Source organism: Vidua macroura, chromosome 4 (assembly GCF_024509145.1).
Source record: "Vidua macroura isolate BioBank_ID:100142 chromosome 4, ASM2450914v1, whole genome shotgun sequence".
NCBI classification, from domain to species: Eukaryota; Metazoa; Chordata; class Aves; order Passeriformes; family Viduidae; genus Vidua; species Vidua macroura.
Genome location: NC_071574.1, coordinates 35379679 through 35668036, shown reverse-complemented (window position 1 = coordinate 35668036; position 288358 = coordinate 35379679). Strand labels below are relative to the sequence as shown.

General features: G+C 36.3%; 1 protein-coding gene across 2 annotated transcripts; it reads left to right on the top strand.

Moving 5' to 3' along the window:
• The first annotated feature begins 59053 nt into the window (after positions 1 to 59053).
• Positions 59054 to 222798, top strand: SPOCK3 (SPARC (osteonectin), cwcv and kazal like domains proteoglycan 3). 2 transcript variants are annotated; one of them, XM_053976232.1, is made up of 11 exons: positions 59054 to 59117; positions 59277 to 59456; positions 119275 to 119320; positions 132501 to 132615; positions 158757 to 158883; positions 178173 to 178287; positions 205798 to 205917; positions 212028 to 212249; positions 218731 to 218793; positions 219943 to 220080; positions 221090 to 222798. In XM_053976232.1, exons 2-11 carry the CDS (start codon positions 59277 to 59279, stop codon positions 221260 to 221262), a joined length of 1299 nt encoding a protein of 432 aa, XP_053832207.1. In that variant the 5' UTR covers positions 59054 to 59117; the 3' UTR covers positions 221263 to 222798. The 2 variants fall into 2 exon arrangements, with proteins under 2 accessions (XP_053832207.1, XP_053832208.1); XM_053976233.1 differs by having other exon boundaries at positions 59114 to 59165.
• The last annotated feature ends 65560 nt before the right edge of the window (positions 222799 to 288358 follow it).

Here is a 288358-nt window from a genome sequence, read left to right as displayed (position 1 = left end):
GCTGAATTACCAGGGTTAGAGATAAGCTTCTGCTTTTCAGTTTTAGTCTTTTTGCATATCTAAATCATAGACTCCTCTAATTGAATGTCGTAACCTTGCTAGCCAAGGTTTACTGTTACTGAGGATGGGCTCCTCATGCTTTAAATCTGTGAATCACTTGCAGTGACGGAGCACCACACCACCCTCTAGGAGTATTTCAAGTGGAAGACACCAAAATGTCTGGAGTTCTGGAGCTGAACTCCAGAGGACTGAGACATGACTTCAGTGTCTCTTCAGCTCCTCTTTATCATGTTGGCTACGTGTGTTAGGTGACAAGGGTGGCCAGGGGGGAAGTAGGACAGCATGGGCTGCGCCTTGGTGGGTGACCTGCCTTTCCTCCAAAGTGAGAGGCCTTTGCCTGTTCTGCCAGGAGGGAGCCCCTGTTACCTTGCCTGACCATTGCTCCAGTGAGCCTTACACTGAAGAAGCTGAACTGTCTGGTTGGAGCACATCAACAGCTGAATGGCATGGAGTGTGTTTTGGTTGCCTTTCTCCCCTGGCTCTTACCCCCTGAAAAGTAGCATCTCCATATGTACACTTCATGGATCTCAATAACTGAACAAAACTCGAGACAGCTTAAACAGAGGGTGAAAATGAATCATGTCTTTAATGGCATATGGTGTTGGAAAAAGTCTGACTGTGGAAATTCTTGTATGTAACACAGTGAGTAGGGATCAGAAAAGAACTTCTGGGCTGGGAAGTCTACGTTCTTCTAGTGCAGGATTGTTTTTCATAAAGCATTTCTTAAAAATATGTTCTCGCTTTGTTTGGTCAGGAATCTCAAGCAGTAGGAATCAAAGAGAAAAAGTATTTGAAAGGCAATTTGGCAACTTGATTTTTATGAGTCAGAAAAGCTTGCTTTAGTATTGTTTTTAACTTTCTCCTCTCTTAATAGTATTTGGTGCATCATATGAATTTTTTTTCCTACTGTGTTATACATGCCCTTGATGCACATCCTCCTGTAGATACTCACAGGGTCTTTCCTACTAATCATTTGCTATTGCCAGAGATTCACAGCCAAGGTTCCTATTTGCCATAGTAGGGACTCAATACTCTGTCTTAACCTCATTTGGAAAAGATCATTTTAAAAGGTGAGTGAGCAGGTCAAGTTCCTTTATTCTTCCATCTTTGCTTTAATATCTGATGGTGAAATTTGGTTTCCCATACGCATTGGCATCTAGTGACAGTTTAGACATATTGAAGCATCCTGCCTGCCCTCCAGTCACCACTGCAAAGTAGTGTGGGTCTCCCCTACCCTATTTACTTACTCTGTATAGGTCATTGCCCCCCAAGGATGTATTAGAGAAGAATAGGTAGCTAAATAATAACCAAACTGTCTGCACTAGACATGGACAAGTGAATGTAGACCATGAAGCAACACATTTAAAATTTACTCCTGGAAAAAAACCCATTAAAACCTAAATTTAAAAAAAAATGTGAAATTAACCTGTATCTTGTAGGAAATCTTGTAAGACAACTGGAATGAAGAAAATAGTATTCTTTAGCTCAATATTGAATTAAAAGCATGAGTCACAGTAAAAGTGTTCATGCTAAGTTACATTAATGTATCAATTTTACCCCCTGTGGTAATTCTTTTGTTGTTCTGAAAATACCAAATCATTAATTTGATATAAAATACTGCTGACGGAAAAATAAGAAAGGATGTCCCTGCACTACTGAATAGTAGGATCAACACTTTTTCCATTTTTGCTGTAAATTTGACAGCTATGTCATTGCAAAAGCCAAACTAATAAGGTCAAAGTAAAACATCTGTAAAAAGAAAACTGCTGGTGCAGCAATATTTCACGGTGCTGACACAAACTATGAGGTACCTCTTCAGCTTTCTTAGTACACATATAATTTTCTATTGATACTGACATTTTTTTGTTACCTTTTTTTTTAGTTATACTGCACTTCTCACATTTTAGCTGCATTTAATTTTGATGGTAACCAACAATATGCTTTATATATGTAGGATTTTATAAGAATCTATTATTTTTCTGTTCAAAATCATTGTTTATTTTTAAATTTCCACTGAAGCAACTAATTCCTACTAGTATTTTTTTTTCTAAAACACTTGGCATAGTAAGACCTGTCTATCCACTGAGAAATGCCAGCAATAATCTACAATAATACAAATATTTGTTATTATTTGCTTCAGAAGCTATTAGTGTCTCCCTCAAAACATAAAAGGCTACAAATTCCCTGTACTGAACAAGTTGATTAAATTGATTTCTGGCAATAACAACTTTGTAATAAAAAGGAATTATAACTCTGGAACATGGGAAGTAAAGTAACCATTGAAAGACTCTTGTACAATATATTTATTGTATTAAAGTATCATTGAATTAAAACATCCCCTGCTTTCTTCAAGACTTGAACTTTAGTCTCTTGGTTTTTGTTTGATTTTTTTTTTCTCAAAGATATACAATAGTCTTTTTAATTTCCTTGATGGTATCTTGAGAAGGTTATTGAAGGCCTATTAAAAATGTTGTTCATAATGCTGTTGAACAGCTAAAATAGCCCTGATCTTGTGATAGGCACACACAGTACAAAACACAAAGAAAATACTGCTTCCAGTGTTTGAGGAAATGGGAACTATATCAGCCAAACATATATAAAACACTGACAAAGATTATGCAGTAATTCTATACTGTTCCTTGAAAGACAAATTCAATGACAGTTGAAAAATCTTTGTGATTCACCTGTTTCCACTGCAGCTGTAGTCTCAGGGACACCACTTTTCAGACACTTGTGGGCAACTTCATTAGAAAAGAAACAAGCAGCTGATTAGAGTGTCTGGTGTCCAGAGTGGTGCCTGTTAACAAGGAGAGCCTACATGGGTACAGGAGCAGTTGCAGGCTGCATTTCTGTTTCCATCATGGTGTATTAACTGGTAACACTGGCAGAGCAAAGAACGGAGCTGTGGTTAAAGCACAGCTTCCTAATGTCCAGGTTTTACTTACTGTGCACTTATCTCACTGCAGTGTGTGGGTGACTTTGGGAATGGGTCATGGACTTCTCTTGGAGATGTGTCAAACCATAGGGCTTTGTGCAGCTATTCAATACTTTTCCTCTTTCAAGATCATACAGAAAGTTTAAAGGTTGTACTGAAACCATGGTGAAAGTTAGTTAGTAAAAAGAAAATGCGCATTTTTTGTAATTTCTCAAACATATCCTTTTGCCTGAAAGACAAAGCAATCCAGTGCAATAGAATCACTGGGGAATGGTAATAATACAGTTATTTTAAAGGGAAAAGGATTGTGAAAATTGGCTCAGATGGATAAAAAAGTATGTCAAGACATGAATTTATCTAATTAGTCATATGTTCTCTTTTTATAATTATTTGAATAGCCATCTTTTGTGGATCTGTTGAAGCTTAAACTCTGTTGGAAAAAGTTACATCCTGAAAAATTTTGGATGACTAGTGCACACAATAAATGCCTGGATAATCTGAAAGAGAGATGTGTTCCTCTACAGCACTCCACAGAAACCTGCTTCTGAGCTATTAAAATGTAAATTGCCCACCGGATTTCTAGCTTAATATGTGACATCTTTATTGAGCACACAAAAACATAAGAATTAGACTCCAAGAAATGAGTGCTCTTTTTTTAATTGATATCCTCCAAATAATTACAATATAACTTCCACTCCAATTAATATTTTTCTCTTATATTTTAATTAAGTAAAATCAAACTCAGATTTTTTCACTTTGCAGTCTGTGCACTTCCCCAGGGAAGCATCATCTTTACAGCAACTGAAAACAAGTTATGCTTAAATGTGTTTGTCATTCTACCTTTCAAGGATAAAGCCTTATCTCCAAGCTCATAGTCACTTCAAATTTTCTGATTAACATCATGTCTGGGTCCAGTACTAAAGCAAGTACCAGAGTACTAGATTTCACTAGTGCAAGTGAAAAATTCTACTCATCATCAAAATGGGCTAAGAATATGCTCAGTGCTTTTCCAAACACCAGCACACTCGCTTTCTGAAAAAAAAAAAAAAAAAAAAAAAAAAAATTATCAATCTGATGATGTTTGGACTGAGAAAGGGCAAAAAATGAGAAGAGTTGACTTCAAGGGCCTCATGGTCCTAACATTCTCCATAAAATGCACACGTGGAACTCTGGATATATTTTGCAACCAACTCTTGTTCTGTATGTCTGAATGCCTGAAGTTTGTCAGCTGGAGATAGAAGATCTGTGGATCAGGAGCTGAAAAATGTAGTCTGGTCTTCTTTTCTGTCAAGCACCTGCTTCTGTAAGTCTTTGTTACTTTATATTTATGAAACTCAAATAATCAGAAATACTTCGTTTTAGACTTGTACATCAACCATGATGTAAAATGATCCTAGCAGAATAAGATAAGCTTGTCTTTAAAACACTTCATGTCACTGATTGTTGCAACCTTCAAACTCTGTGTTTTGGAAGGCTTGTTGATCATGCCTTAAGACTCTCAGTGGCATTCCTGATTTGCCACACAGGCCGAGAAGGCAAGGATGTGGTGGCTGCTCTGAACACGTACTCATTGGTGAGAAGAAAGAGCGTTTACTGACATAGGGGTTCAATGACAGGCAGAGACCCTATTGACCTGATTTTAGTAAGTGTGCACCCTTCATCATGTTTGTATTTTGAAAATGGTCATTATATAAAAAATTATTATACATTTAAAGTAAATTTTTAGACTATTTACAAAAAAGTCTGTTAGATGTAACTTCTTTTTCCACGATATTATTTCCCCATGCAATTTTCTGATCCATCTCTGATTATTATTTTCTGTTCAGCTGATAGAAAATTCCCCATGATCCAGAAACATAGCAAATACTTCATATTGATAGTAACACTTTTATTGCTTGTACATGAGGTTTTATAGCTTTTTGGCCAAATTATCCCCTTGCTTACACTGGAGACAAACTTTGGTCTTTAAATTTGTATGAACTAGATATGAAAACCCATAAATGCTTCTTAGTGATTTTTTTTCCTAATAGCAGAGTAATAGTTGTTTTTTTTTTTTTCTGTCATGTTTGTGGGAGATATCATAGCCCTTAGCATGGATTGGAAGAGCATACAGTGATATTCAATAAAGCAATACAGGAGGTGTATCTCCAAATTTGACTTCCAGAGTTCTGAAATGGCTGTGCCTCAGCCACTCCCCTTGCATAATTTAGTGAAACAATATGGCACTGGTATTTTTGACTTTTGAAAAAGCAGTATTTATGGTGACTTATATTTATCACTAAGTATTTTTCAATACATTTTCAGCTTTTCAATATCTTTTCCAGTTCTGAGATCATTCTCTTTACTCTTGAATGTATGTAATTCATATTGGTACTAAGTTCTTTGCTGTGGGCAACATGCTTAGCTGAAAGATGATATTCTTAAAATAGACAGAGATGTAAAATCCACATCAACTCTGTAATAATTTCTTTAAGCTTAGTGATCATGCAAGGAGAGAAATGCTGAAAATTAAGGCATGTAAATAGTAAATGTTTGTATTTTTATTGTAACTGGAAATACTTACATCAGGAGTGAAAATGTGGCCTGCCTGTGATGCCTGGAGTTTCAACCACTAGCTTCAAGCAGTCAGGAATTCACATCAGAAGTCAGGAGCTAATGGATTAAAAGCATCATGTGTTCTTAACAGAGTCACTTCCAAAGATGCTTTTGAAAGTGCTCCTCTACTTCATGATGTCAGTTGTATAAAAGCAATGCACTCAAGCATATTTTTCATTAAAAAATAACTATACTTATTTCCTTAATTTGCCATGTGTTCATTAAAAAAGAATAAACTACTTTCATATTGTACAAGACATTCTTGAATGAAAAAATTAAGGGTTTTAAAGTGAGCCGCAACTGTCTGTGACCGCAGCACAAGGACACAATTGTCACCTGCTAATTCACACTTGCCACAGGTGAAGTTTAGGGACCCTGACTGTAGGTGACAGGACACATGAGCTAAAAGCATACCGTGCATGATGCAGGGTTCAAACCCATTGTAGATCTTGGCCGTGTTACTGCTGCCTGACAAGATCTTGCTTGTCTCATTTAGGCTATAGGAACAGGCAGCATGAATCTTCTTCACCTGTTTCAGCTCCAGAGTGAAGCAAGCTGTCTAAATTCAGGTTAAGGAAGTCTCAGCTTTGGAGCTTGACAACTAGGAGAGAAGCTCAGGGGACACACTCAGCTTGAGAGACACTGTTTCTCATGATAGCGGACCTTTCTGGCAGTCTACTGTGAACATTAGAGAACACTGTCAGGAAATACTTTTTTTGTTCCAACTCTGCTTCCTCAGATTCTTCCATAAGAGAGGCCCAGTCTTCCTAGTCAAATAACTAAAGCAGTAGATCAAAGAAATTTGCCTGTTACACTTTAAAAAACACTTTAAAAAACATAGAGAAATATGTTTCTTCCTAACCTGTTATAGGTGTTATGTAGAATCCTGGTTGTATTTTCATGCAATTATCTCATGCAGGCCTGCCTGGGAACAAAAAGGGAATTCAGAAAAGATGTTTGCTTTTCATTTCCTGATTTTTCACATACTGGAGACTCAGTTTTAAAATTTTGAGACTATAACTTTGTTCAAAATATATTATCATTTCATTATGACAGCTGATGGACTTAGTGCCCTTTGATGACAGTTATTACAAATTGTTTTATACAACACCTGCAAAAAATACCACTGTGTTTCTGAACATTTACTCAGTGGCTTATTTACAGTCCTTTCCCTTGAGTACTACAAACCATAATGACAGATTTTCTCTCAGAAATCATTCATCATTGCCTTGAGCTTGTCAAGATGAGTAAGGCTGTGCCCTGATCTTCTGTAATGGCATTTATATTTTTAAAGCCAAAGATTTCAAAAAGATAAGTCTCTTGCAGGTAGACAAATTTGATCAGGTTCTTTGAAATATTTAAAATCAATCCTTAATTACCTATGTAAACTCTAGAAACACAAATATTATAATATCTAAGAGCTCCTAAAGAAAACAGAGTTTAATGTTGCTTGTTAATTTCTTTTAGAATGGCATAGTAAATAAATCTCAATTATCCATACTGTGAAATGACAATAGATAAATTATGCTCCTTTATCTGCTTTTTAGTCTTTGAATTTTATACCAAATGCATTTTCATATTTATGTTGAATCTAGAGATTTAACATGACAAATAAAAATTCCGAGGAAGAGACAATCATAGATGATAAAGTATACTAAAAATAATGAAATTGTTCATTGAGGATGTTTGGGCATGGAGCCAGTGCGTAGGCAGCCCCTATAACAGTGATGGCCATGCAGGACCCCAACTTATTGCTAAGTGTTCAGCTGGGGGGAGACCAGAATCCACCTTCACCCTACACCTCTCCCATGACAAATGTGTCCATATGCTGAATGTGAATGGAGTGGGCAGCTTTGCCCTGTTCATGTGAGGTCTCAGACCCATAGACTGAAGTTTTGGTTTTCTGAGTCAAACAAAACAGGCAGGGTGTACATGGCTGGCTCAGATTTCCAGTGGGTATCAGCATTGATAAACAGCATGCATCTTGCTTCTTATATAACCTGTATTAAGAGGCAATTTAGGCTGGAAATCAGGAAATCAGGTAACCTTATTTGGTAAAGATATATAGCTAAGAACCTGAAACAGTTACTCTTGGGCTTCAAAAACATAAATAGCTTTATGGGAGCAACAGCAGCTGGCTGTGCCTGGGGTTATTCCAAGCAAGAGGAGCCATTCCTGGGGAAGAGACAACATGTCAGCAGCCACTAGATCACTCTCAGTTCTAGACTAGGCCTTACTTTCTGTCTCTACCAGAAAATAAAATAATCCCAGATTACTGTGAGCATACTAGATAAGGCTCTCTAATTATAATTTTAATTGCATCTGGGTGGCATGTTGCATTCCACTGCGTAAAAGTCTGCCTGTTTCTCTGACAGATGTGAATTCATTCAGCTTGAAAACCCTTCAGAGTCTGAGGTATGTAAGTTCATGGCAGGCATTGCTCTGGCTCCAGATGGCTGCAGCTTTAGGTTTGTAGCATTTTTTAGGAGTTCTTTTTTGAGTTCTTCGGATATGTCTCCACATTTTTGAGAACATATGGTAATACAGAGCAATGACGTCAGTCAGAAGGCAGAACCCCTCAGTCTCCCTGACCCCAAAACTCTTCATTTTCCATTATTTATTTAAACATAAAAGAATGGAACTGAAGAACCTGACAGGATGATTTTGAAAGAGTGCAAATGGAATAAATGGAATTTGAAAATATAACATATGAAACAGGCAGAAGAGAATTGAGAGTGTTACAGAAAAAGTAGTATTTTAGTCTATTTTCTAGTAGTTTGTTCTACAGATGCCATTTTTTCTATGGGAATAAAGTAAACCCCAATGATCAACATCACCATGGTTTTTTATAAGTGGAATTCAAAAATAATTTTATTATTATCTCCATTAATGTGTTTATAAATACAGATGATAGAACTACTTATCATCTGTAGAGTCTGTATCGTAATATCTAAACCCTTTAGCCTTTAACATACTGTAGTACTAACATTCCTGTCAAGTTTGAAAATGTGATTTTGCCATGTAACATGTGAGAAACTGAGGCAGAGAAAGGGGGAGCCCTACAGAAGGACAAAAATGTTGTCAGTTCCAGGTTCAATACTGAAGCTGGTAGAGAATGGATTAAGTATACTCTTACAAGGAGGAGATTAAAAAGTAAAGGAATATTTCAAAGAAATTACTAGGTGTCTTAAAAAATGCATTCTGACTAGTGGGAATGTGTCCCATTTATCCAATGTAAATTCTTCCTATTTTCATCTTTCCCCTTTTAAGCTACAATAGGATAAGCCCCACTAGTGACCCTGCATTTACTGGCTCCAGGGAGTTTTGGTGCTCCACATAAATTTTTTCACCATTTAATGATATAATTTGGCTTACATTTTTACCTTACCCTTTTCCTCTTTACCTACAAGAATTGTATTAGCTCTTTTGTACATATCCACAAAAGCAGACTTTAGGTGGTTTCAGGTGAGGCAGGAGACCCTTAGCTAATCTGAATTATTTTCGCCCTGCTGATTCCTTCTTCCTGCTCAGCCTCATCTATCTGACTGGGGAGTTCTTAAGGTTTTTACTCTTGACTTTTGTCTGGAGATATATGCTTTACTTGAGATCTTCAGGTAAAAAAAAATACATACAATATTAATACTTAGTTCATAGAATCACAGGATCACAAAATGGTAAGTTTGGAAGGGACCACGGGATGTTATCTAGTTCAATCTCTTCCCTACACAGGGAGTCTGGCTCCTCTTCATATTTTTTCCTCATCAGGTGCTTGTGCACGCTGAGATCCCCCATGAGCCTTCTCTTTTCCAGGCTGAATGGTCCCAGCTCTCTCAGCCAGTATGAGAGATGCTCCAGTCTCTTAATCATCTTTGCAGTCCTGTGTTGGACTTACACAAACAAGTCCATGTCAGAAGCCCAGAACTGGGCTCAGCACTTGAGATGTGGACTCATATTTACCAAGAAGAGAGGAAGAATCATCTGACAGGAAGGATCCTTATGCAGCTGGGGACATTTTTTGCTTCAAGGGTGTACTGCTGGCTTCTATTGCTGTGCCCCAGGACACTGAGGCCTTTCTTAGGAAAGCTGCTTTCCAGCTGGTGAGTCCCCAGGATTTATAGGTGCTTGAGGATATTTCTCCCTGTGTGCAGAGCCATGCCTTTCTTTCTGAACTGCATAGTGTTCCCCTCAGCCACCCTCTGGCTTGTCCAGGCCCCTCTGAAAGATGGCACAACTATCTGGTGTACTAGCTACTCCTTCCTGTTTTGTATCCTCTGTGATCTTGCTGAGGCTGCTCTCTGTCTGTCCAGGTCATCAGTGGGGATATTGAACAGCTTTGGGCCCCTTAGTGAGCCCTGAGATGCAGCACTCAGGACTTGCCTTCAGCTGGACCAAGGCCCCAGTAAAACTGTGGTAAGCAGCACTCACAGCTCTGCTCTCATCCACCAGTGTAGCCTCCCCATTGTAGAAGGCTATCAGGTTGGTCAAGTGGGTTTCGCCTTCCTGAATCCAAACTGACTATTCTCCATTCAATTTTCTTGAGCTTCATGTGAAAAATGAAGTTCAAGAAACATTTCTCAGGAGTATTTTTTTTGCTATAAAAAAAAGGCAGATTTTATCTGTGTTATTCTCTTCTGTATATTTCACATATGAATTTGCAAGGTCAGAAACTAGGTTTCTATTAAAGGGTGACTTTCCTTGTGTCAAAACTTGACAGACAATAATAGTTAATTTTTCCAGTGTTCTGTAGTTTGTTGAAGATATTACCAGACAATAGCTACAACAATATGGGCAAGAAGAAGGAACAGAAAAATACAGATACTTTTCAATCAGGACCTCAGTATTTGTTTTAAAATGTCATTATCAAAATTAAACAACACAATTATCTCAAATAGCTGTGCTCTGTAGAGCCATTGCTTCAGACATGTTTTAGTTTGGGGGCAATCTGTCAGGCATGACCACTGTTCTCTCAGCAAGTATGTATGGTTATAGTTTGTAACAACTTGAAAAGCCAAGAGGAAAATTGATGTGGCTGATTGTTGCAGAGATAATGTTAAGCACTTGGCTGGGCTGCCTAAATTAGGAGTTGCTTTAGCCTTTGTGTCTAGAGAGAAAAGAGAAAAATAAGCATCTTCAGAGGGCATTTTTGATCCTAGGCAAACTGTGTTGCTTCCTTTGAAGCCTTTCTCTCAGCAGATGATAAGAGCCATGCACGGTCTCCACATCGAGGTGAAGTCCCCAAAAGCCTAGAAGGAGGAAGGAGAAAATAAAGCCTCTGTTCAAATGAGAGACATGAATGTTAAAAGTGTTTAACATGTGGCTTCAGCCACATCATTGCCACACACCGCTGCCTCCTGGGCCCACAGACAGCCTCATGTGTTCAGTAAGGCTTTGCTGCTGTGTGTCGGGACGCCTGTGTGAAACCTGAGTGACCTTGGAGCGTCTCTGTAACAGAAGACTAACTTTCTACCTATTGAGCTGACCATTGGATATCCATTTGCATCCAAAAAATAATTTGCATTCAGTGTCTTCTACTTTGCCACGCTTCTACTGTCCCTGCATTAGAATTGCCTAATTAGCAGCTCCAAGATTTTAACAGTATATACCAGGTGGAACCAATACAACCTCAAGACTCCGAACATCACACTTCTCCTTGGAATATATAGAATACTTTAATTTCTTTATCAATAACAGGGGAATTTATTTTAACCTCAAATTTGGGCAACAAATTTTTAAAGGTTTAATGTTTTTTCTGAAACAGATATAGATTGTGATGGTGTCCTTTCCTGTTAACATGGAGAACAGATATTTGTTTTTAGGATGTCTGGGTTTTATAATATACACTACCCAACTGGCAAGTGCTCTACAAAAGTAAGTCAATGAAAGATCTATGTCATAGACCTAGATATTAGGTCATTCACTAGTTTTCATGAGATGGCTGAATAAATTAATTTTCTGTCATGGAAATCCACTTAGACCACATTCCTCAGAGAGGGACCTATCTCAGACTCCTATACAGGCACATTTCTCTATAATATGAGACAAATTGTGGCTTAGCCAACACAGTAAAACCTTTATCTTTGTCTATGCCTACTGATTCTATAGCTCAGTTTCATCCCTATGAACTCTAAGATTCTAACCAAGTTGAGAAAGAAAATGTTCTCTGCTCCTTCTGTACACTTTGGTGATGTAGCAAGAGGCCCTCAGAGAGTGACTGCCATAGAGGCAGATGATAGAGGCCTTTGATGACCTAGTCTGGATAGCTACACTCAGCTAGAGGCACTTAATTAGATGTGGGTTGGAAATTATTAGCTAAGTGCTAATTGATTGATAGGGATGACTAATTTAAATTTACAGGCCTTAAACTCCTTCCTGTGTCATATCATGGTTTCAGTAGGAAGAGTGTCCTTGGGCTAGGACAACTGGTGATTTGGGCTGAGGACCCTGGCAGCGACTTTCAGCCCTTCTGGGTTAATTCACATTTCTTGCCTTCGTTGGGTTGTTTGTTTGTTTGCTTATGTGGTTTTGTTTGGGTTTTTTTTTTTATTTTTCTGTGAATTCTTTAACTACTGAAGACAGAATGGTGAGGTAGGTGAATCGAACTACTTGTGACTAGAACTACTATTTTTCCTTGTTTTATTGAATTGTTTCTCTAATTCAAAAGATGTGTGCTGACAAGCCTGTTCACACAGAGGGACTCTCTCTACATCCTATAAATCAATGTCTAAATTTGGGAAAGGGTAACATTTCAGGTGCATTCTTCTTTCTAGCTTCCTTTACTGGCCCCTTCAGGCAGCTTCCTAATAAAATTTTGAAGGATGTAAGAAATCAACCATAAATTTAATTTTGAGTAAAAGAGAAGGGGAAAAAAAATTAAAATTACACAGAGCTCTTGCCCAGGGCTGTAGTGTCCCTTTTGGCAATGTAGCAATGATGAAAGAGCAGTTCTGAGCTGCCTTACTCTCCCACCTCTCAGTTTCTTTGAGCAGCTGTGGGTATTGGCAAAAGGACAGATGTGGCAGGTCATACGTATCCTGTGTATTTCCAGGACACGGTCTCAGTTTTAAATCAATGAAGTAATATGAGGTCCTTATTCCCTTCCTACAGGACTTAGAGAGCCAAATGTATTACTTGATACCACACCAAAGAGAAACACTAGTGCAAAGGATTTGTTGCTGGTTTAATGGTACACAATACTGAGTTCTTGTTTCTAAGGTAAAAAAAAAAACCAAAAGGGCTTGGTCGTGTCCAAATCTTGAGTGCTGCTCTTCAAATCAATAAGCTGTTCAAATCACTGCTGCTTTGCTATTTCTTTTAATTACCTAGGTTTATGTTGGGTATGTTTCTGGAAACAAAATTATGTTAAATCTGTGGATTTTTAAGTCAAATTTTGCAGCTTATACAGTGCCTAAAGTTACTGTTTCTAAGAGAAACCTATTCTCTTCTCACCTTTTTTTTTTTTTTTTTTAATCCATCTTTTCCCAGTTGTTTAGCCATAAATGTGGGTGGTGGGAGAATCTCATTTCAGCCAGCTCGCTTTGCCAATGCACTGCTTTGAATTTTTAATGATGACAGCTAAATAATAAACACTCCCCAAAGGTAACAAAATCACAGTAACATTCTGGTGACTTCTCTGCAGTCTGCTTTGGAAACAAACATCTGTGGAAGATGATTTCCTTTAATGCTGCCTGCTGGAGATGACCTTTCGAGTTATCACAAAAACAATGCTTTAACCACCAGCAGAGGAAGAAAAGGCAGATATTTGCATGGTAAATATTTTAACTACTGCAGGGAAAAATATCCAGAAAATTATTTAGGTAAGTCATCAAATTATATAATAGTTGGAAATTGGGCACTAGGAATTTCTCCAAAGTTTTGCTGTTACCGTTTCTGTTCATGTTTAGAAGGTTATAACAACATAAAGGAATAACTCAAAAAGTACCAAATACATAAGTTTTTGAATAGGCACACACAGTATTTCATCTGCAAACTGGGAGAGAACAACATTACAAAAACTATTAAATATTAAATTTAAAGTTACCAAGACTTTGTGCAAAGTAATGGCTGCAGTACAGACTAAAGGAACCTATGCCAGAGTAGCTCCAGGGTAACAGCTGGAAGTACACTAAGTGATGGTGATATTGGCTGATGCAAACTAGCAAATGCCTTTGAAAAATTTCCTAAGTTAAGTTAAAATGGAAAGCAGAGTTTACAGAAGACTTCTGTAAAACAGAATAGAGTTTGACATTTCCAATATTCAGAACATTGGATCGATACACTTTGAGTATATGAGAGTATCATTTTTTTCAAGGGGAAAAGAGTTTAAAAGGTTTAATTTTATGTCTGTATATATTTTTACTGAAATCCAGTAATATTTGCATGTAGGCACCATTATGCTGACATATCAACAGAAGTCCACATAATATTCATAGAACTCTACAGGGTTGGGAGGGACCTTTAAGACCACCCAGTCCCAACTCCCTCTCCAATGGGCAGAGACACCTCCCACCATACAAGGTTGCTCAAGGCCTTATCCAATCTGGCCTTGAAAAATATATTTACACAAAATACAGGGGCAAAACCCACTAACTTTTCACTTTATTGTGAAATTTAACTCTAATTTTCCACTAAATTATAATTGTTTATTTTTGACTCCACGCAGCAGTCAATAAGGGGTTTTTTTGGGGTTTTTTTTGTGGGATTTTTTTTCTTTTTTTGGTTTGGTTTGTTTTTTTTTTTTTTTCAGTGAAAATGTTTGTACTCCCAGAAATACATTTATTCCAACATTAGTTGGGAAAATTGATTAATTTGGCCTTGAAAACAAGATGAGCCATAAGTAAAGCCTCAGAACTTACTACATGTTGAGCTACTAGCATTTTTGGGAAATCTCTCCATTCATGTCCTTGCTTATGTTGTCAGAAGGGATTAAGTCACAGAACATGGCTCAGTGGGTATCCTTGCCTCTTGATTTTTTTCTTTGTTTTGGGTTGTAGGGTTTTTTGAGTTGTGTGTTTGGGTTTTTCCTCCTCTTTATTTCCCATTCAGATGGGACTGATTCCTAGTGAAGAGATGTAACAATCTCTAAAGTATCTGTGATGTTTTATTGTTTGGTTAGGTTTTTCCCTTTTAGTATAAAGATTTGACTTTCACAAAGTAATCTTTAATACTTAAGGGGCTATATTCTCAACACAACAATATGTGGGGAGAATACCTGTGATTATGAAGAATAAAAATAAATAATAAATCTAAAGGGATGAAAATATATCTTTATTTTTCCCAGACATTGGTTTAGTGACCTGAAAAGAGGTAAATTGATTTTTTTTTTCAGAGAAAAGCAATTATCAAAATTGCTTAACTGTTGACTGTGGGATTTAATAAACCTTAAATTATCTAGACAGAAGATAAATCATTAAAATCAGCCTTTAATTATAGAGGCTGGCCATTTCTGGTAGGCGTTCATGCAAAATATCCTCTCTGTACAAATAGTGTAAATCCATTTCTTTAATATATCAGATATGCTGTAAGATTTTGACAATGGTGTGCTTAGACTCACTGTAGGTAGATTAATGTTAGTGGAGTTTTTGTAAGTATTTTCTTGAGTTTTTTTTTGTATCTCATCATTCAAGTTGAGATTAAATTATCTTGTCTACAGTTTTCCTGGCATATGTTTTTACCAGTTTACAGTTCCTTGAGAACTGTTCTTTCAGCTCAGTTCATGGATACATCTTTTCTGATATGCATGTGGCCCATTTAGATCTTGGTTCTACAGGGAATACATGCTACAGGATCAGCCATCTTCTCACATAAACTTTTCTGAGAGATTATTTCTGGATTTTCATGGACCTGTTCTCAGAAAAGAAATAACTTCTTTTTCCAAAGCTTTGAGAAATGACTACTTGAATGATGTTTGAATTTCAGCTTGAGTTCCCTTGGGAGTGGTCTGGGTAGGTAAATAAGAGAAAAGTTTCCTTTCAAGAGCCTAAAGTGAAATAATTTAAGATCACTGGTATCTGTAGGTACTTGTTAATCCTGGACTAGACACATTCTTTGCTTAGGGGTAGCTTATGCTTGTGAGAAGACTTTGAGGTTAAGATGAAATGTGTTACTTTGAGTTGCCAGAAATGAAGAGTTGCAGCTAATGTCAGAGGAATTTTAGAAAGTAAAAATTTCAAGTGCATCACATTATGTGGCAAATAAGTGAAGCATGTTCTCGGCTTCTACCTTAATTATGAAACTAATAAAATTCAATTATCAGTTATCAGAAGCAAGAATGTGTGAAGTATCTTCTTTAGGGATCAATCTAAATTTTAATGAAGGATTACATTTGGGACTTTGAAAACAATATAAAGCTCTGTCTGTTGGCCTACGGTGAGAAAATCATGAGGGCTGAAATATTGATGATTCAAGGATTTGGGTGTTTAAGCAGTTTGCCTATGCTGAGATTGTTTTATAAGACCTTCATTAAAGTTCTGTTTGAGCAGCTAAAGGAGAGAAATAGCATTGCTAAACCCATTTTCTTGTCGTAGGACTATGATCCACTCAAATTCTAATTAAAACATTTAACCTGTTTAGGTCTGGGACATAGGCCCATATCCAGAAAGCTATTTGAAAACCTAATTCTTATTTGACCACCTAATTGTTACTGATTTTGAGAGACTGGACTTGCCAGAAGAGGAGTTAAATGCCTAAATACCTTGGAATAACTGATCAGTAATGCTTTTCTTCAAAGCTCTAGCTTATGCAGGTACCAATATTCTAATTTTCTGTCAAATTGGGCAATAGCTTTCTAACCTTTTCTGTTCAAACAACACGTACTCAGAAATTACGGTCCAACACGGGGAAACAGGAAGGCTTTTATCTCTTATTTTTGTCTAGATTGCTGCAGAAATATAAAAGCTAGACATTTATGTAAGCAAAGAATGCCTTGCCAGTCCATTTCTTCAATATGCTTTGACTTTGTAGTTGTTAATGCACTCTCTCTCTGAAACGTTGATGCCAACAGCTAAATGAAGCTCTTGTGAATAAGCAGGGAATTTTTCTTAACTGGAAGTGCAATATTCAGCCAGCAGAGCCACCTGGTTACTTCATATCTTTATGTAGCTGTACTTACTTCCGTGTAATTGGGCTTCTACTATTAGCAGAAACCATTCAGACTTTATTAAACATATTTGTAAACCTAATTTTCATTAAATATGTGACATCTGCATTTTTGTCTGCTGGGATCTGCCTTCCTACCTGAAACAATCAAAACAAGACACATTATCCATCTGTCATTTTTCATAATCTAGACTGCCTCAAAAAGGAACAATGCATTTATATATTCTAATGAAAAGAAAGCCTCTGAATGCCAACTAGTAGACACAAATGATTATCTTTCTATTTGCCAGGCTTGGATTGTCAGACATTAAATTTTTTAACAGCCACTTCCACTGAATTATTGATGTTCTCACTATTTAGAAAATGGATCACATCACTAGAGTAATTAGCACCCTGCCACTTCTGGCTATCATGTTTAATGTGTCACAAGAGAAGGCTGTGTTGAACTATTTCTTTTTAAGTGCATGACTAGCATTGTTTCTCATCCATTGCCCTGTTGCATATCATCCAACTGGCATAGACAGATGGTCTTCCATAGGGTTAGGATCCAACATGCATATGTGGCTTCCATTTAGTATAAGTATACATGCTTCTTGATGGGATTTAATGACATAGATTTTTCCTCAGGAATAATTTTTACATGCAAAACAGAATGTATGCCTTCTGAAAGTGCTGAAGTTACAATAAAGGCAGTAATTGAGTGCGGTGTGTGCAAATTCATGCAACAGTGTGTTATCCCTTATATGTAAGATAACACTTCAGGATATCTAAATATTTAGAAATAATGATTAACAGATTTTGATTTTTCAAATGAATAAAACAGAATGCTGCTTTGAGCTTTATATTCAACAAATAACACTTTGTGAAGAAGTATCTACATATTCAGAAGAAAAAAAATCCCAAAGCCTTCAACATAAAGACAGGCTATTGAAATCTCATCAGAGTAAAAGTTCCTTGCCATAATTTTCTATCCTTTTGCAAAATTAAGATGCAACACTTGTGGTTTTGCTTTCTTCTTGATTTATATACATCTATGCACTTTGGAATTTGTTATGTGTTAGTCATCTGTTTCTTCCCAAGAGCCTGCTAGAAATGACTGAAAACAGAACTAAATGTGTATCAGCAAAGTAATTTTTATCAGGCCAGTAATTTATAAACATACTGCCTGTTACTTAGAAATACAAATTTTAGAACATATATGGAACTGCATATTTGCCTGGGTTATTGTGCACTTAACTGAGCACTCAATTATTCTCTGAATCTAATATATATCAATACCTGATCCTTGGGAAAGCAGTAATAATAATGGAGGTTCTCAAGAAAATAAGAAACTGGAAAAAAAAAGTCTCATAGAGCTCATGCTTATCAAAGTTTTCTTAAAAATCAGTGTGTACCTAAACAAGAGACTGCAGAAAGAGAAACTGGCCTCATTCAGGTATTTAAACGGACAAGGGCATTGATCAGCATAATTAGATGCTTAACTGGACATGCTAGTCTATGGACTTGAATGTGTAACTATGATACACAGTATTGAAAGGTGAGTTCTGAAGGTGTTCTTTTTCAAAGGGCTTTGTTTTCTGGTTTCAGGCAATTTATATTAGTGAAGAATGTAGATTATGTAACAAGGACAATAGAGGCAAAAACACCCAAACACAAACAAGAATCTTCCGCTGAATAAATAAAACAAAAGCTGAAAAATTAAAATGAAAACTAAGCAGTTATAAACAGAATAAACATAATGACCTCCTAGCACTTAAGATAATTTATTCTTGGTGATAGACATGCATTTAATTTGTGTCCTGCAATTGGAAAGTGAAATTGTGTCCTTATTTCCAAATTTAAGTGGACTTTTCTTGAAGAAATGATAGAAGCTGAAGAAATGGAAGCTTTCCCTCTTGATGTCTAGCATATTTGGGGTGGAAGAACTGCCAGGCAATTTCTCTGATCACCTGGCAAGAGTCTCTAATTTGAGTGCATTAATGGAGGATAGAATCATAGAATCACTTAGCTTGGAAAAGACCTCTAAGAATATCATGTCCAACCATTAAGCCAGCCCTGCATGCCCACCCAAACCATGGCTCTAAGTACCTTGTCCACATGTCTTTTAAACACAGACAAGGATGGTGACTCTACCACATAACCTGTTCCAATACTTGATTTCAGTGAAAAAAATCTTTCCTAATATCTGATCTAAACCTCCTCTGGAACAGCTTGAGGCCCTTTCCTCTTCTGTCACTTCTTATCTGGGAGAAGAAACCAAGCCCCACCTGGCCACACCTTTCTTTCAGGCAGTTGTAGAGAGCAATGAGGTCTCCCCAGAGCCTCCTTTTTTTCCAGGCTAAACATCCCCAGCTCCCTCAGCTACTCCTCATGGGACTTGTGCTCCAGACCCTTCACCAGCTCCTTTATCACTCCAGCAGCTCAATGTGTTTCCTGTAGTGAGGGGTCCAGAACTGGCCACAGTACTCAAGGTGCAGCATGAAAAAAGTGGGGGGGAAACTCTGCCCTGGTCCTGCTGGCCACACTACTGCTGATACAGCCAGGATGTCATTGGCTTTCTTTGCCACCTGGGCACAGCTGACTCATGTTCAGCCACTGCCAACCAGCACCCCGAGGCCCTTTTCCACTGGGCAGCTGCCCAGTCACTGTCCCAACCTGTAGTGCTGCATAGGGTTGTTGGGACCCAAGGGCATGACCCAGCCTTTTCTTCAGCCATCAAATGGATCACTTTGTCATAAAGGAGATGAGGTTAGTCAAGGATTTACTGCTCTTCGTCTCTCAGCTTGGTGTGTGTATTTTGTTGTTGAGCTGCCTCTGTGCTGAAAGGGAAGCTAATGCTATGCCACAAGCAAAAGCACACAGAAAGGTGCAGAGGTGGTCATCTCTTCACTGCCTGCTGCTGCAGTGGAATAGCAATAGCTTCATTTCTGCAGTGCAGCACTGGGATTCACTTAATACATGAAGGGTCTGCCAGATTTTTCTGTATGCCCAACCTATCATGATTTCCTGTAGAAATACATTGTATATCATTACCTCTACCTCTACCTAGTAATTTGTGATTTGCTCTTATTTTCATTGGGAATAGGGCAAAGGGAGATACTGCTGCCACTAATACAAGCTACAAATAAGCCAGCAAAGAACATGTGTTAGTGACTAAGGCAGCACTGATCACACTGCAAATGAGAGCACAGCACTATTGGCTTTGCAGTAGTCAAGACTGAGCTGCTTGCTGTACGCTGGAGAGCTGATGCAGTGCTCTAGAAAGGAGATGTGAGTCCTTGCCAGACTGCTCAGCTTACTTTAATGCTGATGTAGGAGGCTTTGATGTGAGGCCAGGTTTCAAGACCTGAGAACAAGATAGCAGATGTGTTGGACTGGTGTGCTTGATGAGCCTATGCAAGTTTGTGTGTTTTCAGTAGAGGGTTGCTCCTAAGGAAAAGCACTTCCAAGTAAGCTGCTTCCATATAGATGTCCTAAATTAGGGGAGTGGCATTGCCCCAGGGGGGGTTTGTATTCTGATGCAACTGAGTTTGTGGGTTGTGAAGCACTTGTAGTAGAAAACCAGAATATTTCATTTCTATGCTGAATGGAAAATAGGCAGTAAACTGCACATACACTAGCTGGTATCAGAGAGAGACAGATTGAGATATTTGAATTGGGCAAGTCACTTGGCCTCTTTTTCTTTCTCCCTTTCCTGTTGTCATTGCTCATATACTCTTTCATATTTACTAAGTTTTCCTGAGCAGACCAAATTCTGTTTCTGCAGCATGCTAAAAAACTCACTGTAATGGATTCCTTGTGCTTCCTGAATCTGCAGCTGAACCTCTTGCATGCTGACTCTCAGATTATTGCAGAGAAAATCTTGCCTTCTGTTGTAGACTCAATTTCTGGATTAGGATTGAAAGTTCTTCTTTTGTTCCAGAAATTGTCATGTTGGCTACAAAACTAAAAAATGTTTGATACTTCCCACAAGGTGTGCTTTACTTTTCCCCTTTGTTTCACAAATTCACAATTCAAAGCTGAAGTTCTTCTCCAGTAGCAAACTTCAGTAAGAAAGAAAAAAAGAATTGAAATGTAATGTCTCTAAACTCAATGGCCTGTGCTTATGCAGTTAGCACTAGCAGGCTTATAGCACTGCAGTGGAATCTCTGATCAGTGGAGATCACAGAACAGAAGTCTCTCTCTGAGCTGTCAGTTGCTACGTGCATATCTTGGTTTGTATTCCAAAGGGTGTACTACCAACACTTGCATACCTTTTAAAATTAAGTCTGTAGGAGAAAAGGACTGCTGTTATGGTCTCAGAATACAAATTGGTAAGTTCTATAAGCAAAAAAAGGGTATGTGTGTGTGCTAAAAATTGCTTGAATTATGTTTGGTTTATATTGTTTTTTTGTGTAATTAGCTTGGATGTACTTCAAAGAACAATTGTGGCTTACAAATCCTTTTTTCCTAAGTACAGCCAAATAATAATGAACAAAAGATGTGTAGGAAAAAATAGTTAAAAAATCAATTCTGTTGCTTTCAAAAAGTAATTATGTACACAGAGAAAAAATAAGAGACATTGCAGACTAATAATTGAATTTAATATTTTCTTTTATCTTAGATAGCTGCAATTGTCCAGAAGACTACTTAACTTCTCTTTCTATTAGGATTATAAAACTCATGTAACATTGTGTTTTTACTCACCTAATGTCAATATGAAAGTCTTGTATCTCTCTGCTGTAAAAATCTTGCTTTAGTATTTGACTTAAATAATTACATCACACTGTCTAATGGAAATAACAATAAAGAAAAAAGTACTTTGATGACTCAGGACTTCCTTCTCATTGACTTTTAATAATGTATAGGCGTCTACAAGTCTTACTGAGTCATATAGAAAGGCACTGAACATTAAAACAGAATTTACACAAACTTTAAGCCCATGCTTCTGTTCAAAAAGTCCCATTTAGTAGTCATCTTCCCCTAAAACACAGTACCTCCTATTTATCTGATCTGGCACTTGCATAGCCTCTTGCTTGATGTAGCCGTGCAGTTGCCCCAGTCTGACCATCTGACTCTTACCTAAGATTTGCAGAGTTCTAGAAATTAGGGCAAGTGATGCTTTAGTCCTTTGGAGGACTTTTCTGGCACTTCTGCTCTAGGGCTGCCCTATAACCAGGCCTGAAACAGTGTCTAGGTATGGCAGCATTTTTTGTTATTTTTTTTTTCCTGCTGTCAGCCAGCTTAGCTGCCTTTGGGAGAGCACCTCAGGGTAGAAGCTTCAGATGCCTTCTGTGGTTTCCAATGCTGAAAGAGCAATGGGAGGGTGCTAAAAGAGTGGCTTCCAATCTGCAATCTATGAGTCCTCCAGGTCTTCCTGAACTCATTTTAAAAAAGAGTCCAAAACCAGGAAATGCAGTAAATTTAGCCTGTTATTTGGTGTCAGTTCACAATATTGAACTATTCCTGCAGAAAAATAAAGAAAACAAAACAAAACAAAAAACAACAAAAGAAGCAAAAAGCCACCAAAAACCTGAAAAATCATTTATTTGCACCAATCTCACTGCTCTGTGGACTTGATACTGAACCTAGAGTTTTGGGTAGTCTTAAATGCCTCATCTCTTTAACATTACAGTGAGATTAAATAGAGGCTCTCTAACAGCACATCTAAAATCCTACGTGTAAGGACTCAAACCAATATATTTGGGTTCTGAAAAGCTATTTATTGGCTAAAGCATCATTTTGAACTTTTAAATAGAGGACTAGAAAGACTATCAGCATCCTGCAACGTTCAAAGATGGCTTTCATGCGTACCTGCAGTCATGCTTAGGAGCCTAACTTGCAGCTTTGCCTGTGTTCTCTCAGAGTGCATACACAAACCTACAAAGATTTCATACCCTGAAATAATGTTTAGTAGGTAATACAGACACTTTCCCTGCAAAACAAAATGAAAACAATGCTTTTGTTTTTCTCTCTGGTAAACTTCCTGTGAAATAATGAGGATAAAATGTGTGTTTTCTGTGATAGGCTGCCAGGAAGGTAATGAAAAGATCTGAGTATATAAAGCTGCTCAATTATTTCTGGCTTTTGTGCCCTGTACTTCTGCACCCATATGTTTATTGTTTTACATGGTTTATGTTCAAATGAAAACTATGTATGTGTGTGCTAATATACTCTACCTGGGGAATTCCAGTACAGAAACTAATTATTTCTTCAAACTGACACCATGCACAATTGATGCTGATGGGTGATGAGATTATAATTTTCTTGTGGTTAAACTGATTGTAAAAGTAGTGGTGTCTGTTAGTGGGTAAGAGTAGCTTCACTCTGTAATTGAGTGACAGCCATAAACCCATTGTCATGTGTAGTTGTGTTGTTACCTGTTCACAATAAGAACCTATTGGACTTAAAGTTCGATAGAAATTGATTTTTCTTTTTAATGTGCTGCCAAGAAGATACAAATTCTGGTTGTACTAACATGACTACATTTCCAGGCAATTGTGGTACAACTATCTCAGAGCTTGTCCATGTGGAAGCTAGGTCTGACATAACAGCAGAGGTTTTTTCTTCATGGTTTTGATTACAAGTGGAAGCCCAATAGCAGTGGTGTGAAGGACAGAGTATTTAGGATATGTTATCACCATGAGCAGTCATAGATTTATTTATTTTTGCATTGAGAATGGATGGGGACAACGGAAAAAAAGAGACCCTGGAAGAAGATCATCTGGACATCTATTTTATCCTGATATAAGCTTTATTTTTCTTTCCTGTCAGCCATAGATCACCTACTGTGCTGGCTCTGTGACACATTTTTTTAGGCCTTTGTATGTCTGGAAGGTAACAGTGTTGAATTTTGTTTATTTACATATTTTGGATTCAAGAGGAAATCTCTGCCCCTTGGGAAAATGCAAGGGTAGAGGATGAGGAGAAGAGCATCATAAAAATGTATTAGGAGGCAGACTGGCTTCTCTGCATTAGTTATGGCCTAACTTGGAACCTTTTTAAAGAATTTAACATTATTTCTAGATTTGCAAAGTCGAATACTTCAAAATGGTTACTGCCAGGATCACTTCAACATTGACATTTTGAGCATATGAGTGGCAACGACCTTAATGTGGTCACATACTGCTGCCTTAACCCCTCTAGGTCTCTAGACTTATTCAATGTGCAGAAGGTGTGACGCTGTTGGGCCAGGGACGGGCGAAATGATGTGTACGATTTCAGAAGGCAAATGAGAGTTTATTCAAAAGCACTTCTCTCTTTTATAGAGAACATCGTGAACATTAATTCCATTGGTCTTAAAGTAAAAACATTTCACCTGATTGGTACACTGGACTTAGGTCAGTGTGGTAGAACATATCTATAAAAATATGAAGAGAAAGCAAGATAATAGATTGTTTGCATTCCTCTTAGACATTTTCCCAGGCTTAGCCAGGCAGAAATCTTTCTCTTTTTCTCTCTGACTGAACTGAGAATATCCACAAAGGTGCTTTGCAATTAAAAGGTAGGAGCAATTAGTTAACCTTTTTAATCTTATTGCTTGGTATGTGGCATTCAAGTTTATCTAGTTTGTTATTCTAACCTTCCTAGAGATACAAAATTATTTTACCCATATGCTTTTCTGTAAATCTTCATTAACCCCCCCGAACATAGTTCTCATGATTCTTGTTATGATCAAACAATAATTATATCTAATTACTAAGCAAGCATTACATCAAACAATCATATCATTTATCATATAATGATTACACAGGTGCAATGCAGTTTCACATGATCTAGCAAAGTGAAGGCCTAACATTTTCCTAGGTCCTACCAAGCTCAACTCCCCAAATTCCCATGATTTTAGAAACCTTTTATTATCACTATCCAAATGCATAAACTAATTTTCATGATACTGAGAAAACGTATATTATTCCATTAGCTCCACTTCCCAGATAGAAGACCTGGACATCAAGTAGCATCAATATTGGAACAGATTCTGGCTTTCTTCTTTGGAAGAGCTTGCAAACTTCATGCCTTGAAAGCACAGTTCTGATCAGCTTTACATGCAGTTGTGACTATTCAGTGACTCAAACTCCAGAGTCTCAAGATGCATGTATATAAGTAGAAAATATATTGGTATCCAGCTGTGAAGCTTAATATCAATGACTGTGCAAGCATCAGATCAGCTTGCATCAGTCATAGTGTGGGCAGCAGGATCAGGGCAGTGACTGTCCTCCTGTGCTCAGCACTGGTTTGAAGCCACACCTTGAGTACTGTGTCCAGTTCTGGGCCCCTCACTACAGGAAACACACTGAAGTGCTGGCGCGTGTCCAGAGAAGGGCAATGGAGCTGGTGAAGGGTCTGGATCACAGGTCTTCCAAGGAGCAGCTGAGGCTGTTTAGCCTGGAAAAAAGGAGGTTTGGGGGAGATTTTGTCACTCTCTACAGCTGCCTGAAAGGAGGGATATTGTAGAGAGGTTGGTCTCTTCTCACAGCTAGCAAGTGACAAGACAAGAGAAAAAGGCTTCAAAGGAGGTTTAGATTGGATATTAGGAAACATTTCTTCACTGCAAGTATTGGAACAGGTCAAGTGGCAGAGTCCATCAACCTGGAGGACTCTAGCACTGGAGTAGAGGAGGTATTTAAGAGATACCTAGATATAGCACTTAGGGGCGTGGTTTTGTGGTGGCCTTGGGAGTACTGGGTTAATGGTTGGACTTGATGATCTAAGAGGTATTTTTCAACATAAACAATCCTATGATTCTGTGATTCCATCACGGTTCCATTAGTGTGCTGCTGCACACTTTTATCTCTTTGCTTACATGCAGGTTTCAGCTGATCTGCATTAGCATGGCATTCCCATTTTGTCTGCTTTGTTTAGCCTCAGTGGAGCCTGCACAGCGCTGTGCTGTGGACATAGATCCTGTCAGATGCAGCAGTAGCATCCAGCTTGGCAATGTGCTATTTGTGCCCTTGTTCACAGGAACAGCTTCTGCCTCTGAGAAAGCCCTTGTCTTTATTCACTATACATGTTCTAAATCCCCAAAACAATGTAATATCTAGTAGAGAACAGGTCCACCTGTTTATTTAAAGCCATGTGGAGAAAACTAGTGCAAAATAAGGTCTTGGAAGATTTTACTTTTATGCATTTGTGCAAGGTTCTTGGTTTGAAAAGCTTGACTTTATTCAGTGGAGTTTTTAGGAAAAAGCACTCCCAGGGAATTCTGATACCACTTGCCTGATTTATTCCATATTTTCATGCTCTTCTTACAAAAATATATTTACTCTGTTGCTTACTGTGGCAATGCCATCTTGCTCACGTTGTTTTCTCTCTGTATGCATCTTATGTGATCTTGTCTCTTGCCAAGCAGTTGCCCCCACTTCCTAACAAGCTACAACAAATCAATTTCTCTAAATGGATGCAAAATGGTAGACATTTCCAACACATTTTTAAATACCAATTTCCCTACTTTGACAATAATTTTAGTTACAGTACTATACTTTTAAAATAGCACAAGCAGCAAGATGTGTTTTGGTTTTGTTGTTGGGTTTATTTGTTGTTCTTTGTTTGGTTTTGTTTTCATTCCAGTACATTTATTTGATCCTATAAACTCACCTTTGGCAATTCTGCTGCAGCTCTGTTCATGACTCTGACAACTCATCAAACACTAGGAGGACAGTGCACAGTCCTGGCAAACAGCAGGGATCAGATGAGGACTGAATCACAACTCACTCATTGCTTAACATCAGAGGGGAAGTAAATTCTCTCATTCTTACTCGTGGGGTATCTTGCATCTCCCTTCCCCTTAATTTCTGTCAGCTTCACCTCCCTGTCCGGGAGCAAAAAAGATACTCTATTGCAGAAGTCCTTTGCTTCACATACTAAGTGCCTGGCATTCCCACACAGAGGAGTTCAGGAGCTCAGCAGAACACCTCCTTTGCTTCCTCATGAGGACATGTGGCCTGGCCTGCAAACCAGTGTCCAGCTTCTGTTTGCTTCAGCTCTGCTCTTACCCAAGGTAGTGCTGGGATCTTTTGTTATGCCTCCTTCTTGCCTTATTTTTTGTTAGGTAATATTCAGAGTATGCTCTTATCAGATGCTTCTGAAAAACTAAAGTATGCAATATTTCCACATGCCTGCTGTAATGGTAAGATCTTAAAAAATTTCCTGCAAGTTACTTATGACATTTGTCTCTAAAATTCACATTTGGTCTCTGTCAGAGCATGTTTTTCAAACACTGTGGAATATATCCTTTATACTAAATCTGACGTTAATATGTCTATAACTCTGTTCATCCTCCTTCAGTAGTGCTCAGCTACTTTATAAATATGCTGAACCTGTTTTTGCACTGCAAGTATGACATTATCCTTCTAAGAACACTTTCTTAAAACTGTATCTTCTGTCATTTATGGCAGGGTGAATTTATGTTTTATGCAAATATAATCTTAACATATGGGATGTGAGCTTGTACTGTTAAAATGCCTCAAACCTGCATTTACTTCTCTGTCAAAGTAATAGTATGGAGAAATCAATACTGAAGGTTCAAGGCAAGAAAATCTAGTGACTGAGCTTTCCTCCCTCTGCTTTTTCTTCAAGCCAGACTGTGGTTTGTGCGTATCTGCTCTGCAGTCATGGGACTTCCAGAAGTCAGAAGTTTTGTTGCCATAATCTACAGATCAGTGGATGCACCAAAACCTTCTGGAATACGAGGGAAAGTAAGCTTATGCCACGACAGCACAGGAGACTTCTGGTTTTGCACTCTTCTGTCAAGGAGATTACAAATGCACATCTATTCTGGTATTTCAGGTAGTGCTAGAAGGTTCATTCTCCAGAAAGTTTTTCTTTTTTCTGTCTGTGAATTAAGAGGGTGTCATGATAGTTTTGTTTCAGATGGGGTAAAGCCACCAGAGTCTCTTCTATGGCTATTTTCTGAGTAGCTGTAATGTTCTAATATTTTGCAGGCTTTTGATTAGTGTGACAAAAAAACTTTCTTCATTTCCATCTTCATTTCCTTCCAGTCTCTTAGCAATGTATCGCTAGACAGAGTACTTTGTCTATTTTAATACACGACTAATCTTTTCAGACCCATTTCCATTGCTATCTGTGCACTACAATTGCTAACTGTATTTTGCCATTCAATATGGTGTGCAGCAGTCCATCAATCCTCTTTTTTCATCTAAAGGCAGAAAATATATAGTAATTGCTTAATAAATCTGCCATTCCTTTATCTCGGTCTCCCAATTCCCCATTTGCATTTTTAGTACTTTTATCTTTAGGGCTGGCTGGTCATCTAACCAAGACAGGACGATAGCTAACTTTTATAGTACAGAAAGCAATAGAATTCGATGGTAAATTAATATTTTTTTACATTAATAACAGATACTAAATCTTGATGGAATAGTTAATGTCATGCATAGCTCCAATCCCTGCAGAACTTTTCTTGGGTACCTGGCATAGATAGTATTCTCTTCATTTGCCTCAGGCTTGTAATGCAAAGAAGTTTCCTGCATTGTGGCGCAAATAATTTGACAACAAATTCAGGGCTAAATCTAAAATTTCTAACTAAAAAAAACAAAGGAAAAGCACAAAGGGTTTCAGTTAGTATGTTAACTACACTCGTGTTTTACACCTCATTCTGTGCTGCGCTGAAGCTTAACGCTCCATTCCTTAACTGAAGTTTAATTGTTTCCCTTCTGAACTTTGAGCTGTATGATAGGGAGGATGTGCAAGGAAGCATTTATCACTGGTCTTGCTTATATACGTACTTCTTGTCTTTTCTGAACGGGAGCTTTTGTTGCACAAATCTTCTGATTTGATAGCGAAAATTTTCAGCATTTAGGAAGCATGAACCTCTGCACACTCATAAAGCATATCTCATTAGCAAAACAGCTTTTTATAAGCATCTTTGTCCCATCCCATCCCTCCTATTCTTCAGGCTTAGGTCAGAAAATGAAAGCAAGTTCAAGGTCTCTGTCTTCATCCTGAGGGAACTCCAAAAATCTTCAGATAATCTGAAAGAGTTTAAGAAATTACAGCATAAAATCTGTTTTGGAAAACTGGCATGATGCACCGTCCTACCTAGGATTAAATCTCATTTCTGATGACAGTGAAACTCTTAAAGGCTCTGCTTGAGACTATGGACTAAACATGGAATTTTGACAGATGCAAATCTCGTGTCTCCTCTCTTTAAACTATGTCCTTGCTAGAATAAATACATAGCAGTAGACTGAAATGAAGAAAAATCCCGAAACCAAACACTTTTAAAAGCAAATTGGAGAAGTCACTAAGTCAAGACATTGATTGCCTGTGCTCCCGAGGGACTGTTAATAAATGGAAACACATGGCTGATATTTAATTATTTTGCCTAAATAAATACCCAGGAAATATTAAATGCAACCTTTGGAGGATTTCCATAGAACTGCCAAAATGTATTGATGCTTGCTGCTATTACAACCTACATCAACATTCAGGAGCAATATAAAATCCCTCATTTATTTTGAATTGTGTGCCAAAGCAAGAGGAATAAGCAATTTTGAAATAAGTAAGTACAATAATGTGACACACAGCTCCGGCCTTACGCTTCAAGGAACCAAGGAGATTTTATTTCTGGGGGAGTAGAGGTACATAGGGGAGCATAAAGTGGAAGAATTACTGCTTTAATGTTTACATTTTCAACACAATGATAAAAATAAATAGAGAAAAACTTTTGTAGTTAAGCTGAACAAATATTTCTTCATGGAATCTTCTACTGCAATTTTTTTTCAGACATAGAACAGACCAAAGAGTGAGTATGTGACATGAATAAGCCTTCAACTGGCATGTGGTCCAACACAAGCTGCACAAGTGGGGAGACTATCTCAAATTTTAAAAGAATATATTTTAATGCTGACAAATGAGCACAGTAGGAGACAGAACTGTGTTTTATATGGAACAAAGACAGATTCTAAGACTGTAGACCTTAAAAAGTAGTTACAAGAACACTAAATCCTGACTCACAATAGAATTCCTGCTTAAAGGTGGGATAGCCACATGCAGTTAATTTTCTGACTTTTAAAGAGCTACATGTGCGTACTATAATCAAAGATCTTCCTGCAGGGAGATTGCTCTGTGTGTGTGAATATCTCTCTTTTCTCCCTCCTATAATGGAGAGACAATCTCTGTCCTATTCTTCAGTCTGCTTCTGATTCACCTAGGAATTTTAAATTCCTTTCAGTTTTTCAGAGTATACCATATTTAAAACTATTCTCATTGCATATATTGTTCTTGATTATTCAATTATACTTGATAAAATTGGTCTTTGTTGCCCTATTTTCTTTTCATTTCACTGTGAGTGAATTTCAGTTATCTTCTCTTCTTGTTCTTGCAAGTTTTGATCCTATTCTCTTAAACTATTTTACTTTTTTAAAAGGTACATATATTTAAAAAATAGCGCTTTTTTTGTAGTGCTTTCATTCTTGGATGTTTATATTAAGTGAAAGTGCTTTATTGAAGTATTCTCTAATATTAAATTCATCTGCTTTACTTTTTCCCATTTGGCATATGAGTTTATGGACAGCCTTTTTCCACATTGCCTTGTCAGGACACCAAAAGCATCAATCTCATTCCCTTTGAAAGCGGCAGAAATCCTTCTGATTTATCTAAGGGTGAGATTGAGGCTTCTTGTAAATATCTCTAGAAATGTCTTCCAAGTTCCAGATATGCAGTTCTTCTCCCAAACAATACCCCTGCATTTTTCACAGGTCTCATGAAAACTTTCTACAGACATTCAGCAGTATACATCATTCATCTAACAGGCAAAATGAACAGCGTAATTTCCCTGTATTTCTTACCATCTATCATTCTCTACCTTTACAACTGACCTTCTTCCTGCCCTGTTTTTCTCTATATATTTGATAAAATGTGCATTCTTTTATTTTTTGTTCCATACGTTTGTTCTTCAGTCAACCTTTGATATATTAGTGGGTAGGATGTGTGGAAAAAAGGGGCATGTGTGGGTTTTTTGCCTTTTTTTTTAAGTAATCAGTGTTTTATAAATGTCTTCATGGAGGTAAAAAGGAAGCCAGCCCTTGCTATCTGTGTAACACTTGAATATCAAGGCTTATACCTGTAGTTAAAGCCCAAATGAATTCACTAAATAAAATCTCTGAAGTCTGTTTTAAATGGCTATGCTTCTGCAATGATAATGTCAGTAAAAGCCTGGAACTGCTGTAAATAAAACAAATATAAAGTTGAATAATTTCTTTTTCTGTCCTGTAACAACAAGCTATTTCTGGGAAAAGAAACTTAAAATTGTTTTGTGTCAGCAATGTATATGAAGTTGGCTTCTGTGTTCAGGAGGAGAAAAAGAAGACTGGAAGGCAGAAGGCAAAAGAAGAAAGCAGTATTTTGAATTATTTTTCTACATGACATGTCTGTGAGCCACTTAATTCTGTATCTGTGTGGAGTTTAAAAAAAAGAGACCCTCATAACAGAAGCCAAACAGTGAGCCAACTTGAGATTTGAATCATAAATTAATTCAGGGATTTCTACAGAAATTGCCAGTGTATATGCTTGGAGAATCCATTGTGCAGGATGTATCTTCCTCTAGGTTGCTTTGGCTGATCAGCTACGTGAATGCAAAATGTTTCATGTAGAGGCTCAATGGGAACTGAAGAGTTCTGATCCTAGTGAAGTGCTAAACTTCAACAGATCTCAACAGACCTCAGGTTTCACCTGAAGAGTCTGGAGACATTCCTTGTTCTCCTGGTTGCAGGCTTAGAGCTGAGAGTGGGGGAAATTGATATGAACTGTACTAAGCCACTGCAGATAACAACACACAGTGATCACAGTAAACTTTCAAGGAATTAATTTACTGTGTAGGAAGTGAATGTAGCAGTAAATGCATACTTACTCTCTTTCTACCTTGCACCACACCCCTCTCTCTCTCCCCATACTCTCTTTTGTAGTGACCATAAGGGTCCTATAATTATAAATATACTTAAATTTTGATTGTAGAAAGAACTCTTTCCCAGTGGCCTCGGAAATGTTATTCCATGTTCTCAATCTAATTGCTGGAACAAAAAGTTTATTTCTAAGGTATCAGGAAACATGATATTTGGTATGGAGGTTCTCTGAAGGTCTGGGAACACCATTTCTCCAAGAAGGAAGGATCCACTTGCTAACTAACTGCTCAGTGTCATCCCTATAAAATTTTTGCTTCTTGACAATGAGCAACAGCAGAAGGGATCAGATCAGAAATCAGGCTGCATCCTTAGGTCATGAGTGATTTAAAAGCCTAACATCTATGGTCAAATATACCAGCCAAGGAACAGAATAGGACAACTATGAACCATAAGCTGGTTTTAAACTATCTTATAAAACCAACATCAATAAAATAGTCTACCTTGTAATGATACAGAATATATATATATATATATACATATATATATATATATATATATATAAATGGGAATCTGGAAATCATTTTACTGTTGCTAGTCTATAATACTATCTGTTTCTGGGTTTTATTGTATTTCCTTTACAGCTGTGATTTGTGACCATTTGCATTTTTGCTGACAGGTACTAAGAGTAAGTCAATATTTATAAAGTACTTTTTCCTATGCCTTCCTTTTACTAGAGACTTTCCCAGTTGTAATGAGCTCTTTTTTTCAGAAAGTGAAATACAATTTGGGTGCACATGCCAACAATAATTGTACTTGTCAAAAGAAACAGATAACATTATAACTGCCTGAAATTTAATCACAAGAAATGCGATAATTCATATGGGAAATCATGTTTTATAATTTCTTTCTTTCCATGTAGTTTAGAGACATTAAGGGGGGAAAAATTATTCTGTTTAGGCCAAGCATGCAGAATGTCATAGAAAGGCAATTTGATGCAATGCTTTTCAAATGTGTTGGTGTTTCCTGCCAACAGAAACATACCTGACACTACAACAATAAAAACACCATATGAGAAGTTGGAAAAAAAGAATTCTATTTAATAGTTGTATAAAATACTTTGTTTGATTTAATTTTGAATTTTAAGATTTCTCTTTTAAATTTTTGGCATTGATGCTGAGAGCAAGTATAATGTAGCATATATAATAATATTTCAGCTGTGAAGTGTGAGATCTAGTTCTGTCATTAGTGTAGCTGAGGTAATTTGTTAACATCAGATTTGTTCCATATTGATAGCCATATAAGTGAAGCTTGAATCTGGGCCAGATATTGTGTACTAAAATCCACTATAATTTTAAATTCTGATTTCCAGTAATAACAATCTAATTACTTGTTAAGAGCATCAGCCCATTGCTCTAAAAGTGAAGAACAAAAAACCCCAGATCACAAACTCAACAAAACCAATCAAACAGTAAAACTCAGCTAATCAATCAAAAAGTTATTAACAAAAGATTTTCTCATTTTCATATTTTTAATTATGTTTTCTTACCAACCAAGATGTGTTCTTACTATGTTGCTTGGAGAACCCCATAACCAGAATGAAGGTAGATCTTTAGAGACAGACTTTAGATGTGTGAGCCTGGCTGGAGGGAAGAGCAGAGAGCTCATGTGCTTGGTTACCCTACAGAAAGCCTAGGCAGAGTTCCAGCAAGGGTCAGGCACAGTGGCTTAGCTCTGAGCCTTGATTTGCATGCCAGCTCCTCCCAGTGAACGTCTTTGTCATCTCATCTTCTGGTGGTATTTGGATAACTTTTGGTATCCCTGTTTACTGGAGGCATCTTGGTTAGCGAGAGGGAGTGGCTGATTCACTTGAGATGTATCTAAAAACTTTGGAAAGAATGGGTAAAAGTACATTCATTATTCAAGTATGTATCCAGCCTTTGCAGGAATGCAGTCAGGATGAGGGTTTGTACTCATTTGGACGTACATTTTGTGTGTGTGTGTGTGTGTGTGTGGTTTTGGTTTGGTTTGTTTTTTGTCAATGTTCTGCAAAGCAATACTCCCGGGGCACAATCCAAATTAAATGTAAAAGAGTCAGTAAGTTCTTTATCATAGTGTTCCTTTCAGAAGGACAAAGAAAATGAATATGTTGTTTTGCTCTGGAATGATTTCCTTGATTTTGGTCAATGAGCAATAGGGGTAGTCCGTGTGGCTTGAAACTGAGACTCTGCCTACTTTGCTTTATGCATATTGATTTGTCCTGCAAATGGGGAAACTTAAGCAATTCGACAGTCCCTTGAAGTTTTTATGATTGTGATGTTCCCTGCCTAGAAATGGATTTCTGGAGTGGAGTGTGGAAATGAACAGCAACAGGAGGTTTTAATGAAACCAGGTCATGGCAAAGAAAAGCAGGAAGTTTAAAATGAAGATGATTATAAATGTGGTTCAGAATAATGATAATATATTTTTTATCAAGGCTGATAGAGATCTTTGTCCAGCTAGGAAAATTATCAACATTTTAATGGCAGGAGATTCTTTGTACTCAATACTTGCTAATGTCTAAAGAAAATAAAACAGCTTGTAGGCTAAATCTTGCCATACTGTGCTATAAATTCTTGGTTTGTTCAATACTAAAAAACCACAGAAGATTCAGAATGAGATTTTTTAAAATACTTTCTTTTTTATTGTTAGATATAAAATATGAACATTTGTACATGAAAACAGTTCTACAAATTGATGAATTTCAGAGTTGGTATGACCATAGTAACCCACCATCATTTATATTTCAAGGGAACTTTTCTAAAGGCAAAGTTTTCTACTTCAGAAAGAAGGTCACAAGCAGTATACAGTGACTTAGAGTTGATATGCTAATATATCCCTGAAGAATCCAGCAAATAATTCTGAAGAAACCAGCTATTTATACTGCAATCTCATGAAGCAAGACCTCTGGAGATGTAATCTATGAGTTTTGAGCTCTGTACAAGTACTACTCATCAGAAGAACTCGACAGCTCTGTAATTTTTCTCTCTATGGGTTCCCACGGTATATTAGTAAGGTGATTCATGAAACAAGTCAGCTACAGATTTAGGATTATAAATATGTGAGCTAAGAGAAAATATTTTAATCATTTTCCTCTGTATTTATATGTAGCTGTATTTACTATTGAATTTGAGGAACATGTACCTAGAGAACAGCATCTCCTGTAAAAGGTAGGCCATCTGATTTATCACCAATAAATTTCACATTGTTGCAGAAGTTATATTACAATGTAGTTTTATGTAAAGCCAAAGTGAAACCTCCTTCAGTCATGCAAAAGTGCATAGAAAGTGGGTATAAAGATTGAGCTTTTCCTATTTTATCATGCTTTGGGTTCTTAAGCTTTATTGCAATGACCTCATTTTTCAAAGAGATGTCCACAGTGCTGTGTGATATATTTTTCATCATTATATCCAGCATTTAAGATACCACTAACTTTTGCTTTGTCACATGGTTATTACTTTTTCTTTCAACATTTTTGCTTCTGTTGATGACTCCTGAATTAGTTGCAAGTGATGCCTCTGATGTTATCACACTGTTGGCAGTGTTGATCTTCTGTCGTGTTGGGTGTAGACACCAAGGGTGTAATAACACTTCATGAGAGAAAAGAAGTTGAGTAATGTGTGTGTGTGATTTTAAATGCATCATTTGCATCCTGAACTATGCCCTGCACATTTTAAATAATGACACTTATTTCAAGCCAGCTGCTACAGAATATAAAGAAATTCACAAAATAAAGAATTTTTATTAGAAATTTCTCCTTCCATACCGAGATGAGAAAAAGCTTGCTGTTCCACCTGTTTCCCAGCTGGTTTGGGAGAGCAAATAGGAACTGCTAGAGCTTAGGGAGGTATCAAAATTGATTTTTAAGCTATCTTGACAGTTTGAAAATACATTTAACTGGATCACTAGGAAACTAAATTAATTTGGGACATCAGTAAATCCATTAAAATTTCTCTATCTATTACATAAAGCAACAGGGAGCAAGAGCATCTAATTTAGACCCACATATTCCAAATTCAGCAATAAAAAGTGAAAGACCATCTTTTTTTCCATTTCTAATACCTGTTGGAAGTAGATAAAGGAGAGCTTCATGTGTTTTCCACCCATTTGTATTCCTTCTTCCTATTACCTCTAAGTTGCTTTAGTACTTCAGGATACTGGATTCCATTAAACAGTAGGTCTTTCCACTGTATAACCTCCACAGGGGTTACACAGTGTTTTTCAACCTTTTTCATAGGTGGACTGGAATAAATGAGAAGGGATCTTTCTCTGGAGAATAACAAACTCCTACATGGCAGTATGAACTTCTCCCCAGGGAACTGAAGTAGGTAAAAAAGTGCAGCACTTGACAGGAACAATTGGCATATGGAACCTGGAGAAGTGAGGAAGGAGACTTGAAGCTCGTTAGTTTTGTGTATGAGGGTCAATTGAGTTTATTTAACTTACATGACAAATAAAAATACACTGTGTTTTTCCCCTCCATGAAATAAAGATCCTTCCAAGAAAGTGGGGAAAAAAGCAAAGTGAGTGAGATGTGTATGTGAGGTCAGCCATCAGCTATGTGAGTAAGAGAAGGGAGACAGGGCTCTGATCTGTTTTCCCTTCAGCATTTGGGAGATGGTGGATGTTACTTAAAGAAACTTTATAGCCTGCACATCTCATGGATAACCTTTGGTGTCTTTAAATTACAGATGATTAGAATGAAACTAAAGGTCTAAATATCCTTGTTCAATTTAAAAATTCAGAACTGAATCTAATCCAATTTAGTATTAAGACTTTCACCTGTCCTTGATTGACTGATCAGCTCTGATAAAAGAGAAGAATCTCTTAATTTATGTTATTAATTAATGTAGTAAAGACCAAATAAATTTCCAACTATGTAAAAATTAATCAAAGTAAAAATCATTTTGGTAGAATAAACATTAATTGGGTAAATTATTAAATAACTTTAAAATAAAACTTAAAATAATTGGAGAATTAAATAACAAAATCCCTGAAGAAATTAAGAAAAAATAATTTTTCAGGACTGTGGCTCAGAACATGTCCTTTCAGTGATGGAAAACTCCAAGGAAGGTAAAGCAAATTTTATGGCAACTTCTGGGATAAATTCTTTGCAAATCAGATAAATCCAGATGAAGAAGAGCCATATGCAATTGTAATTAAACAAATGTATCAGTGCCTTCTAAGTGTTTAATGCTGGGATGAGCCACCTACCTCAACAGAGTTACAGAAGTGCACAACATTACAATGCCAACTTGCTATGATGATAAGTTGCCAGTGACATCAGATACTGACTCTGAACAGGATCTTCTGAGTAGAGCTGTGAAAAGTTTTTATATCAGAACTGTGTGAAATGCTGATGATATTTTAAAAGCAAAGCAGAGCTCTTAGGTCTGCACTGACCCAGGACAAACAAGGCTGATGTCCAGGTGACAAATATGGTGGGTTGTTCCATTCTCATGGACCATTTGCTAATGGGATATAATCTAATGACATACTCCTCTCTTCATGTTCATGTTGTTTTCTTTTCCTGCTCTAACAACTTCCTTTTTCAGCAGTTGTTTAGTATTTATGGGGAATTAGATGTATCTCTGAAATGGCACCACTGCAGTAGTTAGTGCTTGTAGCACTGAGTACATACAAATACACCACCCCTATCACCACACTCCAGCCTGATAATTTAGATGGGAATAGATAAGCTCTTATATTTTAAAAGCTACCAATTATTATTGGCTGCACACAAACTACTTATGTTTTTATTTCAGACAAAGGGTTTCATAAGTCAGGAGAATTTTGACATTATTGTGATGGTGATCAGTGCTAAGGACCAGTGCCCCAGGTGACAACACCATTGTAATATCTGTGGGCTAGCAGGTATTTTGTGTAGCTTAATATGCATCCTTCTTGGTTTTTTCCAGTTTATTCTAAATTCATAGAATAAAGGAAAAGGCTTCCTTTCATATTATCAGTGATGCTAGTTAAGTCACAGGCTTCAGGTTTCAAATTAGGTATCTGTCTAAATCATGACATAGCCTAATGGGTAAACCACTTTTTTTCCCCTTTAAGATACCTTTTAATTGAATTTATGGCATTTACTCAGGAATCATTCAGGTATAAATGATAACTTTAAACCTCTTCCTCTTTTCTTGGAGTCCCTTGCCACCTCCAGAAGCATCTAACAACAGTAAAACCTTCTGTATCTTGTCTCCATATCATCTAAGAGTCCCTTATCTCCTCCTAACATGCACAATAGCGAGAAATGATTCACTTAGAAAACTAAATAGGATTGTTGGTATCCTAGGCACACTCTCTTCTCTGCAAAGCCTCAGTTAACACCAGTGAGTCACAGAAACAGCAGAGAAGGAAAGTCAATTTCACCATGGCAAGAGGAGATAGAAGCCCAGCCACCAACGAATCAGATCAGACACCAGACCAGGGAAATATCACTTCACAGGAACAGCTCCTGGTGTTCAGAACAATTTCATTTGTATACAGTTGTCTGCTAAAGAAAGAGAAGAACTTTAGAGAAAGAATTTAGAGACTTTAGATAAAATCTGTATAAATTTAATTTTAGAAATATCAGTGTCTTAAAAACTTTTAAAAATATAAAATGCATTAAATTTTCAGGTTTATTTAATTGGTTAAGCTAGAATTTATGAATAGTTATTTAGAAGCTTAATTTCACAGTCTTGAATATAGATTTTCTTTTCTTTCTTAAAGTAACCTTCCCCTCCCCTTCTCCCCCACCTCAGTGTAGCCTTCCTTTGAAGATTTTTAAGACAAAGATGGCTTAAAAATGGATATTAACTGTGTATGAGTAAATTATGAATGACTGTCATCGGTGCTGTGTGTTAGATGCTGTCAGATCTGGGTTAGAAGAGAGATTTGCTAATTTCAGACACTTAGAGTGGAGAGGTAGGACCAGAATGAGGTGGAATAAGAGATGTCATTTATCTTTCAAATAGATCAGTTTAAAGGGCATGTGGATTCACTGACTCAGTTCCACTTAGATGTGTATGGAACTAGAATCAAGAGTCAAATGTCTTTTACACTCTTGGGAGAGTTTCTTTTTTGTTTCAGAAAAGGAAGTAAAAGAAGTCACAAGTAGAGCAAGACAAAGTAAAAAGAGAAGGATTAAATTAAATATAAAATCTTACTAAATAGTAAACACTTTTTTTTTTTTTATTGTTTCTGTTGTAAGAGAGGAACTAAAGCAAAGAGAAATAAGCTGTTAAAAAGGAGAAACAAAGATAAAGTCAGCATATTGTGGCTTATAAAGAGCTGGTGCAGATAAGTAACTGTCCACATTGGAAAGTGCAACACAGTGTCTGTTTTCAGTTATTGTATTTCCAAACTTTGCGATTAACACCCCTGTACAGAACATCATTCCTCAGCTATTTATTAAACAAAATCTTTAGGATCAAATTGTTAGCTTGAATTATATCATGAATGAAGAAAGATGAGAGTATTTACACTGCAAATCATAGTCATTTCCCTAGCTGCCTCCTAGTTCCTGGAAGGACAGTAAATTGCTTAGGATCTAGGCTGCCTCAGTGTCTTGAGTGGGCCAATTCAGACTGATTTACTGATCTCTCTGCTAGTTCGTTCTCTTTGACTAAATAAGGTTTGCTTGCCTTGGTGAAAAATTCCAAATGCTTTCTCCTTCAGATTTTCAAGGACTGTAACCTACTCACCAGGTATCCCAAGAGCTATCTCAAAATGAATTTTCCTGTTGTGCATCAGATAACAGTATTTGTTGTTTGTCATGCACAGCCTCTTCTCTGAAAAATCCATTTTGAATTGAGCTAATGGCCATTCAGCTGTGAAAAGAAATACAGCATAGAGCAATGGTAGAATTGATTGGACCATGGGATATCATCACAACCTGCATAACAATAAACCAAAATGTTCAACAAGCAGCTTGACTTAAAATTTGACCTACATTCACCACAACTTGGGAGAAAAAATATGGGACAGTATAATCTCACTATGAGACAATACAATGAAACTTTTTAAAATAACTTTCTCAGGTTATTTTAATTCTTTCCTAAGTGATGCTATTTCTCTATTCAGCTGTCCCATTTTTCATTTTAAGAGTTCATATACCCAGAACTATTTTCACTTCTCTCTCTGATTTGTTTTAGCTGCATGGAAGGCTTCTTCCTATGACGTTGTGCTCATTCTGAATGTTTCATTAGGTACTTCAAATACTCAACATGCAATAAAGTTTTTCAAGGAGTGTATTGAAGAAAAAAATATTGATTAAACTTTTGTTGATTCCTTTTGAATTCAGAATAATGCATTTTCTGCTTACTTTGTGATTCTCTTGCAGTGTTGTTTTACAGATTCACTTTTGCAAAGAAATCATATTTTAAGACTGACAAAGTACTCATATTCTTTTAGTAAAACTTTTGAATGCTTGGAACCCTTTCAGTGGGTCTTGTGCTGTTAGGTGGGCTTTTGTCATTCTAATTGGGTTTCTTTCATTTTAATAACTGAAATAAGTTTTAATTCTGAATTATGTCCTGCCTTTTTCCTTCATTGTCTCTTCTGAATTGATACAAGTTCCTAGAATAATTTGTATCTTGGATTTTACAGGCTTTCATAAGTCCCTTTTGTAATGTGCACATGTGAAGTATACGAATACATAGAGTATAATAAGACATGTATCTTATGAAAAAATACAGGTGAAATTAATGCTAAATGTATATTTCATTTTGAAACTGAGTCTAGATGGTATCTTTTGTAAGGATGCAAGGTCATAGCCAGAGATGATTGAAGTCAGTAGAAAACACAGTCATTCAGGGACTAATATTTTTTTCTACAATGTTTTAAAGGAAAAAATATTTTTTAAACATTATACTGCTTTTACCAACCATAGTCTAAAAGACATATTGAAAATTAAATTTTGCTTTTCACAAGTATACTTCTAAATATTGTAGGATTTACAAAGTATATGAAGTGCAGGAGGTTGTTCGCAACTCTAACCTGTTTTATTATTACTGAAAAACTGCAATACTTGAATAGCAGAATACAAATAAAAGTATTGCATGTGATTTAAAGAATCAGCTGAACAAATAATGGACTTTGGAAGATCTTTCTTTAACTGACAGTGAATCAGTCTACAAACAATGTCCACTAAAATCACAATGAAAAATCTTATCTTAAATAGAAGATGTGTACGTAGTGGATACAGAAATGGAATTGATGACTTAGTTTCACTTGGTCCTTCTCTCCAGGAAGGGATATTGTATTGCCAAATATCAGCTCCTCCCTGTGTAAAACATAAAATAAAAGGAGAGAGAAGGAAGTGAAAGACTGTGTTTCATTTGAAAATATGGTATTAAAGAAAAAAAAAATAGAATGTTCTATAAGAAATAGGACCCTTATACCAGGGTTAATGCACATTTAGAGATTAATACAGTCTTTAAAGTATTTTATAAGGGATTTTTACTTTTGAAACCTAGATTCTAAAGAAACTAAATAAATGAGCAAATAAAATATACTGTTATGATAGTTTCACCATCAATTTTCCATCAATATGCCCACAAATTGTAGAAATATTTGATCCATTTTTCCAGTACTAAATAGTGTAATGAACTAGTCTTTTTCAAAGAAATAATCACAGACTGTTGCCATGAAAACCTCCTTTAGTAATAATGATCTTATTTACTCAGAAATTAAATAGCCTTAGTACTAGGACTTAGATTTAAATTACTTCTACTCTTGCCTACAGTTGTCTTTCAAAATACCATTGTATATTAATTCCACAGCACTTTAATGTATCACCCTTCATTCTAATAAAAGAATACTTTATGCTTTCTACCTCCATCTTAATTACATTCATGTGGAAAGTCTTCAAAGTAACTGATACTTCCAGTGAAAATGTGGTTGTTACCACGGAGATGAACTCAAGTTTTCCAGCTGCTATACATCTAAAAGTAACTACTCACATAAACAACCCACTAAACATGGAACAACCAGAAAACCCCAAAGAGTGTAACTGACCTAGTCGTGTATGTGAAGTCTTCTTTAACATACAACAGGCTGGAGAGAGAGCAAAACCATATAATTACATTTTACAGTTTTTACCATGTATTATGTTTACCAAATTGTGAATAAGGAAATGTTTACTTAGTTCTCAACTGTTTAATGATTTTTTTGGTTCTACCTGATGTGATAAACTTCTCTGTGAAACAGAGATACAAATACTAGATTAAAAAATATTAAGTATTATGGTATTATGAAAAATATGGAAAATAATAATTTTTATATTGTGAAATCCCACTGATTTTATTCTGAAAATTGTTGTATATTTTTAAAGTATATTTTGACAGGGAAAAGCATGCAGCATGGATTTTAGTAATGTGTGGAAAACCCATGTTATCTTTTCAATAACATGCATATTTTGTATGTACATTATTGACTTCAGATTGAGTTACAAATTTGAAACACCTAAATTTGTTTTAGACTCTGACTATGGAATAAGTTTACATTATTAATATAGATGTCATAATAAATTTTGAAACATGAAATTGAAGGAAGAAATTTGACTGCATTAGGAAATAGAACTGGTTAACCATGTTTGTGCTAGGTTTAAGCCATTTCCAAATGGTGTAGGGAAAAAATGAACACTGTCATTAAATTTAAATCATAGTCATTGTAGAGGGTAATGCTGTTTAACTCTCTCTTACCAGCTGAGAGTTAATTTCTCCAGTTACAGTCACTAAAAGAATCAAATGTCTTATTTCTGCTGACAGCTGTTAGACTTCCCCCCTTCCATCTCTGTCGCAGTCTCTTAAGAAGACTTGCAGTCCTTGCCGTACAGGTAACTTTGTTGTCTCAAGCAAAGATATGCATGAGACTATCTGTGAAAGGAGAGACCACTCCTGTTTAATTGGATGGTGGAATCAGAATTCATCTTAAAATAAGAGTTTTTCAGAGGAAAGAAAAAGTAATCAGACCAATGGCAAAGGAGACATAGAGAGAAAAACAAGAGATCAAAATTATGAGTAATCCTTAAAAATGAAGCAGTGTAACTTCCTCTAAGATTGCAGGTTATCTTTTTTCCCTTTTTTATAATCTTGATATGGCATATCATAGTTGACAGGAGCGAGAAACTCCTGGAGGCCAAGCCTTTGGGTGCTTAAAATTACCTTACTGAGGGGCTAATGGAAAGAAAGCTAAAAAAATCCTGTGGTGGATGATCCTTTTGGAGATTTACTGCTTTTCAGTTCTGCTAGGTCAAATTTGGCATCTTCAGTTAAACGATAAGTTTTGATTAATGGAAAGTTTTGATGATCTTTTACTTTAGCACAAACATGGTTTAATAGTTCTTCAAAAGTTCTTAATTCACCTACTTTACTTCAAGAAAACTGTCTGACGGAAGGTCTTATTGCTCACAAACGATAATACCCTTCAGAGTTTTGTTAATGTTCATATGCAAGGAGTGTTTGTAAAGCTCAATCAATGAAGACTGCATTAGGTGAGACACTGAAGGGATTAAGGGAACAGAGAGAAGTATGTATAGCACAGCTTATCTGGGAGGCAAAAAGCAGCTTAGTAGTGCTAATGTACTTTTTCCACTCTCTAGAAGTTGTTTGAGACCAATAGCTGTGGACAGAAGTTCAACAAGAGGCCAACATTTTGCTGTGCCTGAGTGGAAAAACCCAGGTCCACTCAACCTGATTGCATTACATGTGCCTTTCTACAAGGTAAGCTGAATCTGCTGTGCACTGTTTTCTCTATTGTGTTCTGGGAGGATGGGGCTTGCTATTTAAGTGCTTAATACTGCACCCAGAATATGAAGAAGCTAAATTTAGCAAAGCCAGTTTGAACTCTTGGGTTTGGCTTGTTTAGTGTTTTTTACTGGCAAGAAAGAAAAACATACACGGTAAAAATGTGTATCTTAAAAATAGTATTGCATTTTTAGAATCATAGTCTATTTTATAAACAATTTAATGTAATTTCTGAAAATGTTATACTCATCTCCAAAGGCAAAATTTAGAAAATTTTATGCAGCAAAAATAAATTTCACACTTGTAGTATGTTTTGCATTTTGTGACTGCTTTGAAGGAACATCTGTTCTGTGAGGACTATTCAAACTTTTTAGATGATCTATTAAAATCTTAGAGACTCTGAAGCATGCTCCTCTTGAGCCAAAGAATGGGGTGAGGGAGAAGGGACATGTTGCCTGTTTTAGCACCATGTTAGTGTCCAGTGGCACTTGGGAAAAGCATGTCCTGATAATAAAGTCACTGAATAGTTGGAAGAGGTATCACTTTAATGTAAGGAAATGGATGGACAAGTAGATGCTTTCTGCCATTAAGATACACTTTTAAAAGTTGCATACTCTTCTGGCAGCCTGGAGGACAAAGTAAAGTGCTAATACAAGAAGAAAGGAAAGAACGAGCTTTAGACTGCCATTTTACATTTAAACAAAATTTGTTATACTAACTGCTTTTGTGATAAAAGTTTTTCCTTAAAACCACCAAAAAACCAACTACATGCACAGTAAAACACAACACAGTATCTATAAACTTGCTATTACCTCAGTCAAAACCTGTGCTCTTCAGCCAGGGAAAGACAAGCAGGGATCTGGAAAGATCCCCAAGGTTCTAAAAAGTCTCCTGCAGTTACAGTCACATCTATACTGGGAAATTCTGCCAGTAAACAGGTAACAATAGCAGGTGCTGATCTAGATGTTATATTTGATTTATTGCCTTGTTAAAAATGTCCTCCTCAAGAGAAATTCTGTCAGGAGATTTCTGTGCCTCCCATCCCATCACCTAGTTTACTGTTGGGTAGAAACAGTTCACCTGAAGAATTCAGGGTGTTCTAATCCAAGGAGTCATAGTTCCTTTTCCTGTTAAAATCTTATCTCATGTCTAGGCCTTTCCTCCCATGGTCCTCTATGACTTCCCTTTGACCTCACTGTTCTCTCAAAAGTAGATCCTGTAGCTCAAAGTGTCCCCATCTCCATTTTAGAAACAAGATTTGTGGTTTCTATAGCATTTCAGCTACTTAACCACTATGTATTAGTTTGGGAATGAGAAACTTTAAGGTGATGAAAACTGTTGCATTCCGGGCGGGGTTTAGTTAGGGATTTTAATAATGTTAGTTAGCCGGTTCTGTGTACCCCCATGTTCCCCCTGTGATGGTTCGCTACGGGTCACTCACCATTGGAGCCTTCCCATGTCAGTCCTGTAACCACCACCCTGTCCATTCCTGAGAGTTCTGTGTCTGTCACCCCATCCCTGTATCCCATTCGTCCCAGAGCCCTGTATCCACCCCTGTTGTGCTCCCATTGGTTGCCGTGGTCCACGTCACTCCCCCATTGCCTGTCCCCATTGGGCGCGGGGGCTTCTGCCCGTGTCTGCCCGCCCCCTATAAAACCCCATGTGCCCTTTGTTTCGTCTCCATCTTGCCCTCATGGGCGCTCGGAGCAGTCGCTGCTCTCCACTGTGGCGACCATGAAGCAATAAACCTTCTCCAGCCAACCGCAAGGCCGGGTGTGTCATTCCTTCACCCCTTCATCTCCTCCCAGCACTGGTTACACAACGCGGCAGCCCACACGGAGGCTCAGCGCTAGAGCCTCCAAACCAGCAGCAGCCCCGGACTCCCGGATGATACGCAGAGCCTAGCTGGGCTCCCCGAGCCGCCCAGGACTGGGGAGAAGAATGCAATGCCGCAGAAGACCTGCGACTGTTTCAGGTTCTGTCAGACACTTGGCAACTCATTCTGCACCCTGTGAACTGGTGCTTCTAAATTTTTGAAAAACAGCTTGGCAGTATTACGAAGTATTAACAATATAATTAACTGTATATGTGCAAATCATTCAAGTATGGAGCTTGCCTCATGAGACTCTTAAGGATGGAAGCACTAAAAGATATAAGGGAAACAGGTAACTCTGTACTGATACATGCCAGTGCCCGCGTGGTTTCAACCAGGGTGATAGTTGTGCAGATGGAGATTCTGAGTCCTACAGAAAGGTGTTCCTAAACAATGCAGGAAACAAGAACTAACACATCCCAAGACATCAGAACTGTGTTTATGGGTACATTCCACATGTCAATCCCTCATGCTGTTTGTGTGTACAAAGTATTTTTGTGAGTACAACTTTAGCACTGGGAGATCTGGCTGATTGTAATACTGTCTTTATGGACCTTGTCTGCTGTTCCACAAATGGGGAATATGACACTGTTATAAAGAAAAAAGATTAAAATGTTAAGTGGAAAGAATAAATATAAAGCTGACATCAAGCTGCTCCTTCAACAGCTAGACAGAAGTTACAGAAGCCTTTCATTAGTGTGCTTGACTGAGGGTGACTTAAAAGAATGCCTTAGAGTGCCAGGCATCCCTCATATATTGTGATGCAGCTCTAGCAGAGTCAAAAATGGCTAATCATTGTAATTGTTTGCTGTACTTGCTCAAGCACACATAGTAAATGATTTGCAAAAGCCCATTTTAAATTAAAGTTCTGATGCAGTATATCATTAGACACAAGCAATAACATTGCCCAGACACATTAACAATAGCAGTCAAAGCTTATGAAAAGTAGTCTTACATAAATTTCATATTTTAAAAAATTTGACTGTGAGCTTTTTGCTTAACCTTATATTATATTTGAACTCAGCCCTGTTTTCTAAGTGACAGAGCTAATGATCTGACTGTTGTCTAGGTTTGGGTGGATGGCTTTGCTGCTTTGAAATATATTTCCTAGGCAGCTCAAGTGTAAACATTTCCACAGATGTGGAGGTTTTGTGGGTGTCTTTGCAGAATTTGTCTTTGCTGCCTGAAAATGACAAACTAGCCTGTTGCACTTCTCATTACATCTCCAGACTGGGCTACCTTCTCCAGGAAGCATTTCTTTTGATCTTGCCTCCTTTGCTATGTCAAAATTATGACCTGTACATAAATTTTCCTTTTGTATTCCTGAAGGTGGATTTATTATTAACAGTGAATTTTCTTTCCTTAAATCTTTCCCACAAAATATTATCTGTAGGAAATAGTGTTAAAAAATGTTCAGTCATTTTCCATGAAATTGCCAACAACATTAATATAACATCTGATTATATGTCCTGTATATTTTCTTCATTAACAAGAGGCAGCCTTCCTCTTGCCATATCATCTGGTTTACTACACACACCTACATAGATCTATTAATTTGTGACAGGCTTACACATTGAAAAATTGTTACATTTCCTTGTGTCCATGGAGCAATTGCAGAAGCTTTTCAGGAACCTTAAGAAGATAAGCTGCTGTCACAGAGCTTTAATTCCAGCTTCTATTCTCTTCTAAAGAAGCAGAGATTTGCAGGGAAGACTATGGGACTTGGGTCTGTCATCATGTTACTGCAGGGTGATAGCCCTGCTTGCCTGCTTGCTGCACTGCTGCAGCAGGAAAATGTCATGCTGAGAGGAAACACAGCTGATTCGAGAGACAGATCTACACAGTGGACTTCTGGACATTAAAATGCTGGTCACCACAAGAATCTGCTGCATGGCTCTTACTGATGCTCTTGCATTAGCTTTTCAAAGAACAGCAGTCCTGAAACCTGTCTGCAGTCACACTGGGGTGCCAAAAAAACATAGGATAATTGTAAAGGCACGGGTTCTGGTATCTGCAAGCAAGGCTTCCAGGATCAAGAATTTTTGTAGGTATAACTAGTTACGGCGTAAGGGAGAAACAGAAACACACCCAGAAATACAAATAATATGCAGTTTCTCTAAAGAAATAATTATGAAGGAAATTAAATATTGTATTTTTTAAACGAGGAATGGAAAGAATTATTGCTAGGACGGCGAGCAAGTAGCAGAGTGGTAATTGCTCCGCTTTCATCCCCATCTGGACTGAGGTTCACTGGAATTAATGCGGTTCCCCGGCGCCACCGGGGGGCGATGCTCTCCCAAGTACTTCGGGAAAGAGGCACAAATTTCACATTCCGGGCTATCCGCTGAGATGTTAGCATGACCATGGGTCTGTTTAAAGAGGTTTCTAGAAGTAAATTTTGAAAGGTAAGAATATTTTGGCAGCTACCTTTTAGTCACGTTCCTAGAATTCTTGAATCTTTGACTAATTTCAATTTAAAAGTTAATTTAGAAATTATTGTGTCTTATGGAACTGGAATGTTTAATGTATTCTCCCTGACTTCAGTTAATGAAGATTATTATTAAATATCTTATTCCTGCTTAAAACTCACAGATACTCTCACAAGACTGTCATGTTCTTAGTCTTCATTGTTAGTTTGTAACCATTAACCTAACATTAGTTAATACTTCCCTATTTATTATCCATATACTTTTGAAGAAATTTATAATTTAGTACTCTTTGACTTAAAGGAACAAAAGCTAAAAGCTTTCCAAATGTTCAGAGTATATATTGTTTACCACTACTATTCTTCAGACCTTTAACCCAAACGTGTATTTCATTCCCTGCAAGTGCATTGGCATTGTATACAGGACAAAACAACTTCATTTCAGCTGAATAAAGCAGTTGGCTATAGTGAGTATATCTGAATAGGATCAGAGAAATGTTGAACTGAAAAGGGAAATACCTGGCATGTAAAAATTAAAAAAAAAAAAAAAAAAAAAAAAAAAAAAAAAAAAAAAGAAAGAGAGTAGTGGCACTATAAAGCACAAATTTGTTATAAATCAAAACCCCAAAAATGTCACCATTTACCTTTCAGTTTCATTTACTGTAACCTCTTAAAAACCTCCCTCCAAAAATCTAATAAGGGATTAGAACAACAGGCATTTTCATCAATATGTATACACACTTTTTCAGATTGGTAAAACACTTTGAACAAGTTATGGAATGGACTATTCTATTTTAAATACCCAGTTTATTATTAAAAGAAAAGCATCCATTGCATGCTTTATAACTCTCTGTCTTTTTATATTATCTATGTACATGGCCTAAGATCAGGAATAATCAGGTTCAAGACAAAATTTCAAGTCTTTAGTGATTAGTACAGGCTTCTGGCATTTGTAATGCCACTTGGTGTATACTGATCAATGCAGCCTATTCATTTAATGTGGCAGATGTAATTTACTTCTATTGTTCTAATTCTGTGCAGCATTATCAGAACAATCTCTGAGAGGAGGTATCAAGATGATTTCCTAGGCACAAGTTTTAGAACACTGTGGAAAAACGTCTGTTCCATGTCTCAAAATATTACCTATCCCCATAGCTTCTGTTTTGGTTTCTGAGAACTATGGTCTGTCTTGGAGCTAATTTTCATACTACTGAGATAGTTACAGGTTGATGTCAAAAATCATAAAGCTCTATATCATTCACTCATTGCTGGTTTCTAATAGTCTCTTGGTACCGGATTCTCTCCGTCTTCCAGGGGTACTTTAGGTGAAAATGTAATTGTTTATTGAGAGCCTCTCTCAAAAAGAAAAGATTGAGTAACCCCAGCATTATGACTCTGATATGTGGTCACCAGTATAAAAAGTTGCAGAGTGATGAAGAATGGTGATTCTTCACCATTCTTCTCCACCTTGATTTAAAGAAAGTCTTCTGTCATGTGGCTAAAATTGTTCCTGCTCTGTAACTCTGAATCTGAGGGAGACCCTGTTACTAGAATTAGGTGATTATTTGATATTGTTTTGATAAACATGAGGCTGGATGCTGTGCAGGATTTTGGAAAAACTAAGACATTGAATTCCTACAATTAGTCTGGATTTGCATCCTTTAATGAATGCAATGCAACCCCTCCTTCAAACGTGTTAACAATTTGGGGTTTGGATTCTCAAAGATGCTGGTATATTTCAGTTCCTATGTTCTTGACTCTCTCTTTTGCTATTGAGTGTATCATTCAGAGTGATACATGAAAATTAAATTTCTATATAGAATCCAGAACTGCACTTGTACAAAAGAGTGAAAAAATCTTGAAAGGTCCAGTCTTCTTTCTCTTACAATTTGAATGATGACTTCTAGTTGGTGTTTGGACAGACTATGCTGGGTATTAGGGGTTTCTCTGAAACACAAGCAGCCTCCTTCAAATGAACTCTGGAGCAAGGAAGGAGTACTCTATGTTATTATCTGTAATATAGGGAAATTATGTCTCTTGTACAATGTAAAAGGAAATTTGGGATCCTTTGTGTTCACCTTGATGATATGAAGGTGAGGAGAACTATAAAAAATAAAAAAGCAAAGCAAACAAAAAAACCCCAAAACAAATAGCAGTGAGAGATCAGAATTATTTGCTGTTGTACTCTCCTGGGTTGGTATAGTTAAGATGGGTGTGATATATGTTAATATAATAAAAGCATAAATCATAATAATTTATTATGGTGACATAGATATAAAAAAAACCAAATCTTTTTTAGAAGATGCAAAGTTGTACTACTTTGTTGTGAATTAACATACCATTATTTTACTCTAATAAATTGGGAAACTATTGGACACATAATGTTTTAAGCTAACAAAATATCCCAACAATTATTCTTTGAAAAGCTATTAATTGAAGGTCAAGTTATGGTCTAGTACGCAGCCTAGACACATGCAAAGTGAGAGGAAGGGAAGAAGGAAGTTTCACCAGCTGTGTCAATACACTTCTGCATTTCTGTTGAGCTCTATAGGAGTCTCTGGAGGAAGGAACTGAGGTCTATTGGTGGTGTACTGCTGAATCTAGGGGGTAGCTCAGTGGGTTACCATCAGACTGACAGTAGCATCTTCACTACTGTCCAGAAAGGCTCCATGGGATAACAAAATACACTGTAGAAAAGCATGCGATCCCTATTCAAGACCAGAAGATTTCAGTAGAAATATTAAACCTGTGACTTAACAAATCTATTTAAACCTAGCTGGATTAAATTCTGGGTAAATTACGGATGTTTAAAGCCCCATACTTGTCAAGGTAAGTGGAGCAGGTTGAGCAATGTCTTCTCCCCACTTTCCTCTGTATGCACAGCCATTTGCCGCACTATGTGTCTATGCTAGGGAGAAAATGTTTGCTGTGGATGCAGAAAAGCTGCCATCTCAGAGGGATTTAGGTTTGAGACTGGAATTATGGTAATTCTCCCCATGGTATCTTGTGCCCTTTGAAACACATTATCCTAATGGAAAATCATCTTTAAGTAAGGGGCATGCAAGTTTCCAATAGATTTATAAATTGCTTTCCAGACTTCTCACAGTGTGTGCAATATTTCATTCCTTTCACATTTTCTTCTATGTCAAATTGAGATGAAACATCAATGTCCTATAACTATTTGTAGAATCCAAACTTTAAAAAGGATATTTTTCTTTAATTTCAGTGTTTTAATTGCCTAGAATTGAAAAATTAATTTTAATTGAATGTCAAATTGCATCTACTGGTATCTCTATATTACTTCTTTATTGTCTAAACACTATGTTCCTATTCTCTCCCATGGCCTATCTAAGAAGCCAGATGGTTAGAAATTGCCAGATCTTTGACCAGGCTCTGTGACAAATCTATATTGTCTACAACTCACTGCAGTTTCCTTTGGGGTTTAGACATACCTGGCCCACAGAGTCGAGGACTCAGAAACTTAGTCTTTGAAATACAGAAACTACAAATTGCAGCCAATTAATTATGACAGAAGCTACTTTTTAGTAGGTCACCCTAAATTTTGAAAAAATGAAATTGTTCAATTTGGTTGGATAAAGTGTTAAATTTTGCTGTGTGAAAATGCCCACAGAATAAGCAGAATTAGCTTCTTAGAAGAAGAAATTATTTTGCACTAACACATTTTAACTGTTTACCTGGATTATTTGTTAATTGGAGAGCCATGGAACCAGAGTTCCTTTTCTGTGTTCCTTGGCTTATTTTCTGGTGGTTATTTTGTGGTTTATTTTGTTTCTTTATTTTTATTTACTTTATATGTTTATTTTGTTTGATGGTGGGGTTTTGTTTATTTGTTTTAGAACTTTTTCCACTGATTTTTAATGTATTAAAGGTGATAAAAAATCAAAATAGTTACAAGAATGATCATATGGAAAAATATAGTTCCTAGATATCCTGATTAAGACAAGCTGCCAAGTGTGAAACACTGCTGCCAATTCAAAATGTCCAGTTCAATACAGAGAGATTAGGCTGGAAACTGAAATAATCTATAAATTAGTGCCAATCTACTCCCAATAGCTTCATCAGTCCTGGTAATCTGAAGGCCAACTCTACTCTAGAGCGGTGGTGTTTGTTGTGGTCTTGTTCCACATCAATTCTCCACTTCTGAAATAAACCATTATATGATTATTAAGATAAAATATAGACAAAGCAGTTAACTGAAGAAAGTTATGGGAACAAGGGAGAGATGAAAAAAGATGAAAAGGAATAGGCAAAAGAGAAACCACACATCTGTATTCTGAAAACCACAGAAAAGGAAATGAATTGATAATAAGTGATTTTGAAATACAGGAACTCACAGAAAGATGAAAAAGATGTTGGTGGTTTTAATAAATGAAATTTCCCTGAAGAATTGTGCCATTGTGAGGTGTATTCCCTGCAGTAAATTTGATATTTTCATATTTTAAAATTGGGTAGAAATGTGCAGAGGCTCTTCTGGGTTATATCCTAAAAATTCTATTTTTTTTTTTTTGCAAGATTTATGATCAATTTAACTTAGTTTTAAATTATACAGAAGGTTTAATGATAACAGCACATTCATAATAAGAAAAGAAATGCCATTTCAGAGACCTAGACTTTATATGGAGGTTATTTGTAAAGAAATTGTAGTTAATTGCATGGCCTCCTCTCACTTCTGACTGAATTGGTAACAAGGTAAGACATACAGCATGTGTGATAGTGCCTACAGGCCCAAAACAAATTAACTTAATGGGCACAAATGTGTACTCCTGTCAAATTATGTATTTGATTAGGAATGGACTTGGCTTCAACTGTACATGTGGTTTTGCAGAAGAAAAATAAGCCAGTTAAACCCATGTAATTCTGAAATGTCTTACACAGGTCTAGAAACAGAGCCAAAGAATAGATATTATTTGTGATTGAACTGTAAACCTGAGATTCCTCTTCTGTTGTAATTCAGATTCCTTTAATGCTTACACTGCTTCAAAACCTATCATGTTAACTCAGCAAAGCTTGACTTTCATAGCAAAATTGTTTTGAATATGTGCAGTCCTCCAGATTAACATCGGGTTGGGTGGGGGTGTTAATCTGCTGGAGGGTTGCAAGCTCTAGAGAGTGATCTGGACTGGCTAGATCAGTGAGCTGAGGCCAATTGTCTGAAGCTGAACAAGGCTAAGTACTGAATCCTGCACTTCAGCCACAACCCCATGCAGCATTGCAGGCTTGGGGAAGAGCAGCTGGAAAGCTGCCAGTTGGAAAAGGACCTGGGGTGCTGGTCTACCAGCAGTGTGCCCAGGTGGCCAAGAAGGCCAGTGACATCCTGGCTTGTATCGAAAATAGTGGCATCAGATTGTATCAGCAAGACCACAATAGCAATTGTCCCCTGTACATGGCACTGGTGATGCCACACCTGGAGTCCTGTGTTCAGTTCTGGGCCACTCATACAGAAAGGACATTGGGATGCTGGAGCAGGTCCAGAGAAGGTCAACAGAGATGATGAAGGGTCTTGAGCACAAATCTTACAAGAAGCAGCTGGGTTTATTGAGCCTGGAGAAGAGGAGGCTTAGGGTAGGCTTTATTGCTCTCTCAGGCTGCCTGAAAGGAGGGTGTAGCTGGGTGTGGGTTGCTTGCTTCTCCAAGGTGACAAGAAGAAACAGCTTCAAGCTGCACCAGAGGAGGTTTAGACTGGATATTAGAGAAAATTTCTTCATGGAAATGGTTGTCAAGCACTGGAACAGGCTGCCCAAGGAAGTGGTTGAGTCACCATCCCTGGAGGTATTTAAGACATGTAGATGTGGCACTTATAGCCATGGTTTGGGATGGGCTTGTCAGTGCTGGTTAATGGCTGGACTTGATGATCTTAAATGTTTTTTCCATCCTAAATGATTCTATGATTCTATAGTAAAGAGATGCTTATGTGGAGATGGCAAGGTGAGTTCAAGCAAACTCTAAGTAATGTGTCTAGCTAGTTCTATATGTAAATTAATCAGCCTACAGTTAGTCAATAAAGTATTACATGCAAACCTGTCATCACTATAAAATACAGGATACTTGTGGGGAAAGGCCTTTGCTCAGTTACTGACAGAAGAAAGGGGCAAGATGGTTCTATTTTGATCAGCTCAGCTTTTGCTTTTGTGAAGACTTTTGGGATGTCTTTGGTTCCCTTTTAAGTTGTAGAGACTTACATCTTTCAGAGACATGACATTAGGCCAAATTTGTAGCTACCCATTTTTGATGTCTAAAAACATGAGCCTTGTTTCTTTTATTTCTCATGTAAAACATTTTAATAAATGGATAGCTTTCTTCATAAATAACGCCTTATTTAGACACATTTTTAGACATTATTAGAATTATTTAGATTTTATTAAATCCTCTGTAACTGTCTCAATGGCAATTAATACATTAGAAGTGTCTCTATTAAGAAGATAATAGGATATTATCTATTATATATATATAATTATCCTATTATATAGGATATTATCTATCCTATATAATAGGATGATAGGATATTTGATGTGCAATAACCAGCATATATCCAATATATATCCAATATATGTTCAGTATATAATAGCAAGATAGGTTGTATTTTATCCAATTGCTTTGGACATCATGCATAAAACATTTTACAGGTAAACATTAGTTTCTTAATAAATAAGTTTCAAAAGAGTCTGAAATAGGAACTAATATAAAGCAGAATGTTTCTGTGTTGGATTAAATTGGTTTAATTATTTGAGTAAACTTTCCACTTTGATTAGTGTTCTGGCAAAACAGAAAAAAAATAAATCCAGTTTTGCACAAAAAACCCCAAAAAAACCCAAACCCCTAAAAAGCCAAAAAAAAAAAAAAAAAAAAACAAAAAAAAAAACCAAAAAAAACCAACCAAAAAACCAAAGAAAAGCAAAGTCTTGTGTTAAAAAAAACCCATGAAAACAGTCTTAAGGTTAGAAATTTATCATTAAATAATTTTCTTGCTTGCTACATTATATATAGGCTAGAGCTATTTTAAGAGAAACATTCAAGAATTTCAAGAACCCTGTCTCTTCAAAATAAGATGTAAGAGCAGACAATGGATTGTGGTCAGGGAGAGTAAATATTGGGAAGGAGATTAATTAGCATGCCAAAAGAACTTTACTAAGATCAGGAGGCTACAATGGGGCTGAAAATCTCCAGCTGTGCAGAACCCTCAGGAAGGAGGAAAAAGTGGTAAATGAAGAATCTAAAAGGGTCCCCTACCTGTTTAATCAACCACAACGATTAGAACAATTAATGTTTTTTCAAACTGTGTTGCAGACACATTTCTTAAAAGATGGCAGTGATCTGCATAGTAAAGAGAAACAGGAGAGTGTGTTTCAGAGAGAAAATTTAAAAGAACCCTAAATTCTTCTGCTATGTAATATGCTTTTTTTTCATGTTATTTTCATTCTTATTCAAAAGAATGAAGAGCTAAAATTTTCATTACATACTTCATCTCCTAGTTTTGTCTGCACTAGAATTACTTGCCCAGCTAAGTTATACAAGTGAATTCTCAATATTATTCTTAAAACTTACTTCAGGCTTGAAAATACATAGTGAAATAAGTGAAATAGTCTGCTGACACAGATCAGTTTGGAGTTTCTACCACTTACAGACTCCACCATGGTGATTCTCGAAGTAGATTTGGATTGACATCTGCCAGCAATGACAAGGAATATCTGGCTTTGCCTGTGGGCAGTGAGCTACCTAGGTGTTCCCTTGGGATTCCCTTCAACATAAGTTTATTCAAATATAATAACACAGCCTTTGCAGTTAAAATAGTTTTAAAAAAATGTACCCCATACTTAATTGCCTTAAGTGAACATATTCTTCATTTGCAGGAGAAAATAGTAAAGCACTTTTGTGACACAGTGTTCAGGGCATAAATTTCCTTCCATTTCCTAATAATTTCTTAGCATGTCCATTATCTTCCATCAGTAACCTATGCATACAAACTTTTTTTCCAATATATATCTTCATGCATACATTACATAATTCCAACACTCTTTCATATAACACACAGATGTGTACACAAAATACATATTCAAATGTATACACCCTCTTTTTTTGTCTTTCCAGCCTTTTCCTTGTACAACAACCATATTACTCACACCAGTATTATAACTTGCCAGTATATTATCAGCTACACTATCTTCATTGCTACCTCCTTGTAGGATGCATCAGCTTCTCAGAGGGGAAGACACCTGAAAAGTTATTATTCTAAGTTAGTAAGTCTTAATATTAAAATATTTGTTACGGAAAATTTGCAAAATAGATCATATTTTGGAATTGAGAAGAAAGAAATTTTTTGTTAATAACAACAATGCTTCTTGGCTGGACAATGATGAAGAGCTATGAGGCAGAGTTTCTAAACTCTCATTTCAAAATTATGTTCCTATTACCATTAGTATTATTCTCTTACCACTGCTGCAGTAACAGATTCCCTGTCACATCTTAAAGATGCTATTGTTCAACATGTCAGTATGTAACAATGCAGTTACATTTTCTGTAAGAAATGTATGTTCATTTAAAATAAAGAATATTTCTCAAGGTGCATAGATTTAATCTTTGAAGTTAAGTGAAATTATTGAGAAAAAAAACTTGTTAGTTTTGTATCTTCAAAATGCCATTTCAATCAAGTATCATTGTGTGCTTGAATAAATGGAATTACCAACTTGTGTAAAGTCCTTGATCAGAATGAGGCTCTTAAACCAATTATGTGGAGATCAGAGTGGTTAAAATTATAAGGAATACATTTAGAATTATTAAAGATTTCAAATAGCTTGGTTCAGGCAAAATTACATATAATTGATCATTAGTATGTGTTGTCAGTAGAAACTGCAGTGATAGGTGTTGAAGATCGCTTTTTAGACAAATTGCAGTGAAACTTTTGTAAAACTCAAACTATAAGAGATTTCCCCTTTCTAAGGATTTTTACTGAATGCAAATCTTAGCCACTTTTATTCCTCTTCTCTAAGTATAGAAAGGTGAACAATAACTTAAAAGTACTAACTAATATTATCTGGATGAAATTGTCAAACATAGGTGAAGCAAACCAGAACAAAAATAGATCACCTTCATTGCTGGGTAAGTGAAAACACAAAATCAGGAATTGGGATGCTTTAAAAAAGTTAAAAAAGTTTAAATAAGTCATTCTTAAAAAAAAAAAACAACTAAAAACAAAACAACAACAACAACAAAAAACCCTACACATTATCTTTATAGAGAAATTTCTTCTTTGCCAAAGGGCAAAGCAATTTGTAGGAAATTAACATTAAGACTGACAAATACAAGCTGGATTGTCAGAGAATGATTTTGTCAAGCACTGACTCTATAACCCACCCTGAGAATAACATGACTGTTTTATTGATTCTTATTTAGCCTCTGTGCAGTCCCTCCATCCCTTTGCTTTGAATTTTATGATTCATTTATTACAGAATATAATATCATTTTGGATAGGTAGCATTTTTAGAGTCAGGCACATAAATCCTAATCTGGCAATCGTCCTCTCTGTCATACTAGTGACAGGATTTTCATTGATTTTTGTGATACAAGTTCAGGAACAAAGTGGCATGTATTATGTACTGTATGATGTAGGTTATTTGATTTAATTGATACTCTACTATCTGTCTGTAGTTACAGTTTATGACCAAAATCAAAACTTGCTAAAATCAGTGGCAATCTCATAATCACTTCTCTTTTTGCATGAAGTGGCATTTTTCTGCCATCAGAGAATCTCCTGATGGACTTGACCCTCGTACCAAGTATGAAAGTAACTCATATTTTCAGCAACTACACTGAGAGTGTTGTGTACTTGACATACTTGGCTACCTCGCGGTGGGTTAGTCTTGGCTAAGAGCCAAATGTTCACCCAGCTGGTCACAGCCCCCCTCGCCAGCAGGACAAGTATAGGAAGAACTGGAGTGAGAGGGCTCATGGGTTAATATAAAATCAGGAATACTGTTTAACGATTACTGTTGCAGACAAAACAAACTTGTTTGGAAGAAGATTTATTGCAAATTAAAATAAAAATGTAATCACTAGTTTGAGTAGTGCTAAAGGCGAACTTTAAAACAACGTTTCTCCCTTCTTTTCCCAGACTCCTCTTCATTCCAGATTCCTCTCTCCCTGACCGGCACAGGAAGAATTGAGGGCACGTACAGTCAGCATGTAACAATTTCTGTTCACTGTTCGTTCCTTCTCACACTTTTCCTCTGCTCTGGCATGGGTTTCCGTCGGCTGCAGTCCTTCAGGAAAATGAGCTCTGGTCTGGGCTTGCCACAGTTTCTCTGGGTATATCCCTTTGCTCTGGCATGAATCTTCCAGGATGGGCAGTGCTCTGCCATGGCGAGCACCTTCTCATCCTTCTCTGGCCCCGGCGTTCCCTGCTGTTTCTCACCGTTTCTGTCCCCACTTCCTCTCTCCGCACAGGGTTTTCTGCCCTTTCTCAGCGATGCTTTCACGGAGGCACCGCCAGCTTTGCCGAACGGCTTAGCTGTGGCCGCAATGCCTCCCCTGTGGAGCTGGTAGGAGCCAGCTGATCCCAAAACGGGAGAGTCCCACACCCACAGAGGCCACCCCGCAGTCTCTGCCCCACTCCCTCTGTCGAAACCTTGCAACGCGCAGCTAATACAAACCTAAATGCAGGGTGTTACTCAAGTCTAGGGAATAAAGCTAACATTGAAAATTAGATTAAAGAGGTCAACAGGATGGCAAATAGAACTTAAATATGGAAGCAGGAATGCTGGATAGATAATTGAACTATTCCTGCACCTTGCTCAAACCTAAATTAAATTTAACTAATTCGGGAAGGCAACCGAATGCCATTAAAGACTTGGGGTTAACCCACTGTTGCTGTTTAAAAGACAAAAGCCAGAAAGAGAGGGAAGCGTGCACGATCCTTACAAAAGGGCTAACACGGGCAGGCGGCATCACAGCGTGCCTCCATCAGCGCTCAGAGGCGACCCGCGAGCTCGTGTCTCTCCTTGTCCCGAAGGCGCGGGAAGTTCTATCTTGACATGACTGAGTTTTGACGGATCGTGTCCGCCTAGGGGTTTTCGCCGATCTAACTCGGGGTGCGAGGTGCCAACGAAGCTGTAGCGAAGTTCCAGCGGCATCCACCCCCACCTGGAGGAGGCGGCGGCACCGCGCGGCTGCCGCGGGGCCGGGCGGGGCCGTGCCGGTGCCCGGGGCTGTGCCGGTGCCCGGGGCTGTGCCGGTGCCCGGGGCTGTGCCGGCGCTCCCGGCCCCGCGCGGGTCCCGCGGGGAGCCCGGCTCCGGGCGGGCGCGGCGGGCGCGCGCCTCTCCCGGTGCGGCGCGCGGCGCGGCGCGGGGCGGGGGCGGGGCGGGGCGAGGGGCGGGCGGCGCGCGCGGCGCGGGAGCGGGGCGGACGGACGGGCGGCCGCAGACGGCGGCGCGTGCGGGGAGGGAGCGGGCGCGGGGCCGCCTTTCCGGCCGCGGCGAGGAGCGCGGGTGCGGGGCTCGCAGCAAGGTGACGGGCTGGGCAGCCTTCCCTTCCCCTTCCCCCCGCCGCTTTCAGGTGGGCGAGGGGGCCCGCCGCGGGCGGCTGTCCCGTCCCCCGCCGGCAGCCCCCGGCCGGGGTTCGGCTCCGCCGTGGGTAACCCCCCTGCCCGTGTTTCCTCTCGCCCAGATGCTCACGGCAGCGGCAGCCTTGGTGTGCGTGTGTGCAGCAGCAGCCTGGTGCAGCCCGGCGGCGGCGGCGGCGGCCGGGGGCAGACCGGACAGCGGCAATTTTCTGGACGATAAACAATGGCTCACGACCATCTCCCAGTACGACAAGGAGGTCGGGCAGTGGAACAAATTCCGAGACGTAAGTTCAGCCTTTCCAGCCTGCCGGCCGGCAGCCGCGCCCAGCCCGCTCCCGCTGGTTCCGTTCCTGCAGGCTGTAGGGCATCCCTTGGGGAGCGGGGACTGGGGTACAGCCTCAACTTTCCCCCTTCTTCTCTAATTTTAATTCTTAATTAATTGCCTGTGGCGCCTCGGCGAGGAGGATGGGGGTCCCGCCGGGCAGTTCCCGGTGCGTTCCGCCGCGGAGCGGCCAGGACCGCCCGGCGTGCCCCGGCCGTGCGGGGCGCCCAGCCCGCACCTTGGGGGCCCAGCGGGCCGGGCCGCGGGAGCCGCTTCCCGCCCCGCGGGGCGCCAGGCGGTGGAGGGGGAGAGCCGCGTTCGTCCTCCCTCCTCCCGTTTCCCGTCCCGCTGCGGGAAGGGGTGCGGTGGGGGCGCGGGGCCGGGACAGGGGCTCGCCCCGCCGCCGCTCCGCCAGTCCCGCCCGGGACAGAGCCCCCTGCCTCCCCGGGCACCTGGCAGCGGCGCCGGCCGGCACCGCCGCGTCTCGCCGTGCCCTGTCATTAGTGCCGGCAGGCAGGGCGGGGGAGAAGGGGCAGCGCTCACGGCCGGGGGTTGCGGTGTCGGCGGTGCTGCGCTTCGGCGCAGCGGTGCGCGGTGTCCGGGGCGCCGTGCCTGGAGCCCGGGAGCAGCAGCCCCAGCCTGACCCGAATCTCATCAGTTACGAAACCTGCCGCTGTAAGGTGGCTCTGTCCTCAGCGTGCTTCGCCTGTGCGCCTAGTTCGGGCTGTGTTCCCTGCAAGTTGAGTGAAACGCAACCTATTTTCGAAAGTCGTTCACATTTCTTTCAGTGGAAAAGATTTTATTTGATCATCCAGTATCCTGCGTCCCTTGGTGTCACTTTTAAAAATCCGAATTCCAACCATGCAAAATAATTTTCTGTTTTTTTTATTGTTTAACCTACTGGATTTCTTTGATTTGATGTAAAGCTTTGATTTGGATTTCAACTTCAGAGGCAACAGGTTTCTTCTTGTTCTACAGCCTGCTGGTGACTGCGGTTTGCTGTAGCAAACCGAAGTAAATGTCTCCAAGAAGTCTCTTATTTTTCTGAGACCTGGCGTGTCTTGTGATGCCTGTATTTTCTAGCTTTATATCTGTGGGATGCAAACTTGGCTATTTTTCTTGAGCAACTGGGAAAGAGCTAGAGTTTAGTTAGAGTTGTGGGAGAACTTGTTTTCACAATAGTTTTTATTAAACAGCATAATTCTGGTGTTTGAGAGCACTTCCAATCAGTAGTTCCAATCAGTAGGTTTTTTTTTTTTTTGCCTTGAATATCTCAAAAAAAAAGAGCTTAGGTTCATGTGAAAAATACCAGTTCAGCATGCTGTGCATTGGGACCTGTGATTTTGGGAAAAAAAAAGAAAAAACAAAAAACAAGTGAAAATCTGGTGCTATACAAATGTTTGAGGATTAAAGGCTGCTGCTAGAAAACCCCAAAATACAGGCATCAGTTATGTTTTGTAATTGGGCAAAGTCATTTATGTAAGGACTAACCTGCAAGGCTGAGGAAGCTAAGTGCTCTCTAATGCCCGTCTCCTGGGTGCCCACTGACGTGTACTGTAATATTGGATATTAGCCAGATAATTTATTCTGTGACAAGTAGGTGTCCCCAAGGGTTTTAAGAGTGACTGCTTTGAGGAATACTGCATACTGATTCTTCTGAAGCAATTTGCAAATATGCTGGCTTATTTCTACACTGTGTAAGTTTTATGAGGCTGACGCTTCAGTGAAGAGTATGCTTTATTTCTTGTGCAGCATGCTTATGTCCTATTGATTGGTACCCAGTCTGGAATATTTATTTAATATTACAAGGCTCTCCCTATAAAGCATGGGCAGTTTTCAGTAATTCATAACATACAACTGTAAACCCACCACCCCCTGCTGCTGAATTGTGTTAATCTACCTGTACAAGAATGCATTAGAAAAATACCTTGTAAGAACATTTATCAATTGTCATACTTAAATATAACATGGTGAAGAAGTTTTACCATCCTGCATTTATGTAATTAGTAAATTTACCTGTGTGACTGTAGTTTGTTGGTTTTGAAATTGTGATTAGCAATGTGATTAGTGATTCAGAAGTGGCCTCCTGTTAAGGAACAGGACAGCAGCATTTGAAACATATGTAGGGGTAGCTGTCTTGCAGAGTTAAAAACAAGGTATGCAAGGCCTGTGTTTGTAATTTAATTCTCTGGTCAGAGTAGGATATTTTTTGCAGGCTTTCAGTACCCTACAGATGTAAGGGTGAGATGGAATTCTGGTGTGAAAAGAAGTATTTAAAGGCTTAACTTAAGACTTAACTGACAGGACTGATTAATGTGAAAGATAATGACCCTGACTTCTGGCTCATTGGCTCAGTTTCTTAAGAGTTTTAGATCACAGTGAGAAAGAACGCAGTCATTCAGCAAGGGAACCCTTACAGAACCTGATAAACCAGGATATGATATTTTATTTATAAAAAGCCAAGCCAACCCTCAAACCTAGCTCTCTTAACATACTCTAAAATGTCAGTTTTGTCACTAAGTGTTATTAATATGAGATTACTAGCTAAGATCTTTTCAGTACTTTGTACAGGCAGAACTGTAACTGACTCTTCATTTCTTTTGAAAGGTCTTGATCATTCTGACAAATCTATTGAAAATAATGCAGTAGGTCTAGGCAAGAACTGTGCCTTAACATGTAACAGTGGGAAACTAGATGTGTGTTAGAGGCTGCCTACCTTCCCACTTTTTCTTGTGCAAAAATTGAGAATGGTCTTGTTTCTAAATAGGAGACTTTCTCTCTTAAAGCTAGGGGAGATGGGATGTGTCAAATATCAACTCCCTTAAGTTGTATGTGCAAGTCAAACCATTTTGGGTTCTATACAAGGATAAGTTTATTTTTTGCCTGGAGTGTGGGGGAGGAAGAGTTTTCAACCCTGTCTTAGTGCTGCTGCAGTCCAGTTGCTGAGTAGCTGCAACTATTCATGTCTGTCATTAAAATAAGTCTCAGGGTTGATGTGTTTATTAAGGTTTTCCAAGCTGCCTTGTTAGGCTGCTTCAGCAGCCAGGGGTGTCAGGATGCTGGGAGGTTCTAGCCCATGGAAATGTATCCTCTGTTTATTTCAGGCTTGTAGATGCTGTTAGGGGTATCTTCTTCATTCATATTTTGTTATATTGATAATGCCTTGTGGTAATGGTTTTACCTATGATGATAGCACTAGACATTTGATAAATATATATACACAAATACTGTAGTTTGTCTGAAATAAAGGTTATTCCTTTTGAAAACTGTGATCAAGAAATGGCAGTACATTTATACTCTCCTACTTTGACATCCTAAATCTTACCTAGCAAACCCTCATTACTCATAATGCTGTAAATACCTGCAGAAAAACAGAGTATCGGAAAATAGCAATTATTTTTCTCTTTCAGATTACTTTCCAAATAGTGGTGGTGTTTTTAATTCTAGAGCAAAACACAGTGGTTTTGTAATTTAAAAAAATGTTGTCTTTTTATATCTTTATGGTCAGTTAGACAAAATTGCATGCAACTGTAGTTGTCTGTTGTATCACTATCTGAAAATCTTTCAGGCTTTCTTTTCAGAAATTTTAGTTTTAATTTCTTTAAAATACAATGAAGCAAGATTCTATAGAATAACTCATTTTAGTAATTGATATTTGCAAAGTGTCTTGTGCATTTGTGTTCATTAAAACCACTGTATTTTATATGGTAAATTTTTACTTGTTGCTGGAAGAGAGATGCTGGGCTCTAACTTGTTAGTGATATATACTTTAAGTGATTGATGTATTTTCAAATTTAAGTTGATAAATAAACTCCACAACTCAACTGTGTCATAGTATTGCTATGAAATAATAGGGTTGGTTGATCATTATAACCAGCTGCGTCATACTACAGTGTTAACTGTCATCCCACCGTGTTAATGACAGTTATCAAGGGTGAAGAAGGTAGAAGAAAATTAAACAGACCTTGAAACCAATCAGCTACGAAGAGGAAGTTTGCACTGGTAGTACTCCTTTTTACTCTCCTTTGTTGTGAGGTGTTCTCACACTGACCATCAAATGTATTGCCTTCTTCATTTGGCAACTTCAGGCAGCTTGTGTTGGCTTCCCAGAGGAGTCTTTTGGAAGTATTTAAAGAGTATGTTTTTTCAACATTAGTGGAAACAAAACCTCTGTGTTTGGAAAGGAGATAAATTGAATATTAGGTCTCCATAGCAATTCAGTAATAGCCAGCATTAATTATTCCCTTGTCTGTTTTGGAGGTTTAAGGTTTCTCAAAAACAAACACTGCCACTCAGTTAAGCTCCATGCCAACTGTGCATTACTGTTGTGAGCAGAACATCTCTGTGTGGATCACAACTACATCTTTGTACAATTGAGTAAACCAAAGGCCCTTTTAAAAGGGATTCATCATAAGTTCTTTGTACTTCATTGTGGCATTACCATGTAAATATTTGGAAGGTTTTCATGCTTCCAGAGTGGAGTACCAGTAACTTTACTGGAGGAGGAGGAGGAAGACTTCTGTTCAACAAGGTTTTTGCAATGGACAAGAAGCCCTCATAATTTATGGAGGATCCTAAATGTACTTTCGGGGAAGTCAGTATTTAGGATTGGATAGTGCAGCACTCATGGTCTTTTCTATAACTCATGTTAACTCATTAGTTGTGAAAAAAGGTTTGGTGGTCTTATTTATTGAGTACTTTTTATGGTTCAGGCTAAAAAACCTTATTATTGGGTACAGCAGCTCTTTTACAACATACATATGTCATGATCATGATGTCAGGAGAAAATGGAATTGAAAACATGAAAGATGAGCTGCTTCTTCTTTATGTTGATTTAAACCTAAGTTAAACCAAGGTCTTGTAATAATGTAAAGCTACTTTTGCAAACAGGGCTTTGACTCTTTTCCACGTGCCTGAAACTGGCACTTCTAAAGTAGTGTCAGTCACTTTTTTCCATGACTTACTTGGTATGATTTGAGTTTTATTAATATGGTGAAGGAAGAAAAGTTTTGAAGCCTAGGAGGTCTGACAGAAGAAGTATTTTGTACCTTCACCTGTAATTACTGCCTTTGAAATGAAGCTAATAAGGACTTGACTGCTCTTTTTTAAACTGTAAAATATGGGAAAGTGTTAGGAATTTGTATTAATTTTAATTAATTAAGGAAATTTAAGAAGCTATTGAATTGTTCATAACTTCTAGATTGAATGTAACAAATTATAATGGGAAAGAGTAATGGAAATCTTAATTTTTCCTTTCTTCTGTGTTATCGACAAAGGCATCTAATTTTTACGTGCTTTTAATTCATTTTTGAGTATGGATTCCTGTTTTCTTTCACAGGATTACTTTTCCTATGGTCTGCTTTTGCTGCCTGTTTCTAGTTCCAAATACTTTTTTTGTCTGAAAGGCAGTCTGCTAATCTCAAACTATTGTTAACATTGAACTCTTAAATGTGTCTTGGAAGGCATTAACTTGGAAGCTCTTTATATAGTTGACGTTTAGAAGTTAAGTAAATGGTAATGTGCTTTTCCTTAGATTGCCCTCATAATCTAAAGTAAAGCTGATAACATTGTTTCATCTTATCTTTATCTCCTTTCTCTGAAGAATAATCTTTATTTTATATGCTGTAGGTTATTTGGTGGCTATGGATACCCAGCCTTCTCTTGTCTTTCCATTAAATCTTATTGGGATTGACTCTAGCCATCTGTGCTTATTATAGTGTAGTACATATAGCTTTGTAATACACAAATAGATGGTAACAGTAACAGAAACTGCATAGGCTATCTTGGCTTTACAGTCAGAAGAGAAAGGTGCCTGAGAGGTTTTGTAAGGGATGGCAAAACGTTCAAAACAGTGGATTGAGCAGAATTGGAATATTTTTAGATTGATGCCATTAATGCTTTCTTCCTATTTCCTCTGTTTCTATTAATTTGTGGTAATTTAAGCATTTGATGTAACTCTCTGCAGAAAAGAGAAATAATAGCTTGGACTGGTGCGTTCACAAGTGTTGGCCAGTTTCTGAGTGTGACTCCTTTGAGTTGAAGCAGTTGTGTGTTGTTTCTGTGTCATGTCCGTGTTGTTGTGACTCCTGCTGTGTCCACCTTGTCCCTGTACGCCCTCCCTTCCCTGCAAGATATGCTGAAAGAAAAAACGAAAATCTTTCAGCACCTGGTACGTTTATTTGGAACCTAGCTTTAGAGCAACTCCCATGTTTTAAAGCATAAAGAAGCTTTTATTCTAACCACAGTGTTTCTCACTTTTTTTATCAGTATTGAAAAAGTACTTTAATAAAATAGTTCTAGTTTTGTTTTGTGTTAATGTTTCCAATGTAGACCTATTTAAATTTTTTGATACTGATTTTGGAATGGTGTTTCTCCTATTGCTTGTTGTTTTTCTATTATCCTATTTGTCTTGACATATTTAAATGTCTTAGTAACTACTGAGTGTTTCTTTTTCTGCATCTCAAAGTCCTGCTATGCCTAATGCTAAAAATCGTGCCTATCTGCTTTAGAAACAAATACTATGGAGGCAATGCTAGTAAATGCTAGCATAGGGGATTGTATTAAAAGTTTTTGTAATTTTCATATTTTTTGAAATTTTATTTCTGAAAGAGAAAAGTTAGTGGCTTGTTATATCAGTGATCAGAGCTTCACTGGGCATTACCTAATTTGAACAATCTTTAGTTATTTGTTAGATTTTTTTTTTGATGGTTTTTCACTTCTACTTTCCCATTTGACACTGATAGATGACAGTAGGAAAAATTATGTAGGAATTAATGATGTACCTAAAAAAAGTGGTGCAGTTTAAGGTAATAACCTTGGACAGGACACAAGGAGAGATAGAATGAAATTATAACCCATGACAAAGCTTTTCACATTACGATGAAGATGCGATATCACTTCTCTGTTACTATCTTTGCAAGTGGCTGCTTTAACAGAACACAATAAGAGAATGGGTTTAAAAGATTGAAACCATTCAAACTTTTTGGTATTTTATCACTTCCAGAAAGTATTATCTTAATATATTGTTATTAAAGACTATCCAGTGCTTGACGTTTTGCTGCAGAAAATTCTTATGAACTAATTTTTTATTTTCTCGTGTGATACATAATCATTGACTCAGAAGAGACTGTCAGTTTGCAGCTTGTTCAGTATCTCTCTAAAAATGTCTGCAAGTCATCAAACAATTTCATGTAGTACACTTACACTGGGGCCTACATGCAACTGAAAACAAACTCCTTTAACATTTTTGAGCTTGCGCCTGACGGTGAAATTCATTCCAGTTGTTAAATCTTTGTAGCATAGCAGTGAGAAATACAGAACTTACTCCTTGTTATATGCTACTGCATGTGAAAAATGATCTGTCTTCTACCAGCTATTCATTAAAGCAGCAGGAAGTTATTAATATGAAGAGTGTGGGGATCTATATTTAATGATGCATATATGTTTTGAGGATTTGGCAGGGCTTGTGTTGGTGACTGGAACATCACTTTAGGAGAAAACCCAAGCAGTGATTCTTACAAGTGAAAACAATAGTTTGGTAGGTAAAGGAGGAGTGACAAGAATCCATTGTAGAAAGTGGCCTTCCAGCCTTTTGCAACAGAGAAAGTTAACCACTTTAGTCAGATTTAGAAAGTCAGTGTCAAGCTCTGAGAACTCTTTATATTCAAGTTTAGGGCCAGAGTAGACCATTGGATTTGGCAACATGCTTGCCTGTGTATAGTGGCTTATTTACTTACATCTTCACAGATTATATTACACCCAAAAATTCTACTTTGGCAAAAGCATTTCAGGTTTCAGCAATGTTTGTGTGCTACTGGCACAGATTAAGGTTTGCTCTCTAAGGCCTGCACTATGAGGGAATTAATTAGCTGCAATATTCCCAGATGATCTAGGCAACAGATTTATGCTGTTTTGCAGAAGAATAAGGAAGAATACCATTGAAATTCATATTGGTCTGATCTGGAACTGTTTCCTTTTTGGCCCAAATATGAAATGACTGGAATAAGTGCTTGATTTTTCTTATGCTAATTTGCTGTTTTAGAGGATTTCTGTTCTACCATCTTCATAGAATTTTCTCATGTGCGTTGTCAATAAAAGCCATTTGCTTTTATGTGAAAAATCACAGTTGATGTTGGAATGCAAGCCAGTTCAAATCTTAAGGAAGATAGAGAAATGGCTTCAGAATTTTCATTAAGATAGTCACCAGGATACATCTGGTGTTCAAGTCTTTAAGCATATTAAGACATAGGTAGGCAACCTTGTTTCCAACATCCAGGAACAAAAAGCATGAATGTGAAGAGCTCCTACTTTACAAAGCCAGCAAAGGGCTGTCAGATTGCTCACTGTATTGCAAATAGTGCACAATATTTCTTATGTGAACTGGATTAAAGCACACTAAGTGCATAACTATTTTTCTAAATCTTACTCAATCTAGCATTTCTTGCCTAAACTGTTAAACTGTTAAATTTTTCCTAAGTGTGCTTATTTTTACAAGTGTATATATTTATACACCTTGGTAGGCAGTTACAAGATCCTGTTTTGCTGAACTCTGGTACTTGGGGTATGAGTGGACAGAATTTCTTTATACTATTAAGACTAAATTACATTAGAAAAAGAGGCAATTGGTTCCACCTGTGATATCCACTGATCTTCATGGGCTCCTCAAAAGAAAATAATCCTCTCAAAGCATGCAGGAGTATATGCCCAAAACTGCCTTGTAGTTACTGCAAGTAATGTCTTAGCCAATTTAAGTGTAACATGATTATGAATCATGAGATTTCTCTCTGAGATCTGTGGATGTAGTCTCATAAAGATGGAGAGGAAGGATTTGTACTGAGGGAATAAGATAGATGAATAGAACCTCAAAACATATCAATGTTCTTTACTAGTACTGAATGTGGATTTATAAACTGGGTTCTACACAGTGGTAGAACTGTGGTTTGGACAAAAGCTACCATACCCTTCTGTCTTGCATGATTTTTACCTATGGTGAATGTTTACAAAAATACTAATATTACAGAGTTAATATTATAGAATATTTGATGTCCAGCAGATGGAAAAGTTGAGCTGCTGTGTGGGGTGTTTTTTTTTTTTTTAATAAGTGAATGAGGCCATGTGTGTGGGAGGGCACACACGTGCTTATGCTGATTGGTACCTCAGATCAATAAAAATGTAAAGTGATTTTATGCTGTCTATCCCTCATTCTGAGGAGCAAAATATCTCAAAGAATATTTTAAGTATTTTATAGGTCCAATCTCACCATGTCTGCAGTTTTATTTTACCATTTGATATCCCATCTATTGCAGATCATTTTTGGATATATACTGAAGGTGACATGGGTTTAACAATGTTTGTGGTGTGCAGAATGAAATAATTCTGAATTCATATCTCAGATTTGTGAGGCAGTTATATGCAATAGTTTCAGCTCACTGACTGGAAGAACTACATCTTTTTTTTTTTTTTTTACATTCCTATAAATATCACATAAGAACAAGGGAAGTATTGCTACAAACATGTAGAGATTATCAAGAAAATGTTTGTTTGAACTCCAGCTTCTCCAAGAAAGGTGGGAGAATGTTAGGAGATACTTTTCCCTAAAATATTGTAAATTGCTGTCAGACATTATTAATAATAAAAAGTTCATCTGGTTAGTAATATCTGTTTACTGCTGCTGCTTCTACAGATATCTATGCTTTTTATTCTAATGCAGATAAAGGTTAGTAATTTGTACATGCTTAATTACCACATACACAGATCCTACTCTTGTTTATTTGTATCAGAAAGATGTTTTTTTTAATTACTGAAAAATTACTAGTTGAAGCTAAAATTTCTATTGCTGTAACATTTTTCACAGTATTTATACAACTGAGTTAATTTATGTCAATGTGCATCATTCATTTATACTACAATAAAACAAATTTAAGCTTGAAAATGAAGTAGATGTATTTTCAGATTTGAGAAATTAATTTTTCAATTGTCTTAACTTAGGTAGCTGTAGCCAAACAGCTTGCTCATTAGACCAAAAAAACCTGCCAAGAGTAATCAAGCATAGGGATGAAACAAAAGACATCGTGATGTTTTATTTTATGTCTCGTGTTGATCAAGAGAAGTGTTTGATTGAAGGAAAATGAAGGAAAAGAAAGAAAATAATCTTCATAATGCTGAATTAATTATAATTTCAAAGGGATGTTTAGTCAGCCAACCTTATAATGTCTGAATTGTTAAAGGAAGTTGTTCAAATAGTGTATTTTTAAAGGTGTTTCACAGGAAGTGAAACATTTCTCCTTGAAGATTTTCTCTTCTCTTTTCTTCATTTTATCAAATCTTCTCTGGGTTTCTCTGGGATGATGTTGTATTAGACTGGATCTGAACCTGGTTTGCAGGGAGTCTTGTCTCATCGAGGTCACTGAGGATATGTTCACTGATGTTTGCGAGAGGTGGAACTTTGCCAGTCTGCTTATTTGAAATCATTATTTGACCGTTAAGTCTACAAGACAGAATTCTGGATATCTTTTGCATCGTTGAAAAATTGAAAGAAAGCAAACTTGAACTGGAGAGCAAATTAAGTCATCCATCCAATAAGTCCTTTTCATTAGAAAGACCCCTCTCGTGGTATAAAGTAGGGTAAATATCAAGATTATTGTGTTTGTTTTTTTTTCTTTTATTTTTCTTTTTGCTTTAATAGGTATAAGAGAATTACAAGTTCATTGCAACTTATGGAGTACAATGTAAAACATTGTTTCTTTATTAAGTTACTATATTTGACTGGGGATTTTATTTTCCTTTTCAATAAATTATTTTCCTGAATAAATTGTTATTTTGCAGCTCCTCCCCCTGCTTCCCTTCTTCAGCCATTTGCAAGGTGTGGGTACAAAAAATCTTTCAGTTTCACTGACCTGTATCAAAGTATTTCATTTTGGCTAATTCATCTTCAAGGATTTATGTTTGTGTATTTAAAGTCTGCATCTGATTCATTTGCTGCATTGCTTCATGTAAGTGTAGGTCCCTCTGTGCTGCCTTTACATGCCCAGCTCCTACAGTGAATTGCAGATTGTGTGATCACTCTGCTTTCCCCTTCTGCTGAATCACATGTTGCACTGTGCAAAACAGTACAGAAAGCCAAGTAAATTGGAGGGTGACAGTTGTGAAGTAGAAATAAAGTCAGACAAGCATTAAAAAAGCTGCACAGTGCATAGCAGGACAATATTTCTGAAGCAAGATTTTCATCCTGTGTCAGAAAGGCCATTTATATAGATAATATTGTTAAAAATGAAAGCTGAGTAACCTACTTTGTCAGAGGTATTAAAGCATCTGTTGCATGGCTTAATTCTGTGGGAAATCACAGGATTGCTGGCAAAACAAAGTACTGAGATGGATTTACACAGTAGCTGTTTCTTTCATCTGGTACTACAGTAGATTGATCATCTGGCGTTGTTAATTCTTAGATGTCCCAAGTAAGGTATGAATCTGTAGGCAGAACAAGTCAAAACCAGGTTCAGGTAAGATATACAATTGTGTAATTGTAACTAAATTTTTTGAAGTCGTATTTAATCTCTGTTCATATTATGGTATATCCTGCTTATTTCGTTCATCTTAAGTGAAGTTCTGTTATACCTGTCTCACATTTATTTTCTTAAGAAGTTACTCAGTCACTAGATGTTTCTAACATTTGTATTTTTTCCTCATCTTTATTCAGAAATCTACTAAACTATTTGTTATTTCCTTCCTTGACTAGGCAACACAATGGGTTGTTGATGTGTAAAATTTTTCACTAAAATCAAAATATATTGTCACTTTCCTTTTATGACATTGACCAGAAAATCAAGGATAAAATGAAAGTCAAAACTGTATTGCTCTTATATCAGCTGTAGGGATTTGCAGCAATTATTTTATCCACGTGGAGATTTCTTTGACACTGGTCACAGTGATAAATGTCCCTTTCTGTTGAACCTTTACACCAGGTTCAAGTCCCTGGTCAATCCCATAAACATCTCAAGTGTTAGTATTGCTTGGAGTCTCCAGGCAAGAACAAGTGATTTTATGCCTTTTCTACACCAGTTCATTTTTATGTATTTGGCATGACAGAACTGGAAAAATAGGTGAAGGAAGAATTTCTTCCTTTTTCAACCTGAATCTAAATGATCGAGATCATTCCTGTTTTAAACAGTTAAATGCATGAGACTATAAACTCTGAAACTGAAGGACAGCACCAGCCATCCTTGGGGGTGGAGTTAGTGAGACTGTAGACTCCCCACCTTCCCTGAACCTAGATTAGTGGAAAGCTGGGCAGTACAGCTGCACTGTATCAGAAATAGAACATCTTATCTAAAAAACTTGAGTATCAATTCAGAATTCCAGATCTTATCACTTAGGTCATGAATTTGGAAGAATTTTTCACTCATTCTATTTTTGTCCTTTCTGACAAGTAGCCTGTATAAGTCAGGAAGTCTTCCTGCTTTCCTCCTGCAACTTCAAGTTTCTTAAAAGAAGGATTTGAGTGAATCATGTGCTCGCTGAAGTTAAATATCTATAACAAGAATCTGTTTTATTTGTGATTGTATTCTATGAAATTTGACTATGACTCTTAGATAATGCCTTCTTGCTTTTCAAAACACAGGTGCTTTCATATTTTTGTCATTTGGTGGGGGTTTTTTTGGTTTTATTATTCATTTAGAAGAAATTATGTACCTAATTTTTATTATAAACTAGGGCAGTTTGGCACAGAAAATGTTACGTAAAAGGTGTAGATCGTTCACTAGGACAAAGGTTTAAGAATTAATCAAGTTAGAGGGGATTAAAAAGAGGTTAAGAGCTTTACTCCAATAGTGTAAAATTAGTTAAGGACTTGATACTGTTTTTTAGCTGTATATTGCTGTTCTGAGTGATTTTTGGCTTGAGTTGTTAGGAACAGGTATTTGTAATGACTGGCTGCCAAGTAGATTTGTAGGAAAGGGAAGAATCCTGAAATCTTCAAACACTATGTATTAGCTTTCTGAGAAAAGTTTGTGTTAAAAAATAACACAAATATTAAATAATTATTCCATATTGTCCTTTGATTTACTGTTTCTCACCTAGTTCTTTGCCATTGCTCGATTTATTTTGTTTTCTCTCTACTTTCTTGCACACAGCAATTAACTCAGCATTCTTGGGAGAAAGCTTAAGAGCAATTTAGAGGGCTTCTAAAGAAAAATTGCTGGTTTATGATCACATGAGTATTGTTTCGTGATTTCTTCTGAGAATGGAACTGCACAATTTGTGAGCAAATATTCAGCCAAAGGCAGTTAAGTACCCAGAGTTCTTACCCTATGGATGTCTAGTTACCCTCTATAGGCAGCCTACTATGTGTGTTTGTTTGGAGAAGTGGACTTTATGTGATTCTTTCACTAGATCAGATTCCAAGTTAATTTCTAGGAGTCTGTATTTTACTACACTAAAAATAGCTTGCTTATTTCCTTAAATCACTTAGTAACCTGATGAAAATAAGACTAAGTGCCAAGTCTTAATTTTCACAACAACCATTAATGTTCAAACAGGTTAAGTGCATCCTGAAATATCAGTGATGAAATGGTCAGGTATAATGATTTGTTAAAATAGCATTGTAAAGGTTATATTGTAAAGATTCAATGTTCAAGTCCAGTATCATTGACCAATGCTGGGATAGGTTGGTATCAGTCTTTGAAGGGATCTGACACTGGATTTCTCAGTTGAACCAAACTGACACTGCAGTCATCGTGGTTAATCACCACTGGGACTGATTTCTGCAGACTGAATCTGAATGTCTCACATCTTGAGTGCTCTCTGTTCTGTCCAGCGAAGAGTTTAGGTCTGTGGCTAATGTAAGCCTGTGAACAAGCTTCCTGTGAAATCACTTGTTGTGATGCCATTAAGTAAGATTATTAATTTGTTTTAAGATTGTTATTATCTGGCCAGTTTCTATTTTTGCTGTTCATCCCAAAAGTGTGGAGTTGTTTTTTAATAGATGAAATGGTTGAATTGTTTGCTTTTGGTAATGTCTTACTGGTGGGTTTGATACGACAGTATTACTTGGACGTTTCAGAAAGTTAAGCTCTGCTACTTTGGAAAGATTAATTGTAGCACCAGTTACTTTGACAGTCCAATTCCCAATTCATACACACAAAAAAAGGAAATACGATAAACTGTCAAACTACTGTAGTGTCTGAAATGATTTGGTTCTTTTTTAAGAAAATGTTAAAACCACTGTTTTTTTTTGACCACTGAAACTTGCAACCTTCTTTTAAATTAAGTTCCTCATTACTAAGGTAGTATAAGTATCCAAAGCATAGAATTTGTGGAGGGATCTGCTGTGCAGGAACAAATAATGTTAGTGCCAGTAAATATCAGATCAGATGTGTAAAAACATGTAGATTAATTTCTTTTGATTGTTATTTGCAGGTATAACTACCCTGAGAAAACACTATCCTTTTCAATATTTTAACATTTATTCAAGAGGAATATACATCAAGAAGCCCAAAATCTTTTAAGTAGTTAATGTAGTTTATCTTATTTGGACATGTTTCAAAATTTTGTATTAAACAGTAAAGCTAAAATTAAGATTGTGTTCGAATTTAAAATGGTACTCAGCTTCTGCAACTGGAGCCATGTATCCCATCTTTTTAGTGTACTCTTCTGTGCCTAAAAATTCTATATTTCCTTTATATCTGGACACAAGCAACTCACCCCTTCCTGTGACGTAGCTCTTTTAAAATTAAATATTTCTGTAACACACAAATCAACAGTTTATTTTGAACACTGGCTTACAGTACATGAATTGTAGAACTTGCCTTGTTTATGAACTTACTTCTGCAGATACATTTTTGTTGTAGGTCTTCCACAATAACTTGCTGAACAATAAACAATAACTAATCAAGGACAGCAGAAATCAAGAGCATGACCTCAATTTTTTTATATCTGAGGGGAGCACTTATGATATGGAATGTAGCTTGAATATCATGAACTATGGGCCAGGTGTCTTTTAGCAGCCAGCTCCTGTAGTTTATGTGCTTGCATTCAGCTAGAGCTGCTGCTCTGAAAACACTATTCTGAAATAGATTTGTATGTTTTTTGAGTATCTTGGGAAAGTTTTGTGTTGATAAGAAATTGTTTCAGGTTCTGTAGGGCTATTGATGAATTCAGCAGAAGATGAAAGTAGCTTTAAAATTGAACAAGTGTAGAAAGCACACAGTTTCTAGATAGAAAATAGGCTTATCCAGTGGGATTTTGGTATCATTTTCCTATAAAATGTCGACTTTTTGATGTAAAATTAATTATTTACAGCAAATATGATGTTTTTTGCTGAAATGCTTGAAACTGTAAACAGTCAATTTGCCTTCATTAAGATTTTTTTTGTAGAAAGTGAAGTTAGAGAAATGTGTTATGGAAAGTTAGTTGCATGCTCATGGACTTATATTAATTGTTACACAGCACTATCTGTGAGGAAAAAAAAATCACCAGAAATACTGTTAAATGTGAAAGGTTCTCATGGGTTATAGTGAATTCAAGGTAAAACTCTGACCTAAGAACAAAAATGGTGTACTCTATCAGACTATTGAAAAAAAAACCCTCTAAAATACCTGCTGAAAACTAAATGTGCGGTGTATTGCTATGTGTGGGTGCTGTTAGGCACTTGCAGTTCTTAGGTGTTTCACAATACTACAGTTTATTTGTGGGCAGTGTGTTTCTTGGTGGTTTCTGTCAGTATCTTGCTGCCCCATATCACTGATTTGGACTAAAAGTGTGATACTGCAGTGTGGTTTGACAGTAGGCATCACATTTCTTGATGGATTTTGGTGATATGTAGAATTGTATGTGATTCTTAGCTTGTATTTTAAAAATACCCAAATGAACCCAAATGACCAAGCAACCCAAAGAAGCAGCAACTTGCTGCACGTAATTAAGTTTTCTTGTTATTAAGTTAGCATTTGGATTTGGTTGCTTGGTGAATAATTCTTTAGCATACCTAGTCTATTTTAAGGGACAAAATAAATATGCTCAGTATTTTTGTTCTGGTTTTAAGGAGCAATTTCATATACTTTACATCTTCATATATTTTACTGTTTGTTTTTATTGGTCTACTACAATTTTTTTCATATCTTTGTGTCTTGTGTTTACTTTTGTGTTGCTTTATTAGATAACTAATGGAACAAAAGAAGCTGAGTGCTTCTCAAGGGGAAACAGGAAAATAAAATGTTGATATATATACAACAAGCACTAGAAGGATATTCTCACTGATGTAAAATATAGCAACAGTGTGGTAATTTCTTCTTAGCTGGATTTTTAAAGCCAATGTTAGGTGTTTTAGATTTATTTAGGTGCAAAACAGCAAGGCAAATATGTGGCTGTTTGCAGGAGGAGCAGGGTTATTTTTTTAGTGTGTGAGTATATATGCACTTGGTGGAGTTTGTGGTATAAAATTTCTTTAACTGTTAACTGTAAGCCGGAGGGATAGATATTCTTCTCTTTTTTGGACTGCAAGAAAAAAAAAAAGATGGGGCTGGATGCTCATTTTTACATCTTCTGTAGTTCTAATTACAGAGCTAAACTTGAGGAAAGGATGGTGTAAGTTCTTTCTATTGTATATATTGCCACATGTGATGTAGCATAAATTAAGTTTGTAGGAAAATTAAAAGCTTTTTTGCTTGTTTGGTTTTGTTGGTTTTTTTCTTTCTCTTGCAGTCAAAAATTATAAGTTTGCATTGTTTTGCTTTAAAAGGACTCTTGCAAAAATATGGACTTGTTAAGTTTGTCATGTGTATAATTAAAACTTTTGTCTCATATAGAAATATTTCATTTAAGTTGTGAATACCAAGAAGAGCTAAATCAGTTTGTGATAAATCAACAGCATATTATCCTTGCTGTATCAATTACAGCAAGTAGAGAGAACCTCTCTCTAACTTCTCTCCAAATGAAAATGGAAGATCTTACTAAAATTCTGTTATTTGCTTAAAAAAAGTATTTGTCATCAGGGCATCTATCACTCCTATGGGTATTAATTTCTACTAAGCACTTTTTCTATCAGTGATGGAAATACATCTTTGAATTTCATGTTGAAAAGTTACAGAAACAGTTTAATATTTTTCTGAAGTAAGAGTAATCTTTTAAATTGAGTCCTGATTATGAAATGGCTAGCAACAACTGATACATGTATATGATGATTAATGTAAAATAAGTAGGTATAGAGAGCAAATGCTTTAGCTGCTCCTTCTGGTATCTCCCTGTGGAGAGACTAAAGGTGCATCTAGGTGGCAAAATGCTTTCAAGAGATGCCTGTAACGAGTGAGGCTATGGAGGTAATAATAATAATAACATAGAAATAGCATAGCTCTAGCAATGCAGGGCATTAAGCAAGCAAGTTTATCCTATTTCTGAGCAATGCCTAAAAAAGCAATATATGCTCGCACTTTCAGTGATTTTGGTATTTGAATTTGGTTTGCAGATGGATCTATGTGGTACTTTGAACAAAATATGTAGTTTTACACATTTTGTGTAAAAGTGCTTGAGTGCCTTTGTATAAAGTAGCTTAATATAAGCCTTATTTTTACCACCTCCAAGTGAAAACTTAATGCAGAACAGTTAGCCAGCTTGCTTGTAGGCAGGATTTAGTCCACTGAGCTTAGTTTTGAACAACAACCACTAAACAATTGTATGTATATTGGCTAGCAGGATATGTATTACTGCTGTTTTCCAAAACCAAAGAAGGTTCAGTGGCAATGTTGTAAAAGTAGGTTGTTGGTGTGCAATTATTTGGAGGCAACTGAAAATCACTACTATTATTAAAAACATTCCAAAAATATTTAGCCTATTCATTGTTAAACCTGAAATTTCAAAAAATATTTCAGTTGTTGGTGTCCTATTTTTTTTTTTTAACTTGGTAACTAAATTTTAATTCAAATGAAAAATAAAGTTTTTTAAAGAACGTATTTGACATATTTCAGATTTTTTTTTCTTTCAGTAATGCTTCAGAGCTCTCCAAAGACTTGTAAGTATCAGAAAAAGAGCCCATGCAGATCAGGGACTCCTTTTACTAATGCTATTCATAAATCAGCTCTACTGCTACAGGAATTTTGATACTTCAGCTGGGACTTAATTCAGGACCCCTCAAAGGTTAGAAGAGTTTTTTGATTTTCAGAGTACATGTTTTCTTTGACTCTTTTTATTCTAGCAACTGAAGTAGGTATGAGGGGAGGAAAGAGTCCTTAATATTTGAGGGAAGTTAAGTTAGACTTTTTCTGGCCATGGTTAACCTCACTTCTAAGGTAAAGAATGAAGAGCAAAGAGAAGGATTAAATTGAGAGAGGAAAATAAGTGCACACACACTGAAAACTTTAAAATAGAAGGGAGAGATGTTTTTTTCCTTGTCTGTTTCTGACAGTGATTGGAGAGAGGATAAAACTTCAAACTGAAAGCATTGTTTGAGATGTTCATATCCTCTGCTGTGTATGCATGTAGTATATAAGTAATTTGCCTGTTGAGCATCAAAATGGGAGCAGCCTCTTCCTATTGATGTGTTTCTTCAAGGTTCTCAAAGATAAAGCAGCGTAAGGGAAATTGACGTGTGTTCAAATACTATTAGAGGTGTAATTTAATTTGCTTAAGGCTATTGCATCTCCCCTTTTCCTGTAAGGAGAGATGAGGAGCTCGACCCCAAAGTACCAAAATGAAAGATCACAGGGAAAAGCACATGACTGAGATTGGATATTGTTATCACTGTCCATGACACTTTATTATTATAAGAGTGTTTAAGACAAGCTTAAGACTCCTCAAGTGTCTACATAATAGTCTTGATGTAATTTCTGTTAAAATAGGAGGTATTGGTTAATATTACAGTAGCCTTTCTATTTTGTTAACTGTGTTTCTGTACATTACACTCTTTTCTGTTTTTCATTGTGAACTATCTGGAAATAGAAGAATTAGTAAGACATTTTTAAGGCTTTTAAGCCTTTCAGCATTGATTAATGTGACAGTTGGAGAGAGAGAAATTTTGCTGAAGTTTTTCTCCTGAAAGGTCATCCCTTTTCCACGTAATTTGAGCTGCAATTAATAGGAAGAGTTGTTTAAAATGGATACTATACTTGTTTGAAAGGGCAAACCTGCTGTGAGTAAAAATTCTGCTTCCCAAGCGCCTAAGTTTTTTTCTCAGGAGGTACTTCTTCACTTTTTCTCCTTGTATGAGCCTTTTAAAACTATACCGAAATTTCTTTCTCCCTCCATCTGAATCACTAAGAATACAGTCCAGGCAGGAGTAAATTGCTAGCATTATCATCAGAGGAATGAAAAGACTTCAAGCTCTAGATGACCATGTTATTTTTTCTGACTGGCTTTTACCATCTCTGCCTCAAATCAGATTGTGTGGTGTGTTCAAGGTCTGTGCTCTGTTCCTGTACATCTCTAACCCTGGTATCTTGGTCTCAAAGTGTGCACATAAGTACAGCTGCAAATAGTAAATACTTGACTTACTTTTGCTATGCCAAGATGTGAAGATTTGACCAACGTTTCTGTCTCTCCTGCTCTTGTATTTCTTTCCTGTTTCCCTCCTCATCTCTTGCATGCTGATATTTTTTTGTTGTTTACATGATCACATGTGACAATGGTCAGTTGGCAGAAATATGTCTTGTCAAGTTTTCCAGTGCTGAATAATTCTTGGTAGAATTGCTCTAGATGATTTCCACTGTAGATAACTGTACATTCATTATCTACATTTCCAATGTAGATAATTATTACCCTACAATAATTTGTTGTCTTTCTTCATAGTTATGAATGTAGTCTTCATGGAGGTGTTTTGCTTTAATCTGAAGTCAATTACCTGAAAGCTTCATGCATTTCTTTGTGCTCGGGTGGAAGAAAGAGTCCTGTGATAAGGCAAGAGAAGATTTTAATTTTTATTTCAGAAAAGTTTTGGTAGAAGAAATAGAAGTGAAGAAAAAAAAGGTATCCTTTTCTATAGCCCATCATGACTTCTATCATTATTTGTATCTTTGCCATTGGGATACAAATCCTGAAAAGCTGAGAAAAAGGAAAGAACCAGTTCAAGAAAAGTTTTGATAACAAGAATGCTGCTTTTCAGGGATGTCAGGATATCGTGCAATTCCACATGGATAGATACATATATCACCCTAATAGTGGAAAAAATTTGAGAAATCGTATTTGTATAATTTATGCATATTTATGTGTTAATTTTTCTGTTAAAATTATTACTAGGCAGGAAATAAAATTAGGAAAAAATTAGAAATAAAATTATGTCTTTTGTTTGAACTAAGAAGACTATTCAGTGCCAGGACACTTAATTTGATTTCTTAAGCAACCAGGGATTTCTTTCCCGTTATTTTTCTTACCTAATTTCTGTCCTTACATTACACCTATTTCTCTTTATCAAGTCACCAGCACCTGGGGCTAGACATCAATTTGTCTTTCCTTAGGAATAGAATGTAAATTAGATATTACTATGTTACAAATGGAGATAATGAATTGTTTTGCCTAGAAAAAATATCAACATTGAAGATTTTTCAATGTTTTTTTCAGAGAAAAAAAACCCAGATGTAAATGAATTGTTTTTGCTAGCTTGCAGAAAGCCAATTCTAATGGAGGTTGAATCAACTGTGATAGTAATGTATTGTTTCTTTTTGTATGGAGTTGCTTAATATTCCAGCCTAAAACTGCTACCTTGATTTAAAATGCCTTGATTTCAAAAGGTGCCAAGAAAAAATGCTTACCCTCTCCCATTCCTTCTGAAATAGCCACATTTGGAAAAGTAGTGTTGTATTTTTGGATAAATTTTGCAAAACAAAGAACACTTCGTCCAGGTACATTGTCCAGGTAAAGCACTGCTGGGTTTGTATGCTGGCTGATAAGCAGGGTTTCCCTGCTTGGCCAAAGAACTACTGAGTAGTGACATGGTTATTCAGGAGGTGAAGCTGACACTTGTCTTGCCTAACTGCAGTAGTGTAGAAGCTTAGCATAAGCATGTTCTCTGCAGACTTACTTTATATGGTAAATGGGGACAGCTATCTGCTTTAAACAGTTTTTTTTGTTGTGATTTTGTGTGTGACATATCATCCTTTCAAAGTGGTCACCTTTTTCTGTGAGGAAGGCTAGTTCCTAGACGCTTTGTACAGATGGAACAGCTGATTTTGAAATGCTAAAATTAGGTACAAATAGTCTCCATATTTAGGTGTTTTATACAGGTTGATGGAAAGGCAATTCTTTGTTATTCTGTAAATTAATCATGTGAAGAATAAAGTATTGAACCCACATATATGTACATTATTTTATTTTTACAGTGCAGCATTATATTGCTAAAAGAAGTTGGAAACCTTTAACCATGACATGTATAGCTATTATGTAGTTACTAAAAAATTAATTATTTTGTTTCAATATTCTTCTACTTCCAGTCATGTTTGAGGTTTTTCCTAAAGAATAAAATAGAGTTATCACCTACAGGAACTTTCCTGGATTTTTATTTTTCTATCCTTTGGTGCTCAATAAAATTGTTGGTGACTCAATATGCTTTATAAGCAGTTAATACCTTTTAATGACCGCAGCTATGTTAGAGAAGATACATTATATCCTTTTAATCAATTGTTTCTCATTTTTTTTTCACAGAAGTGTCCTATCTCCAGATTAGCTTGTTTAAATGTGAAATATTGCAGTGTGTTTTATATATGGTGGAGCACTGATAAAGGGCATGACCTGAAATTCTTGGCAATATTTGGAGTACTTAAGTGTGCTGTGGGTCGGTCCTTGAAGACAGTGCTGGTTAATGCACTCTGGATATGAATGGCTCAGAACACTCTTTCCCTTGCCCCACGTGCACTGTGTTACAGTACTTTCTCTGAAGGGGGCATAGGTGCATATATTGTCAAAAAATCTGTTTTTGCAGTAGTGCTGTAGTCTGCAGAGTGGATGTTGGTTTCTCCAGGGAACTACAGCAAGAACATTCTTATGTGTGCTGTAGATTGTAAAGGAAGTGTAACTTTGTAGCTGTGAATTGCTCTTCTGTCACTCAGTTAACCACATCCATTTATATTCCGTAGTTTCAGGGAGAACCTTCAAAAGCTGTTGATCAGAGTAATGAATTGAAGGATAGGTAGTAAATTCTGAAGAGGAAATGAAAACAGATAAGGCCAGAGTTTAAAAAAACACTTTACTTCATAAGTTATGTGAAAAGAACACAAATACAAGGTAAAAATATACAGATATATCCATGCATAGGAAAGCTAGACGGGAGAAAAATATGAAAACAAGAAAGAAAAGGAGAAAAAAACTGAGAACAATAAATGAAGTAAACAAAACACTTTGTGTGTATTAGCTGCCATATCCAGTAATCTAGGGATGCATTATATAGTATTTATGAAGTTCCTACTGTACATACAAAAAATACTGTAAACCTGTAGGCTTTGCACTACTACAACTGTTTGTTTTTGAGTAAAAAAAAAAGGGAATTCCACAGTGTATTAAACTACCTATGCAGAGATAAAAGCTTGAGATTTTAGCCCAAAATACCCCAAAAACTGAAAAAAGTAGATGTCGTGACTATTTCACCATGTTTTCTGATGTGAAGCAGCTTTCACTGCAGATATTTTTTTCTTGTCCTACATAGCCTTAGCTTGAGAGGCAATGAGAGTTCAAAGTATGAGTCTTCTGTATGTAAAGTGTTAAGTAAGGGACTTTGTTTTAGGAGGGGGATGGGAGTGAAGACAGAGGCATCAGGCTAAAGATGGGTTTTGGTGGCTTATTAACACCTGAAACATCCTGACTAAAAAACATTAGTTCTCTTTCAGGCAGAATAGAAGAGAGGTGTGTGAGCAGTTCTTTTAGCAAACATTCAGTGATTTGAATTTATTTTTCTAGCTAGTCAAAAAGTCTTTTATTGTGGATTATAAGAGTGCTTGTCTTTAGCTTGTGAAATCAAATTATGATTTTGGGCAACAGGGTATACTCAGGAAGATATTCTAGAAAGGAGAATCCAAAGTAGACTGCATTATGTTTAAAATGCAGAATAATTTTAAAAAGTAATTTGAGTGCATTAAATGGAAGCTTTGCTTAATGGAGTAAAGTGAGCAAAGAAATTTTGAACAGCTGGGAGTACGTGCTGTTTTAAAATACACAGCTTTTATACATGCATGTGAATTAAAATTGGTGCTCTGTATTGTTCAGAGAAATTAAGATATTAGTATGATCATCAGTGATTTTATGTTTAAAAGCAAAGGATAATTGGTACTGTACACTGCAGGAAAATCTAAGAGTTTACTTTTTATTCCTTTAGTGTTTCTTTCAGTTGAACTTAGATATGGAAGGGTACCTTTGGTCACAGGCTTGCTAAGCTGGTGAAGAGAGCTTTTGAGCTCAAGTTGCTGGGAAGGAGGAGCTGCAATCCATCCCTCTCTTAACACTTTGCTACCAGAGTTAGAGGAGAAGCCAGAGGCTGGAGAGGGTGTGCAGAGCAACAGGAGAGGGCCTCAAGGGCGGCACAAAAGAATTCCAGTTAGTAAGTTAACTTCATAGGGGACCAGCTTAAATGCCTCTATTCTAGTGCACGTAGCATAGAATTAAACAAAGAGTTAAATGTGTGCACACCTGCAGGGGTGTGATCTTACTGACATGACAGAGATGGTTTTTGTTAGCTTCTGTGACTTGGAGTGTTGGAATGGAAAGATACAGGCTTTAGGAAGACAGGCAGGGAAACTGGGGAAGGGGTGTCACTTTCTGTGTCCATGACCATTTGGAGTGCATGGAGCTCCACTTGGGGGCAGATGAGTTGACTGAGAGTTATGGGTCAGGATTAAAGGGAGGGCATTGTAGTGGGGGCTGCTACAGGACTCCTGACCAGGAAGACCAAGGGGATGAGGCCCTCTATGGACAGATAGGAGTGGCTTTGTTTTAACAAACCCTGGTTCCTGTGCAGGACTTCAACAAACCCAATACCTGTTAGAGGGACAACACAGCAGGGCATAAGCATTCCAGGAGGTTCCTGGAATGTGTTGATGAAAACTTCCTTCTCCAAGTGATAGAGAAGCCAGAGAGGAGAGGTGCTCTGCAGAACCTTGTTTTCAACTACAAGGAGGATCTGATGGGGAATGTGAATCTGAAGGGAAGTGTGGTTGCAGTGACCCTAAAGTGGTGGAGTTCAAAATCCTTAGGGCAACGAGGAAGATGCACAGCAAGCTCACTACCTTAATCTTCAGGAGAGCAGAGCTGGCCCTCTTCAGGGATGTGATTGGCAGAGTACCTTGGGATAAAGCTCTGGAGGAAAGAGCAGCCCAAGACAACTGGTTGATATTCAAGGATCACATCCTCCAAGCTCAGGAGTGATGCATCCCAACAAAGAAAAATTTGGGCAAAATCACCGAGAAGCCTGCGTGGATGAACAGGTTGTTGCTTGGTAAACTCAAACACAAAAAGGAAGCCTGCAGAGGGTGGATGCAGGGATAAGTAGCCTGGGAGGAAAAGAGAAATTGTCTGAAGAGTCAGAGATCAGGTGAGGAAAGCTGAAGTTCTGGTAAGTATAAATCTGGTTAGGGATATCAAGGGCGACAGGAAAATCTATCACTGGCAAAAGAAAGGTTAGGGAAAGTGTGGGTTCTTTCAGGAAGGAAGCAGGGAACCAGGTCACACAGGATATGAAGAAGGCTGACATACTCCACAACTTTCTTGCCTCAGTCTTCACTGGGAAGTGTGGCAGTCACACTGGCCTGAGTTGCAGGATGCAAAGGCAGAGACTGGAAGAATTAAGAGCCACCCACTGTAGAAGATCAGATATAAGACCATCTAAGGAAACTGAGGGTCCATGGGACTTAATGAGATACAACTGTGGGTCTTGTGGGAAGCATCCAAGGAAGTGGCAAAGCGGCTACCCGTCATACTTGGAGAAGCTGTGGTAGTCTGGTGAAGTTCCTTCTGGAAAAGGGGAAACATAACCCTCATTTTTAAAAAGGGAGATAAGGAAGACCTTGGAAACCACAGGTCAGTCAGTCTTACTTAAGTGTCCGGGAGAAATTCCTCCTGGAAACTCTAAGTGATTGGTGACAGGTCTTCTGTGATGGGATTACAATGTTGGTGGATACAGTAAGAGCAGCTGATACCATCTTCTGAGAACTGTGAAGTGCATATGACACTGTCCAACATCGTAATCTCTAAACTGGAAAGATGTGTGTGGTGGGTGGATCACTCAGGGGACCAGGAATTAGCTGGATGGCTGCTCTGAAAGGGTTGTGGTCAACATCTTGATGTCCAAATGGAGAAGACTGGCATTCCTTGGGGGGTGGTGTTGGCACTGGTGCTGTTCAACATCGTTGTTGTTGACATGGACAGTGGGATTGAGGGCACCCTCAGTAAGTTTGCCAGCACCACCAAGCTGTATGGTGTGATCATAATGCTCTAGGGAGAGGATGGCATCCAGAGGGACCTGGACAGGCTTGAGAGATAGGCTTGTGTGAATCTCATGAATGAAGTTCAGCAAGGCTGAGTGCAAGATCCTGCGCCTGTGTTGGGGTAGCCCCAAGCACAAACACAGGCTGGGTGGAGAATGCACTGGGAGCACCCTGGGGAGGACTTGGTGTGTTGGTGGATGCGAAGCTCAACATGACACATCAATGTGTACTTCTTGCCTGGAAAGCCAACCACATCCTGGGCTACATCACAAGAAGCATGGCCAGCAGGTTGAGTAAGGTGATTCTCCTTCTCTATTCTACTCTCTTGATACTCTGCCCAGAATGCTGCATCCAGGTCTGGGGCCCCCTGCATAAGAAGGACATAGATGAGAGAGAACAAGTATGGAGAAGGGTTGTGAAAACAGTTGGGGTCTGAAGTGCCTCTCTTGTGAAGACAGGCTGAGGGATTTGGGGTTGTTTAGTTTGGAAAACAGAAGGCTCTGGAGAGACCTTAAAGAAACCTCCCAGTACCTAAAGGGGGCTGCAAAAGAGCTGGAGAGGGACTTATTACAAGGGCCGTGTAGTGATAGGGTGAATGTCTTCAAAGTGAAAGGGAGGAGGTTTAGATGAGATGTTAAGAATAAATCCTAATAAACCCTTTACTGTGAGGGTGGTGAGCCACAGGAAAATGCTGCCCAGAGCAGCTGTGGATGCCTCATCCCTGGAAGTGTTCAATGCTATGCTGGACGGGGCTTTGAGTAACCTGGTCTACATAAAGGTTCCGCATCCATGGCAAGAGAGTTAGACCCAGATGATCTTTAAGATTTCTTGCATCCCAAAACATTCTGTGATTCTATGATATCTTCTACTTTTTGAGTGTTTCAGCAACCTTTTCAAAAATCTGACTGGGATAGGAAGTGTTAACTTTAGATCCTGATACCTCTGTCTCTATGAGGTTCATTTAAATTTGATACTCTTGCCATTTTGCTTTTTGACACTCTTGAAACTTCACTTGTTTTGAATAAGTGTGAAGGAAGTTACAAGTAGGTTTATTCCCATCTTCCTATATTCTCCAGTGAAACTAGAAAAAAATGTGGTATTTGTATGGAGTCAGAAACTGTATTTTGTTTTAAACCTCCAATGCCATCTCATTTCAGTGATTTAAAATTAATGGATTACAATTTTCCTTACAGAGAACAGTTTATCCACTAATGCCACACTCCGAAGTAGTTTTACAGCACAGTAGCTTTTATTCTGAAGTCTGACTCCTTTTTTATTCAAATTGAATGTACCCTCAGGGTTTAGATTTGTTACTTCTCCTATATTTGGGTAGCCTGAAGATGAGCTCTATAGTTCTTGGCAAGTCCTAAGCACTTTTTTCAGTTTTTGTCATACAGAGCTGTGACCATCTGGTGGTAGAGGTCTTATTTTTTCCTTCTGCAAGCATACTTAGTGAACCTAAATATTCTCTAATCCCATTGAGAGTAAATAACTCTTTTCTGGAGAGCCCTGGCAATACTTTCTATTTGGGTAGAATATTCCTATTTTCTAACAGTGTCCTGGAAAGAAAGCTTACTTAATCAGTATTGTTAAAATGAACTCCAGTTCTTCAATTTTACTTTTGTATATTCTGTCAGTGGCCAGTTTCTTATTCTAGGTTATTTTACATCTAGATTAATCTGACATCTAAACAAAAGGTTGCTTTTGACTCTGTATGTGGATATGTTTTTCTTGTAAAGTGTGTATATGTTTAAAAAGAAAATGGTATTTTTTTCTACTTTATATTTTGAAAAACATCACAAAGTCCTACAGAATGGATGGGAAACAATGCCACATTTCCCCTGAAAGGAAAGAATTAGACCGTTTCAAAAGGTTACTTATTTAAAAAGATATTTTAAGCTACAATTAATGTGACTGGTGAAGAAATCTTGGATCAGGACTACTATCCCTTGGATACTGGTTAGATCGTGATATTACAGAATTGTGTGAAGAAAAGCCAGGCAGATATTCTGGAGCATTCCCCATTTTTCCATTCCCATACATTTTTTACAGTAGCTTGTATTGCTGGCAAGTGTCTAGCTTTTGCATATATGAAAGATACACTTGGAAAGGGAATGCTTTGTGTAACTTGTGTGTGTTCCCAAATCTGTCCTTTTATAACAAAAAGACTGTCCATTTACTCCACCATGTACTTAAGTATCAAAACTACTTAAGATAAAAAAGCAAAAGCCACAAAGGCATAATGCAGCATTTCAAAATGATACAAAGGCACTTCAGAGCAGCCAGTAATATTAGAGGCTTTATCAGCATTGCATCAGTTCTTTCCTTCATAAATCTTTCACTACCCAAATCAAATAGATATTTAACAAAAGTGATGTAAGGGAAAAGATGTTACAAATCTCCAGTACAGTTAAAATGACTGCAACTAAGGAAGGTAATTATTTCATCATTCCATCCACAGTTCCCCCATTCATCTAGAAAACCAATTATTGAGAAAGACTTTGTAATTTTGAGGCCATGCTCATTGAAGGCTGTTTCAGACTAAGTAGTTGGCTCAGGTGCAAGAATATGTCTTACTACCCAAGTCACTGGAATTTTTTTTGGGGTCAATTATTTTTTTTTTTCCGCTAGTTAATTGCACATAGAAGTTTTCCCTTTACTTGGCTGTATTACACAGAATACACAAGCAGATATATACAAATTTTGCTTTAGTTGGGAGGCAGTCACTAGAGAGTAATATATTCTCATCTTACTTTTGGTCTTTCCAAATCCTCAGGCAGCTGCCTCTGTGCATTTATTTAGCATGTGAGGCAGAATTAGCAGCTTTTTGAATGTTTGCGATCAGAATACTTTTGTTGGATGTTACAATAATGGGGCTGCAGCATTCCCTGAAATCTTCATTGGAATAAATTGTTAATGTCAATGCTGTTGGCAAATAAAGCCTGTATTTTCAGCAAACTTTTAAATTCTTGAGTTCTTTTAAATTTTCATATACTTGAAACTCTTTGTGCAAAACAAAGCCCCTTTGAGAATCTACCAGGCTGATTGCTTGCAAAGAAGGATGACATTAATCTTGGATTTGATGAGAAGTGTGTGGTTGAGGCATGTGGTTGTTTCAGACCATTGCAATTTGGGGAGAAGAAAATGGAAAGGAATTTTTTTTTAAGTAGCTTGGTCTCCTGTTGCATACTGGTGAACTTGATGTGTTGCTGCTCAGAATCACAGAGAATTACATAGTCTCAAGTAATGCTTATCTGAATAAGTGTCTGTCTAGAACCAAAAACTGTGAAATTTTTAATGCGGTATTTCTATTCAGCGGTCAGACCTGATCTTCTAGAGAATCTGAAATAGCTTCTTATCTTATTTGACAACATAGTAGCTACAGATTATTTCAGATTTGTTCTGTTCTGCTGTGAGGTTTTTCATCACTCTCTTGTGAGAAATATTCTCAAAGATTCTACTGAATCAAATTCTCTACACTTAGAAGTGCATGGTGGTAACAATTTGCTTTTGAGTGGTAGTTGTCACTTACCTATACAGACAAATTCACAAGTGCTTTTGAGAAACTCCAGTAATTTTTTTTCTGGAGTTCTTTTTTCATCCTCTGATTTATGAATTCTAGTGGCATAAATCAGTTTGTTATTCTGTCCTTCAAAACTCTCTGCCCTCCATTTGCACCTTTTTATCTTCCCAGGAGATTTAAGAAGTTACATTCTGTTAGTTTTTAAAATATCTTAAACCTGGCCAATGAGTGGATCTGTACAAGTGGTTTGGTAGGCACTCACAGGTATGTAGCTGGAAACTGTAGAAGGAATACCAAGTTAACTGCTGCACTTGCGTGCTGAAAATATATGAGGGCTTAGATGAAGAACTGTAAAAGTAATTGTAACATACCTTCTGCCTTCCAATGACACTGATCCCAAAGTGCATCCTTGTCTAAACATAGCCAGCCTTGGAATTGGCCACCAGAGGGCAAACTAAATGTGCATGTTCCCCACTTCTATATATTCTTGAAAATGACCTGCAATTCTTCATGTCAGTGTTATTAGATATTTTTCCCTCTACATTAATGGTAAATATTTTTTAAAGAAAACAATCATTTTCACTGAAGATGTTGTCTTTCTTGTCTTGGCTCATTGTGTAGCAACAATAACCTGAACAACCAACTTTGAAACAGTGTGTTTCATAGAATGGTGTAAAACATTACCAGGCTAGTTTTACATCTTACTGCTGGATGAGTTTTGATGTCATGTGCAAGTAGAAGATCATCTGTGAGTCTTTTGCTTCTTTTCATGATCTGAAACAGCATTAATCAGTATTAGGCTGTTAAAGAGGCTCTTGTTTACAGTAGGAAGTCTTTAGTCATGTAGGCTTGGGAATAACTATTCTAAAGTCCATTTCCCTGATGCTGCAGCCACTGACATTCTTCCTCTATGTTTGAAACAAGATAAAATTTTGTTCTGTAACTCAAAGTAGTTCCAGGAGTTTCCTTTTACACTTGCATAGAACTTTGTTACTTACATTCCCTTTAAAGCAAACCACTTTACTGGACAAAATTGCACAAAAGTTTTGCTCAGGCAGGTACTGAATTGTAGTGTAGGTATGAAAGTGTAGGTATGAAAGATGACGCATCTCAATGTTCATACATTTTTAGGTCAGTAGAAATAGAGACAGGGTGGATTTCTTTGGAGAATTGTGTACAAAATTAAAATATAGGAAGAATCAATAAAACCATCTACTCTAAACCTTTCAACTGCTTAATAAGCAGGGAATTGATTATAGTCACGAAATTTAGTAGCTTAAATGGATATTATGTTCTGTCATTGTGTACTGGTGGATACATCTTAATTTTAATTTGTCTTTCTGTGAAAGAATATCTTTCCTATTTGACATAAAATTACTGCTGTCAGATGAAATAGTATATGTAATGAAATGCATATCTTGTTGAAAGGGAGTGGTACATTGATTTAATTTGGTGGTTGTTTTCATGCTGATTTTAGAATGTGGGTGAGTGCATTTTCTTCCTGGTATTTGTCAATACCAAGCTATGATGTGGTGTGTTCCTGTTTAAATTTGGGCTTCTTGGCCATGGTGAGTTTTATTTTGTAAAAGTTCCAATATGGCCTGGATCAAACCACTGTGAAGCTAGATGAGATATTACAGGATAGAAAGAAATGCTTTGACATTATAGGTTCTATATTGAGTAACCTTGATTTATGGAAATAGTGGGTTTATTAGCCCTCATGTGCAAGTCAGTAATTAACATGGACTGTATCTTTATCATAACATTTTTCTGTTATTCTTTGTAAACATTTATAAATATATTTGTTGAGCTTTTTCTTTGGGATTCACGTGACTTTGTAGGAATTTTAGATTTGACTCATATAGAATTGGTCATTTTATAAGTAGAGAACTTAATAGGTGGGAAATGGTCCTGACAGAGTAAGCTAAGTATTGACAAGTTTTCAGTGGGTTTGCTTTGTAGATGATATGTTGTAATATAATTTAAAGTATATTATATTTACAATAGAATATTTCTGTAATGTCTGTCAGAGGAAGATTTTGAACCTCTACATCTGTATACAGCTACCTACTAACATGAGTTGAGGTAAAGGACCATTTTCATTAGTGGCAGTTTGATCTATTTTCCACAGCATCTTGGCCATATCATTGTATTTCACAAAGGTTTGCTCTTGAAGGATTGAGTGGGTAAGATGAACGTGTCATTGTGTGGGGGTATGTCTCTGAGTCATTAAAAAATCCAAGAAAACACAAAAAATACTCACTTAAAGCAGGAAAGTGGCAAACTTCAAATACTTGCTTGTGCTTCATCTCTTTGGTGGATGAAACAGCTTTAAGACTGATTTGATACATTTAATGCTTATGCTTGTCTTTTTAATTAAAACACAGCATGTAAAGAGTCAAAATCCTCTCTGTTATTTTGGTAAATCTGTATGTATAATAAAGTATATTTTGTTCCTTCCCAAAACACTCCATATTCAAGATATACTTTTTATTCAAATAAGATGTTTGAAGTTTAAAAAAATAATTTTTGGGAGTGTTCTTTCAGAATATCTAAGAAAGGGCTTTGAAGTTCCCATGTAGCAGGCAGCCTTTCATTATAGAAAAGAATTTATGACATTCCAATTGGAACAATAGTTTGCACTGATTTTCATAACATCATAATAATAATGTGGGGGATAATTTTATAATACCTTAATACAAATTTGGTTATTTGAAGAAAAAAAAAATCAAGTCCTATTGTAGTACAAGTTCATATTTAAAACTCAAATGGTGTTTCTGGCATGTGCAACTGAAGGAGGCATACCTGTGGTCTTACATGAGACTCTTTCCTGACTGAATATTAAAACATTTTCAAATTAATTTAGAGATTGTTTTTATGACACTTCTACCAACTCCTGTCCAGTTTGATTTCTTATCTGTACTATTAATGAACATTGCTTTTCCCTCTCTTCTCCCTCAGACTTGACCTACCTGCCCATGCTCTTGAATAAATGCAGGGATATCTACTCCAAATGACTCCTGGAGAGGAAAAGTTTTTTACAAGTGGCTGTAAAAATAGAAACTTGATGTATTTATTAGTGTATTACTTATATTTCTCAACCAGGGTGTAGTGAACAACTCCAAAGGAGTTGATTCATGACTCATCAAATGAATTATTGAAACAAATGAATTCCCCAGAAATGTGTTCACAAAGTAACAGAGGGTTTTCCAGATACATCAGAAAAACTGACATAGATGGCTTTCCTTTCTTTGCCTTTTCTGTTCCAAATAAAAATTCTTGCTGCCTCTGCATGAGATGGGTGACAATTCAAGGATGCAACATAGGAAAGAAAAAATGTCTTTTCAATAATTGTGTTCCTTATGAACTTCAAAACTGGCTCAGATAAATTGTTGACAGCTTGAACCTTAATGACATAGAATGCATGGTTGCTTTGTTTTCTTTTACAACTAATCTTGTTCTTCTGTCATTATGAACATGTGTTGTATATTTAATTATGTGATCCTGAATTTTTGAAGGCAGTTTTGCTTGTTTATTTAACAAACTGTCTTACTTTCAAGGTTCTTTTTATTATTATTGTTTTAGTAATGTGCACTTAGTGAATTATAGACTGCACCTTAATGAAGTAATTATTGAGGAAGAACAGTCTGCATCCACTGTATAATTGTCTTTTGCTGGGTAATGCAATCAAATTTGTAGTTACACTCATTCAGCTTTTTGTGTCTCTTCTCTAGGGTCTTTTAAGTGGATTGTTCTAAAAAGAAACCAGTTGGTCTATTTGATAGTGTAAATTTTTGATAGTGGGGATTTAAATCTTAAGATCTTTAGAAGAAAAAACCCTAATGCCTTCATTGATAGACAGATCTACTGATGCCTGTTGCTTTTTGTGGTGCTGGCTATTAGCAGTCAGCTTTGTAGTTCTTCCACATTTGAATTAAATCTCGAGTTTTTCAGGAATCGGTTATGATCTTGGCTTCTAATAAACCTTATTTGGACTTTATCTTCCTGGAAAATAGTGTCTGAAGTAACTGTATCAATGTCTCTGGAATGTTTTCTACAGATGTACCAGAGTTGCCAGAAGAAATAAGATCAATTTTTCTTTAAATTATAGAAGAATACGGCTGTTTGGAACCAATATGTTCAGTGCATATATTAAACATTAGATATATCTATAAAATTTAGATTGTAATAAGATTGCAGGCAAATTTCTATATTTTAGTTCCCTGCTTTAGTATTTCTCTCATAATCAAATAAGCTTTAAGGAATAGGTAAAGTGTATGGCGTATATATGACACTGATTTGAACATAGCTATCCTGATGGACTTGAACTGCATGTCTTGCTCATATATTTATAGCTTTGTGTGAAATGTGTCTGAAACATGCACTGGTTAGTTGCATTTTATATTTTTTTTTTCTTTCTTAATCAGTTATTTTGGATTCCCTAGCACTGGATTTGTACCTGTGTCTGTCAGTGATCCCTTTTCCTACTTCTGAAAACTTAAGAAAATATTAGTCTTCTTTTCCTCTAACAAACTAGTGGCTGTGGGATTGCTGCTATTTGGAAAACAGTGATAGTCTTAAGAAATCTCAGTTGTCACTTACATTACTTGTTTGGGTTTTGTTGTGCCAGTATAATAATTCTACCATTTCTTATCAAGCTACAATAAATTCTGCAGTTCTTTTTTTTCTTTCCCTCTGGTTAACTGCTGCTTGAGTTTGTTAGATGCAGTGCTTACAAATTAGGAGGTACTGCAGTACTTACAAACTGTGAAGGTGTTTTAGCTTTATCAGCGCTGTTTCCTCATCAGATTATCTGATAAGAAAAAGGATAAAACAGCAATTTACCAGAGAATTTAACTGAACACTTAGCTCTTCATATCGTACCTTCATATAGTTCTTGTGTAGTCTGTCCTCTATCTTTGGCCTTCCCTAAAGTATGTTATGGTGCGTATTTCAGAGTGAACTTGATAGTTACATTGAACTTAGCTGTCATTAGTCACTACCGTGGTACTTTACTTGCAACCTTATTTTTTTTGGAAATTTATCTTAAGCAAAAAACTTAATTGTGGTAGTCATGACTGAATTTTGAGCTTGTGGGCTATATTTAGGCATTTTTTTATAAAGTAGGCTCTTCTGTACATTATCTTGGCATCAGATTTAACTAGAATGAACTGTTTTATTGCTGCTACAAAAAACAGGAGAGAGACATAGAGCAATTCAGGTTATAAAGACAAACGCGTATCTCCAGAAATATGTTCTGACATGGGTTGGTCCATTTTATTCAAAGGCAAATTGCACACTTTCATCGCGAGTGTTTGAGACAGAATTGTTGTATACATGATCTACATTTCTGAGTAGCTAAGTATTACTTGTTTTATTCTCAAATCACTGATCTTCAAAAAATTAACATCAATGAAGATGCAATTTTTGTAAATTTAGGCAACAGTCAATACAGAGGGGAAGGAGAAAAAATAAGCTACAGAAGTGATTGTTAAAGGACTTATTGAATTCATTTTAGAGGAATCTACAATACTGAGGCCACTGAAAAAACCTTAGTAGATATTATGGGCCCCCAGTGATCATATAGTACAATTGTGAGTTGGTGAAATGTGGAAAAATTGTGGATAGAAATCTTAATGGTGACTTGTGTTTCAGAATACACAGGCTTCAAATAGGAGACAAGAAAATTTTAAGATTGTGCAGATCACCTGCAGTTGCAAAATTAATGTTCTACACTTTTATTCTTTAGTTTTTATATCTCTTTAAAGAGGATTTACATAAATGAAACAAAACTATGACACACAGTTTTCAGTAACTTCCATGTAATTTACAGGATGAGCATGTGAAGTATATTTGTGGAATGTGATCAATAATTCTGGATTTATATCGTGTTTAGGTTTAATGTGGACATAACTGAAGCTGATGTTATGGAACTGTCTTCTAGATAATGATCTAAAATATAGATATAATTTGGCAGATGGTGATGGCAAAATGGAATGTGTAGGCACGTGCCAGAGCTTTGCCACTCTTCAGTGAGCATATGGATTTTTCACGTTAATCATTCTGATACGTTTTTATCATCTAGTGAAAAATGGTTGCATTGTGGGTATGTATGTCAATCCAGAGTGCTGCATTTATAGACAAGAGTGAGGTAATCTCAAAATTTAGTCATTGAAGTAAACTGCTACTTGTTTACTTTGATAGCAGAGAGGGGCAATTGTGTCACCTTTAACATTATGAAGTTTCTTTGAGGTCCTCAGAGTTTCTGTGCGTCTCTTGCCAGTGTGTAATCTTTAAAGGAAGCATCAAGTATTCTGTACTTGAACTTTACACTGCTAAAAGTTCAGGAAGAGCCAATTTCTCTCTGACTGTTTGAATGCTGCAAATAGCTACTTTCAATTTCAACTTTATCATGTGCTTGTAGACTGGAGATCATTGGGTTTTCTCTCCATTCTAAGTGTCATTATTCTTTACCTTCAAAAAACCTGTTTGATTGTGGTGTCTTTTCAAACAATTTTTTCCCCTCCCTACTTTTATCTATCTTTATACATGAGACAAATGATTGTAGGAAAAAGGCTTTTTCATACATAAATCACCTTTGTCTTCATCCCAGCTAACTGAACTTGTGTACCATACAGACTATGCAGGTAGTAGCCTATGTGTGATATCACTGTAACATCAAAAGGCTTAAAACAGGAAGAATTCAGTTTCTGATCTGATCCATTTTTAAGATGTTTGCTAGATTTGGGATTATTAATTTAGATGCAGTCTATAATTTATTGTTTAGGTTTGAACTAAATAAATGATCTTCATAGGTATTGTTTGGAAGAAAATGCATGTTGTGCTTACCCATGCAATAATTACCTGTAATTGAAATGGACAGGCTGATGACATGCACTGATAGCAGTACATGGATACTTTGGACTTGCAGCTTCCAAACGTGGACTTGGAGAATGGAGCAGTACATGCTGCTGTATGAGACTGAGCTCCATCCTAGCCAGACTCAAGCCTCCTGCCAGTTCCTGTTTGCATGGCTTCTATCTTTGAGTACATCCATTCTATCTTGCTGGAGTTCTGCCTCCTCCTTGCTTCTCCCATGTTTGCTTTCACTGCTATCAAGCCTGTCTCTTGTGAGAGACAAGACATTGACAAAATTTGTCTTTGTTCTATCTATAAGAGCACTTTTCAAACTTTGATTTGCTACTGTAATCATACATTGTTCATAAATTCTGGAAGTCGGAGGTAGCTGCTTCTCTCAGACTCCCATTTTGCTTCTAATTTAGAAGCATTCCATGATGAATTAGTGCTGAAGTACTCCCCCACATATATGCCTCTCTTCAGGACAATTACGCACTTCAACAGTGTAGACTGAGTTGAGTACTTAGTCTTCTGTCCCACTCAGTTTCCATTACTTTTTTTTTTTTCCCCCTTTTTTTTCTTTTATCTGGTTTCTGTCTTTTTAACCACAACAGCTGCAGTCAAGGCAGATAACCTATTAATTCTATATGTATTTAAACAAATGTGTAAAACTTGTTTTTTTGATGAACTTAATTATAGTTTAATCTTTAAAAATTATTATTGTCGTTGGCCTGATTCAAAATCAGTACTTGATTTGGCAAACAGACAAAACAAAGGATGACTCAGACATTTTAGAATCCTAATGAGACCAACTATCAAAGAAATGCTGTGAGATATGGTATTTCTTTATGGAAACGTGCTGAATACTTGGAATTGTCGACTTGAGAATGGTTGGGCTTAACTCTTTATGGGGTTTTAAAATTATGGTGTTGGGTAAGGTATGCATGAAAACTTCAAGTTGTAATGAGTTTGTTTTTTTTTAAAGATATGTATCAATGTGCAGCATGGGTACTATCAGATGTTCACACTCATTATTGCACATCAGGAGTTTTGGAGGGGACTTTTGCTTTTTGGTGCACTTGGCAGATTCTTGCTTTACATAAACTTTGATGTTACAGGAATTGTAGTGTAAAACTTTTGCTGTATTTAATAACATGTTGCAGAGTTGTGTGCCTGAACAGCTTCGAGAATTGATACTTCCCAATTATTTATGTATTAAGGGTGCTATGTACCCTGGTTCTTTGCCAGGGATCCTGTTAAAATTGCAATATTGAAGGCTTTATCCATTTTCATTGTTAGCTGTGTTTTTTGTGTCACTATTGATTTGGTTTTTAGTTGCTGATTGTCAGTGAACTGAAAACACTGGAGACCTAAGACTTTTGTTTGTAACATTTGTTACAATACAACACTGTTTAAGTTATGTTTAAGCATTCTTTTGCATTTTCTCTCTCTTTTCACTTGGTTGTAACCTTGTGGGATAATTCCATGGAATAAAGAAGAGAACACAAAACAGTGGAAACTTCTAATTAATTTTGAGCAGTGTTTCTTCTGTAAGAAGTCCAGTAGTACACATTCAGAATTCAGGTAATAAGTTACAGGACATTACCACTACTAATAGGAGCCAGCTGACCAAAAGGAAAGTAACATCATATGTTAGCAACTATTAGAAAATAACAGAAAACAAATTAGAAGATGTGGTTAAATTCCTGTATAATTCTGTGGGGCACATTGTCGTTCCCCCTCTTCTTACTCCTCAAGATATAGTCTAGAATTAGAGTAAATATTAAAAAGAGGAAAATAAGTGATAAAGGATATCAAGAAGTAGATTTTCATTAAAAAACTCTCAATATTAGATGACTCTGATAGGGAGAAGGAATGGTAATGAGAGGATGTTGCTTTGATTTCTTTCTCTAAAGACCTCTATCTTTGTTTATTGATCAGTCTGTATCTCTTCAATAACAGACTGCAGCTGTCTGTTCCTGGCCCCAGCTGGAGATAGAAATTGAGGTAGATGGTTCCATGTGGCAGGGTTAGTCGTCTGCATACAGTGGCATACATTCTAAAACCAGAAACATTTTTATTAATGGAAGTATTCAAATGCGCAGGAACTCTAGTGGAATAAATACAAGATGGATTCACTTCAAATCTGAAGCCAAAGACAGTAGAATACTTTTAACAAAGGAAGTGGAAAAGTCTGTGTACCAGAAGTAATGGGAACATTGTTGGGTTCTCAGTCTTGTGGGTGACCATGAATTTTGAGAGCAGAAAAGAGGTACTTCTCTTGAAGTTGAATTTGGTTCAGTGTCACTGAATTTCACTTTCACAGGAAGAACAGTTAGGGTCACAAGGAAATTGAAAAATTTATTTTCCACAGCTTATACCAGTCCTAGCAAACATACAAGCTGGGTGAATCTTTTATTTAGTCTGCTTCCAAAACCTATACTAGTGACCCAAAAGAACTCTGAAAAACGGGGTGATTTCACGTGTTTGAAATGTATTGCTAAAACTGTTATTTTATAATAACAGTCATGGTCTGTGGACACATAATTTGCTTCCAGTGTATTAAAGACAAAAATAATGTATAGTTCATTATGTAATTGTCCTTAGTACTAGATGAAAAGATGGCAATTAAAAAACAAAATTTGCCTCAGCAAAAAAATAGAAACAAAACTAAGGAAAAAAAACGAAACTTGTAATGATTTTTTCTTTACCTTTTGTTGTCTTCACTTCCACTCATTCTGGTTTTCCTACTTTTGTCTGAGTTTAAAAAAAAAAATCTGCAGATCAGTATTGTACAACCAGCACTTCTGTTAATGAACTGGGATTTATCAGCCCTATTCTGAGTAGTTCCAGTCTCCTATATTTATCACTATTCTATAAATAGTACTATTGTGGTAGGTTTTATTAATTGAGATAGGCTGGAGCCATAAGTATGGAATATCACTACTGCAGCACTTTTCTTTGAGGAACTGCTGACAAAACCACCAGCTGGTGACTGGTATAGATAAGGAGGACTTGTTCTGTGATTGTAGATTGCTTTGTCCTTATCATTGAGATCTTAGTATCTTTGAGGAATTTCATAATATGGCACAAGTAGGGCTTGAGATGGGATTTTTTTTTTTTTTTATTTCACTCAGTGAGGTTTTAAACTTTGTTTTTGCAGTACTTACTTTTTTTAGTTTCTGATGATGATTATCTTTTTCTTTTCTGGTAAGGTATGGCAAGGCAGTGGATATTGCATTTTAGAAAGTCAACCAGCACTGCCTTTAAAATTCTCTTGCTCTTACTTATTTTACAAGACATTAAAGAAGGACCAAAACAGAAATAACCCGGAGGAACAGTCTTCTAGGATACACTGTGCACCACAAAAACAGACTGAGCAATGAGCATTGAAGCTCACTGCAGAGGGATAGAAGGACTGGTACTTGGCATAAATTATATGTTGCCTAAAGAATTAATTTCTTCCTGGTATTCTTGTTGGAAATAGATGCAATAAAGAATGAGTAATTGGCTTTGTCAGTCAAAGCATCCACATTTTGTACAAAATATTCAAAGGAAATTTCACCCAAGCCCTAAGATGCTTGAAACTTTCAGATTTACAGTATGCTTTTAGATTTACAGTAAGCTGAACTGACAGAAGAGAAACTGGCTGGCAGAAAGGAGCTGAGCACATGGAGTGTAAAATTGCTTTGTTTTGGAGTAATTTCAGTGATACCATTTTTTAAAGTAATATTTTTCCCCCTTTTGATTTGCCTTCTTCCTTTTGGTTTGAATGAGCTTGGGCCATGTGTGGACATAATTTCTCCTTTATTTCTCAAATGCATTTGGAGGATTTTGTGGAAATAATAGGCTGCGAATCTTGTGTTATTTTGTCATGCTGATTCATATTTGCATGGTGGTGCAGAGCTAATGCTTGAAGTTGTCTCCTTATAATGGAGGTGGTGTGGGTGTGGAGTATTTAAGACTGGTCAGTGACTTATTTAGAATCAGGTATAGGAAAAGATCCTTAAGATCATCAAATCTAACAGTAAAAGTATTGCTATTGAATTATTCTGATACTTCTCTGGTAAAGCAGGAATAAAGCAGGTCTGAGTCAGATCACTGGTGTTTTCAGTATGCATTTTTATGGCATGAGCAAAGATAATGCCCCTACAGCACTTTGTAAATAAGCAGCATCATGTTTATAAAGTCTTATTTTCTTCTAAAATTGCATTTTGCCATCCATGTTGTTTATAAAGTGCCCTAAGTTAGGGAAAAAAAAAACCAAACACAAAAATGAGTACTGAAAATTATGAAGACATAAGTAGCAATAATGTGTTGAAGATAATACCATTGAAGTGCCTAGGGTTAGGAAAAAGCTGATGAATAAAAAAAAAACAAATCACCAAAAGTAAGGAGATTTTAGGTAGTAAAACAGGATATCTTTTTCCATATAGTGAATGATATATTGACATAAAAGAAATATGGCAAATAAGCCTTTCCTGTTGAAACTAAAAAAAAACCAGCATGTATTTAGCAAGGATATGACTGGCTTGTATGGCAGGAACTTGGTATGATATATAAAGGGATTTTACAGTGAGCTCCGTATTAGTAGCACCCTTAGCAATATTACTTTGACTACTTGGAGTACAAGGATTGATACTGCTGTTTTTTTAAAATCTTGTTCAATGTAACTGAGTATTTTCATCCAGAGATTTGCCTAACTCTGCTAGTACTTTTGGCCTTACAACTGCGAAGTTGTTCTTTGCAGTGAATATAGGCAACTGATGACTTTGGAACATCTGTCCAAATTTTGTCTTGTCACGTATTTCTAATAATGTCAACTTCTTTTTTAAATTGATGGTCTCCAGTTTTCCACATACTGTTCCTATAATATGGTAAGTAGACCTGCAGAAGCAAAGATTCTTGAATATAAATTTAAGGGCACAAAAAAGCAGTATTTACTTACTCTAATGTCCTGTGTTACGTAGGCCAAGTAATTTCACTACCATGCTCTGGAAAAACCCCAGATTCCTTAATACTTTCAATCTGATGTACAGATATTGGGCTGATCCTTAGAATATGAAGGTTAAGAAATCAAACATTCAGAAATTATACTTAAAATCTCAGCCTGATGTATTTACTGATCCTGTTGTTGCTACACAGTATGATACAGTCTTGTACCTACATGCTCATGGTTTGCACCTCTTAAGTGGAAGGGATTTTCTATGAGCCATGCTTGACTTCAAGGGCAAAGGACTTACAAGTCATTATACTTGTGTTTCAGTCATGTTTCAAAGTGCAGAAGAGGTAATAAGGGCACAGAATTACAGGAAGAAGAAGGAAGGTAAAGTTAGTTTATACTTCAGGTTATGTGTACCAAAACATAATCTTTTGTTTCTATGTTTTTTTTTTAAATATTCAGGCTTTCTAACTTGAAGAAAGTAATAGTATTGAGTGTAACATAAAAAAAAAGTTACTAAAAGTAAATTTTTTGCACAAAACCAGCTATTAAATATTTAATGAAATAGAAGTGATGGATCAATACTGTAGTATTGTCATGTCTAATGTAACATACACTGAAGAAAATACCTGAAGAGAATGTTACACTTAGAAGCCTGACAACTCTTATTCAAAAACTTCTTCAAGAGAGGTCCCACATAGGTTTTTTATCTGTGAAACTCAGAGAAAGGTTGTGTATCTCCCAGAGAGAGCACACCATAAATCAGTTTAAGTCCTTAAAGTTGATTCTACTTTAAAATACAAGTCGACTACTTAATCTGTAATGTTTTGCTGCAGAATAAATTGCAGAGATTACATGTAAAGTTTCAATGAACTTTCTTCCATGCAAGCTGTCATAGTAAATTAAAGAATTAAAATGCCAAGTGAATGTGTTGAATCCTAACCTGAGCAACCTGCTCTGGTTGACCCTGCTTTGAAGCATGGGTGAAATTAAAAATATTCAGTTGTTCATGCCAACTTGAACTTCTCTTTCTCTCATCCTGTAAAATGCAGATGCTGATACTTCCCTGAATTAACAGATGAAGTTGGTAATCATTGCTTTCGAGTTCACGTCTTCAAGTAGGCTGTTGATAAATTCTAGAATGTCTTGTGTGTTTAAGGGTTTGGTAGTTTTTGAGTGTGTCTTTCTTTGGGTGTTTTTGTTGTTTTGTGTGGTTTCTTGTTTTGTTTTGTTTTGTATTGCTTTTTAAGGCATTCTGATTTGTCCCAGTTATGAGCCTAGGACACAGCTGTTTAGTAGAATTCTATTGCAACTCCATTGTCACTAGTGCAAGTATGTGCTACATACACACACACATATATTAAAAAATAAATAAGCTGACTCTTAAAGTTGTTTTTTATTGTCCTAAATAATTTTTGGTTGTAAAGAGTAAGAAAATAGGCTTTTGGATTCTGTCCAGTATTTCCTTCTTGAACACCTGAATATTGAGTTTCTTCTTTGTCTGTGCATTTCTTGTGACAATTCTGTTTCTGTGTTTAGTAGTTCAATGTGGACAGTTGCTTAAGTGGGCCCCTTAACTTATTTATTCTGCTTCATTTTCATATTCCTCAATTTTTCAGGAACAAATATTTTCTATTTAAATATAATGTTCACAAGCTAAAATGCAGATTATTAAAAAAAAAATAACATGATCTACATGAGGCACATATTCCTGTTAGTAATCTTGCTTATAGGTGTATGTGTGTACCTGTGTACCTCATAACAAAACTGTCTAATTTGTAATATTTTACTGCGGTGTTAAGTAAACAACTTGAAAGAAAAGCTTGTTTGTTTAAGTGTAATGAACATATGTATGGACTTTGGTATTTATATTCTTAAACAGGATTAATGTGATTTTAGTAGACTTCTGGAAAATAACTGGCTTGATATGCTACAAGCAGGTAGATAACAGCAATTTCTTGGATTTGTGTGCATGTACACAGTAAGCCATCAAACTGTTCAGTAAATCAGTAGTTTTCACTGGCCACTTCAGACACAGTCTCTACTTTATAGTAAAAACCAAGACAAAGTGTAGTATTATAAAATTGCTATTTTATTCCAAAAATGTGTTACTTATTTATAATGTAAGTACTGCAGTGCTGTAGACTTATTTATAATGTAAGTACTGCAGTGCTGTAGTGAAGGTTTGATGACTGCAATATTATACAGTGGAATTCTTTGTATTTGCCTTTTGTGTGAGAACTCCGTGAAGAGTGCTTGTCCACATTCAAATGTCTGTAAATATTCCAGGACTAGTCGTAATATTTTTGTGCAAGTAGGAAAGCTACAGTGAGGCTAATGATAGATGAAGTAGGGGGACAGGTATTGAAAAGCACTTTGCCCCAGTACCTGCTTTAAAATCTGGAACTGAACTCCAGCTCTGAGATTACAAATTCCTTAATATCAGCCAAAGCTATTCAAGCAGTAAATCTGCATGCAGATATGCATCCAGATTGAAAGGTAAGTATTGTTTCTTCCTCCTCCTTCACTGTAAAGCAAAACAAGTCCAGTCTCTCATTCTCTGTGTTGAAAGCTTAAAGCTGACTTAGTATAAAGGGACCTGGGGTAAAAAGCCAAAAGAGTTTTGACAATATGGGAGTCACTTAAAGACGACATTATGATTAAGTTGAAACATATTGTTTGCTACTTTTAGAGGAGGTATGGAATTGGGATCTGGAAGGTGACAAGAGAGCTCAAGTTTGCAAATGGTGCTGCATTTGATCCTGATGTAGCTGCAAGCAGTACTTTCAAGCCAGAAATAATATAGAAATAGATGCTTTTCCTTACTGAATAGTTTTCATCATAAAAGGCAATCAAAACCCTGCCATGTATCGAGTATAGATTTGAAATAATGACATGGTTGGCATCGTAGAACAGTTCTCCTTGTGGTTTTGGTCTTTGGATTAAGGATCATCCTACTTAAGTATACTATATTATATAGTAGTATATAGTTCTTAAAATAAAAAAAAGGTTTCTATGTATTTCATAATCTCATGGAATAGTTAAGGTTTAAAGAGATCTTTTAAAGGTCTACAGGCCAAACCTCCTGCCATAAGCAGGGATGTCCATAACTAGACAGGTTGCTCAGAGTCCCATCCAACCTGGCTTTGCATGGTTTGAGACAGGGCATCTGCCACCTCTCTGGACCACCTATTCCAGTGTCTCACTACACTCACCAAAACACATTTCTTCCTTATATCTAGTCTGTATTTGTGCTTTTAACAGTTTAAAACCATTAACCCTTGTCTTATCACTCCAGACATATTTATTGTGCTTTTGTTCTTTTATAGGTCATTTTATTATTATCTAAGCATGTCAGCTATCATACAAAACATCACACATGAAATACTTTATTAGAAAAAAATGTTGGGCTGTAATCTTCCTGAAAATGTTGTGTGTGGCTGAAAATAAGGCTTGTCAATGCAATACACTCTGTCAACTCGGAAATTGGCAGGATATTCATAGACTCAGCTCCAGTATTCAATCTATGCTGTAGAAGAAGAGCTGACTTGGCTCTATTCTAGGGCGTGATAGGCAAAAAATAGATCTGTGGGGGTTGGTGTGGTTGTTTTTGGTTTTTTTTTTTTTTTTTGGTTTGTTGTTTTGGTTTGGGTTTGGGTTTTTTTTTTTTTTTTTAGCTATATGTAGAGGGTAAAAATTTGATTTTTTAGGTTGTGATCCTCATTTATGTGCTACAGATATTATTTTCATCCCAGACTTGGAAATCTGTTGTAATACTGAATATCTAGCACATTAGAATAAGAAAGCATGGACTTACTTGATTTTGCCTATTGTCTCTCAAGAAATGTTTAGAATGTCCTTAAAAAGTGTTTGCATGAGAGGAGGATGAAAAAATGATCTTAAACAGTGAAGACTAAGACAAGTTTTGTTGCTGTTTTCAACTGCCCTTTGTGGTAGTTCAGAGAAGGTAGAGCCAGGCTGTTCTCCTTACTGATAGGCAGGGATGGGATTTAGAGGTAAAGGACATGTTACAGCATGAAGTGAAATAAATTAAGTGAAATAAAAACAATTTCTTGTGAGAGTAGACAGTGGAATGGGTTGCCCAGACCAGAAGCTGGAATCTCTGTTCCTAGAGATACTTGAAGTTTGACTGGGCATGACTACGCAACCTTTTGTAACTGGACATGCTTTAAGCAGTGGTTAAGACCAGAGGGCTTCCATAGTTTGTTTACAACCTAGATTTATTTTATGATTATATGGAAAGTTAAGATTAAATAAGAGACTTTGCTATACTTAAGAAATACTAGGGAGTTATTTAAAACCTTGTACACTAAACAGTTTGTGATAGTATTTTGTGTAATTTTTGAATGTAAATTGCAAGCTTTAAAGTATTAGATCTGCTACTGTTCTGTTGAGGAAGTTTACAAGACGTTCACTTCTTTCCTAAGTCAGAATGCAACTATCCATTATTTTCTAGCTTATTTAATCAGCAGGGTACAGTAAATACTTGAGGGAGAATGATACAAAAAATAAGTAATTTTCTTTTTAGATGTAACACAAATGATACATAATTACAGAAGTTAAATTGCAGAATATGTTTGAGAAAAATTGTGTGTATTTATGTGTACCTTACCACAAAACACATAGATCTGTGCACTGGTTTACAAATCTAGAAATTGTTGCTAAGTGCCACTACCAGAATAGGAAAATTGCTTTCTAGTCTAGTTAAAAAGAATATAGAATGCAGGATAGACAAATTTTTTATATCTTACAGAGGTAGTCTCCTTTTCTGTTGTGGTTGTCTTACTGTCTCCCTTTATCTGTGTGCACAGTGGTTTTGGTGTAGTAATTTCCCTATCTAATAGGAGTAAATAAATCTGTTCCTGTGTTGATCATTATAGCAAAGAGTAGACTAATTCTACCTCCTTTCTTTTATCAGTAGGATTTTGTTAGAATTACTCAGCAGGGCAGCTTAGAGACAAATTTCTCTTCTGAGCCTTTTAAATGTTTTAGCACCGATGCTGCTGAGACAACTCTTTATTTTTTTAAAACATTTTAAATTTCACTTCATAGTTGCAAGATGGGGTGCTGGAGGAAAACACAGTCTCAGGCCAGTGAGGCTGGTGCAGTGCTATCCACTTCTGGATCTAACAACAGTTGGAGCATCTGTCCTAAAATCTGTGAGAGATGCTCTAGTAGAGGATTTAGGACAAAAGGTAATTTGCTCAAAGGCACCATGATTTTCCTACAGTATTTCAAGGTCCAAAGAGAAAACTGGACTCTGAATGCAGAGGCTTGGCATAAAGATTCAGATCCGACCTCAAAGTCCAAAGCAGACAGGTTCTCTCAAATACTTAATGGGTAAGGTTGTTGTTTCAATGCAGGTGGTCATATCTGTTGACCTGGAAAACATTTTGCTTTTTTTTTTATTCTATCACCAAAGCGAACTACACCTGATCCTGGCAAAATATGACTAGTTGAGGATGGGAACTCAATCTGTCTTCAAAGTAGCACTGAGAAGAAATTAACTGAAATGTTAATGTACTCAAGTGCCCTTTCAGGCCATTGTTTTTCTTTTCAGCAGAAGGAAGGTGGTACATCTAGGCCATTAGAAATAATGAAAAATAGTCTTCAGCTATGATTTCAGTTCATATATAAAGTCTGTTATTACTGAACATTTCCATAGACTGAAAAAGGGAGTTGGCATCTAGTCTTAAATGTTAGCTGCACTTCTTGTTATTGTTGAATTCACTGCAAAGATTTGGTATGTTGCTTTATTTTTTGTAACTAGCACATAGACAGCCATGACATTCTGCTGCTGCTTGTTTGTCACCGTAACTAAGACAACTTGGCATGCAGAGTTTGTTAGGTAAACACACAGTAAGGGCACTAAGGATTTGATCCCTGCTCTTGGTATGTAACTTTCTTATTGCAGAACTTACATGGCAGGGAAAGGCAATGATACGTGCAGTATTTTAGAGATTAGTTTTATAACAGATCAGGATTTTCTAAATTTCATTAGCATGGTGTCTGCTGCACTGAGTTGTCACTCTCTATAGCTGTTTTTACTACCAAAGTGCTTCTAGTTTTAGTTGCTGTACTCTTTCAGTCTGCTTGATAGCTGCAAAACCTGTGCTCTTTACACAAGTTGGAATCAAATATTAACATCAACATTTCAAGGAAATGTCAGCCCAAGAGGACATAAAGACAGAAAGTCTGATTCTCCTTCCACTTATATAGTGTGCTTCTTCCAAAGTCAACCTGGAATTAAATTAACAGAGTAGTTATCCATGATGTTTTCTTTGTAATCTCATTTCCCTATTTGGAATGGGAGGTCTCAGCTATTTTTTACCAGATCAGTCTCCTCTGTGCCAAGCTTTACTTGGGCAGAGAATCTACTGGCAGACACATATTATGCCTTGCTGAATTTGATATGCCATATTTATTAAACTGTGTTTAGAAAATAATTTCTTTAGTGACATCTTTGTAATATGGAAAGAAGAGAAGGTGTATAATTAGTGAGAGAAGTATTGCTTAATGTTGGTCTTTGAATAAGGCAGGTTATGCTACTTGGTATTTCCTCATGAAGTAAACTCTGAATACAGATCCTCTAGGTTATACAAAAAGAAGTGGCAAGTCATTCTACCATCTTCAAGCTACTAAAAGATCAGTAATTATTTTTTGTGTTTGAGTTTAGGACAGTATGAAAGATTCAACAACAGGCAGGCTGGATATGCTCAGAAAATAGTTGTAATTACTTGTATGTCAAAGTCTCTTTTTCTGCATACTTTAAGTGTGAGACTTTTTTTTTTTTTTTTTTTTTTTTTTTTTTTTTTTTTTTATTCTTATAATGATTAAAATAATGGTGAAGCCTGGTCCCAAGATGAGAAAAATATTTAGAAAAGCCTTAATGGGTTTATATGGATTTTGGGTCAAGTCTGTGGGGAAATGTTCCTGAAATCTAGGTTTAGAAACTTGATATAGTAAAATGGAAAATGAGGTGAGATGATTTTCACTGGATTTTTTTTGACAGCATAAGGCTATGGAGGTTCTTACAGGAATGTAGACTGGGATTTAGAGGTACTATAAAAAGAACATTTAATTTTTTGTTCTATCATTTTAGCTCAGTTTAGACTTTTAACAAAGATAAATCTCATTAAAGAACTACAGAAAATTTCTGAACAAAAAAGACGATAGCTTTTTGTGAGAAGGAATAGAGAGTTCTGTGTTTTGTCATCCTTAGTATAGAGCAAGAACATCAGTGCTTAACTCAGAAACTAAGAGTAAAAGAAAGATTAGGAAGAGGCTGAAGTTCACAAATTGCCTTCTATTTGGAAAGATCCCAAAATAAATTGCACAGTACGTTGTACAAATGATTAACATTTGGCAACATTGAAAGTAATCATTCTGGGGCAGGATTCAGCAGATTTTTAGTGCTCAGCAATAAAATTCTATTTTAAAGCAAATTGAAGACTCTCACTGTTTTTGAAGCACAGGGAAAACTCAAGAATGCAGAAAGTAATTTCCTAATTGGATACCAAAAAGGCTCATCTTCCTTTTCAGGGGGTGTGTGTGCATGTGCATGTGTGCAGAGTTGTGTCAGTTGCAATTGCAGCTGCTAAAAATTTAGCCCAAGTAAAATAGTCAAGTCTTTAGTGTTAAGTCCCTCAGAGGTAAAAATGCTTCTGACAACATAGTCCTTTCTAATACACAGCTCCTTTGTAAGTCCAGCATGGACTCAGTGTGTCATGTACTGAAGCATCAGCAGGGTTTCTTGCAGCCAGTGGAATTATCCTTTGTCACTTATCCTGGTAAGGTCTGCATCTGCTAGGTTTGAGATTAAAGTCCATAATAACCTGACATAAGACTTGAGGGATTGAGATAACAGAATGTTCTTGTAGGTGGGAAAGGAGGATGATGCTAGGGGTGCAGTAAGATTGTGGAAGTAGCATGATATAATTTCTTTGACTGTTAAATAATAATTTGTCTTGGTCATGGTATTTTATTGTAATAGTGCACAGTTATTTAGAATTGGCAGTTTGCAGTTAAGATCCAAACGTTGTGATAAACACAGCTTTTTAATTTTGATGTGTGTAAACTAGTCCTTTAGTCAAATCAGTGCAAGAGAGTTAGCATTCAAACATTTACCTTGTCTGAAAATATTTCTGCTGATGTTCTTGAGATCTGGAGAAGCCCTATGGACTGTAAGCAAATTGTAACTTTTAAATAAAAGTTAAAAAAAAAAAAAAAACAGTGAAAAATTTTAAGTAAAAACTCAAAAGATAGAGACTAAGAGTAAAGAGTATGTGATTAGTTAATGAAATTTGGAGACTACGATAGAGTCCATTAGGGCACATTGTAAGATGCTGCTGCAGCAGGGATACCAGCCAATAGACTTCTTTCTTTCAAAGGTTTCTAGTCTTAAATTTAGGGTAGTTCTTCCTTCATCACTTCCCAACACAGGTAATGAGACTTTCTTTACTTGTGCTTGGTCTTTGCTGACATCTCTTACCGTAGAGCTTTGTTCTGTCCTGTTTCATGTTGAGGATGTCTGCTATCAGAGGATCTTACACCAGTGCACTGGAAACCAGTTCAGAATGGGCTGCTTCTTGATCCTTGCTTTGCTCTTCAATAAGGGATGCATCGCAGGCCATCTTGCAGCACCACATGCTGAAGTTGACTGGAGGTTTTCATGTAAAGTAGGAACTTCATAATATAGTGCATATGAAAACATATTTCAGAGTAATGCATCACTAAGATCTACAAGAAATGGGTCAATTATTTTGAGATAAATTTAGATTGCATGTGAGAATAATTCCTTCAAGAAATTCAGCACTTGATGATATACTTGTTTATTATTCTGTGTCAATTAATTAAAAGAGTAGTGCCAGTATTGCTAAACTTCCATTTGTGCTTAAAATCCTGTAGATTCTTTTACTGATCTTTTGAATGCTTTTATTTATTCTTCAGGCTTCATCAGTAAAAGTTAGTGCTTTAGGGTCTGAGAAATAATATTGTCTTATGGAGCCCTGCCTATTGAATTTTTCTTTTTTGGAACAGTTGCTGTTGTTCATGATGAGAATGAAGCAAATCTTTGCTCTTAACAAAAATGAATAATGATTTTATTTTCTTTAAAACCAATGGAAGACGACTGTTTTGGAGGAAAATGGTTGTGATTTCCCTGAGGAAGACTATTCTGATGCAGCAGATTTGACAGATAGCATTTAGTGATTAAAAAGTCATAGAAAACACATGGTACCATGGTGTGGTTTTGTACATATTGCCACCTCTGCTCAATAAAGATGTTAAGGATGATGTTAAGGGTAGTATTTCTATATATATTTAGGAGAAAGGGAAACACTTTTTCTTTTCCTCGCTTGCTGAGCTGTGTGTAAATAAGGAGATGATACCTGGTACATTTACATGCCTAAGAGAAGAGCACTGTAGGAGCTGAATTAGAGAAACTTCTTTAGAACTATTCCCAAACATTTGGACTAAAACTAGGGTAGATCAGCTTCTCTGAAAAATGAAGTATCAGGAGGGCAAAGCAAATGTCACATACACAGATTTCTTGCTGTATCCAGGAGTATTAGTAGGGGAAGCTGAACCAGTCTAACCCATTCTGCTGCTGCTGCCCTGCAGTTAGTAAGCCTACAGCTGCAGTTTGAAGGACAGAGGAAGGCCACTGTTTCTCAGCTATTTTATGGTTTCTGTAGATCAAAGTAAGTAGGGTGCTTTGACTCATGTTTCTCTGTAACATATCCTGATTTTCTTATCTGATTTTTAATACATTCTAATGAATTAAGATACAGAACATCCTAGGTAGTTTTTACTTCATGGGGGAGTTTCTTACATGTTTTTCACCACACATGGTTAAGATATAGAAAGAACTTTAATTCACATAACACAGGCTGCATAACAGTGGCTGGGATTAGGAAACAAAATATATGTAATTTCTTTAAAATTAATTTACTTTTATTTGACATTCCTAAACTTCGCTGTCAGTAGGATTCAGCCTTAACTTCTTGTCTTGTTTATCCACCTGGTATCACCATCATGCATTTTACTTGAAACTGTTGCAACTCTCTTGCTTTAACTTAGCATAGCTTTTGTCAAGGGCGGAAATAATTGGAATGTGCAGTGTTGTCAACATTTTTGCTATTTAGTATTTGCAGATACAATAATAAAAATGTCACAAGACAGGTGTTTCATAAGGGATGAGGGAAAAACACTTAATCATGAACGTGCTAGAACTAGTGTTTGAGAAATTGGAACATTAGAAAGCTTCTTGAGACAGCAGCCTCTCTTGATTTATCTGAGAAATATTGTAGTATTGTATTAATCTCCACTAATATAAACAGAGCTTTTTTTGGAAGGAAGTATCTGATTAGAGGAAGTTCAGAATAGGTAAGTAATATAGCAATACTGTAATTTTAGACTTAAATTTGACTTTTAATATAGGTGGAAGGAACACAAATCTTGTAATTTCTTCCTACAAAGACTGGCATGTTTTTGAAAAGAAGTTGTAGTTGTGAAGTACATTCTTAAGGAGATACGTACTTCCCAACTACAGGAATTTAGGCTAGTAAAGCCTAAATTTCTTTGTAAGCACATAGGACATTTGGCTTGCAAATATTTTTCTAAGAAAAGAACCCTGACTTGGTTTTGTTTAAACAGACAGACTAAGATATGCCAGTGAAATCCCTTTAATCTTCAGGGTATCTATTTTTTTTCGGTGAGACATCTGATCTTTTCCAAATGTATCTCATTATTAAGCCAAATTCAAAAGTATGTTGCATGCTGAAATATGTATTTTCCCAAATCACTGTAAAATACCATTACTGTACTAAATCACTTATCACCCTGAAATCTGTATGTGCTTCTTCTGTCTTGTTCTTCAATTTGCTAAGTTTGTAATTTTCTAATGTTGGCAAGAAGTGTGGGAATTTCTTTGTATCCTACCAATCAAAAGGGATAACTGAGTTACTTAGAATATAGTTCTCTTTTTCTCACCATCCTTATTTTCCTTGTGTGTATACTTGTTCTCTTATTGACGTTAAACTGCATGACATCTTATTTAAATTCCTTAATTGTAGATACCAGTTATTTCCTTTATATCTGTGTAGCACTCTTGAACTGAGACCAGTATTTTTAACTTCTTCCCTCTATTAAGTTGCAAACATGTTGTATACATGTGGTTTTCCCTCCATCCCATTTTCTGTTGACACATCTGTTCTTACTTGCTTTGTAATGACAATAACACTATAATTCCTCTTTCGTAATATTTTGAATTCCTTAATTTCTTCAATTTTGGACTATTTTCACACTAGGGTGTTCTTTGTTTCCATGGCAATGAGGGGTAGACTAGAACATTGTCCTGAGCCTTAGCATGAGAGACATTGTTTTCTCCTCTGCTGGGAAAAATACACCAAAATTCTGTCCATGCAATTGGCATGATATGGTATATCTCATGACTGTCTTTGTAATTAATTTTCTCTAGGCTGAAAAACAAACAAGCAAACAAAAGCAATGTCATCAAAAGTTTAGTATCTGTTTTGTAACTGATTCCATGTTTTTATCCCCGACATGTTAAAAAGACATAGATTCTCACCTTCCTGAATGAAAATTGATGAGTAGCACTTTTTTCCCCCTCTTGCTGTGGTCAGATATGGTTGAAAAAATGTTTTCCAAAAACTGTGTAAGAGTCAAGGCTTTTTCAAATCCTTTCTTAAGACATTGAGCAGACCTTTAAAACCTAGGCTGTTACTGTTATGCCCTCCGTGTGTCCTTCACATCTTACAAGACTTCTGTCCTAAATATAAGTTTTTATTGCTGTATTATATATAAAAAAAAAAAAAAAAAAACAGCCTGGTGGAGGGAGAGAGAAGAGTTTGAAAAGACAAATTACATTTGAGCTCCTGTCATTTGTGGAATAGTGCAGCATTTGATACAGAAGGTGCTCACACCCCCCCATTGTCTCCTTGTGCACAAAACTGTTACGTCATTGTACAAGGCTCTCTGGCTGGTCATTGGTGGGTCTCTGCACTGAGTATTTCTTTCTTAGCTTTTATCTTTTAAGATGTTAGCTGATTCTTCCAGTTTCAAGAGATCTCTTTTATACAGTTCACCATTTTTTATAGATACAAACCATAGCCTCACAATCATATTGCCATTCTCTTTCAACATACCAAGGTATTTTTTTTTAACGTACCTCCAACCCCACATATGTGATCTGAGCTCCCTGTATAGTCTGTTGCTGTTTTCTGTCTTGCTTTTGGCTGTCTATGGAACTGTATGCAGAGGATTGGGAGTAATTTTTGCCCTTGTTGCCTTGGGCTGGTACATTAGTGAAGTGGCATCTGAGGAAATGGAACAGTAACAGGTGTATAAAATGCCTGAGCGGGCATATGAAGGTCCTTCTTCACAAGTTGAATCTTGAAAGCATAATAGGAGGAGCATGAACAGAACTTTTTGTATTTGTAGTGAAAAGATGGTTCATTATTTCTTTTATTCATGATGAGAAATATGAGACACACTTTAAAAGAAATTATGTTTTAAATTTTAAAACATAGTGTAAAATTTAGAAGCTGGGATTTAGAAGCTTATAGTGTTTGTGCTTTGATATCAATTCCTTCCTTTTCAAAATGTTTTTTAGTATTTTCTCCATATTTCTGAATACATGCTTTAGTGAGCATTTGGTATTTCTTGACAAGTGATTTCAAATACTGTGCTATTCAAACTTGCTGTTAGTAATGCTGCTAGTACCAAAAAGACAGCATCCACAGAAATCTTACTGAATGGGAGCTATGCAATGGAGAGGGCTGAAAAGTGGTGGCTCCCAGCCCAGCTTCATCAATGGTACTAGAAACAGAAGGCAAAGGAAGGGAGCGGGATAAACATTAGATGTGGGGAGCTGAGTGCCAGAGTCACTGGAAGCAGCTATTGATTCTAATTGTGCTTTGCCAGCCCTGTGAATACTGGCCTCAGGGGTGGCACAGCCCAGGAGCTGGAGCTGGGCAGGAAGCTGACATCAGGCTCCCTGCAGGCTGGCACTGAACAGCAAAGCAGTGTCCTTTCACCTGCCAGTGCTGCACCCTGCTTGTGCCTGCCAGACAAGCAGGAAAGGGGTTTTGCAGAAAGGCTCTGTCTCGCCTGCAGGTGATTATGTCTTTGTCTGCCAGAGGAACAATGCTTACATTACCTCTGGGGTGGTTCATTTTTTTTGGAGTTTTTCTCTTGTTGGTTCTTTGAGTTACTAAACTGATAGTTATCTTGACTCCTTGATTCTCAGAAGTACTGATGCGAAGGGCCACTGCCTTTGTCTGTATCTGAGTACTTTGAGCACTGAACTCCTGGTGGTTTTGGCTAAACTAATTATGTTTCTAATGTGGGACTTAATTTGCAGTCAAAGCTGGCAGAAGTCTCTACTTTGCTAGCCTGTAAATATCTTCTGGAGTTGATATCTTTAATTTCCTAAGTGTAATAAATGGGATTTTTTTTTTCCGGAAACTGATTCACACAAGAATTCTTCCTGCTCTGTGCAGTTCTTAAATTTGGCTTTATGGGAAGCAAAACAGGTATTTCAGCTGGTGAGAAAAGGGAGATCCTGTTGAGAAGAAAGTACTGAGCCAAAAAATGTGCTAGATACACCAGTCCCTGCCCTCCTGGAACTAGTTTTGTTCCCTGCAGACCTGTAGCTATATGACATCACATAAGGTCTGACAGATCAAGCAACCTATTGCATGCATCTGGGACATTTAGTAAAAAAAAGTGCTAAGGAGCACAAGGTCCATTGTGGCTTCTTGCCTTCACAGATGTTCTGAGATACTTGAGATGCTGTGATAGTAAATAGAGTTCTGGGGAGTGTAGTATCTGCCTTATTCTCATGTGTGCACTATCCTGCATTTAATGGGCTAAACTGACACTCCACATTTGTACAACAGAGTGCTCACATGGCTTATGATAGATCAGATGTCTGTGCACTTCAGCAGAGATGAAAACCAGCATCTGATAGGCAAGTGAGTATCCACATACTGCTGAACAGCATGTCTGCATCCTGGATGAGAATTCCAGACTGCCTCAGGTTTCAGGTTGAGGAATTTTCCCATACATAAGCATAATGTATTTTCCTGGTGCAGCTTATGGTTCCTCAGTTATGGTTTATGTTTTGGGGTAGTACTCTCATTAGATGTGTGTATCTTAGTTACTCTATGTATGCTGTCTGTGGCCCTCATTTATTTAAGGAAACTACAGTATTTAGGACTGGTGGATTTCCCATATGATGGCAGCTTTGTTGTTGTCTCATCCTTTTATTCCTGTAATAGTTCTCCATGTGAACAGCAATTTAAAGCTTTGTAGGATAATGACAATCTCACTGACATTAGACCGAAGGCTCTGAAGCAAAATACAAGCAGAAAAAAATTGCCACACATGTTTTGTGCTTTTTTTTCTGGCTCTGGAAAGACGTTGGTGCAGAGGTATCAGATGGCAACCCTACCCCAGCTCTTTCAGTGAGACTTAGGATGCAAATATCTGTTACAGTCACTGGGGAGGTTTGGGGCAGATGAGTCAATTCCTCTGCTATTGGGGTGGTACAGAGATGTGAGGGGGAGATTCTTGGGGAGCTCAAGTTTGCTGCAGAAGTGAGCTTGAGGCAAGGGTAGAGCTGTGATGTGGGACAGTTGGCTGAACTGAGTTGGCTTGAAGTGGAGTCTGAAAATAGCACAGCTACCAAATAGCAAAGACCTAGCCTAAAAAAGAGGTAAAGAGCTTTCATGTCAGATGAGAAGCAGATGTGTGTACTTGAGATGCAGATAGAAGAATTGGAATGGAAAGCCCATTAAGAACTCCTTGAAATTAAAAAGAGTGAAATACTCAAAAAGAAAACAGCTAATGGCAGTGAGGAAAAAAAAATCTGAATCTAATACTGTAGATTTTAAGTTTTTAGGGAGCATGTGCAGCCAGAAAAAACTTTTGCATCTAAAATTGTCAAATGCAATTCCACGTCCCTCTACATATTGAAGTATGTAACTCTTCTTGTTAAAAACAAACCAACCCCTCTGTAGGAATAAGAAGGCCAGTGGTAAAATGTATTTTTTGCATTATGGTAAGTCATATAAAATCTGAGTGGAATTTTGTATGGGTAGAATTAAGTTTGCTGTTGAATAGTGTTCAGGAAATCACATCTTTCCTGCTTTGGTAACTGATAGAAGTATTGTTTCTTGAAAAATTATTATAAATGAAGCCTGACATTGCACAGACTTCTTCTAGAATTGGTAGATTGTAAGTAACATAAATAACAATATCCCTGTGCTGCACCAGTAAAATTGTATTTTAATAAAATATAAAGATAAGTTCAGAAAAATGCTTCAATTTTAGTGGATTCTCTGTTACAAATAAGCTTTTATTTTAATATATTAGCTTTTATTGTGTAGGCCATACTAAAGCTAAAATGTTGAGTACAAAACAAGGGCTGAGTTTTCTTTATTAAATTTTTTAGGTCAACCTTGGTCTGAAAATATTTGTGAAGAAACTTTCTTCCTTGCCCATGGACACCTGCTGTTCTCTGAGTCACTTATCAACCGTGTATTACTGTGTTCTTTAGAATATAGATTTCTGTTCAAGTGATGGCAGCATCTACAGGAAATGTTGCAGAGGAGAGATTTGTTAAATAATGTAACAAATGTGCTACAGAGGAAAGAAAAATTATAGGATCATAGGTTCTATGTCTATTGAAAGATGAAAACTGCTGCATAACATTGCCATGTATGGGTTAGGTTTTTTGTTTGTTTTTTCCATTGAACTTTTTTCTCTCTTACCATGCTTAAATGTGTATTTTAAAAAAACTTAAGTAATAACTCATTTTTAACAATAAGAGAATGCATGTAGAAGAATATTGAAGTCCAAAAAGAAGCAATAAAAATGTTCAAGGCAGAATATTTTTTTCCTATTTTTAAATATCTTTTCTCATTAAGCTGCTGTTTTGGTTCTTTTTGTAAGGTTGTCAGATTTTATAGGTTTTTTTAATAGTAAGACCTTTTCAGGAAAAAAAATAAAATTATTAGTCTCAAGTTGCATATATAACTGTAGCATGAACTTAAGTTCTTAGAAGCACTTCATCACTATGACCCTGAATGAGCATAATGCTTAAACATGCATAATTTTAAGGCATGGATGTTAAACTCATTGAAATCCATCATCCATGGCTATTAGAAGTGCTTTGTGTCTTTCAAAGAGACACTTGAAAGAAATCCTGACATTTCACATAGTTTCAAGTAGAGCAGTAAGGATGAATTTTCTGTTTAAAATATATAAAAATCGTTAGCTGGAAAATGTTGAAAAAGTGGTATGGTTACTGTTACAAAGCTGTGACTTTATTCTGCCTACTTTTACAACTTGCCCTTTAACATGCTCAGGACAAAGGCCAGGAAACTCCTGAAGAAATTCAGAAGACTTAGGCTCTGTCCTGAGATCCTGAGACACTGACTTTTGCATTTCTAGATTGCTATAGGATACTTTACCTAGAGATTCTGTGATGCTACCCAGCCTTCACTGTAAACTGTGTATTCCTTCATTCTGTTCTCACATTAAAATTATGAAAATGAGGCTTTGTACTTTATATAATGATCTTGATTATTCTGCAGAGGATATTGAACATTATTATAATCAAACTTACTGACTGAAAATCAGGAAAGGTCTGAATGTAAGAGGAAGCCAGGCTCTGATGCAGAAGGTTAAACAGCTTCAGGAATATTTGTAAAATAGTGAAGTATAATTTATTGAAGCATTTTCTTTACTTAATCTGACAATTTGACAAATCTGACAAATCAAAACAATTTTAATTGTTTTTTTAGAGACACATAGGCGTTTTGTTTAACATAACTGATTGTGGATTTTATTTAAGTTCCAGCTGACTGGAAAAATTAATTCCTTAGGAAAATCAGTATAGATACATATGGTCTATGGATATTTATATTTTGGATTTATAATAGAAAATTCCATGCAAACCATTCAAATCATACTAAAACCATAGACGCAAGCTAGGAAGACAACAGTGGGATAGGCATATTGGGGAGAAGAACACAGAACAAAATAGTGTTGTGTTGTGTATAGATCCATAATGCTGCTTCGTCTTGAATGCTGTGCACAGTTGTAGTTGCCAAGAAAGCAGACTTGGAAAAGATTCACAGAAGGGTAACAAGAAAGGTAGGCATTTGCTTTGTAGACAGAAGTCAGTCAGCAAGGCTTCTAGCAATGCCTGAGGGATATTATTATATTTGGGATCTGTGAAGTTGTCTGCAGTATAGAGATGAACAAGAATTGATTTATCTTCTGGATGGTTTCAGGCCAACTTGAGAACATGTAATATATACAAGCCCCACTTATACATTCTTACTTAAACAAAATGCTTTGCCTTAGAGGGATATTTGTTACACTCAGGATGACTTCTCTTTTGTTCTAATAGCTGAATGTTCTAGATACTCTAATTCTTCACCATTTTAATAATAACAACCCAATTTTTTGCATGGGCTCATTGTGAATGAACACTGTTGATTTAGTAGACACAGAATCTACCACTTTGATGCTTTTTCAATAATTTTAAGTTTTGCCACTGTGGTGTGACTCCTGGAACAGCATTGCCTTACAGCTGGTACAGACCTGTTCAGAACACTACTGTAGGAATAACATCACAGTGACTATTAGGAGGAATATTTGAAAAATACCATCATAATTGTAATTCTGCTTACTTCTTATGTGTTTAAAAAATTATATGCCTGTTTGTATTTTATTACTTTAAAAATATAGTAATTAAAAAGGCAAATCACATATACTGATTTGTAGATTGTTAATCTGTGCAGCGCCAGAGTAAAGGAATGGTTAAGTATTGGTACAGAAATACAGTACTATTTTGTTCTTCCAGATTCTGCTCATTTCTGTCTTTCTCTTTCAAAGCACAAATTTTCATAACAACATTTTTACTAATAAATACGGTTTAGGCTGCAGCCACTTTTTTTTTTTTTTCTTTTGGGGTCAAAACTCAATGAGTGTTCTGTATTTGCAAAGACTTATTTGATGCTTGATCATTTTAAACTTCTGACTATGTGGCTTTGACAACTGTATGAGATTTACATTTTCTCAGTAGTTAAAATTTGTATAAATTGTTTTTTTTTTACAGTGATCTTTTTAGCAAGTGGGATGGAACTGCTGGGTTTGACAGTACACCCACTGCGTTTTGTTAAGTTTAATATATGCAGACTTTAATGTGTTTGGTACAGTCCTTTAAATATTTTGTTCTAGAGAATAGTTAGTTGGATTAAAACATAATAATAAACAATTTCAGCCATTTTTCTGTGACACCTGTTATCTGAGATGTGCAGATAAATCTATTGTCTTGGCTATGAATTTGTAATTTGTTATTAAATTTCTCATAATCTTGAAAGCAATTCATTTAATTAAGTTTTTCCTTCTTCAGATTAAAGCCTAATACAGCTGATGACTTAATAAGGAAGATATTTTATGTTTATAAAGATGATTTGTAGAAAAAAGAGCTAATTAGACTGATTAAATGAAAGATCTTACTGATGCAGTTAAAACTACATAGAAAATGATTTTCTAAAATTCACATTTTGTTTAAAATAGCTGTATTTTATTGATGATGACTTTGAAGGTTTACTTTTGAAAAACGATGCATTGAAAATGTAGTTAAGTTTTTCAATACCTTTGAATTTAAAGTGCAGGAAAACTACTGTAACATTTTAAAAACAATGCTAGAAACATTAGCTGTGTGAGTACTGTAAGACATTTTCTATTTAAAATGCTATTAAGTAATATTTTTGAATAGTATTTTTACTATGAGTGATGCAAATGGCCTCTGAATTACACTGTTTTATTCTGTATAAGTAATTTGTCCCATTATGATAACTGAAATCTTCTTCTCTCCTTTTTTTATTTTATTTTGCTGCTTGCCTTTTCTAGGAAGTAGAGGTTGGTATGCTTCTTCTGTCTTTTATGATACTGTGAGCTTTTCATGGATTCCTTATATTTTACTAAATTTAGGTTGTTTCTTCCCCTCCAGGATGATTATTTTCGTACATGGAGTCCGGGTAAACCATTTGATCAAGGTAAGATTCCACTCCCAGGTACTTGTATGGGATAAAATTTAAGTAATTTTATTTGTGCTCCTGTTCTAGAATACTAACAGAATTCTGTTAATTTGTGTCATTTTCTGTCTTCAAGTAATTGATGTAAAGAGGACCAGAAATTCAGCTTAATCATCATTTTATGTCTGTGATTTTTTCAAACATTTATTGATTAGAGAAAGAGATGGGAGCTTTAGAAACCTTCAAAGTAGCTTCAAGTTTCCCTTGGAAAAGATTTTGTTTTATTTGTATATTTAAATTAAGAACTCAGGCCTTTTCAGTAGGACATCTGACAAAAAACAGGCATGCAGTCTAATAACTTGTCTTTTGCAGTCAAGAAAAAACTATTAAGATTTTGAATGTCTCTTTATATCCATCGGATAAAAGATGATCTAGAAAAACAATTTTGGGAGTCTGTCATGTTCAAATGATCCATCTTGAGGCAAAATGCAGCTGGAGCATTGGGAATGCTGCAGTACAGCTGTTTTAGGCTGAGAATAATATGAGCAAATGCAGCAAATATTCCCATTACATATTCCTCCCCAGGCACTAGAACTTAATATTTACTGTCAATATAATCCCCCTCATGTATGTTGTTTCAAAGCATATTGCTGCCATTTAAAAACTTCTGAGGATATTGATACTTTTTAAAATTGCTCTGAGAAATGTTTCAGGAACTTTGTCTTGTCTGGTAGTACCAGTGGCATAAATGCAATCAAGAAATGGTGCAGGGCTTTGTAGACAAGAGACCAAGATAAAAATATGTTGTGAAGATAGTGTTTATTCAGTTTCAAGAACTTCTTCCACAATGGATACTGACTTGTGAGGGATATTACTTTGTTGTAATATTAGAAAAATTTGTGGTTCAAGGAACTGGTAGTTGTGCATATTATAAAAACAATGAATCTCTTACATAAAAGCCTTCCAGTCCCTAAAGGGGTCTGCGTGAATGCTGGTGAGAAGGGACTTTTTATAAGGACATATGAGAGGAAAAGAGGTAATAGCCTTAAGCAGGAGAAAACTAGGTTTAAATTAGATATTAGGAAGAAATTCCGTACTATAAGATGGGGTGAGGCACTGGAACAAGTTGCCCAGAGACTGTGAACTTCCCATCCCTGGAGGTGTTCAAGACTAGGCTGGATGGGGCTCTGTAACATGGTCTAGTGGAAGGTGCACTGCCAGCAGTGAACAGGGGCATTGGAACTAGATGATGTTTAAGATCCCTGCCAACCGTAACTCTTTCATGATTCTATGAATAGTGTTTCAGTTCATTCTTCTTTATTTCAGCACACTTTGAAAGGCCTTCTTATGTTAATGTGTTAAAGTATGTCAAAATTGCTCATGTAGACAGATCTGTGTAATTCTGTTTGTATTAATAAGAGCTTCTACATGGAAATATATGTCCAAGCATACTAGGAGGGTAGCCCTTACTATGAAAATGTATAATGGTATTTATTCCTGGGCCACAAAATCTATTTTTAAAGATAGAAAAATACTGTGATTTGCATTACAATCAAACAAGACAATTTCTTAAAGCAACATCTGGCTTTTTTTTTTGAAGAGGACTTGTTCCCATTGAACTGTTGTTTGCTTCTATCTTTTTAAGACAGAAAAAACATATTTTAATGTTTTGACTGTATATTTTATATTTGTGCATATATGTATACACCCCTGGATGTTTTTGTATTTCTACAAATACCACAATGTAATTTGTTCATAAACAATTATGTGGGGCATGTATTACTGTTGGAATAAATCTGAATGTTCTTACAGCATATTTAGTTACTGCTAAAAGGCAGGTTTTGCTCTTTCAGTGGTTTTAGAAAGCAAGTAGAATGTTTTGTGTTTAGGACTGAAGTTGACTACTTTTAGTAGTTTAACAATGTTTTATCAATGCTTACTCAAATTAACATCCCCATACACACAATATTTTCTGACACATTTTCTTCGTGCATCACTTTTACACCAGATGAAAACATATAGAATACTTCTGGTACATTTTATTTTTAGACCAGAGATGGTAGTAGAGCTTGGAGGGTGTAACTATTGAATGAAATTGTGTACACAAAGACATTGGTGTAATTTGGTGAAGTGGAAAGGATGTTATCCTTTGCTCGATACAAATACCTTGGAGGAAAAGTGGAGTATATTCATGTAACTGAAAAAACGCAGCATGACATTTTCTGTGGAGGTTGAACACCCTGAAGGTATGGTTGGTTCATAGATGTATTTATGAAATTTCTTGTAGACCATTCCATTGAATTATTTTTGGCTTTTGTAGTATCAGGTTATATGAAATGTCTGTTTACAGCAGGAATTTTGTAGATATTGTTGTACTACAAAACCAGATTTTGAAACTATTTTACTTATATTAGTTTAATGTTTGCCTTTTAGCTCTGTGTATTTCATCTATCTAGTTCTGTAATAATTTGGGTAACTAAGGATATCCAAATATATGCAAACACATCTCTATAATTTGCAAATACATTTCTGTACTGTGAACTGAAATAATTTAGTCATATTCAATAAAATAATTTGATTCACTCATTTGCAAGCCCTGGGAAGTCATAAGGGAGTGTAATGAAGATCCATTAGTTGAAGACTGAAAACAGTCATGTAGAATTAACTTTGCTGCATTTGATATGTGCTCTCATGATCTAGTTGTTGTAGTAGAACTATTGATGTTTTTAAACTAGAAATATATATCCATTACTTTCAAGATAAGTTGCAGTGATTTGCAATTAAAATGTATTGCATAGTACTCTAAAATGTTGTCTCATATAAAGAAATAATGGTGTCTTTGTAGAAGGACACTATGAATTTCAAAAAGAGCAGAACTGAAAAGCTTTTTAAAATATTTCATGCTTATTTACTAGTAAGGCTAAGCTATATTTAATCTGGTGAACAGTTATCAGTTTCAGGTATTTAGGTATGTTTAGGAATTCTGCTCACTAATGAAGTACACTAAATCCTATGTTAAACAGATTCCCACTGCTTGATGATACTATCAGCTAGCCCTTGCCTGGAAAGATCTCTTGTAGATGTCTGAGGAACACTTTCATGGTGCTTTTTCTTAATTATCTGACACTGTGTTTAGATGATTCTTTTATTATTTCTTTTTTTATCAATTTATCTATTGTGGTAATATCACAAAAGTGCCTTGTCCTGTACAATTCACAGACTTGGCTCCTAGCTCAGGTTCACTGGGTAATACACATCTGCTTCTCTGGTTATGGCTTGCAAATTGTTTCAGTATTTATTTCTGTGGGATCATCAAATGGATTCTAAATTTTTAGATGAGTCTGTAGAAAGGATTTTTATTGAGGCTACATTGAGCACATAATAAGAGATTTTGCTAGCCTTCAGTAGCAGTCTAAGCCCTTGTTTCCTGCTGTCCTGACATCTTTGCTTTATGCCCTGATGTTAGAACTCTATATCACCATATCGAGGATTATTATAAGATAAAGTAAGAAGTGGTTTTTTTGTTTGTTTGTTTTTAACATGGCCAAATCCTGGATTCAGGTGTCTCTTCAGACCCACAGATAGTTGTGTCTGAAAAGTGGAAATGTGTTGCAGGTGATGGTGACTGTCCAAAGGTACAGCACCAGAGCTTCTCGAGCTGGCAGCATGTTGAGAAAAGGGTGTGAGGAACTGTTTCTTTGCAGTTACAGACCTGCTAAAATTTAGTCTTGCAAATCTCTCACTTCAGAAGTCCAGCTTCTCTCTACTGTGCTGGAATGTCCCAGATAATGGTCAAGTCCATGAGCACTGTGTACCTGAAAATATGTTGGTGTGTACTAGGACTGCTTCTTTGTTACAGGCTCACTTAAAAGTCCTAATTTGCTTATATATGCCACAGAAATTCAATACGAAAGTGTATAAAGCAGGTACCAGAGGTAGGTATTAAGAACATGAAACTCGACATAACATTACAATTTAATGGTGAGAGAAAAAAGAAAGTTTAATAAATCCCTGTAAAAGAACCAAACAGTAAGCAAAGCCTGTAAAGAAGAAAAAAGAGCTGTACATAGTTCTATGAGAATAGAAGAATGAAAGCTGAAATATTACAAGTTGACTTTTTGACCTATTTAACTTCCTGAATTTAAAACCCTGTTAATCTGTAAAATTGCAAATATAAAGAATATATAAGATGTGCTCTTTACAGGATGTGTTTTATGTGGAGGTTATCATTCAGTTTGACAAGTACATTTCCTGGTCATTTTTGTTATTCCAGGCTTCTTCAAAATGCAGATATATGTAGATCTGATGTATTAGATACTTCATGCAAATAGTCTACTGGATTCTGGATTAGTTGTTTTAAAAAGTTTAAAAGCTGGAGTTGGCTACAGTAAAATTAAATTGATTAAAATTCCCTATGTAACTTAAGGATGCATAATGAAATACAAGAAATCAGAGTTCTCCAAGAGACAAAAGTAGAATCATTAAGGTTGGAAAAGACCTCTGTCATGGTTGGACACTGGTGCAATGCCAGCGTCCCCATGAAAATTCACTTTCCCTAAATAAATGCCGTGAGATGTTATCAGGAACAGAGCAGAGCAGGCCCAAGCTTAATAACAAAGGGAAAAAAAAACTTTATTAAACTACTACTAATACAGGAAACACATAAACTAAATCCAGGATGAAGACCTTTTAAAACACCCCTCCTCCTCCCAATTTCTAAAAACACTCAGCCATGAAACATCACCCGGGATTCTTGATCAAATTACCACCCTTCAGGTAATCTATACTTAAACTATCAAGGGAGAGAGAAGTCTCTCTTGCACCACAGACCCCCCAGGAAACACAGCTGCCCCCCTGTGTTTCCCTGTCACACATGGCAACCGCCCGGAAAAAAAAAATCTGCTAGTGTGACACTCTCCATTCCATGTCACAGTGCTCTCACCACCGTGCATGGACAAACTGCTCATAGGGCTCCTTTAAGGATGCTTTGCCACGGACCCAAAGATACAACAGTTCAGCTTCTCATCTTGGGACTACAGTCCCCCCCATTTTCCTCTGGGGCCGAGGGGTCCAAAAACAGCACTCATCTTCTTCCCGAAGACAGAGGGTATCACCATTCCCTCTTCAGCTTTCTTCGTTTCTTGCCATTCTTGTGCTGTTAGAAGCTGAAGCAGGTCTCCTTGGGTCACCACTGCATCCCCCTAAAATGCAGTCTCTATTGCAGGAGATTTTGGTTCAGTCTATGGCTAACAAGAAAAGTCCAGCCAAAAGCTACTTCATCATCTCTTCCTACCTAAATATTTCTTCTTTTAACATCTCAGGTCCCGGACTGTCTCTCTTCCACTACAAATCAAGGAGGAGTAATATTTTACAAAGCCCTCATTTCCTGGAAAGGGTTAAACGTTCAGACTCCTTGGACGGCTGATATCTCGGTCCGGTGTTCCGCCTCCCACGCTGGACATCCCCCCCCCTTCTCCTTCTCCTCTGCCGGCAAATTTCCAGGTGCCGCCAGGCTCTCTGTCTCTTTCCCTCTGGGGGGAGGGGGGGGGGGCAAAGGCATCTCTGACTTCTCTCCACCCTTCCGTCCACAGGAGCTGGCTCGGTTCCAGACCCTCAGCCCCTCGGCCTACCTGGACAAGGTCGTGTGGCTTCCCCTCCCCCACCCAGCCCGAGGCCGGGCAGGGGAGGTCTGCACTCTCTGACGACCGGAACCAAAAGAGAGAGTTTTCCTGGGAGTTCTTGCTTTTAACCCCCTGTGTTCTCAGAGGCGTGTCCATACTTTCAGTGGTCACTCCAGGTGCCAATATCCAAACCTGACCACTGATTGGTTTGACCCAACTTCCTGGAAAAAATTCACTTCCATGTCAAACTACGACAACCTCTAAGATAATCGAGTCCAACCTTTTACCCAGGACTTCCAAGCCCATCACTAAGCCATGTTGCTGAGTGTCACATCTACACATCTTTTAACTACCTCCAGGGACAGTGGCTCGACTGCTTCCCTGGGCAGCCTCTTCCAATGCTTGGCAGCCCTTTCAGGGAAAATAAAACTTTTTCCTACTGCCCAATCTAAAACTTCCCTGGTGCAACTTGAGGCTATTTCCTTTTTGTCCTGTCACTCCTTAGCTGGGAGAAAAGACCGACTCCCACCTCAATACAGTCTCCTTTCAGGGAGTTGTAAAGGGGATAAGGTCTCCCCTGAGCTTCCTTTTCTCCAGGCTAAACAACCCAGCTCCTTCAGATGTTCCTCATCAGATCTGTGATCCAGACCCTTCTGCAGCTCTGTTGCCCTTCTCTGGACACACCACCATCTCTGGTCCAGCACCATAATATAGAGAGGACCTCAAAACTAAACCCAGGATTCGAGGCGTGGCTTCGCCAGTGCTGTATCTTATAGCATGTTGTTTTGCAAGAATAATAATCTTGGCAAGTGAGACAGTAGGTGGGAGAATTTTCAGGAAGATGCATTTCTGCTCTTACAAGTGTGCAAATATTTCTTTGCCCTTGTTGCCCTATTTGAAGAACCCAGAAGTCAGTTCTAACACAGCCAGCATGTCTCTAAATTATGATTTAGTGTGTTTAGGAGAGGATAATATAATGCTTAACTGTTTGCTGGTGATAGATCCCTATTGTGAATGGTCAAGTAGTCTTAAGGTGTTATTTCTTTTCTGTCAAAACAAGAAAATGAACATTTTGATATAAAAAACAAAAGTGCTTTACTAAAGCTGTTGAAAACTTAAAAATTATGCCAGGGAAGTGTGCACTTGTATTTCTCCTTGTCTTAGTGGGTTTGGATATCTTTGCAGAATATTTGAGAGTTCCTTATTATATATAGAAGAAACTCAATATAATTGTCCTAATTTTGTTGTCACTTACCCCAGTCTGAGCCTAAAATAGCTGTTTTTCAGCAATTTAAACAAACAGGATCATTTCTGAATTGTCACAGATAATGGAATTTCTCATTTACATCTCTTTTTGAGCTATGTGTAACCTATTCTCTTGTAAACTTTCAAGTAATACACAAAAGACGAAACACAAAAAAAGGGGAATGTTTTTGAAACAGAGATCATAGATATCTGTGAGGGGGAGAATTTCTTATAATTTAGTCACTGCACAAGTGGCTTAAAAAAGTGTGACTCAGTGAAGATGATTGTTTTAAAGGGAGTGGAGAAAGAATGAGTGAAGTATTTGAAATTTTGAAAAAGAGATCAAGCTTTAGTGGGTCTGTTCCAGATGAAAAACAGAGACTGGCAGATGCAATTTTGCTTTTTTAGCACTTATTTTAACTTATATTATCAGTACCTAGAATACCATGTTATGAATCAGTGTAATGACATTTTCATGTCCATTTTAGAAAAACTTTTTTTGCAGCAGTGAGCAAAATAGAAATACGCAGTGCTTTGTGTCAGTTGGTTATAACCAGTGTCAGATGATTATAAATTGCTATTAGATGTTTCTTTGCTTATCAGAACTTTCGTGTAGCATAACTACAACCATTGCAGGGCAGCTAGAAACCCGGTGCTGATGTCCCAGAGCATAATAATGCAGAACATTAGGAACAATTTACAGAAGCCTGATAGAGACTTTACACAATTGTCCTTGAGTCATCAGTCTGGAGAGTTCTGAGCATTCTCCTCCTGAGAGGAGAATTTCTTGCGTAGAAGCTACTTCCATACACACAGCCACCTTAATTATTGAAGCACTTGCTCACAAGTTAGAAACCAGAGTGCACAACCAATGATGCTCAGAGATTTGAATCTAAACTTTGGCCACCTACAGAAAAACCTCCACTCTAGCCTTCTTACTGAAGTTGTAGATTCATGTGTCCAGATGGAGCTAGTGTTCAGGAAGATTGCTCTTGTGAACATCCAGCTGTAGTTACCCATTCTGCTTGTTATGCTATGTAGTGAATCTTATATGGCAAATACAGTCCCTGGGAAAAGAAACAAAAATTTGAGGTTCTTCTTTTTCAGAACATTCTCATCATGTTACTGAGGTAGGGTACTTCTTGTTTATTCTCTCTTTTTTTTTAATAAATTTCAGATTTCTAGGTGCACAGTGATTAATTTTTATGTTGAAGTTAAAAGGTGTTGATTCTCAGTAGATATCTTGCATAGTAAGATAGGCTTTTCTTGTTATGAATCCACAGCAGTGTGGATTCAAACCACCTGTGACTGAGGAGGTCCGTATGTGCACATGCAAATTTTGAATGCTGACCACTGTAAAATTTAGGCAAAAGTTAACCACTACCACTATTAATTTTAATTAAATACTTATCTGGGCTCCATGTTAGCTGACAATATCAACTGAGTGTTTATGTGCTCTGCCTTGCTCTCCTCCCTACTATTACTGGAAACTGTGGTCCTTGGATTCTGCCAATATCTAGACCCACAACACTTGTCAGTGAGAAATCCTGCTATAGCAGGTGAGAAATTATGATCTTTCAAAATGGAGAAGTAAAGATACTCATGGTCTTTAGGTACCTGCAGGAATTGTGTGATTTATCAAAGGAGGCAATATGAGTAATTCCCTTCTATGGCTCTGTCTGCCTTGTGTTATAACCTAGGCATTTGACCTGATTATTAATATTTTAGTTAAAACTTTTAGATAATTTAGATTTTTTTTCTCCCTGCATTGTCAAATATGAAAACTTTGCAAAGAAGTCAAGACTTTCCTTTTAAAGTAGTGGAATTAAATGACTCATGGGATGCATAAAACATAGTTGAAGTTTTGTAAATGGAAACAAAATATGTAGTCGATTCTTATTTTGCCCATCAGAAATGAATTAGAACACTGGAGGAAAAAAATAGACTTTAAGTCTGAAAACTTTGTCCTTAATTTTTTTTCACCTTTCATTTGGAGTGGAAAGGAAGGAACATGTTAGAATGCACTCAAAAGATTGTGGAATAATGATAATTTACTCTGCCGAAGTGCTACCATTAAGAATATTCTTATGTTGTGGCTTGCTAGTCTTTATTTCCTATTATATTCCCTTATAAAACTGATGTTCTGACTAATGTCAGTTTTCAGGAGTGCTAGCTGTAAATTAGCTTACAGAAGGGATGATGGGAAGCTTTTCTTAATTGCTTTCCCAAATTTCAATTACAAATAAATAGATCTATTATTGAGTAATAATTGAGTCAAGTTTTCAAATATTAATTGCTTCCTTACCATGTGAGAAGAACAAATCCATACTAATCTATAAAAGTCAGCAGAAGTTCCTAACAGCAGAGCGACTTACTTGTCATTTAGAATGTAAGTTCTTAGAGAAATAGTAGATGTTAAAAAACATTTTATACTTTTGATCTGCTTTTTGTGACAGTGATATTCTTCTGCTTGTTGAAGTTTAGGTAACATGACATTTCATGGTACTGTAGCCAGATACATGGACAAATGTAAAGTAGATATACAGACAAATAACCGATAGCAAGTACGCTTTTCTGAATGTTAAAAGCTGTGTAAAGCTGAACATTATCAAGTTGTTAAAGCTCATATCAGACCTGCATCCTTAGAAGCTGGTTGTATGTGACACTGTAGGAAGTCAGCTGATAGAGTATTAAAGAGATGATTTCTGACAAGACTTGCATAAATATATTTCTCATGTCTAGAGTCTCCTCTCCATAGTGCAACCCTTTACCTCTTTTCAGTAGCAGTGTAATTGTGCTGTACAATTGACGTTTTCAATTATGGGGGGGGGAGTCTCTAATTTTCATAAATATTATGATATTTTAGTAAATGTTGATTGGATAAAAACTTGGATTGATACCTGATCATGTTGAAGACAATAGCTGCAAGGAATACATCAGTCCCACTGGGGGATTTTGACACTTAGGATGATTTTGGTGTGAATATTGTACTTTTTCAAAGCTGCTTATTTTGGCAGCAATGCAAAGAAACAGACAGTGTGGTCTGTGCAAGTCTGCTCTGAATGAGCTGGGGGTATGCCACGAATGTTTTGTTGGGGATAGCTAGAAGATGGACTGAAGAAGTGAAGACTTAGTGCCATATATTTTTTGATATAAATAAGTTACATGCTTAGCAGAAGTCTATGATACTTTTCCTGAAATAAATGTATGCATTTCATAGTAGTTTAAGATATATAGAATGATTCCTTGTAGAGACCAGACAGACAGATAGTCAGACATGTCCCTGCATTGGAAGGGGAGTACAGTTCTTCCCCAGCATGAAGAACTTCGGGCCCTGGTTTTGAAAACTGTTTTTCTTGTGGTTTAGCCTTTATTTCTCATGAAAAATATTCATTTGTCAGTTCCAAGTATCAAATGAAACAGGCACAAGAGAAAGGCAAGCCATTTCCATGCTTTTGTAAATAACTAATTTTTTTTTTAGTCCTTTCAAAGCTGGCAAAATCAGTAACGCAATCTAATGTGGATGCTATATACTTTATAGTGTAGGATTGACTACAGCATCTGTTGTTCAAAGAGAAAAAAGAGGAAGACTTATAGTGGTTTTCATGATTTCTAGCAAAATCTCTTTCTGTGTTCTTTCTTGTTTTATCTTCTGGCATGTTGCTAGTCCAGGCAGACATTTACCCTTCAGTTAGTTCAATTTTTCATGTTCCAAAAATATGTGTTTTTTTATCAGTTATTTATCTGATCTCTCCCTTGCTGTTTAAAAAAAGTGTTTCCAAGGATATACATTCTTCTCTGACTTTTGCATCAGTAAAACTTAGTTCAGTAACTAGGAAAGTTTCATGAAAAAGTACTGGGAAAAGGGAGGCCGTGTGTCACACATAAGGCGAGGTAAAAACACTTCCACAGGGAACTCATAGCTGACAGAGAACAAGTTCAGCAGGTCATGGAGTGATAATGTGAGTTTGTGTCGGTGGCAAGACCGTCAGTGCTGAACATGCTTTTGAATATAGAAATGGTCTTGTGATTTTGGCACCTGTGGCTCTGCTGGCTTACTCACCTTTCTTAGTGAGTCTATACCTCACCTGAGGTGATCAAGGGTTACATACAGGACATAATAACCACAGAGTCAGCAAATAGCAAAAGATTATATTACTTATATCAGTAAATACTGAAAGTCCTGGTTTCCATGTGATACACATCTTCATGTTGTCATAAAGACAAAGTGGGAAATTACCATCTGTAGCTTGTAGAGTTGGATTCTGCCTGTAATGTTTTGCCAAAATGGAACATACTGCCAAAACCATATTTTATGGCTAGCTAAATGTGATGGAATTGTCCAAACATACCTTCAGAGTCCTAAGAACTGTAGAAATGAAGTAACCATTTCAGTGGGAATGGTTACATGATCTCCCCTGTTCATCCTTTCTCTTGGTACTCTTTTCCTACTTGGTATTAAATTCAGCATCCTTATATGGTTCCAGGTTTCTGTTACTCATGGATTTTTTTATTTCATTAACCTATTCTATTTTACAGAAGAGTTATCTGAAGATAGGCCATATTCCAGTATTGCTACCTTAGTGTCTCCATCAGGGAACATTGTGGGAAGAAGTACTTGGACCAGTACCTTAGATGATTACTAGTGGCTGGCATTACATGCTGCCTGACTTGAAGCAGAAAAAATATTTTAAATGGAATCTAAAATCTAAAGTAAATTGGAGAAGGATATGCTCTCCTTAATTTTGACTCCAACTCTCTAACTCGAGTTCAGTCTTTTTTTTTTTTTTTTTTTTTTTTTTTTTTTTTTTTTTTTTGTTGCAGTTGCTTCCCATTTGTATAGAATTGTTGTAGTCAGATTTATTCTGGATTACTTGTGGTGGTTTTATGACTAGCTTGCCATAGAAATAAAAATGTGTGGAAGAAGGAAGAATACCTCTTTTCATATGTCTTTTGCTGCAGTTAACAAAATACTTCTTTTCTGTCTGCATTGAATTATTATTATACCAATGATTCCATCACTTTACTGCTCTGATGACAGTATGATGTATTTGTTTTGTACAGCTGAATGTATTATTAAAAAAAAATCCTGAAAAAGTCAGTGCTCAGATTAGATTTAATCACACTTAGCCCTACAACATCATGTGTCAAAACTGCAACTAATGATCAGCTCAGTTCTTGTTTTCTGGGTACATGCATGGTTAGGAGACTCAGGTTAATATCCTCTGTCAGGTCACATAGAGATGTGGTTAAAATATTACTTTTGATTGTGAAGAACAGAAGAAACATAAATTTTCTTTCAGAAAATATATCTGCAAATGTATGCTCTCAGGCACATGGTGTGATTGTTGGGAATGTCCTGTGCAGGGGCGAGAGCTGGACTTGATGGTTCTTATGGGTCTCCTCCAACTCAGAATATTCTGTGATGCTGTGCTATTTTATAAGCATATGCAAGAAATGGGGAAAGAGCATTTCTGAAGTACAACTAAATACTGGACAGTAATATGCTAATGTGAAGAAGAACACAGGAAAACTGAATTCCAGTTGTTTATGGCTTTCTTGATTCAAAAAAGGATACCAATAGGGGTAGAAAATCCAGTTTTGGAATAGTTAGATTACTTGAAAGGACACCATGGAGATCAGAGAATGGAGAAGTTGATTTTCTCTTCTGAGAGCTTAAATTGGCAGATGCTTTTCTATATTATAGCCATGTAGGCATGGCTACTCCAGAAAAATGCAAATTTAGTAGTAAGCAAAAAACAGCTTTATTTGGCTCTTCCAGTATTTTAGCCAGAAATCATTGTTCATAGTTGGAATTGGACTTCAAAAGTGAGTATGGATAATGACTAAAGGATCAGCTAAAAAAAAAAAAAGCAAAAAAACAAACCACAAAGCAGAAATAGAAACCTAGAAGGAGGTAGAATTTATGTTTAAATATGCAGTCACATAAATCACTCACCTGCATATTTTAGTTTACTTTTTCTTTTACTGAAATCTCATCTGAGTAATAATTTCTAAGTAAATTCAGTGTCATTGTTCACCACTTAATGTTGAGTAGAAAGAACCCAGTTGTGTCTTAGTAAGCACTTACGGGAAACTGCTTTCAAGGTGGCAATACCATTATTTGAGGTTACAGAGAGTGGCAGTTGTTAAAAGAGTATAGCAGGGAATACTTACCTACACAACAGCTGTAGTTTTTCCTGCTTCCTTTCAGTCCAGCCCTGTACAAGCAGCAGGCCAACCCCCTCCACATACTGGGTGGGTTTTGTGTGGTGTTTCTTGCCTTAATTTCATATTCTAGATAACTATTAATAACTTTCTGAAACTATTTTCAGCTTTAGATCCGGCTAAAGATCCATGTTTGAAGATGAAATGTAGTCGCCATAAAGTCTGTGTTGCACAGGATCCACAAACTGCAGTTTGCATTAGCCATCGAAGGCTTACACACAGGTAAATACTTTCCTATAGACATTTTTGTAGTGTTCATGACTGACTTGAAAACCACAAATCCATTATAATTAATTTAATTACTTAACAACATGTGAGCAGAGTAGAAGTGGATTTTAGAAGTCAGTATGTATATGTAATTTGATGATAATGTTTACTACTTAATTTTTTTAACTAGAATATTAGAAAAATATACATATTTAAATATTGCAAGCTGCTGGTACAAATGCGTTTAGGGAAATACCCACTGTACCAGTACCAAATGAATAAAATTACTGTAACAGTATCCTACTGCTGTACATTATTTGACATCATCACTTCTTATATGAAGCTAGAGAACTCATAACTGCCTGCTGAAGTGTAGGTAACAGCCTGATATAGTGTAAGTTGTTTGAGATTAGTGGAAGTTTTTTCCTCTCTTCTTTTTCTCTTTTTCTGTGCATTCTGATTTTCTTTGCATGCTGGACTGGTTAAATGTAAGGAGAAAATATATAACAAACTCATGTGTTTTTGTGGCTTTATCTGAAGCAGAAATATGAATATGTAGGGCCTGAACCATGCACTTAATTGATTCATAACTGTTGGGTGCTAAGGAGATGGAGTCAAATTGCATTTTTGACTTGACATTGTTCTTTTTTTCCACACTTCATTAGGGGAAACAGGACACAGTAGAATGGCTAAATTTCAATAAATTGATTTAAATAAGTGTCTGTTAAAGTGCTTTGCTCAGTAGGGACTGTAAAGAGCTGAGGAAAATAAGACTTCCTTGTGTGTTGGAAGAGGATCATTTCAAGTACAGTTTTATGAATGATAGAAGGAATGTTCTTGTGAGTGTCTAGTTATATTAAATACATCCATCTGGAGGTTTTCAAACAAGAAAGATAGTACATAGTGAAAGGAAAAGTTTAAACTGTTCTCAATCTGCAGCTGTACTTAACAAAAAAACAGTATTTGTGGAGTTACACTGTTTATATTAAACAATCTCAGTGTAGAGCTAGACATTTTAGTTTGATAAGATGATATATATGGTGTAAGAATTATTAACAGACAAAGGCAGGTAGCCTGCTTTCAACTTCCTGTGAAATGTTGGGAATATATGAGTGTTAACTGTGAAGAGACAACATAATAATTCAAAATTTCTAAGAGGTATTACATGTCATGGAAAATAATGAAAATAATGACATTTTCTACTTAAGTATACATGCAGTAGGTGACGACTGAAAACTCTTAGATTAAATAAAGATGCATACTCTTGAATCAAGAAACTTTTTGACATCAACCTTCATCCCGTATTATTCCTCCCACAGTTCTTAGTACTCTTTTAGAAAGGTGATATTTTAAAAGACAAAACTTGACTGACTATAATACAGTCAATAATGGGAAACTTTGGAATGGTAGAAACTTGATGTTTGTAAAAACCACTGTAAATCTAGTCCTGTAAGGTAGATGAAGCAATTTTTTACGTACCTGTGCTAAGCCAGGGCAGGGTTTTCCCAAGTTTAGATCTCCCTATTCCCCCAGATTACCACATACAAGGAGAAATCATTTGCTTTGTGCTTTCTTTCTAAAAAGGTTTTTCTTCATGCAGTTTCTGACCTTTTTGTAACATGGTGGGATTAAAGTAGGAGTATCATGAACACAAGCAGACGTGTCTGCTGGGTCTCTTTACCATGACTGATTTTCTTTGCCCAAGATGTTATTCCTTCACTTGTATCTACAGTTTGCATACAGATTATTAGTAGGGCCATCTGTTTCTCAGAGTTCCCAAAGGACTAGTACACTCTGTGTGAGTCTGTCGCAGTGCGCTCGGTGTTAGACACTTGACAGGGGCGCGACACCTCCCCCAGGTGAACCTCCTATGCAGTCGCCGATGGATCAGCGTAGAAACGCGAGATGGGCCTTGCTTGTAAATCTGAGGATCGTTCATTAAACCATAAGGGTGAAAACAAAAGCATCCATAACTCAAATATGGAACAGAGGCAAGGACCACGAACAAAGGCAGGGCAGTGAGTTTTAAGGGACAGGAGCAAGGTGGGGTTTAGGGTAGGGAACCAATAACAAAGGGACTGGGGAGGAACACAAGGTGGGGATTACAATGTTTAAACCAATAGGGAGTTGTAGAGGAGGGGAACAGTTTAACTAAACCAATGAAGCGTCAAAGGATACAAAAATGACAGGGAAATCTCTGGAAAAAGGGGAGGACTGACAGCTGGGATTAGACCAATGCTTGGGAGTGGCAGGGTACAAAACCAACTGTTGAAAATAATAATGTAACAAAAACACACCACAACATGAGTCTTGTTAAAAATTAGATAAGAAAGCATAACTTGACAGTTGATAAAATAACCTATCTACCAGTATCCCTTTGTGATATATCATTTGTGTGTAATCTGTTGTGAATAAACATTTACAAAATTTCACTCCAGTAATTCTTCCTTTTTTGCTTAATTTGTGTGTGTGCACATGTGGTGTTCGTCTAGGATCGGATAATATGAATAATTAAGAAAAGGCAGTTGGAGACGTTTTCTGAAAAAAATAGTTGAGACCTTTTTCATGAATTACTGGGAACTCTTCATAAAGAACCTGCCCATGGATTTTAATTTGGACATATTTGCTGTATAGATCCATAGAAGTTCCAGAGATTTTTCCCAAGACTGTTGCACAGGAAAAGTAGTTTAGAGTATATGCATTGATACAGTGGCAAAGATAATTCCCAAGAGACTGTCAGGGAAGAGGTGATTTAGCACACTTCCAAGATAAATAAAAAGTTTATGGGCACCTTTGGGCTACCTGCAGGGAAAGAGGCATGAAATACAGTTACAGCTGAATAGATTTTTCTGTAGTGTCATCAAGTTGGAATGCTCTGATTTATACTCAAATTCTCTATTACTAGAAGCAGCATTCCCAAGAAGCCCTATTACCTAGTTCATAAATTTATGTTTATAAATTCTCTTACTCTCTTTAGATAATAGCATGGAGAAGTTGCTAATCAGTGAAGACTGATAATTGTATCAAATAGAGAACTCAATTTAGTAATTTCTTTTGTTGTTTGTAAGAAATTAGCTTGCAGAAAAAACACATAGGCATAGACATTGTTATTCAGTCTGTGCTGTCCTAGGTGTTGTTCTCTGTACAGTGCAATCTCCAAACTATTGTAGCCCAGTTTGGATTACTGAGGGCCCCTCAGCACCACACAGTGAAGCATGGCTGGATATCCCAGCCACCTGCAAGGCTGGTAGTGACATGATATGACAAAGTGCTTCCAGAAGTATTAAAATTTCTATTAGCTTGGAGATCTCAGCACTGTGATCTTGCTGCAGTGTGCTTGCATTTGTATGGTTTCAAAACCAGCTCCTGTGTCTTGCTGTCCTTTTCATGGAGTTGTGGGTCAGGCAAGCCTATGGTTTTGCTCTTTCCTCAGTTTCCATGGCAGCTGAGAGCATGGTCTCCTCTCAAAGCTCATTTCCTTTTCTGGTAGACTGCCAAGATGGCAAGTCCTCTTCTAACACACTCCTGCAGGGCCACAGCACAAGAGCTTCCTTTATGTGCTGTCTTGGAAAGACTGAATAGCATTTGACAAAAAGATGAAATAGGTGTTGTAGATCATTGGTCATGAGAATAATTGGAAGTACCAGGATTTTGAAGACACAGGGTCATGCGTAAAGGAGCAAGGTTTTTGTTGGTTGCAGGTAACAGCATTAGCATCTCTGCTGGCTTTAACTGTGTTGGAAGCTGTGTTCTGTGTTCTAAACACTTAACTCTCTGCTGTGAAAGAGAGATCATGTACTTGAGGGGAAAATATGCAGGATATGTATATAAAGGTTGTTCATATTAGTCCTATGTGGATTACTGTGGAAAGGAAGTATCTGCCAAGACTACAATGCATCATAAACAGGTAATTCAAACTATGGTGTAAAATAGAATTTTCATTGATTCTTTGAAATTTGGAAATTTGTCGTTAACTTTTCCTTTCGGCTGAATGATGTTTTGCCATCCCATTGGGCTTTCCAGTTTATCTTTGTTGGTTAAGTAAAAGGGCTTTATGGGAAAAAAAAAACCTGTAAAGGGTCTTTATATGACATAATGAAATGCTTTGGCGTATACCTTATTCAGTTACAAATACAACTTTCAGAATATTAAATACAGTATTGGTTGTATTGGGATGTGTTGATGTGAGTGTTACAGTGACAGGCAGGATATTCATCACACTAGGAATAATCATCTACTCATTTTACTTTCCAATCTCTTCACTCTCAGGAGATTTAGTTATTTGCATCTGCGGTGCTAAGGATCTCTGGCAACTGTGCGTTCACCCCTATGAGCTTGGGGAAGAGGAAGGAAGTTATGTGAGTGTTCTGCCAGAAGACATTTGGACAGGAATAAAAAGGATGAGTCAGAGGAGAGGGCTGTAGGTGATTATGGACATTTCATAATGCCTGCAGTGGTATATGTGCTTTTTGTGTATTTAGCGCAGCAGGTGGTAGACATAAATCCTCAAATCTCCATGTATTTCTTGTTGCTACTTTGAGTGAGCAAAGAAAGGATGTGCAGACACCATGATATACAGGAGCTCATTAAGGCCCTGCAAGCTGGTAACTAACCAGGCTCAGAAAACTGGAAAAGTTAGTCCAGCGGTGACCTATCCCAGATTTACAGGTCCTGATGAATAGTGTGTTCACTTTCTTTTAGATTTGAAAGGGATAATTATGCTATTGACACATACTGTAATTTTCACTAAGACTGACATTCTGTGAATAATAGGCTGCAGTACTAAACTAAGCAGTGTATAGGTGAAGTTCTAAGTCAGTAGGTTATCTGCAGATGAGGAGCAGGAAAACTTGAAAAAATGGGGAAGGATTGCTGCCCAGCAGAGAATTTTAATGTAATCATAACAGTAAACATGGGGCAGTGCCTGTGATTTCAGGAGAATTACTTTTATTGGAGTCCTTTTTGTACTCCATATTTGTCAAAAATATTTAAACCCAACACTTAAAGGTGAAAGAAATAAGAGGAGGTGCGGGCTCTTCTTCTTTAAATGTTTCTCTTTGCTTTTATCTCAAATCAGCTGCAGGAGACAATTTATAAAGGAGATTAATTCAGTTGAGACCTAGTTATTGTACAGCCCGTTCCAAGATTTGACTGCTTACAGCTGGAAACCAGTGAAGAATCTCTCAACATGATTGGAGTTCTGAAAATTAGGAAATTGCAAAACAGTTTTGGGCCAAAAATCTTGTTTCAAGTACATCCCAGTGTCTTTGATATATTAGAACCTAGTGACTAATATTGTGCCTACTCATTGATACTAGTGGACTCTGATTAAAAACCAGTCTCTTTTTCTTCTTCCATAAGTAGAAGAAAAGTACTGTGTAAAATTGATTTGATACATGTAATCAATCAGTGCTTGGAGGCATTAAATTATTTAGTGCATTGAAGATGTGTGCAGTTTTTCTAGGCAGATGTAGATCTGTCTCTTTCATGAATTCTCCACAAGAGATGATGCCCCCTGCCCCCACTGTGAAGGTCCTGCTATGCTCTTATGAGTTTGTTTATGTGAATTGTGCAGATCGACACAAAGGCTCCCTGCTATGGCAGAAATAGATTGCATTTGTCTCTGCCGTAGCATGTTAAGATGGAATAAAAATGTTTAAAGACCTGGCAGCACTTACTGTGTAAGTGATATTGAACTCCTTATTTCTTTGGGTTTTTCACCTTCTCCAATCATTTATTCTTAGGTTTCAGAGTAGGAAGCAGTAGTAACTGGTTTCCAGTAAATATTAACTAAGCCACAGATTCTGGTGATACTTGCAATTCTAAAAAAAACCTCACCCTGTCGCCGTTGAGGTAGGACGGGAATGAAAGAGACTCCAAGTCAGAAGGTAAGAAGAGAACTGAACTGATTTACTTCAAATACATTGTTCTTTTTATAGAGAACATTGTGCAGACCAATTTCATTGGTCTGAAAGTAAAAACGTCTCACGCCGGTGCTGCGCTGTGAATGACACACGGTGGTAGAACATATCTATAAACAATGTGAACAATAAGAGAGATAAAGAATTATTTACATTCCTTTCGAACACTTTCCCAGACTTAGCCTGGTAGAATCTCTCTCCTTTTCTCTCTGAACTGAGAACATCTTCACCCCATTTTGTTAAAGTAAAGGTTAAGGTAGGACTTGCAACTTTTAATGGTTAGAACATTTCAGTTACAGATGTTGATCACCTGAAAAATAATGAGAGTTCACCAGTCATGAATAGAGACTCACAATAAGAAAGCATTTCTCTAAGTTAAAAGTAAGAAATAAAAAAATTATAGCGGCTCTTTTTCTAGTAGAGCTTCACAAGGCAGATTCCAGAGAAGTATACAGACTGGACATCTGTAAGGTGCAGAGCTGGGTAGAGGTAAGCAGTATAGAAGGCCTAATGATAGAGAATTTACTCTCTAAGAATTAGTGACTCTTCAGAGTTCTGTGAAATGAACATAGATTTAGTGACAATGGTTCCTTGCCCCAAGCCTATGTGGAGTAGGACCCGAATTTAGAGATTAATAAAAATTCTGTAATATTTCTGCCTTCAAGTGCAGTCTTCAAGTTATGACAATTTCACTATTAAGGAGTGTTAAAGAGTGTCACTTTATTACAGACTCTCAGAAGCTGGTAGTGGTAAAGATGTTGCATCACCTAATCCAGTTTATTAAGGTAGAGAAGTAGGATAGCTTCATAGATTTTGTGGTGGCATTTTATCTAGTTACAACTTCCTTCAGGGTTTTGGTTTAAATGACATTTTGAGGTGCTCCTTTGGTTCAAGTCATTGGTCATCTAGACCACTTTCTTGCCTTGGACTCTTCCAGTTTTCTGAAGAATGTGGAAAATCAGTTTGAATTCATTTTATATGAGAAAGGTTATTAGAAGATCTTCCCTGTATTTGGTCACCTTAGTATTTTTACTTGAGGAAAATGTTCTATCTCAGCTTGGAAGTGATGAGTGTTGGGCCTTGGAGCATGATGTGGCTGGATGATGTAACAGAAGCTCAGAATAACACTGTGAAAGAAAGCCAAAACCTCTTCTGTTTCTATTCATGTGGGTACTGCATGGCTGAGATTATGCTCCCAAGCAGAAAAAGTGAAGTCAAATTTGTGAGGGGCCTATTTGTGCCTATATGTGAGAAAAATTCACACACCCATATAGTGCATACATGTACATACATATGTGCACATACATATATATGAATGAGTAAGTACACATGCATATGTATTCTTTTTGTTCATGTTGTATGGATGCATACAACATAATGTATGCAGATTTCCAAAACATCATGCTTCTGAACCTGAGGTATTTTGCTATCTCCCCTCTTTTGCAACAAAGGAAAGAAGGGATTCAATTTAGACTTGTTACCACTAAATTTCTGATTAAAAAAAAAGAAAAAGGATGCAATTGTAAATCTGTAGTTGTATTTGCTTTCAAAACTGTAGTCTGAGCAATTTTGAAAGCAAATCTATTAGGGCTGATATGGAAGATTTTCTAATTTGGTTAGACAAAGAGGAAAAGAAGCAGAGAAGAAAGAACAGTATAACTTTGTAGCTTTCCTGTAATTTTAAGTGCTGCAATGTTTTATTATTAAAAAAAAATCTACCAAACAAACAAGCTTTTAAAAAACTGAAGGAAAACAAAGGACTTGCTTTGGGCCCATTTTGTGAAAGTTGCAAACACCACTATTGAGGATGTCATCATTTCACATTATAATGCTGCTGAAGAAGGCCAGCTGGTGCGGTTAAGTCCCTTATTGGAAATTTTAGTCTGATTCATTACTGTGATTTGTAGTTGTACACAGAAACACTTAATCATTCTTATCCTCCAAGCTCTATTGAATCTACTGAAGGCTTTCTGCTTCTTTGCATAATTTGTGCTGCCAGTCTGCCAGCTTGGCAGTGTTTCAAGCTTGTTGCATTATCTGTGTTTGTTTGCACAGGAAGTGATGCTGCACATAGGCTGAATTTACAGTAATTCTTTTGTAATAGGCTAATGAGCAACACTACTTCATTCACAATACTAACATTATATAGCTTTGATTAGACCAATTATTGTGTAACTATGCCATTGTGATCATACTTGCACTCTACAAAGTATTGAAAAGGAAATTTGCTTAGCTGTAGCTTCATTGCATTTGCTGAGAAAATAATTTGGACTTTTATGTGCTTAAGAGAGGTGAAAATTTGAATACGTTGGAGATTTTTATATGCTATGCAATTTAATTTATTAAAGTGAGAGAATGAAGCTTCTTTTTTTGCTCTCCATTTCATTGCTTTGGGGAGGAAAGAAGGCGACTGACGCTGTGTGTCATACATTCTGCATGTGCTGTGAAGGCCTGTTAATTCCTTGGTGAGCTCGTGTTCCCTCCATTCATGTTTGTAGGAGTCATGGGTACACAGCTAGAGGAAAACAGGATCCTTTCATGGAATTCCTTCTCTCTATTTATGGAGCTTTCGCTAACACTAGTGGAAGACTTCTGTGTTGATGCATTGTGTATTGCACTATCAGTGTTGACAATATCAGCCTTACTATTTATTAAGGTTGTTACAATCCCATACAGTATTTATAATTCCTGCTGTCCAGCTTCAAAACTCAAAAATTGCTGTCCTTATAGAAAAAAAAAAAACTTATCCAACCCCTGGCCTTCTCAAACTGTGTCTGTAAAAATCAAAAATATTAAATGTTTAATGCTTGGGGGTTTTTTTGTTGGCTTCTTTTTTGTTTGTTATTTTTTGTTTGTTTTTAGTATGTAAAACTGATTTTAAATAAGAGACCTAAACAGAGCCCTTGTATTCTATTTTTTAGCAGAACAGAAGTTGTCCAATATACTTTCCCCATTCAAAAATCCATGATAGGCTTTTTTTTAAGGAAAATCTGGAACTCTGTGCAAGACTAAATCATATGGACTTCAGTTAATTTAGTAAGTCCTGAGCCTACTCATTTTCTACCTGCTCCATAAGAAGCTTGTTCAGATTCTCAGTTGCCTGTAGGAGTAAGGGGGTGTACTGGGTTATCAGTGCACATGATGATTTTTTTGTTTGATTTTTTTTTTTTTTATCAAGAGAGTTCTACTTAGAAATGAGATTATAAATTAGGATTGGTTTTTATTTGGGAAAACAGATTTCAGCTTGCTGTATTGCTTTCTGTCTTGCTGTTGGTGGCTGAAGACACACTCATTTGTACTATCTCCTAAGAATCAGTGAGTTACAAAACTTCTATTCACAAAGTAGACAACAGGAAAGAATATGACTAGAAAATGGGACTATCTAGGAAAGCTTTGCTGGTAGAGTGTACAATTTTGACTAATCCTAAGGGATGTTAATGTACTGTCATGTTTGTAAAAAATGGTGTGTCAGCTTTTGTTGTGTTGTTTTAAAATGGTCTTTTTCCTTACCGTATTCCTGAGAATCTACTTTAAAAGATGGCATTTAAAACAAAAAAAGATTAGGAAGAATGATGAAGACTGTGCTTTTAAATTACTTCTCTACCCTTAATAGGAAGTTGTGATTGCAGTCTGCAGCAATAACTCACTGTGTATAACTGTAAATGTTGAAATAATACAAAATTATAAGATTTTTTATCCTTTATTAGAAAAGGTAGGCAATGTGAATTCAGGAACAGTTCAATGCCCCTTCCTAAAAATACATGTTAAGCTTGTGATATATTTTTATGGTGCTTTAAAATTAGCTGTCAGAATCAGTTTTCAGTGTACTTTATTAGAAAATATTATCAATTATAAAATAGCTGATGCAAACATTTGTAATCAGTTAATGTTTAATTTGGAGTTTCTTCATGTCTTAGGGGTTTGGTTTTGGTTTTTTATTTTTTTTCAGTATTACTGAAATAGTCTAATACTAGGTAATGGAACACGGTAGAATTTCAGGATGCTTGTGTATGAAGGGTTCTTCCACAGGTTTTAAAATTTGATTTTGGTTATAATGAAGTGATTTTATTACTACCTAGCATCAGTTCTTATGCATTTCATTTTATGTGAAAGTTGTGGTTCATAAGTTGTGTTTATAGGCTCTGAATACATCTGTTGTTTTGCTTAGGTACCAGTGGTGGGAAAAGGATAGTGTGTGAAACCAAGTAGGAGTAGTGTTCAGGGAACAGAAATCATTGTACTAATTTTCATTTATGTAAAACAATACATTTAAGGTTTCCAATGTTGAGAAATCCATTAAGTGTAGTAGCTGGAGGTGTTTGTCATCATCGAGTGAAGTATATTATGTATATTGCCACTTTACAGTAAAATGTATTACTGCTTTTGGAAAACAAATACTCAGCATGCTAAAGGCATGTCAGGAGTCTCTTAAATGTTCGTGTTTGTTACATGGTCAATTATATAAAGGGGTTTTGTGTCTGGCAGTATTTTTATCTTCTGTTTAACATCAAATGCCAAAACCCTTTTCACATGTCCAGATTGTCTGAAATAGGTTTGCTTTACAGAATGCTGTAGTCTGTTACTAGAGAATAGAACTATTTTACTTAGGTGTGTGGCTTTTGCCACAGACTACTGTATCTTTTATATTAGATCCTTATTACCTAAAAAAAAGTATATATATTTTTTTAATGTCAAAATCTACATACTGGGACACTTATACCACACAAATACTTTTTCTAAAACACCTATGCATCTTCTGTATTAATAGTAATAATAATAATGAAAAATCATTACAGTGACAGTACAGTTGAGGCTGGATTTAAAGCTTCCTAAATCTGTGGGATCCATTGCCTTTATTCAGGCACTATCTATCCAGTGGTTTCAAGAGCTGTTTTGGGTTTATTGTACATGCACAGACTATCCACATGATGTGTGGCATTGTAGATTCTGTGTACAGAAATCTCAAAGAAATACTCAAATTCTGTCTAAACAGAACTCCCGAGGGAGGCAAAGAAGAGATTACACCTGAGGAAACCTGAACTCAGAGCAGCTGTGACTCTAGCGTGTTCTGGTTCAATTCCTTTCAGGGATACTTCTTTCAAATACAGAACTTCAGTGATACATTTGAACATTCAAGCACAGGTACACTTTGGGGGTAAAATTTATATAAGCTTTTTATAATAATAGAGTGTGTTTTTTTATAAAATTGCAAAAGTGCAAAACATTCAGGATGTATCCTTATTTTATAGACTCAGTGTTGCCTGAAGTTGCAGATGCAATAGCAACAATGCTTACAGTACATGACTTTCCTAATACACACAGACTTGCAATTCCTAGACTGTTCCATAAAGCAATAAAAAGCAAACAAACAAAATCACCCCAAACCAAATGAACAAAATTACACAGAAAAAGAAGCATCAATTCCCTCCTGTGTTCAGGACAACTTTTCTCCACTAATTAATGGGGTAGAACTGGTTCGTAGCATCTACAGATCAAGCCATCCAAAATTATCATCTTGGAGGATATGTATTCATCAATGCTTAAATTTTTCACTGTGATTTAAAATTATTTAATTCTTTGTGGTTTTGAGTGTGACTGCATATGGGACATAATTTGTCTGTTCTGCTCTCCAGTTAGTATTCTTTCTTCTTTAACTGTAGATTATTTTAGTTCAGAGTCTAAAATAACAACTGTTGTGAAATACAACCTTTTGAATCTTAGAAATAATGCCTCTGGGAAAGATGTTTCATAGAGAAATATACCTACGTGGGCTTTTTCTTGTCAGAGAGTTTCATATGTGTCAACGTTTAAGATAATTATTGTAATTTAGGGATTACTTCATTTCTTGATCAGCTGAAGATCTGGGCACTTAAATGTTCCTGAAAGCATTTGCACATCTTGAGTAATGCACTCCCCTTGCCTTTGCCTTCACTATTTGCACATTAACGGGCAATGAATGTTTGTAGTACAAAGATTTGCATACTTACGAAAGCTGATTTGAAGTTTTGATCCTTAAATTCAACAAAAATTATGTTCCAGGCTTTTTCTGTTGGGTCTTCTTTCTAAGGACAACCCCAGACATCATCTCCTCTTCAACCTCAAACTCAAGGGGAAGTGCAAGGTAGAAGCAAATAAGAGAAAAGATTGATAGGAGATTTAAGCTGGAGGGTAGGATGATAAACATAAGACCATAGGAGAGTGATATCCTGAGGTTATCAGTGATTGATTTTGCATATTTGGAGTATGCTACTACAGTAAAAAGTATGAAGATTCTCTGTATGCTCTTAGAGATCATAAAACAAACATAACATGTTGGGTAGTAGGAGGGGAGGGCTTGTTATTCCCTTACTCATTATTACAGTGAACACATGAGACCTTTATACTATTGAGCTTTCTTCCCATACAGTTCTTTCACAGATAACTCACAATAGTAACATTTCTAGGGTAACTGCAGCTTTTTTTGGTACACATTTGAAATTACTAGAAAACTGAATTTCTTTCATATTCTAGATGTATACTCATATCTAGAAGTTACATGACATCATATAACTGTTTACTTCAAAGTACAAATGCTGAAGGTTTTTTACCTACACTGCAATATTTTTGTCACGCTCTAATTCACCTCTCCTATCTTCAAACTGGAAAACAAGGTAATTTCTAATAGGATCAGTAATTGTTTATTCTCTTCTCTCAACTGAGAAGCAGACACAAAGGGTCATTATGAAGAACTTGGCAAACTTGTGCAGATGCAGTAGTTATAAAAGCAAACAAAACAACAGAAATTTGTAAAGAACGGAGGATGGTCTGTAAATATTAAGAAATCATTTTGGGTGAGGTCTCACAATTTATTTAATAGTCTTGTTATCTATGTCCACCTTGATAAATGACACATTCCAGAAACAGAAACACTTCTGAGCTGTTGAGAATAGGATCAAAGACCTAAAGAGATGTCTGGATGAAGACACTCGAAAAAGGGTGCTTAACTTAGTGCTAACTTCGTAAGAATGACTATGACAGGATTTTATTTCTGTTATCATTGCTCAGTTACTTTAATTTACTCTCATAATGAAGAAAAGGGGAGAATACATGAGGCAGCAGATTCCAAACAAATTTTAAGAACCTGTTTAATTTTGAAAGACATTGCTGCCACAGAGCTCTTGGTCCATGTAGTGATTAAAAGGAAGATTGAGAAAAGTGTGTGAAGAGCTAAAGCAATCTTCTAAGCTAGCATGCAGGTAAGACAGCTGATTTTTCTGGCATGTAACAAACCTGTTCTTCACAAGACAGTTGTAAGTTTTACCTCAGGTCACTTTACTCCTAATTTCCTTTTATCTTTACCTTTTAGCTGTTCCTTTCCAACTCTCCAGCTGCTTTCTACAAGAAGATTCTGTATTTGATCAGCAGACTGGATACTAGTCCAGTTAGTCTTACCAAAGTAATTTAGTTATCAAAAGACACAGTTTTTCATATATGCCTGAACCTATAAAGACTGCAATAAAAATAAAAGTGGAGCTAGATTACGAAGCAGAGAAGGAAAAATGCTACTGGAAAAAATACACTGTCTGCTTCTTTTAAAACAATAATTAAAAAATCCTTATTTTCTGCAAACAGATGCTTTCCCAGGAAAATTATGAAATGCTTTTTTTTTGCCCGACAGTGGGAGCAGAAAATACCTATTTCCATTTGTCATCTCTCAGTAGACTATTTTTTTCTTTTTCCATGTCACCACAGCATTTTAATCAATCCTACTGCATTGCAATTTTGGGATTTCAAAGCTGAATTTGTGTTGGTCTTCTAAAGCAAAGTATTTGGAAGCATGTTCAGCCATGAGGCTGAGTGGTGAATTATTTGTTTTGCAGAGTCATGACTTTGAAGATGAAATTAGGCAGCTAAATCAGGATCAATATTGTGTTATGGTACGCACAGCATTAGGGGTGTCCAGCTGAGGCACCATCAAGGGCCCCAGTTGTATGAAAATGTAGACCCTCTAGGAGTAATTAAGCAGAGGAAAAGGTGAAGTCTTAGGTATCTTGATTTTTCAGTTATTCTGAACATTTGGAAATAGTTTTTTAAGTACTCAGAGAATTTTCCAAATTTTAACATCTTCATTTTACAGAATCAATATGTTAAAGTACAGAGCCCTAAAAGCTGAACTGCAATTCCCTTTGTGTTACCATCCCAGAAATATTGATTATTGCTGTTTTACCTTTTGTAATGTGCTTTTGTTTATTTAATAATTTCTCTTTTAGCATTTTTGTTGTAGTTCTGTTTACTGTTTTTCTCTCTCTTAAATAACGCAACTCCATTTTTCTAGATTACTTTTCTTCATCACAGTACTTTGTTTTTTCACTCAGCATAGCTTATTATTTATGTAGTCATATCGAGTAAGAGATGCTTTATGGTGGCTTGAAAGAAATAGATTATGTATTATCCTGTAGGTACCATTTTATGGGACTCACATTAGAGCAATTGAGGAAGGAAGAAAGAAAAAGTAAGGAAGACTCTATACTGCTGAAGTTTATGAACATCAATAGAAAAGGAAAAGATATTAAGATTGGAAAATTACTGACTTCCTAATAGCACAAAAAGAAGTTATATCCAGTTGTTTGCCTATCAGATTATTTTATGGAATCAAGTTTGTTTTTTCTTACAGACATAAGGGGAAATATAATGCCAACATAAATAATGAAAGAGAACTTTTGTCATGCTAGGCTAAATAATGTGAAATAACATTACAGTAGTTAGTAAAACTACTTTTGGCAGTATTATTGACAAATTTTTTTTCATTGATATTCTGGCACACATATTTCATCCTGGATATGTCTGTTTTGTATTAAATTTCCATCTGTAAAATGATTTATTTGTATGTGTGCATTATCAGACTAGAAAACCTCACACTTTAAATCTCTTTGATTTTCTTGCCTTGAGCAATAGCGTAAATAATCTATGTTTTAAAAATAACTTCATTTATAGATGGCAATGAAAGTATCAAAGTTTTGTTTTAAACTGTTCGGTTTATTTTCAATACAGCAATAACTGTACCTATCTCTGTGGGTTTAATATGTCTATGACAAAAGCAGATTAATAAGCAAAACTATACATGATTTAAAACTAGAATATTTTCAAGCTATAAAAATCATCACTTGCAATATATAAAAAAAAGCTAAGTTGCTTCCTAATTGAGAAGGGAACTTTTTCCCCCAGTGAAAGTCACTGTTGATGATCCTTGGATTTGATCAGAGGTAAAAGGATATTACAAATTAAAACTAGCATTTAGGGAACATCAGTGTTGTTGCAAAATATGGTCAAGTTTTGAAGAACCAAGGGCAAACATAAGCAATATGCAGCCAAAATAGAAACTGTGCAGGTGTTGCTCTTTCTTTTATTATATTTAGCTGGTGCAATGCTTTGTTTAACTGGGCTTTATATTTTATCAGAGTTTTGCCCTCTTCTCTCACGAAGTTTATCTAAGTAGATTTTGATACTCATTCAGTGAATTCTTGCATATTTGCCAGTAGGGGTGACCACAGTGTGCAGACCTGTTGCACAGTGAGTGTGTAAGAGAAATGGTACTCAGTGATGGTTTGGACTTCCTGTGTCATGCATAGATGTCATTGTCTAGGCAGGCTCTGCCCTGAGCTAGCTGTGTGAGATTTGATGAGAAGCACTCCCAACCTAAACTTAACCTTCAGTAGTAAGCAAGGAGAAAAAGAAAAAGGAAAAGTTTTATGTTGTTTCAATATAAAAGAATATCAATATAGTAAGTTAGTATACTGCAGCAGATGATCCTCCATGGCTGATTGTTTGACAACTCATTTTTGCTCTTTTATCATCTTACTATGCACTTGTTGCTATATGTTTTATCTGAGGAGACCTCTACATGATAAAAGCTTGTCAACTTTATCTTCCCATTTTCTGATGTTATCAGACATAATTCATAAAGTCAGAAGACATCATGCTGGCAGAAAAGATAATATCAAGCTGAAAAGCCTTTCTGTCTCTTTTTTGTTTGTTTTTTCTCGTTTCCTCTCCCTCTGCAGGAGTGAGAAAATCAGTGCTGATAGGTGCTCTTCCATCTATCTAAGGAGCACTTGGAAGATTACAGTACAGTAAGCTGACAGTTGTCTACATGATCTAAAGGAATTCTCTCTTTCAGAGACATGCCATAGCTATTAACCAGTGCCAGAATACAGAACTTTTATGAGGTACTGATTCAGAGACATAGATATTTTTCTTAAAAACTCATGAACTGTAAAACAGCGCTCTTTTAGCACCTGGTTAATAACAGCATCTAAAAACATCACAGCCTTTGTCACAAGTGACCTAGACTAACCACAACAGCAAAACTAGTTTGAGATAATATTTCTTTTGTTTTAATTTAAATACCATATCGATGGTACTTGTAATCCTGAGCACCATTGCATAACACAATTTTCTGTCTGTGTGTGCTGTCTCACAATCTGTAAACACAAACATGTTATTATCTTTATGCTTTTGAAATTATTTTGGCTGTAGAATTAAGGGCAAAAAATCCTTGCACACTAGAATTATCAAGAGAGCTGGCCTATTTCAAGCCATGCTCATAGAATGGTTTGGGTTGGAAGGAACCTTAAAATCATGTAGTAAACCCCCCCTGCAATGGACACCTTCCACTAGACCAGGTTTCTTAATGCCCCATCCAGCCTGGCCTTGAACACTTCCAGGGAAAGGCCATCCACAACTTCTCTGGGCAGCCTGTTCCAGTGCCTCACCACCATCATACTTAGGAATTTCTTTCTGTATCTGATCTAAACCTAACTTCTTTCGGTGTAAAGGCATTACCACTTGTCCTATTCCTATGTAACCCTGTATTGCCCCTCAGCACCAGGCAGTAGATAATACATAGAGAGGTCTGTTATGTCTGTTGCGTGTTTTTCTTGCTTAGCAGAATTATTCTTGATTTAGATAGAGTATGAGTCCAGTTCAAAGTTGTTTAATGTAAATGGGTGTCCAGGGTAGGTAAAATTATATTACACAATGCCTGTAATATAGCAGTTAAAAAATCCAACTTCTACTGTTTTTGCAAAGGAATTGTGGTACTTCTGGAGGAGAGGAGAACAATAAATTAAAGGCAGGTTTAAGAAGCTGAGCTGTAGGTGGTGGGTGCAGCATCAACCACACAGATGGACACACTGATGAATGGAGTTAGATACTGTATAATAAGAGCTGAAGCAGGGGTGGGGGAGCAGGGAAGTATCACTCACTCCAAAGCTGTGCAAAATAGCAAAGAACATTTGTTAAAATGGATGGCTGCAAGGTTTTGTGCCATACTGTGAAGCCACCCTGAGTAACTTATGCAATTAAGGGATATTCAGATCCCTGAACATGAATACTTTGAATGTAATCTTTGTAGAAGTAGCTTATTATTTCTCACAAGTCTATTGAGGAGCTCAGAATTGTTAAATACAACCTGGAGAGACATACAGCTACTTATGTCTCTCCTTAAATTTTTCAGTTTTGATTCAATGTTTCTTTAGTTACCTTCTATACTTACTCTTCAGAAAGAAAAGAAACCCAAATATGTTCTTTTGAAATTGATCAATAACTGATATTTTCTACCTGTAATCCTACATAAACAGTTTAGTATAGAGAAGATAAATTTAAGTCATTGACAGAGCAGATATATGCTGATAATATTAAGGGAAGAAAATGGAAATCCTTCTTTCAGATATTGATTGCTGTGATGCTTGTAAATGGGTTTTTCTTCCTTTTCTGTCTTTATTTTTAAGCAGACACTGACTAATCCTGCATGAGGGAAGAAAGAGCCATGAACATGGGCAGCAGGGTGCAACTTGCACATGCCAGGCAATGAGAAAGATAGATTGCATGAGAGTCACTCTGCAGGGTTCTGAATCTGATGAGTGGAATATCAGTTTATTCTTATAGTGGTGAAAGAACATTTTTGTGGCAGCCAATAGGAAAAGCAGCTATTTTCTAGTGAAAATTATTCTGTAATTATGTTCAACATAGAGTAGTCAGTGCTGCAGGAGTAGACATCCTCATAGTAATATTAATCAAAATATTGTTACTATTTGTCTACTTTGGGTTGTAGAAGTGATTATTAGTTATTTGACTGTTTAATTTATTTTAATTTGGTTTTTATGTTTAAATTATTTTTATTCAGTCATTTTTTATAAATCAGAAGCATTAGATGCTCTCTAATGAAAACTGTGCCTTTAATTGGACTATTAAGTGCAGGTAACAGCATCATATTATGCAAAACAGATTCTGAATTAATAACTTTGAATTCTCTCTCAATAATTAAAAAAAAAAAAATTAAACATTACCCTACCTTGCAGTTTTGCAATTGCTAAACTTGCTGATACATAGGAACCCTATTTAAGTTCTGATAATCAAATGAAATTATTACACTTTTCTTACTACTAGGGAATTTTGGATTCCTGTTCAGCAAACTATTAAGAATTTTAGATGTGACACCATACTCTGGTTATTAGACATAGTTCTTAAATTTACATCTATTGACTAAAGAGAACTCTTTGCTGTCTTAAAAAAAAAGGTTTCTGCTTTATAAAATAATGTGTAAAAGAAAAAAGAGATTACTTTTGCTTCTGTGTTTTCTGTTTTAGAAAACATTGAAAAATGTCTGCTTTCCTTTGGAACACAAATTGATGTCTTTTTCCAGTAGAACTAATACATAGTGAATATATTTATATTCAAAGAGGTAAACTCTGCATGGCCAAGTGCACACACAAAATCTATATAACATTCTGTCTTTGCAAAGTAGAAAATGATAGGTTTGAAATGTATTTAGTAATTCTCTTAGCTTTATAAAATGAAAGCAGTTCTGGGAAAAGGTAATAAATATCTCGAAGAAATTATTAAAACACTGCATTATTACAAGGTCAAGCACTTAGATTAGCATAAAAAGCACTTATGAAAGACATTTGCATATCTTGGTGATCAAAAGGTGAAGTCTAAGTTCATAAATTAATAGACACTATTAAAAATCTTTCTAAAATAATAGAGAATTGCAAAGTGGGGGGGTGTGTGTCTGAATTTCAGTTTCTTTTGTAATATTGCTTATATGTTATATCAACTAAAATGTGTATTAAATTTTTTGAGACTTCAGTTCTGGAACGACTTAAAATTGTGAGCATCTCATGTAGTCACTGAAGCTATTGAAATCTTTGTAACTTTATTTCTATCAGTTTGATTTGTGAAAAATTTAACTATTGATTATTAGTGAGATATGTCATGGAATGCGTCAGATTTTATAGATTAAAATAAAGCCTTTTTAAAAAAAAATAGTAGCACTTAAGTAACTTAGTAAGTTAGGAGATCCTTAGTTTCTTACTATCCGTTGAATGAGTAAAAATGCATATATCCACCGAAAGGGAAGAAGTCATACTTAGATATGAAGTACAGGAAGTCCTCTAAAAATTGGAATTAGGAAAAACAGTAGATGAGTTGATAAGCTTTAAAATTATGAAGTCAATGGTAATTTAGTTTGATCTCTGTGAAAATAATATCTAGTAAAGGAAGCATCTTTATCATTTACATGATGATACATTTTCATACAGTATGAAAATAACTGAAAGACCTTTCTCTGTAACTTTACTGTTCTCCAGCTTCTGTGTTGGAGGCCAAAATAACTATTCTGAAGAGCCAAATTAGACATCCTGTGATAGGTGGATCATTCTGCCATGTGCAAACACCTGCTTCATCCAAGGTTTTCTTCCAGCTTATGCTTAACTTGTGAAGCTATTATTGTAATCTTTGCTTTCTGAACCACTTTATTCAAGTAGTTTTTACAGGACACAAAGGCTCTGTAGGCAGGATACATGCTACCTAAAAGTATAAAATCGTTTATTGCCCACTGGGCACAATATTTAGCTGGCACTAATTTGCTGTTCGACTGTACTGACAATGCTCTCCACTTCTTTCCAGATACTCAGTGGGTCTTTGCTGGCCACATAGTTCAAGTATAACGTGTTGTCTCCCATGGCTCATTGAAATGGATTGATGCTCAGTGTTGTTTAGACTTCTGTCTCTGTTTTTGCTTTTATGATTTTATAATTTTTCATATTTGTGGCTTGTTTTCCCTCCACTCCTGACTGACCTTGTTCAACAATCTTAGCTCTGTCTGCAGTTATACGTCTCTTACATTGCATGGTTCCACACTACTTAATTTCTGATACTTCTTCCTCACAATTTAGTAGTTTCCTCAGTAGTGTGTGCCAAGGTTATTCATCCATGCCATATTAAAACCTCAGTCCTTAGGAGGAAGGAAGGCTAACTCACTCAGCTGTGAGTTATCTGGGAAATACATGCCATTCTTCCCTATTCTCATGGTCTGAACTGCAGATACTTGTGGGCTGATGGAGAATGCTTTGCTGCTTCATTGACCAGCATGCCTAGGTTTTAGAGACAGTGAGAATATGGTTTATGCTCAACTCTTACCTTTAGTGGGTGAGTCTAAAATTTTGACAGCATCTGTAGCTCAAGACTTCCAAGTGGGATTTGTAAAGTAGGTAGAAATAAAAGGCAAAACATTCACAGAAGTCATACTGCAGATGAAAGTGTGTGGTAAAAATGGTAAATACTAATTTGTTTAATAGTCTTATTATCTAGGTATTGTTTATGCAAATGTGCTTCACTTGTTTCTCTTGAAGTAATTTTATCAATCTGCTAACTTAAACAGATATTGTGATAGAGTTATTACAGATGTTAAGTTGACACTAAACTTGCACCTCTGTCTTTAGAAAAATCTGAGTGCATGGTTTCTGTGACAGAAGACGAGGTCTGTTTATATACAGGATTGCTTTCCACATCTCTGGCATTTGCTAAGCAAAATCTGCTTCAGCTATATTTATGTGATCATTTCTAAATATATAGGACATGCATGGAACTATGTGAGATCTGTAGTAAGCATATCCCTAAATAATGCTGGACAGGAAATTCCACCTGAATGGATCTCAGTAAACTTGCAGATGACACCAAGCTTTGTGGTGTTATTGACACCCCTCATTTGGACAAAATCCAGAAGTGGGCCCATGGGAATCTCATGAGATTTAACAAGGCCAGGTGCAAGGTGCTGCACCTGGGTTGGGGGACCCCTGATATCCAGGCAGGGGGATGGACAGAGGAGAACAGTCCTGCCCAGAAGGATCTGGGGATGCTGGACATGAGCTGGCAATGTGCACTCACAGAAATCCAGCTGTATCCTGGGCTGCATCCAGAGCAGCATGGCCAGTGGCTGAGGGAGGTGATTCTCTTCCTCCACTCCATTCTTGTTAGACCCCACATGGAGTGCTGCATCCAGCTGTGGGGGCTCCAACATAAGAAGGATGTGGATGGGATGGAGCAGATTCAGGGGATGGCTGCAAAGATACTCGGGGGGCTGGAACACCTCTCCAGTAGAGGCAGGCTGAGAGAGATGGGGATTGTTCAGCCCAGAGAAGAGAAAGCTGTGGGGAGCCCCTGTAGAGGGGGCCTGCAAGGGATCTGGAGAGGGGCTTTCTACAAGGGCATTTAGTGATGGGACTGAAAAATAGGTTTAGATGATATACTTGCAAAGAATTCTTCTCTGTGAGGGTAATGAGGCACTGGAAAAGGTTTCCCAGAGCAGTTATGGATATCCCATCCCTGGCAGTGTTCAAGGCCAGGCTGGATGGGGCTCTGAGCAACCTGGTGTAGGGTAAGGTGTCCCTAGCCATGACAGGGAGATTGGAATCAAATTATCTTTAAGGTTCCTTCAAACCTAAAATGTTCTATGATCCTATAATTTCTGTGTTGGGGTGCAGTCTTTGTTTTTTTGTCTTATGAAAATAGTACACTTGCTAACTCATCCAGTCTACACTAAGATTGGTTATCAATAAATACAAATGTCTTACTAACAGTGTTAATATGTAAATTGCTAAAATTGCTAAAATAGACTTTATTTTGATTTCCACATTAATCTTACTAATTTTTGTTCTATTTATCTCGTTTAATTCAGCTATTGTTGGTTTATTCAGATGGATTTTTCTTCCATTTGTTAGAAGTAGTGCAAAGTAAAGAAACAAGTGAAAATAATATACTCAAAAAGACTGGCAGTAATGAATTGAGAGGTTTTTGACATTTGAAAGAAACATCTTAGTAGTATATTGACAGCTATGGTTTTCTTCCAAGAGGCTTCTACATGAAAAGGCAGCTTTGAAGGAAATTCAGGCAACTCTAAAGAAAGCAATTTAGATTTTATGATACAAGTGGTTTTTCTGATTATGTTAATCTTACACAGCCTGATTGTGTCCCCCAAAGGCCATGGCAAAACATAATCAGGCAGACTCTCTAAACTGGAATAACTCTAAAATCTCCTAAAGATGCAAATGTAGTTATCAGAGAAGAATTACTAGAGTTCTTTCAAAGATTAGTTTTTAGTAACTCAGACTTTTTTCAAACAGTTTTTAAAAAATGTGTTTGAAGATCATCAAATCTAGCTATAAAATACAATTTTTTCAATTGAATTGGGCACTCATGCATTATATAGATATTAAATAAGTCATGTTGCCAAAGACTTGCTCGAAGCTAAATTTTAAGCGGGTTGCATTAAGTATTCTCAAAGTATGTGCAGGCACAATTTGTGTATACAGGAAGGTAAGTTTATGTATGCAAACAGGTACATAGGCTAGACTAATTGGGCAGATTGGCTAATTATATTTCTAGGCAGGCATGCACAGTTTGGTGTATGCAAATTAATGCAATCAGAAGCATTGCTGGTAAATTAGGCCCATATATTTGATTTTACCCTTTAGGTGTCAACAATATCAGATAAGGTGGAGCTTGCATTCAGTGATAGTTGTTTTATTATGAGACAGGTACCAAAGCCTTTTCAGGAAATTTTTGGTGGAAGAGGTTGACTTTCTCATGATATCATATAGTTAATGTGACAACATATGAACAAGTGCAAGAACATTTATAGTGATTGCAGTAGAATCACAAAATTCAATGACAGAATTTTATTAGCTGCAAGTTGCAGTCATCTGGGTCTTCTTCTTGCATATTAAATTATAATAAATACAAGGAAGAAACAAGGGATTTATTAAAATGAAATAACTGCCTTGTTTGCTATTTTTTCCCATGTCTTAACATTTTAAAATGTAAACATATATTGCTTTATCCACATAGCTCACATAAGTAATAACCAATTATATGTGTTATAGTTTTGTGCCTATTTCAGGATATTGTTGACATACATCAATGATCATATCTCAAGATAATTTTTATCATCACAGTAGTTTCTCAGTTATTTCCATGTCACTAGTTTGTATGTGTGATCATTGCCTAGCTGTAAAAAACATAACGCCAACACTTGGTTGCAAAGAAACAGTCAACAGAAACAAATCTGATGTAGTTAAATAATGGTGAAAGGAAAAGTTTGAGTACATAAGTGCATTGTTCAGGTATTTTATGAAATGCACGTTATCTACCATAACTAGCATTAAAAATATTTTTAATTGACTTTTCATATTTGCCTGTCAGTGACTGACAGTCAAAAATAGCTGTTCAGTAGCTTTGGTAATACAGTCTGCTTTCAGCATCATTGTACTAAAGCTTTAAATAGATATCCATACAAACCATTTCCATGACCAGATATCTGGATTAATACTTTCAACGTATCATTTTTTATAATTTCTTTATCATTGTGCCTTTCATTGCAGTTTTGGAAAAATACAGATCTATCTCTTTTTTACAAAAATATTATTAGTTATATAGAAGCCAGTTTTGGTAACAGTGATCTGCTGAAGGTCTCAAAGGAGTTCTGTGTAAAAGAGGAAATTTGACACTTCAGCTTAAATGAGTGCCCTAGGACAGTTTGCATTTAAAAGCCTAACAAAGCAGAGGATGGTTGAGGAAGGTAATTTCTCTGACCATATCAAATATTTTCTAATTTCTTCACACCTCTCTGCTCATCACAGAACTGCAGTTTCTGTGTTCTGAGCTTGTTCTAGGTTCATCATCCTTGCAATTCTGTCTGAGACGCCTCTTTTCTTTTCCTTCAGGTGATTTTACTTCTCTTCATCTTAAAGGAGGGTTTTTTTTCCCTTTCTCTGTCTTTTCTTGTCTTCATCAAGAGCATGCACAAGCGTGTATATATACTAAAACACTAAGCACCATTAGTCCTTTCTTTGATTTATTTTAGACATCTACACCAAGTCCCCTTGTGTGTCACACAAATTCTGCTTCCAGTCTGTTTTTTGCTGATGTCAAGGAGCTTCTCTCTGTTGATGTGTGGAACTTGTGCAATTTATTTGTACAGCATTTTGAAGTTACTGTATCTCTGATAAACAGGAATTGCATCAGGTTGATAGTTGGGATGCTGGTCCCGTCAGTAGCCTCAGGCTACTGGGGCACTTCTGGATAATTGTGAGCTGTAAAAGTAACGAGAAGTTAGAGAAAGATGCAGCCATCTGTATAATCTAATGATGCTGGAACTCATGTGAATGATTGGAGAGCTCTCAGTCAAGTGAAAGGAGCAGCAATAGTCTAATTATTACTATATATTGTACATAATCAAAGACATGGTTTATCTCTTTTTTTGCTATAATAGAAACAAGATGATTTTTATTTTGTCTTCAAATTGTGCAACTCACCAGAAAGGATTGTTACTTGTTAATTAAGGTGGTATGTTCAAATTGTTTCCATTTTAGTGCTTCCTGGTGGACATAAAAACTTCCTGTATTGATATTTTATTATACATTATGCTACATAGAACTGAAGCTATTTCTGGCTTTTTCAGTAGTAACTGACACCTTCTGTATGCAGCATCTCAGCTTCCTGTTTACACTGTAAAAAATCTGTGCAGTTCAATATTTCATTAGACAGCATAACTTGAATGCAAACTTCTGTAATTCTATGATTCCTGTGATTTTTTTTTTCTTTTTTCTAAAAGACCACATTTACAGCTAAAATTATTCACATAAACATTAGCATGGCTTGGAAATGGGCTTTTGTTTTTTGTCATCACCAGTTTACTGTTAAATGTGTGCTTTTAGCCTTTTACTCTGCTCATTAAAAAACCAGAGGATGAGGAATTTATTTTCTCATGTTTCTTTTTATTACTCAAGACAAGTTCTTCTCAAACAATGATTCATTACTAGCAAAATAGTTCTTGACTATCTGTAGTTGAAAGAGTTCTCAGAGTTCTGCTCCATGAAAGAATGTTTGATTTGAGATTTTATAAGTTTGAACATTTGTGTGTGTCCTGATAAGTCATTGCTGTATTCTAAGTGGTATTAAGATTCCCTCCCCCCCCAAAAAAACAGTATAAAATCATACACTATTGTTTATTTTTTTATTTATATGCAAGAAGTAACTTCTTCATATATTTTTAGGTCATAAAGGAGCTGTTTCATGATACAGCTACTAAATTTAGTGGCTACTAAATGCTTTCATAGTTGAAAAAATATTGGAAAAATTAATGAATAAGAATTAATTGAAAGCTACAGAGAAAAAGCATGTCAGTCTGAAGATGGCTGTATATCACAAACTGAAAGCTATAAAATGTTGTGAAGAAGCATCAGTAACTTATTTTGGAGTTTTATTCTGACCCAGCATAGCCTTTTCCTAAGTTGAAATAATCCATCTAGCTCTGTATATGTTTATATGAAGATACACATATATGACTGTGTAGATTGATTCTGTGCCCCAGTGGGTTAATTTGTTCTTTTCCCTTTGGACTATATATTGGGTTTTAACTGAATTTTGCAAATTGTAGACAGTGAAAGACAGTGTTCAAAGTGGGGCAAACAGTAGGACCACCTCCCTGTTTCTATACCAGTATTTATCATACAGTTCTCTAAAACTTAAATGTTGCCTCATAAAATATCAGTATTTAGTTTTGAATATAATTCTATTCATACTGTTCAATAACAAAAAGAGTAAATGCCATGTAATTCCAACATCTTTCACTGATCAATAAGTGTAACAGTCCCCAAAGCATTATCTTAATTATCTTTTTCTACTCATATGACTTAGAAAGTGAAATAATATGCAGGCATCAAGTATCACTAAAGTGAGTAAAGTACAAAGGTGAAGAAGTTTATGCTAAAGATATTGGCAGCCCTTTATGTAAAAGAAAACTTTATGATTCAAATTATGTATGGCTTACTGTTTGTAAAGGCTCATTAAAATACCCTGAATATGTTTATTTTTACTACTGCTTATCAGAATTACATACTTTTTGTTTACTTACAGTATGAAAGAGGCTGGTTTAGGCCATAAACAGTGGAGGGGTGGTCCCATTTCATCAAACTGCAAGCAGTGTCCAGTAGTTTATACCAATCCTGTTTGTGGATCAGATGGTCACACATATTCTTCTCAGGTAAGAATTGAATAAAGAACTAAATTAATCTTTCATTGTTCCAATCAATTCCAGCTCTTGGAAAATAAAATAATGTATTGTAACACAAACCAGTATTTACTTGTTTTGGCTAAAAAATGTATTACAGAATGCAACTTACAAGAATTCTAGTATTTTGTATGATGTAAAAGCAAAATGGTAGCAATCCCTAAGCAGCATAAACCTGGAGCAGCAGAGTGTAGGAGTGCTCCACAATGTAACGGAGCACACTGAGTGCTCCACTGTGTGATGAGACACCATGGCGGGGTTTTGAGTAAGCCAAAAAGTGTTGGGTGTCCCCAGCTGGGGGTAGAATAGACATGTTAAGTCAGATTTTCCAGTTGAGCATTGAAGGTGTGCTTCAAATTCCAGGCTCTTAGACACAGATGTAACATACCCAGAAAAAAAATGTAATAATGTATGCAGTTGTGGGATAGCTTTCCTTGCAACAGCATATTATGAGTTTTAAGATCATAATCAAATCTTTCTTTTCTAGTCCTTACCCTCCTGTCTTTTCTCTCATATCTATTTTCAAATGTTACTGTCAGTTTACCCAGTCTTGTTTGGATGAAATACTTTGTGCTAGTCCTGCTGAAGTCCAGAAATCCTGGGACTGCATTAGTACAGTGCAGAGGTGAAATTGTGAAATGGAGGGACTTCATAATGCTGAAAACAGATTAATTTGTTTAGCATCCTTCATTAAAACTTTGAGCAGAAGAATACTCATCCAATATTGAGTCTTGTTTAATAGAAAAGTGTGGGCTCTTGATAAACCCATTTTTCTCAGAAACAGAATGTAGTTCAGTAGTGTGAAAGGAGGTACTGCATTCTGTCTTACTGACACTGTGTCCTTACACTAACAAATTGTTTCATTAGTAGATAGTATCCAGTGCTTCAAGAGAGTATAATAATAGATTAAATTGATGGAGATGTAAAAGCTCTGTGTTTGTTACTTAGGAAGAAAAAATTCCATATCACATTTTAAACAAAATAGTTTAAGGATATTTCCTAGTATCTAAAGATTTTTAGAGTTTCCATAATTTTTTGTTTTGTTTTGCACATAATCGTAGATTAATCACATCTGAAGTTTACACGTCGGTAGTCTCATGTGAAGTTTAGAAAAAAGAATTCGTTTCCAGGAGGGTCTGGGTGTTGGATTGAACACCAAATATCTTCTCCAAGGATATTTTATTCTTGATAAACTAAAAACATCAGATTTAACTAGTGCTTCCTAAACCCTGACAATACTTAGGCATTTATTCTAAATCTTAATATTTTATTCTTGATAAACTAAAAACATCAGATTTAACTAGTGCTTCCTAAACCCTGACAATACTTAGGCATTTATTCTAAATCTTACATTAGAAAATGTTTTTCCTACTAACTTGAGTATTTAATTATAGGGATTCGGTCTAGAATCTAGTTTTCCTTTACGGAAAGCAATTAAAAAATTTCTAATACTTACACCAGCTTATCTGAGGCCTTACAAATGTATTCTGGACTCTTTGGCACAGCTAAAATATACTTCCTTTCATTGACAATATGATTTCAATTTAGGAATTTGAAAAGTATTCTGATTTTCATTAACTGTAATCTCTTGCCTATATTTTTTAATGAGCTAAAAGTGTGCTGGCATCTTACTAGACATTAGGTGATGCTGTCATTTAGTATTTAATTTGCCTTGCTGTTCAAAGGTTCAGGCAGTCTTTAAGTCTCAAGTCCAGCCTGCACACAGTTATAATGCAGATGGTAGCCTCTACAATTTTGCAATTTAAATAGATGGGGTAGATAAGTTAATATAGTTAATACTGGATGAGCAACTTTTTTACTTTTTGAATACTGTGTACTTCATTTATTGCAATCTCTTCCTATGTTCTTCCCAATGTAATACAAAGATCACCCCACTTTAACCTCATTGCTTATTTCCTATTTTACCATATAGGAATGCTGTGTTCTAAATACCTCTGTAGGTAGAAATGACCTTTCTGGCCTCTCCTGGTCTGGTCTGGAGTAGATGTACAAAAGTCTATAAATATTGATGAGATGCAGATATTTTTAAATCAGTTTGTGTGTTAAAGGTGCAGCTGTTCAAAGGGAATGATGAGGAATGAGTGGATTAAATAGGCACACTGTGCTCCCATTCCAGTGCATTCAGTGCAGCAGTACATGTTATCCAACCTCAATATCTCTTGCATGCAAACAATGCAGAAATAACATACCATCAGAGATATTTTGGGTTGTACTTCTGTCTTCCACTGCCTTGTAATGGTAGATTTCAAATCTCAGCTTACAGAAGAAAAATGCTAAAAACTTTCATTGCCACAGAATATCTATATTAGTCTATAAAGATTTTTTTAAAATTTATTTTCAGTGATATGAGGATTTCATATTCTGTGCTACCAGTTGCATCAAAACAGAAGTCCTTGCCAGGTTATTTCAAGAGCAGTGTTTTTAAAAATTGACTAAAGACAAGTATTTGTTTTCCTGTACCCCAGGCAAAGTTTATTTCATTATGTCATCAAGCTCCAGTAGGAGTTTACACAGCACTTTTCTTGTATTTAGAAAGCATTCATCAATGACTCTGGAAAATTGTATAATACATTTTCAGAAAATAAGTCATTAAATAGTAATAGTATTGTACAACACAGCCAGACAGTTGACATTTGTCAGATGGATGCTCTTTTGGGAGTATATCCTTGCTTTTCAGGACAAGTCCATGAAATGCTTGAATTAAGTTATGTAACTACAGCTATTTCATACATGTGTTTTGCTTTGGAAAGCAAACAAGCAAAAAAAGATTATATAATAGCTGGACTATCTAGAAAGGAAAGTTATCTCCTAAATTGTGCTTTTTCAGTCAGGTGAGGATATTTTGTTTCCGTTTCATTTTTGCAGTCCAGGTTAGGTTTACTGTTTTCTCAGCTCACAATTAGTCACATGAAGTCAGTGTAAAAGAAAAGTGGCAGGCGTAAGATATTTGTTACTAGCATTACAAGAATGTCAAAACAAAAATATTACATGCTGAAATGTTGAGTAATCAAAATGAATATGAATCATTGTGCTGGAAGAAATTCAATATAAAGAGATCCTGCCATTTCCTTGGCACAGTGGTGGTACAATTTTAACTTAATGGCCTTTAAATTAATACTGCATATGTTCTACAGTAGGTCTGTTTTTACCTTCTGCATTTCTCTAAACTTTGGCACTTGAAAGCGCAGTACACATTTTTACACTAGGAATTCTCAAGCAGTGCTGTCTCATAAAGCTTTTGTATCCCTATGTACTTGACATTCTCCATGAAAAACACAGCCTCTTTGTAGCTTCATCTTCCCTGGGATTAATAGGGAAATAAAAGGACATGAAGTGCAACTCAGATGGGGTGTTTTGAGGCAGCAACCCAGCTGCTGCCATTCTTCCACCCAGGGAGGCAGCTCAGTGATGTGCAGCATGTGCTGTAAAGCTGGTGTACCTGGGATGAGATGTGATGCTCAGGCTTGGATGCTTCCATTGGAACAATTCTCCCATATTGCACAATATTGTGGCTGGACTTTCAGAAAAATGGCCAAGAGGGGAAAAAAAAATATGGTCCTGCAGATGAATCTTCTTTTGAGTGGATTTTGCATATTTTGATTTCAGCTCTGGTGTTTGGTATAATAGGCTGAAGTTTTCTCTCTTAAGTTGAATGCAGCTGACAATTAGTCCCACTTCAGCAAAATCTAGCCTTAAATAAGATCAATGAACAGTGCTTGCAGTATTTTGAAAACACAGCAGAAATAACTTAATCTTTAAATTATGCTCATTGCCCCATGGTTTTATGCCAGAATCGCTTTGGCAGTTCTATTGTTAGCAACAATTTGCTCAAGATGGCTTCATATTGATAGTGAATTTTTAATGAAATATATTTTCTCCTACTTATGAAAGCATCACGTTACTGATGACAATCCTGTATGTATAAATAGAAATAATAATTATGTTTTTCAAAAGTAATGGGTCTAAACTAGCTTCTCAGACGAAGATGAAAACTGTATAGAAAAGTTGTCAGAAAAGAGGATAAAAATCTTGAAAGACTCCACAGATAGAGAGGTATGTGGATTTAGATATTTTTAATATTCAAATACTTTCTTCAGTCTCCCAAATTACAATTCCTTACTATAAGGAGGTTTGAAAGAGTTGGGGATAAAATTGCACTGTGTGAAGGAGTGAGTTAAATATTCCATTCAATTTTTGTTTATCATTTTGCATGAATCTGAAATAGATTTTTATTCTCAGGGCATCCCTGAGAATATTTAACATTTTTCTTTTTAAAATCATTGCTATCTTTATTCATTTCAGGTATTTTTAAAATTTTAACTTAATAATCTGTATCTCTTAGCAGTGTGCTTGGTATAAGACAGCTTGTTGGGAAGAAACATAAAAAATAGGTGTTGGCACTTTTAATCTTTGTTGTTACTTTAAGGACTGTGATTTCATATAACTTAAATTGATTTAAATGTATTAATTAGTGTATTGTGAGCTTTCAGGTCACGTGCCTGAGCTGTTCAAAGTTTTTTTCTGCTTCAGGAGAGATTGCTAGAAACAGAATCGCTATTACAAAACAGAAGTTTTGTATAAGTAAAAAAAAGTATTTTTCACAAGTCTGTTTCAATGTATGTCAGTCTTACTTCTTAAATTGGGCTAATCCACTATGCCTTTCCATTTTTATCTGCCTTGTTACTAAGCAATCTGCTGTAGACTTAACTGTCAGTTAAAATGTAGTCAAAAATATTAAGGTTAAATCATTGCCTGCCACCTTTAGTAATAAAATAATGTAATCTCTCTGAAATAAATTGTTTGACAGCGTACAGGTTCTTTTACTTTTGCAGCTGCAAGAAGGAGCTTCTTCCAGGTGCTCTACCAGGACTGATTTGTTTTTCCAATAAAAATAGATTTTGTCAAAAGGGGCATCTCAAAATCAAGACTTGTGTCTCTAGCCCAAGCAAAGCCAAAATCACTCCATTGTAAGTGGAAAAATTTTAAAACTTCTACAGATCAAATCTGGGTTGTACTGTTACAATGAACTTGTGGCTGAGGTACACTGGCAAATAAAAAATGATGTTGGCAAATGGCTGGGGGGAGGAAAAACAAACCCCAAAAAAATGCCAACAAACCATGCCCAGCTCTTCTTCTGCCCCATTCTCTACCCTTACAGAACCCCACAAACAATGAAAACCCTGTAACCAACTTTTCTTGAATGAGACTCATGAATAGACAGTGGTAAAAATAAAATGTATAATGCTTAGTGGATCCTGGAATATATTTTGGGTCTTTACAGAAATAGTAGAAACTGGTTGTTTATTGTTTAAATGCTTAAAAATGGCAAACAATAAATAAAGAAAGGAAATTAGATTGGCCGAAGTGGGAAAATTAGACGTGGATGGGTTTTGCCAGTAAGACCTGAAGTTTTATCTGGAACCTTTATATTGATAGGATGTGGTATTAAAAAAAAAAAAAGGCAGAGAAATATCATAACTTTATATAATCCAGATTTTCAAATAGGCTGATGTACTAAAAATTCCAAACTATATCAAATTATACATAACTGATCTCTTTATCTACTGCATTGAAAATAAATAGCTGCTAAAGCTGTAGAGAAAGAAGACTTAGATAACAAAATGCTTTACAGAAACTTTAATATTTTTAAATTCTGAGCAATTCAGTATTTCTCAGACTAGGATGATGTATTTATATGAGCAGGAATTGAATTTGATTCCCTTTTTCATTTCTGGAATATCATGTTTGTTTAATATATTGAATTTGCATTAAGAGATACCTAAACTTCACTACTTCAGTAAAAATAAAAAAAATTGCAACCTTATGGACTGGAAAATATTTTCCACAGACTTCCTCTATATTCCTTTAAATGGAGGTCCACCTTGGAATCGATGAGATGCTGACCAAGAGCTTAAGGGTCAGGATTAAAGGGAGACAGGGAGAGATGACATTAAAGTGGGGAACTGCTACAGGCCCCCCCACCAGGAAAAACAAGTGAATGAGGGCTTCTGCAGACAGATAGGAGCAGCCTCACTTTCACAAGCCCTGGTCCCTGGTCCTCATGGGGGACTTCAGCTGCCCTGTTGGATGGACAACACAGCAGGGCATAAGCATTGCCCGGAGTTCCTGGAATGTGTTCATGAGAAATTCATTCTCCAAGTGATAGAGGAGCCAAGAAAGAGGACCTACAAGACAACTGGAGAGAGACTTTCTGCAAGTGCATGTAGTGATAGGATAAGGGAGAACGGTTTTAAACAGACCATGAGTAGATTTAGGTTAGATATTAGGAAGACATTCTTTACTTGCTAGCACAGCTTTCCCAGAGACGTTATGGATGCCCCATCCCTGGAAGCAGCTTGTTCAAGGCCAGCTTGGAAGGGGCTTTGGGAAAAGTAGATTCATTTGCCCATGGCAGGAGTGTCTGAACTAGATGATCTCTAAGGTTCCTTCCAACCCTCAAACATGGAGTCATACTGTGACTCTGTGTGTGTTTTTTTAAAATGGTTTTATGTTTTTTTTCTAGAATAGAAAGCATCTAGGCTGTAAGGAAAGATCAATGAAAGAATAGGACAAACAGGTAAGTGAAAGAAATATCAGTGTTTATTAAAGAACCCTCATGTCACAGCAGTAGGCTATGGATACAAAATTCTGAATGTAAATTTCTGTGTTAACTGTCAAATGGGATAGCCAGTAAAAATAGAAAATTAAAGATGTACATAGTTATGTGGAGAATAGTCTTTTCTCTGGGAGGTTTAACCATCAGGATTTAATACTTTGAAAGTAGTATTAAAAATGTAACTAGAATTACAATTAAAGTAGTTGGAATCATTTTGGCACAGCAATTCTTTTCCAGAAAAATGTGTCCACATCATATGCAGGCAGAAATGCATAGGAGCTGAACACAGGAACTTGCATAGTTAGCCTTGTGGAGCAGAAACCAGTTCTGTAAAGAAACCAGCAGAGAGAAGGGTCTGAGGTGTTGAGACAATTAATAATGTTCTTATGTTTTGTATTTGCTTCAAACATTAAGGCACTGAGAAAATAATGTAGAAGTTTGAGATGATCTGTGCAAGAAGGAGTTGCAAGAAGGAGATCAAGAGACACAATTGCCTCAGATTTACCAAGTGGAAGCTCATTAGAGCATATGGTCTTAGTGGAGTAGAAGATAAGGATGGTAATAATTCAAGATATAGTTAGGTGGATTTAGAGGATTTTTATGATCTTGGGAGGCTACTGTTTAGGCATTTATTTCTAAAAAATGGAAAAGGAGCTTTCAATAGGGAGAGAGAATGGTTAAAGATGAGATGAAGCGAAATGATGTCAACCTAGGGAACAGATTTTGAGAGTTTATAGTAACAATCTATGATAAAAATGGGGTTAAAGAAGCTGAGATGAAAACAAGCAAATGGCACGTGAGAACTGGCTCAGATCTTGGCCCAGTGAAAGCTACAAATAAAGTGAAAATTACTAGAAAAATGTAATTATTAAAATTAAAAATTTTAAAATATGTAATTAAATTTAGTAATCAAATGGAAAAATATGTTTAGCTTCTAAAATATATTCTTACACAGTGTTCATGCAGGTCACTTGCACTTAGAACGAAGCTGAAATACTGTGAAACTTAGGTTTCAGGCACCACAACAGAGATTTAGATCACCAATGCTATAGTGCTATAAACTAGTCATGTTGGCCTGGAGAAAAAGAGAAACTTCACTCTTTTTTTTTGTCGTATTCCAATGAGGAAAAATGTCTGTAACATTAAAGAATCTTCTTTCAAATCCCATGGTTTGGGTTTGTTTTTTTAAAATCTGAAATTCCTGCAAGCTCACAATGAAATATTATAAATGTGAGCCAATTGCTCCTACGTGGATATTTCATTGAAAACAAATCCAGACATATGACTGAGTATCAGAGGTAGGTCCTCTGCCTCATAGCAGTGTGTCAACAACAGCAAAAGAAACATAATATCTTAGGCCGCCATGGATTTACTGGAAAAGAAAAATAAGCACTGATATAGCAAAATTTGTTATTCAAAACATAACGTATGAAAACTTGGCTTTGTGTTTTCCTGGTTTTAATCCATATGTGTTTGTCACAGAAGAAGGAAAATTTTTGCATGTTTTAGAAATCAAGTACTAACAGCACAAAGGGGAAAGACTTAGGCACAGTTCTGTGTGTCTCTACACAAGGTATATCTCTTTAAACTCAAGAACAGAGGTGTGACCTAGTGAAAAACAGTTCTGCTTTGGAATATTAATTCCCTCTTGCACAATACAGTGTTTCTTTCCTGACAGAGTGAGAACTAGTAGGAATGTGGAATTTCATAAATATTTTTGTCACTGATAGCACATGGAACCATGTATTTTGGACTGTTTAATAAATTAATTCTAGCTCTTGGCATTCAAATGAATATTAGCATACATTTTTAGATGAGCAAAAAAGCAGAAAGCTGTACAGGCAATACACTGATCAGAAAACGGAGAGTGCTTAGGTGTTTTACCTACTTGTAACTAACTATATAGAATTTATTTTTCCTTTTTATTTGCCTTCTCTTTTTCTCTTTTTTTTTTTCCTTTTTCATCACAGTTGACAAAGAATAGTTTAAATGTTTTTGAAACTTTGATGGGACAACCCAGTATGGACTCTCTAGGTCTGTGCATGTAGTTTTTAGTACTTTTATTATTTTTCCTGTAATTGAAACTAATGAACATGCCCTTTAGATGCTATTTTAGCTCAGATACAACTTTATAAATATTTCAACTTAGATATAATTGGATAAATTGAACTTGTTTAATTAGCAATGCAATCAGCCAACATGGCTTAGGAAGTCGTATTACATTAAAAATACAGTGATAATGCATACTAATAAGGAATAAGCAAATTATTTTAACAAAAAATTCCACACTTCTAGAAGCCATTTGTGTCTTGTTATACAGTTTTGCAGCTTTGCCATTACTTCTATTTTGCTATTGCCGTTATTCAGAAATTTGTAAGCCAGATGAAAATCAGTGAAGAGCTTTACTAGCTGATTTTTGAATGGATGTAGTCAGCCATTTTTAAGATGGTTGTGTAGGAGAATGAAATGTTTTTGTTCACCTTTAAACATTTTCTTTGAATGTTAATTTTCAAATTTGTAGTGGGAACTTGAAAATGTAAAGTTAGTTATATCTGAGCAATATTTATTTTTCTCTCTCTCAAGAAAGTTTCTCCAAATTGCAAAATACTGAATGCCAGCAATGGGGTGCACCAAGGATTTTGCATACACACAGTGTTGGGTCACATTCTGTGCCTCTCTAGCTCAGGTGGGATAAATACAATGGAGAAGTTTGAAACAAGGAGCCTGATGAAGTGCTGAAGCTTGGACTACACAGGCAAGAGCTCTGAATAAGAGCCAGAATTTACAGATTTGAGTATATGCTTGAATATATCAGAAAGAGATTTATTTTTATGTGTTAAACATGCTTAAAAGAAGCTTTTAGTAAATTTTCAGACTGCATCAATGTTTATATTTTTGGAATAAGTCAAGGCATGATATCATATATAACATGGTTATATATTTTTACCCCTTTTGTGAATACATTTTAAAAAACCAATTTTTTAAAATTTGAAATATCTTTTTACACAATTTATTGTATTCAAGGAATATTGAAATAATAATTTGCATGTGAGGAAATATATTACATTTTTTACACAACTACTAAAAGCATTATTATTAATTACTCTTAATTTACTAGAAATAGTGTATTTCAAGTAGAGATTTACCATTAATTAAGCTTTGTGTTCTTACTTGATGGTATAAAATACTAGTTAGCCTGTTTGCAATATGTATAGAATAAGATAGTGAAGTATATATTTTCCAAACTGAGTGTCTAAAAATTCAGACAGCTGATTTTAAAAGTAGATAAGTTCTTCGAAGGATTTGCAGAAGTTCCTAAGCATCATGTATCTCTAATAGCCTCTAAGTAGGAAAGCAAAGATAAGTAGGTGCCTAATTTAAATAATCCCAGTAGGCATCTGTTGGCATGTTTCTGTGATTTAATATGTGTTCCAGGGTGCCTGAAAAAGATAGAATATCTAGTTGACCTGATTTCAGTGATTTTAAGCTTTAAATTTTATATTATTGCACTGCAGAGCATTGAAGGAAACATGAGTAAGGTGGATAGGAAGAAAACTGCATACAGGTTTTCATTTTGTCATGAAAATAGCATTCTCTAATTCATAGTTTCATAAACAATGTATCAGCAGTTCTCTTTCAACCACAAAAGGTTTTCTTTGCTCAGGGTCTTGGTTCAATAGACACATTTCCTGTTTTTTCTGATCAAAATGCTAGTTGCATGTCTTTATGGTTAATATATTCAACAGTTGTTTTCATTTTCAATAGCAGTACTTGTTTGCTGAAAAGCTTTTTATCCAAACTCCTATTTTTTATGTGAGAAATACACATGCTTAGCAGGTTACTGATGAGGCAAAAAGGCATTTGTAGATCTTGATGATGTTTCATGGATAGATTTGCACATTAATTTTTCCTTTCTTAAGCTTGAATTTGTTGAAAATGTGGTCTCTTGGCATTATGCCTAGCTGTATTTGGCTTGAAATTCTATACCTTCTTGGCTGTTTTTTGTAAAGAAAATCCAAATTACATAAAATTTTCCAAATTATGTTTACCACATCACTAACTTTGGCCATATTTTCACCTTAATTTAAAGCCAGCCTAAAGTGATTGCATGAAGCCATCCTTTACTTCTCTTCCATGTTCTGTATCATCTAATGGTCTGTGTTGAACTGGACCTGGAACATACCTGATCAGCACTCACCCTACCCACCCTGCCCCTATGTTTGATGACAGGAACCACCAACTGAGTTTAAAAAGATACTTTCTTTACATATTTGACTTAGATTCAAATCTGAGGGCATAATTTCACATAACATTTTGCACCAAATACAGTAGAGGCAAAGTTTTTGCTGGGGAATATATGTAAGCTTTGTGAAATAGGAATAAAGTCTGAAAATAGGGACGGTGGTTAAGAAAACAGCATGAAGGCAAGCTGAAAGCACATAGTACTGAGTAAACAGAGATTATCTGTTCAGCTGTCAGAGATACCAGCTTCTAACAAGAGAGAGAAAACATCTGTATTGATGCATGAGTGTGGAGCTCTGTGAGGAAGATTTCTGCCTGTGAAACATACAATGATACTGGGAAAAATATATCTGTGTGGTACTCTAGCAAAGAACTCTTTTCTCAGAGATCCTCTTGATTGCATCATACAGAAATCTTCTGACCATGAATTGTTGATCATCTAGAAAATATACATATATGTATAAAATATATGTGTATTGTGGTGGGAACATACAGACTTGAAAGGATATTCCAAATAAACCCGGCAATTCTATTCGTAGCATATGAACTGATAATTATTAGGGGGAATCTGAATTTAATTATTTATGTGTGTGTTTTTTGTTAGAATTTGATAGCATGCCCTGTCTGATTTTTAAATGTTCAAAAACATCAGGGACTTCTAGAGAGCTGTCGTTGAGATAAGGTACACTTAAAGGTGATGGTTAACTTTTGAAGATGAGACACTCTGCAGTTACATAAATACTAATTATTGGTTGTCTAAAAAGTAATTTACTAAATGCTCAGTATTAAATATGATGGTGTTCTAGAAAGCATTTCTGTATCAGCACCTCAGCAGATGAATATATCTGAAATATTCTTAATACTGAATTCATACTTTGTGCTATATTTCAGATATGCTCCAGTTTAGAAAAGGGTATGTTGAAGTATCTGGCCAAATTTCAGTCTTTCAGTGTGAAGGGCATGAAGCACATAATGGACACAGTATTCACTGGACATCTAGATGAATATCTTGGCAGCTAACTTCTGCTGACCTGTGTGCTGTAGGGGTGTACCAGATCTTCTTCCAGCTGCCCAGGATACATACAGATGGAAAAGAGGGATTGGAGGGGAGTGTCTGCAGATTGTACCTCAAGGCTTCTGTTCATGAGCTTCTGTTCTTTACTTGCCAGAGAAGTCACGCGTGTCCTCATTACTTAGTTTGAGTTAGTTTTGTTTAAAAGCCACTAGATATTCCTGGCAAGACAGTACTGTTGTGAAAATGTTATCTTGCACTGAGGTTGAAGCCTTCTCTAAAAGGAACAGAATTAAGTCTGTGAGAAAAAGCAGACTGATAAAATTATTGGAAATACCAGAGTCAACGCTGTCCAAGGACTTTATCTTCCTTTTTGGGTAGACTTATAATGCAATTCTAATTCTGTTGCTTTCTTCCAGAGGGCTCTTCACTCACATAACACACAGAATGGACATACCTCCCTTTTATCTAATCAGGAATTTGTTGTTAGTACACACGTCTTTTATTATATGGTAGCCAGACAGTTAAACTAAACTTCTCATCTACTTTAATATGTCTTTATTCCCTGTACATTTTGAGAAGTCTGCAAATAGCAACTAATTTACAGCTGTCTCACACACTGTCCCTCTGTGTGATGTCTTTATACAGATAGATGATGGTTCTGCAGATGAAAGCAAATAAATTATATGTGAGATGTGGATATACAATCTAAGGATTTTTTGTTCATATTTCACATTGCAAAGCATTTATATATTCAATTAATTTTTGTTTTAGTTTATCTAAAAATATTTACCATGTTCCCAAATCATATACAGGTTTTCAAGAGCTCAGGAGAGCACAAATGTACTCAGTACCAAACAGAATATTGCTGAAATTATCTAGGATCAATAGACCAGTATAAACATTACTTTTCTTCCCTTTTGTGCCATCTCCCTAGTTCATTCATTACACATCTTTCAAACTCTTCAGTAAATGAACAAGATTTATGCAAGCAATAATCTTTTGACACTGGTTCATTCCTGGAGTGGGTCTGTACTGTGCTTCCCAACTGAATAAGCTTGATGCCATCTGATTCCCCCATGTTCTCAAAGCAAGATAAGCTACACAAGTGGAATTCCTGATGGATTTATCTAAGCCTGGTTGTTAAGACAATTATTAAGATTCAAACAGCTTCTCCAATGATTTAAGACATCACTACCCTTCTTAAAAGGTCTGCCTAGTATCTAATTTATTACTTCTCTGCAGCAATTTAAGACAATTATTTCTCGTAACATTCATCGTGGTATTCTTTTCAGGTACCTTTCAGATGTCTTTTGCCTGTTTGACAGCTGTTTTGTGAATAGTCTTTTCTTAAGACCCAGTCCTTCAGTCTCTTTTTGGTGACTATTTTCTAGGTTTCTCATTATTCCTGTTACTCCTATTTCATTTAATTCCTGTCATGTTTGAAACCTTGTCACAAGCTGTACAGTGCTGCTAGAGCTATATGAAATTATCTTACAAGTTTTATAGATTGCACTAGCGTTTATATATCCTGATATAATGTTTTTAAACACCATTCAATTGTTCTTAATGATCACTAGACTCCTATTTTTCCTTTAAAATGAATGTCTAGCCAGTTGCTCCAGCTTGTTGTTAATATCTTGATTATCTTGTCTATGTAACAGTAGAACATAGGAGTTTTCTGTATTGAATTTCATTATATTGTAGCCTATTTTAATATTATGACTATTTTTTGTATATCTCTATCTTCTAAAACTCTTCCATGTTTAATAGGATATCCTTATCTCATGTTCCAACCCTCTAGAATCATAGAATAGCCTGAGTTGGAAGGGACCCACAGGAATCCTTGTGTCCAACTCCTGGCCTGCACAACATAGCCCCAAGAGTCACACAATGTCCCTGAGAGCCTTGAACTCTGTCAAGCTTGTTTCTGTGACCACTGTCTGGGGAGCCTGTTCCAGTGCCCAGCCACCCTCTGGGTGAAGAACCATGTCCTAATATCCAACCTAAACCTGCCCTAACACAGCATCAAACCATTCCCTTGAGTCCTGTCACACAGGAGGAGAGGAGAGATCAGGGGAGAGATCAGTGCCTACTCATTCTTTTTCCCTAATGCTGCAGGCTGCAGTGATATCTCCCTTCAGTCTTCTCCAGGCTGAATGGACCTAGAGATCTCAGCCACTCCTCATATGGCTTCCCCTCAAGGCCCTTCACCATCCTCGTGGCTCTCCTTTGGAGGCTTTCTAATAGCTTAATAGCTTTTTTATGTTGTGGCACCCAAAACTGCACACAGAACTTGAGGCGAGGCTGCCCCAGTGCAGAGCAGAGCAGATCAACCCCCTTCCTTGCCTGGCTGGCGATGCTGTGCCTGATGTACCCCAGGGCACGGTTGACCCTCCTGGCTGCCAGGGCACAATGACTCAAATTCAACTTGCCATCAATCAGGACCCCCAATTTCCTTTCCATGGCACTGCTTTCCAACGTCTCATTCCCCAGTTCAGCTGTATTCATCCAGGTTGCCCCATTCTCGGTGCAGAATCTGGTACTTTTCTTTGTTGATCTTCATACAGTTGGTGATTGCCCATCCCTCTTATTTGTCCAGGTCTCTCTGCAGGACCTCTCTGCCTTGGAGAGTGAGTCAACACCTCCTCCCAACTGATTATCATTGGCAAACTTACTTCATATACTTTTGAGTCCTGCATCCACGTTGTTTATGAGGACTTTGAAGAGCACTGGCCCTGCAGTGGAGCTGTGTAGAACCCCAGTGGTAACTGGTCACCAGCCTGATGTAACCCTAATGTTATCCCCTTTACCCCACAGTGCTTTGTGTCCAACCCATGAGCCAGGTGCTCACGCATCACATGATGGGTTTATCCTGCTGTCTGTTGAACATTTTGTCCACAAGGGCAATGTGAGAGGCAGTATTGAAAGCATTACTGAAATCCAAAAGGATTATATCAACTGGCTTCCCTTGGTCAGCCAGGTGGGTAACTTTGTCATAAAAGGATATTGTCAAGTTGGACTTCATCCTCATTAAGCTGTCCTGGCTGTGACCAATGTTTGCATTGTCCTTCTTATGTCTTCCTGTAACTCCCAGAATAATCTTCTCCATAATTTTATCAGGCATGGAAGTGGGACTGGGTCAGTATTTGCCAGCTTCCTGTTAATTCTCCAGATTCCCAAGACTATTGAAAAGTCATTGAGAGATATATGGTTAGGAAATCAGGCAGCTCTTTGAGTACTGCCCTGGCATGAATCCCCTCACACCACCTCTCTTTTTTGACCACTATTTCTCGTTGTGTCCTCATAGCCTGCATGTCAGTGATTTCTTTTTCTGTGGAGTTTTTCAGGTATGTTGCTTGCTGTTCTACCAGTTTAAGAGTAACACTGAAGGAAGGAAGTTTGACGCACTTTTATTTAACTGAGCTATCTTTACAGTATCCTCGTGCACTGTTAATTTGGGGAATGATGTCAAGAGGTTTGAACCAGAGTTCTGTTCCTGGTGTCGTTAGCTGCTAATAAGATATTATCAGAACTGCCTTGATTCATTTTCAGCTTATGCAAGCACCATGATGTTGCTTTGTTTCTGAAAAAAATGAATATATCTCTGCTGCCTGCCTGTCCTTAAAAGGAGTTCAGTGAGGGTAAAATTTTATCATACCTGTGAATGGGAATACTGATTTGGAAGTGTGGTGTGCTGACCTTGCACTCAGTATCTCATGTATCTGTGCCTGTGCCAGGTGCTGAGCATTAAGTTTTTTAGCATTTAAAATGATAGTGTTATTTACAAATAGGACTGAGTAGACAACTTAAAAGAAAAATAAATAAAATTTTAAAAAATACATAAATAAATAAAAAAGACTAAACTTGCAACTCATGATGCTAGCTGAAGCACCTATGAAGTATTTACTAGTCTCTTCCGCAACATTCAAGTGAATCAAAGTTAGGAGCATTGGAATCTGTAAAAAATAATCTCTCAAAGAAAGGATTAAAGAAATCCTCATAAATTAAATAAAAGTATTATTTTTTTTCCTTCACTCTTCATACTCTGTTTCTCAGTAAATGAGACCTGGAATGTGTTTATATGTCAAATATTAAGTGGCAGTCTCGCCAAAGGGAGTAATCAAAGCATAAAGCACAACTATCTGTAGGTTTGAATCCTTAAACTACCAAGTTTGAATAATAAAACCTCTCAGATCTTAAAAAAGGAAAGACATCTCTTTTTAACAGAGATGAGTATTAAATTTGAGCGATAACCCATTCCACAAACTCCAAATACTGGATGGAACATTAAAATCTGAATTAGGTGTTATGGTTTGACTTTAGTATAATGTTAGTGTTCTTTATGAAAATATACTTTTTTTAAATGAGTGTTGTGAGATGTGATTAGGAACAGAGTAGGTTTAAGTTTAAAAATAAAGGAAAAGACCATATTACTTTACAATTATAAAAAAAGACTTTCACAGAATTTAGGATGAAAACCCTTTAAAACATTCTTCTTTCCTCTACTTAATTTCTAACAAAACACAGTGAGACAAAACTTGGATTTTTAATTTAGTTACCACTTTTTAGATAATCAACACTTAGTCTATTAAAGGAGAAAGGAGTCTTTTTTGTATTATAGACTCCCCCAGGAAACACAATTGTAATTTTTTGTGGTTTTATGTTACACATGGCACCACCTGGAAAAAATCTGCTATTGTGACACTTCCTTTTTTATGTTACAGTGCTCTTACTACTGTGTATGGACTGAAACTGTTCATAGGGTTCTTTTAAGGATGCTTTGTTAAGGACTAAAAGAACAACCGTTAAGTTTCTCATTTTTGGGACAACAGTCCCCCCATTTTCTCCTCCCCTGGGGCTGAGAGTCTCGAGAGCAGAGATCTTTTTTTTCTTGGAGACAGAGGGTACTTTTACACTCTCTTTAACTTTTCTTTGTTTACTCTATTCCTGCACTTGCAGTCGTTGAAGTAGGTCACTCCCACTCTTGTCTTTCTTGGTTTAAGTTATTGTATCTTCTTAAATGTAGTGTCTGTATTGCAGGATTGGTTTAGTTTATGGTTATACAAGAAAAGTCTAGTTAAGTCTACTTTATCTATTTTATTTTTTTTTTTTTTACTTAGGATTTTTTTTACCATTTTAGGTCTTAGACTGTTTCTTTTTTCTTTTAAATTGAGGAGGAGTAGTGTCTTGTAAAGTTTTTTTTTTTGTAAGGAAAGGGTTAAAAGTCTTAGGCTTTTAGGATGGCTGGACTCTTTACTCAGAACTCCAACTCCCACGCCTGGGCACCTTCCCCACCCTCCCCTTTCTTTCTCCTCAGCCAGCGTACTGCCGCACAGTCTCTGCCTCTTTCACTCTCTCTCTCTCTGGGGGAGGAACAAAGACATCTCCGATTTTCTCCACCCTTCCATCCGCAGGGGCTGGCCCCGTTCCAGTCCCTTTCACACCCTGGGCCTACCTTGACCAGGCCGCATGGCTTCCCCTCCCCCACCCAGCCTGTGGCCAGGCAGGGGAGAGTCTGCACTGCACTCTGACGGGAACTAAACAGAGCGTTCCCCTGGGAGTTCTCTGCTTTTAACCCCCTGTGTTCTCAGAGGCGTGTCCATACCTTCAGTGGTCACTCCAAGTGCCAATATCCAAACTTGACCAGTTATTGGTTTGACCCCAACTTCCTGAGAAAATTCACTTCTGTGTCAAACCACATTAGGTCATGTACTTTCTGGAGAGAGGGCTGGTAGGCATCATAGTAATGCAAGCCCTCTCCTGTACAGCCAGGATAACTGAGATAGAAAAAGTATTCAGTTGTTTCAAAATCAGCATGGGAAGTTGTTTGCTTTGCTTCCATTGTCTAGTCCTTTGTGAGATATTAGTGCTATATAGCTTTCAATTGGAACAGTTGTGTTGGGGTTTTTTGGGAGATTTAAAAGGTCCTGTTAGTGTCATTTTCCTTTAACCATGCATTTTTGGTAAAGGTGACACATTCAGAACTGAAGTACAATAATGACTTTATTGAAGTACACAAAATTTGAGGTAATTATTTCTGTCTTTTTAGTGCTGGCAATGGTGCCAAAATGTACTGTTTTGATACAGTGGTACACTTCAGATTATGCAAGATACAGAACTGAATGAGAGTGTGACAAGACCAAAGGTCTGACTGCTTAAAAAGTTGATAAAGTTCTGTAAATTCACAGTGCTTACATCTATATAGAAGTGGAAACTAGCAGTCTTTCAGGAGGCTCCTTGATTCTTTCATAACTACAGTGCTCCCACCCCTTACATATTTTGAAGAGAGAGAGTGAAACTTTGACTTTCGCATTCTCTGGAAATCCTAAGAATGAAATAATGGAACTGCATTACAGTAAAGTTATGTACCCCAACAAAATATGAGTCAGGGAATAAAAGAGGCAAATTCTGATGAGATTGTTCTGAAGTGTTGTGATGCACAGAAAACACTTTGTATTTTTATTTGTTACTTGAATTGCTTTTCTGACTCATATGCTTCTGTGTCCTTTACCTATTTAATGAGACATCTGGCATCTTTTGTTCAAGGATGAACATAACAATCTTTCTTCTTTTGCTTTGGGAAAAAGCTCTTTGTAGATGCTTCCCCCCTCTTTGTTTCTTGTTTATGTTTTTCCTGATAATACATTGACAAAACATCCCAGAAAAAGATCTCTATGCAAAGAACTGTTTTATTGCAAGAAAAAGCAAGTGTGATAATGTTTACAATGATACTATTTTCTCTGTATGTGTTTTTTAACTACATTATTTTTACATGCTTGAGACAACAATTTTGTTTCTCAGATGTAGTTAGCTTTTATGTGGTTTCTGGATTGGAGCTGTAAGTACACAGATCAGAACCTCACAAATGAATCTGTTTCTGTATCAGAAAAGATAGTCACTGTGCAGAATAACATTAGGCACAGCTTTTCATTGTATTCATTAATGCTTTTTTCCACGATACTGTCATCTTAAGGATAGAAATTCAGTGATAAATTCTATAAGAATTGACTGTTTGTTGCTTCCTATCAATAATGAATGGTGTTGCTGTGTTTATTTGCTCATTGAATACAGATAAAACCAATGCAGCCTGCTTCCATTTAGCATGGATATTCAAATCTGTCTCATGCCACAAGTGCCTTCATGCTTGACTTGAGTCTGAAACTGTAGCCAGCCTAGGAACCAAAAGCTTTGTACATTTCTTGAATCTAATTTTTGTTACAAAAGTAGCATATACTGCAGAAGACTTTTCTTTGCACGTGAACGCAAAGATTTAAGCATTTCATGAGAGATTGCTTCAAATTTCTTAGAAATATAATTTTTTTAATAAGATATGTTTATGTTAATGATAGTCATTCTGTCTCCTTACAGTGCAAATTAGACTATCAAGCCTGTGTCTCAGGAAAACAAATTTCAGTGAAATGTGAAGGACGTTGCCCTTGCCCTTCTGACAAATCCACAAATGCAGGGAGAAATGACAGGAGAGGTGAGTGATGGTAATTTGTGTAATATTTTAATACTCATTTCTAGAAGGAGGGAAGATTTTGCACACGGAATATTACAGTTATCAGAAACGCTCATTATTCTTGAATAAAACCAGCTTTTGTTCAAGGTTGTTTTTTGCCAAGGGTTTTGAAATTGTACCTATAGTAAAATACCATGGTATTTTTCAAATGAGCTATTGTAGTATGAGTTACTGCTGTTCTTTTTTTTCTTTTTTCATTTACTATTTAATACTCCTTGAGATGCTTCTAAGACAAGAAATTAATTCCTTGCTCCTCAGTGTTTTCATCTGAATATTCAAGAAAACAAAATGTGGTAGAAAGGAAGGAAACTTAGAAGTACTTGTTGCTGGTCATAGGAGCGAGCAGTTGAGCTGTAGAATGGCTGTTAGTAATGGCTGTATTATGCAAGTGAGTTCATTTGAAGAGTGCTTGATAGGAATAAATCCAGCTTCCTTTTGGACTGCAAATGAGATTATGTTGCTTTGCAGTGCTTCTTAGGCCTTTTAGGTGCAGCTGGAAAAAAATGGAGAGGAAAAATGGTGGCTAAGCATATTTGTATTTCAGTGGCTCCCAGGTGATTATGGAAGGTGTTTGTTAAAGAAAACATGACACCATCTTTGGTGCTTCTGAATAGTGAGTGGTCATGAGGTTTTAGGCTACCATGAACCTGAATCTGTCAAGAAAAGCATGATTGGAGGTCTGCATTTTTAAAATTTCTTTAGACTGATCTCTGTTAGATGCATCTTTTTGTTCTGTCTATATAGTAATGCTTTTGATGAGTAAAATACGCTGAAAATACAGAAAAATTAAAATTTAAGGATGATTTTTTTTCCCTGTAATAACCTTATAACAATAAAAGAAACTAATATTGCATTCCTGCATTAACACTGATATTTCATTATAGTTTGAAGGACTGTTCCAAATTTATTATGGAGGATAGTCTTACTTCCCATTATAAGCTGTAGCTACTGCCAAAACTATATTTTTTTTTTCTAGTTTAAAAAACAAATTAATGTTCTTTTAACAATGAATGAAGATGACCACTATAATGATTAAACTGTGTGCAGCCTACAAGTAAATTAAAAAACTGCTCTGAAACACTTCTTTAGGTCCCTTTTTTCATCTTTGGCAATATAATTGATTGTGTAATTAAATATTAATTGAATATATGTAATTAAATACTCCTTGTGCTGGAACCCCTCTGCAAAATTATAGTCTTGATAGTTTTTAAAGCATTAATTTACAATTTCATGTAGTATCTTGAAAATGAATATGTCATCTTCTTGCATTGTTAAACAAAATGAAATGTACTGGAAGACCCAGCATCGTGTGGCTAATGTGGCCCCTTTGATAAGATATACAGGGAGTGTAACCTTAATGTGGTTGCAGTATCCTCTAGCAATAATTTCTGTATCTCCAGGATGGATATGGGAATATTTGCTTAACAGTGGGCATGAAGTGAAATTAAGATAATGAGGCGAAAAGCATGTCTGTGAATAGCAGGCTTACTATTCTCCAGTGTTAGTCTTCTAATATGCTATCATTGCCCTTAGTTTTTACCAAAACAAGATCAGCATTCTCTCTGCTGGAAGCTGTTTCACCTAATGCAGTTACCTTTTGTGTGTATTCTTTCAAGCATATTTAAATTTTCATACTCTTGTGCTAAAACACTGAAAAAATCTAGAGACAAAATTTTTTTTGCTTCAGAAATTGGAATTTTTCAAAAATTAAGAATGAACTCTTCTTGATGATTTAAGTTGCCAGGGAGTCAAGATTACTGGTGCCTAGTTATATAAAAGAAAAGGAAAAAAGGTCTCATGGGTATAGGAATTAGCACTAATCCTGTCCTGACAGATTGTCAGAGCAAGCAAAACACAGGGCTTTTCCAAGTGCTATATTTTGTTGCAACGCTGAAATTTGTTAATATATTTTCTTTACAAGGCCAAAAGCCAGGAAACTTGAGAAACACAAAAATGAGCTAAGCATCATTAGTGAAATTTCAGCTTTTATTGTGACAGAATACAAAATTTCTTACAGCAGAAATTCTTCTAACAAAACTTATAAGAATACAATCTTTGTCTTTAAATGGAGCTCTGTAAAGTGTTGTTGCGGTTGGACTTGATGATCTTGGAGATACTTTCCAAACTAAATGTTGCTATGGTTCCATGGTTCTAAGCTGCTTACAAATTTGATGAAGCCAAACTGGCAAAGTAAGGTTGCTGTTCCTTTTTCAGGAGTAACTCAAGTAAGGGTTTCCTAAAATACATCCCCTACCTAGGCTGTTTGGGACAGCTGTTCTTCTTTTCAGATCTAAATTTCTGATTTTTTGGGTGTATCTGGAGAGCATACTATGTCTATGAACATTCCCAAAATAGTCTTGGTGTGGATCCCTGTACTCCTTTGGGAAGTAAACCACTATTGAGAAAAACAGATTTTCTTTTAAAAATATATATGGACTTAATAAAGAAATCCTAGGGTCCTTTTAGTTGGAATTGAGCTATGAAGTTTATCTAATCCTTATCTCTGAAGAATGCATGAGGCAGGTGAGGAGTCCAGGTTTTGTGAAGGCTGTCTCATTTTAATGATACATTTAGAAACATTGAACACAGTTGATGTTCAGGGTCTCTTAGGTTAAATCCATAAATGAAAGGGCTAAGAACTTGATTTGGATCTAGATGTGTAAGTTGTTAAGAAAAACAAAAGTTACAAGCAAAAAAAAAAAAAAAAGCCCCAAACCCCACAACAAAAAAACCCACAATAAAATAAAAATCTTTACCATCTTTGTTTTGATTGTAACTTAGATAAAGCAATGGATATCATATAAGCTATAAACTATAATAGGTACTCCAGTAATTTTTAAAAAGAGACAGAAAAGACAAACTTAGGGTTAAAAATGAGAGAGGGACGTCTGCAGAGCATTAGAGGCAGTATTAGGGGAGCACAAAGTTAGAAGTAAATGAATATGGGTAGTATAGAACCGAGGGAGGGCTTTGGAAGTTGTGTGGAGGCACAATGAGAAAAAAAGGTAAAGCAGAATGGATGGGAAGCACTACCACTTGTGACAGAGGTGTTAAAGAGACACGTGAGGAAGCATCTTGTTTTCCAAGCATAGCCGTTGCCTCATGTCCTGCTTTTGCCCCAATCTCCTTTTCAAGTATGTGCCAGGATTTGGGGTACCCAGGTCATACTGAGTTGCACAGCTTTGAGTGAAAGGATTTCATTGAGTCAGAATCTGCAGATGTTTAGTTTCCTAAGCACTTCTGAGGCTTTTTTTTCAGTGGTTATGTGGAACCAGAAGCTTAGAAGGATTCAGTGCACAGCACATTTTTACAAAACCAAGGAGTCTTTTGTCCCCTTGGCAATGTCTAGGCACAATTTTTTTCTTTCAAATAGTAGTCATGGTCATTTTGCTCTGAGATGTAGCAAGCCCTGTCCGTTGCTTTTCCTGCTGTTCAGTCTGATGGGTAAGAAAAAATACACATGATTCAAAGTGTGGTCAATGAAGACCACAGGCATTTCTGCAGAAATTTTGTCAGCAGTTGAGTGTATGGCTGACAGCTGTTAGCTATGATTAAAGAACTTCAAAGGTATTTAAGGAAAGCATCCATTGTTAGTTATCTCAAATTTGCTCTTCTCCAGAGTACATACATTGGGAAAGTTTAATTATTCTTAAAATTAAAAATCTTGACAGAGTGCTTTGTTTTATTTCCCTGTCAAGCTGCACTAATATTCTGACAAATGTGTGCTGTGACATGCCCAGGATCCTGGTCTCCCAAAAAGTCTATTTCAAAGATTTGGAAGATGTGTTGTACACCATTCTTCTCAATTATGTCTTTGGATATCTTCATCATAGAAAGAAGTCTGTGTTTCTGCCCTGACATGGGGTCAAGATTTAGCTGGGACATAACAGTCACACTGAAAAGCTCAGGGCCAATGGAAGGCCCTGCAGTTTAAATGGCACAAGCTGTATCATTGTTGGTAAAATACTGAATATGCATTTTTATTAGCTATTGAAATAGAAGAATTCAGTCTCAATAATTTTTGAGTTAATCTCTAATAAATCCTATGCTAAGAGCTCACATGATATTTTCACTAAAATAAGAGATTTAGGCTTATATTCATGGAAGGAAAAAAAAGGGCTTCTCCTTCTTTCAGCATCTGAGGAGGACTATGTAGGTAACAAAGAAGCTCTTACAAATGTCATACTCTTTGACTCTAAGCTTTTGCCAGAAGGAGCTGAAAAGGCAACATTACGTGCTCAAAGTATTTTCAGACAGCATATCTGAAAGACTTTAATCACAGAATATGACGGCTCTCTCAGCTGCATCCTGTTTTATACTGAATACCGCCAAATTGTTAATTGCTTTGTAGAGATGGGAATAAAGAACAGTAGGATTAAAGACACTGTGGATACTGGTTTGTTCTGTGTGCATCAGTGCTTGAAAAACAAATAGAGGGACAAACAACCAAGCAACACTCTACCAAATCCTCTGATTTAATTTGCATAGCATCATCTTTTCAATATGTGACCTCTACTGCTCTTCATATAGTACAGGTATAGATGCCAAAAAAGAGATTTTGTTTTGTTTACATTCAGAGAGAACACTGACTGGTTTCCAGACTTCACAAATAGAGATTGAGGGCCAAAATTACCACTTGTGTTAACTCCTTAATCTCTGCTTTGTATTTCTGCCTTTCAATGACAGATACTGCTGTTTTGTAATCCCCTATTTCTCTTTTGAAAAGGTAACTACAGGGCATCAATAGAATAAAAATCCATGTTGAAACCGACATGTACTAGGCCAATTAGGTTAGATATTGTCAGTGACCTGTTATGTTATATTGCTGTTTGACCTTAATTTACAAACATGGTAGTATGTTTTAAAATTTTTTTAAATATCTAATTGTAACATTTAATTTCACACTGTCATGCTTGTTACAGAAAATAAGGTGACCAGCTTATAAAAAGAAGCACAAAGGGAAAAGTGCTGGTTCTCATCACAGGCAAACTGCTCTCAGTTAACATTCTCTCTCAGAGGAATATGCACAATAAATGGAAGGAGGTGGTCTTGGTAGTCTGGGAGTATAGGTGGTAGCAACATTTATTATATGTGAGTTAAATTTGCACTTGGGTAATTGTCAGCTTTCTAGTTTACTGTTCTTCTTGGCCATATATTTATATTCAGTAAGTTTTTTTTAATATAATTCCTACTACAGTTCTATAAAATGCAACAATGTAATAAATTCTCTATGCTTTTTCATTGCTTAATTTTCATTAATTACATTAATTTTCATAAATTTTGCTAATCTTTCTCAACATAGTCTTTAGATGAAGCCTGAAATGCCAGAGCATAATGATGAGTGGTATCAGTGGAAGCACTCAAATCCAGGAGTTTGTCTTATCTGTACTGATATACACTGCTTGAGGTTGGTGTCATTGTGGGCTCACAACAAAAATTGAATCTGGGCTAATATTTCTGCTCTTCCTTTTACTGCTGGCATCAGCATGAATCATGCTATTGATTTAAATGTAAGTCAGCTATAACATTGTGACTCAGTTTCCTTGTTAGAGGAAAATACATTATCCATAGGTAAGCCTTCTTACTCTACTGATGTGCCTGAACACTGTTTTATTACCATTTCTGAAACCTTTTGGTTTTAAAGGTGCTATGAAACTAAAATGTATTATTGTATATACATTGTAGTCCTTCAGAGGGTATTGACTTACAAGTAAATGTTCATTTTTCTTTTATTGCTTTTTTTACTAGAATACATAGTTTTTACTTTTCAATCTTAAAGCTATTCATCTTAAACCTGTATTTATCCAAGCTGCTGTTTTTCACCTTTTTTACTTTGTTACACACATTTACAGTAATGGTGAGCTGTAAGTATACCTTATGTATAATTTGAAGCTATTTGAAGATAAAGTGAAAATTGATGCATTGTGGATTTTTATGCTTTGATATTTGGTCAGCCTAATTCATTAAGAATATCCTTTTTTTCTCTGTTGTATATAAGCTGAGCGATAGACCATTTTTAACTTGATTTTTAATAAGAAGTACTATTGTTTTATCAGATTTTAGAGCTTTACTTGATATTTTATAATTAGTAGGTTATTTCTGAGCTCTCAGACTAATAATCTTTGCAACAGATCATTTGTATTTGTAAATTATTTCCATATGTATGATAGGGAATTTACTAGCACAAAAATACTGTGTTACTGTATTTGTAAAAGGCATTTTTTTAGGATTCATTTACTGTGTTTGTGTAATAACAGAAACTCAGTGGAGCTAATTTTATTGGTTATTTCTTTGATGCCAAGATACATTTTTTGCATAATTTTTTAAAATTTTTAAACTATCCTCTTTTTCTCAAGTGACAATGAGCCAAGTAAAATTGTCAGCAGTATCTTCTTTTCATTAATCAAACTCCATGCTAAGACTTTCTAAAAGGAGACTTCTCCATCATAATTGGTAGTAATCTAATTTAGTGTGATTAGTAGCAATCTAATGTGTAGAATGACAGAGAATGTGTTTGGGATGAGAGTGCTCTGACCTGTGTGCCCACCATCCCTGGTTCCCTTGTCAACTAGCCTGGGCTTAGCCAGAGCACACCCACATACCTGGGCTTCCTTCCTCTGGAAGCTGGGAAAGGCTGGAAAGGAGTCTTAGAGGCTGCTTGCCAGGTATTGTCCATTTGTGATGTGGAAATGATGAGGGGCCTGTGGCTGTGTTTGAAGGACTGGAGAAATGGGGATGCAGCTGTGTAAGCTGTTGTTAGGCTCTACAAGTGACTCAGTTTTGCTCCAGATGCCTGTTTCTCCTATAATTTCAAACTTCTACATGGAATAGTGTGTGTTCACTTTGTTTAAAACAGCTTTATAGTTTGAAAAGGATAACTAGAATTCATTACTGTACTGGTAGATGACTTTTTGGCTAAAAAATTTTTGCTTTTTCTTTCTGTTCTTACAGGGATTAGAATATTTGAGAACAAGCAGTAGAAGTATGCGTTGTGCAGAAATAAATGATATCACAAATGCAGATAGAGCAATGAGGCAGAGGCATTCTAGTAAAAGAATACTATTAATTCAGATCAGAGTGGAGCTGATAGTGTAAAAAAAGTGAAAAGGCAGAATGTGCTTGAGCCGTCATCTATATTTTTGATATTCTCTGCAATTAAATCATAACTGCAGAACGAATTAAAATTCGTTTGAGCCTGACTGTTAGAAGGAAGAAGTGAAGGATTAAGGGAAGGTTGCCCATTCCATAATAATACTGTAAAAAAGGCTAGAGTGTATACACTGTGTTTATGAAAAATAATCCCCATAACACTGCAGAACATACTTGAGAATGCTTTGAAGAAGAACATTTTATTGTTTCCAGGATGAAGTGTAATACTGAGAAAGGATTGTTAGCCAAGTGCTTGTTGTCAATATTGCAAAGAGCTATGACACTAAAGGGAAGATGGGGATATTACATACCCATCACTGGAAACAGCTCCTTGTTCACAGTTCCAAGCACCTTTGCAACATCAGTTTCCTGACTGACATCAGTCTCTTGTCTTTGATCTTCATTTGGCCTGTTTATTTCCAAGTCATTCCACTTTTTATGGCTGCTTTTGGAAGCTTTTGGGTGCTCAAATCTATACAGTTTTGTCAAATAGCTAATATGTTTGTCATATCCACAAATTTACTTTTAAATGGAAAATTCCTAAGGTCTCAATGCTGAGGAAAGCAGTTCTATCCTACTGTGGTGGACTGCACTTGGAGAATTTTCTCCTCATGTTTCTTGTTACCAGCAAGTGAGTGTTGAACTGGCAGATCTGGCCTTGTGTTAAAAAAAAGTTGTGTAATACAGTTTTTGATTTCTAAAATAATCTCAGTGTTGCATCTCTGCTCACTGTGTGAGTACTTTTTATCACAGGACACCATGGGCATGCATGTCCTGTGCAAGCTGTGGCTTAGAAAACAGGTGTGCATGTTTGAGGAGCTGGGCACAGCATGGGACTCCTTGTCCATCCTGTGTGTAGGGAGCAATTCAGAGTGAACTTCCCAAACTCCATCTCAAAGCTAGCTCGTTCACTGTATGTGGGAGTGAGCTTATACACATGGGGTGAATGCTTAGAATGCATTGCTTTTTTTGTAATCCTTGATTTCTGTGGGGTTGTTCCAACACTCAGAGCCATTTATACACTGGTTCTTTTTAGATAAAGACTCGTTATATACAAGATGAGTAATCAGTCATTCAGAGTTGTATTCTTAAAAAGTATTCATATATTTTTCACAGGGGAAAAGTTTTTGCTAGAGGAGTTTGCTTTAAAATGATTTATTATGAAAATTTTGATTAGCTTGATTGATTTTTTTTAATTCCTTTCTCCTTGTGTTTTAGTAGGAGGGGAAGCCCCAAGGAACCCAGTGGTGAATATGCCTTTAGAGGTGAAAAAGTTATCTACAGTGTATCAGTCTGTGGTTTTGTATGTGTTCCTGCAATTTTAAGACAATTAGGCAAGCTGTTATGATGAAAGAAGATAATTAATGCTGTTTTTATTTTAGGTTTTATAATCATTAATTTTAACTTAGATATTGAAACAATTAGTGAACAAATTCAGTTCTAGAGTCCCCAAAACATGCAAATTATTTAGAAAGTTTAGTCTGTGTAGCACAACAAACTCTATTAAACTATTTTAGGTAGTCATGAGAGCATGCTTTTTTAGGATACATTCATTAGTTTCTTTTGCACTTTGCTAACCAGCTTCCATGGATTATAAAGTGGAAGCTTAAATATAGTCCAGACCATTAAAATGGTGTTGCATTCAATTATAATGGTTATAATTGCCTTAATTATGTAAATGAAGGGGCCTTGCCAATCTTATGGTACATTAAAGGCTTTACAAGTGTGTCACAGCAGTTGTATTGAGAATAAATAACCAAAGAGATGCAGATCATATGCTAAGTATCTGGAGCAGCATTATCTTTCTGTTCATGCAATGTACAAATAAGCTAAGGATGCCTTTATGCTTGTGTTGCATTTACTGATGTGATGGTAATATTTTTTTAATGATACTTTTTTATACCATCAATATGCAGTAATATTTAAAAGTCTTTCATTACTCAACAGTGGAAGATAACTGCTAGAAAAATCAGGTATTTTTGAAAATCATGTAATTACTTTAAATTGCTTAATTTGCTCCTCCTTCATATTTTTTGAAGATAAAACATGTGCTAATTGCATAACTTAATTCTGAATTATTTTTTCTGTCAGTATATCAGTTTATTGACAGTGAATCTGCTCGAGATCCTTAGAAGCTCAGGAATGGACTAATGATGGTTCAGTAGTGTTCTGAAGGTGGATCAATAAGATTCATGAAGTCCTCTTCATGTAGGATGTAAGCTGAGTGGTATTAAAAGAACATGTGATAACCTTTTGGCAATCACTTCTCAATAATATTAATTGAGTCTTTAGTACTTCAATATCCTATTTACTTTAGTACTTCAACTGTGCTGTGTTCCCTGTTAAATAGTTGCAGTATCATTTTTCTGAAGTGACTGTTCTAATAGCTGCCAGAATTTTAGTGTTTTCCTTAAAATATCAAAGGCCTTTAGAAACATGGATTGAAATGTCTAACTGGCAGCTATTGCTGGTGTTTCTACAGCTGCTACACTGAAATTGACAGAAATTTGTTAATATCCTGGTGATGTGGTAGCCCTTTCAATTTTTATTTTAACATAAATGTTGTATCTCATTTATTCTTTGAAGCTGACCTCTGTCGTGGTAACTAGTTTCTACTTGAGCTAATTTTAAGCAAACATTCCAGTAATTTACTATGCAAGGAAAAAAGTTTACTTGGAATCAGCATATCCTTACTTGGTTACACAATATCCTCTTTCTTTCAATAGTATATATAGTATAATCGTAATTATATACAATCAGTTCTTACACATAAAAGTAGTTTTCTCTAAAGAAATCATCTTTCTCACCCCTCCTGAGCATACAGACAGAAGTACAGAATTGGTTTACTGTTTCAATTTTGCTTTTCTTACATAAATGCCTGAACATTCTTTCACAGTTGAGAACCATTGTTCTCTTGGTTGGTGTAAACTTTTGGGACACTACTGAACATTTTAATGTGGTTGTGTGTATTCACTGATACTCTGAAAATGTCTATCTGTGCATTGAAGGTATGATGACACCTAGGCCATGTTCGCATCACTCATTTCTGGCTGTGATAATTTCTAAAAGTTTGAAATGATGATGCAATGTTAGAAAAAATTTAACAGTATAAGAAAACTATTTAACAATAATTCTGCAGGACAATTTTTACATGCTTCTGAGTGTCTTTAAGTAAGGGAAAGATGTATTTTGAAAAACCCCCATCCTTATTTTGCATGCAAAATAGTCCCGCTAGCTTTGAGTCTTTATGTAGGTTACTGCAGCTTTACTTAGTGACTTGGTAAGAATATGTACTAGTGTCAGTATGATCTAAATGTATTTCAAGTGATACATTTTCACATCTTGAATGTTTTCACTGCCAAGAAGGCAGGTTTTGTATTTGTAAATACAGATTTATTTTGTGTTCTTGATGAATCAGCATTATGAAAACATGTATTAATAAAATTATTAGATCAAACCTTTGTGCCTCGAAGTATAGTGATTATCCAACTGTGTTGCTTTTTATCTGCATCACAAGATACAATACTAATTTTATTTTTTCTTGATACCTTTATTTTATATCACAGATGCATACTACTTTACATGTCAGAAATTCTCTAAATAAAACATTAAAGTCTTCATGGAAAATGAAAAACCCAACTTTTTTCCTGAACACACCATGATCCATGAAATTAGCTGTGGCATCTGTTCTGCTGATACTGCAACATCAAGTGCTACAGTCACCTCACATGCAGGCATCAGCACTTGTTCAGTTTTATCAAATTGTTAAGATTTGGCTCATTAGCATGGTGGCACCTTTAAAACATAACTACCCCCTAAAATTAAATGGCTTTATAGTGTGATTTACTAGTACAGAGGTATGTCTTTACTAGTACAGGGGTATGAAAAAAACCCAGCAAACAAATCTCTTTACCATTTCTAAGAGTACAAGTCATAGGAAATCCTGGATTGATTAATCCTCAGTAATGATTCCTGTAAATATTTTTGCATTATTTTTTGTCTTTTTAGTAGGGGTTTGTTAGAATACTCAGAACAGTCGTAGAGCACAGAACATTTAAAAAGAGAGTAGTAAAGTCTGTTTAAGTAGAAAGTAAGTAATTAAGACAATTTATTTGTTCGGTTTGGTCTCTTTAGCAGGATTGTCTCAAATTCAGATGTGGCTGAATGTTTTAAGAAAGTTTACTGTGTCTCTGGAATAGGAATCCTGTATAGGAATCTGATTTTTTTTTTTCTAGTTTTCTTTTAAGGTCAGTAGTTGAAGCTGATCAACCTCTGTAGTATTTCTGTATATACAGTTTAAGAGGATTAAAAGATACGTCAAAGATAGAGGCCACTAAATCGCTGGTATTATATAGTTACCTTCTTTCTAAAGGTTTAGCTTCAGAAAAGGAATGCAAAAAGAGTCTGTAGTTTTAGCAAAGTGAACAAAATACTGCTTCAGCTCAGAAAAACAAAGAAAATAGTAATACTTTCTGGTTATGTGTTTCACCCTGTTTAAATCTATTAAAGAGAAAAAAAGTTTGTACAAACATATCCAAATCAGTTGGGATGTTTCTGACCATTTAATTGAGCGTTGGATCATAACTAGACTTCATAGAAAACAGGATACATAACATGTATTAGGAAAACAAGTTTAAAAGAAAATTACTACAGATGGGAATAATTTAGAAGAGTTGTCCACCAGTTTTAAAGATTACTTGTTGATAGCTTAAAAGTGTTTTTTTTCTGTGTGAAAAGCTGACAATAGCCAACAGTATATAGCGTGTCAAGGCTAAAGGATGCAGACAGGTGTCAGAGAGGAGCATCTGTGACAATTTGCTGCTTAGGAAAAGAAAGCTAGAGATCAATGCAGTTATTCACAAGGTTATTGTGTACCTGTGTTTATTTCTTCATGTCTCTAGAATTTCATTCACCAGGGTTAAAGGTAGATTTTGTAATGCAAGCACTGATTTCCCATGTCCACAGTTCATCCAGATGGTCTTTTAATTATTAGTGAGAGCTCTCACTGACTGTAAGGATTAGCAGCCTGCACCTCTGTAGTGTTCATTTGTGGGAACATGAATCTCGTTGTGTAAGATGCCAGTCTGTCAGGATGTTTTTCCTGCATTGCATGGGGAGCTGTTAGAAGTTCATTGATGTTGTCAGTAAGTGATGCCAGGGAGCTGATTTCTTTAGCTTCTTGAAAGAGGTTCTCAACAGTGGCAGGAATGTAGGACTCAGTACAGAGTAAATACAGTAATTCAGCTTTCTAGCTGAAGTATATTACCTTTCTGGAGAACATCCTAATTTTCTTACATTGAGGAACTATATATTACTTTTTTCTTTGTCTTTTCCCCCTCTCTCTAGGCCACTTGGTACATAGTGTTACATACCATGTAACACTTCACTCTGCAAGTGATAAGTCTAAGGTATTGGTCCTTATAAGTTAGGGTAGGAGAGTTAGAGTGAATGATAAGCAGTTACTCGTTTATCTTAAATTGGTTCATTTGCTATTTTAGATTATTTGAAATTAATTCAGTTTTTTGCATGTGATATGCAGTGTCATAAAGATTTTTCCTTTTTTCTTATAAATTTTATTTCTAAATTCCTCCAATGTATTGGGAGAGATTTAAAATCAGTTGTTTTGTAAGATCAGACTTTGATATGACAAAGGGGTCAGACTTTTGATTTGCTCTATTTTTCTTCTCAAGATCCAAAACAAATATAGAAATAAGCTTGGAGGTGGGGGCTAGGGTGTGGAGGTGGAAAACTTTTCTTAGTGTAAAAGGAGCAAGAAAGGAATATCATTTTTTCCCAAAATAATCTGTGCAACTAGCACAGAGAATCTGAATAAAGATCCAGTATATGAAGAATTAAATTTTACCATCACTTGAATTGATTTTTGTTGGGATGTTTGAAATTATCAGTAAAATACTTCTGCTACCAAACTTTTACTAGGCTACACATGAGTATTACAGAGTCATAGACTAGCAGAATGGTTCAATTTGAAAGTGACTTCTGGAGGTGCTGTTGCTCCAACCCCCTGCTCAAGCAGAGCCACCTAGAAGAGGTTGCTCAAGACCATGTTCAGAAAACTTTAAAACATCTCTGAGGATGGAGCCTCTACAACCTCTCTGGAAAACTCAGTCACTCCCACAGCAAGCAACTCTTTCCCCATGTTCAGCAGAAACCACCTGCTTTGCTTTGTGCCCATTGCTTCTTGCCTCATCACTGAGAACACTGAAAAGAGCCTGGTTCTGTGTTTATGTCCACCTTCCAGGTATTTATTCACATTTATAAGATCCCATTGTTTTCTTCTCCAGCAAAAATGGTCCCAGTGCTTTCAACATTTCAGCGTATGAAATTCTTTTGATGCACAAAATGTAAAGGTCCACATTATAATTAGCTAACCAAAGTTGTCTATCATAATGGAACATCATGAGTGATTTTGTCACATTCAGTGGCAATTAGTGAGACAATTTCTATTAGCTGTGAAGACCTATGAAAAAGTTTGTAGAATGGTCTGAGAACTATAGCACATGTATGTGTATTCAGGGATACTACACTTACTTCTGTGTGCAAATGCATGTTTTTCTTTTTTAGCCAAAATATAGAGAAAAAAATGCAGTCTGATCTCATGCATTTGAGGAGCAAGTTGAGAAATGTGTAGCTTAACATATAGCATGAAATATAATCAAGAAAATGTGATTTATAGCTCAAAATATACTCATCACAAAAAGTTCTTTGTCATTTTAAAGTGATAATGTAAATCCATAAATTTCCTAACTAACTTTGTGCAGTTTACAGTGATTCTAGATTTATATGCTAACTTTCTAAGAGAAATCTCTTGGTAATATTGTTTGCCTACATGCACGCACAATGCAGATATTGTAATACTTCATATCTATATCTATCTATCTATCTATATATATAAAGCATATTTTATATATATACATGAAGAATCTAGACCATTGAAACTATCCTGTGGAACCAAGTGGGTTTTTTGGTAGGGTAACATAATCATGTACAAAATACACTGAAAACTATGACTAAAAGTAGTAGTAGTCTAGAAACCTAATATATTTTACCGAACATGAAATCATAAAAAGTGTTTGCAAATCATAAAGCCTGCAAAACAGCCTTTGCTTTGCATCTTCTTCAGGCACAGTGATGTAACATTCAATTCAATCTGAAATAAGCATTCTAATGGGTAATGATTTATTCTTGACATTTGGACAAAGGACACAAGGAGCCTTGGAAGTAATTTTTAAATTCCTAGCTATATATATTTATATGTAGAAGCAAGCTAACTATACACAGCATAAACATAAAATTGTACTGAATTTCATTACCACAGACGTCATGGAATAATTGCACAATCTACCATTCCTTTTTTTTTTCTATTGCTCTACCTCGAAGCAAGATCTCTTCAGACTGGAAAAATGGCTCTTTTGCGGTTTAAGGACTTCCATAATGGAAATAGAAATGCATATATCCATTAAGAAGGCATTTGCAGAGAGATTGATGGTGTTGGCATGCATTTGTTAAGCACCAGGCAAACAACCAGTCCATATGTGCAGATTGCCCACACTGCACATGCTGTGAATCTGGTGTCTCCTGGAGGCTTGCAGCTTAATGACTTGAAACTTGTATGGTAGACTCTTCTGGGAGAGCTGCACGTGAAATGGTCTGGTCAGAGCTTCTGCTCTTGTTTTATTATAATCTGAGTTTCCTTTTGATTTCCAGAGTTGTGGGGTAGATAAAGAACAGCATTCTAAAAAGTTGAAATGCGGGAACTCCTTTCCTGTGTAATTGAGCAAGTTGTTCCAGTGTATCATGTGGACATTGGGTCATTCTGTTGCATAAATCAAAATGGAATTTACAATCCTTATCAAGCATTATGAATGCTTATTAGTGTTATTTTGGGTGACGAGGAATTTCTTTTGGAATGGAAGCCAAACAGTAACTGTGAAAACAAAGTACATCTGCCTATTCCAGTCTTTACAGAGGTCTTATTTTTTGTTATCAGTGTCTCATTGTTAGCCTGTGTGGTTTTATTTTTTCAAATTGAATTTACTTTATCTGTGCAATATCAGGCCATATAAAAAATGAACATTTTCCTGAAGACAATTTCCTTGCTTTTTTCAATGCTATAAGAGAAAAGGGTTGTATGTAGATTCAAAAATTACACATATTTGCATTTCTTTGTAGCCATTGGATAAATATCAATCAATTAATTTAGATTAAAATGTTCAGCATCTTACCTTTCTGAAAAAAAGGTTTTCATTGTTGTATTTTCTAAAAAAATTAATATCTACTATTTTCTCCCCCCCGCAAAAAAAATCAGTAACAGTATGATAATGATAAAAGGTATTTTTGTTTCAGAAATATGTGCTGAGTAACAAATAGTTCATTTCACAGGAAACTTTTCAACACCAAAGTGATTAAATGGGACACCTTGATTATGTGGTGTGCAATGTAATACAAATAATGTGTGGTTCATTAGCTCTTGACACTTCAAAATGTGAGGAACTAAAGAAAGAAACAGCCTAGAAAGGGGGAAAAGGTGAAAAAAGAAAATGTGAATAGCAAGGATATGATGATTTTTTGATTACATCTTTGGCTCAGGAGCATAGTCTTGTGCCCACCAGGCAGGTGCTTGGCTGCCTTGTCTAGATAGAAGAAAGGAGAAAAACTCACTATTATTTTATATTTATATTCAGCCATATATTTATGTATTTATGCATGTTCCTATCTTCTGCTGAAGAGCTGACCTATTTTGTATGTGTCTGTGTAGTAAATGAGAAACAAATAAAATCTAGATACCTAATATACCTAGTTGACTACCTTTCAGGGAGATTTTGGAGAGTTTGTGTGAATTGCTCCCCTGCGGGCCATTACTACTGCCTGTATCCTCAGGAATTTTCTTCTAATTGTCATCACTGTTGAGTGACTGAATAGTCAGAGGAGCTGTTGCCTGCATCTTCACAGGTGATCGATATCAGTGTGTTGAAAATGTCATGCTTTCTGTTTTCTTGTTTATTAATTTCTTCTAAGACACTTACCTAACACTCATGCATTTTCGGACTTTAGGCAGTCACTAGACATTCAGTATTCATTTAATTTATTTTGGTCAACTATTTGTTTACATCAGTAATTTTACACAGCAGTGTCATGGTGGTAGCAGGAGTGGTTTTGGGTTCAGTGCACTGGGTGTTCTACATTGATACTGTTTGGTCACAGCTCCCTCATGCTGACTCCTATTGAAATAAAGAGTATTACTGAGTAATGCTGGGTACAAGTCTAAATAGGGAGGGAACTGGCAGGAGAGCAGCCCTGCCAAGAGGGATCTGGGGGTGCTGGTCAGCAGCAGCTCAGTGTGGGTCAGCAGGGTGTGCCCTGGAACACAGAGGGCAAAACCCTATCCTGGGGTGCATCAAGCACAGCACAAGCAGCCAACCAACAGAGGTGACCGACCCACGGCATTCAGCCTTGGGGGGCCTCACCCTGAGTGGTGTCTGCAGTTCTGGGCCCCACACGTCAAGAAGGATGTGATGGTCCTTGGATGCCTCCAGAGGAGGGAAACAAAGCTGGTGACAGGGATAGAAACAATGTACTGTAAGGAGAGGATGAGAATTTTGGGCTTGTCAAATTTGGAGAGAAGGAGGCTGAAGGATGACTTCAGTGGTCTCTACAGCTCCCTGAGGAAGTGGAAAGGGAGGTGCTGAGCTCTTCTCCCTGGTATCAGGTGAAAGGACACATGGGAATGCTTCAGAACTGTGCCACAGGAGGATTAGCATTTTGAAAGCATTTGAAAGCATTTTGTTACTGGGAAGGTGGTCAGACACTGGGACAACCTTCCTAGAGAGGTGGTCGATGATCCTGTCGGTGTTTAAGAGGCATTTTGGACAATGCCTTTAATAACATGTGTTAGGTTACGGTCAGCCCTGAACTGGTCAGGCAGCTGGACTATTGTAGGTCCCTTCCAAGTGAAATGCTATTCTAAGTGAGTAGGATAGGAATTGTTTTAATTTGATTGCTAAGTTATGATTCTATTTAGGAGTCTGCCCAATTGCTTGTTTAATAGATTTATCCCAAATGCATTGTAACTTACCTTGAGGTACAAACAGCAAAATTAACAAATCTAATTTCTAGTATCTGGAAGATAATAAAAGAAAATTATTTTCTATGATTTTATATGTTTTGTTCTTCTCAGCCTGTATAAGAAAGTCAGTTTTTTGCAGTTTGAAGCTTTAATGAGTTTTTGGTTTATTTCTGTGTTCTAAGGCTTAAACAACAGTTTTGATACCATTTTAAATTGAAAATTCAATGCCTGTAGGTTTGGTGGGAGGTCTTTTCTTATTGTAACTTCCCTTAGCAACTTGGAAACATTAGGGTTCAATGTAATTTTTTGTTTTTCAGAAATTTTTCCACAGCTCAAGTTACTGGCTGATTCAAAATACTATTTGAAGTTGTACTGAAGTTTTTTTATATGGAACATTAAAGTACATTACCATAGTGGCAACTGCTGACCATACTGCATCATGTACTGCAAAAATTTATTTAGTCATGCCATCAGCTCTGGGACCCCCCAGCATTAAAATGACATGGATCTGCTGGAGTGAGTCCAGAGGAGGGCCACAAAAATGTTTAGAAGGGCTGAGACCTGCAGTTGTTCAGCCTGGAGAAGTGAAGGCACTGGGGAGAGCTTATAGCAGCCTTCCAGTATCTGAAGGAGGCTACAAGCGAGCAGGATGCTCAAGGCCTTATCCAACTTGACCTTGAACCCTTCAGGGTTGGAGCAGCCACAACCTCCCAGGGCAACCAGTTCCAGTATCTCATCACCCTCACAGAAAATAATTTTTTCCTAATGTCTAACCTAAATTTCCCCTCTTTTAGTTTGCGCCCATTACTTGTTCTCCCATTACTACAGGTCCTGATGAAAAGCTTCCCTGTAAGCTCTCTTGAGATACTGGAAGGTTCCTATGAGGTCTCCATAGAACCATCTCTTCTCCAGGGGCTGAACAGCCCCATCTCTCTCAGCCATTGTCATAGGAGAGCTGCTCCAGTCCTTGTTTCGACCTTTGGCCCTTGTCTAGACTTGCTCCAATAGGTCCTTCTCATGTTGGGGCACTGGAGCTGAATGTGATAGGTGGGATCTCACAAGATCAGAGCAGAGAGGGAGAATAATCTTCAAGTTGCTGGCCATGCTCCTTTCAGTGCAGCCCAGGATTCCTTTGGCTTTCTGGGCTGAGACTGCATGCTGATGGCTCATGCCAAGTTTTCCATCAACCACCTCTGAATTCTTTCTCTGCAGCCCTCCTCTTAAGTCCCTTCTCCACTCAGCTTGTAGGTGTGCCTGGGACTGCCGTGACACAAGACCTTGCACTTGGCCTTGTGCAACTTCATGAGGTTTGCGTGGGCCCACCTGTCAGGTGTGTCAAGGTCCCTGTGGCTGCCATCCCTTACCTCCAGTGTCTTGACTGCAGCTCACTGCCTGGTGTTGTCAGCAAACTTGCTGAAGGTGCACTTGATTCCACTGTTTGTGTCACTGACAAAGATGTTTAACAGTATCAGCCCTACAATATAATTATTCTATACATTTAATTACCTTTATTTTAAATTATGCAGTACATGCAGTCCTATTAGACTTCCAGGTGTGGCTATAAATTATAAAAAAGACCCTTTCTGCCATGTACAGTATGTTATAGGAATATGTTATTTTGTATGTTATAAGATAATGTTTATTTTTCATCATATTTACCAACTCCGACTAATCTGTGAGCAGCCCTAGAAACTTTAGAAACTGTTTTTTTTTCTAAAACAGGAATTTAGTATAAAATGAAAACAAACTAGTGATTTTTTTCTGTAAGTTGATTGCATATTCAGAAATAATAGCAGTGTTGGTTCTTAAAGTAGAAATGTGTTGACTATGTCCTTTCAATTAATCAATTAACATATGCAGACAGCAGCAAGTAAATAAGATCCCAAGTCTGTTCAGGTACCCAAGCAATAGTCTTCAAATTACAACTGTGAAACTAGGAGGAAATTTTGAGGTTTTATGCAGTAGCAATAAGGGTTTTTCATCTTCGTTGAATGCAAAACTGGTACTGAAATCAGTGACAAAACTCCCACTAAATGGAAACAGGGTTTCTGTTTGTTTAATTAAATAAGAGCTGTGGAGAAACTCTTAAACTTGGACCTGTTACACTGCAAGGTATTATTTTCGGTGGTGGTGCTTGCTGTTGAGTCCAGTAATCTCTGCACACATTTGCTGTGCCTCAGCTTCACCTTGCTAAATGTGAATTTGCTGTTGTCTGAAAGTCATTGAGGAGCAATATCAACATCTTGAAAGTGAGGCAATGAACCATGCAGACAGGAAATCAACAACTTTCTGAGCTCAGTGCAGTAAACAAAACATGGAGTTTGACCACAGTGAATTCACAAGTGGCTGTCAGGGCCTGTATCTTTTAAAACTGCCTGAATAGCCTAGTGATGCAACTGGCCCTATAGAATAGAATAGAATAGAATAGAATAGAATAGAATAGAATAGAATAGAATAGAATAGAATAGAATAGAATAGAATAGAATAGAATAGAATAATCTGGCAGGACTCTGTAGTGCCGTGTTGATTTAATGGTGACCATTGTTGAAGAAATGAGGAACTTTTGTGTGACCATTGAAATTCAGGTATCACTGTGATATGTTTCTCTGTAGTTATTGATGTGTTTAAAGAAATACAAAATACTTCTAAGAGCACAGCCCAAAAAAGGCAGAAGAGAAACATATATGAAATTGAATTTCAGTAGCAAAAGGAATAACAGCTAGAAAATGATGTTAAAAGTCTTTTGACAGAGAAAAGAAGAATCTATGTGAGAAATAGACATAATTTTGCACTATAAATGTTTCTTGCTGTTTTTACTAGGATATCTTCAAAACCATTATCAGTAGGTATTTCATTATGTCTTAAAATAATTGTAATACTGATTTTTTTTTCACTTTTAAGTCTCAAGTACTGATGCATTATTTTCAGACTCTTGCTGATGTCACTGATAGTTTAAGGACTTCTACAGATTTTGTAAACAGTGCAAAACAGTGATGCCATTATTAGGACAGTAGTTTGGAAGTCTCAGATGCAGTGGTGAAGAGGCTCACAGTTCATGATACTTGGCAGTTCTTTTCAGCTGTAGGCAACAGTGCTGATAATCAGCACAAGCAGTTAGTATAAATGCCTTTCATGGCTTATGATTAACAAGTGAAATTATAACTGAATAGATTACTACCTGGCATCTCTAATTGCCCATACTCTTTTTGCCTTGAAAGGTTCTTAATCACCATGTGGGAGAACAATGTACATTCTAATTATATAGATTTTGTCTAAAATGCAACACATTTTCTTGTGTAGATTTGTTTCAAAATATGATGTCATATTTCTTTAAACAAAAAGGTTGTATTTTTCTTTTCTTTTAAGAGACTGCAAAATTTATTAAATGTAATTTTGCATTGTGAAAAATGTCAACAGAATTGTTCAAACAATCATAACTGATCAGTGTTAGCATCCCTTTCCTCTTCAAAGAAGCAAGTACTTGGTCTGGACAGCAGCAAATTGAGGGTGAAATTCTGGTTGTACTGAAGTCAGCAATAATTTTACTCCGGATTTCAATAGGGTAAGGATTTTAAGAGGGCTTTGTTCTGTTTTGCATGCACATGATGCTGATTTGTGCTTTCTGTAAGCAGTTCCTTTTGAAAACTTCCGGCATGGGCAGCGCTGCATGCAGGTAGCCAGCAGAAAGACTGTGGCTGGAAAAGAATTTTCTGAAACCTATCATGATACCAAGACTGACCCCTCATGGTGTCTGCTTTGGATCTGATGTTGGTTTGTCACACTGTGTGTGTTAAAGGTTCTCTGTAACACATCTGAAGATCATTGTTGATAATGCAAGATTTTTGGATTTAAAATACATACAGGAATAACCACATTAGAAATTACCAAGGCTAAATAAATTCCTATCTGTATGAATATTCATTTACAGCTTGTAAAAATTCCCTGATCTACATCAGACATTCATGAACAATCCATTTACTGCTGAATGCATAGACTAGCAAAGCATAATTGCACTTTGCTAACATATTTCATATATGCATTTGTAAACATTTTGGGTATTTGTGCCCTAACCATGTTTTTTTAGAACTCATTAGTTTCTGCATTTCTCCTTACACTCTTGATTATAGAATTTGTGTGGAGACACAGCTGCAGATGACATTTACTTAACCAGCATTCTGATTTCACTGAGGTGGTGGTAGTGTAGTAGAGTTTGCATCTCGCTGCCTGTCAATTCTGGGCCAAGGGACTTGAGTCCTGCTGTTACATTACTGTATAATGGATTAACTGTCATAGTTTTCCCCAGTCGTAGAGAAAGAGTTTGTCTACCTCTGTTGGCCTTACTTTAGGGAAGATGCAAATAATTAATTAAATTGGAGTAATTCTTCCCTCTTGGTCCTCTCTAAAAGGTCTACAGGCAGCTGTGCTCTTTAATGAACAATTTTGTGATTGACAGCAATGTTAGTGATTAAACATTCAAGAAAAACACACAAGCAAATGGTTAGAGTAAATACAAAGCGGTTTAAAGCGTCAGATCACAAATCAAAATATGAAAAAAATAAATTTCTGCAATGCAGCCTTGGATCTGTTAGACTTCAGTGGGATCCAATATGATGTAAGATTCCTTTATGTCAGACACTTGCAGAGCAGATTGTAGTTAATTTCTGTTAAAGGGTGATTCTTCAACCCACTGTTCAATTCTCCTGCCCTTCCAAGAAAAGGTGCAAACCAGTAGATAGTCATAATGAGGAGCAATAATCTTCTCTCACAACAGAAAGGTCTATCAGTCCCTTCTAGGTTCTGTGCATGGTTACCTGATGTAATGCACTTTTAAAGTCTTTTATCAGGACAGAACATTTCTGAGTCCAGAAAATAACTAATTTGAAATGGTAAAATAATATATACATATTTTTAAATTTTCTTTATAAAGAGCATGATTCAGTGATCTTTTTACCTTTGTCTACTCTGTTTCAAGGGATTGTGTGTCAAATGCAGGAAGTCTTTGCAGGTCTCTGTCAGTCATGATCTTGAAGGGAAGAAAATGTCCATACTATGTCCCAGAGCTGTGTAGTGCTTTCAGGAATCCTTAAAACTGAATTTTGAAAACTACCATACCTATGGGTTATGGTTTCCTTAAAAGCTTTCACCACTAACACAATTTTTGGTCTGTCCCTATTTGATACTTCCCATATCTTTAATTACATGAAATACCAGTTTCAATTGAATATACAGAGATATTTGAAAATTATCTTGGCATATAGCATATTACAGTGGAACATCTCTTTGCTATCTTTTGCTGTCTGTGTTCATAACTCTGCAATTTACAGATTAATAACATTGTTTTCATCCTCAGAAGTTAATAGTTTGGAATAACAGACCATGATGCGAAATGATAGCCAACACTAACGGTTAGCAGCAGTTAGCAAAGGAAGCCATATACATTGACTGTCCTTCAGAAGATAAATTTGCAAATTCCACAATAGGTCTGTGAGAGACTTCTGAGAGAATCAGTATTGTCTTACTTAATTGCAATGTCTTTGTAGGTCCACATATTTTAAGATAAAGACAGTAACTTGGCGCATAAATTGTGTATGTTGTGGTTACTACTATTTTTCCTGCACTCAGAAATTATTATTATATTTAAATGTGAAGTCTTTAAAAACTGTGAGGACACAAAAAGATCAGATTTATTTTATGAAAATGTAATTTATTGAAATCATTTTGCATTTTATGAAGCATTAATCATGTGCAGAATGTCTGTATGGAACATTAATTTGAGGCAGTAAGAATAAGCAGCTGCAGTTCCCTGATATGGTATCTGCAGCATTTGTATTAATTATCTCATAACATAGACTAACCAAAGTAGCAAATTCATTATGTTTAGTTAAACAGTAAGGAAATCAGAATGCTTTTATTTGTTAATTTCAAGGTATTATCTTCTTAAAATCACAGGCCCTAGAGGTAACAGATGGCTGATAAATATCAGCTTATAGAAATATAAATATATGCATGAAATTTTTTCAGTTTAGAGCCTTTTTTTAAAAAAACAAACCAGTTCTAATGGTACATCCAGGATGGTAAAAAGATGACTGAAATGTCTGTCCCATCCTTTAGTTACAGGTTTGGAGGGATTTTTGTCCTTCTGCCAAATTTATTGGGTTTTTCTAGCACATTTCTTTTTGCCGTATGTTACTCTTCCCATTTGTGACAGATGATGCGGAGCTAGAAGTGCTGCTCTATATTTCAGGAATTGTAAGTCACTTGCATACAATTCTTAGGCATTCAGAGTTAGCCACATGGGTACTAGCCCATATTCTGGAGCCAGGAATTTTCAGTCGGAGTAATCAGTTCCTCAGGGCTAAATTCACAAGCCTCTGCAGAATGGCAGCCTTGCAGAGTACTGTCACTGAGTAGTTACATGTGCTATAATGTTCCAGCTTACTGTAGTAGATAATGTCTTCAAAGGCAGCACTGAGATCTGATGGCAGTTTCAGGGTTACTGTATTTTCAGAAGAACATTTAAATGCCTATGCTGGAACAGATGCTCAACATTTTCTGTGCAGCCATGTGATGATATATGACTGGTAGGTAATGCTGTCAAAGGGCATTGGGCTACATGAGCATCAGCTGTGGACAGCTCCTAATAATCCTGCTCACAGCTGATTCAGAATTGCTGCTCTAACCAGCTTTCTGGGTGTCTAGCAATCCTGGACAGATGGGTGCAATCCTCAAGTTACAGCATGAGGAAATACTCTTGTACTTTTCAGGGAAAACAGTAGAGCTACAAAACAGTTGATAGTAGTTCCTTTCAAAGAGGGGTTGTCTCTCAAGCACTGAGGAGCCCTCACATGAATTGTCTGATGGTCACAGGACATGAATGACTTGACACTGCCCTGAGCAGCCTGATGTAATTAGACCTACTTTTAGCAGAGAGTAAGACTGAACTACTTCTGGAGGTCCCTTTTAACAAATATTATTGACCAATATATTGTTCTTTGATTGCAATGCTTTTGTAAGTCATATGCAGTGATTCTAATATGTTGAAAAAGTTTGAATAGCAAGAAGTCTTGCTTCAGCACACTGACTGATCAGTTGCCCATCTCACATGGGGTAATTACTAGTTGACTCTAAAACATGGTTGATGTGTACCCTGTTCTTCAAGTTTTCTATATACTCTCTTTATATTTACTTCCTGGTTATTGTATACATGAATTTATGAGTATAGTTATGCCAAATTGAATGAGATTGTGTGTGCTGAGGAAGATCATCTGCATCATTTGTGGTGTGTTTCTCATTTCTTTTTTTTTTCCTAAATCATTCTTTTGATCCTTCACTTAGCAAAAGCTACTCTTTGATATAACAGTATTGCAGTGTGCTTATTATGTCCATTCAATACTTACTAAGCTAGAGATAATTTTTTTCTGTGTCTGTGTTTACATAAAAAAGAAGCACTGTTAAAATAACTTACTTTCTCTTATGTCAAGAAGCTAAGACTGGTTTAAATTTGTTAGGGATTTCAGTACATTGTGCTAGTGCTAAAACACGTTCTTCATGTCTTTACAGCTTTCAGTAACGCTATTTTTACTTCATTAATTAGCTTGAGTGTAAAGGCACTTAAAGAACTCAGGCTGATACAGCATTTTCAAATATTTTACTTCCAATCTGTAAAGTATATTCAAATGCCAACAAAAATCATAACATTTACTGTATGTGAAAACAGATTGAATAGTTGGTTCCACCTAACATTTAAATAATATTTATCATATAGTTATATCTGGATTAAGTACCTATAAATTCTCTGATGCCTTCATTTTTTTGCATAGCCATAGCTGCTAATTTTAGAAGACAGTCTTATTGCTTGAAATGACAGTAGACTCCAGTAACCGTTGAGCTAGTGACTTTGCATTACCTTGTACTAATTCCCTTAATGGCTACTAAAATTGATTGTAATAGCAGGATTGCTTTGCATTGGCATTATACAAAAACAGAAGTACTTCTTGGCAGGTTCCTCAGTGGATTCATGTGATTTAATATGCATTTTTTGATTACTGTCTAACCTTCTACAACCTTTACTGTCTGTCTTTCAGCATTAAAGATTCATCTCCCAGTCTATCAGGTTAAATAATAGTCTGAATAGATCTGAATTACCTCATCTTGACCTATTTTAAATCAGTACAGACAAATTTGTACAATAATTTCACTACTCTGTATCTTTACAAGCTCATCACCGGGATGAAAAGTTTCTAAACAGTTTTTAGTATGTATTAACTAATTAATATAATTTTTCATCATGTTTCAATGGCAAGTAGCATTCTGGTGAATGGATTTTCAGGTCGACCATCTCTGTTACAGATCAGGAAGTTGAACATAAATATGTTCTCTCATTCCTGAGAGTCTTGGCCTTGGCCAGCAGTGGGTCTGTCCTGGAGTGGGCTGATATCGGCTCTGCTGGACATGGAGGAAGCTTCTGGCAGCTTCTCACAGAAGCCACCCCTGTAGCCTCCTGCTACCAAAACCTGCCCATACAAACCCAATATACAGCTGTAATGGAAGGAGAAATTAGAGGAGCAGAGTGTCCCAAGTTAACAGCTGATTCTTTGTGCTGACCTGTCAGCTGATTGCAAGAGTTGATACAGGACGTGTCATTATAGCAAACATAGAAATCCCACATATTTGAATTAAGATACGTAGTCTTGGATCAGGAGACCATTTTCTTCTGGTTGTTGTATACATTTTTTAGTACACATGCCTATTTATCATTATTTTTTCCCCCAGTTCCCTGTAAATTATCAGAAATGAAATAGTTCTGTTACACAATAGAAAAGCACAAATACAACACTTATAAAAATGTCAGTCCGTAACATATGCAAATGTATGTATGGATGAATTCTACTTTAGTCTTTCATGGATAGAATCAAAGTATCAAGAGGGACTTCAGTAAAGAATAAATAATCCCTTGCTTAGATGCATGCAGTTGTACAGGCATTGATAGTTGTTGACATAATGACATGTTTCTATCTTATTCCAAAAGACAAATAGGTGTTTCACAGTGTTGTTTAATTTAATGAACTGCTAAAAAAGCTATATCACTAAATGTGTTGGATTGCTACAAAATAAAGGAGAAGTAAGCAAACTGGAGCTTTATTTTCAAGGGTGTCACTGTGAAGCTCTGCCAACTTAGGTACAAGCTTTCAGGTTGTAGCTTATTCAGTTACTGGTAGACCTGGAAAATGGTCCCGATTTGGAAATTATAGCTATTGAGGATGGCAGTGGAAGATATTTTGTTACCTGAGCAGGAATACATTTGGTGTCTTTTCTGCGCTTGTCATCTTCCAGATACTGCTATTTCTTTTGTCTTAGCTTTTCCCAAACAAATGGGAAGATGGAGTTCTGGGAGGGATATCTACTTGCTTCAAGCATCCTCTTTCTTTGTCTTCTCAGTGAATAAGCCTCTTGAATGCACATCTCTCTCTGATACCTACTTCTGTTGGCTTCTGTACAAACTGCCAGTACTTTACAGCACTTCAGCCAGTCTTCTGCTAATCTGCTGCTCTTGGCACTACAGATGCTCTCTTTGGTCTGGTGTGCTTTTTCTGCCTTTGCTATTTCTGGTCAAAGAACACATCCATTCCATCACCAAGTGGCTGTACAGTTGCCTGTTTGCCATTATGTGTTCACAGGTTTGGCTTGTGAAACTCCATTCCAAGTATTCCAAACTTCCAGCACATTATTGAAACACTTTTGCTGCCAATGCTATTCCCCCTTTTCATGCCTCAGCATAGGAAGGCAGGTTGGGTGTTCATGATTATCTGCCTAAATTTCACCTCTGACCTCTTCTGGTAGAGCTTGGATTAGTATTACCTTAATGAACATGGAAATGAAAAGACAAAAGACTGTCATGGGTGTCTCAGCCTCATCTGCAGTAAGGTGTGAAAATACCTGTGCTACAACTGTGTATAGTAGTTTGCAAAGAAAGTTTTGTATTCCTTGGCATCTGTAATTTTATAATTCCTTTATACTGCAGGTATTTATTTCTCACAACCTCTATTCGGTTCTGAAGGCATACCTAAGCAATGCAGCTGAATTAAATAAATTTAAAAAGCTGTGGAACATATCTGTTCATATTATCATATGGGGTTTGGGTTTTGTGGGGGTTGGGGGATTTTTTTTAGCATAATTTGAAAAGTTCTATTTAGCACCCTGGAGAAAAACATTAAACAACTCTGCATTTTGCTTTTCAGTGTGCAGTGACCTGGAATTCAGGGAAGTTGCAAACAGATTGAGAGACTGGTTTAAGGCACTTCATGAAAGTGGAATTCAGAATAAGAAGACTAGGATGGTTCAAAGGCCTGAAAGAAGTAGTAAGTGATTTCTGCTTGTCTTATTTGATGTTTTCTTTGGTCCTTTTCTGTTCTTTTGTTCTTCCATTGCTAAGACCTGCCTTATTCTTGTGTGCTTTAAATAGGCATGTGTACAAAACTATAACTTTGGGCTTTTCTGGAGTTGGTTTCCTATTTATGGCTTAGTACTAATACAAAATGTTCACTTCAGACTTTCAATATCATTTGGGACAACAGCTATCACTCACAATGCTTTAATTTGTGAATGCCATCAAATTAAAAAAAATGAAATAAAGGAGCTTAAATTATGTGTGACCCATCTTTGCTAGTTGATGTCAGTGTATGTACTGGTACCAAAAAACAGATGGAAAAGAAGCTTGTAAGTAAAAAGGAATTTTTAAGGTTTTACTTGAAACTGGAAAAGACTCAGGAGTACTGATGAAGTGGAAACAGTAGGGGCATAATTTGTCTTTAACCCCCTCAAATATTTAAATAGATTTTTTTTTTTGCTGTGGAAAGTAGTTACATTTTAAAATAAAATAGTCAAATGGTTTCTTTAGAAGGGCAGTTGAAGTGTGCATAGTAGTTCCAAAAGTAAAGCCCTGCTGAGAGGGGAGTCAAACTGGATTTTGTAAGCCATAAAACTCCAGCTTTCGTTAATAAGAAGGGCAAACTATGAATTCTTCCAGAGTATGTTTCACAGAACTTGGCCACCACTGGCTTCTTACCTTACTTATTTTATTTTTAGCTTTTTAAATATTTGAGATTTTTTTAGCTTTTGTTTGTTTCAGTTTGTCGCATTACTTTTTCTTTCTTTTTTTTTTCCAAGAAATCCATTAATTTCACTTAATTGGAAATGCCATTTCATTGTATGATTTTTTTTCATGCTAAGAAAATGTGAATAATTCTGTGAAACAGAATGAATTAAAGATAGCTCTGTCTTATCTGGGAATACTTTTCTTAACATTGAGAAAAATTGTTTCTGAGGTATGGTGGTAATACAGTAGTGCCACTTTTTATTGATAATGAAAAAAATGACATTTATACCTGTATATTTCCAATTTACATTCTGGTTGGTGCCCATAACTGGCATGTGATCTGCTTCTCATGCAGTAGTGAAAACAATAGAAATACAAATTTTGCAGCCCTTAAGTAAGAATTTACTATATAGTTGAAAAAAAAATGTATCTAATTATGTAGGTTAGTGCATTGCTCTGCTGAAGGTAAACTGCAGAGATATTGTGTAGGGTCCTGTTTCTTGCTGAATGCTTACTTTGAAATTTGGGCAAGGAAAAAGGACGCAACTGTAGAGCTGTGAAGTATTATGTCCTGCATAAATAACAAGTCAGTGTTTCAAGAAATTTGATTCCATGTAATGCAAAAAAGTCAAGTTCATAATTAATACTTTGAATACAGTGAGATGTAGTGCAAACACAAAGTCCTCAAAGAGTGAGATTTTTCTCTTAGCTTTTTCCCGGGTGGTTTAGATAAGACCTACAATCTCTACTTGAAACAGGCATTTGTACCATGATGTGTATGTGGATATAGTACAGTCATATTTATTATGTCGATAGTTTGTTTGCAAATTTTTACTTTATAGTAGCAATCAAAGACTATATTTAGATTTAAGATCCAAGATTTTAATATGTGAGGCTAAAAATCAAGAATCTTATGGATCTTTTGACACTCAGTTTTGGAAGCCTTCAAAGTCATAAAGTTCTCTCCTTTGGCATTGTACAGAATCTGCACATATTTTAGGAGGAACATGAAATCTAAGGCACAATTTAGATTGCATACTATTCTATTATTTTTTTAAGACATAGAACCAAGAGTTGATTTTTTTAAGACATAGAACCAAGAGTTTATTTGGATGGCTAAGAATAGTTTTTGCAAGGTTCTTTTTCATCAACAGGTAGAAGATTACAATATCTGTGGAAAATTGTGTTTTCTGTATATTACTGACTTTAAGTTACATGTCGACATCATGCTGTCATAAATGTTTGACTTAGATTTTTATCATGGTACCATTATTTGGAATGTTGTACTAAGTATTAGCTTATTACTGGTTCTAAATTTGATCAAAGTTCGGTGATAGGTTTTGGAATGGTTATTTTCTTTTTGCTAAAATAAAAAAAATCATGTTTTACAAAATGGTTACATGAGAGACATTCAGTTTGTCCTATATTTGCATCTTTTTCTTTTCAAAAAAGAGGTATTCAGCAAATACCTACATTGTTTCCCATTTGAACAATAACTGTTCAGTGGATCATGTTTCAGTACTGTGGTCAGTTACTTGAATTGGGTATAGCTAATTGTGAAAAAATACTGGGTTTAGCTATTAAACATGCTATTTGTGCAGTATTTACTCGATTTTATAAATAGCCAATATTTATATATAATAATTTGACAGGCTCCTGCAGGAAGGCAGTCCATCTATAGACAGGAAGCAATTGAATGAGTATTTGTTCAGTAGTAGGTTTTTTTGTTGGTTTGTTTCTAGATTTAGGGATGTACAATTTTTTTTAAAACTGGTTTCATTGGTGCTGTATGTTTTTCCTGTAATGTAAATTTCTGTACTTCAAAATTTCTCATTTAAGACAGCAAAATACATACAGTGTTTCATGAAAATGAACGTCTGTTGTTTAGAAGAAAATATTGTGTCATTATGTCCCTGTAAACACATAAAGAAACATGAAATATGATAACCATTTAACATGGTAATGTCCTTTCTAATACCATTTAAAAATTCCTAAAACTTCTTGAAGAGCAAAATTCTCAAGTAATATCCCTCCATGCCTGTTTCCAAAGTCATAGGAGGTCCAAGACATCAGGTCTGTTGATATCTAAGTATATCAGGACATCCAGCCATATTGATACCTTAGTATACCAGGGCTGTCCAGTCCCTATTTTGGAGATGCCTGAAAGCTACAGCTACAAATCAAACTTGCAAAGAAATTCTTATCATGTATAATAACTTTACACTTAGCACATGAGACTTGGTCATCTGTGCAGAATAACAGCTGCAAGAGAAAGCCACCTGAATGCAACTTCCCATTTCAGAGTCCAATCTAACAGATCCCTGGAGCTGTTCATTATCCTTGGGGAGTTAAAAATTTGTTTTGTCACCCTTCTCCCCTAGGCTTTACTGTATTCTTATCATAAAGTTCCTTCCTCACTGAAAAACCATGCTGCATTCAAAGAAGCAATTTGTGGCATCCTCTCTGGTTGTCTCTTTCTATTTAGGTTTTTTTCATATTTCAGTCACTGGTGGCACTTAGAACAGGATATATTAAAAGACTTGAGCACAGTCCTTCTGACCAAAGGAAGGACTTCTGACCAGCTGTAGTGGAAGTTTATAATGCCTTGATGGTGCTTTTTGGAGTTTCTCCAGCTATTAAATAATCCACTTTGTTCCCTACAATCATTAATATACCTAACCAAACCAAACCATAGTGTTCTGCCACGACTGTCAGTATGCTGTTAACAAGTTAAAAGTGTCAGGTGCCTACATGGCTGTGCTTTTACAAGAGTAAGGTAATTTTGTCTTACTGACACTTTTTTCCAAAGCAGAATGTAATCGAGAGTAGGCTATTTCAAAAAATAATAGGGTATTATTTCCAAAATCTCTTTTGGGTCCAGATGTGGTCAAATATAATATATCTAAAAGTATCAATAATATAGATGCTATAGATGCTACATGCACACTTCAATCTTTTCCTCAGGCCATTTAGGGTCTAAACAGATGACACAAGGGGGTAAAGCATGTTTGACCCCCATACTACAATAACACCACCATTATTTTTCACTTGTGGATCAGAACATGCAGAGTTAAAAAATCAAGTGACATTTAATATACCTGTTTAAAGTCTATTTATTCTATTTCTATAGTAATTTTGTGTGATAGAACACAAAATTAATGCATCATATGCAGAGCACAAGCAATACCATAGTCCCACAGGTATTTTTTCTAACAGGCAGTCTGTTTCTGAAGAATACTTGTGCACCTTGTCCTGTTAGAAGATGAAAAGCCAGAGGCCAAAGGTAATAAATAGAGAATCTTCTTATGACTTGGAAATAATATCATGATTTGAAGTCTAATACACTAATAATTTTGAAAATAACCTAAAAAAATCAAGAAGTCTGAAAGAACATTACTTATAAGTGGCTTTTCTGTAACTAGCATAGGAAGATATTATTACACTAAAATTAACAAATCTCTGTACAAAATTTTGGGAGGGAAAGACTAATTTTGTAAAGAAAAGTAAATAAAATAAGCAACTTCAGATTTTAGCTTGAAGATTTTAATTTCATTCTGACTATCCTAAATTCCTTACTGATGAAGAGACAAGCTGATATTATCCAGTGATAAATTATATTTCCCTGATCTTCACTGCTGAAGCATATTTGAAAACCCTGAGGTGCAGACAGAACTCATGAGAACAATATGGTTTTCCTTGCTCCTAGGGTAAGGAAAGAACACCCAGAGCTGGAAAGACTTGTGGTTTTAAACAGTATTTTTTATATCTTCAAAGCACTGATGGCTTGAGAATTTGTCTAATTCCTGAGATTATTTCAGAAAATGTTCCATAAAGCTGAACTGCATAGTTGAACAGGCTGACAACCTGAACCATAGTTCTAGCTTGCTAGAAAGGAAAGGTTCTTCCAATGAATTTCTGCATGTGTCAGGTTAGCTCATGCAAAGGCATCTTCAGTGCAAGAGTCTGGAAGAAATCCAGCATAGAATTCATTCTGAACAGGAATTTTAATGAATCCATCTCTACTTAAAATTAAGTCTCTAAATGAACCACATCAGTGTTGCTGACTGAAAATTGGTTTTGACTCAATCTTTTGTACAGAATTATCCTTATACACAATAAAATATGTGGGTCTTTATTACTTTGTTTTATTTTCAGTTATCTGCTTTACTCCAACAGTTACTCCTGTTAATAAAATGGCAAATAACAAATTTCATCTGATCCATCAATCTATTAGGAAACTGATAGTTTCTAGGAATAGGATTCATGTTGCTTCCCCCTCCCCACATTTCTATATAAAATTCTTTAGAACACTTTCTGGAAGAGACTTCATAATGCAAACTTTCACAGGAACATTGCAGTTGTACTTTATTTCTTTCTTTTATACCTTTTGTTGTGACATGAGAGTCAGTGTTCCTAGGTTTATCAAAATACCTTTAGTACCTTCCCCATGTTCCCCAGGGCCAGGAGTTGGCCTTCGGTGATTCTTATGGGTCCCTTCCAACTCAGGATATTCTGGGATTCTGTATCCTGCCCTAACCTGGGCTCTGCTCGTGTCTGTGTAACCACAGTGAGCAGGAATGTATTACAACTTGAGACGGGACAGAGAGTGTTAAGCCTTGAATCTGTCTCCTGGCTTTTGTGGAGCCAGATGAGGCTCACCAAGATCACCACTTTTGTAATCAAGTACAAAAGCATTCACCTCTACTTAGTCCCCTTTATTTTAGTCTTTCCTGCTCTGCTCTGTCCTGATTGCATTAGGAAGGGAAACCTTTTCCCAGCTTGTGCACGGTAGGTCTCAGCTGTTCACTGAAGGTTTTCTACTAACCACAATATTACAGAAATCCATTACAAAAGAAAACCTTCTTGCGATGCAGCTTGCACACTGAACAGGTAAAATGCATGGTCTAGATGTCAGCCAGGAGTCATACAAGCACGGACTCGTACAAGTTACCTGGAATTTATTCTCTTCTTAGTTCTGTAAACTTTGCAAACCACTTAAGCTTTATTCTCCTGGTTTGTAATACCACTTAAATTCCTCATCAGTATTTTTTTCCAGGAAATCATAATCTATCATTTATTACTGTACATAATGTGTGTGCTATATATATAACATCTGACATAAAAACTCATATTTATAAATGTTCTGAGGCTGAATGTTGGATTGATTTTTTTAGCAGATTAATTTAGTCACTTTAAAAGTAAATCTGACATATAATTTCTATGTACATTTCAATAGCATATACTGTTTATTTATGTTATTTGTGCACCACCAGAGCTATTTCCATGATGCAGCATTCTTTTGTGGTGGCTGGGATCAGAGCTGCTCCAGCTTTCCTCCTAGATAATTTTTATTGTTTTTGTTTTGTCTCTTAGGATTTGATACCAGCATTTTGCCAATTTGCAAAGACTCCCTCGGCTGGATGTTTAATAGGCTTGATACGAACTATGACCTGTTGTTGGACCAGTCAGAACTTGGAAGCATTTACCTTGACAAGAACGAGCCATGCACCAGGGCATTCTTCAATTCTTGTGACACATACAAAGACAGTTTGATATCTAACAATGAGTGGTGCTACTGCTTCCAAAGACAGCAAGGTAAAAGATGAGATCAACCTGCATATGTATATGACTGACCTTTTTGTTGGGCTTTATCTTTTTTTTTAACATATTAAGAAGATTACAGTGAACTACAAGCTCTTAAATTCTGTGCAGTGAATTTGTGTTAAGGTTTGTGACATATGGTGAATACCTAAAATGAAGTAAAAAAAAAAAAAACCCCAAACAAACAAAAAAGCCAAACGACTCAAGCTGAATGGAAAGGCTTGCTAGAAATTCAAGGACTAAATAAAGTGCAACACTGCCACTAATGCTTTTACTGCTATATTGTTCCTCATGCCAAAATTTAGTATGTATGTAGAGGGAAAGAGATGAAAATAAAGAACAAAATTACTTAAATTATTTCTTTCCCAGTCTACTTTGCCTACATTATAAAGTAAAATTTTTATTGCTAATGTAGGGTATCTTAATGTTTAGTGAGCCTAATAAAATAGCTGAATGAACATTATGGATAAAGCTATTTCCAGTCATTTAGACCTAAAGCCAGTTGGTTTTTATTGCCTAGTTGAATTTCTTGTTAATGTTCTGATATGATTTTGGTTAGACAAATAAACACAATCTATAGGCATTATTTTCCTGAGCAATATATAACAGTCTTAGACATAGGTGAGACATCACGTAAATTATATAATCAAGCTAGTCGTAAAATATTGAGGAATTCACTGACTGAATATTGTCTACAGTTGGTCAGAATAACCCCTGCATTTTCCTTACTAACATGAGGGAGTTTTTCTAAAGGATAAACAGCAACTAGGGTTCAAATTTCTACTTCCAATAGAAGAGATAAAACTGATTTGGTGGAAAGTTTGCTAAGCTAATTCAGCCTTTTTGAAAGTTTTAGTATCAGTTTTTAATTCTCACTTGTACCCTTTATCTCATGATAAATTCACATTAGCATTCAACATTTATGGTTTCATTCTGATTTCTGTGGAAATAGAGGTTTTTATCATGCTACATCTGCCAGTTGTAAATCTAAGTAAAAATAAAGCTGTACTTCTGTAGATAAATACTAAATAGCAGATATCTTGTCTTTGGTAACTTTCTTGTTAAAAAGTTAACATTTAAACTTTCAAAACACCTTGTTTGTTTTATAGTAGAACAATAACTTGTGAGATTTTTTTTATAAGCGTGTATGTACTGTACCAACACTAGCAAATTAAAAATAACCCATCCCAGAAGTAATGTAGCTCTTAAAGAACATAACATTTTGGTCATTTGTCTATAAAATAAAAATTTAAAAAAAAAAAACCCAGCACAATAATTTCAGCTTAATATAAAAGTACCTTTAGTCTTTGGAGGGCAGTATAATTCTTTCCTGTTGCCAGAGGAAGTATAGAAAATTACATGTGGCCTACTATGGTCCAAGTTTTTTCTACCAATTTCATATAATGGTATAACCAGGGCGTATTAAGAAAATCATTCTACAGATCAGTTTCAAGTAGTTTTGCATTTTCTTATCTAATAAACACATTTTGTGCATAATATTTGCTCAGTGTACTGTTAGAAACTGAGGATGGTATTGTAAAAACTGATCTAAATATGGAATTTTATTAATGGTACTCCAACAGATCCATCTTTCAGTGACACTGATTCTTCACATTGTAGAACCCAACATTATCAAGCTTTTCTTCCCCTTTTTACCAATTTCCTCACTGTCTTGATAATGGTGTTGAGATAAGGTGCTGATTTCAAACAGATTAGATAGTCTTTGTTACCACAGTGTGTTAAAGATGTCTCCTAAACATTGTATATGAAGTGAAATCTGAGTTTCAGCAACCCTTCCACTTTAAACATGCCTGTCATCCTTTGAAATTAACGCTGTCAGCAAAGTCTGTATTCTCCATTTTGTGTTGTAAGGAGAAAAAAATCTTGTAGTCTTCTTTTGTCATGTCTTATTACTAGCTGTTGCACAACTGTCTGAGCCCTACTTGCCTAGTGTATTAGTGACCCATTGAATTCTCTGTAATTGGCATCATTATGCTGAACCATGGAATATGTTCATGTCTGGTTATGTTTTACTTGATGGAATGGTCTAAATAAGGCTTTTAACTAAGCCTTTGCTATTAATATCAAGGAGATGGAAAAGCTGAGAAATTCAGCAGCTTCTTTCTGATGTTTATTAAAATAAGTTGATACTAACAGAATGCTTCAAGCCATGTAGCAGTTCTCTGTATTCACTGAGCTTAGTGCTTTCTGGGCAGATCAGTGGTTTTACAGTACTGTTCATGATTAATGTTGTTCTAACGGGAATACAAAATTTAGTCAACCATATGTATCATACTGGGATAGCAATTTCATTGTACGTTTTAAAAGTACATAGTGTTAGCTTGAATCATTACCCAAGAAGCCCTCATGGTCTTTGATCTTAGTTTTACCATGCAAGACTGTCAGCGTTAGACAAGTACTTGAAACTTTTCCTCATTCTTTCTTTCTGCTTGATTGCACTACACTAGACCTATTACTGAACACTGAACTTCTAGTCAATATAGGCAACTTTTTCATGAATCCTGAAGTCAGGTCTTTCTTGTGGAGAAGATGATCTTCCTGTAGTTGTCTTGCCTTGACTAATGGTTAAATGCTTAGGTACAGTCCAGTGATGCTTATTGCATTTTTTCTTGCCCTTACTCTGCCTTAAATGTAGTTTAGTATTTCTGAGGTATATCTAAGGCATTAAAATGCATTTCTAAAATGCATCAAAATCTGCACTGTGCCAGTGCTCTTTGCAAGTCTTTCTGTACACTTTGGTCACTACAGCTCTCTAGTTTCAACAATCCATGCAAGTGTTTCGGCACCCATTTTCAAAACTTACTTCCTTAGTTGTTCAATGCTAACATGACACTTCAGTGCTTACCGAAATGCTGAGGCCTTTGCAATGTTGGCCTTTTTATAGGCTGAATTTTTTTCTTCCAATAGTTGATTACTGTAGCCTTGTTTTGTTGCATCACTGACTCAGAGTAGGAGAGTAGCCAATTTTGCTGAGAGTATTAATGCTTAGCAGCAAAGTATTTCTTTACTACAGGCCTCTATATGGATCTATTAGTCCAGCACTTCTCTAGATGTGTTTTCATAGAGGCTCTTCTGTCTGTCATACCTGGAAGACATCTTCATCACTTTTAAAACAGTCTCTCTTTTAGAAGAATGGTAATTATAATGATTTGTGTTTGCCAGTCTTAAGATTGCAACGACTTCAAATATATTTATAGAGAGTTACAAATGAAGATGTAATATGCTTTTATCAAGATAAATGATGATTGTAAATGAGATCCCTGGCAGACTTCTTGAACTGTAGTATTGATGTTTCAGATCCCTGAAGTACAAACCTTGGATGTCCAGCAATTAGAATGCTTGATGCCAAGTACAGGCAAGATGTCACTGCAGCCTTATCTGCAGTGGACCATATTCCAGAACTTAGGGGCTCTGCCAAATATTATCTACTTGATTGGTGAAAAATCACTGTTTTGTTCTTGAGTAAGAAGGAGAATCTCTGAAAGTTGGAGGCTCACTGTGTGAGTAATAGCTCCTTGAGACCTATCTGTTAAAAATAATTGTCAAACCCTACCAGTTTGACTCCAGCTGAACTGTTAATGGGCTATTTTGGTAAATCAAAGCTTAATTGTGCTAGTCTTGAAGCACTTCTTGACATGACTGGATATTGGTGTCCCAAGGGCCGGCGTTAATAGCATTGGATACTCTGTTGTTCACCAGTACTTTGAGCACTGACAAACTGTGAATGGCTGGTGTTGTGTGGTTCATGATTCACTCCTAGCTATGCACTGATTGTCCAGAAGGACAATTCCTACCACATCTGTGAAAGTACATTAAGGATGAAGATGATTAGATACCTTATTTGTATTCAGATTTTCAGACAGACAGTCAGATTCATTGCTATTTCAAGAGAAACTACAACCGTGATTTTTGTGAAGGATGTTTTTTTTCTCCTTGGCTCAAGACTGCCATAAGTTGTCCAGTGACTGCTTTTCTAATAAAAATAATTCCAGAAATCTAAAAAAAAAGCTTTACAAACTTAGGAACTAACCTACAAATAAAGAGGGAGGCATTATGATTTGGGAAGAGAGGAAAAAGAATGTGCTGTGAGCCAAAAGGAATTGGTTGAACTTCTAGCCTGCCATTCTTTTTGACAGTTTTAAGCACCAGAGTGATTTAGTATTGTTAAAAGTGTTTGCTGCTTTTGCCTTGAGAAGCAAAGCTTAAGTGTGAGTCTTGAAGACCTAACTTCTGAAAAAAAGAGTGTTTTGGGTAAGTAACTACCTCCTGTTGCCTTGTTACCTCTTGGTTAGTGGTGCTCCTTTTTGTAATTATGCCACCAAAGATTTATAGCTATAAAAGAAGATTTTTTTTTTTCCTTTAGGTGTCATCTGTAATTTTTGCATTTTCACACGTTAGTGCCCTTGTGTGCATATCTATGTTTCTAACTTAGGATTATTTTTCATGGGAAAAAAATGCATGTATTCTTCCTATTTGACTAGTTCTTCTTCGTTGGCATATTTCCCATCTCTTTTGTAGGAGAGGAGAAAATAGAATAGAATAGAAACGTTCTGTGACATTACCCAACCATTAACCTAACCCTGCCAAATCCACCCCATTCCTAGATCCTTATAACCTGTGATATTTTTGTGATAAATTACTGTCATTTATGAAATTAATGGTAGTAGAAAATACCTTTAATTTAAGAAATAATCAATCCTCAGAATGTTGTAGCATTAAGAGCTTAAATCATCAAATTTTGGGAAAGACAGAATCCCTAGTTTTGAAAGGTAATGAAACAGTGAGCATGATCATCCTCAAAGTATTTCTTACAACAAAAAATTTAAACTTTGTGTAGCCTCAAAAATACTCAAAGACTGAATTATTGAAATCCAGTTCTCACCCAGTGATGTCAAATCTCAATGATTTTTGAAGAGCACACAGAGAAATTGGTTCATCATCTGGAAAGACAACTCCTGAAAATTTCTTCTGGCATTAAGACTCCTGTTGACAGTATTTTGAAAGTGGAGCCTAGCCTTAAGGGCTTCACTCTAAAAAAAAATCATTATAGATTTAGTGTGAAAAGCCAGGCCCACCAGAGCTGAGGCCACTGGAAACATTTATAAGCTTCTTTAAATGTATATGCATATGTACATGTGTAAATGTTATCTAAAATGTAAAACCAAGAGAAATTAACAGCCTGCTGCCAGTAAGGGATTATTATTGTATACTACTTTTTATTTACTCTCTTAGATCATACCAAAGGCCTGTTGGAATAACTAGGCTGTGCCAGCCAAGAGGCTCGGTGTTCACCAGAACTATACTTTTGATCCCCATTTCATCTAGGCCTTTGTCACCAGAGTGCCCTGTGTAGTGACTGAGTTCTGGTCTTAACGGGTGTTCTGCATCAATGGGCTGGGCCAGTCTTACTCATCTTTAAACCAGCTCAGAACACATTTTTCTATTTGCATGGAGAAAAAGGGACCCTTGAGTTAAGTATGTGGCAAAGATGTATTATAAATGATCAGAGTCTGCTAAAATGGAAAATGCATTTAATATTCATGGAATGTAAGATTTTGTCTGGGAGCGGTGCAAGCTAAAGATACCTGTGAGCAAACTGAGTAATTCTGTTGCTGGTTCAGAATGAGAAGTGCCCTAGTGCTAATAATGGTCTGATGTGGTATGCAGTGCCAGTGTTCAGAGATTAATTAATGCTTTGTTGTCTTTGATTCTTTCACTTACTGAACAGTGATGTAAACACATTCACATCTTATTTTCTTCCCATTCATGGCGCATACTGCTACTTTCTTTTATGGACAGTAAAAAATTAAATTATTCAGAAGTATTCAGAAACTGTAGCTGAATAATGGAAAACTGAATTTTAATACATATTCTGTTTCTTAGAACCATTTAAAGTTTGGTCTCCGTTTTTAAGTTAGTTTGCTGCACATGGGCCTTCATACCTATGGGATCCAGCCTTAAATTGTTGCCAGAGAATCACTGAATCTTGCAGACTTCAGTGAAGAAAAAGGTCTTATTTTCTTAATGTGGTATGTGAAATACAAAGCTGGAACATGAATTCTAAAAAGGACAGAAGGGAGGAAATTAAAAGATCTGTCCTGTTTTTAGCTAATACATGAGGCAAGCTTCACAGTTGCACAGATTTTCATAGACCAGTAAAGTAGGGTGTGATAGAGTTACTATTTTGGTCTGGCATTCCTCGGTCCTCCAGACTAGTGACTAGATGCTCACTTGGAGATGAGTTAACTATGCGTGGTTCTGCACAAATCCATGGTGGTGTGCAGATGCATAATTCTTAAGCTGTAGCAAGGTAATTCTTTTATTTCAGATGTGTGTGTTTCATAAGATCAGTAGCTAGAGTGACCTTACAATATAGCAAACTGTGAAAATGTAGTCATGTGCTTTCTGTCCTAGATACTGTGTAACCTGTTTAACATTTTTTATGTTGTTTTAGACCCACCTTGCCAGACAGAACTCAGTAACATTCAGAAGCAGCAAGGAGGAAAGAAGCTCCTAGGTGAGCCATAGATCATTCTTTTGAAGGTTTTATTACTTACATAAATAACCCTAGTTAAACAGCAACACAAAATCAATATTAATCCAATGAAGATAGACCACAGTAAATCTCAGCAGCAAAATTTATGAAATTTTTGAAAGCTATTAAACTTGGTTTTATTACATTACCTACCAAAAGCTCTTAGATCTGTTTTATTACCCTGATAGAAGGTACATTTTTACAGTACAGAGGGGACAGCATAAGGTACTCCTATAGTATTTCTGCTGATCCTTTAACTGTAATATTCTGTAAGTAATTTAAATCTTTGTTGTGAATCAGTTTATATTGGATGAATATTTCTGAAGTGTAAAGTCTTCATTTACCAGTAGCCACTGTGTGAAAGCTGTGCAAAATAAAAGGCTTGGCCCGAAGCAGTCAAAACTGTATTTCTCATAAGGATGGTTTCTAACAAGAACAATCTCTTCAAATGCTTTCATATGAATATTGTGTTCATTGTGATCTCCACTTGGTCCAAGTGATAAACAGTGGATTATTCAGCTGTAGGCAAGTCACTGCCTCACAAAATAAGCCCCTCTTGTACATATAAATGTATATTTTTTACATTTTTTTTGTGATGTGTTCTGCTGCATTTGTCTTCTGTGGTGGAATAATTAAATATTACTATGTGTTGGTTTGTAAAATACATACTAAACACAAATAACTCATTGTAGTAGATAGTTTGTTAGTCAGGAAGCCCTTACTATTCAGACTTGTTTGTATTCCATAGATGATAGAACTTCCCATTCAAGAGCAGGTCCTACATTTGGGCCTTTTCACCAGAATAGAGTGAAAATCTGGACTGAGATATTCAGAGAGTAAGGAATATGTATCACAGGATCAACAAAAAATTTAAAGGAAGATCACTCACTTTATGTCTTGAAATCAGTCGAAGACTGATATGTGATATTTTCCCTCCTACATTTGATCCATTCAGTCACTTTGAGTCAACTGAATTTAGTACTGCTAAAGCAGTCAGTGTAAAGTCTGAAATGATGAAACAGGAAAAGGCAGATGCTTTCTGCTATAATTGTGACATTGGCCATGACATGGACTTTAATATACTTATTCAACATATATATCTATATGTATCTACATCAATCTATCTTGCAGGGCAGTACATCCCCTTCTGTGATGAGGACGGGTATTACAAACCAAGTCAGTGCCATGGAAGCCTAGGGCAGTGCTGGTGCGTGGACAGATACGGCAATGAGGTGTCAGGATCCAGAACAAATGGCGCAGCGGAATGCGGTAAGTTAAGAACCTTCTGTGGTGCTTGGTCTAGGCGTGTTATTCCCTTTGATTGCCAGCCAGGTTAAATTTCTTGAGTAAGAAGTGTGGGACCCAACTACATGGATTTTGATACAAAACCCAAAAAATTATAATTTGTTATTGTTATTGCATTGTTTTTTGGAACTCCTGTTACTGTGTCAACTATTAATAGACCCCTTTACACGTGCTTGGCATAGTGTATATAAACCCAGGAAAAATTAATTTTCTAGAGCAGCATTAGATAAGTCCCAGAATGTTTCATGAAATTCCTTTGGGTAATCAGCATGCAAGTGAATTTGATTTGACATTTTTTTCAGTTTATATTTGAGGGAATTGCCAGAAGTTTTTAGCACACTAAATCTTCCCTTATTTTTCCCTTCCCTACAGCATTGTGCAGCTTCTTCCAAGAATTCCCATGTCACCTTTATTTGATGTCCCAGATATAAAAGATGAAAAAAAAAAGTATTTTTCCTCCTTCTTTTAAAAAAAAGTCATTTGTGACTCCTTTTCACTTCTCCAACAAAAGAACATAGCCTGAAGCAGAGAGTAAATTGTACACAGTATTTGAGGTACAAGCTCAGGCCTATTGTCCATCTGATTCAGGATCATTTTTAGATAAATGGACAGTTTGGTATAGTCCAAAATGATATGTAAGAAGTGAACAATAGTCAGGGTATATTATCAGTAGTCTTTATGACCATCCAGAAGTTGGACTTAAATTTTTTTAATTGTTCCTAGCACTCACTATAGTTCTGCAAATTCATAAAATCTGTCTCCTTTTGTTAACACTGAGAAATTAATTCAATATTGAGGTGGATTTTTTATGACAAAAGAATCTGCATATTATTTCAATTTTGGTTTTATGTAACACTCTGTAGTTGTCCTGAAAGTAAATATTCTGGTGTGCCTTTTGTATGATTATGTAAAATATACTATAAATGTATAGTGTATCTTGTGAGTCTGTTCTATAACTATCATACCTTTTTAGCTATCGATTTAGAGACTTCAGGTGATTTTGCCTCTGGTGATTTCCATGAGTGGACAGACGATGAAGAAGATGAAGATGAAATAATGAACGATGAAGATGAAATTGAAGATGATGATGAAGATGAAGGGGATGATGATGATGATGATGACGATGATCATGATGGATATATTTGATAATATTAAGAGGTCCCTATGTTGTACCTTTCTAGATTTCACATGATGATATTTCATAAAATCCCTTTGCTCTCCAAGATCAAAAGGGTTCTAACAAATATGTATATTTTGTATGATTATTTCAAACATCGCAGCTGGAGTCATAGACTTTTTTGTTTAAATAAGAATAATTATATCATGTGCTTTTGAGTTTTTAAATTCTGTTGCGCTGAAGAAAACACATTGGAATTCTAGCCTGAAGGAAAAAATGTTATGTGCTACTAAAAATATATATATGTGCAAAACACACTAGAAAGCCAACCAGTCTCTTCAAAATTCTGCTGAAAAAACATTTGCCCTTACCTGGGACCATGCATGCCCTCTTCAGAATGCATACTGTGACTTAACTTTGGTTCCGTCTGTGTTTTAGGCCCTGCAACTGTCCATTTAATGAATCAGAAATGTATTGCAGTAGAAAAACATTGATGCACAAGTAGCATCTCAACCAGCTTTTAATTAACCAGAGGTATTGAGAAAAATCAGGAGGGAAGCCTGTAGCAAAGTCCTCCTTTGCATTTGTAGTTATGTTTGTTATTAGGAAATGGCTAGATTATTGAAAGGATTTTTCAAAAGCAGGAGCATGGACAAGCACCTGTTCTGTAATTCTAAAATTTTCTTGTCCTTCCTTTTTTTTGGTTTCATGTCAAGGTCATAAAAGCTTTATCATTATTTACTTAATCATTGCTTCACCCTTTGTGGTTTCTCTGTATTTCTCTCTAATCAGACTAGCGTAAAATATTTACATTGGGAAAAAGATTTGCTTAAAGTTTATTACCTTTATACATTACTGTATTTCAGAGTATTGTCACTTGCCCCAAGGTAGTTTTTAATAAATGTATAATGATGCTTTTTATTTTCTTATTTTGGGAAATAGTTTTGCTGTTTATCTTAATTCATGTTGTTTTCTGTTACTAGTGCAGAAACTTATAGAACGTATTGTAAAGGTGCCTTGCAAAATAGAACTAGAGAGGTTTTAGCATGCATACCAGTATAGGATGTTAGGCAATAGCTAAGCACACCCAATTACCAAATTAATACCAGTATAGGTACTGCTGCTGGAATGAAGAACATGGATTATTTTAATTTTTTTTCCTATTATTATGTAATTACCATGTGGTCTAGATTATACTTATTGTGTAGAGTAGCACTTAAGATTTGACTGTAGAGAAAATTACTTTAATCGCTGTATTTATGTTAGCATGTTAATTAATTGTGTAGATATTTTGGGACTCCACCATCTTCATTCATATCCTGTTTCTTTCTGCCCACAATAAAATTGACATGACCTGTATAATGTATTACTGCAGGTTGTATAATTTAAAAATGAGTCACTGATTTCCCATCATTAATAAAAGGAAAATCAGATTCTTATTTGAATTAATTTCTACATGGTAAATACTAAATCTAATGTTTATCTTATGTAATATTGAAAAGTATAATGCATTTTCTTTTTTACTGTTTCTGTATAGTTTGCAAAATAAAAACTCTTGTAACCAACCCTTGGCCAGTATAGCCCATCATTTTGACTTTTTATGTAGTCTGAAATTTAGAATCAGGAAGCATTCATGTTTCAGATGCATTTTACTTATTAAAATATGTATTTATTTGAATAAAGACATGAATGTTTTATTTCCATTTAAAATATTTGAATAAGGCTTAGGGAGCTTCTGATTTTCTGTAATTTCCCTGATTTTTCTATAGCTTTGTTTTTACTTTTATGACATTGTCTTCATTACATAGTAAAGAAAGAGAGACTTCTTTTAAGCTTGGTCATAATTTGTGAGGCATAGTTGTGTTATTTTCTTTAAAAAAGATAGTTAAGAGTGTACCATTCTGATAGTGGGATTTTGTCAGAAAACAGTTTCTTATGACTGAAATTCACTGATATATAAACTGATTTTAAATAAAGAAGCTAACGAAAACGTGTTGTCATTATTGGCTTATACAGGAAGTATGGTTGCGGGAAATTTTTTGCATGTGACAAGTGGTTATTACATGACAAACTGAAAATGCATTTCATTAAAACTTGTAATACTTGAAGAATGAAAGAAAATTCATTATGTGTTTTGCCTAAGAGATTACAATATGAAGACCTTTCTGAAAACAACTGTCATGCAGAAAACAACTGTCATGCAGAAGAGCCTGAAAGAAGTTTTTATTCTTTCTTCCCTGAAAATTCCCCACTGAACTGAAAGAGGAGGAGTAGTTCCTGAGTATTTTAGTCCCTGAGTATTAAAGCTACTTAGCATAAATTCAGAAGTCAAGATAGTTAAATTCAATAAAGAACAGTAATAGTGGGGAATATGGATAGTTTTGGGTTATTTTTGTGGTCCAAAACCAAAACAGCAAGAACCAAAAATTCAATTGTTACATATTCCTGAGGAAAAGCCAGAGAAGAGGCTGATACAGTGTAAATCTTCCCTTGCAAACATCCTTTCGTTTTGTAAAAGATAGGTAACTGTGGATTAATACAGTGGTGTTGCTTACCTTTCATGATACCAGAGGAACTGGAAATTACTTCACTGTGTGCTTCTTTCCTGCAGTAAAGAAATGCAGGAAATCATAAGCAGCTAGAATAAATAAAGGCAAAGGCTGATAAAGTAAATGTACTAAATATCTAAACCATTCTGAAGCTTTTTCCTGGGTTCCATAAAATGCAAGAATTTGCACAGATGTCTGTCCTCATGACTACAGTCATGCAGAAAGCAGTCGGGAGCCCCTGACTGTTTTTACAGTGTTGCTGTCATGTTGTTTTTTCTTGTTCTTACAGTTCTACACATGTATTTATAGATAGGCAAAGATTGTGATGCACATTTGGAGATTTTCAGGCAGAATGATTAATCTTTATGCTCTTCTGAGAATGTGTGGAATTATAAATCTCAGTTTCATTGAAAAGTAAGGAATACGATGCTCAATGCAATAAAATATTATATAGTCTTTGAAAGAAGTGTTTTGGGTCAAGGCACAGATGTGCTTAGTTTAGAAGGAAATTAATTAGTGTCATTAGTTTGCTTATATGAAAATTGGATTACTGTACAAGACTGAGGAAGATGGATAATAATGATAGTAGGAACATTTTTGCCTGTTTTGTGCACATGGACAAGAACTGGATTTCCTTTATTCTTACTTAAAAATTCCACTGCCCAGGTAGAATAATAAAAGTTTATCAGGATGTGGATTAGCTTTATGCTTCATAGGAAATTTAAAAGTATTTTTATTTACAGATTCTTTGTGAAAGCAGTGAACATATTTTTGATTACTAAAAGCTTTTGAAAATTGGATTTAAGTAAAGCTGTAGCCGCACAAAGTTATTTGAAATACTGTAATTCTTTTTACTGTTTTTTAAGCTAATTTAAGTATATTGGTCGCAAATCATTCACAATTTCATTTCAGCGAGTGCAGTGGACAATAAAATAGTTTGTCAGCAAGTTCCTGTGTGAGGAGAGATTGGTATTAACATGGAGAAGAATGCAATGGATTGGAAGAATCTCTAACTCAACCAGGTACCACTGGGTGAGTAATTAAAACACCAAGTTTTGAAAAACTCAGCTACCTCCTGAAGGCAAATACAATGCTGGACATGCTGAATTAAACCTCTTGTCACAATTGGATTTCTGATAACTCACTCTCTCTGTACTTGCTATGCAGAAGGGGTGCAGTGTGCTAATTTGTTAATTCATCCAGTCAAAAGGCAATGGAAATCACTCTGAAGTTAAGGAACCAGAGCAAGAATGGGAAATAAGAGTTGCCTAGCCTAAAAGATGACGCTTCCACTTGAATTTTTTGTTGTGTTTCAGATGCTAATTGAACCAAATTCTGAAAAAGAGATTTCTGCACACTATGTGTCTCCTTGAAGGTGAGTTTTACAAGTGAAATATGTGTGCCTATTTAAAAAAAAAAAAAAAATCCATTCCATAGTGTTAGTAATAGTGCAAGACATTTTACATTTTTTCACTGGCTTTCCACACAATTCCTTGGAAAAATTTGATTAGAACTTCAGGCAGAGATGCACAAAAGGTGCTCATACCTGTAGCCATTTTTACCAAGGTGGTTGAAATTTATCAGTTAAAATCAAGATGAACAGAGAGGTCACCTGTTCACCCTCTCTGCCCACAACATTTGCAGCTATTTCGCAAACTCGTGGAGCATCCAGCAGTCTACTGAATCTAAAAAAGTAAAAAAATCCCCAAAAATTAATACACATCCTTCCAACTCAGATCATTATTCTGCTCATCAGAGAAGTATAGTTTAGAAAGAGCTGGCTGTACCCAGCACAAGGCACTGAGAGGTCTGCTCTAGAGGGCTTGTCATTGATGTCAAATACACATTTTTGGGAAGACTCTCCAATTCCTTTCCTTTTTCATTTACTTCACAGACTTAACATACTGACTTGTTTCTGTGAGATTATCTTCTGATCTTTGGTCTCTGTGAAGAAGAGATGGGATCTCTTCTGCTGGAAATGTAATGCTTCTGATTGATTCTGTATGCCTGAGGGGGCTGGAGGGCCACAAGAAGATTTATCGAGACTGGGGTTTAAGAAGAGAGTATTGGCTATTAAAATATGTTGATTTTGTCTGAAAGCTAGCAAAGATTACTGAGCTTTTCCCCTGTTTTAAAAACCACCTCGCAGTAGCAATGTATAGGAAGAATCCAGTTTTGCAATCACAATGGCATGATTCTTTTTCCTTATTTCTTAAGAATAATGCAGTTCTTTGAAAATACACTGTAAGTCACATTTGATTGGTTGTGTGCATTATGCAAAACATCTTCAGAACTTGCTCAGTTTTGTTATGTAGTAAATTTTATTGATGTGCATTAATTCCATTGTGCTGCATTAGTGTTAAGGAACCAAAACATGCTTTAATCCAAAATCTGTTGGGTGAAGTTTTTGGTTTTTTAGTATAAGCATTCATTATTGAAGTAAACAAAACTTGAGAGATGGTTTTACAGATGGCACCAGTAAAATCCAAGCCAATCCACCCAAAGTAAAAAATTACTGTAAAAACCATGCTTAGTTTGTGGGAGGCATACATTTTAGTGTTGAGTATGAAAAAGTGGCTTAAGAATCCTTTCTGCTGTAACACCCGAGGCAGCAACCTGAACACAACAAATGTATCTATAGGAAGTTTATGTATTTATTTTGTGTTGGGAAGTTTTCATGTTTGCTTAGCACGATGAAGATTTGTGCAAAGCAAAGATTTGTGTCTCTGTGCTGTGTCATCATTGTGATTATTTGTGACCTGATGGATGTCACCAGTTTGTAGGTTAGTGTAATTCAGAATATGCACAATGTGAAATGATGCTGCAACAGCACAAGATGATGGTACCAGTCTGTATTTCTTCATGTTCAAGTGAACTTGTTTCCCTCAATTTCCCCATGTGTTTGGAAACACAGACTAGTTTCCAGTGAAAGACAGAAATCAAATGTTGGGCAGGACTACTACCTTCAGCAGTAAGAACTCTAGGATCTGTCCCTAGAAATCCTGCCAGAATATAGGAAGGAGGGTCTTTTGAAAGCACAGCAGCTTCAAATGCGTGATTTAGATAAGACTGATTACTCTTAATAATTTTGTGAAGAAAACCTACCCATAGTTTTAATTTATGCCTTGAAAATGTACCTGAATATAATCTGTGCTCATGGGAAGACAATTACTAGTTAAAAACAAAAAAACCAAACAAACAAACAAACAAACAAAAAAAAAAAAAAACAAACAAACAAAAAAAAAACCACAAAAAAAAAAAAAACAACCCAAGATAGTAATACTGAAAGTAAGGCACATTCAAAGAAAAGGGAGGCAGTAGAGACATTAGAATGTGACAGCATTGGGATGGCATCTATATATCTGAGTAGCTGACTGTTCCTGTCATTGAATTAAAAAGTGTGAGGACTCTGAGTTCATTGCTCAGGTTGCTCTTTCCCCTCATAATTTCACCATGTATGTTTTTATTAGGCTATGTAGCCTTCTAACATATCTTCACATCAGAAATTACACATAAATGCTGAGATGAGTTCATTTCCCACAGTGGCATCTGTAGGAATTGCACCATTAAGCAGCCCAGAAGCTGAGGACATTACTGACACTGTCATTCCTCAGAAGGAGTTTTACAGCAGGTGTTTGTCCAGATGTACTTTAGTATATCTATTACAAATGCTTGTTTGACTCAGTACAAGGAAGTGCCCAGAGTTTTTGCTTATATAAATGGTAATTTGCTCAGATTCTGACATGAAAGTGGAATACCATTGACAGTTGTATCTTTTGTCCATTAAGATAGCTTGATTTTCATGTAGTGGAAATGGGGTTACTGTTTTATCTCTCTGCCTAGTTACTTTAATTTGAATCAGCAATTATAGCAGAAAAGGTATTGCCTTCTAAGTAAATTTCCTGTATCAGTTTTGTAAAGATAAAAAAAATCAGTGTTGACATAAGGGATGTTTTAAGACCAAAGAGGTAATGAGTAGATCCCCTAATACAATCGACTCCTATGATTCATAGATCTGACTTTCACCATAAGCACTAGCTGCCTGGTTAGCTGTTGTCTGGCCATACTTAGATTTCAATTATAATAAGAAAGTGAGTGAAAGAAGCTCTCTTTCCCCCCCCTTTCAAATCTGTAACACGTCTTAGAGGTCAGGTTGTATTAAATTGTCTCCCACTACTCTGCTTCTTGAATTCCATTACATAACAATGGGGAAAAAAAGGCCTAATAATCTTTAACAGCAGGAATGAAATTGCACAAAATTTCTAATATTTGCTGCTGTACAGAAATAGGTCTTTTTCTTCCTACGTGCAGACAAGAATCTTGCTGTGCAGCCCCCGTGTCCTTTGAGTGAATGGAGCTGTCATGAGCAGGGCAGGGTTTTGGAAACCTCTGCTGCCTGGCACAGCTCATCTCTGTGCTGCCCTCCCTGATGGCTGAGCTGTGCTGCAACCTGGCCGCAGAGGATTTGGCTGTACACAGACTGTGTTTGCTGAAGGGGAACGGCGTGTGCCTGCTGAAGGGCTTTGTGGTAGTGCTGCTGCTCGTGCTTGCCCAAGTGTGGTGGAAGAACGGGGAAAAGTTTTTCTCCTTTGGCATAGTGAGGTTATACAGACTGGATAGTCCCACAACAGTGGCCCCTCTGGTGCTTGTATTTCATCTTCACAAAAGATACTTGCTCTGTTAGGTGTGTCAACTTTCCATTTCTCCTGGTTGTACCGGCCCTAAATAGCCAGCTGTTTTCCCTGCCATTTTATCTGTCTCAAAAAGAAATAAATATTGTGCTTGTGAGGTTTGTTTCTCATTTTTCTGAAGCAATCTTGGTCCAGCTCTTGTTAAAAAAAAATTATTCTAAACAGGAGAAGAAAACAAGGCAGAAGTGTAAAAAAAATAGTAAACTGCTAACACAGAATTATGGAAAAGAGTAACATATTGAGGGTGAGAAAGCCTCACACTGCACTTACTCCTCCTAACTTTAGCTAACTTACTTTAGCTTTGTGACCTTGGTCTGCATTGATCTGTAGCCAACATTTAATTTAGACACTTCTGGGATTTCACGAGTTCATGGAGCAAACATCTGTAAATTGCCAAAGCTACATTTAACTCATGGGAAGAATTCAGTCACTCTCCCTTAAGACAGTGATTGCAATGGATAACTCTCAACATGTGAGGGTTTTTTTTAGTGTTTAATTCATGCGTTAATATGCTGCAGTATAATTTCTTCCATTCCCTTGAGTTCTGTAGGACCAATTTCACATGCCACAAAATATAATTATCAACTCAGTATAAGAATACTAGAGCATCTAAGATGTGATGCATTGAACCAAAGGAGCTGATGTCCTCTGAAATTTGCCTTTACCGTATGGAAGACCATCACACAGCTGTGACTTAGTAAAGGTGCGTTGCAGTGCTGTCTAGCAGGCACTACGTGGCAAAAAGTAAAGAGGGAAACAAATGTAAATTATTAGTGGTTATGATAATAGTTACTGTTTCTCTTTGTCCCCTATGGCATGGTCTCCAGGGTATGGTCTATTTGTAGTGCTAATCTGGCCCTTCCTTTCAATCTTACTGGTTTTAGACAAAGTTTTAGACAAAGTACTGTCATTTCTTCCCTAAAATAGATTCAGAAGGTCAACCCATGGACTACACAAACATGTAAACAAAATTATTAACAGCTATTAATGACACCTATAAGACTGCCCTTTTTTCATAAAATTAATTTCTATAAATATGCCCCTAGGTATCACTTAGGTTTATTGGTTCATTGTTCCAGGAAGTGACTTCTAATTCTTTTTCAAACCATGAAAATATATGGTAGATCCTGACTTTCCTTTTTGAAGCTGTTGAAAAGAACCAAACCAGAACTTTTTTAGCACATTCCTCCTGATCTACAAGTTGGCCTTCAAGTGGCATCTTCTTAGCAGTATCACAAAGCATTCAACACATGCTCTGAAGAATTGGCCTTGTCTACAAAAAAAACAGGTATGACTTTCAATTGTATATCTTCTTACTTAGCTAAACTAATATCTTTTTTCCCATTTTTAAATGTGAAACTTTAAATTAAATGTGAAGTGGTGTGAGACTTTTTTTCTTTGTGAAGAGCCTGATCATTGTTCTTCTACTCTCTTAAGCTACTATCTACTAAAAATTATCACGTCTAGTAGCTGTCTGTTGCACACCATGCATCTACATCTGTTCTGCACCCTCATTTTATCCTTTTTGTCACTAAATTCCACTCTTCCAGCAATTACAGCAGGAGTTAGGAGGCTCCAAGGTTCCTCTTGGTCTTAATGTTTCATATGCTCAATCGATCTCGTTAAGCAGAAGACTCTTCACATAGTGATTTGTGTAGCAGCAGATGGCCTACTTCATATTCCTTGAGAATTAGTAATTGACTCAGAAAAGTTTACACTATTTTTTTCCCCTCTTATACTACCTCTTGGCTGTCCCACTTGTTTCTTTGGAATGTTCCTTGAAAGGAGGCTTATACAGTGGAAATTTGTCAAATTCATTATTAAAGTCTAAATAATCAAGTTGTACGTCTTGCCGTTGTTGACTTTCATTGTAAGTTCTTCAAAGGGAAACTTGGTTGTAGGCAAGAGCTCCTGAGGGGCTTATTACCCTTTACTTTTCAAACAGGACTGGAAAACCCACGTCTGGATCCTCAGGGAAAAATAGTATTATGTGACCTGTTGGCTGGAATTGGTGTTCTGTGTAAAAGAATTACATAAAATCCCAGAATGGGCCAGGTTGGGAGGAACTACAGTGGGTTATCTGGCCCAGCCTCCCTGCTCAAACAAGGTCATTCCAGAGCACATGGCACAGGTTGTGTCCAGATGGTTCTCCAGTGAGGGAAACTCCACACCCTCTCTGGACAATCTGCTCACTCACCTGCACAGTAAAAAAATTCTTGCTCATATTCAGATGGAACTTCCTGTGCATCAGTTTCTGCCCATTGCCTCTTGTCCCATTGCTTGGTTTATCCTACTTAAGGATCACATCCAACAGTATTTTAAAAAAATGGATGAAAAAACAGTGAGCTTTCCTTCATCAAGGTTTTTGACATTAATAGCATTTGACTGACATAAAGGAACCACTGATAATTTACTTTAACATGGTTGTGAAGAAAAAGACCTTTATAGCAATTCAAATGTAATTTTATTTTTTCATGAGAAATTATTTAATACTGCGCTTCTGTTAGAAGCTAGAATTTTATGTCAATCCTGGTTAAATGCTAATTTGAAATTATTTGAAGTTCATTTTTATTTAATTATTTTTTGTTACTAAATAAGAAGTAATTAATGCCTTTTTAACTAAGAGAGTTTTAAGAGATTTTTTTTATCTTTTCTTTCTCCCGCATTTTTTTTCCTTTTTTTTTTTTTTCTAGAGGGTGAAATGTATACATTCAAAACCTGTATCTTATAGTTACTTTAATTTAATTTAAAACTGCACTTGCCACCACCTGCCAAATCCCATAATGGAAGTAGTATAATGCCATAGTGACTATGCTAGCAATGTTGTAACTAACATGAATTTATTGTTAATGTTGCTAATACTAGGAAACAATGCTAATCTCACCTGGAAACCTTCTCATACGTTTTCCAGACCTAAAATTTTTAAGAGCTGCCAAAATTCTTTCATCTCAGAGTCAATCCTCAGAATTTTCTCATTTGGCACTTGCCTGTTTCAGATCAAGTATGTTTCCTCATTGTGCACAGTGTGTATTTAGGGACAAGGCTAAGTTCAGCTAGGGTCAAATCCCATTTATGTCCCCAGAGGGGCATTGCAGGGAAAGGAGACAGATCTTTCCCCAAAGTTTCTAAGTTAATTGTTTTTATTTAGCCCTTTCATTCTCCTTATTTTCTATGGGGGATTATTTATAGGACCAAATGTGTCAATTTGTGAAAGAGAAGGATTCATGGAAAAGAAGGATTAGTACTGCCTTCAGATAGGCTCTTTTATATGCATTTTTCAGAAGCTGTTTCCTTTGATACAGGACTCTACCCATGAAATAATTTTTAAATTTCCTTTAGACATGTTTAGGCTTTTTTTCTTATTTGTGTCTTTTCTTTCTGTGTTTACTTGTTGGCTTGAAGAGTAGTGGCCAAAGGTGTTTTACATGGTAGCAGTGATGTTTTGCATTAGTTTGTTCTTGGGATTTGTTCTTTTTTTAGTAGTCCACCAGAAATTAGTGATTTGGCATATAGATATTTAGAAAGATAGAGTCATTCCACAAAGTGTCACTAAGTGTCTTCCTGCAATTTATAGATTTAGGTATTTTTAATGTGCAACCTCTGGGACACCAAAATTTATCATCTTCATTTTTGAGGGTAACATCTGAAACTTTTCAATGTAATTAAAATATTTTAATTTTATTTGATGTTGCAAGGTTAGGAGCTCTGTGTGAAAACAGTGTTTAATGAAAATTTTCTGTGGACAAAGTGTATTGTTATGGTTATTTCTTCAGAATGGAATTCATTCTATGAAGAGTGGATTCCAGAAAAGCTGTGACTACTCTTGGATGAACACTGGATGACAGAACTAATGGAATATTACATGCATGTGTTTCCCACACAGAAGATAAGTTTAAACTTCCACTTACAAAAGGGTGTTCATAAATCCTCCATTGCAATACACAAACAGGAAGGCCTTGTTTCTAAACAGAGAATTAAATAAAAATAAATAATTACAATAAGTAAAGTATTTATTATATAGCGTATGTTCCAGATTTTGGTAAAATGTAGTTACATAATTTCCCATTTTGCTTTTAAAATGTGCAAAGTACTGCACAAGTGTACATATATTATATATTATATATCTGCTATGCAATACCTATAAATGTTCTATTTGTATTTAAGTTCTTCTCTGATCATATAGACCACTAATCTTGTTAAAATCTTGACCATCAGCAATCCTGACCCTAAAAACAATTTAAAAACACAACAAAACTTTTTGGCAAAAGTTTTAGATTTCTTCTTCATTAGAAATTAAAAAAAACAAAACACAATTTGTTTTCCTTTTTGCATAGTTTTAAAGACAGCTTCATAATTTTTCTGGTGAACATAATTTTTCTGAAATGAACATAGAGGAGCGTTAGAATCTCCATCCTTGGAAGCATTCAAAAGCCGCCTGGACATGGTCCTGGGCAACCTGTTCAAGGTGATCCTGCTTGAACAGGAGGTTGCACAAGGTGATGTCCAGAGATCCCTTCCAATCTCAGCCATTCTGTAATTCTATGAAACTGAAGTAAGAGAAACATCTTCTATTCACTCTTTTTCATTGATCTTTTTCATTTATCTAGATGGGATTTACAGAATCACAGAATCACTGGGTTGGAAGAGACCTTCAAGGTCATGGAATCCAACACAGCCCTAACACCTCAACAAAACCATGGCACCGAGTGCCACATCCAATCTTTTTTTAAATACATCCAGGGATGGTGACTCCACCACCTCTCCGAGTAAACCATTCCAGTACTTGATCACTCTTTCCGTAAAAAACCTTTTCCTAATATCCAGCCTGTATTTCCCTTGGCACAGCTTAAGGCTGTGTCCTCTGGTTCTGTCAGTTGTTGCCTGGAGAAAGAGACCAACCCCCACCTCACTGCAACTCCATTCAGGGAATTGTAGAGAGGGATAGTACATCAACCCTTCTTCCTCACCTGTTCCCTGTTAAAGTGTTGGAAAACAGTGTGCATTATTTAGGGCCCTCATTATTTAAGTAGCACTTACTGAAATGGAGCCAAGATCTTTCTGAGCCATCTATGTGTTGATGTGATGCAGATCAGAGTGACCAACTGTTTCATATGTAAAGCAGACACATGTTCGTATTTAATGAGAGTTTCCGCTGGCCCTTGGTGAATTCCAGAGAATAATTTTTTATTACTTTTCTGGAGAGAAGGGAGTTTTGTTGGGGACAGGATACAGAGAGAAGATAAGATTTATAGAAAGAAGTTTGAATTGATAGGCTAGAAGCTGATATAAATATACGCACAAGACTTCCCTCTCCCAAAAATGGGCTGTTCTGTATAACACATACCTTTTATTATTTTTAACTCAAGAATACAAGCAAACTTTTGTCCTTGGCAAGGATTAGTACAGGCCATGGATCACTGCTGTTCAACAAAACTTTATTCTAATTCATGATTTTTACTCGATTGATACTTTTTGTTGATCTAGCTTTTTTTTCTTTTAGTAAAAAAAAGTTTTACCATTTCCATATTCGTGAAAGTTACTGCAAAGGTTTCCATGCCATTGTTTTGAGTCTATGCATTCTGTCTGCTACTGATTTTAGTAATCAGTTTCTTTCTCCTGCTGCTTGATTTATTTCACTACCAATCTGACCTTAAAATAAACCTTGGATTATAAGCTTCATTTAGTTTCACCATTCAGGAACAGATAGCCATAGTTTCATAGGACTACTTGCAAAAGTATTTTAGATTTTGCCCAGAAATATTGAAGCAAATGTCACTAGGAAGCCCAGTCACAGAGGAAAGGAATCCTCTGTGAAGAAAAAAAATGGGGTATTCTTGCACACAAGGACTCTCAATAACAGTTTTTTAGCAAGTACAAATGAAACCACTAGAGAAATCTTTGGATGATTTTTTTCTGTTGTCTGTCTTTATTAGGTTGCTTAAATATTTATCGTGTGTTAGCTGTCTGGAAAGAAAGGTTATTGTGACTAAGCAGTAAAGAGAATCAAGGTTTGAGTAACTCAACGCTTGTGACAGAAAAGGACATATTTTCTAGTGACAGCAGGGATTGGGGCTGGCAGCATGCTGTGAGATCTCTGATTAAGTGAGTAGTTACAATGTGATGTGGCAGCTTCAGGATCAGAGAAACTCTTTTTGTATTATTTCCATGAAAAAGGGATGGTTAATGGGATACCAGATTTTTTGGCCTATTCTCTGCAAGTTTTTGTGATTCAGAAGCAAAACAGAAGTCTATACAATTTGAAAATAATTTCTCATTGTCTGGTAAATAGTATTTTTGTCTGAGAAAGAACAGAAAAATGTCCTGAGTAAAAGTGAGTCTTGCATTATTGTCTAAATATTGTAGGACACATTCAATAAATTCCTTGTAATCTAAGTGATGCAGGTCATATTTCCTCTAAGGTCATATTCCTTCACCTTAGATATTTGTTAGTGCTAATCTTGAACCTCAGTCTCCCCTATAGTATCTTGATGAGTTAACATTGGACAAGCAAGAAAGCAAATTTCTAAATAATTTTACCATCCTGAATAAAAAAAAAAAGTCCTTAATGGGTCTAGGAAACTTTCACTTGCTTTGCAGTCAAAAAAAAAAAAAAAAAAAATTAATGACAGCATGCAGAAGAACATTTTATCACTGAAGACTTCACAGCCTTGCAAAGCTGAATTGCCTGTCAAATGTAAGAAAAAGAAGTCTAGCTAATCCCCTAAATACATAATAATTAGCAAGTTCTCACATTTTTAGACCTGAATAGCTATAAAAAGAAAAATTAAATGGCCTAAAAAGAGCTTAAAATAAAATCACTCTTTCTCTGTTGATTTGGAAATGCCCTGTAATGAAGTTACTGGCAAATGACTCTATGTGGTGTCTAGAATATATTTACAGAGAAACAATGAATATCTATTATAGGCAGATTTATATTCATTCTTACTGTGACAAGGTGGCTGTGCTGTAAAATCAAATTTAAAAGGGACATTAACATGTGGGATGCACATTTGTTACCACATGCCACTTCTGGAGTCCATGGGCACTGTGTGTCCCTTCAGCTGTAGATCAGCACTGCAGTCCTGCTCAGCTGTCAACACCTAACAGAATTCAGTGGGTTTCTCATCCCCCAGGCTGTTCTGCTGCAGGGAGTTAAAGTTGCATTGAATGGGAAGTTTCATCCTACTCCTCTTTGGAGCCAATAGCAGGTTTAGAAAATGTTTTTTGTTCCAGATATCCAACTTCTTCTCGTCAAAATATTCTATACAAGGGAATAAAAGCTCTGTACTTTAAGGACTGCATCATGATGTGCAAGGACAGAAATGCGGGACAAGGGTGTAATGGCATTTTTGTTTGTCTAGTGAAAAGTTTCAGATAGATTGGTCTAATTATAGTTAAATAGCAAATGTGAGTGGGAAGTCATTTGAATTCCCTAAGCCAGATGGTATAATTCATCTCTCATTTAAAGCATTTTGATATGAAAATTTTGAAAGGGTCTAATGCTCAATTTTACCACATTTAATTCTATAGAAAGGTGGGAGAGCAATGTATTGGCAGGTAGGATTTTATAGTCTGGGTGTGTGACATGAAAACTTGACCACAAAGAAGTGCCAGTATCTTGCTGTTATGTAATAAGCCAGACATGCTTTCCAGCTCGTGCACTTCTAGCTCTAGATGAAAACCATTAGGGGATCAAAATCTTCTTAGCCACTCTCTTTCCCAGATGTGCACATTTCTTTCTCATCTACCAGTCCTTCAGTGGCTGGGGAGCTGGACGTTTCCCCTTAGCAGGTTGACTGGCCTTTCTTCCAATTGTTTTGTGGTGAATGAAGTTTGAACCCCAGAGAGACTAAGGGATTGAATCTATTATCTGAGGCTTGTTTCCCCCATGTACAAATGTGTTTATCTGGAAAAAACACCATCAGGGAAAAGATTTTTTATTCTCTACAGTTGTGAGGATTTTGAAAGATTTACTGAGGCCATCAGCAAAGAGATTGAGAGTTGAAATGAGATTTTTGTGATCATCTATTTAAACTGGTTTAATATTTGTTAACATGAAACATATAACAGTGTTGTGGTTGAGGAATGGGATTTCAAATTTAGTACTCCCACAGAAAAAAATACATGCCTCACTCACCCTTGCCCCTCCAACTGGAGGAACAAAAGGCAAAGAGCATGGGTTGAGATAAGTACAATTTACTGGAAATAGCAGTGAGATAAGAAAACAAACAGTAACAGCAAAAATCTTAATAACAAAAGTGTATAAAAGAGATAAGTGATTCATATGCAAGAACGTTCACTGCAGAGCCCGTGACAATAAACGGTACCAGACATCTTCCTCTGCTACATTTTCGTGACCAGAAGGAACCTGTTTTCCTTGGAAGAGAGTAGATTTCCCTGACCCTGGCATTGACATGAGGTGGTATCCCTGTCCTAGCTGTGTTCCCTCCTAGCTACTGCCAAAGATTAACCCTGTCCTGGCTGGGAGCAGGGCAAGCAGGTACTAAACCTACAATAAAAAAAAAAAAAATGATCATTTATTACCCTGACCTACTCTGTTTCCAGTCAGACAAAATATATTATCTGAAAGAGATTGTTTATTCAGATACACATGCACTGAAGCAAAAAATCCTGGATGTTTTATGCATTCTTACTCAGTTGTTCAGACTCAAACTTTGATACTGAACATTTACATGAATGTCAATCCTTGGCTTCTTACGTAGTTTTCAAAGTGGAGTCACTCTTCAGTTTTAAATTTTGTACTATTTTGGCACCTTTATAAACATGGAGGGACAATTTTACTGGAAATTTTTTTCAAAATCATTACCTGACCTTGACATTTTTGGGCTTACCATGTAATAATTTCTGAGTTGGTCTCAATAAAAAGCTTTTTAAACTTTTTTCTAGTGGAAATACTCCACACTCAGATTTACTGTGGAATTCAAGAAGATTGCTGCTTTTTGCTTTACTTTCTCCTATGACAGATTTGCTAGGTAACTGCATTCATAACATTCCGCTGTCTCAGCCTGACAGGCTTAGCACCTTTTTCTCTTCCTCTGAACTTCCTTAACTGCCAGTCTAGCGTATTTCAGGCTTAAATACTTATTTTAAAGGCAAACTTATGATGATGTACTGGGAGAAATAGTTCTCAGAAGAACTGTCAGAACTAGTGGTCATGAGAATGTATAGATCCCTTTAGTAGCAGGAAAGATGGCATCTATCTGAATGGATCTGATGGGAATAAAAATTAATTTTGTGATGTGAGTTCTGTCCTAGTATTCAAAAGCTGTTTCCCTTGAATCCATATTTTAAATCATTGATTTGTTACTTACAAGTATCACTTACTATTGATGGTCCTGATCCTCAAGGGCTCCGCCTTGCCTCTGACTATACCTTTTCCTAGTGCATATGTGAGTAGTACCTGGGAGGAAAGGCCTAAAGGAAAACATGGAGGAATACACAGGTATGTCAAACTAAACCCTAGTGTTTTGTGGTCTCTACCATTAAAAGTTACTGTATTGATCATGAAAATTCTGTAAAACTGTATTGTAGAGAAATGAAACATCAAAGTTACTGCCAGTCTGGCATTAACACTGCGACCTATCATTGATGCCAGCTGAGGGGTGAATAATGAAAACAGAACCTTTAGAAACATTTTTTCACCAGCTTATTCACTTAATTACAGAAAAACATTGCCTGTTTTGTCACTATCATATTACCTTTCTATTTATTTTCTCATCTAGACATATTAAAGGGAAAGAGAATAAACATAGACGTTATTAAAATCTATCCATAACATAAAAGATGTATGAACCCTTCAAGCCCAGTCTGTATCTTCACCCATGGCTGGTAATTATGTAACAAGGTGCTCTTCTCAACCAGAGACCCTCAACAAGGCTGCTCTTGCTAAGCAGCCTTGATGAGCCTCCTTGTAACCATGCCATACCATCAAGGATGGGGACAAACATGCTCCTTCTCCCACACTAATGGCACAATCAGATAATAGTGACACTTGGCACTCTTGTGCCAAGTCAGAACAGTCCTACCTATGCTGAGCCTGTACACAGCAGAGTTTCATCTGCTGTTTCTAGCTTGGTAGTGTTTTAATATGGTAAAGGCTTCTGGTTTTATATGGGAATTCAAAAAACAGGTTCATATGGAAGCCCAGGTGCCTCTTTTCAATTTTTTTGTTTGTTTGTTTTTGAAACAAGTATAGAACATCAGTGATTTTTCACATGTAGTTTTGAGTGTAGCCAAGAAATAATGGGCTGAATGACTGTTTCTCTGAATTTGGTAACTGTGGCAGCTGGGCATTTCCTAACGTTAAAATACATATTTTTATGTGCATTCACATAAAAGAAGTTCTGCTTGTGTGTCTCCGGACAGTTGTTGCCTTGTTGGGCACAGGTCAGGATGTCCTCGTGCAGTACTTCAGGTCTGAACATAGATCTACTTCATCTATTGTTTACATTCTTCTATTGTCTGACAGAGTGCCTTCAAGAAGCTTCTCAAGTGTCTGTATGCACAGGAAGTTTTTATTTTTTTCTGTAAACATAGGTGAAATATTTATAATAGTTGCTGGACTGTGGTATTCATTCCCCATCTATCTTCCTGAAATGAGATCTCAGCTGAAGGAAAAATACAAAAGAAGGGCTTATATGTGAGAGTGTCTGAACAAGGAACATGTTTTTCCTTTGGTTACTTTTTTTTTAATATTTGGTAGCACAAACACATAAGCTGTAAAGAACTGACAGCTGTGAAAGCAGAATAGGGTGTTTGTTGAAGTTATTGAAGCTGAAGATACATTCTTCTTCTTCTGAAGTTCAATAATGCTTCTTAAATAGGATCAGTTTAAAAATCCTTCACTGCAGAAAATGATTTATCTGTATGAAGGCTGAATTGAAACAGGTTAGAGTTTACATTTAGCCCACAATGGAAAAAACTTATTATATATTTGGGCTCATGCAAGTAGATATGTGCTCAATAGTGAGAAGTAACAGGAATTTCTGGAAAGTGCTCCCTTTTTTTGGCATATCAAAGGTTTGATTTGTGGTCAGCAGCTGACATCTGTATCTTTTTCCTGGTATATCATAAGTAGCTTTTCCTGCTTTCATATAAAGATTAGAAGATAATGCTGTAGGGTCAAAGCTTATTCTAACTTAAACCACTGAAGTTAATGAGCAAAACTCTCCTCTGTCACATTAGCACACCTGCTGCCCTGCGGTGTGTTTCAGTGATGGAACTTACAAAACCACAGAATGTATTACTGTTTTGTTGGAATTTTTTTCCTCTCAGTAGCATGGATACATCTTTAGAAAAATCACTGAAAGTGACCCCATGAGGTTATTCAGGGTGTAAATTCAGCAGATAGCTTTTTTTCACTGAAGTTGCCATAACACTTTTGAACTAACTCTCAGACAACTCAGCTTCTCATCATTCCCTTTTTAAAATAATGTAGCAAAATAAATAAATTAATTAAAAGAGTAATAATAAATGAAATAAAGAGTCCAAAGCAGTAACATATTGACATGGAAACAGACAGAGACACAGAGAAAGAAATTGGTATAAATATACTAAATATTTTGTTTTCCTTGAATCCTGAGAGAATAAGTATACATTTTAAAAAGATTCACTGCTTGAAAAGAATTGCAGTAATATCTACATTAATTAATATTAAATTGTTCACAGAACTTTAAGAAAAAGGACTTCTTAACTTATACACCTAATAACATCTTATTAAAAGAAGAAAGCTTTGAACCAACATTTTCTGAAATGGATTTTGGGTGGATTAGTCAAATATTCATTTCTGTTGAGGGAAATTGCAGGAATCATGTTGATTGATAATGGTGTGAATCTTTTAATAAAGCATTCATAAATTCTGATGAAATTAGAAATTACTTGGTAGGGACAACTGTCTATTTGGTAGACACTCAAACAGCTGAGCATCTCTTATTTTACCTTTCATTAATTCTTTGCTACTGGGGACCCATATAAACTATTTAGGAGTTGAGGTTTTTTTCCTCTTACTTGTTGGGGTTTTTTTCCAAGAGAACTGAAATTCTGCAAATGACAAAAAGACTGGCATAGTCATAAACAGTGAAGACGACAGGCCACAGTTCCCTTGTTATTTAGACCCAAATTCCCTGAAATAATTTTTATATGGGCAAAGATTCAGCCATGTATCTGGGGAGCAAATAAGGCTGTCATGTAGAGTGTCAGCTCTTCTGTGCTAGGCAGAAGTTTTTCTGAAGAGGACTTGTGAAGACACTAATTAGTGTATCACAGTTGCAGAATAATATTTTGGCCAACCATACATATGTTATAATATTTAATGTTTTTCCTACAAAATATAAGCCACAAATCCCAGAATTGCTGCTGCTCTTGAAGTTATAGGTCGACAAGTGGCTCTTGGGTTGGCTTTCTTGGAGATGTTGTTGTTGTTTCTAGTTGAAAATGAAGAGAAGTAGAAGAAAAAGGAAGAAGAGGCCTCCAAGCAACATCCTGTATGGGAATCCCCATAAGCAGAGTTCTATGACCTCTGCACAGTGCTCATCAGAGCATCACATACAGGGAACACCAGGTACCACAGAAACTGTCGGATATGTTTCTCTGTACCTCAGAGATGTTCAGGTGCTCTGTCCTGACAGCTCTGAGGGACTATGATGGGACTGTGCCTTTTCTGGGTAGAAGTCATTCCTGTGCTTTCTTGGAGATTGTATTGTCATTTCTGCTTAAACCAATTGAATAGGGAACATTATAACTCTTGCTATTTGATTTACTAAAGAAAAGTGTGTGAAGCAGAGCGATGCAGGGTCCCCAGGCAGGTGCAAAGGAGAGCTGCTTTTTTGCAAAGCCAGGTCTTTTAAAGCAGTTAGACCTCTATCAGTTACACGGTTTTAAATCATCACAGACATAATTCAACCACCACACACCACGATGTGAACATGTGATGGTGACATGACTTGTTTTTCTACCTCTAATTCAGCTGAGTAACTTTCTCATAGTCCTTTTCTACTTAGCCAAAGCAACAGGCCTGAGCCATGATTTTACAAGGCCTTCCTTTTGTTTTACCTAAATGCAACAGAAAGGTAGTCTTAAATGAATTCTGGACGCATAAATTAATCTAGTTTATGCTCTGTTGATATGGATTATTGTTTCATATCAGTAGGCATTTTTTATTGCATTTGAATAATAGAAGGCGGGGTTGCGACAGAAAAATGAGCTTAGCTGCTTCGCTTAGCTGCTCTTAGGTAGAAAAGCATTCATATAAAAGAGAAGACAAGAAAGGAGGGAGGAAAATAAAATTTGTATGCTTAGAATTCTGCTTTATTACTCTTTTTAAAAGGTCTGTCCAATATGTGGCTTCTCTAATATATTCTTATTCATCTTATGGCTTTTAAAATAATATACCCAATACATTGGTTCCGGAAAGGGCTGATTACTAACAATGTTACCTTCGTCTGTGCTAGTATAAGTGAAGAAACTAAGTCAACACAACCTAAGTCCAGAGAAATGAAGCAAACTAAAACCTGCAGAGCACAGAATAATGAACGTGTGGGAAAGGCAGTTAGCTCTGGAAGGCTGAAATGGATTCAGAAGACAACCAGACTATTTTCCTTAGAAGCAGAGCATTGAAACAGTCTGATAACGCACAAATGAATGAATGTCAACATAAATAGAAAAAGGGCAATCATTTTACCCAGATGTTCTCACTCCTCACACCTAAAATTATTTGCAATCTGCAATGTAGTACATGCTTTGAGTAAGAAGTGATGGGGAGAGAAGGAAAAGAATAATTTGTTAACATCTTAAATTTGCACTGCAGTTTATTATATGCCTGCTGTCATATTTTACATGCAGAATCAATGGTCCCTGCAGGCTCAAGTTGCTGTACTTCCCTAGCAAAGTCAGGGTACCTTTCTTCAACTAGATGAGGCATGTAATTGGTAATGGGTTATATCGCCAATCATGGAACTTATTGTTTGCAAATAGGCCCTGAATTTTTATTTGTATTGCTGGATTAATACAGGATGGTGTCTGAATGTCAGATCAAGGAGTTTCCTATGTTAGTTACATATTTTTAACCTTTTGTATATAGGTATAAAAATAAAGGGGACTTGGGAATGTTCACATCTCTTGGAATATACTGTGCTGAAAAGGAGTCAAGAAAAAGCTGTGCTTTCGGTGCCTGAAATCTGAACAATCTAGTTAGGGATTTCCTCACTCAAAGTAAATCCAGCTGCATGATAAATTCAACTCCTTTTACATGGGTTTGTTCATATGACTATGCAACCCCTTGGGATTTATATCTTTCAGGTATTTACAATATGTACCCTTGGGAGCATTGCCAAGTGCAAACCTGCTAACCTGGGTGCCAGTTTCTTTCCAGTTTTGTCCTTCTCACCCTGATCATGTTTACAATTCTCTTCCACTTATTCAGTATTTGTCTTGTATCTACAGGCCTGGAAATGCAGCACAATGCTCCTGCTACTCTTAGACCTGACACAACTTTGTTTATTTTGGCTAATCTGAGTGAGTCTTTGCATATTCAGACTAAAATTAAAAAAACTATCAGTTAGTTTTCAGAATCTGCATTTAGTATCTATGTCTCTGCAATGGAATAAGTTTTCCTGTGAATGAATCTATCAGGTTTTCTTTATGTGAAACCCTTTAATTACCGAGTTGTCTCAGTAATGTCAGTGTATTTATGATGGAAAGAGAATACTTCAAGATGTTGAAAGAGAAAAGGAAGAAGAAAGCATACTCAGTAGCTACTTTCTATAAGGTAGCTTGGATGACTTTTCTTTTATGATTAATTTTCTTTATATTTTGTTTTAATAATTCTAATAAGATGGCAAAGATAGTGGTGTGCCCATAATTGGCATCCAGGAAAATAAATTGTTTTCTGATTAGTAGCTAATGTATTGGTAATGTATGATGAAAAACAGCCTAGAGGGCTATAGAATTTCCCTAACCTTAGATTACTTTGTTTCCTTGAGGGTGCTTAAAGTTTTTTGGGGTAACCTTTGAAATTTGCCTTTCTATTGGTTTTCCACCGACCTTCAATGCTACACTGTCCAACCATTTTATAAATTATTGGAAAGTAGCCTGGATGCTGAAGGAGGCAGAGAAAATAGGATATATAAGGTCATAACAAGTTCATAATAAAATGAAAGCAAGCCATGTCTATTCATCCTCAGCTTAAGGTTATCCTACTTTCCCTGGGAAAAATATATCATGTCAAAATTTCTGTGAAACTTGGGAAAGGTTCCCTGTGGTGTTTCTGACACCACATTTCTGGCAAAGCAATATAAGCTGCAGCAAATACTCTGTCACACGATATCTGTTTTCTGGTATCTCACTATCCATGTGTATTTCCTCCAACTTTCCTCCAGGCTATTAAAAAAAATAGAGTTTTCTTTCCTTCCCCAAAATGGTGGAAGTGACAGTGATGCCCATTTGTCACTATAGTTTCCATCTGAATGTTTCTTTCCTGCAAACAATGTGTCTTTTCTTTTAAACAAGGAAGCCCAGTTTATTTGTTAAACACTCTTCTTCCTTGGTTAAGCAATACAGTTTTAGTAAAACGAATACTGTTCTAAGAAATATTTACTAAAATATCCTGAAGAATGCACTATCTTTATTTTTGAAAAATCCCAGTGTTAAAGAGAGACTGGCTTAATCTCTAGAAGATTCTTTCTTTTTATTTTCTTGGCACCGTAGTAATTTTTCCTAAAAGAATTTTAGTAAAAAAAAAAAAATCCAAAAACACCAAAACCAAAACAAACTCCAACAACAACAACAAAAAAACAAACCAAACCAAACCCACAACTCAAATGTATTTTTGTGTGCATTTGTAAGATGAGATTCTTGTCTTATTGAAGACAAAAGGTATTTTGTCTTGTTACATAGAGAAAAGACTCAGGATCTTGAAAACCTAGTATGTCCTTAGCGGTCTCATAATGTATCCCAGCAATTTATCGTGACTGAATCCATGCTAGGAGGATGGTCTCTGTAAGCACAGTAACATATTTTGAAGATACATTTTTGACTTGATCAGGTTGTGAACTCTGTAATGCCTGAGGAGTTAGAAATAATCTTTCTTGCTGTTATCTGTTTTACCAGTGTGTGATCTATATCTCTGTGTGCTTTATCTTTTCAGATAGTTGTAGAAATCTCCCTTCTTGCTGTGTATGACAATTTTTTTTCTCTATTCTAGTCTTGCTGCTTTTGAGTGTTTAAACCTGGTAAGCAAGAGAGCTGACTTTTACCCTCTTGGGTGGTTGACCTTTCTGACAAAGAAATGGAGGGCTAATAACAGATTTTATGTGTATACTTTTGAATTGTGTAAGATAGCTCAAAATAATGTGTGATAGATACAGTAGAGTGTAAAGGGTAAGGTTATGTTTCAGTGTATGCCAGCAACATTGATAATCACATTATCCTCTGTAAATTTGTATTTCTGCTGACATTTTGCCATTTGAAACTTTATTCATTTCCCTGTGGTGTTTTGCATTTGTTTTATAAATGGCATGTGCACAAAACTATGCCATGGTCTAGAAGAAAGGGAAAAAAATATCTAATATTAAGCCCTAAAGGTATCTGTTCAGTAACCTGTATCTGAGAGTAAAGCAACCATGCTGCCATCTGTTATATTTTCTGTTTGATGGCTATTGCCCTCATTGTAGGTTATTACAGGCCTCAAAGGGCTATGCTCGCTTTGCCTTTGAGCCATTTTCTAGAGAATAAAAAATATTTTGCATTTTCTCCTGTCGCTGCACAAGCTGTATTGAAAAGATTGCTTCAATTACTAGATCACTTATGTTATTTTTAAGGAGAATTGATTTTGTTTTCATGTAGTACAAATGAAAGTGAACTCTGTAAGAGGCTTTTAAAATGTGATGTTGTTGCCTTGCATGACTTTGCATAATGGTATGACATTATTTACTATTTATTTCAGAAATTTAGTCAAAAAAAACCTCTCTGAGCAACTCTTTGTCACCTGTACACAGCAAAAAGAAGGCATTATTTAGAACTGAATGTTAAAAACCAAAAAAACAACATGTATAGAAGTTGTTTGGTTTTTCCAGTCTAATTCCAGCCACTAATCTGTGATGATCTTTGTCAGAGTAAGTCAGATGTCTTATGAAGAAAATAGCAGCTCTCTTCTCTCACTATTTTCATGGCTCTGCTGAGTATGAAAGGTGCAATACACTGCTGTGATCCTTTTCAGATAGTAATTTCATTTCTTTGCCAACACTAACAAACAGGTAAGTAGAAGCCCACAAGCTTCACCTGCCACTGCTTGAATTTAAACTGTAGCTTTTCTCTGAAGCAGAATTTTCCTCATTTTCTGAGTGAAAAAAAAAAAAAAAATTAACCATGAGACTGTAAGGATGAAACTTATTTTTGAGGTAAGAAATAATCCAGAATTTCAGGGGTCCCTTGTGACCCTTAGTTCATGAAATGACAAATTAATGATAAAAATCTGATCCTTATTTATTTTTTTTAAGATAACAAAATGACAACCTTTCCAACATGAATGGTTTGTTAAAACTAGCCAATCTTAAGGGGGGCAAAATATTCCTAGTTTAAATAATAACAGAGAACCTGGGGTCAGGGTATTTATAGTCTTTTTTTTAAGAATTCTCTCTAAGAATTATAATCTGAATGCTTTGGAAGGTGCCATTGTAAATTCAGGTTTTACAACTCCATACTTTAGTTTGGTACTACAACTCAGTGCTGTGGGGAGCAGGAGGGGTGAGGAACAGCAGACATTTTCATCCAGACAGATGAATCCAGACCTTTCATCCAGACACAAAGGCAATGTCCTGGGCCACCCCTAGGTTGTTCACCACTAAGTGAATTCCTACAGCAGTGGCCATAATTGGAAGCAAAATATTATGACAGCCTTCAAAGCATCTTTTAGCATATTTTTATATACTAGAGCATGTAGTGACAGAACAAGGGGGAATGGCTTAAAACTGAAAGACAGTAGGTTTAGACTGGATGATAAGAATAAATGCTTTACTGTGAGGGTGGTGAGGCACTGACACAGGTTACCAGTCCCTGGAATTTGTCAAGGCTGTGTTGGGACAAGGCTGTGTTGTCAAGGCTGTGTTGTGTCCAGCCTGGTCTGGTGGAAGGTGTCCTTGCCCACAGTGGGGGGGTTGGAACCAGATAGTCTTTAAGGTCCCTTCCAATCCAGGCCATTCTATGATTCTATGATGTCATTTAACAATTGTAAACAAAGATGACAATCAGCATCCTGTAATGCATTTAATGTTTGCCCAGCTAGATATAGCAATTAAATTAGCAAATACATTTTGAGTTGCAGTTTACCAACAAGTAATATAGGCCATCTCCCTGCATATTTTATCTTGTGATTTTCTACCTGAAGAAATGAATTGTAAATATGATAAAATAGTTCCTGTTTTTTCTGTATGTTTGTGTGAAAGCAATTGCAGCATTACTGGCATTTCTTTAACCAAGATGTGCAGTGTCTGTGAGGTGAGCAATAGATGAGGTTAACCAATATCCTTCCAGATTGAACTCTTATCTCTCTCTGTTTCATCTGTTGTAAATGCTTTCCTGTAATTTAAAATGGTATTTCAGGATTCAGCTCAGAGTTTTTTGTATCCTGAAGAGCAAAGGAGAAGACAAGCTTGTTTGCAGGGGGGAAAGAAAGCAGATGACCTTACAGCAGGTCTTGGAAAAGGAAAATAGAGGTGAAAGCACCTGTTTGAGTTGGACCAGGCACCTATGTGTTACGTGTTTTTTCCCTGTGAATTTGCTAGAGGAGAAATATGAAGTGTTGGGCATTTAATTAGATGTAGCATTGAGTTAGAGTGAATTTAGAGGCTGATCTCTTCTTGGCCAAAATGTGACAAACCTGGGCTAATCTTGAGAAACAAAAGGTAAGAAATGGTAAATCACTTGAACATCTGAAGAATGGACTCAGTTTCTGAGATATTTCCCTGTGTTTTCCCACAAACAATGGTACATTTCAATTCCAAATACATCTTAGCAAATGGTTTAAGTGAATCTTAGTGTATCAAGCTTTTCTTCATACTATTTGTAAATTTTTACATTTTATTGTGAAGTTGCAGAAAGTTGTCATTAGAAGTGGAGGCAGAAGACACCTGGAGAAACACATTGTGTTGCTCAGAGTAGTTTATTCATATTCCGTAAGCAAAGGTAAGAGAATAAAAAATCCCTTGCCTCAATCATTTTATCAATGCATAGGATTACAAAATGGAATAGAAAGTTGAAGGTTGTAGTGTGTAGAAGAGAAACAGCTGCTTTTAGACAGTGTTACTTATTTGATTTGGGTTTTTTTTGCATTATCCAAGTGTCTTATTTTGTTCCATCTTGTTATCAAGCGAGGGACCCAGACTGATGGCACAGTCTTTGGAAAGATGAACAGAAATACAGTGGTGACTAAATTTCTATTCTTAAAAGGGCTTTTGCAGTCTTTTTGCCTATTGGTCACTGAGATTATTGCTTAAAAACAAAAATTAAAAATGTAATTTAAAAAAAAAGGGAAAGAGGAAGGGAAAAGGAGAATGTAACCGTTCAATTTTAAAACTGGTCTGTTGGTTTAGATAGACTAGTATTTAAATATTTAAAGCCTGCTAGTCTCTGGTACTGTACTGCTACACAGCTGAGCTCCTATTCTGTAAAGTATCTTTTTTGCTTACTTCTCTTCTTTCAATGTGGCAGGAACAGAGTCCATGTCCCTAGAATATGTGGAAAAGCATTTATAAGGCTCCCTTTAGAATTTCTGCCTACATTTTTTCATGGATGTGGTCTCCGGGAAACTGGTTCATGCTATGTAACTGTGTGCACAGTATGTCTTATTTTTATACGTAAAAAATACCAAGGTTATAAACTCATGAGTCTTAAAAGGTGAAATTTCTGCTAAATACTGCACTCAAGATACAGATTCCTTTATTACTACTTTAAAAAGACATAAAATAAACAAAGCTTTTCTAAAAAAAATTGGATTTTGACTTTCAAGAAACTAGACTGGAGGGTCTGTTTTTCTCCACTGCAGATATGTTTTCCTGTCTATTAAGAAAAGTCTATTTGAAAGGAGTATTTTGAAAATTATTAAGGATATCTCTAATCAGTTATGTGGTGTCTTTCAACTCCATATTTGGTAATTAATTAATTGTAATTACCCATCTATTTATACCTAAACTCATTTTTTGACACATTCAGTCTTCTTTAGCCTTTTACTGTAACATTTTCTGCTAAACCTGCTTGGGAATAACTTCATACCATTTTCATCTCTTTATCTTCTTCCTGTGCTTTCTGAATTGTGTGGACATGTCCAAGAAGGAAGCAGTATGTCTGAAGAAATGACAAATATGTTTGCAAGGAGAGGGAAGAGAGACCCTGAAGAGTCTTTATAATTGTGCTAGGGTAGAGAGGGAAAGAACCAGGTGCTTGTGCCTTCTGCTCCTCCAGGAAGTTTTTAAAAGAAGCCTTTTCAGTAAGTCTCTGCTCCTTCTGTGTTACTGAAGAGGAGGAAACTTTCCTCTGACAAGGGAGTCCTTATGAACATTTGAAATGGTCTGTGGCAAGTTGTTCTCTCAACAGCTCAGAAAGAATGAGGGTGAGGTGATTACAGATACATGGATGTATGGCAGTGCATGGACTCAGTCAACACTGCTGCGTAGTGTGCCCTGGAGTACCAGCTGCCAGGACTGTGGCACCATCGGAGTTATTGCCACACCATCTGTCACTGTAAGATAAACCTGTGGAGTTTTTTCCTGAGACAACAAACAGCTTCCAAAAATCAACAAGACTTGATTACTCAGTGTGACAATATAAATACTCTTGGGGACACCATCTTATTTGTTACGTTTAGGTATCACATACAGGGCTCAGAACACAGGAAAAAAAATCATTGGTCCTGCCCCCAGAAATGTTTGCTAAGTTAAAAGCTTTTCAAGCTGCTGCAGATAGCAAAATAAAATCTTTCTAAAAGGAAGCTATTTTCTGCCCCAACATTGCCAAAAATTTCAGATCAAGTAAGTTCAAATCTCAGTGAAAATCTCAGATACTGAATGACAGTATCTGATATACCTGTTGATGTGGCTAATGCTGGATAACATATGTGTTTACTGAAGAAAGATTACTTTTCTGTAAAGTTGTTCTAGAGCTCTTAGCAGGCTAATACCCATTTTGGGTACTTTAGAAGGAAATCAAAGATATCCATTAACAGTAGGTAGAGCATTCGGTGATCTGGCCAAATAGTGACAAGTCAGTGACAGTAAAGAATAATGTCATGGTCCTTCAAAAACGTTACATAATTCCTTATGAATTTCCTAAAAGAAGAGTTTTCTTATGTAGGAAAAGTAGTTACTAGCTCAGACAACCAGCAAAATTCGGCCTTGAACATAACCTTTTCTTTGTACAAGACATTGCCAGAATTATCTCTTCTCTGTTCATATTCTGAACATTTTTTTTTCTGTGCAGTAACTGTTTTCCAGACAACTGGATTAGATAATTTTTAAATCTGTATGTCTACAGTCAGGTGCTGATATACACTTCTGTACAGCTATTCATTTATATACATCTTTCTTGCTCCTAGCTCTGTCAATACTTATTTACTCTGCTTTCCATCTCTAGCCTTTCCAACTTGACAAAGGAAGGAGGCAGCCTCTCTGCATTTGCTCCCCTCTCCTGTTGGGGTGCTACATTCCCATCTTAGAGTAGAAGGCTTGTCTTAGACATAAACAGGCACTGTATATATATATATACACATATATATTGTATATATATATGTATATATATATATATATATATATATATATATATACAGACACATATATATATATACAATTCCTGGGATTCAATTCATCCCAAAAAACTCTCTAGCTATCCAACTGTTGAGTAAGATAATGTTCTCAGCTCAGAAAACACAGCATCACACTCAGCCTGTCTCCCACCCTTGGAGCATGGCACAGCAATTGATGGTGCCCTTGGTGTTGTTAATCCTTACCCATTATAGGACAGAGAATAGAGAGAGAAAGAACAAGCTTATAAAATTAAATCTTTAATTAATATAGTGTGAGACAGTGAGATATTGCCAAAACTGGAGGCATAACCAAGGGATAATGCAAAAATTATGATCATATACAAATGTAAAAATGAAGATTCCACATCAGTGAGTGTCTTCTTTTCAAATTTAGGGAAAAGATTTTTGCCATTCTGATTTAAGAGCTGGGAAATACCAGAGGTATTCTTTGAAAGCAGTCTATAAAATGTCATGTTGTTTGGACCATCCTTTTTCTTGCTTCCCTTGAGCTAAATAGGGGCTCCATTCAGAACTTCCTTTCAGGCTTTCCTTTGAGTGTCTTAACAGACATAAGAAAAGTTGAATCTATATTAAAAAAGTGACCTTTAGTTAGATTTTATGTAAGACATGTCATCATGTGTATCTGTATACATTATTTTTCTCTGCTTTATGTCCAAAGCACTTCTATGCCTTTAAATATTTATACTTCTATCATAAGGCAGTCCAGGCCAAGGACATTATATTTTATAATATAAATATTTTAATTATTTATTATGTTTCAGGTGCAGACGTCATTCATTTTTGTGTGTGAAAAATTTTCAATTTTAAATTATTCTCTCCAGCACGGCTTTGTCACCATGTGAGTGCTCCAGAGCTATGAAATAACAGATTCATCTGCTAAAATTACATTGGCTTCTACTCAGTTTCTGTGCTTTCTCCTGCATGATAAGGAACTTTACAAATAAATGTCAGGAAAACCTTGTTGTTCAGAGGAGAGATTTAAAAGAAGTTTGTAGCTAATGAAGGGCAAAAGATTCCTTTTGTTCTAATATGAGGACAAAAATCAGCAAGTAATAGCAAGAAGACCTTGAATTTGGGATATTCCTTTGAGATGCTGAAAGAAATAATTTGTTTATTATTGAGGATTCACCTTCCTCAGGTGAATAACATCCTCAGGTGTTATTTTGAAATAGATACTGGTGTGTGGTTTTTTTCCCCACAGAAGCAGATTTACATGCAACTGTTTTTTCAAGAACTGAGCATGATTTTACATGTCCAAAATGACAGATGGCAGACACACCATGATATAATATATGCATGTATATGTTTGAACAAATACCTAATGGAAACAAGAACAGTGCTACTGCTAAGACTGTGCTATTATTTCCTCTACTTTTCTACTGAGGCTTTCCTAAGTACTTCCTCATCTTGCTTCTCCATATGTTTCCCTTTTGCAACATTTAAGTAACACATGCCTTCCGAACAGTGATGGAGAAAATCTTTCTCAAAGGAGAACTGATGCTCAGTTACAAATAGTTTGAAATGTGGAGATTGTTTGGAGGCTAGAAAAGTGCTTGCTATGTCTCTTTACAGCTTCTCTGTGCAATACCTACACAAAGTGTATAGTATAAAGGCCTTTTTTTTCATGAGCAAGGATTTAATACTAATAAAAAAAAATGTGGTTATCTCTATTGATATTCTTGTGTAGAATGTATTTTAAAATAATGTATCCCTGCACACATTTTATAAATAAAATGCTTTCTAAATATTGCGATGACAATTCTTGCAGTAATTATAACAGAAAAGGTGTCCATGATGCTTTCTTGGTTATTTTTTACAAATCCTTCTGTTCTTGTTATTTGTTCAGTGACCATATTCTGAGGAAGTATATTCAGAAAATATTTGTTTCCTCAGTAATAACTCTTAAACTTAAGGAGCACTAACTGCCACTAAAAGTTATTCAGAAAATTCTTACTAGGAGGAATGAAGAAATAATTGTTTTGGCAACTACATAGTTGTTGTACAATCCTGAAAACTACTCCAAATCCCACTGAAATAGCTGGAAAGATTTTCATTGACTTCAGTGAATTTACGGTTGAGCCAATTAAAAGCTGATAGCCTCAAACTCTCTCCCCACTAGTAATAATACTTAATACCTATTACATTGGTAATTACCTCTGTTTCTCTGTTCTTGCATTTCTCTAGATGTTGTGACAAGCCCATACTGTGTTTCTTTCCTCTGGCCCTGAGCTAGATTTCTACATGATACGTGCTTTGACTGTGAGATACTACAGGTGATACAAGAAAGCAATCAGTCTCTTATTTTTCTGAATGCCTTGAGGTTAATTCTCATTAATTAATTTACTGATCTTTTTCTCAGTCCCATTATTGTAGCTATGAAATCCACTAACAATTTTATGTATAAAAGTATTAATATAAGCTGCTTTTTTCCTGTTTTATTACTGGATTTTTTTTATTTTTATTTTCTCTGCTCCATGAGGAGGAGATTACCTTATAACAGGACTTCATTGTTAGAATGCAGAGATAAATTTTCAGCAATCATAATATAAGCAGGAAAACATCAAGAATTCATTTTCATGATAATATTATATTCTACTGTGTATGTTTACAGCCACTTTGTTTATAATATGCTTAGTCACAAATAAGTTGGCTGAGCCAGTTTTTTAAATAATTAATACATTTAAAGAATTTTGATTGCCCACTTTTCTTCAGAGACGCACTATCCTTCCTTAGTGGTAGCATTAGAGCTGACTGACAGATACAAAATTCTGGTCTGATTTTTAGTTTGCATTTAGTCCTGCCTCAAAAAATAATTAAATGCTTAGTATGTAAAAAAAGAGAGATAAAGAAATATTTTTATTCAAGTTATTTGAAAGCACAATAAATGGCAAATCCAAGTACGGCTTGAAATGGGAAGAAAAAGTTCTAATTTATTTTTCCTCAAAGGATTTTTTTACTAAGTCAAGTAGGTAATCCAAAAAAAATTGGATTCAGAAAACTTCTCACTGTTTCCTAAATCACATTTTAAAGATAAAGGGGAAGTTTTCTTAGTGTTTTCCCCTCTGCTGTACTGAAGCAAGGCATGCTCCACTTTAAGGGGCTCCACCAGGCTTTTGATGGACCACAATATGTGTACAAGCCATGTGTCTGAAGATTTTTCATTATGTCAAAGTACAAAATTGTTGGTATTATTGGTACCAACACTACTGGCATTACTGGTGTGAGTGCTACAGGTACTGATCAGTGGATAGAAAATTCCTTCAGGCTGAGGTATCCCATACATTTAGAGCTTTCTCTTTGCTTGGAGGATAGGGTGGAAAATCAAATTTAATCCAGCTATTATCCTATGCTTGGTTCCTTAACAAAATCTCCACTCATTTTCTATAGTTCCCCACATGTTTCCATCACTTTTTCTCTCTTTCTTTCACTCTCAGTGGTCAGTAGGAAGGAGTGGGGCTTCCTCCCTTCCTTTTTTCAGGTTACATTGTGGTACCTGACTGGTGAGTAGCTCAATACAGAAATTTTTCATTTCCAAACTTTAAAATTTCTGAATGTGGGTACATTTCCTGCTCAAGGAAATGCCACTGGATCAGCAATGATCATGCACTATCTGATGTTATCGTCCAGCCTGCCTGTTCTAAGGAGGGGAGCAGGAAGAGAGGAAGATGTAAACATTTTGAACATTAATTCAGAAAATAAATTAATTTGAGACTTTGCGTAGTTCTATTAAACCCTCAGTTTAACTAGAAACAAAGGAAAATGCTAACATTTGCACTTATTGTTTCAACTCTATACAGATTTATTAATCTTCCTTCAAATATTTACTTAATGATTCAGACTGTTAAACGTGCACTCTTCTTGCCAGCCAATTAAGTAAAGATTTTGTTTGAACACTTTTGAAGTGCTGGCATAGGTGACATTTTCTTCACTATTGGCATGTACACCCAATCCAGAAAAGGCTTGGAGCTATAGAGCTCCTGAAACACACACTGCAGTAAGCAGGACACTTCAAAGGGAGGGCATGTGAAAGGTTTTTGAAGAATAATTTTCAGAATGGTTTAAACAAAAAGGTAACTTTGAAAAACCGGGAAAAAAAAAAGTCATCTTGTCTTAAATAATCTTTCAATAGAATGGGTTTTTTTCTTTCTTCTTAGAAAATCACTAGCTTGGCAAATTCAAAGTGTAACAAAAAACTTGGGTGTTTGCACGGCATTGTAAGAGAGGGGGTTGCCCAGTAAAACTGCCTGAAATGTACTTCAGACACAGGGAAACCAGCAGTTTCCATAACTTGATTTCCTGGAGTGTAAGAGGGAAGAAAGTCACTGCAGTAAATGAAGAGAAAGATGAAAGGCTTGTTATTTTCAGATTTTCTATTCTTTTGATGTTCGGGCAGTAACCTGACAAGTTGAGGCCCTGAATATTGCAAAAATGACCAACTTCCAGGTTCTTGTTCTTATCATAGATAGGACACAGACTTTAGCAATAATTTTAAGTCCTCATGGCATCAAAATGTTTCAAGATGATTTTTTCTCTGACCCATTTAATTTTGCCTTTAGGAAATGTCAGGTGTGCCTTCTAAAATGAGGCCACATTACTAGCAAGCTTTCTATACTACAAATTGAAGAAAAAATACTCCTACAGTCTGTATTATTTCCCCCCTTTTTGCAGGTTTGACAAAGAGCCAAAATACGAATAACCTCATTGTTGATTAAACTGCTATGATTACCATTGTTATCAATCAGTTCTTAGCTTTCTAACTGATACTGAGCATTTCTTAATGCTAACACTGAGAATACTTTTTAAGGCTACTTTGAAGGAGTATCATGTGTCTTCAGCGTAGTGACAAAAAACCCTTCCTGAAAACCAGAACTGGCATGTGTACTTGTAAGTGCATTGCCACAATACTTTCTTTGCTTTTCCTTTCACAAATCCATTTCAAAATCCTACTAAAATTTTAAACACAGAATTCTTCATAACCATAAGCAAAAGAAATGAAAGCAGCTGCATCTGAGTGGGAAGCATCAGGCTGTGAGTACATAAAGTCTGCTGGCTGAAGAAAAGGTATCTCGATAATTAGAGGATTGCTTCTGATGGTGGCCCCTTTCAGCACCCATAGACTCGGTGGAATTCCAAACAATGCAGACGTATCTCTATGGTTGTGACAGTAAGGAGTCAAGTTTGCAATGGCAGTTACAAATGATGCAGAATTTTCTAAAGGGCAAAGTGTCAATCCTGCTCCTACTAGAGCCAGTGAGACTTCACCAGAGAAGTATTTTTGGAAACCCCATTCGTACCTTGCTGTCAATGTAAAATGAACATTTTGCAGTCTGTTTTCCTGCGACAACAGACCTCTTGAGAGTGCAGAAGAAAACAGTAACCACAAGAAAAGAAAGTCTATAAAAGTCAGTCTTTAAATAATGGCATAAAAATCAACGTAGAAGACCCACTGCATAATGAGAAAAGAAGCAATTCAGAGGTGCTTTAAAATAAAAGTAGAGTATTAAAAGAGAATCAATGTTACTATGACCTTGTGTGTAAAGCTCTTTGAGATACATCACCATGGCCATTGCCTAGGTTTTGACAGCAGCAGCAATGTCACTTTAATCTCAGTTAAGGCAAAGAAATAGTTTCTTCCCCCTAACTGAACAGTTCCCTCCCACAGGCACCACAGAAGTCAGTAGATTTGCAGCGCTATTGGTAGGATAACTTTGCTTAGTAATAATTAAATGCTTTCAACAAAGTGCCAGGCAGTTCAGTACCCAGTTCTCCCAGCTGCAGAGGTTAAAAGTTACTGGAGCAAGGTAAAGGTATCCTGATTCTTAAGGAAAAGATCCCTGAAAGATACCAAAAAAGCAAGTGCCAGCAATGGACTAATACTTAACACAAATTTCTGCATGAGTCCATTAATCACATCAAGAGACACTTCCATCCTTAATGACATTATAATGAGGAAAAGCTTAGTATTTAACTAACTTCAGAATTGATTGTGCTTGTGGAGAATTTTAATGTATTACTAATGCAATACTAATTGCTGGAAATAGACATGTACAGGAACCAAGTGAGATTTGATTATTTGATTTCTATTTTTGGTGGTGAAAAAAATTTTAACTGCAATACTAACAAAGCCAAAACTTTGTTATTCCAAATCTCCAAGACACATTAAAACAAATATTTATCTAACAGCCCTTAATTTGCTGCTGAAAGATTTACTGGGTGATGAGAAGATACTGGATTTTGCTGCTTCAGTAACTTGAATGAAATCTTGTGCTTTAAACGGTGATCTTCAGTTTTTTCCACTCTAATAGGATGCTGCAAGCAACATCATGGGCTGCTTTTCCAGCCAGACTAGGAGAAGACATAATTGTGGCAAGTGGAAGAAATGAGCAACCTGAGAGGATCTTGTAGGCAACGTAATGCCTGTGAGTCATAATTTGGCAATCACCGACCTACACCCTGGCTATTGTATTGATGTGATTTTGAACTGCTGCTCTGAATTAATCTGTCTTTGATATCAGTTTAAATAGTCTCTCTTTACCAAAGGTGTGAAAAATGAGGAAAAGAGGAAGCTGGAAAAAGTTTTGACACTTCCTTTTCATTTATAAATCTGGTTAAAATGCCTGCAGGTTTTCAATTAAAATTAATTTTGGCTGAAAATTCTGGAAAATAAATCAGGTAATCTAAAAAATAGCTTGTTTTGGTTTTTACTATTTGAATTTTTCTGACTAGAATTAGTCATTGGCAAAGACCTAATGCTGAATAAATTATGGACAATACAATGGGAAGTCCATGTACAAGGGAAGTCATGTACCTTTCTCTGTCAGAGAAAGTCATTGCAGTTTAGTAAAAACATCTGTAACTGTATCAAAGGAAGCTTCTTAGTCACCACATTTCAGGTGATGGGGTTTTAATTTTTGCTTTGTTTTGGTAAGGCACAATAATGTGACAGATCAAGGAACTGAAGGTTTCTTCTTAAATACTCACAACCTTTTTGATATGGAAAAACAAGTTAGCCAACACATGTAAAAGGTGACATCTTGTGAATAAAGCTGCTTAAACCTCCTTTTTAAACCTCTTTTTGACTCAAAGCATCTAATTAATGAATGCTTCCCAATATATTATGTTTTTTGCCCCTAATTAAATATCTATTACACTTATACTTGCAGTACTTCTATGATCATCGTTATCTTATAAGTATTTTACAAAATTGCTCAGTGTGATAAACCATTAAAATAGTAATTCTCAAATAATTTCAAAACATTCTAATGAAGCTTAAAGTATTTCTAGTCCAAGAAATAAGTATGTTATACCTCAATAAAAACCAAAATGTTTTCCTGTGTTTGTTTTGTTGTTGAGGTTTGGTTTTTTTTTAAATTTGACGGCCCACAGTTTCCCAACAGCAAGGTGTTTATGGGCATGTGTTTAAATACTGTATTATTTTGTAGCATTTAGAATTAAGAGGAAACTGTTAGGGCAAGACTAGATAATGCAGTTGCCTATGACAAGAGATGACTGAGTTAGGAAGTTCCCTCAGTTAGCTTGTGTGTTGATGTTCTGTTTCAATGGAATCCTGCATATGAAGGCTGCATATGAAACACTGTGTTGAACACATCATACCTTTTTTTCAGGGATACATGACTGGACTTGTTCATCATGGGAAGAAATATGTAGGGAAGGAGGTTGTATGGCTAATTCTCATTCCAATATTCGACATGGAAAGAGCTGGGACATGCACAGTGGAGATGGAAATGAGATTGGATATTGGATTGTTTGATATCTCCTCTTTTAATTTGGCATAAAATTATTATACTTGGAATAAAGAACTCTCTGGAATATTTTGAGAGTATTCAAACAGGGAAACTTAATTCAAATTAAATTTAAAGGAACATTTATGTAGGCTGTTCAGAAAGTGTGATAGGTGAGATTCTTAAGAAAATGGTGCTGTCCTAGATCCCAACAAACTCATGGAGAAAGTGTCAGATGTAAACCTTCATTAAAGGTAAAATAGATGCAAGTTTAAAGTGTTAGTTTCTTAAATGAAAAAAAAAAAAAACAAACAACATTTATTTATATTGAATTTGCTAAAAAAATATATTTTTCTTTAAAGATTTTTATATTTTTTAAATTTTCTTTCGCTGGAAGTAATTCTCAAACCATTTTTTCTGAACTGAGTGGAGGTTATAAAACATACTGAGACCTTAGAAATAGCAGGTATTTCACAATTTCTGAAAATCTGAATGCTTAAATCCTTCAAGCCGAGTACTATTGCTCATGTAATAAACTTGCTTTCACCTGAATTCTGACAATATCTCCTCCAGCAAAATGGTCCTTTGCTATGGGTGGAAAGATTTCCTTCAACCCACACATCTTTGTGAATGGTTGCTTTCAACATAAAAATATCTTTTGCCTACCTTTCCTATCTTTTCTGCTGTTTTTAACATGAGATCCTGGAGATGAGGTCATATTCTGCTGCATCACAGAGAGTTGTTCTCCTACAGCTGAGACTCATTTCACTGAAGGTGGATGAAGCACACATGAAGCAGAGCAGAATAGAAAGGTTTTGTGCTTTGCCTCCCCCATGATGTAGATAAATGTAGGGTTTTGTGTCTTTAGTGTTGTTGAGCCAGAACATTTCTCAACTGCCAAAATCACACAAAAAAGTCAAAATTCACAACTGGCATAGCACTATGTATGATATACAAACTAACATTTTCACAGCATGCCATCAATTTTAAAGTCTATCTTTCTCAGTAAATCTCACATGGGGCAGGCTTTCTTGGATGAGAAATCACCAGCAGTGTGGCTTTATTTATGGGATTGGTCACACACTATGTGTGCTATGGAAAGAAAAATATTAGTCATATTAGTGCATGCAGCACCATTTTTGATAATGTACATAATTTTAAATTCCCAGAGTAGGGTCCAGAAACATATATCTTGCATTACTTTTTCAAATCTGAAACTTAATAAACTTCATATTTACTTGTTAAATGTAAGGTTCCCCTCAGCTTTAAAAAGAAGGAAATGTGTGTACAGTTCAACTTGTTTCTAAAAGAAATACACAATGTTTTACTCTGACAGTTTGCATACCTAGCTTGTCTGAATAATTCTTCACAAAAAAGATTGTATGACAAGTTTGTAAGTAGAATAAGTATATTTTTCAGTCCCTCAAGCAACTTTTTAATGGAAATGTGGAACTAAATCTTGCTTTTAAAAGCTTGGGTTGTAGAAAATCCAGGGAATGTTACAATGGAAATGTCAAAATATTTTTTATGTGCCAACATTCTACTTGAAGGGGAGACAAACTCTATCTACATTTATAGAGGCTGTCCAAAGAAATGGGAAATCTTACTATGTACAGTTTATCACAGGACCTACTTTTCCAGAAGGAGATTCCATTCAGAAGATGGAATATCTACAAGGTATTTGTATGCCAAATCCAAAGCTTGAAATTTCCCTGTGTTGCACAACTTGGAAAGGATGAATTTTATGGTGAGATAACAAGCATAGAAGCGTGTGCCTATTTTATCTATGCACTGTGTAAACCATGAATTTTCATAAGTTAACATCAATATTCATCAGCTGGTTTAAGTCTACTGTATTTACCTGCAATAAAATATATTCTTGTCTATGTAGGGCTAAAATTAGCACTGCCTGTTTTCCCAGAAGATAGTCTGCAATATGTAATTTTTTTTTAATTGATACTTTAATATACATGAGAATTGTTTATTTTGAAATGAATGCAAAATGGCTTCTCTGGGTGCACTGTTCTGTGTCTGTGTGTCAGGGTAGGATTTTCAGTAGTGTAGTGCAGCTGTTGGTTACCAAGCAGTGCTGTGCTGAGTTGCAGATGATTCCTGTCTCTGTCTCTGCTTCTCCCATATGTTTGCTTTTCTCTCCAAGGGTATAGCCATCAAAGGTGCTGACAAACAATTCTAACAATGTCTATCAGAAAGGCCTTGGTTATGGTTTTGGTATGAAGCTTGGAGTAGCTGTGTCATGGGTGGTGTGTGAGATGCTTGAGGTTGCCTTTAGAGCTGAATGGATACATCCAGGCATAAAGAATATGAGATCTGCACTAACTGTCTTTCAGAGCATTGAAATTTTCTTTCCTTTTTTTTTTTTTTTTTGAGATGTCTGTGCTGGTGAATGGGAGTCAATTCCAGAGTGGTGTTTTTGTTTTTTTTGTTTGTTTGTCTGTTTGTTTTTTTGTTTGGTTTTTTTTTGTGTTTTTGTTTTGTTTTTGTTTTTGTTTTTGTGGTTTTTTTTGTTTTGTTTTGGTTTTTTTTGTTTTTTTTTTCTTCATTACTGCATTACTGCAATTTCTAGGTTGCACAAAAAACATATCCAGGTATTTGAATCGCAAAGGATGTAGTGATAAGGAAACACCATGTCATTATTCCTCAGCACAACACGAAGGTAGCAAGGGGACATTCAGATTAATGACTTGTGCAGACTCTAGCATTGTGAAGTGCTTATAACTTCAAGTTGCATTTTTCTGGTTAGAAACTGTAAAAACCAAACTTAAATATAAATGCTTCTTGAAATAATTTGTTTACATCTTTTTCTTTAAAAGTACAATATTTTTTAAAGACAATAATTATAAAAACTCATGTTTCTGTTGACTTTCATCCTTACAATTGAGAGCCCCAAAGTGATCTAAAAGCAGGCTAGGAATTTATCACAGACCTGCCTGTTCAGCCATTAAGAAAAAAAAAAGTCTGAACTTTGAACATACTGCTACATTTATTTTATTTGATTTTGGGTTTATGTGGGTTTATTTGTTTTCCAATAGATAATGGGGGCTGTGGCTGTTTATTAATGTTATCAATGTTGTATATTTTAAGTTTTTGATTTTAAAACTAGAATTTTAATTTAAATTATTTTCTTCATAGGCACTTCATTTGCATGATTGTTGTGGTAAGAAACATATAATTACATTTGGCTCGTCATATTTGGAACCGGTATCTCTTGATGACCTCTTCAAGAGAAAGGAACTGTTTAGGGCATGAATAATAAAATAGGTGCATTTTCTTGCATCACTTATACCTGCTTTAGTATAATATATATTTACTTCTTTTCCCATTTTCCATTAATTTTGGTTTTGAAATCTCATGCTTGTATCTCAAGCCTGTACATACAAAAACTCCATATAACTGGATGATCTGAGATTATTCTCTATGAAGGTTTTTACCATGGTTGAGACAAAAGGGGCAATTCCTCTCTCAGACTTGTACAAGCTCCCTGGCAGAGACTTGTGGCTTTGGCTCTGCTCTGGCAGACACTCTCTTCTACACAGGTGGTGTTTTTGCAAAAATTGTGGTAATTTCTGACAGGCCAACAGGCAAACAGAAAGTGACTTATCCACTCTGGTATCATCCATTCTGACTGCATAAATCTATCTAACCAAAGAAATGGGAATAAGAGGCAGATTTGGATCCTGAAGCTGCTGGCTGTAGTGTTTTGTTATGTGGTTGGCAGTATGCTGCTTCAATCTACCATCTATCTCAAATTCAGAGGATGAGTTACGTTGCATCTGACAGAGAAATACATGGCAATTATTGTAGAAGAAGTTAAAAATTATGCTTTAATGTGATGAATATTATCAGATAATGATTTTTTTCAACTCTGACATATATGGTGAGAAAAGTACAATTTTCCTCTTACTGAATTTCATGACTACTTCTAACATAAGTGATAAACCTTTAAAGTGATGCAAACAGATTTAGTAATACAGCTTCCACTTAACACTAATAGGACTTTTAAGGCTAATTTCCTGTGCATCAACTGGAAAATATGCCACTTAATATAATTTAAACATGTATTTATAGCTTAATTATTCTCTACCATTAGACAAAATGCACCATTACATAATTCCATAACTTATTTTAATTCTATCTCATACTATGCCCCGATAGGAGAAAACACTTTCAAAATGTTTTGAATCTCTGCAGCTATGATAAATCTGACCACCATGTGTGTACATAGTTTGGAAAGAAACCCCAAAACCTCAAAGTGCAATGAAAACTTATCTGTCAAGCTGGAGAATTCTATTTTGAAAATTGTAATAGCAAACAAAATGAGAAAAGCTTCTGAAGAATATAGTGAATTTGAGCCTTCTGAAATCATATAGGAGTAAACACCTGTAATTTTACTGGTATGAGTAGCAGAAGAGAACACACTTTTTATCTGAAACAATAGAACATGCCTGCTGCTTAGAAAAATCTACCCAGCAGAAGAAAATACACTGTCCCTACTTTTAACAATGTTCAGAGTGTCTATCATGAGTGATCATTTCACAGTGTTTGAAATCTCAAAAGTATAAACTTTGACAGTTGCAGTAAAAAAAAAAAGACAGTTCAAAATAATATTTTTTTATTCTATCTTTCTCAGGGTATATTTGACCAACCAAAGTGAATTTGAAAGGAAATGGCAAACTTCCTTGAAGTGGTCTTCAAAATAAAAAAAGGTAAAATGTTAACCTGCTGGGAGTATGTCAGACTGGAAAGTCCTGTAAATGACTAAGTGCAAAAGCAGCATGCAAGAATTCCCAGTTATTGCACAGTGATTATACTTGCTATAATACTGACTTCCAGATTTTGGTCACATTTCTGCAAAACTTGGAGAAAAAATGACCTTCCAGGTGGTACATGGCATGACTATTGGTGTTAAGAGTACCAGGTAAACTTGGTATCTCTCTAGTACACAGACTAGAAGAGCCTGTACATTAAAATAAACAGGGAAGGGACAATTAAAAACCCATATGATAAGACTGGCAGATCCACTACCATTCAGTGAATAAAATTCACAGAGTTGATTAATTTACTTTTTTCTGTGCTTAAACATACTGAACTAGAGCTACTTATTATGTTAGCAAGAAAGGAGATTAACAAGATGAGTGATTGTTCTTGGTATTTTTAATAAGTATAATACTACAGCAACAACTTCAATGATAAGTTGACCCTGTTTAAAATAATTGCAGTGTGGTAAAGGCGAAAAAAGTGTCAAGCATTTTTAGTGTCAGGTGCCTCTGCTTAAGAAGAAGAGCCCAGTGGTCATCTTGTATAAGTTTTCATGTCTTCATTTATGCTTGCTGAGAATCTGGACTTTAAATGTAATGCTTTGATTTCAAACTTGATCAAATACCTTTTAAATTTGGGATTAGTTACTTTTACAAAGCAATTCAGACTTATCTGAAACTAGATTATTAATTGTAGACACTTCAATGGTCTGATAGGAGAGTGTGACATCATGTAAATGGTGTAAAAATTTTAAATGCAGAAGCATACCTTTTTTTTTCCTAAAAAAATTAGATCTGTGCTTCAAGGCTACAAGGAAGTTAATTAGCCCATTTTCTAGTGAATAAGTCTGGATTAGAGCTTTCCATGTCATAAATCAGAAAGGGTTATGGAACTTCTTTGTGGTTTAGCACAGAAGTGGCAGAAGTTAACAAGGGGAAGATCAATGTGCCATACACATCCTTCCTCTTTGTTATTAGAGGATGTGAATTAATGGCATTTACTATGATCAGTAGCTGTGGGTTAACACTAAGCTTTACATAATCAGCTTCATGGATTTTTTTACCAAGACTTGCAAACTGAGAAGATTGTTTGTATTGGCAGAGCTTTGCTCTGTGAACAGGTTATCACAGCAGTTTAGACCATTTCAAAGACTTCCTTTCCTCTGTAGGCTGTCTCTGCGGTGAATTGCATAAGCTGATGCTTTAGGTGGAATAATTTTCTTCTCAATCACAGACATTTTCAAGTGCATTTTTTAAGCTTTCCTTCTTAATGCATTTGTTTAAAAATTGCAAAAGAACACTTTTTATAATTTTCCCTGTCCTTAAGGAATCGCCTTAACAAAAGAACAAAATCTCCTACCCCTTATAAATCAGCTCCACCTAGAAAAAGGAGATTCTTCATGAACCTGTACCTAAATGTTGTTCTAGTATGGCTCAGACTGCTCAGTCACTTATATCTTATAGCAACCTTCATCAGTGAAAACCGTATTGTTTTAATATTTCTTTATTCATCATCACTTCTAAGCTCTAACAGAAAATGTCACTGGAACCAGATCCTATTTATTTTGGTTCAGTTGACCTGCTTCAACCCCAGTCCTGCATTTCAGTTTTCTGCCTTATTACTTTAGTAGTGAGAGACTTACAGATATCATCACATCTCAGAAACTAATTTTGCAATGCAAAAATATAACCATGAGAATTCTCAAAACCTGTTTCTTGGTGTCCATAAGAAACCAATACACAGAGTATTAACAGGATGTACTAAACATTGCCATTAGAAGTGAATATCACCTCCCTACAATGTAAATATATTTACATATCCCTAGATCTGCAGATGTAAATTCAGATTTTAATTCGGTGGCTCAAAAATATTTCCTACTACTGTTTCTTAAGACCTGTGAGCATTTAGGATGCTAAAGAAAAAAGTTTAAAACAGCTTTCAAGTCTGATGACTGGATATATTCTAAGACATATATTCTAAGACATATATCCTAGTTAAGAAAGACATTTTGAGTTACAATATCTTCCTTCTTTTTTTATTCTAAACCTACTTGTATCTGAGGGACACTGTGATTTGTGCAGCTTGATATATCTGCCTCAAGCTTAATGAAAACACATCTGATGATATAATGAGGAAACAATAGGCCATAAAAAGAGACCTAAAGGATCTCCACAAGAGTACAGGATTAAGAAGTCCTCCACAGTTAGCTCACCAACTGAAGGCAATTTAAAAATTCTGCTTAGTTGCTTAAAATTTAGCTCACATTAGTTTTCTCTGAAGCAGGGAAAAAGCCTATTACAACTATGAGTAATTGGAGTGCCATCTGCTTGAGGGACATCAACTTACAAAATAGCACAGACAGTTAATATGGATTGAAACACTGTCAAAGTTTTATGCCAAAAAAAATGGTTGAGACTTTTTTTTTTTTCTGGCAGAACACTGGCTCTTGGTAATTTATCCTAATTTTCTAGTTATACAAGAGCTGTAAGCATAAGCATACAAGATTAATGAAGGTTGATTTGACTGCCCTCTTTGCTTCCTGTGCCTTTTACAGTATTATGAAGGTGGTAGATTGCTAATCAAGAGTCCTTGACACTTTGTCCAAACTCAGTGGTGAATTTCTCAGAAATGATAATTACCTGCAATTCCAGTCATGATCTCTTTGACTATGAGTCACAGCTAAACTATTTGTCTTTTCCACACATCTTCCTTACAAAATGAGACCATGCTTATAAATAGCATTTCATTATTAAGGGCACTCTTTCCTTCTTTCATAGTTTAATCTCTGACACTTCATCAGTAGATGTCATGAAACTATAGATGGCAATGATTCACAGTTGCACTTGTCTTAGGTAACAAATAGGACACTAGCCTGTTTTCTTCATCTTTTAAGGATATTTTCATGTGTTACACCAAAGGATTATATTACAGTACACTGTGTACTATATACAGTGCACTGTGTATTGCACTTGCAGCTCAAGCTTATAGATCTAGATCATAGCCATTGAACATTTGTTCACCTGAGCTTTACAACAGTCTTATAGTACTAGAAGATCATGTCTCTTAAATGCCAACTATTCTAAACCAGCATAATGCTGCTGTTTTATGAATTCCAGTATTTAAGTAACCCACTAACTGGATAAGCAATTACAATCTCTGTCATTATCTATGACATCCTAGACACCTGCCAAAAGTTCAATAAAAGATCAGGACTGAAAGAAGACATTCAGAATATAAGGACAAATAGGAAGAGGTTACGGGATACAGATAGTGGTAAAAGGAGATTAATATACAGTGAGAAGATTTGTCTCCATAAATATAGACATTCAAATTACCATAGATGGGGTGGGATACAAAAAGATTACCTTGCAGTTTCTTTATTTCAAAGGTCAACATGCATATAGTGGCTGTAATGGTATTTCAGGTTTTTGTTCACAAAATATATTTGCTATTACCTTTATTTCTCCTTGCTTTCCTGTTACTTCCTTCCTAGCTTGCCAACTGCCCTGGTACCTAAAACACTGATTACATAGGTGCTAAGAAAAGAGCTACTATTTCTATTTAGACTTTAGAAACCATTTTAACAGAAGGAATTAAAAATATAATGGGTGAGTCAATAATAATTACATGTTTATTGCATTAAAACTCTTAAAGCCAGGATGAAATAATTTGACACTATTTCTACCTGATCTTCTTTGCTAATCTGTAATGACTTCAGGTTGGTTACTTTAAGGCCATGCATTTGCTTCTCCCTGGTGATTTCTGTTTGCACAGATTATTTTACAACAGAAGAAACTTTCTTCTCCTCATTTATGCAGCATATCCTACTAAATACACTTGATTCATGTTTGCTGCTATTACAAAACATATAATAATGATAATAAATGGGGCCAGACAACTGCTCCAAAGACTTTTTTAAGATGCAATGATCATAAAAGTCAGAGAGGGATGATTGTAAGGACACTGAATCAGCCAGTTCATTGAGTTCCCTTTCTTCTCCAGGTTTCTTTGTCCCTGACAGCTTTTCACCTATTTCCTAGACATTTCCATTTCACTGCAGCAGTCTTAGTTCTTCTGCCCTTTAGTCTGTGCTCTGGGTTAGAAGGCATACAGCAGCAGCCTGACTTCCTTCCTTTGCACAACACAAGCAGCAGTAGTTTATTTTTTTGTCTAACAACTGAGAGCAATGGGTAACGTAAAAGTTAAACCTCAGGATTAGAATACATATAGCTGAATTAATTAATATAAGTTGATTTTTAAAAGCCAAATAAATATATGCCCATGCATATATTCCTTTATGTGAGCTCACAAAAAAAATTGTTGTAGACACCTGTACACACACAGACACGCTGTGTATTTAACTAAAATGATGAACAGAAAATTAAATAAAAAAAACCTGTTCAGCCTATATAATCAACATTTTGTACTAGTATAAGAATGAAGAAGAAATAGCCAAATTTTGTTGATTGATTTAATATTACGTTTTTTTAGCAAATACATTGTTTCCTAGATGTCTTTCATACCTGGTCTCTTCTCAACTTGAATTCATCCCTTCCAGCTATAGATCCCGCATCATTTCCCTGGATAACCCATGGGTACCAACATGTTTCAAAGGTACAAAAACTATAATATCTTTTTGTTAATCTCAAATTAATAATGTAGAAATTAACTTCATTTTCTGAATCAATGCTCTTGGCATTGATCATCTCACTTTTACATCTCACTTTTAGTTTCTTCCACATTGCAAAACACACGTAAGTCTGTATATTAGGCTTGGTGAAAAAGTTAAGAACAGCCTCAATATATTTTGTTTCCTTCCCTTATCTACTGGTTAATGTTCCTGTTGAATTTGATAAGCCTCAACATTTAAAAACCTCAGTACTGAAGTAGCACAAGAGCACAAGTACCATTTTTGGACCACCTCAGAGCACCATCTTCTGTTTTGATTTGTTGGGGGGCAGTCTTTATTTTTTTTTTAATTTTTTTTTTTTTTTAGTTTACAGAGTTTTTAATATGAAAAATGAAGACTCTAGCATTATGTTTTAACAGAAGATATAGTCAAATCTCTTAATATGAGGCATAAATTACCATTTTCCTTGTAAGCAAGTAATATTTACAAGGTTAAACACTTGATCTCTTTCCAAATGATATCCTCCTTTTGCTTTTCTTTATTACTCTATACAACAGATTCCATTACACATCTCATCCTATTACTGCTTCATAGTCTTCATGCTGTTTAATCTTTATCTTTTTACTCTACTTTTCATAATATTTCCTGCTCTTATAATTTAATTCACTGTTCCATTCTTCATTTGCTTTCATGTATTTCAATTTTGTTTTCTATTTTTTAAGTTATTCAACACCTCTTCTGTTGTCTTCGTCTCATTTTCTATCTTGCCATTGTCGGTCAAATTAAACACATTTTAATTTTCTATCAGTCATGCATTATGTACCAGGAATGCACTTTTGATCTCTTGAGCTATTTTGTGAAATTCTATTACTTTTTTTTTTTTTTTGGGGGGGAGCAGTTCTTCAACAAGAATTCATATTTCAGCAACAAATGCTGAAGATGTTAGTTTAACATATGAGAATCAGTGGATTGATTTTATCCAATCCTTCCTATGTGTGGATCCAAGTTAATGTTACTGCCACCAAGTTATTTTCAGATTCAGGAACATAGTGAAAATGGTCAGGAAAAGACATTCTTCTACAATCACAAACAGGAGATGCTTGATAAAGAATATTGATGTCATCACTATGTATTCCCATACAACAATCTACAGAAAAAACTGAAGGCTACAAGGAAAGGGCAGGGAAAGTGGGGGTTCTTTCTTTTCCAGAAGCCCTTCAAAAGTAGGCATTATTACATGAACATCACAGGGCTTTTGGGGCGCCGGTCCATACCTTAACTGCAAAAAGAAAACAAAATACCAGACATGCTTCCCCCAGAAACCTCCAAAACTACTGTTCAGTTTCTGCCTGAGTTTAGAAAGTTATTTCCTATCTACAGATTTGCTGATCATTTTATCACTGAATGTGACTGCAGAACTCCTGTGACAATTTGCCTTTCAAAATTCATGTAGATAGAACCAAGGGTAAATAGGGGTATATGCCAATTTCTCATTTATTCAGTTAAGTAAAAAGATGCTTTGAAATACTGTATAATGTCCCCCTGCTGTTTATCCTATTCAATTACTTTTCAGTCACCACTGAAAAACACCACCATCATTTGAATTTTCTTTATCAGAATCTGGTCTCAGAATTTTTCAAGGAGGCAAAGGCAATTTTTTAACTTATTCTTGAATTTTGAATTTGAATTGCAATGAGATAACTTGATTTTCTCCTTGCACTGTAAAATAACTTTTTTAATTAAGAAAATAATATATTGTTTATAACTTTTTAGTGTAGGACACCTCTAAACATGTGGCAAATGACACCAAAAGTCCTTGAGGAATATATATTAAATTGAACTTAGTGTACTAGAACGGTTTTGTTCTTGTTTAGCTTTGTACAACCTGCAGCTACTGTTTTCCTTTACACTGAGCTTTGGGTTTCTCCAAAGGTCAAGAATAACCTTGCTTTTAAATGGAAGAAAAGAGAATGACATCTCATTGTCCGTAACTTAAGAATTCACTTCTTTTCACTTCAATTTCACTTTTTATAAAAAGTATTGGCATACTATTCATATGAGCACTTAGAATCTGTAATCACAAGTAAGGTTTATTGGCCTTGACTTTATTTCAGCAAAGATGTAAGGTATTCTTTTTATTTTCTTTTTTCCATATACAATGACAGTTATGCTGTATTGGGAGGAAGGTACAGCAGGAAAACTTTCATTTTTTAGGCATGTTTTTCATTCAGTAGCAAGCACGATTTCTGATGAATAGGGGAATCATCTGACACTGAGCTGGTGTCTAAATCTTCCAGTCATACAAAATTAAAAGCAATGTATTACAAAACTATGAAATTTAAAAAAAAATTAGTCAGGGAGGAATAAATATTTTGAGATTGGCTTCAGTTTAATTGTTAGGCTGATCACAAATGTGAGGAGCCCAGATTCATGGTTACCTGAACAGAAAGCATGGGGTTTGTAACCTATCTTGAAGGTGAACACTGAAAGAATAAAAATGCAATAGTTTCAATTTTTGTGGTTTTTTACAAAGAAAATTGTGATTAGACATAAGAAAAAATACTTCACAACTAGAGTGCTTAAACACTGGGATAACTTGCTCAAAGAGGCTGTGGATTCTGCACACTACAGCTTTTTCACTGTTCCCCACCAGCCTAAACTATTATATGAATCTTGCACTAACATTCAGAGCCCATAAACAGACTATGGGAAATCCAAATTCAAATTAATGTTCTTTCCAAGTTAAAGGAGAGATCCCATATCTGATTGAATGCCAAGTCCACAATGAACTTAGTCAATTTCTTCAATTCTTGACCCTACATTACCCAAGTTACTAGTAGTTGAATAACTGGAGCAGAAATTTTGTTGGGAACATCTGCTAATTGGGTCCTTTCTGCACCTAATCCTTTTTCAGTCAGTTGTTTTCTGCAGATTCCTTCTTGAGATACTTCATTTTCTTGCATTATCTATCAAGTCAGAGCACCTAAGCTGATACAAGAAACATCTCCGGGAGTCCAACCCCTCTTGTCAACTGGTAGCCCCCACGAAATTCTTTGGGAGCATCTAGTGGTCCTTGTTTGGTACACCAGGTTCTCATTTCTCAGAAATTCTCTCATTTTATCTGTTTATTTTCACTTGAAGCTCTGTGTCAGGGGATATATAAAAAAAAACCTGAAACACACTATTATTTTTTCCATCTGTGGTCCTGGTGAGTTTGTTGCACCATTACTTGGAAAGAATGAGAACCAGTGTGCATTTGTACCATTAGAAACAATTATTTAATTCTGTGTGACGTACCTGGCTGTGATTTTTAGGGCAGCATCATGCTTTTCATTTTCTGGCATTGAGGTTGCTTGAAGAATCAGAGGTGGAATTCCAGGTTGCTTTTTGTTAATACGCAGGACTACTCCATTTACTTTCACTCTGAAGTAGTTGAGTGCAAAGTAGGTAGAGGTGAATGCATCTTTCCAGATGGTGTAAAGAGGCAGAATAACTGCCTGGACTCCTGGATGTCTGGAGCCAGCCTTGCTCTACTCGGCAAGTGCCCCACCTCATACACCCCATGTTTTGTCAGGTCTCATTAACACAAGCACAGGCCACCCAAATTATCTCTCAGTTTCAGGGCCACAGCTGACTCGCAACTACCCAGTTCCACTGGTGTGCACAGCGCAGGACAGCTGTCTGTCTGTCTGTCTGTCTGTCTGCCTGTCTTTGAGCAGCCATAGCACCTCGGTCCCCCCGCAGGGCAGGTGTGTGGAATGCCAAAGTACAGGCAGGAGACTTTCCTGCCTAGGCTTTCCCTAGGCAGGGTCTCTCTTCCCAGAGCTGAGAGAGGTGAAGATCTCAGTAACCAAGAGTTGATCTTTCCTGTAGAAGTAAACCATTCATTACCAACAGAGTCTGCTGGGCACGGCCTAGGGGGTCACAGTGATGAACACATCTACCCATGCATTGCATCAGTGCCACCCTTATTTGTACAGGTACTGCAATTATTTGGAGAACTGCAAGGATGTGTGAGAAAAGCCAGTCTAGTCCAAAGGTGCAGAAATAGAAATTCAGATAATTTATCATTCTTCTGTCTTGTGGAACTGCCCTCTCCTCAAGCTGTTGGTGGTAGAGTCAGCAGGTGGGGAGAGGAAATAGACTGCCTGCTTTTCCCTAGGTTGATTTATGTCTGTTCACTGTAAACAAGACAGTATATATAATAGATGTGGGCTTTAATTAGACTGTTGTAAAATATGCAATTACAGCTACTAAGATCCCTTTCATGTATGAACATATAAATGATTTCCGGACTGTTGATGAAACTGTGTAAGAGAGTTAGCTGATTTCCAAAATCTGCATTTATGTGTTTGTTTCTTTCATAATCAAGAATGTCTTCAAGTACATTCTATAAAAGTTTGCTTATTACAAAGATCTGGACAATACAGGTGATGATTTTGTTTCTGTTTTAGGCTTTTAAAAATTAGTAATTTCTGAGAAGCAATAAACAAGCAAAATTTTCTCTGTCGTATGACGTAGGCTTTTTTTTTTTTTCAGTGTGTGGGCCCAGTGAATTACATTATATGCTAGAGATACCATTGAAATTATAAGAACAATTTACTCATACTCCATGCAACCATGTAGTTGACTTGCTTTTGATAAGCAAAACAAAAATACTCCTGTTTCTGTAATCTGTTAGCAAACTGCATGTCTTTGTTGTGTGGAATTCAAATGGCTTTATATTCCTATTAGTCTTTGAACTCATGCTTCACCTTCAGCTGTTACTTAGATTTTGTAGCCAAAAGAGATGTTTTGCACATAAGGAAGATGATGAAAAAATATTTGCTGTAAGCCACGAAGAAAATTGACTTGTTCTACATGAAACAACTAAGTAAATGAGCTTTTCCTCCTAACTTATTTCTTACCTGTTTTTTTCACTTTTTTTCTTCCCTTCCAAAACACCATACAAAAGCCAATGCAGAAAATGAGAGCAGAGTTAAAGATTGTGACTGATTTTGTAGATAGACCTTGTACAGCTATGAGGAAAGGAATACAGCTCAGGAAGACATTTGTCTTTCTCTCCAGCACGGAGCTCAGGCTTGCTCTGTTTACAGCCATAACACAGTGCTGGCTCAGAGGCACCCAGCCTGTAAAGCCCCCTGCGCTCTGCTCCTGTAGCATCGAGGTTAAACCTCAGTGTAGAACTTCATTAATCTGACTATGTCACTTTATTAGAGAGGGCAGTACCAAAACAAACACTGAGTTGTGTAATCCATGACAAATGTAGCCAATGTTTCATTTATCAGCAACCAGGGTTTGTTTCTGTCCTTGATGCGCAGCTGCTCTGAGCTGCAGAAGCATCTGAAGGGAGACTGGTAAATCCTACAGCACTCAAGCTGACCTCGTGACCACTCATGTGTCTGCATCGTATTTTTCAATATTTTCATGGGCTCAAGATAACTAATTTGCAGTGAATAGGAGTAGCTTGGGCCTTTGAGGGTGGCTCGATAAATTCTGCACAATGCAGAAGTGATGAACCTTTTTCTGTGTGTGATGTGGCCTGGGAGCAGAGTGGTACCTTTGTTACTCCACACCTGCCCTAAGAAGCCCAGATGACCTAGACTGGCTCTGCACAGAGCCAGCTCTGAGTCTTCCTATCCAGGGCATGATTAATCCACCTGGATTTGATTATAAATGGTTAATCCCCTTGGATAAACCACAGATGATGTGGACTGACTAAGCCCCTGCTGCATAAGAAATATTATTCATTGACTCTAATAGCAGCTCATGTGATCTAAAATAGAATAGTCTGTTTTGCCAGGAAAATAAACAACTAAAAAAATAAAATGGAATTGGGTTTTTATCTCAACCATAGATTACATCTAGAAGGATTTTTAAAAGTGGATTTAAAAAGATTAATTTTAAATAATCCCTACAGTTTGATGGGATTTAAAATTGTATTAATTTATTTCAAAAATATATTTGAAGTTCTTTTAAAAAGTAATTTTCTTTATTTTTCTGTTGCATAAAAAATTACCTTCCAATTTGTATCATACCATTGGGCAAATGTTAGTGGATAGTTGTTTAATTTTCACTATAATTAATATTGATTCATAATGCTGTGCCATTAATTTCAATCCTATATCTAAACATACATAAATTATGAGAAAAACCTGAAAATATCAGATTTTGATCTGAGCCTTTAGTGTTTTGTCTGATGGAATTAGAAGCCCATCCTCCAAATACTGCTGTTATATCACTTTTTACAGAGACTGAAGAGAGACTTACAGAGACTTACAGAGACAGAACTTAAGAAGAAATATTTTTAAATAAGTAAAACACTGGGGAAAAACAAGTTTCTATTGTTTTAGTATTTCTTTTGTTACTCAAGGAAAGGTAGTGAAAATGATTTTATGGTGTTATTTGATGATTACCCTCCATGTGAGGTTAGAAATGTTTCATAAAACACATTTAAAAGTTGCTGGAAGTTGGAATAAAGTGTAGGAAAGAATGTGCTGTGGGTCCTCTAAAGCCAGATTTCTTGAAGAATTTCTTCCAAATGTGTTAAATGAGCCTTCCTTGCACTCATGAATGTGTCCTTTCTGATTCCTACTAGGACTATAAATTTCATTTTTTCCCTCTGATTTCATAATGAAGTGAGAGCTATGGATCGTTGAATAGACATAAAGCTTGTAAGTAGGTGGAATTTAGGTCTGGGATAGTTAACAGTGTGGGGAGAGGTGACTCATGTGGATGGCACAAAGGTATTTACATTACAGTAGTAATTCTGTGTTCCCTGTATGATAAAGAGGTCACCTCAGTTCCAAGATATTTTCCTTCCTTCCATCCTTCCTTCTGTCCTTCCTTCCATCTTTTTCTTTCTGGAAAAATTAAAATACTTTTCTGTGAAGGGTCAGAAATATAATTGGGAAGCAAGCTATTAGACAGGAAATTACATCTAATTTTTTTCTGGATGATCTCATCCATGGTGAGAAGAATAAGAAAACAACCCTTTGTACTGATTTTTATTCAGAAAATAAAGAACATGTGGATAATTCTTCATGAAAACACGCTTGGGTGATCCAGGGTATCAAACTTGGCAGTATAATGAGATATCATGTTTTAGACCCTTTGCATTTTTTCCAGCTGAGAAGAGTAACAATACCATACAGAGGTAATTTCATAATCAGCCCAGGAAAGGTGATAGAGTCCTAGCCTGCCAGGCTATTATTTTTTACTGAAGAGCAAGAGAACTGCTCTGTCTTGATGTTTACAATAACTTAAAGGCCAACTAGACTGTTCAGTAATTTAGATTCCACTCACATAGGCAGAAAACAGTCTATCTAATTTGAAGTTATTTCAAATATGCTCTCAATATGCAATATGTATTGTTATAGGAATATATAATTTTCTAATGACACCTCTATAAGCAGATGCCTCAATGCCATCAATATGGTTTTCTGTTCACAGCAATTATACTCCTATAAGACCCATTGTTTTAAGTGAGATTATTTCAATTTTTATGTAAACATCCTAATAAAATGGGAATAGTTCATAGTTCCTACGGGTCTTTCCCTGTTCTAAAATTACACCAGAAATACAACAAAAACCCCCAAATTACTTACCACAGAGCAACCCCTCCTTCCCTATCCATCACACAACCACTTCCTGAGTTTCCAGTCATGGAAAGAGGGTCATGGAGGGAGAAAACTACACCTAGCTATGATCACAGCCCATCCATGCCCTGTTGATTTTGTATGATGAAAGGAGCCCTCTGTCTGGGCACCAGATTACACTTCCTTTGCTGCAGGGAAGAGTGAGAAGGTGCAGCACTCCTGGCTCTGGGCAATGGGTGAGTATTTTGCAGTATAAGACTTGTATGGTTGGCAAATTTAATATGGTTTTCAGCTATCATATTTGAACTTTAAACACTTGGTACTATTTATGATTAACTCTGTAATTATTAGCATCTTGCTGCCACTTGCTAAAGATCCTAAGACACTGCTGATGTTTCTTTAGTTCTCTGTGCTTTCATAAGGCTTCCTTTCATTTTTTTTCCACCTTTCTCAATTTCCTTTAGAATATTTAATTGCTCTTAATTTTAATATTTTTCTTCTTCTCAATTCATGATGAATGCTTATTGTATTTCTAACAGCTGTTCATTACTTTGTCCTGAATGAGAAGAGCTTGGGCTACACTTATCCCATCATGGTGGGGGAGCTATGATTGATTAGATCATGCCTCCAGATATCCCAAAGTAAGTAGCTTGTATTGAGATTCACATACATTTTCCTATTTACATTTTCCCATTGATGTTGCTCCCAACCTTTCCTAGTCTTCAGGAAGCAAATGTTTTTACATAACTATATGAAAGTGCTGTCTGCTTCTCTGGACTATAATCAACTCCAGATTGCTGGTATCCTGGCAAACATCTACCCTTGGATTAGAAGGGGACTGGTATAGAAATATCCCATGCAGTTGGACATTATCTATATCTCATAGGAGCTCTAACAATGTTTTACTTTGGCTTCTGTGAGATGCCTACTAATGTCTCATGTCTCCCCACATTTGAAACTTTCCACAGGTTTTGTGTGCCTTTTTTTTGTGTGCCTTTGAGGTGAGCATTTAACTAAAACAGGTGAAGCTGTTAACTCAAACTCAAACTGGCCATGCCAGTTTTCCTCCTGCTGGTTATTGGTTAGCACTCTGTTCATGTCTGTTAGAGATTGCCATTAAGCAGTTTAGATTTCTTAGAACCTGCAGGTAACTGATGTCCTTCTCTCTCCTCCCTTTCCTCTGAACCATGGAGGTGTCCCCCCCTTTTGCCCACTCTCCATCCAGTGATTTTAGCCATCACACCACTAGGCCTGTGGACTTTATGGGGCATCGTTGTACCAAGGGGAACTTTTAGCGCTGCTCAGGGTACTGGCTCATCACAAAGTCATATAACCAGCTTGCTTTCTTAAATTAATTCATTCTTTGAAGGGATTTAAGTTAATGCTTCTCTGTTGTTCTAGGGCCCCCTTCTATGCTCTATGTACAACAAATGTCTACTCGAGGCATTATGATTTTAATCAGTTAACTTAATTGTGTTTATGGACTAAATCTTCTGTTTGTCACTTCCATTTATTCAGAGGAGAGCTCATCAGAGGGGGATGGAGTGTTTAGTAGGTAAGTACATTTTGGGCTTACACTCGCCCTTCAGAAATAACATTTAATTCAGGCACTTGCATCACAGAATGTAATGTAGTCTTTGTGTACCCACTCTGCGTCAGACCTTGTGGCCTCTGGTACACCATATTAAGAGATTTTCAGAACAAGTGCCCATATTTGAACTTCAGAAGTCCTCTGGGAACACAGGTAATCTGAAGCCCAGAGCTAGTAGTTTATTAGCAATGTTATTTCCATTTCAATTAAAACAATTAGAGCAAAATAAAATTGAACTAAATAAAGAAATAGCTACCCAAAGGACATGTGTGCATTAAAAATTGATTGCTTATGAGAGACTGAATATTTTCCATTTAGGTGATTTGGCACAGTTTTTCTGAAAGATTAGTATTTTTATATGTGCTCCTGAAGCCTACATTACTGCAAGTAGCATTGTGGGTCAGCAGAAGTTACAGGGATACCCATAGTATAAAATGTTAATATTAGTATAATACATTCCAAACAAACATATAAGAATGCATTTTCCAATTGTTTTGTGGTTTCAGGAGATTTTTTACAACTTATTCTCAACTTTCTCTCAATTTCCGTATTATAAGCAATTTAAACACCAACTGAATTTTCAAACATTTTTATTTGAATTTAAATATTAGTATGAGTGCTTAATGGCAGCGGAGTTTCATTAATCAGTGTTAATAATTTATGATGCTGCACATTTAATTTCTTGTGTCTTTAGTTTCAGATTAAATAAAATCTTTACACAAGAAAGCTTTTTCAAGCGAAAACTAAATGTCCTTACAGCAATGTTTAATTGCTTTCTGACATATGAAATGAGAAATGATTATGATAGATACATTATATCATGATAAGGGTAGTTTCTTGAGAAATTTTGCAAAAGCAGTTAATTTTAGGTTTACTTATGGATGTATATACAAATCATATTGCAATATAAATAAGAGTTAATGTCAAAACAATTTACCTTGAAACTGCTTTTCACTTAGAGATTGCAATTCTGAATGCATGGAAACTATGAGAAATAATACAAAAAAGGATCTGTTCATCTGTTCATGCGGGGGTAAGTGTTTAGATGCACATCATTCAATGAGGAGCCATTCATTATCATCAGTAATTAAAGAATTTCATTCGTGGGAGTAAATATATATATATATATATATATATATATATAAGGACAGGTGTTATATGAATCACATCAAAGAGCAGTTCTTCCCTAATACTAAAAATCAAAGGTCTAGAGGCCTCTTTACAGTTAGTTTTAATATTATCCTGATTGTAAAACAGACAATTGAAGTCAGTAACTTTCTTATTAGGCTTACTTTAAGAGTTTCAAACCACAGTAAATCATAAACCAATCTTCATTTGGTTTGAATTATTCAAAAGGAAATGAGACCTAGTAAAGTGCTCCTGTCTTCTCAATCTGGTACAGAGGCAATGAAAAAGCACTGTTTAGTTCAAACTGGTATTGAAATTGATTTACACTATCAAATAAAGTGTGCTTCATATTTCTTGTTGCATAGATTATTAATGTATATCATGAACTCAGCTCAGTTTATATCTGCATGGATTAAGTCCAACAAAAGAGGCATTTCGGTAAAGCTGTCAGGAAAACAAACCTGTTACCACATAAAAAACCATGCAGCACTCTGAACACTTTAGTTTAATGAATTTATTTTGCTGTGCTTATCCCAGGCTGTGAGGCAGAGGACAGTGATTTATAACTTGCAGAGCCATAGGCCTGATAGGATGATGAAGGACCATTTCTTCTCATTATGCCAGCAGAGCTTCTTTTCATCTCTTCTCTTATTCTCTGTTCATTGTTTGCCTTTGGCATCATCAGTCACCAGGCAGTGCAGTTTACAAACATTGTTTTGTCTGGCAGAAAATAAATTGGTCAGCCAATGATGTGAAATCTATCAAATTCCTACAAAGCTGCAGCTTGAAACTCCTATTCGAGCTGATCCATAGTTTAGGTAACATTTTACCTTTAAGAAATAGATTCTTCCCTCCTCACTCATTACTCAGAGGAAGATGCATTTCCTTTACTCTTCCAGCAGTCAAAGGCTTACCAACTTCCAAGAGCCGTAGAGACTAAATCATTTATCTCTGAACCTTTTTTCGCTTTTGTTACAAAACCCACATGGACAACTTTATGGAGGCATAGTTGAGCAGTGTTTGTCATTGTGGGTAACCAAATGTGAATAACAGCCAACATGGTGAAAGTAGCTGAACTTCATTTTTGAAAGGAAAACATATAAACCAGAAAGGTGACAGGAACAGGTCTAAAACCAGAAACAAACAATGTGTTGTGTTTATCCACTTGAAGTCATTTAAACTATAAAGTCCTGTTTGTTTGAGTGGTTTGGTATAACGCACAAGTAAATCAGTTTTCTGGAAAGGACTGAAGCTACTGAATGGGAAATTAGATGCTTGTATATTTTATCTAAAAAATAAATAAATCTGGATTACAAATCTGAACAAAAGTAGACACACTGGTATGGCTTTCCTTAAATAATTGAACTATCTGGCAGAGCTGCTGTGACCATAATGCGACTAGATACATTCTAGAATGGAGACGCGAAGATTCGCAGAATATGAAGGCTGGAAGGCATAGTGCCATGCATATATGAATTTTAGACTCCTGGGACAAATTCTTGAAAAATATTTCCTAAATATCATTATTGCCAACCAGAGGATCACAGACTGAGACTAACAGAAAAGTAATTTACTCTGCTAGTCCACTACATCTCTATTTTGATGTGTGTTTGCATGATTTGAAATATGATGGGGCTTTTTTTTACAGTAGTCATTATAAGTTGATGAACCTGAAGTTACTTCTAGGTCTGAGTTTGAAGGTAAGTATGAAAGGAAAACATTTTTTTCAGTGTTCTGACCTTTTCTATGCTCCGGTTAACTGGATTTACTGTTTATAGCCCACACAGTGGTGACAGCAATGATTAAAGTCTTCCACAATGAACCTAAGGACCTGAATGAGTATTTTTCAAGAGTTTTGCTCTGCACAAATTTCTCATAAGTGTCAGTAATTATTTGCCATCAATAACTGGAAATTGAAATGTGCATAAAAGAGCCAGAAATAATAATTGAAACGTTCTGAGTAATACTTCTTATTATTCTGAGTAATACTTCTTACGTTTGTAGTAGCTTGCATATGTGTGTCCCATGTTCCTTTTCTTTACCAGCCTACCCTGGCAATGCCAGGATTGCCAGGTATGCCAAGGACCAGGGCTGTAGGCAGCCCAGGCTGTGTTCATATGTATCACACTCTTCAGTCTCCACCTGTGGGACACGCCTTGCACTGCTGTACAGAACTGAAGGTTTTGAGCTGTTCTAAACCATTTCAGTCTGCAGAAGGCTAAGCTGTGGGGAGCTGCAGGCTCAGCACTGAAGACTGCAGTGCTGTCAGTGCTAGAGCCCTGGAAAGACATATCAGGAGGGAGATCTCTGTCATCTTTATGTGAGTCCCATGGTTTCTACCTGTCTGAAGTAGGTCAAAACCAAAATAAACTCCCTGATCCCAAATCTGTCATTTATTTTTATTCCCAATATTGTGATCAAATCACAGTAGCCAAGTGTCTAAGAACATGCAAGTCTCTCAAGGACCAGTAAAGAGTTTAGCTGTCCCACCAGTCTGGGCTGTTGAGAAATTTCAGACCTGCTGTTGATTCAGAAGGGATGGGATACAGCGACCCCCACCCCAACTGCATCAGTTTATTTGCTATTCTGAAATGCATCAGCAATCAATAATTTTAGTTTGATCTTTTTGTTGCAGCAAATATTTGTAGAAGGAAGACTTGACTGAAAGTCTGTCCTTCAGAATGACAAAATTCAGGATGAAAAATACATTTGCTGTAAAAAACTTGGGGGCTCTTTAGTCCTTTTAAAGTAGCAAAGTAGGGAAGTGTGCTTTACTCTTGAAAAGTTTGATTAAGTGCCATATCTCTCTTGTTCCTTTATTTTAAGTCATCAGACTGTCACAGCTGTCACAGATCTGGCTATCCAACTGTCTAAAGTATTTGTTTTAACAAATGACTTTGTGCTTTGGCAGCCTCCTCAGGCAGTGAAGTTGTTAGATTTTTAAATTACTGTTTGGTTACTTACTTGGCTGCTGATGTCCATTCAATTTGCTTTTTATCTTTCTGTGAGCACAGTAATTTTTACTGGATTGCTTTTATATTTTTTTGAGGAATTTAGACAGTTACTTTTCTGGTCCTCTCCAAGATCAGCAACTCTGCAGTTAACTTTCTTTCTGGAAATGTTTGAAATCAATGAATATTTATTGAAACTTCCAAACTGCTTCAAATAATTCCATGTACATTTAAGTTTGTATGACTCCTTCTTTATTTTAGAATGTGTATTTTTTTTTAAAGCAACATTTCAAAAAGCCTTTTTTTCCTTCTTGAGTACACATCTCTCTTAGGTTGGTGTTTTCATCTTGTAGGTGTTTGCAAACGATACAAGCAATTACCTCTATGAACTTCTAATATGTATAGCAGACAGGTACAGACGTTGCTGTTGAAATGGTGGAGAATTTTTTTTTTTTTTTAGATTAAAGGAGCAGTATTTTTCACAAACAGCTCTAACTCTAAGTAAATAACTGATTGTTACAGGGTTTTACCTGTTTCCTTTTTTGACAGTAGGCAGAGGTGGTAGTCCTGCAGAAGGCAGCAGATGAGTTCAGCTGTCAGATAGATGTCCCTGAACAGTCTTTTGACTTTTTCACAGGAAACCTTGCTCTGGTCAGCATTCATTGACTCTTGGTGGAGCAGCTGTGTGTTGATGGATTGCTTTGAACTGTAGGTAGAGTCAGAGCCAACATCTTCCTTCCTTTTGAGGGATTTTTTGTAGGATTTCTTTATCAAATTGAGGAGCTTCTGTGCTAAGGGAACTCTTAAAAGTAATTCATCTTTCATTGGTACACATATTGAAGTCTTGACACAGATATGACTTTATCCATATTTAGTTCTTTTAGAGGTATGAAGAAAGACCATTTTTCTCTCTATATGAGTAAAGATTGGGTGGGGGGAGAAAGATTAGCTTCAGGATCTGAGTTACTAGATGCTAATTCTTAGAATTAAGAAGTTCTTTACAAATAAATGGCTGCAGTCTTGCTGCTCCAAGGGTTTTATTCTGCTTAATATATGAGATATTTAGATCTAAAGAGATTGTAACTTCCATGATGTTGAATTGCCATGTTTCAGTCATATCCTACCCAATGAATATAAAATGCCACCCTTTATTTAAACATGGAAGTGTAATTTGGCAGCAGTGTATCCACTGCTATTGGTTGTAGAGGTTGCAGAGTCATGGAGGACTCGTGTCTGTAATTTTTAGGGGACCACTCTTTAGTATGCTGTGGGCATTGAAACAGCTGAAACTTCTCTGGATTCTCTATATGGCAGTATTTATTGCCTTACTGTTCAGCATCTGTTTTTCATGCAACATATCCCTGCGTCTGCAGGGAAAAATCTATATTAAAACTTCAGATATAACTTTCTGTAACATAAAGTCTTGGATTTAGAATTTCCCAAGTACATCTATATACAAACAGCATCAGACTATGAAACCTTTTATATCTATTGTATATTTTTATTTCACTAATCACGATAAATATTAACACGATTAAAATATTTTAATCAATTTCTGAACACCAGTAGAATCACTGTTGGAATTAAGGACTCTTTGCATGTAAGAACCTTACAATATGACACTAGAAACAGTAGTTTTAATCCTTACAGGCTTTTAAAAGTTTCTCCCTTTATTATTCCTTCCTCATATGAAAGAGATACCTTTTGAAGATTCATGCTTTCCAGGAAATTAGTATTCTTCACATCCTCCTATCACTGTCTAAAAACCATGCAGCTCTTCATCTTAGAAAGCCACGGTAGACTATTTAATTTAGCTGATTATTAAAAAGGCACAACATCTTACGGCCATCATTGTGCTTTTACAATTACTTCTTCTCCTCATGGTCTGTTATATTTCTGCCTATTTTAAGCTGTGCTGAAATGCCTTCTGTATTTTTCATTTTCCCCCTTTAGTCTATGTGCCTTTATTCTACTTCCAGTCTTCTGTCTCCAGTCTTGTCCCATGCCATGTTTGTAGGTCATGATGAAGGAAAGCAATGTATCTGAGTTTATAACCATAATGAGTTTAATCAAGTAACAGGTAAACAACAAAAAGTATTGAAAAAGATCTTGTGAAGAGGAGTCAAAAGTTTCTTAGTGTTAGCCTGGCCTGCCCATCAGCAAACATTTGATCTTCTCTTGCCTCATTTGTCCCTATTCTGTTTGAGAGATGTAATTGTAAAACTAGTTGAGTTTCAATTTTTTTAAACCAACATGGGTCAATAAATTGGAAGACTGCAAATTAAAACCACCTGTAAGGTTCCTTTACAAAAACCGTAGTCCTTCAATGTGCATTTCAGTCATTTTTTCTTTCTGTGGTTTTTAACAATGCTGTATTTTTATGGGCCTATGTATTTGTATGTGAGAAGATAAATATTTCAATATAAAAAATATCAGTGGAGTCTTTGAATCCGCTTTAATCTCTTTCCTTAAAGGTTTGAACAATCAGGAAGGATGTTTTTGTTTTGTTATACTTTGTTTCCAAAGTCAATAGGAAACATCTCATAAAAATGCATTTTATTTTGTAAGTTTAATGCTAGATGTTATCATTTACATGCTGTATTATGTTGGAAAAAGAGATAGCTTAAATTAATGGCATTAATAATTCCTCTCATAAATCATATTGTAAAGAAAATAAAATAAAAAATTACAATAAAATCAGTTTCAAATATAACTGATACACCTCAGGGAGTATCTTTGAATTGTCTTTCCTAAGCAAGGAAATGAATATGGTAATGTCATAATTCCAGTAATATTTGCCTGGGTGCTTGACCATTTCTTTGCTAAAGAAATTTTTGTATCCCTGTGGCTGCCAGGGTCAGGGAGATGGAGAACATCCCTACCAGACCTATACAGACTGCTAACACAAAGTAGACTTTTCCTGTGGAAAAACTGACAATTGCTCTGGAGCGAATTTTCTATACCTTTCACTTTTAAATTGAACTGTCAGCAGGCACTATACTTAACAAGCCTACTTTATATGCTATTCATTAGATGTCTGCTAATAAATGACTGACAAGGCAAATCTGAAAGATTTCATCAGTAATCTGTCAAAATGCTGCATGATTAACTCTCAAAACTTAGAAGTTACTGTCATGAGGGTTGTCAGTTTGAGTTCATTTGTTTGCTTCACTTGGTTTGGCTGGCAAAACCTATCCTTGTTTAAAATCATGCCTCTGGGACTATCTGCCTGGTTCATTTTGTCTTCAGAATGGCTCTCAACCCAGTGCTGGAATCACCTACTTCTCACTGAAATGGTATTGGAGCAGCTAGACCTGACTTCTGGGAAAGCCACAAGTTTCCACGTTATTATGGTTCCCATCCCTAGTCTGCACAAGTGTATGATTTATCCTGTAGTGTGCACCACTCACACAGATCCATTTCAAAAGCCAGACAAGGTTTAGATATGACACCAGACTGGCTTCTGCTTTCAAAGCTTATTGGAATATTAAGATTTTACACTGATTCAAGTAACTTTGAATCAAACCTTTGCCCATGGTGTTTTGTAAAAGTGATTTTTAGAGGCTAAGATGTTCTGCTGTATGAGGTAGAAACTGTGATAGTTGTTGTGCACTACAGAGGGGTCTAAAACTCATGATGTGACATTCCTATAACCTTTTCCAAGGTGTCTTTAAATGAACTGCTCTGGAGAGAGCCAGGTGCAGAGATCAAGCAGAGGCCAGAGAGCAAACCAACAGATGGGTAATAGGGTAGATTTTGGTTCTTGCAGGCAAGATCATTCCTTAATCTTCCTTTCCTATGGGTGTATCTCTCACATGCAGCCATATCCACTATAGGATCAGTGTATCAATACACCATTTACCAAAGTATCCTGTACAAGAAATGCCGCATGTAACCCGCTTTGAGATGGAAAAAGGAGGCCAAGATAGAATTAAACATTGATGCATCTCCCATTCTATCTTTGGCTGACAAAATACCTCAGTAGGAGACTAAGTCCAAAGTATTAAGTGCTCAGCAGGAGCCCTTAAAATCCCTTTAAACCAGTTAAGACATAATAATCTTGTTTCTTTGTTGGACTTATTAGATTCTGTGCCATAGACTGTACTGATTCTTCTAGTAGAGATTCTCCATGGGGAACAAAAAAGAGAAGGTCCTACACTAATTGTAGAAAGGATGTGTTTCACTTTCATTTAATCCAGAAATGATTCGGCTTAGGTGAAGGTCTTATTTTAGACAAATTGTTCACATGGAAACATATTAAGAAATTCAAAATTATTCCTTCCTTTTCTAGACAGGCTGTAGCATTAAGAAGTAGCCAACTTAGAGGTCAAAAAATGTAGTCTTGTCTTTCTCAGGATTTTGGTGAAAGTCAACTGCTATATTTAATAAGTTAAATTGTTGTGTTATGCCAGAAATATGCAAAAATTTAATTTATTTTTTTCAAGTAATATAGCTCTATATTTGCTTTTTATTTTTTTGTTTTCCAAGTCAAGTAGTTAGGAACAGAGATTTTTAGGTTTTGCATCTCTCCCCAAATTTCCTGGCCTGCCTTTTCATCTGTGTTTTTTCCAGAGGATAAAATAGTAAATTTTTGAGTAGTTCATCATCCAGCCTTCAACTTTCTAAGATGTGAAAATATTTTATCATCTTTTCAAACACTCATTAATTCAGCAGGATTACTTATGCTGAAATTAAGTATGCACATAGCCCTTTTCAAGGATTAGATTGACAAATCACGCCTTTAAAATCCAAGCCTTTTTAAAGATGGGTACAGTGTTTCCCTTTTTCCAGTTGCTTGGGTCTTCACCTGACTGCCATGACTTTTCAAATATCATGGAGAGAGGCTTGGCAACACCAGCTATTTCCCTCAGGATTCTGGGCTACATCTCATAGCTCTATGTACATAGATTTATGTGCATTCAGCTTCCTCAGGTTGTCATTATCCCGATCTTTACTTACAGTGGGAAGCACTTTGCTCCCCCAGTCTCCATCCTGCTGTTCATCCTCTCAAGAGGTGTGGGAAGAGAGGGTGACATTGAAGACTGAAGCAAAGATTGGCGATTACCTCAGCCTTCTCCTAATCCACCATTACCAGTTTGTTACTGTTGTTTTTCAGGAGGGTGTGCCTTCTTTCACCTTCCTTTTATGGTTAACATACCTATAGAAGCTCTTCTTGTTATTCTTTGAATTCCCTTGCCTGGTTCAGTTCCAGCTTCTCCTTGGTCTTCCTCACCCCTAAACAACCAAACTTCACTCTAAACTCTTCCAGGGTATATTAGCTTCCATCCACTGCCTGTGCATTTGCTTCTTTCCTTTTACTTTGACCAGCAGTTCCCTACTCAGCCATGCTTTTTTGCTCGTGGGAATTGCCAATTCTTACACTCAGTAGAAGATTTCCTTAAAGGTCTGCAATTTCCACTCCCTTGTCCCTGAGGGAAGTCTCTCAGTGCATTCTATTGACTATATCCTTGAAAAGCTGGAAGTTTGCTTTCCTAAAGTACAGGGGCCTAACTTCACACCTTTCTGAGCCATATCCCTCAGGACCGCAAACTCCACCAATGCACCTTCACCACAGCCCAGGCTGCCTCCAGGCTTGATGTCTCCAATTACTGCCTTATGTTGGTCAGATCCAGTATTGAATTCCCTCTGGGAGAGCTGTCTGTTGGCTGGCTCAAGGATTTATCCTCCATGCATTCCAGGAGTGTCCTGAATTGCCTACAGCTCACTCTGCTACCTTCCTAGCGGATGTCGGGGTGGTTGAAGTTCCCCAGCAGGACATAAGTAGCTTTGATTACCTTGTTTGAGACTTGGCCTTAGTTTGTGTTTCTTTTCTCAGTAATGCTGCCTCATAAGTCCTTCTAAATATAGTTGAAGAAGCTACAAGACCACATATCATCAGTGAACAGAGAAATACAAAATCATCTTTGCTTCCTCTAAGCAAATCTGGACGTTAAATCAGGCAGACCCCCAGCTGCTTTACATTTCTATCTTAAGAAACAGGAATGTGATACATGCTGAGAAACTCTGGCTGCAGGAAGCTGTTAAAATAACGAGCAATTTATTTGGAGGGATAATAAGGGTTTAGGTCTGACTGTCTGCAATGAGGAAAAACAAAAAGAATACAATTAACGTATATGAAATCATGTTGGTGTGAAATCAGTATGGATGTGGTCAGAAATAGAGGGTTCTAAATATGCTTCCTGGTTCAACTGTATTGATGAAATCAACATTTTCAGGTAATATAAAAAGGTTTTATATTAGGAAAACAAACTTATTCTACACTATTTCTTCTGTTTGTGTTTGCTTTATTGCATATATCTGAGACCTCTTCCTTTCACCCCTGTTCACCTTGAAATAGTCATCATATTCAAAGGGTCCTATTAAAGCCTGTGAGGTTCACTGAGGTGGATAATGTCTGAAGGGCTCCACCTTCAACTAATATAAGTTGGTTTTGAAAAACGTCCACATTAGATTAAAATATAGCTTTTTTACTTTTTTTTCCTAGGTACAGTCAATTTATGCAAAAATTGAAATACAAATGCTTCTACTTTACAATGCATTTAAATCCTTTTAGAGATGTCTTGTATATCAAAATCCCCACAGAGTATATTTTTATATCTTTGTCTGTTGGGGTTATGCAAAAATTCTACAGAGTAATTTTATCATCTTATTATTCTCTGGATAACAGCAAATGAAAATGCTGGACCAAAGTATTCTACTTTTATCTAGCTAAAAGACAGAATAATATATAATATAAAAGCTAAAGTATTCTTTTTAGGTTTCATCAGGTCACAATGGTGGTAACATCTACTTCACTGTGTAATGTACTGTCATGTCACCTCAGATACACTGGGAAAGGATTTGGCATGGTGTCACCTGAGATCATTATTGTCAGGACTTACTCTCTCTGGCTTAGGGAAAAAAAAAAAAAACAGTTGTAGGAAGACACTGGGGAAAAAACCTCAGCTTTTGGTATTTCTCATTTGGAAACAGAAGACCATTTCAAATCATGGTATGGTTAAATTAAGTCAATCTGTACCACAGTGGTGTAAGGTCCACCTTTCATTAAGAACTGTTACAGGTTTTAAAGAAAAAAAGCTTTAATAAACCAGAAAAGATTTTTTTCTAATCACTGGAATATGTTGCCCAGATGGAAGACACCATGTGTCTCTTTCTCAACATTCTTGTAAGGAATTAAAATTGGAATTTTATTCTTATATCTCATGAGACATTATTTGTTCTTTCAGATAGTTCTAAATTGAATATTCCAGTATAAAACTGTTATGACTGTTTTGTTCTCATTTTCTCACCCTTCCCAAATCATCTTTAACCTCACAACTTTTGAATGGGATTGGAATCAAAATTACTTCAAAAAACTCCCCATGAGGTAATTCTTCTGTATTCTAACCTGACACAGAAAGCAACCAAAACCTCACAAATCTGCATTTACATGATTATCATGCATATTTCAAATAATAATTTTGCTTGAATACTTTTGAGCATATAGTGTTAAGAACATGTAGACCCCAGGAGTAATCTTGTGAGTTAACTAATGTAAAGTATAAATATAGTATAAAGTTATTGTAATTTTAATATATACAGAATGACCAAATCCAGCCCAAATCTCCAGTTTGGAAAGG

Excerpts from the sequence above, each read along its gene's own strand:
- SPOCK3 (XM_053976232.1), top strand. The coding sequence starts at position 59,277 with ATGCTCACGGCAGCGGCAGCCTTGGTGTGCGTGTGTGCAGCAGCAGCC. Across the intron at positions 178,288-205,797 it reads AGGGAGAAATGACAGGAGAG|TGTGCAGTGACCTGGAATTC; the intron begins GTGAGTGATGGT and ends TTTGCTTTTCAG. Across the intron at positions 220,081-221,089 it reads AAATGGCGCAGCGGAATGCG|CTATCGATTTAGAGACTTCA; the intron begins GTAAGTTAAGAA and ends ATACCTTTTTAG.